This window comes from Monodelphis domestica, chromosome 5 (genome assembly GCF_027887165.1).
Source record: "Monodelphis domestica isolate mMonDom1 chromosome 5, mMonDom1.pri, whole genome shotgun sequence".
Classification (NCBI taxonomy): domain Eukaryota; kingdom Metazoa; phylum Chordata; class Mammalia; order Didelphimorphia; family Didelphidae; genus Monodelphis; species Monodelphis domestica.
This window is the reverse complement of record NC_077231.1, coordinates 93,888,078-94,176,435: the sequence shown is the minus strand read 5'-3', so window position 1 is coordinate 94,176,435 and position 288,358 is coordinate 93,888,078. Positions and strand designations below refer to the sequence as shown.

The window sequence follows — 288,358 nt, the reverse complement described above, 5'->3', positions numbered from 1 at the left end:
TTATAAGCATACCCAAGTCCAGGCAATGCATTTCTATGGGCCTCAGTTTCCTCATCTGTAAAACAAAATGAGTGACCAAGACAACCTCCAAAATCCCTTCTTTTTTTTTTTAACCCTTACCTTCCGTCTTAGAGTTGATGCTAAATATTGGTTCCAAGGCAGAAGAGTGGTAATGGCTAGGCAATTGGGATTAAGTGACTTGTCACACAAGTAGGAAGTATCTAGGGTCTGATTTGAGCCCAGGACCTCCTATTTCTAGGCCTGGCACTCTTTCCAATAAGCTGTCCCATTAGGTTCCTTCTAGCTTCACCTTTAGGAGTTTATAATACTACTTTTGTGACCTTGGGCAAGTCTTTTCCTTTCTTGAGCCTCAATTTTCTTACCTGTTAAGATGGGAATAGTAATCCTTACCCTGTTTATTTCATAGACTTATTATAAGGAAACTCTTTCAAAAACCAAAAAGCACTCAACAAATGTGAATTCATATTAATAATATTCTTTTGCTCTTTCACTCTCTTCTTAACTCACTCTTTGCCTCTCCTTTCTCTGCCTCTCTCTCTCTCTCTCTCTCTCTCTCTCTCTCTCTCTCTCTCTCTCTCTTTCTTTCTCTCTCTTTCTCTCTCTCTCTCTCTGCTTCTCTATCTCTATCCCCTTCTCTCTGTCTGTCTGTCTTCCCCTCTGTCTCTCCTTTCTCTGACTCTCTCTGTCTCTGTCTCTATCTTTCTATCTCTATCTCCCCCCTCTCCTTCTCCTCTCTCTCTCTCTCTGTCCCTCCATCTGTCTGTCTGTCTGTCTCTCCCACCTCAGTTCTGTTCCAGGATCATCACATAGCAGCCCCTGTGCTAGCTACAAAGACCAAACAGAAAGGGTCCTTGCCCTGAGGTGACAGCCCCTGTCTATTCTACAGGGCAGACAAAATTCTCCCAAGTAAACTGGTCCCATGGTATACAAAGTTATCTAATAGGATTTCACTAAGCAGAGAGTGTCCATGGGGAGTTGGGAAAGGGAGGCAGTGCCTGGGCCATGGGGATCTGACTGACAACAAGGAAGAAGGAACGTTCTGGCCAGCAGCCTCTTTCCCAGGTTTCCTTCCCTCCACAGCTTTGGGTCTCTGGGGCCCAGCCTGACCCATTTCAGAGCTTCATGAGCCAGTGGTGCAGCCCCAGGGAAATGGACTTTCAGCTACAGAAACTCTTCAAGATCACTTCCAAGGTCCTGAGGAGAGGGCAGCGAATGTCCCTCCAGAGGGTGGGCTCCTCAAGTGCAAGGCAAGTGCACGTTAGACCTTGGGGCAGGGCAGGTGCCAGCTACAGCAGAGCAGGGAGATGGGAAACCTCTTGAAGGTATTTTTAAAATTGTATGTTTTTATATATGAGAAAATCCTGCCCTCTGTGGCATGAAGCTGTTTTATCCTGCGTTAATACATTGTTGGCAAAAGTAACACTTGTGCCCACTCCCCGGGGTAGGGTAATGCCCAGTCTTGGATCCACGGGGAACCTCTGATGTACAAGACCCTTGGCTGGGCTCTGTTCCAGGAGATGATTCCTTGAGGGGCTTCAGATAAGACAAGACCAGAGCCAGGATGTTCCCACTTATTCTAGACACTTGCATCTCTAGTTTCCTTTCTCTTCTTTTCTGGTTTCTTAGTTAGATCCAATAGTTTTTGAAAATCAGGGAGCAGCTAGGTGGCTCAGTGAATAAGGGCCAGGCCTAGAGACAGGAGGGCCAGAGTTCAAATCTGGCCTAAGATACAACCTAGCTGTATGACCCTGGGCAAGTCACTTAATCCTAATTGTCTAGCTCTTACTGCTCTTCTGCCTTGGAACTGATACTTAATATAAATTCTGAGACAGAAGGTAAGGGTTGTAAAAAAGAAAAGAAGGAAAAGAAAGGCAAGGAAAGGAAAGGATAGCTGTTTGGTACAAAGATTGTGGGTCTGAGAAGCCAAAGATCTGAGTTCCAAATCTGCCGATGTGGTCAAGGACCTTGAGCAAAAGGATGAGTCACATCATCTCAGAAATCTCGGCAATCACAGGCCATCTCCTCCCAGACCAAGAATGACCACTAAGACATACCTGAGAAGTGAACCATTTTCTAGTCATTCTTGAAAGTCTCTTCCCCTCCTCAGGTCTTAGTTTCCTCATCTCTAAACCCAGGAAGAGAGGACGTTGTGTGATGTAGCATCCCAGGATGAGGAAACTTGGGTTCCAGTCTAAAGCCCAGTTGGAAATGATGGCAAAGCACTTCTCAAAGGCAATCAGTGAGGGGCATGAATTTAACTGGCAATGTATAACCCACAACCATTTTTGTTGCACTTGCTCTGATCTGGTATAAGAAACTTTTTCCTCTACTGTGGCAAATCGGCAACCTGCCTATTACTTGTCTGGGGACACAGAGTGGTTCGGAGGCTTTCCCATGCTCCCACAACCAGGCCCATGCCAGAGGCAGGATTTGAACCTGGCTCTCCCTGACTCCAGCACCAGCACTCTTTATTACACCCCACTGCTTCTCAGTTATAACTTTTAAAAAATTCATGTAAAAGTTAATAAAGAAATGTTTTGCATGACTTCATATGAGTAAGAAGTATCACACTTCTTGATTTCTCAGTGGGTGAGGGAGGAGTCAAAGAGATGGAAGAAAGGAGAGAATTTAGAACTAAAAATGAAAGTTAAATTTAAAACATGCACACAAAGTAATGATTGACATGCAACTTTTTCTTAAAACTCTTCCGTTCCATCTTAGAATTAATACTAAGTATCAGTTCCAAGGCAGAAAAGCAGTAAGGGCTAGGCAATTGGGGATCAAGTGATTGGCCTAGGATCACACAGTGATCCCTAACCACTGAGCAACCTGGCTGCCCTGATGTGCAACTTTTTAGAAGCCTATCTACTATCATAATGAGGCGCCCCATGATGCTGCCACTCAGGAGTCTCAGCATAAGTAGCTGTTTACTGTCTTCCAACTGTGAAGATGCTGGCTGCTTCTCCCTTTCTTTCAGCTTTTCAATGATCATGCCTTACATGGAAGCCTCACTCACCTTACAGAATGAGCCCTTTAAACAGAAATTTCCCTTTGGGTTTGAAGTGTTGTTTACAGTTCATTAATTTTCTTGATGGGGAGAAGGGGAGGCAGGCAGAAGATCTAGACTGAGTTTAAGCCTTGGGAGCCAGCTAATTGGAGATCAATGGAAAAGAGAAACTGGCATAGAGGACCTCAGGAATTTAACAGAGAAGAGGGGAAAGGAATAGGACTGAGCACCCAGGGAAAGTGACTGGACCTATGAAGGAAGCCCCTCCACAAGTATAAGTTGGCACCTTCCCTGCAACCTCGAGATTAGTTGTCTAAAGCAGTGGTTCTCAGAGTAGAGTCTCCCAGACCATTTTAGGGGGTCATCATAATACTAAGACATTTTAATTTTAGTATGATAAATATCAATAGATATAACCCACACAAGCAAAAGTTCTTTGGGATCCTCAATAATTTTTAAGAGTGGAAAGGGGTCCTGAAGTCAAAATGCTTCAGAACCGGTGTTCTAGAGCCAAAGCAACTTGCTCATGGTCATGTACTGTAGCTAGAAAGATAGGATTTGAATTCAGGTCTTGCAATCGTTTTGTAGTGGTCGTTCAGTCATATCAGTCCACTCTTTGTGACCCTAGTTGGGGTTTTCTTGGCAGAGATAACTGAAGTTTGCCATTTCCTTCTTCGGCAAAAGATGAAGAAATGGAGGCTATTAGGGCTAAGCGACTTGACCAGGGTAACACAGCTAGGAAGTATCTGAATCTGAATTTGAACTCAAGAAGAAGATAAATCTTCCTGACTCCGGACCCAGCACTCAATCCACAGCTGCCCTACAATTTTACAGCCTCTCTATCCATGATGCCCATCTACCTCTCTAGAATACAGAGAGTGTTTAATCAATGCTTTCACCCATTCATCTGGACTCACTATTTCAGGGAAGGATCTGTTGCAGAAGGGAACCATTCTTTTTGGTTTATTTTTTTCTTGAAGTATTTTCCCATGGTTCCATGATTCACTCCCCCTTTTCCCCTCCCCAAGCTGATAAGCAACCTATTTCTGCATTACTCATTTTTGTAATCATCTTTCTTTTTAGTAATATTCTATTTCCCCCAATTCCATGTCAAAGCAGTCTTTGAAATCCTCACATGGTGAGTTCTAAATGCTCTCCCCCTCTCTGAGACGACCAGCAACTCACTATATGCGCTGATCCAGGGCTACTTCTGGAGAGAGCCTCCCTGCATGGACCGTGGAGCCCCAACCAAATAGCAGCTTGGGACCTGGGGAAATGCCAGGCTGTAAATAGCTGGAGCCCCACAGGTCCCTCTGTAATGCCTGCTCACAGCTCCTTGAGACCCCCCTGTTCTCTCCCGGGCACTGACTTCAGAGGGAGGGCTGGGGGCTGGGCTGAGGGCTGGGCTGAGGCGGAAATGGGGCAGGGATTCATTTCTCACTCTGCTCAGCCAAAGGATGCTCCTCCGCTCCCTCCAACCTCCTCGAGGGAAGCCCTAAAAGTCCAGCCCGATCGGTAGATAGGACACTGCGGTTGGCATCACAAGGGTCTGGGTTCTCATCCCACCCCTGATTCTCCTTGGCTGTGTGACCTAGAACAAATCCCTTCCTCTCTCTGGGCTTCCTTTTCCCCATCTGAAAAAAGAGGAGGTGCAGTATGTACGGTGGTACAGGGAGGGAGAAGGCTTGCACTCACTGGCCTCCAAGGTCCCTCGCTGCTCCAAATCTAGGATCCTGAGATCAGACCATCCCCCTTCGTCCCAACCTTGCTGACCTTTGACCCTTTGGGGTTACAACAACCCCCAGAAGGAGCGAATTGTGAAGAACCGGGCTTCTTGGGAGGTCCTATAGAAATGCACTGTCTTTGTTCCAAGACAGGGTTCAGTTTAGGGCAGGGGGAGGAGGAAGGCATTATTTCTATTCATCCTCAGCTCTTCCCTCTCCCTCACCTCATAGCCAATCAGTTGCCAAGCCTTGTCAGTTCTATCTCTAATGCATCTTCCTCATTCTCCCCCTTCTCTCCGCTGACTAGCTCAAGTCCTCATTTCTCCAACCTCTGGCATTAGCCTCCCCCTAAAGGATCTCCCAGACTCAAGTCTCTCCCCTCTAATCTGTCCTTGTCACAGCTGTTCAGGGGATATCTAGCCCCCCAGCCTAGATCACTGGTCTGTCTAGATCACTCTGCCTCTCAAGAATCATCAGTGCCTTCCTCCTCTTCCCTCTAGAATAAAAGAGAACAATTTCCATAATGGCTATGTTGATAGAAAGGACCACACTGAAGACAGCATTGGCAAGATTGAAAATAAAACAGATATTGGAGGAGCAGCTAGGCAGTACAGTGGAGGACCTGGGTTCAAATGTGACAGAAGACTGGGGTTCAGATCCTGTCTCTGCCATTTTAGTATTTGTTTTTTTTAAACAATGTTTTATTTGGTCATTTCAAAACATTATTCCCATTTTAGTATTTGTACGGCCTCAGGAAAATCACTTCCATTTTCTCTAGGCCTCAGTTTCCCCTCAGGTAAAATGACAGGACTTGACTAGATGAAACTGGATATTTGACAGATAAGGAATCTGAGGCTTGGAGCTGAGAAATGACTTGCCCAAAGTCACAGAACTTCCAAGGGTCTTTGTTAGCACTTGACTCAGGTCTGTCCTGACTTCAGATTCATTATCTTCCTACCAAGTCTCTCCAAATAAGCACCTGTACAGAGGTGTCATTACTCTTTTGAACAGACTGTGTGCTAAGGGATAGAGGAGAGGGTTTTTTGTTTCCCATTTCCTGACTTCCCAAAGTAATCAATCAATTAGCACATTTATTAAGCACCTACTGTGTGCTAAGGCACTGTGCTAGGTAGAGAATGAAATAGTCTCTACTGTCAAAGAGTCAATATTCTATAGCATTGATTGCTCAATTGATTGATAGATAGATTTGCAGAATCTGAGATTTGGAAGAAACCCTCTCCAGCAATGTCTGGGCTGATCTGGTTGAATCATTAATTACTCAAGACTCTTCAGATTATTTCAGTGGCTTCAGCTGCAAAATCACAGAAATGCAATCAAGTCCAACCCCAACCCCAATGCCAAAGGAATCCCCAAAGGTCTCATTCAGCCTGGACTTGAAGAATTCCAAGGAGTAGGAAACCCACCATGCCTCAAAACAACCTGTTTCATGGAGGGACACCTTGAACTGTTGGGAGGTTTTTCCTGATGGTGAACATTTATTAAGCACCAACTATATGTCAGGCTCTGCACTAGTCTCTGAGGAATACTATAGAGAGAAAAATGAGCAGTCTCTGCTCTTGGGCTAGTTACATTCTATCAGGAATATCAAAGCAATGTATATTTAAGAGGTGAAAAGAGGGACATAAATAAATACCAGTAGAATAAATATTCATCACAAGCATTTATTAAGTGCCTACTATGCACTGATCCTATGGTAAGCTCAGGTGGTATAAAGGATGGCAAAAACATTCCCAGCTCTCCAGAGGTTCACAGTGTAATGGGGGGGAAAATATGTGAATAGCTATGAACAAACAAGATGTAAACCGAATAAATTGGAGAAAATCTCAGAGGGAAGGTACTATCCTTAGAGGGGCTCAGGAAATGCTTCTTGGAGAAAGTGAGATTTTCACTGAGACTTGAAGGAAGAGCCAGAGATGAAGAGGGAGGGCATTCTAAGCACGAGGGAAACTCGGGCAAAATGGTGGGAGACCAAAGACGGAGTGTCTTGTTTAAGGAGGCCAGTCATTGGATGGCACTGTGCTAAGTCACTGGGTGAGGGGAATAAGGTATGAGAAGACTAGATGAAGAGCCAGGAGTCAAGAGACAAAGGATTTTAAAAGTCCAACAGAAAGTTTTATTCTTGATGTTATAGATAACAGGGAGCCATAGGAGTTGATTCGGTAGGAAGGCGATAGAGCCAGACTTGTACTTCATTTTTAAGCCCTCACTTTCTCTCTTGGCAACAACTCTAAGAACAGAAGGGCAAAGGCTAGGCTGATGCTTTTCTGCCTTGAAACCAATACACAGCATTGCTTCTAAGATGAAAGTAAGGATATTTTAAAAAATGTTATGGGGATGGGAACAGCTGGGTGGCTCAGTGGATTGAGAGTCAGGCCTAGAGATGGGAAGTCCTGGGTTCAAATATGGCCTCTGACACTTCCTAGCTGTGTGACCCTGGGCAAGTCACTTGACTCACATTGCCTAACCCTTACCACTCTTCTGCCTTGGAGCCAAGATGAAAGGGAAGGGTTTTTAAAAAATGTTATGGGGAGATGCCCTTCAATTGGGGAATGGCTGAACAAATGGTGGTATCTGTTGGTGATGGAATACTATTGTGCTCAAAGGAATAATAAAGTGGAGGAATTCCATATGAACTGGAACGACCTCCAGGAAGTGATGCAGCAGAACCAGGAGAACATTGTACACAGAGATGGATACACTGTGGCACAATCGAATGTAATGGACTTCTCTACTAGCAGCAATTCAGTGACCCAGGACAATTCGGAGGGACTTATGAGAAAGATGCTCTCCACACCCAGAGGAAGAACTGTGGGAGCAGAAATGCAGAAGAAAAACAACTGCTTGATCACATGGGTTGAGGGGGATATGATTGGGAATGTAGACTCTAAAGCAGCGGTTCTCAACCTCTCAATTTGTAGCAATGAGAATACATAATGTATATCAGGTATTTACATTCCGAATCATAACTGTAGCAAAATTACAGTTTTGAAGTAGACACCAAAATAATTTTTTGGTTTGGGGTCACCGCAACATGAGGAACTGTATTGCGGGGATCCGGCATTAGAAAGGTTGAGAACCACTGCTCTAGATGATCACCCTGGTGCGAATATCAATCATATGGAAATAGGTCTTGATCAATGACACATGTAAAACCCAGTGGAATTGAGCATCGGCTACAGGAGGGGGGTGGGAGGAGGGGAGGGAAAGAACATGAATCTTGTAATCATGAGAAAATATTCTAAATTGATTAATTAAATAAAAATTTCCAAATTGAAAAGAAAAAATGTTGGGGGGGGGGGTAGCCAGGTGACTCAATGGATGGAGTATCAATCCTAGAGATGGGAGGTCCTGGGTTCAGACACTTCCTAGCTGTGCGACCCTGGACAAGTCACTTAGCCCTGCCTGCCTAGTCCTTGTCCCTCTTCTGTCTTAGAATGGATACTAAAACAGAAAGTAGAGGTTCAAAAGAAAAAAAAAGGAATTGGAAAGTTAGGAAGAGGGTGGAGAAGAAAGATAATGAGCTCAATTTAGACCATGCTGAGCTTAAGGCAGCTACTGGACATCCAGCTGGAGATGGGAGAAAAGTAGCTGGACATGTAGCTTTTGGGGTCAGCAGAGAAGCTGGGGCAGGATGGGTAGATCTGAGAATCATCAGCACAACGAGGGTTATTAAGTGAGCAGGAGCTGATGGGAGCCCTAGTGAAGCAGTAGGGAGGGAGAAAAGAAGCCCTCCCCCACTTAAGTGTGTATGGGTCAGGGGGTGCCCACAATTACCGCAGCCTGGATGAAGAATTTGGAGGAGGAAGGGACTAGCAACTGAGGGAAAGGCTGAATTAGATCATGAAGATCACAGATTTGGAGCTAGATGAAACAGAAACTATGCAGTTCACCCCCTCATTTTACAGATAGAGAAACTGAGGCCCGGAGAGGTTCTAGGGCTTTCCTAAGATCACGCCGCTGGTGTACTGGACAGAGACTGAACTTGGGTCTTCCCGACTCCAATCCATTGGACCACACTGCCTCTTAGACCAGTTTCTGCTTCCCCACCCCACAGCAGCCTGAATGTGTCCTGGTGGGAACACAGCCCAGGCCTGGAGGAAGGGCCATGTCCAGCAGCCTGCAAGATGCCAGCCACCCCCATCTTCACGGCCCCCTGGCGGGGGCCCCAAAAGAGATGGCAAAGTGCTAAAGAGCCCCACCGCCGGGCACCGGGAAGAAACCTCAACGACGGCCGATAAATAATGCTTTCTTCTCCTCAACAGCCCAGTTTCCAAACTTTCCAACGAGCGCTGGAGTAGAAGAAAGCCCTGTTTTCTCTGAACCACTGGCATTTCTGAAAGGGGCCGCGACTCCAGGCCCAGCAGCTTCCAATAGTCTGCCCACTGAGTCGAAGAGAAAAGTTCATGGAAACCGAATGCACTCTACAGCACAGTGTCTCCCTCCACGCTTTAGAATTCGTGTGGCCCAGGCCGAACGCTTTGAAAGTCTGAGCTGGGCGCCTTCTCAGAGAAAGGGGGCCTGTTTCGGAGGCGGCTGGCATCTGGGCTCCTTGTCCATTTCTAGGCCATTGCCACGGCCGGCCCTTATGGCTTCTGGGGAGCCAAATGAGGTGGCGGAGAGAAAGGAGTTCTGCTTTACCCGCTCCCCCCTCCCCAAATTCCACACACCACACCAGGCAAGTTTCTGAGAAAACGCTTCTTTAGCCAGGGAAAAACCTGTTGTTGTTTTTGTCTTGTGGATCACACCATTCCCAAAGCTCCCCATGGCCTTTCTCTTCTGCTTCTGCTATCACACGCTGATGGGAACAGCTTCGAGAAAACCTGATCAAAAAATTGTTCAAAGCCTGGTGCACTGGAAAGGTTGCCGTATCTGGACTCAGAGTACCTGGGTTTGAATCTTGGTACCCCGGGGATTTGCAACCTGCATGACTGTGGGCAAGTCATCTCCCTGGCCTGCAGATTTCTCCTGAAAATGAAGGGGCTAGGGTAAATGTCAGTCAGTGGGCAAGCATGTATTAAATGCTTAATATGTGCAAAGCACTGTATGTTTTAAGTAAGTGACTTCCAAGGTCCCTTCCAGGTCAGTCTATAAATTCTGCAAGTCTCACATTTTTAAATAAGCAGAGGCTTATTTTTCACTTGTCCTATCATGGTGTGAAGTAGGTTCATATACCTATAGTTGGAAAGGTCCCAAGATTCACATTTACTTATAGCTGGAGGAGCCCCAAGATTCATATACCTATAGCTGGAAGAGCCCCAAGATTCATATACCTATAGCTGGAAGAGCCCCAAGATTCATTTACTTATAGCTGGAAGAGCCCCAAGATTCATATACTTATAGCTGGAAGAGCCCCAAAATTCATATACTTATAGCTGGAAGAGCCCCAAGATTCATATACCTATAGCTGGAAGAGCCCCAAGATTCATTTACTTATAGCTGGAAGAGCCCCAAGATTCATATACTTATAGCTGGAAGAGCCCCAAGATTCATTTACTTATAGCTGGAAGAGCCCCAAGATTCATATACCTATAGCTGGAAGAGCCCCAAGATTCATATACTTATAGCTGGAAGAGGCCCAAGATTCATATACTTATAGCTGGAAGAGCCCCAAGATTCATATACCTATAGCTGGAAGAGTCCCAAGATTCATATACCTATAGCTGGAAGAGGCCCAAGATTCATATACTTATAGCTGGAAGAGCCCCAAGATTCATATACCTATAGCTGGAAGAGCCCCAAGATTCATATACTTATAGCTGGAAGAGCCCCAAGATTCATATACCTATAGCTGGAAGAGCCCCAAGATTCATATACTTATAGCTGGAAGAGCCCCAAGATTCATATACCTATAGCTGGAAGAGCCCCAAGATTCATATACTTATAGCTGGAAGAGCCCCAAGATTCATATACCTATAGCTGGAAGAGCCCCAAGATTCATATACTTATAGCTGGAAGAGGCCCAAGATTCATATACTTATAGCTGGAAGAGCCCCAAGATTCATATACCTATAGCTGGAAGAGCCCCAAGATTCATATACTTATAGCTGGAAGAGCCCCAAGATTCATATACCTATAGCTGGAAGAGCCCCAAGATTCATATACTTATAGCTGGAAGAGCCCCAAGATTCATATACTTATAGCTGGAAGAGCCCCAAGATTCATATACTTATAGCTGGAAGAGGCCCAAGATTCATATACCTATAGCTGGAAGAGCCCCAAGATTCATATACTTATAGCTGGAAGAGCCCCAAGATTCATATACCTATAGCTGGAAGAGCCCCAAGATTCATATACTTATAGCTGGAAGAGCCCCAAGATTCATATACCTATAGCTGGAAGAGCCCCAAGATTCATATACCTATAGCTGGAAGAGCCCCAAGATTCATATACTTATAGCTGGAAGAGCCCCAAGATTCATGTTCTCATAGCTGGAAGTGTCTGTCCCAAGAGGTCATCTAGTCCAATTCTCTCATTTTATGGATAAGAGACCTGAGGCCCAGAAAGGTTAAGGGACCTTCCCAGGATCACCTAGTAAGTGTCTGAAGAGAGACTTGAACCCAAGCCCTGTATTTCTCAAGTTAGCATCCTACCCAATATGACACACAGCCATGCCCATCATCCATGAACTATATTAAAAAAACAAGAGGGTTCAGTGAGTGGGGGACGGAGGGAGGAGACTAGCAATATCCTGCAATTACTTTCATTAAAACCCAAGAGTATGGATGGTGACCTCAGAAACAGGAAGACCTGGTGTCCAGTCCCACGGCTGGCACATTCTATCTGTGTGACCCTGGACAGGTTGCTTTTCCTCCCACTGCCCAAGACAAGTATGAAATGATTAGTTGCAGGACAGAAGTCAGTCGTCATTGGTGATAGGGTTTCTTTCCTGGAAATGCCCTATGCCAACGAAATAATAATTTTGTAAAATAAAGACAATACCCAGAAAGCCAAAACCCTTGAGAATCGATTTTTTAAAAACTAAAAAGTTTAACCGTTACCTTCCATCTCAGTATCAATACTAAGTATTGGTTCCAAGACAGAAGAGCAGTAAGGGCTAGGCAATGGGGGTTAGGTGACTTATCTAGGGTCACACAGCTAGGAAGGGTCTGGGGTTAGATATGAACTCAGGACTTCCCATCTTTAGGCCTGCTTCTCTATCCACTGAGCCACCTGGCTGCCTCAGTTGTATGGACTTTTAAGTGCAAAGAAGCTCAATACTTTTCCCAACTATAGTCTGCTGACCTAATTAAGTCTCAGGGGTAACAAAGCCCAGATAATCCCAGGGAGCAGATTCTTAAATTAGAATTCACATTCTCCCTCCAGTAACAGACAGGATTGGTTTGAATCAATAATCAATCATGACTCTTCAGGTTATTTCCGTGACTTCAGCTGCAAGGAGCCAGCTTGCTTGAGCTGTCCGGCTAACGTACTCTGCTCTGGTGGGGGCCAAGTGCTCGTGGCTTCCACTGGGGCTTTCCACTCTCTGCTCTAACCCAGAAATGGCCTTGAGGCTTGGGATGAGGCAGCTTGAGGAGTGTGGGAGCTGCTGTGTCCCTGGGAAGTGAGTGTGCACCGTCTTTGCTAAGGCAGCCCTGGAACGTTCTCATGTACTCGATCCATCAAGCTTTGTCCATCTATTAAAAACCACGTACAGTACACAGAGCAGCATCAGATGGATTTTTAAGTACTTAAAAAAAAACTATTAGGGCAGCTGGGTGGCTCAACAGATAGAGAGCCAGGCCTAGAGATGGAAGGTCCAAGGTTCAAATTTAGCCTTAGACACTTCCTAGCTGTGTGGCCTTGGACAAGTCACTTAACCCCCATTGCTTAGCTCCTACCCTTCTGCCTTAGATATATTACTAAAATAAAAGGTAAGGGCTTAAAAAGCAGTATTCTTGCTATAACAATTGGAAATAAGACTAGAGAAATTCAGCAAAACTTTTAGGCCAAGACAGCCAAGCAAACTCCAAAAGTTTGCTAGCCTCCATAAAATATCAGCTTAAATTCATCTAGAAGTTAAATGAGAGAAAGATAAAAAACAAAAATAGGAAGGGAGGAAGGGAAGAAGGGAGGAATGGAGGAAGGGAGGAAGGGAGGAAGGGAGGGAGGAAGGAAGGAAGGAAGGAAGGAAGGAAGGAAGGAAGGAAGGAAGGAAGGAAGGAAGGAAGGAAGGAAGGAAGGAAGGAAGGAAGGAAGGAAGGAAGGAAGGAAGGAAGGAAGGAAGGAAGGAAGGAAGGGAGAGGAATTTCTTTTCATTATATTCCATCATCATGTATGGCAGGGAAGAGTGGGATATTTGTCATCATCCCTGTTCTATATTCCAGGAAGCTGAGACTCTGCTTAAATGACAAGCACAAGGCAAAACAGCTAATAGGTCATAATAATAGCGGATATTTATAGAGTAATTTAAGACCTGCAAAGCCCTTTGCAGGAAATGGCTCATTTCAAAGGCAGATGAGCATTTTTCCTGAAAAACAAAAACAAAAATTAAACATTAAGGAGTTTGGGCTTCAAAATGAGGCTGTTGAGCAGCTAGGTGGCTCAGTGGATAGAGAGTTGGGTCTGGAAACAAGAGGTTCTGAGTTCAAATCTGAACTCAAACACATTCTATCTGTGTGACCCTGGGTAAGTCATTTGCCTACTAGCCCTTACTGCTCTTCTGTCTTGGAAGCAATACCTACTATTGATTCTAAGACGGAAGGTAAGGATTTATTATTATTATTATTTTAATGGGACTCTTCCCTCCACAGCACAGGAAGGAGAAAAAAAGAAAGCAGAAGAATGGCCTTTTGGTGTTCAGAAATGACACTTTAAATTTGCATCTCTAAGGTCGAGCCAATGAACAGGGTCCTCCTACTCTAAGCAAGACCCTTTGGGGAGCCCCTATACTGGGCTGAAGCCCAAGACAAAGAGAGTTTCCTCTGCAGGAGAATGTTGGTGCTCTTATCATTTAATGGATGAGGAAGCTCAGAGATAGAAAATGACAGATCAGAGGGAAGCCATTTCAGAAATGACAGTGAAGCAGAAGGAGCTCTCCTCGGGTCCCCCACAATCTGGGGCCCAAATCCCAGCTGTTGGACCTTGGACAAATCACTGCCAATCTCAGAGCCTAATTTCCTTTATCTTTAGAATGAGAAATTGGACTAGAATCAAGAGGTCTTAACTTGGAGTTCCATGTGTGCTTATTTTCCAAAAGATTGGGATAAGAATATTTTAATAGAATTGGTTTCTTCTATAATCCTGTGTCCTACCTTTTATACATTTAAAACCCCCATCGTGAGATGGGTTCCAGAGGCTTCCTCGTGCCGATTAGCAAAGGGTTCCACAGATGACCCCAAAAGAGTTCAGAATCCTTGGATGCGATGATCTTCCAAGGCTCCTAATTTAAGCTCTCAATCCTAGAAATTTGTGACTGTAGTAAGAAAGCCTGGAGCCAGGGGAGGAGGTCAGACCCTGGCCCCAAGTCATGTTTTGGGTGTGTTTTAGAGAACGATTTGTTCTTGATTTTGAAACACCAAGACTATATTCTTCTAGCGCAGAAACCTACCAACCCAAAGAGATTGCCCCCATCATTGAAGATGATAGAACGGTTCCATTGTTTCCCAACAGATGGGCTTGGGCACACATATGCTGATTAATAGAGACCGATTGGGTTGCTATTCCTCAAACAAGACACTCCATCTCTTAACTGGCAGCATTCGCACTGACTGGCTGTCCCCCGTGCCGAGAACATTCTCCCTCCTCATCCCCATCTCTTGGCTTCCCCCAAGTCCTAGCTTCACACATCTGTGCCCATTTCCACAGTTTCAAATTTCAGTCAATTATGTTGTGACATATTGAGATCTAAACGGTTTATGTGATTATATCAACCCATCAATCAACTAACATTTACAAAGTGCTTATTTACTCGGGATACACTGAAGGAGAAAGACAGGTAAATTGAAAATAAATGTATGCAAAATGGATACAGATACACAAAGTAATAGTGGGGGAGTGGGGGGGTTCATCCTTGAAGGAAAGCAGGGAGTAGAAGAGTGGAAGGGGAGGGAGATAATTGGGGGAGGGGGCTAGGGAAGAGCACACCAGGGTCTAGAAGCTCAGCCTTAGAGTCAGCATTTTTCAGTTCTGTCCAATTCTTTGTGACCCCTTTTGGGGTTTTCCTGGCCAAGATAACTGGAGTGGTTGACCATTTCTTTCTGTAGCTCATTTTAGAGAGAAGGAAACTGAGGCAAACAAGGCTAAGTGACTAGCCCAAGGTTATTCTGCTAGGAAATGCCTGAGACTGGATTTGAACTTGGATCTTCCTGACTCCAGACCCAGTGCTCTATCTACTGTGCCGCCTAGCTTCAAGAGTCAGGAAGATCTGGGTTCCAGTCTTGTCTTTAATGAATTTTTTTTTTCCCAGGTTTTCCCAGGTAACTCTCTAGTAAGCTACAGATGAGTTCCCCATACTGATGAATTCAGAAGCCTGGACCCTCTCTACACCCCCCAATCAGCTGATAAAAATCAAAGTAGACCAATGTGACTTGCAGCAATCAAGAAGGTATGCAAACTTGAGTAGATAGTGTTCATTTTTTAAAAGCTAGACTAAATGCAAACTAAAATCCATCTCTAAGATGCAAGGCACTGCAGAATTCCAGAGAGGCCAGAGTTGCTTTTAGCTTCCGAGGTGAATCTGTGATTTTTTTTTTTAAGAAGGTCTATGTGAAGAAAATTAGAGCTAGACAGGAAGTCAGGAAGATTTCATCTTCCCGAGTTCAATTCCAGCCTCAGGCATTTACTACTTACTAACTGTATGGTCCTGCTGGCACTTCTTAGCTGAAGTGTCTCCTTCCATGAAGGGAAAAATTTGCCTTTTTTCTACTTTCTGACTCCAAGTTTGTTTATCTGAGTGAGTCATCACTTTTATCTCAGCCAATATGAAGTTTGCCCATCGTGTTCTCTATTGGACTAGGAGCTCCTTGACGGCAGGGATGGTCTTCTGCCTCTCTTTGTATCATCAGGGCTCAGCACAGTGCCAGGCACATAGGTAGACACATTAATAAATGCTTATTGTCTGATAAATAATATATTAGCATTTATAGAGTCAAGATTTTATAATAATGCAATTTGAATGAATGAATGACCAGATGCTTTGATCCAGAGATTCCACATCTAGGGATGTATCCCAAGGAGGTTAATGCCAAAAAGAAAGACTACCATAGGTAGTGCAATGGATGGAGGGCCAGGCCTAGAGCTGGGAGACCTGGGTTCAAAACTGGCCTCAGACACTTAACTGTGGCCCTAGCAAATCACGTAACCCCATTTGCCTAGATCTTGCCCTTCAGTCTTAGAATTGTTACTAAAACAGAAAGTAAGGGCTTTGTTTTTTTTTAAAGGCTCTGTATGAACCAAGAACAGCACTTTTTTGTGTGATGTCCAAGAACCAGAAATAAAGTAGAAAAGGGACACCAGGACTGGGTTCTACAGGTGTGGAACATTTGATGTCTTGATCAGTTTTGCTAAGTTTTTTCTTTTTTATTATAAGGAATAGCTCATTGGGGTGGGGGGAAGGAAAGGAGTTAGTGATAAATGTAGGTAACACAAAAACAAAAGACAATGATAAAATGAATTTTTAAAAATAAAGGCAAAGAAATTAAGAGCTAACATTTGCCAGGGTTTTTCAGGTTTTGCTTTTTTTCTTTTTTTGAATTGTGCCAACCTACAAATTTAATCTTTAAAAAAAAATCCTCACCTTCCATCTTAGAATCAATACTCTGTATTGGTTTCAAGGCATAAGAGCAGTAAGAGCTACACAATTGGGCTTAAGTGACTTGCCCAGGGTCATATAGCTAGGAAATAGCTGAGGCCAAATTTGAACCCAGGCTCTCCCATCTCCTAGCTTTCTATCCATTGAATCACCTAGCTGCTCCCCTGTAAATTTAATCGTAGAGGGTTTCCTGGGGCACTAAAGAGGTGAAGTGATTTGTTCTGGGTCACCCAGTCCCATGTACGGTCGAAGTTTTATGGCTTTAAGGCTGGCTATTAATTCATTAGTCTCTCATATATTACAAGCATTCTCTTATTTGAGCCTCACAACAACCCTGGAATAGAGACAATGGGAACGTCAACTCAATTTCCTTAATATTATATACATTTAGGAAACTAAGTTTAAGGAAGGAGGAGTCATTGGTATAAGATCCCACAGCTACTTCATGAAGGAGCAGGGACTTCAACCCAAGCCTTCAGATTTCAAAATTGGGGCTCTCTGGGGCCCCAAAGAGACTTCCCTTGTTTCAGTTACATGTTTCTGTTCTCATAAAAGCTAACTAATAATTATAATAATTATACTAATGAGAAGCCAATAAGTCAATGGAATTGGAACAGCTCAGAGGATGTGGCCAATCACTGGCCAACTGGCTCATGATCCTTCCCAGAAAACCATTTGTTCTCCACTGTAGCACTCTCTAGCTCATACCTCAAGTTTGGGAAGAAAAAATAAGTCCATAGATGTGTATTTGACTCTTTGCTATCTTAGTGATTGCTTGAAATGGGGAAGGGAATGGTACATGGCATAAATATGAATTCATTAAATTAGCTCCTAACCCCCAACTTGCCATTGGCTTGATCATAGATGGCTGGCAAATTCTTTTTCCTCCTGGGGGATCAGTTTGCCCATTTTTGCTCATTTTTAGTATCAGAAGAAGGACTGAATAGAAAGGACCCCACCAAACATTTAGTCCAGTCCATGAACTACAAGAATCTCTATTATAACATGTTCAACCAAATCCCCTTCAACTGTGAAATCCCAAGTTCCAAGATCCAGCTCAGTTTAGACACTCTCTATTCTATAGAAGGCCTGGCTGTGACATTCAATGTTCTAAGGTCCTTCCACTTCTGGTTTCCTTTCCTCTAAAGCCCCACCATCTTTGGCTTTCTCTCTTCTAAGGGCCCTCTGAAGGGGCAGCTAGATGGCACAGTGGCTAGAGTGCCAGGCTTGGAGTTAGATGGACCTGGATTCAAATCTGAACTTAGACACTCTATAGTTGTGTGACCCTGGACACCCATTTGCCCAGATCTTGCATTTCTGTCTTAGAGTTGTCACTATGACAGAGAGTAAAGATTGAAATGAAATGAAATGAAATAAAGGCCCTTCCAGGTTCCTCCCCAGGTCTGACATTCCTTGTTCTAAGCTTTTCCCATCCCTGCCCTACGCTTTGACATTTACTATTCCAAGGTCCCCTCCCAGCTCTGTGTGCTTATCTCCCCTTCCAGATTTAATGATCTCTGAGATATAGCCAAGAGAAAAGACCCATGGCTCAATTTTCTCTACCTTCTGATTCCTAGAGCTATGAATGTTCCTGAAGTGATGACCGCAAAACAGTCAGAAGACCTGGCTGTGCTCTGGTTAGTTGGAATATCCCAGGTCACTAGAAAGAGGGTCCTGGTACCCATGGGACCCCATCAAAACCCTTGGATGGAATGCTGGGAGATAAAGGAACTTGCAGATCAGAGGATAGGCAGAACCTTCTGTGAACCCATCTTACACCTGGGTCACTTTCTTCATAGATGGACTAAAGTCAACACACCTTGGAGAGGGAGAATAAACATCTATAAAGATTGCTTAGAACTAATGAATTAAGGAATCACTAAATGTTCAAACTGGAAGGATTTAAGATTCCAAGCACTGGACCTGGAGTTTCATTTTTTTTGTTGTGTTTGACACTATGATCCCATTTGGGAGTTTCTTGGTAAAGATACTAGAACAGTTTGCTGTTTCCTTCTCCAGTCTTAAACTTTCCTCTCTTCAGATTACGCTACCATCCTTTAACACTGGCATCTTTGTTGTTCCTCAACAAGGCAGTCCATCTCCTGACTCTGGGCATTTTCACTGGCTGTTCCCTACATCTGGAATGGGAATGTTCTCCCTTCTCACCTCTGCCTCCTGACTTCCTTGGCTTCCTTTAAGCCCAGCTAAAAGTATACCTTCTGAAGGAATTATTTTTTGCCCTCCCCCATTAATATTAGTGCCTTCCCCCCCCCCACAATACTGACAGAATTAATACTTTAAAAAAACAAAATAGGCTAACTGGAAGACAAAGCACAAAATTTCAATGAAGAAAAGAACTTTTTAAAAAGCATAATTGGTTGAATTAAAAAGGAGGTACAAAAACTCACTCAAGAAAAATCAAGTATTAAGAATCATTAGATTCCACGAGACACCAAGAAACAAAGCCAAAAGAATGAAAAAAAATAGAAGAAAATTGGAAATATACCATTGGAAAAATAACTGACCTGAAAAATAAATATAAGGGAGATAACCAAAGAATTATCAGGTTACTTGAAAGCCATAATCAAAAAAAGACGTAGACCAGCATTGACAAAGTATTGGCATAGGAGCTGCTCCCCACCCCCAGCTGTTCCCCATTCCCCCTCTTCCCAACGCCTAAGATTTTTTACATGCCCCACCCCTCTGTCTAGCCACTCAAGGCAAGGACTTTCTCCCTCAGCTCTCTTCCCTTAATTCAGGGGGTGGGGGTGCTCACAGAAAATTTGAATTTGACCTCCAGGCACTGGAACTCAAAAACCTTTGTCAACATTGGCTCAGACATTATCTTTCAAGAAATCAAGGGAAATTGTTCTGATATTCTAGAACCAGAGGGCAAAATAGAAAGAATCCACCAAGTACCTCCTGAAAGAGATTCCAAAATGAGAACTCCTAAGAATAGTATAGCCAGATTCCAGAATTCTCAGATCAAGGAGAAAATATTGCAAGCAGCCAAAAAGAAACAATTCAAATATCATGGAGCCACTGTCAATGGCACAAGACTTAGAAGCTTCAACAAATTGGAGTGTCTGGAGTATGATATTTCAGAAGGCAAAAGACTGAGGACTTAAACCAAGAATCACTTACCCAGAAACTAAGCATAATTCTTCAGGGGGGAAAAAGGGTATTCAGTGGAATAGAGGACTTTCAAACATTCCTAATGAAAAGAACAGAGATGAATGGAAAAACTGAATCTCAAATACAAGACATGAGAAGCACAAAAAGGTAAACAGAAAAGAGAAATAAAAAGAACATACACAATTCCTTGAGTATAGAAATCTATCTTACTCTATAGGATAGTAGGAGGGGAAGGGGATAAGAGAAGGGTAGAGCTGATATAAAAGAGGTGAAATTGGGAGAGCCGTGGTCAGAAATGAAACAAAAAAAGATGGAGAGTAATATCCAATAATCACAATGATAAAAAAATTTATAAATCTCTCTAATAAAGACCTCAATTCTCAAAAATATAATCAGATATATAAGAATACATCATTCTCCAAATGATAAATGATCAAAGGATATGAACAGACAGTTCTCAAATTAATTAAAGCTGTATTTGTATAAAATGCTCTAAAATACTATTAATTAGAAAAATGCAAATGAAAACAACTCTGAGGTACCACCCTACATGATTGGCTGTCATGGCAAGAAAGGAAAATGACAAAACTTGGAGGAGATGTGGGAAAATTGAGACACTAATGCACTGCTGGGGGAGTTGTGAGATGATTCAATCATTCTGGAGAGCAATTTGGAGCTATGCCCAAAGGGCTATAAAACAGTACATACTCTTTGACCCAACAATACTAACTACTATTACTAGGTTTGTATCCTAAAGATATTTATTCAGGGAGGGGGAAGACCTTGGGAAGCCATCTGGTCCAACTTTCTAATTTTACAGATGAGAAATCTGAGACCTAAAAAAGGCAAGTAACTTACTCAAAATCCCTTAAGAAGTAAATCATGAAATCAGAATTTGAATTCAGGTCCTCTGATGTCAAAGGCAGTGAATATTCTTTTCATTGTTTCATGGGATCTTAGATCAGTGCCAAAAGAGACCCCAGAAGTCCTCTCAACCAACCCTTTCTTCTTACAGATAAGGAAACAGGCACAAACAATTAAACTAATCTGCCCCCAAGTTTCCCAGAGAGAATGTAACATGGATCCTCTGTCTCCAAATCTGCTGTTCTTTTTGCTGGACTTTTTATTTCCTTCAAGACCTCTACTGGGCTTTTCCTGGTGAATTGTGTCTCTTGGGTAGGTGTGGATCCCTTGAAGGTGGAGTTCACTCATTTATCTTTCTAACTCCCTAACATAAGGTAGTAGGTTCTCAATAAATGCCATTTGTCAATGACCAGAAGGCTTTGGGTCTCCCCTCCCATTCCATCACCTTCCTTCCCATACCATTCCATCTCACCTCTCCTTGAGTCAGCAGCAGAAGGGAATGGCAAAGGGCTGCTTGGCCTAAGGGAAGAGAAATTGGCCTGGGAGTCTGGCCCCTGTCTGGCCCTGCTCTAATTCTCTTTGTAAGTTTGGGCTTCTCCTCCCTGAGCCTCAGTTTCCTCTTGCGCAGAATGATCTCTAAGGTTCCCTGCGACTCTAACATTCTATTATATCCGGCGCTTTGGCAAGTGACCTCGAGCCCTGGGAGGGAACAGTGCCTTTCAGCTTGGGCCTGAGAGATGGGGGTAGCATACATACATATACATCGAATCAGCATGGGGCTGAAAGAGAAAGACTATACATATACAGTACGGGACTCCGGAGGCATGGAGGGGAGCAGGGGGGTAGGAAAGAGGTCTGCCCAAAGGAAAAATGAGAGACTCCAGACATCTCTTCTCAAGGAAGGCTCATAGCCGGGAACTGGCCCCCTTTTACTTAGTGGCTGGGAGGCCCTAATGCAAACTTAGAGATTGCTTCCTCTCTCCTCCTAAGTCTCTTTGTTGTCCCGGCTTTTCATTTCAGGCTCCCGCCCGATACCCTCTGTTTTCCCCTCCCCCTTTAAGTTCCCCAAACTGCAAACACATAATATTTGGCTTTTCGCTTCCTTCTCCCTCCCCTCCTCCATGTAGTAACCATGGCGATGTCGCCTAGGAGGAGGGGGGCAATGGAAATCCCAAACTGTAGTTATTTCGAACCAGAAAAACTCTCCATTCCCAGCCCCAGCTCAGAGCCGCCCTCCCCCCAGGCCCACCCCCGGCCCATCCACCCCAGCCCACTACCAACCAGCCTTTCAACTCTCAGAGGGAGGGGAGCATGAGCCCCGGAAAGCAGCGACTCGGGACCTGGGATCCAAAGCAGGACTAGGGATTCGAACTTTATAGGGGTCTCACACCCGAGACTGGAAAGTCACCGGGGAGTCCTGTCCCAGTTCCATGGGGCATAAGTTGAACTAGATCTGGCCCGGGCCTTGGCTGAAGCTAGCCTGTTTTCTTGGGCGCTCCACAGAAGAACCCAGGAGATATGAGAACTGAGGGGCCTGCTTGGAACCTAGCTGAGTTTCAATCAACTCTTGCACCTCTGTGCAAGGCGCTTAATAACTTCGTTAAATTGATTTTCGAATTGACTCAAGCAGACCCATTCGGGGACTGGAGGCAGGTTTTCCCAGCAACCTGTTGCGTCCGCTTGGCAGGTGGCTTAGGAAGAGAAGAATGCCCTCCGCTCCACCCCCAGTCCTGGTCCTACCAACACACACAAGCTCGGGGGGAGGGGAAGACGCACCCCCTCTCCGCCTAGTCGAGAGAGCCCAGGGCCCCCAAATCCCAACCCTTCTCTTCTCCGCCTCTCCTCCCGCCCCCTCATTCCCCCATCCTACCCCGCAGCGAATAGATCCCTTCCCCCCAGCAGGAGAAAGGGGATCGGAATGAAGAGAAAGCGTCTTCCCAGGGGGCACGCCCCGGGGCCAGGAGGTTAGAGGGAGGCGGGAGCCGGGGGATGGGAGCTCCGGCTCGTAGAAGAGGTCAAGCGCCTCGAGGAAGGGGACTGGGAGGCCCGGCAGCTCTTGGCTCCTCACACAGTGGGCGCTCCATAAATGTTGACCGCTGGGCCCGTTAAAAACCCCAAACTTAGCTCAGCTTGGAATAGACGAGGCCCTCACTCCCTTCAGATTGGGGCTTCAATTGCACGAAAAAGTCCCCACCCGCCGGCGCTTCTCTGGAGTCAGTCTTGCTTGCCTTTGAGGGATACAAAGAAGGGAAGGGGCAGTGGGAACTGGGGGTGGGGGTGTGAAGGCGTCTTCTAATCCCGATTGATTTCATTTACGCCTTGGGCAGCGGAAAAGTTTTGCTGGCCTCCTTAACTCGGAGGCTCCCGTTTCCCAAGAAATCGTTTTGTTTATTTATTTATTGTACTTTAAAGACACCAGACCAACTCCCCACCACGTCCAACCGCTTCCCTGAAGGCAAAGCAATACAAAGCAGCCCCTAAAGCGATCTTTCCACCGGCTAATGCCGAGAATTCTATTCCCTACTGTTCGGGAAGAAGTCGATCCTATCTTTGCTACTCCTAACTCCTTCCGGGCTTCTAGCTCCCGCTTCTGCTTGGCACCTAAGTAAATAGGCGCAGCAGCCGCGTATGCTTCAGCTTAGTCGGTGCGAAGTGGAGGGGTGAGGGTGGCGGGGGCTATTTTGCTTCCACAGACTAGCCTCAGTTACCTGGAGGGGCTAGCTCGATGGTGCCATTTGGAGAGGGGCAGGCGAGCACAATTGCGAGTGGCCTCGCCAAACCCACCCGTCTAGCTGTTTGCCCGTCTGTCTGTTTCAATTAGATTCCAGACCGAAGCTCCCGGATCCCTGCTGGCAATAAGAAGTGATCTTCTAAAGGGTGTTTCTTTGTAAACCTTGGACTAGAGTTGGGGGGAGGAGGGAGGGCGAGGTCTCCGAAGGAAACACAGCTTGTCTGCGTCTTCCCTCGTTCTCTCCCAGGCCCATTCTTTGTCTTAGCTAAACACTTGTTGGGCACTTTTTCCCCCCTAATAAAAAGTTTCGAATATATTAAGCGACGCCCTCGGTTGGATGCAAACCTGCCTCCTGGAGGGTCACAGCGAAGTGAGTAAACGGGAATAGAGCGGACGATGCAGCTTGGTTAAAGTTGGCCACAAAGAGATGAACTTTCTAAAGTTGTGCGCTGGCCGGGTAGGTTTTGTTTTAAAGATTAGGGAACAAAGCCCGGGGGTGGAGAGGAGGAGGCAAGCCAGCGCCTGATTAGTGAGTCCCGGCTGAAATACGTGCCCTTCCACCTTTTCCAGAGACGCTAAAGCGTTCCCAGCCAGAGACCCTGGTGGTGAATGGGTTGGCCTCGATGGCCTCTCGGTCCTTTCCAACACTGACATTTTTCTGTTTCTGGGATTCCGCGGGGCGCACTTTCAAGTTTTCTCTGAAATAAAAAAGAGTCTGGGGACTGGCGGGCCAGCCGCCGGCCGGCGGCCGCGCAAACTGCTCTGCTGGAGGATTTAAAAGGAGGCCGAGAGCGTTCTGGGAAGCGATATTTCTTCCCCAAATAGCAAAGGAAGCTTTACATAACAACTGAAACTCAGAAGGACAGCTAATTGGATTAAGTCCCCTGAAAGGGAGGTGAAGGTTCTTGAACCAGCCAGAGCAAATCTCCACTTTCCTGGCCATCTGCTTTGCGCCACTCAACTGGTACCTGGCTAGAAGCTTTGGGTGCGCCAGACAAACAGTTTCCATCCCCACCCTCTTTCCTGCACCTTCCCAAGTGGGACCTGGGGAGCAAGGGGCCGGCGGCGGCAGCGGCAAGGGAGCGAGGGGCAGGATTCCCGGGTAGATGGGCTTGAAGACACAGGAATCTGCTGTAGGAGGAGAGGGTGGGGTGAGAAGGACCAGGACCATAGAGCAGCTTTATGAACCCATATCCAGAAGGAAGAAGGAAACCTCGAGCACACGGAGCCCCAGAGCGGGCCAGATAACAGAAGGGGGCAGAAAGAAGAGTATGCAAGAGAGCAAGCCCAACGTTCCAACTGGGCCTTGGCTTGCACCGACAGTTTAAACTAAGCAACCCCCACCAAGCCGAGAAAACACTCTGGCCTCCCCGCCTACCTCCTCATGCCTACAATTTAGTCGTGAAGTTTGGGGTGCATCCCTCTTCCCTGACACTCGCCCCCACATTCAAGTTAGTGTCAAGGTCTCTCCAAAGAATTCCCAGACTCTCTTTACTGAAGAAGAAATTGTAGGTTGGTGGAGGGAGAAGAGGGAGAGACAGTCACATAGACAGACATAGAGACTGAGGGACGAGGAAGAGGAGTAGAGTTTGGAGAGAGGGGAAACCTGGGAGGGAAGAAGGAAGGAAGCAAGCAGGGAGGGGGGAAAACACAAATTAAGCCTCTTTGGGGGGAATCTGAAGTAGAACATGGCTCTGATTTCCCTCTAGCCATGTCTGTGTGGGGAAAGAGCTTAGAGGCAATTGGGCAATGTTTTTAGGGTCCGAGTGAGTGTCAGGATAAGCCGAGGGTCCCAACCGCAGATGAACCCAGCCCTTGCAGATGGCTGGCAGCCCATAAATTCTCTCGACTGGGTCTGAGTTGCTAACGAGCACTTGCAGCACTTGCCTCTTGTCACACAGCCTGGGTGGGTTGAGCAGCAACTGTTCCCCTCCTCGATGAGTTCTCAAGTTTCCCAAGGAACAGATACTCTACCTTGCAGCGGGCTTACTTCGACTCACCACCTGCTGGGTGCGCTAGGCCCGGCAATGTGCCCCCCACCCCAACACACACATATACTAGAGATTAGACAGGCCTCTGAAGTCTCAGTCCCAGACTTCTGGAATCTCTGGAAGGGGCAGGCATGATGTCTGCCTTCCCACTATACTAGCACCTAAGGGCTCAAGATTGGGACCCTCTTAGCAGGGCTATGAAGCTGAGACCAGGCTGTACTGGAGGCTAGCGCTAATGGAAAGTTCACCCTGCTCTTACTCCACCCCCATTGCCAGATGTCCTTACAGGCTATATAGAAGGAGCAGGACTAAGGACCTGATGGCATTCAAGGACGATTTCTACCTCATCTCCAACCCTAAGAGAGGCAGTCCAGGAGTCACTTGCTCGGTTCCTACATTTGTCTTTTTTGCTCTGTTTCCCCCTACCTTCTGCAAGATTTGGGGAGTGGAGTGTAAAGGATTTGGGGAACAGAGGGTGCTTCCAAAGGATCATGCGAAATGGTGCCCCAGTTGTTTGAGGGGCCTGAGCAGTGTACTGGTGTCCCTTGTCCTGGTTCTTCCCTCTCGGGTCCCACCACTACACTCAGCAGCCCCTACTGGGGGCAGGTCCAGATCTTGGGAACTCAGCACTGAGAACCCAAGAAGGGAAAGGTTGGGGAGGGGGACCTTGAGCTGCCAAATAAGCCTTTTCCCTTAGGGAAGAAAGGTGGGAAAATTAACGGAAAAAGTTGAGTGCGTCTGAAAGGCATTGAAAACGGGGTGCCTGCCCTTGGGCATGTGTGGGATGGGGCAGAGTGGAAGTGATCGCCTTAAGGAAAAGGGCCCTACCCTCTTGGATTGGAAAAGGTAGTTTGCTGCAAAGGATTTGGGAGAACCGTGCCTCCTGCCTGGTGAACCACCTTCCACCAAAAGAACCCGACACCTTAAAAGTGCCACCCAACAGCTGTGGAACTTTGAGATAGAGATGGCCAGCCCTGCCAATTCCCAATCCCTGTTCCCGAGAGTTGGCTTGTCAATAATTTTCTGATCGCCAGCCCCCCCCCCCCCCCCACACACACCTTATTGCCTTAACCACACTCCCTGGGCTCCAAATCTCTTCTCCCTGGCCCTTGGAAGCTCAGGGGGATACTTAAAGAAACTAGCTTAAGGAAACTTCCTGCTGGGCTCGGAAAGACGCAGCTTCCCCGAGCGGCCCTGGCCAACAAACTCGGGGGAAGCATCTCCCACTGCTGCAGCTGCTTATTTCGGGATTTCCCTGACCGCTGTGAGCCTTCAACACTGCCCCCCTCCCCCCATCCTGCTCCCGCCTCGGCCACCTCTCCATCCCCTCTCTCTCCGAAAAGTCGCCCTTCCGTTCCTTCTCCTGCCCTGCCCAGAGGGGTTAGCCTCCTTAAAGAGAGGGGCTCGGGATGGACCGCTATTCCCTTAAACCAAGCAGTTTGCCTGGAGCTAGAGGAAGGGGGCTGAGGTGAGGTGGGGTGGAAAGCGGTGGTAGGGGCGGAGGGGGCGGGCGGCAAGAGTTCTAAGGCTCTGCGAGTAACACCTAAGTAAGTCAACATATCTCCAAGAAACTTTGTTGCCTGCGGAACTCCGAGCGCCTTCCCTTTCTAGACATTAAGCAGTGTATTTCAGAACATAAGAATAACTTCTTCTTCTTCTCTATTTCCTTAGGTCTCACTGTCAAGTTGGCCCTTTGAATTGTTCACAACTCTCTCTCTCTCTCTCTCTCTCTCTCTCTCTCTCTCTCTCTCTCTCTCTCTCTCACACACACACACACACACACACACACACACACATACATTGTACCACTCCATATCCTTCCCCCCTCCAAAGTTGAACTAACCTGTAGAATCCATGTCAGGTTCCTCCAGTAACCCACAATGCATGCTCTTCCCATGGACAGTACCGAAGCCCCCCAAAAAAGTCCTGAGGTTTGGAGATCCCCTGTCTGAGAGTTGGGGGGGCGGGGAGAAGGGAGGGAGAAAAAGAAAGGAAGGAAGGAAGGAAGGAAGGAAGAAAGAAAGAAAGAAAGAAAGAAAGAAAGAAAGAAAGAAAGAAAGAAAGAAAGAAAGAAAGAAAGAAAGAAAGAAAGAAAGAAAGAAAGAAAGAAAGAAAGAAAGAAAGAAAGAAAGAAAGAAAGAAAGAAAGAAAGAAAGAAAGAAAGAAAAAGAAAAGCAATGTAAAGAAAAAGGAGAGAAAAAAGTGAAGAGAGAGAAATAGAAAAGAGAGAGGGAGGGAGGGAAAGAGTGGGGACAGAGAAAGCAAGAGAGAAGGGACACTTAGTAATCCAGCAGGGCAAAGCCAAACCCGTCAAAATGTTTGCGGATGTTCATGGGAAAAAGCATCATTTTATAGGAGCCCTGATGGGAGAAATGTCATTGATAGGCCGGCCAGCCTGATGAATGGCTGCTAGTCAGATGGGGATGTGGCCCGGCTCGATGTGAAGCCCATTGTGGCGCTGTTTTGAATAAGAAAAGCTGCCTCCGAAAAGGGGGGCTTAGATCTACGCAATCCCAACCCTTCGACTTCCCCCTTCTATTACAGCATTAAAAACGTTTTCTTATTTAAAGTTCCAGAGGCCTGCCCCTCCAGCCTTAGGCCGGGGACTCATTATAGTCTAAATCAAAATTGGCTTAGATCTGGCCCCCTCGCCCCCTAGTCCCCCAAAGTCTGCGATGCGTCGTCGGCCTTTAATCAAATGTAAGGGAGTAGATCCCAGGGACTGCCCCCCCCCCCCGCCCCCTGCAACTGTGAAGCTGAAGAAGCAAGTTTGGGTCCCTCCTCCCGGCAGTCAGGACCTTCTCCGCCCCCCACCCCGGTCCCCCACCCCAAACGTCTGAAGTTGGGTGTCTGAGAAACTGCACGCCCGGGAGTTAACGGGCCCCACACCGCTCCAGTCTACCCCAACACTCCCTCCACCTTCGTTTGTTTTTGTAGGGGGTGGTAGAAGGGGAAAGCCCGGAGGAGCCCCAAAAGATCAGTAGAGGTTTCCCTGACTTGAAGCAGTGGCGCCCACCTCTGAGCCGAGGCTGTCAGGCCCCGCGTGGTGGCGTGGTGCGGAGGCGGGAGACTGAAGGGCAGGCCAGAGCCTAGGGCCAGGGGGAGGGGGAGGGCGGAGAAGGAGAGTGGCCTCAGCAGCGGAGGAACCTTCCTTTCCACCTTGCAAAGAAAAAAGGGACTTTCGTCTGCATTCTCCTTGAGCCAGGGTCTCCCAATCTCTTTCCTTTATCTCTGCCATCTCCCCCCCCCCCCCCAACGCGCGCCTAGTCTAGAAGTTTGTAAGGAGCCCGGACCGTTACCTTAAGTGGGGAGGAGGGTTTCCCAGGCACTGGCACTAGTTGCCTCCCTCCCCCTTCTCTCCTCCCTCTCCTCTCCTTCCCCCTCCCCTCCCCAGCTCTGCGAGCCGGGCTCCAGGAGTTGAATGTGCAGAAAAGGGGCTGGGGGGAGGGCTTGGGCCGGGCGGGGTAGAGGAGAAGGGGGGGTGCATGCTGGAAGTGGAAGCAAAGTGCAAAGCCGGGATCTCTGCAGCCTAGGATAAAGTGGCTGTTTTAGGGAAGGGAAAGCTGTGATTAGAATATGAATAGAACTCCAGGAGAGGAGGAGAAAAGGGATTACAGCTGAATTACTTTGACCATGGACAGAGGCAACGTTTTCTAGGGCCCCAGACTCTCCCCCCCCCCCCCGCCCGCCTCCGCCCTCGAATAAAAAGGAAGAGAAGAAGGGGGGAGGGCTGGGGGAAGAAGGAAGCACCCAAACCTCAACCCAGTAAAAGAGAGCGCGCTGCTGCGGCTAAACAGGAAGGGGGGGGGGGGAGACACTGAGAGAAGGTGTAGGGGGAATGGGGGGGGCGGTGACTGGAAAGCGAGAAAAGAGTTGGGATTTTAGCGAGTCCCCAACTGTTTGAATCCACTATTTAACCCCGAAAGGCAGCCTTGTTTTCCGGTCTGGTGTCCTGGGCCTCGAGGAAGGCCCGGTACCTGGGTTCCAATCGTGACTTTACGCGGGGGTCCAGCTGGGCCCCGATCCCCTCTTCTGCAGAATCAGGGGGTCCAACTAGTTTAGCTCGAAGCCCGCTCTGCTCCAGAGCTGCCGGTTGATCTCTGAGGCTCTAACTTTGCTCACGTGCAAACTAAGGTTGGCCCTTAGCCGCAGCCTCAGGCCATGTGGATTTAGGGGGCATTGCCCATCCCTGGGGCGGCCACAGAGCACACTGCACAGTGCTCGTTGGGGGGCTTCGATTTTCCTGGCCAAAGTCCGGGCAAGGGAAGGTGTTAATGGGAGTGAGGGGGTTTGGAAAGTTTGTCCTAGTAGAAAGCAGCTGGGTAAGCATTCTTACTGGGGTGGGGGTGGGATCCAAAGACAAAACAATGGCCACCTGGGGGGCTGGGGTTGGAGAGAACGTGCCTTACTTAAGCCTCGTTCAATGGAGAAAGAATCAGAAGTCTGGGGTTCAAATCCTGTCTCTACCTACATCCTAGATGGGGAAGAAGGGCTACATCTGGGCTTTCACTGGGATTCCTAACGCCCAGGTGAGGAAATTCTCTTTACCAAGGCGGGTCAGCAGTTCCCCTGTAACTCTGGGGAGTTGCCGGACCCAGTGCTCCAGGGGAACTTGAATTAGGGTGGACCAGGAGGCTCCAAGGCTAGCTCTCACCAGCTCCATCTAGCCATGATCTCCAGGAAATCAGGACACTGCATCAGACCTCCATCTCTTCACGCTCATTGAAGGCAACATACTACAATGGAAGCAACACTGGTGGCTTCAAAATCAAAGGATCTCAGTTTAAATCCCACCTTCAATGCTTCCTGCCTGTTACCTTGTGCAAGCCCTTCCTCTCTCTAGGCCTCAATTACCTCATCTGTAAAATGTAAAAACCAGAAAAATAGTTTCCCAGGTCTCTTCCATCTCAAGGTCTGTATTCTTTTTTTTTTTTTAGCCAAATTGACCTATTTGTTGTTTTCTATAGGGAACTCCCCATCTCCTATCTCAATGACTCTGCATTTGCTGTGCCCGTGCCTGGAATTGCCTTCCTTTTCCACGTATGCTTCAGAGAATCCTGTGTTTTCTTCAAAATTCATCTCAGGTGCTACTTCTCCAGGAAGTCTATTGAAATTGCCCCAATTGCTAGTGCCCTTCCCTCCAGAAATTATTTTATCTAATATCTAAATAATTACATAATAGATTATATTACTTAATATATATGCATATATTTGTTATTGTTGCTTTCAGTCATATTCACCTCTTCATGGCCTCTTTTAGGGTTTTCTTGGCAAAGGTACTGGAATCTTTTGCCATTTCCTTCTCCAGCTCATTTTACAGATGAGGAAACTGAGGTAAACAGGCTTAAGTGACTTGGTCAGGGCCACAGAGCTAATAAGTTTCTGAGGTCAAATTTGAACTCCAGTCTTCCAGACTCCAGGCCCAGAGCTCTATCCATTTCCCAACCTAGCTGCCATATTTACATACATACACAGATATATTTATCCTTCTGTGTTCAACATCCCTTCTCCCCCCAGGAGAATGAAAGTTCCTCTAAGGCAGATAGTTTCTTTTTTGAAATCCCAATGCCTAGCACAGATGTGGGGCACATAGTAGGGACACAATAAATACTTATTGAATGAATCTCTAAATTCCTGAAACTTTTCCACTTTTAATCTATTATCTATGAAAGGACCCCAGGATAGCTCCACCCCACATACTAAGCATGTCCAAACTTTTGGATCACTAAGGTCAGGGAGCCTAGGGCCGAGAAACAATGAGAAAAGCTCTGGATTCAAGGTGGGAGGACCTGGATCTGTTGCTCCCTACCTGTGTAATAATCACCCGATTTCACTGGCATTCAGCATTTCACTTGAGGTCATAGGAGCTACAAATCTGATTATGTCCCTTTTGCAGGTGATGAACCTGAAGTGGGAAAGGGAACTAATTTGCCTCTGGTCACACAGCTACTAAGGGTTGGGAGTGGAATTTGAATTCATGACTTATTGACTCCAGGTTTGGGCTTTTTCTATTCTATCCACTTAACTCAAGTTGGAAAAGTTCAGTACTTGGAAACAAGAACTTCCTTGAAAGATCATTTGAATCTTACCTATAATAGTGTGACCCTGAACAAGTAACTGCTTTCCTCACCTGTGAAATTGGGATTTGAAATCATTGTAGTGCTTCCCAACGGGTGGTCTGAGGCTCAAAAAAGCCAGGAAGGATTTTGGACACTTCAAAATCATCTTAAATATATCAGTTGTTATCACTCTTGTTACCCAATGAACTTTGCTGATGCTGCCTTTTTAGCAGACTTCTTGGACAAGTCCCTTACCTGGGCTTCAATTTACTTGTTTGTAAAATGAAAGAGGTGAGATTTAGAGTATGTGCTCCCTTCTAGCCCTAAGCCTGTCATCCCACCATCACAGGTCAGCTGCAGCTTCACGATTGTGGTTCTAGGGACCCTGAGCTCCTTGTCTTCTGAATTCACTCCATCTCCAATGCTCCCCCAGCCCTGGCCAGTCTTCTGTAGAATCCCAGTCTCTCTGGATCCCCTGGATCAATGGAGATCCATCTAGAGTCATCTATACACAACCTCAGCACCTGATCCCTTATCCACCTCCAGCCTGGAGAAGTAATGGAGATATTTTTCTAAGGACTTAAGAATGGCCATCATGAACCACGGGGTCACACAGATGGCCTGGCCATCTCAGCACTCTAGAAAGTTGGCATTTATCCAGAGAACTAAAACAATTAGGGATGATTCTTAATACTGAATTCAAGTCAACAAGCATTCATTTACAGGTTCATTCAATCAATAATATCTCTACCTCTTAGCAGAGTACTAGGCACATTATAAACACTATAAATGTTTGTTCTTTCCTCTTCCTCCTCTTCCTCTGACCTCCCTCTTTAACTCTGTCTCTGTTTCTCCTCCCTATCTCTTCTCTATTTTCTTTCCCCTTCTTTTCCCCTCTCTCTTTCTCCCACCCCTCTCTCCCCCAACTTCCTCCCCTCTCTTTCTCTGGCCTGTCCCAGGTCACATGATGTTAGGGTTAGTTGGAATTGAGGGTAAGTTTCTAGAATGAGCTTTGAACCCAGATCATAAGATCAAATATCTCAAGACCTTAGAAGGCATCCAGTTCAGTGGTGGTCATAGAGTTTAGCCCAATGGGTTTGGAATGCTAAGATAACAGAAATAGAGTATTGAAGGACCTTAGTGGCCATCTAGCCCAAACCCCTCCATTTTTCAGGTGAGGAAATGTCAGAGGACCTAGATTTGAATCCCAATTCTGTCACTTCCTGGCTATGTGACACTGGTCAAATGTTTTCCTCTCTCTGGGCCTCAGTTTCCTCCTCTATAAAATGAAGTTGTTAGAAAAGATGGTCTCCTTGTAGCTCTACAGTGATGATTCAAATGATCTTTTGACTGTTTTGACTTTTTTGGTATCCCCAGCATGTGACTCAGGCACTTACATGCTGGAGAAATGACTTATTGATTAATGGAACACAACCATGAAAAGTCATTTTCAGAGAGAGCTGGTCTTGGAATTGGGAGGACCTTGGTTCAAGTCCTGCCTCTGAAAGGACTTTGGGTCCCTAAACCACTCTCTAAGACTTTAATTCACAGAAGAGATGATCATCTGAATTATGTGGATGAAAATTTCCACACCAGTGAAATGGCAATCTCTCCACCCCACCCATGCCAGTCCCAGCCCCTCATTGTTGGCCCAATGTGGCCCAAATCCTCCTTGTTTAGAAGAGTACAGTCTAGCAGAAGACACAAGACAAACACAAATCCATAGAATACAAAATCAGTTTTAAGCGCATGGGAAACATCCAGTTTCCTGAGAGAGATCCCAAGAAGGAGAGAGCAGCAACTTTTATTATTTTTTTTTTGCCAAGTCCTGTAGGGGAACATCACGTACACATCTATATCTCTATCATCTCTATCATGGACTGAGCAGGAAGGAATCTCTAAATGTTTTCCAGACCAAAATTTTCATTTTTTTCTTTCTTAAAAAAATTCCCCTCATTTTTCCAGATGTGGAAACTGAGACCCACCGAGATGAAATGACTCCATAGAGGTCATACAGTGGCTTTCAAGATTAAACAGGTCCTGGGGTGACTCCTAAGCCAGCACTGTTTTCACAGAGCCATGCCACTATAAAGATGCTGTCTGCCCTTCTGGAATTTATGGTCTGTTTGGGGATATTAGATGATTGCAAGGTGAATGGTAAATGATGAATGTTAAGAAAGAAGACTCCAGAGGATGTGATCTCAGAGTCAGGGGAAGAATGAAAACAGATTCAGAGTAAAGTAAAGAAGCCATGTTGACTGGAGGGAAGGAGAGGTTGGTGCAGGGGAGCTGGAGGGACAGCTGAGTGGCTCAGTGGATTGAGTCAGACCCAGAGACAGGAGGTCCTGGGTTCAAATCTGGCCTCAGACACTTCCTAGCTGTGTGACCCTGGACAAGTCACTTGACCCCCATTGCCTAGACCTTACCACTCTTCTGCCTTGGAACCAATATAGTATTGATTCCAAGACTGAAAACAAGGGTTAAAAAGAAAAAACGTATATATGCTAGAGAAAATGTTAACAATGCAGATTAAACTTAAAAGTGTCAGAGTACATTTTCCCTTATAGAGAGCTGATTGTTAAACATTTACTAGGTTGTCCTTGGATTAGACTCAATCTGGAACATTTTGAATGCCGAGATAAGAAATTTGAACTCTATCCTGTAGAAAAAAGGGAAACTTTGGAGGTTTTGCAGAGGCAGTGTGGTAAATGAATAAATCCTATATGCTGATTGGGAATCAAAAGTTCTATGAACAGAAGGGATACAGAGTGGGAAAGAATGCTGTGCTCCAACTCCAGAAAACTCCTTTTGAACCCTAAATCTGATATTGGAAAGCTGTGCGGCCTCAAACAAGCCCCTTAATATCTCTGATCCTCACGTTCCTCCTTTTTAAAATGAGCACCGTGCTCACTTGTACCAAACAATATACAGGGAAAGTTCTATCTTGGAGCAGGGAATCCAGAATTACATTTTATTTTTAAGTAGATCTTGTTTGCTATCTTTTGCTTTTATGCTGCCTAGATTTCCCCTTTTACTCCTCTTCCTCACAAGGAGTCATCCCTTATAACAAAGGACTTTTTTAAAAAGCCAGCAAAACTGATCAATACTTTTTAAGAAACTTGAGATTACGTGCACACTTAAATACTTGTGAACTCTCTCTCCCCTCACAAACGACTGAGGGGAAGCAGCTTTTCTTCTCTTTCTTGGGACTATGCTTAATCATTTGTTTTCAACTGATTTGGGGTTATTCTTTCTCTTTAAAGAAAGTCCAGTAGTATTAGCAGTGGTGTAGAGAGTCAATTTCCATATCTACGAAATGGACAAAACAATTCCTTCCAGTAGTCCTCTCACCGACTTGTAAGGATCAAATTAAATGTATATGAAGTATGATCTCTAGGTGAGAACTGAATGTAGTTTCTGAATAATCCCCACTTACTATGTGTTTGGCTCTCTGCTAGGTCCTGTGGATACAAAAGTAAAAAAAAGAGAGAGAGAAAGAAAACAGTCTTGCCCTCAGGGAGCTTGTGCCCTGCAGGGATGTGTCAATATAAATTACACAGAAGTCAATAAATTGATCAGTTAGCATTAATGATGTGCCAGGGGCTGCATAAAATGTTAGAGATGCTAACAAAGTGAAAATCGTTCCTGCCCTCAAGAAGCTTACTTTGGGGGGGGGGGGGATAATTTTATTTTATTTTTTATTTTAAACCCCCATTTGCAGTCTTAGAATCAATAGTAAGTATCAGTTCCAAGGCAGAAGAGTGGTAAGGGCTAGGCAATGGGGGTTAAGTGACTTGTCCAGGGCCACACACCTGGAAGTATCTAAGGCCAGATTTGAATTCAGATTCTTCCAATTCTAGTCCTGGTGCTCTATCCACTAAGTCACCTAGTTGCCTTGAGGTGGGAAATTTTATGTATGCATAAAGTCTATTGAAAATTTGTACAAAGTAGCTTCTAGAGGGAAAAAGTGCTGAGGGAGGAAGGAAGGGTCAAATGAAGGAATGTCTCATTCAGGAAACAGGGCTTGAGCTTTTCCTTCAAGGACTCATTTACCTCCCTTTCCTCATCAGTAACATGAGAGGAGAACAATTTTTCCATTTTAGAATGGGTGCTATGGAGCCCCTAGAGCTTGATTAAACATTAGAGAAGCCAAGGTCATCCACCACATCTCAGGCTCCCCCCCCCCCCAATTTATCTTGAAGCTGGACTTAAATGACTCTGGAAGAAAGTGAGGCTGATGAATTCTCTGCCTCCCTTAATTTATGAACCAGTCAAAAGGCATCATCAGTGGTGCCATTTTGGTCCTCTCTGAGTATGAAAGACAACAAGAAACCCACCAACCAACAAGGTTATTGAACTGCTTGCACACTGAGGCCCTTTCCAGCTCTGCAGCTATGATCCTATAATGTGGGGCCCCTTAAGAGAAGGGTTTTCTGAGAAGAGTTTGAGTTAGGGGCTTTCTTTGAGCTGTGGGTTAAGTGCCCATGACACAGAGCCAGTGGTCTTGCCCTTGCCTGATTCAGACCAGCATGCCTCCCTCTGGGTCTGCCTTCAGGAGCCTGCTGGAAGCTCTGGCACTGAGGAGCAGGGAGAGAGTGGTGTGGAGAGGACTGGGACTCATTTCCCAGGATCCATCAGAACAAGCAGCCTGCACTGGCAGGGGCTGAGGACAAGGGTTTGCTAGAGAGATGATTGCCAAGTTTTTCTACTTGTGACAGTCTCCCTTTCTAAGACCAAAGCTTCATGAAGCAGCAGGTCTGCAGGAAAGCTTCATATTCACTTTGCAATGCCAGACCAGCCAGAGGACCTCTCTAACATTATATAATATACGCACATGGTACCAAAGCACCAGATTGTTCTGAGTTACACACACGTGCACACGATTATCGTGTATTAGTAAACAGAGGCTCCTGACCTGGTCAAATTTCTTTTCTCCCCCCACCCAACATTCTCACACATTCCCCCATCCGAGCAGTGGCCATGGGCAGTGTGCCCAGATCTTACCCCATCCTGGCTCCAGCCTATAGCCCACAATCCAGCCAGGCACTGGGAATACAAAGAAAGGCAGAGGAAGACCATTGACCTCAAGTCAGAGAAACCTTTATTAAATAACTCTGTGGGTACAGAGCGCTGTCCTGCATGATCAAGGAGAGGAAATGGGGAGATAAGACAGATCTTGCCCTCAGAGGACTTCCAGTCTAGCAGGGTTCCAGAGAGAACTCTACCAAGGAATGAGAGGGGCTACTTCATTACAGCACTGAAGTCATTCAGGAGCTCATCGTCTTTCCCCTGGAGCAGCTCATGACTCTTTTGCTGGGTCCTGTGAGAAAGTCTCGGAAAGGTGTTTCAGCTGAGTAACTCATCACCTAACACTCCAGCTGGTGATGAACCTCACTGAATAGGCTGGTCCGTGGGTAATGGACACAAGTCCATCATCAGGACCCATTCAAAGCTTTTGCAATTGGGAAGGATGGGTGAGGGCTTGTCCTCTATAAGGAGCAAATTACTGTCTCGGGGCAGTTTCCTCACCTATGAAGTAAAGGGTCTGGCCTTGAGGACCTCTGGGGTCCCTTCCATCTCTAGATCTATGTGACTTCAAAGGCGGGCACTCCCAGGTGTATCCTGGGCATTCAGGAGAGAGAAAGAAGTGCAGGAATTTCAGGAGAGAGTCTCCTGGGATAGTTGAAAGAACAGCAATGTTGAATCGGGAGTTGGAAGCCCTTGGGTAGAACTCCACTGTGGTCCAGTGGACAGCGGGCTGATCCTGGAGTGCTAGGAGGTGATTTCATATCTTGGGTCAGGAAAGATGGTTCAGAGAGAGGAATGTTCCCCATTCTGGAGTTAGGGTTTGATTTTGAATCTTGGCTCTGTCACTTACTTAGCCAGGGAACCTGGAGCAAATCATTTTCTGTTCGAGATCTATGATCCCGTTTCTAAGTGTAGCCTATGAGAACCCACATAAGGCATTGGAGGGGAATTTTAATGGGAGAAATTATCACTGAAGAGAGCTTGGGTTGAACTTAACCCTGGCTTACATTTTGTCACACGAATAGCAGCTTGGAGGCAGGCTAAAAGCATTGGCAAGAATGACCCCAATCAACCAATTTATTAGTTAGATATTTCCTGAAGGCTCGGTGTGTAGGAATCTGGACTCGGGTGCCACAACATCACAAAAAGACCCAGTCTTGGCTCCAAACTCCTTATCCAGAGACTTCAAGGCATGGACTTAGAAATGGGAAGGCTCAGGGTTGACTCCTGCCCTAGCCATGTCATGATGGGCCAGTCATTGACTTTTTCTGAATTTCCATTTCTTCATCTGTAAAATTGGGGATAAGAATGTCTATAGTATCTATGAGATTGGGAATGTAAAGAGAATTTGGGGCAGCTAGGTGGCTCAGTGGACAGAACACCAGCCTGGAGTAGGGAAGATCTGGGTGATCCTGGGCAAGGCCCTTCCCTCCAATTCCCCAGCTCTTGCCTTTTTGCCTTAGAATTGATACTACAAGGGAAGGTAAAGGTTTATATTTTTTAAAGTGTAACTTTAGGGGTGGCTACATGACTCAGTGTATAGAGAACCAGACCCAGAGTGTGTGTGTGTGGGGGGGGGGTTCTGGGTTCAAATTTGACCTTAGATACTTCCTAGCTGTGTGACCCTGAGAAAGTCAGTTAACTCCAGGCACCTATTGCTTCTGCCTTCAAATTGATACTTAGTACTGATTCTAAGATGGAAAATGAGGGTTTAAAAACTCTCATCCAAATAGATCTTAATAGATAGAAGGATGGACTGAAGCAAACAAGGCAAAATTTAATATCTATAACATTTGGCTCCTACATCCTAAGTATAGGTGCTTTCTTCCTCCTACCAAGTCCCTTTACTGACTGGCTTCTGCAGCGTAGCTAGGCTCTCTGAGCTTTTAATATTCTTTATCGGTGTATTTGATACTCGGCAACTTTAGGGCTTGGAGATAAAAGTAAATCATGATAGGTGTGATAGAGGAATGATCCAGAGACTTTGAGGGACAGAGCCTAAAGGACATGGCAAGGTTTGCATCCACAGTGGGGGATGGTGAAGGAGGTTTGGAATCTTGAGGGAAGAGGAGATTCCAGGGGGAGACAGTTGATCTCTTTCTCTCTTGCCTGAGAAAGCCCAAGGTGACAGGCTGATCAGAGATTTCTCTCCTGAGCCATAGAAATCCCTCATTGATCCTAATCACCATTCCCCCCAAAACATCAAGAGTTGTGGCAAAAAAAAAAAACCTGAGGAGAAGAAGAAAAAAAAGGAAAAGGAAAAGAAAACAAAAAGCAGTCCCTACCCTCAAAGAATTTCTAGTCTAATGGGGGAGTCAATGGGGGAAACAATTACATACAAACACTATATAGACAGGATAAATTGTGAATAAACAATGGAGGGATGGCATTTACATTAAGGGGGATTGGAAAGGGCTGCTTGCAGAAGAGAAGACTTTAATTGAGATTTTTAAAAAGTCAGAAAAACTAGGAGCTAGAGCGTTTCAGGTATGAGGAACAGCCAGTGAAGATGCCCATAGGTGGGAGATAGAGTGCCATGCAAGGAACAGCAAGGAGGCTAGAGTTTCTAGACTGAAGAGTACATGGGATAGGAGTTGTGTAGACAGAGTGTGAGGTTCAAGAAGGCTGAAATATTATCAGTGTGGTGCATGGGAGGAGCACAAAACCCAGCAGGATCTGGTACCCTGAGGAATTCTATCTTTGAAGTTCCTTGCTCCTTGTTTAAGAGTAAGCCTTGTTACCACTGGGCCAGCACCTTTGACTTTGTTCCAGAGAGAATGTGTCTCATCCTTTGGAAAAATGAGACTCCTTGAAGGGATCCTACTCATCTCCATTGGTGGGTGATAGTATGAATGAAATTTGCCAGTTTAACCTGGCTAATTTGTAAGGAAGGCAACTACAGATGAACACTGGGCCCTGGACTAATTGAAAGACTCAACTCATGTCTGAGAGTATGGCTCTGAGCCCCTATCCCTTGCCAATAGTTAAGAGCTCCAAGGGAGAAGAGAGTACCCCAATGATATCATCACTGGCTTGCTGAGCTGTCTATCCACATGAGGTCAGTCCATGAAGGCTTTAATTGGTTGTAATTCAATCACTGTCTAACCTGATGCATATTGGTTGTTCAACTAGCCAATGGAATTGAACAGATTCACTCTGTTGTAGAGCCTTCCCCTTCATTCTGCTCTCTCCTGATTTATCAACAGAAGGTCTGAGGATGAACAGAGCTAGCTGTCCTGGAAACACCAGGGCTACAGTGGGAATGGTATGACCCTCAGATGACTACTTAGGGCTACACTTATTATCTCGTAAGGAAGTATTGGGGTTGGGGGTTGGAAAGGGTTCCAGCTGGGGGCCAGCTGTCCCCAAATGACGGCATGTGGTTGCACCTTGTCTTTAGAGCACTGGTGGTGGGAGAAGCCTTTAGGAGATTATGTATTTGGATATTGAGGTAGCAGAGGGCATCCTTCATTGCACTGGTGATGATAAATTAAAGGTAGAGGCTGATTGTTATGTCCGGGGTTCAAGGCTCAAACAGGTGTCCCATCAGAGGTGTTACCAAGGCTGGCCTAAGAAGGCATGATCATCACAGATCAGCTAATACTGGAAGGCTAAATCTCCATGTGTCTTCCTCCTCCCCACCTCCCAAAGATATTCTCCATAACTCTTTTTGAAACAATTCTAGGAATATCTGGTACCAGATGGTGTATAGACAGCGCTCAAGGGAACAGTTTTCCTCAGGGCTGGGAGTCAGGGACCAGAAAAGTACACACAGCTCTCTTGACTGCCTCCCCATGAATTGGCATCCCAGAAGAGAGACACAGAGACATGTTTAGTCACCAAAGATTCCTTGGGAATACTGAAAATGTAGCTGAGTTCCTCCTAAAATCTAGATGCGCAACTAGGTTTGAGCTGCTATGAGGTTCTCCACTGGTTGTGGGTCCATGAGTATCAGCAGCAAAGTAGTCAACCCTTGATTTTTCTCATATGGCTCATCATATCTTGTCCTTCCTACTCACCTCAGGCCCCCCAAGTAGTGGTGGGGCAACTTTGTGAAGCTGTGAGCAACTTAAAGCTGTCCCTTACTTTGGTGCTGATAGCTGACTCCTCTGGGTTTCCCACTGCCCCTGGCCAGGGTGCTGACAACGGACAACATGTTTTATACTGGATGACACAGGCTCTTTCTCTTCCTCCTTCAGGCTTGTTGTCTACCATCTGTAGCCCCAGTGGCCCAGTTCCCAAAGCCCAAGGCCCAAGGTCACTTCTTAGCCTGGAGACAGCTTTGGTCCCACCATAGAAATCCTATGTAACCTCTAACACACAGCCAGAGCAAGTTTCAGTAGAAATAGCCACATATGGCCCCAACTGCCACCTTTTTCCAATTAAACCCATTTGTAGTTTGTGGACTGTCATGGAGACTTTGGTACTTGGTTGTTGGTTGATTAAATTTGGTTTTGCTCAGCAATCTTATTTAATTTGGAGCTCTTTGATGCAGGGGGATAATAGATGTGACTGGGGAAAGTCTTGGATTTCAGATCAGAAGCCCGAGGGTCACATCCTGGATCTGCCACTTAATGAGACACTTGACTGACAACAAAGTTTTTGCCCCACTGGGCCCTGGTATCCTCATCTCTTAGATGAGGGAAATAACATGCTTACTGTTTACCTCCTGGGCTTGTTGTGAGGAAGGCACATTGTATAGCTTAAAGCATTATATAAATGGAAGTTATTTCTTCTCAGGAGCCCAAAGGCTGAGGCTTCTAGCTTGTGCCCCTCCCCTCCAGCATTTCTAGTGCCATCTTGAGGTTCACCAGACTTCAGGGCAGTTTGCATGATTGAGTGATAGTTCTGGGACCTTGTAAAGGGTGGGGGACAGAAAGACATGACAGCAGGGCAAATGCAAAGGGCTCTGACCATCTAGCCTCATCCTCAAAAATACTCAATGGAAGGTACAGCATCTGGGTGTGCCCTGCTTTCTGCCTGGAGTGGAAAAAGGAGAAAGGAATTCATTTGTCCCAACTTTGCTAAGACTAAAAGATGGGCACTTTCTGTTGCGAGAGCTGCCTGAATCGCTCTTTTGTGCGCCAGCTAGGGCAGAGACATGAGGAAGGTTAAAGATGGAGCTGGAAATGTTTTGGTGGCCTCTGTAGCAGGCAGCCTGGGTGATTTCATTTGAACAGGGCAATGACCCTTCTCCAAAGCAGCATCATGTCAGCAAAGCAGGGAAAGAAGAGCAGCAGAAGTGTGAGTGAGTGTGTGTGTGTGTGTGTGTGTGTGTGTGTGTGTGAGAGAGAGAGAGAGAGAGAGAGAGAGAGAGAGAGAGAGAGAGAAGGGTGTGGACCTTCAGCAGATGACAGTTACTGAAGTAGAAAGCAGGATAAAAGGGAGGAGATCCAGTGAATGGAGCTTCGGAGACAGGGCCAAAGCAGCAGCAAGACCTAGTCAGCTGCCAGGAGATGAAGCCATGAGAACTCAGGTAGGAGCGCTTTTCCCAGCTGGGATACAAGGGCTCTAGTGCTGACAAGCCTCTTCCTATATTCAAATCATGGCTTTCTGGGGTTGGCGCCCTACCTCACTGGTATTTGAGGTAGGAGAGATAGCACTCGCTTGTGAATGGAGGCTAAGAATAATCTTACTGCAGGATTTGTATAGAAAATGTTGATAGCTAGTATGCTCCAGTTCAATGATTTTCTGTTTAACTTGGGGCTCTTGCCTATACCATGAGTAGAGTAGACACAAGACAGGGGCTTGAGCCACACTGGCCTCAGAGTTTGGTGGGAAAACTGATGTCCATTTCAATTTGTACCTTTCTTAGTGCCTGTGCAGTAGAGTACATTTATGCAGGGCAAGGGCTTAATAAATGTTTTTTGATTAAATGAACAGAGAAGGGCAGCTAATGGTCCAGCGCATGGAGAACCAGATCTAGAGATGGGAGGTTCTGGGTTCAAATCTGACTTCAGAAACTTCTTTGCTGTGTGATACTGAGCAAGTCACTTAACCCCAATTGCCTAGCCCTTGCTGCTATTCTGCCCTGAAACTGCTCTATTTTAAGATAAAATGTAAGGGTTTTAAAAAATAAATAATACAAAATAAAAATAAAATGGGTTAAGATATTGCCCCTACCCTCAAAAAGCTTACAATCCCATCTCTCCCATCCCATCAAAGAGCATGAAGTCTTGTTTTCCCTCTCTTCTTCTTTCCTCTCCTTCCCTGCTTCTCTCTTTGTCCCTCTATCTCTCTGTCTCTCTTTCCCTCTCCTTCTCCCTCCTCCTTTATCTCCCCTCTTATCTCTCCTTTCTCCTTCTCTGTCTCTGACCTTATACTCCTCCACTCAAGTCCTTTTAGGCTTTCTTGTGGCACAGAAGTGCCCCAGGGTTCTCAGATACTGTGGCATTGGAAGGAACAGGAGCGCTGGTCATTTGATCTACCATGAAGATAAGTCTTTGGCTAGGAACAAGGCAATGGTGATGGATCTGAGGACTAGATAAAGTCTGGAGAGGCTCTTAGCAAGACTGACCACAGGGCAATGATTTCAGGGGAAACATCAGACTCCCTCCCTAGTTGCAGAGGGGAGAGGACTGTATTCTGGATCAGGGAAAGGAGGATACTGGGATGGTCAGCACAGGCTCTGGCCCACATCAGAAGGGAAAGGTCCATCTTTTGAGTCCTCCCCACATGGGCACTCCTTCCTTCCCTTTTGTTTGGTACCTCCTGTTCCCTTTGACTAACCTTGTCTCCTCAGTCCCACCCAGTGTCCTTCCTTCTGCCCAAGGACCTCCAGCACAGCACAATCCCTTCCTCCTCGTTGTCTCTCTTCTACCAGGGCAGCCCTTTCTAACATCACCACGTGCTCCAGACCTTCCTAAAGCTGCCTTCCCTCTTCAAAAAGACCCAACTGTCCAATGTACCCCGAACCATTCTTGGAGGTCTCACTAATCTGACTGATGAATCCCTGCGTATGGGAATGTAGTAGTTAATGCTTTGCCTCTCTCAAAGGGGGACCTTTTGGAGAAAATGCCTGAAACCAAAGAATGAAATAAAGGTAGGAAATCTAGATGCCAAGGAAGGCCAATAAGGAAAGATCTTTGGAGCAGATGGGCCTCTTGGCAGCCCTCAGCTCACACCAAGTGTCCTCCTGTTATGCCTCTTCAGATGTTGGGCCCTGATGTAATGGGCAATGTCCAGTAGCTCTGTATTCAGACTTGCAGTGCCTGGTCATCTTCAGTGTAAGCTCCTTGGGGCACAGTCTGTTTTATTTTTGTCTCTCTAGCCCCAGTCCTTGGCACAATGCCACCCACAATCAATGTTTAATAAATGCTTATTGATCAAGTATCAGGGGAAATTACAAAATTAAAAGTTAAGAATCCCTGTTGGGGACAGCTAAGTGATTTAGCAGATAGAGAGCCAAGCCTAGGTCCTGAGTTCCAATCTGGTCTCCGACACTTCCCAGCTATGTGACTCTGGACAAGTCACTTAACCCCATGGCCCAGCCCTTACCACTCTTCTGCCTTGGCACCAATATGCAGTAATGGTTCCAAGATGGAAGGGAAGGGTCTGTTTGTTTTTTCAACAGAATCCCTGTCCTTCTAGGAAATTCCTTAAATGAAATAGCCTGCACCACACACCCACCAACCTATTCTCCATTGCTCTTGATGAGAAAGTTTTAATTTCTGGAAACCCTCATGTCCCATGCTTCCTGGCCTTACGACAATATTGGCGGCATGCTGATATTCCATGGCATAAAGCTTGAAAAACAGCCATCACCAAAAGCCCTTCTGACCCGGGGAGGCACGTAGCAAAACACTATTATTCCTGCCTTGCAGATGAAGAAACCAAGTCTTATCTAGGTAGTAAGGCCAGCACCGGAGCTCAGGACTTGCGGTGCATGTCTCAGACTCATTTACTTCTCTTCCAAATGCTTCCATCCTTCTGGAGAATGGATTTCCCGAGTAGCCCCCCCCCCCCCCCGGGTGCCTGGCCCACAGTGCTGGACACCGATAGAGCCTTGGAGAGGGTGGAGGGTTCCGGTTTAGGAATTCCTTCCCTAATGAACTGAGTGATGAGGGCAGCAGGGGAGGGACGGGACTGGGCAGCCCTAAGGTCTAAGTCTGCTCTTGGTGCCAAACTGGTGAAGAGTGTCTAAGAGGAAAGGAGAGAGAAGGCAACCCCCAAACCCTCCATGGGCAGGGAGACACGACCAGTCACCCGGGGTTCTTTCCCCCGGGGATGGTGGGCCTTTGGGCTCTAGGGGGAGAGTGTTTTTAAGATGAGAGTGAGATTGACCCCATTCAGTCAAGAAATGAAAGTGGGGGAAATCTGGGGGGAGATTGCCAAGTAGCCATTGCTGGGAATCAAGGACTTCTCTTCTTTGGAGTCGCCACCCCCTCCTCAAGTGTTGGGCCACTATCTGTTGTCCACAGCTGAGACAGCCAATTCCAGCAGGATTCTCCAAGGTCAGATGGGAGAGAAAGGAAGGAGACTGTGGGAGCAGGCAGGGCAGCAGGGAGAGGAGGTCTGTATGGGACATGGGGGTGAATAGCAAGATTTTCATAGTCAAGTTCTAATTGTGTGTGTGTTTCTGGCACTACCACACAGCATTCTAGATCTAGAGCTAGTAGGGAACTTGGAATTCCTTGGGCAACCCCCCCCCCTTTTTTCAAACCCTTACCTTCTGTCTTGGAATCAATACTTAGTATTGGTTCCAAGGCAGAAGAGTGGTAAGAGCTAGGCAATGGGGGTCAAGTGACTTGTCCAGGGTCACACAGCTAGGAAGTATCTGAGGCCAGATTTGAACCCAGGACCTCCATCTCTAGGCCTGACTCTCAATCCACTGAGTAACCCAGATGCCCCCAAACCCCCTTTTTTAAGGAATGAAGAAACCAAGACTTGGGGAATGAGGTGACTGGTCCAAGCTAATGAGAAATCTGAGATGGATTTTGAACCTTGGTAGTCCAGACTCAGAGTCAACAATCCTTCCACTTGACTGCTTTACATACATTCACAGTGATTACAAATGTCTCAAGAAGGGGGCAGCTAGGTGGCTCAGTGGCCTGGGAGCCAGGCTAGGGGTAGGAGGCCCTGAGTTCAAATCTAGCCTAAGTGATGGAAAGTAAGAGTTTTTTTTATCTCAGGGAGGTTGGGCAGCCAAGAAGACTGTTCCCTCCACTTCAAGTGTGCCCAGAATTATTTGTAACTTAAGGAGACAGGGAAGGAAAAACTTGCCTATCAGCAGCTGGGGGAGGGAGCTCATAATATAAAAACCAGTTATGCCTAGTGGCTTCTCAGGGTTGCTCCAATCTGTTAGCATGACAAGGAAGGCAGGGCAGCTGACCCCCCCTCCCCGCCCCCAATGCAGACCAGGTGCATCTATGGGGACAGAAAGTGCATCAGGGTTTCCAATTTGACAGGTGCTATAATAAACTAACCAGTGGGGAGTCAAACATGGGTTGTTAGGGCTTGATCCTCAAACTGCCCCCCTCCACCCACCCTATGCCATTAGGAAAAAAGTTCCTTAATTGATTTGATGAGATTGTAGAGCTTGGCCGTTTGTTCAGAGGGATGGAGGGTTGGTACGTGCAGGGGCACCTTGCTAAGAGGACAAAGGGAGCTAGGAAGGGCAGTATAATATAGGGAAATGTTGGGGAAGATGTGGCATGTGTACAGAGCCAGCACTGGGGGAGCTGTTCCCTTCCCCCTCTTCCCAGCCCCTGAGGACATTTTGTGCAGGCTCCACCCCTCTGTCCAGCCCCCCAAAGCAAGCACTTACCCCCTCCGCTCTCTGGTGAGATAGCTCACAGACAGCTTGCATTTGCCCGCTGGGCACTCAAACTGGAAAAGGTTTGCCAACACTGATATAGGAGAAAGTACACTGACTCTGGACTTAAGGGATCTAGCCTTGAACTTTGCCTCTATGCTTACCTATATGACCCTGGGTGTGTTGTAGGGTCTCTGAGCCTCTGTTTCCTCAACTGTAAAATGAGGAGGTTGGACCCAATGGCCTCTGAGGTGCCTTCTAGTGCTAGATCTAAGATCATGTGAACCCTTCTGATTGGATTCCAGTGCCTGAGGACCCAATGACTTTGGCCTTCCTCTTTCCTTTTCTGAGCACAGGTCGGAAGCTATTGTTTCTGAGAATGAACTCGCCCCCACCCCAAGATATGGCGGCAGACAGAACACGAGACAATTCCTACAAAAGCCTATGCCAGAGGTAGAAGTGTGCTTGCATATAGCCTGAGAGGACTTACGTCCTTGGAGAGAAGACATTTCCAGCCTCAGGGTGAATACTCAAATTTTGCATCCAACTCCTCATCCATTTGTACCATGTGGGCTCTGTAACTGATGAAGGGAGCCCTGTTCCAAGCTTCGGGTCCTTTGTGCAGCTACCTTCAGAACTGGCTCTGGGGATCCATCTGCCTTCAGTTCATCCAAGGTGGTCGGATGTAAGGAGAGGTGTGTTTAATGCTTTCCTGGTCTGTAACTAGATGGGTGACATTAAGCAAGTCCTTGAACCCCTCAGCCACAATCTTCTCATCAGCAAAATGGAGATAATAATAAAGTGTCTCCCTCACAGGTTTATACTGAAGTTCAAGAGAGATATGCACAAACAACTTTCAAAACCTTAAGGAGCTATATAAATATTAGTGGTGGACATAGTAGTGAAAGAATACGGTGGCTGTAGTAGTAGTAGTAGAACTAGAAGTAGTAGCAGCAGGAGGAGGAGAGGTAGAATGGAGTAGTAGGCTATTGAATCTCTGAGCCCCCAGCAACTTCCCTAAACAACAGGACCATAAACTGTAAATGCATTGCAGTCATGTATCAGTTGGGGCTATTTCCGCTCTGGGAGTTCCCCACACTGGTGAAATCACAGGTCTCCCCGAAAATGGGATGGGGGATAGCTCCATACCATACAAGGCATTGGAGGGAAGATTCTGGGGATCAGAGCCCAAGATCTTTTTGTCACAGGGTCAACCTTAAACAGCTCTGGACTCCTTTCCACATTGTTTCCATATTTGGCCTAAAATAGACTCTTGAATGAGGTGAGTGTGATAAGGAGGGATAGGAAGCTCTCCTTGAAAAGACTGTGGTGGTGATTGTTCATTGAAAGACCCATTCCCATAAGCCAGATGGAGACTGTCCCTTTATGAGCATGGAGAACCATTCTGGACTTTATTGGAGCTCTTGACATGGAACTGGGCATGTCCACTTTGGCTCCCTGGAGGAAGGCTACCAGTGTGTTGTCTGCTTGCTAAAAGCAGCTCTTGGTTGGTCCCTTGGGGAGAGAGAGAGAGAGAGAGGGAGAGGGAGAGGGAGATGAAGAGGGAGAGGGAGAGAGGGAGAGGGAGAGGGAGAGGGAGAGGGAGAGGGAGAGAGAGAGAGAGAGAAAGAGTGGGAGAGGGAGAGAGAGAGAGAGAGAGAGAGAGAGAGAGAGAGAGAGGGAGAGGGAGGGAGAAAGAGTGGGAGAGGGAGAGAGAGAGAGAGAGAGAGAGAGAGAGAGAGAAAGAGTGGGAGAGGGAGAGAGAGAGAGAGAGAGAGAGAGAGAGAGAGAGAGAGAGAGAGAGGGAGGGAGAGGGAGGGAGAGAGAGAGAGAGGGAGGGAGAGAGAGAGGGAGAGGGAGATGGAGAGGGAGAGAGAGAGCTGTCCCCAAGAGAATGGGTGGCTGAGTTAGGAAGAGCTACCCCCTCCCCCAAAAAAGAACTGAAATAGATTCCACTCTATTTTCAAGATGGCTTCTCTGTTGGGACATGGCCAATGCAAGTTCTCTCTTGGACTTTCAGCAAAGAAGGGAGATTTCACTTCTTCCCTCTCATTCCCCAGCAACCTTGGCCACTACTTATGTGGTTTGCCATAGGGGGACGTATATGTATATTTCCAGTCTTGGTGGCTATCCCATGAGTTTGAACATCCTGCGATCTGGACTACAGGGAGAGGGGGGGATGCTTCCTGCAACTGTATTGCTCAGAAGAGGGGGTGATCTTAGAACCTGAAAGCCCAAACCACACTCTCCTGGGAAGGTATAACAGAGGCCGGAGATGAGCTCCAGGTTTCCAGTCTTTGGTCACTGTTCACCGATATATTCTGACTCTTGTGTTTAAGCGGTTCTTCCAGGGTAGAGGAAATAAACGGCTGCCCAGAGGCTGACAGCATCATTTTGTGTCGTGCGTTCTTTTCTAGAAGGGCCTCTGTTGCTCTCTTTGGGGAGGAATCTGGAGAGGAGTTACGTTTATGTCCGTTTCATGGAAGAGATTTTCCCTGAGATGGCGGCAGAATGAGTCAGAGCGTGAGAGGGAAAAGGCAGAGCCCCCTCTCTTGGGAGCCAGATTCCCCCAGGATTGAACTTGGTCCGTGCGGTCCAGTTCTGGGGCTCGTTTGTGGTAAGAAGAACCCCTCCTGCGTGGCTAGCCATAGAGTTTTGCTTTTTTAAGCACATGCTTTCTCTCCTAGTATCAATTCTAAGGTAGAAGAGCAGGGAGGGCTAGGCATTCGGTGTTAAATGACTTGGCCAGGGTCACACAGCTAGGAAGTGTCTGAGGCCAGATGTGAGCCTCAGTCTCCCCACTTCAGACTGGTGCTCTCTCCACTGTGCTCCCAGCTGCCTCTTGTGTGTGTATCACAGAAAGCAGAGCTCTTGAGAAGGGATAAGTCAGCCCCCCAGCTCTGGTGCAGAAAAGCTCAGGCCAGGTCGGGTGCAGGAAGAATGCGGCTGACTTCCCCTAACTCAGAGATAGAAAGAGATCGTCTTCACAGGCCCTTTCTGTTTCATGTGCTGGCGTCTGCCTCAGATCTCTGGGCACTTCCCTAATTGCCAATGACTGTTTCTCCGGCTGTGAGTGTCTGTTAAACGTGTCAGTCCTGGATTTTTCCAGGGAAGACTTTTTTTCTTGGCACATAAGCCAGAAGATTCCTCCCTCCACAAGTCATCGGATGGTTCTACCCCAGTGTTCGATGCTCTCAGCTCCAGGAGCCCCGGGGCCAGAGACCTCTTGCTTTCTCTCTCTTCTGGCCTGCATTGGAGAAAGGACTGGCTTGCTGTGACTTTTCCTGGGGGTCTCCATCAACACTCAGTCTGTTTTCCCGATCCGTTTGGAGGTGTTCAAGAGCGGGGAACTCCCTGTACGTCTTGCTGTTTGGCCAGCTTGGCTCCCTACTCCAACGTTCCCATCTTTAACTTTGAGATGGGCAGGAGTTGTTTGGAGAAAAGCATTTTGGAAGCTTGCAAGTCCACAGGAAGGAGTTACGAAGCCCTCACACCTTCTACCGGACTACAGTGGGCCTCGGAAATAAGGCTGGGATGGGGCGCAAAGGCTTGAGGGGGCGCTCCGTGCTGGCCTCCCCAGCCTCCCCTGGAGCACAGTGATAGCTAGTGTACCTCAGGGGTTAGAGCATCTTTCTATGCCCATCTTCTTGTGGTTTTCCTCCTTTTTCCTTCTGAGATGGAAGAAAAATGTACACCTTTCTTGTCATTAATTTGTCATGGAAATCATCATTTCCCTCCATTAGGAATGCAGGCAGTAAACTTGATTCTGAGAAGAGCTTCCCTGACTGCCAAAGGGGTCCAGGACCCAGGCAGGACAAGAACCTTGTCCTTGAGGGTGATAGTGGGAATCAGGGCACTGGAGGAGGCATGAGCAGAGTACTTGCTTTTACCAGTCTATCTTCTCTTAGTTATAGCTTTTTTTTTAAACCCTCACCTTCTGTCTTAGAATTAATACAAGTATCAGTTCCAAGGCAGAAGAGCAATAAGAGCTAGGCAATAGGGGTTAAGTGACTTGCCCAGGGTCACGCAGCTAGGAAGTGTCTGAGGCCAGATTTGAATTTAGGTCCTCCAGATTCCATGATTCCAGGATTACACAGAGCAACCTAGTTACTCTTTGGTTACATCTTTTTGCTTCATCTTCCCTGTTAAGGAGACTAAAAGCTCCTTGAGATGGGAGTCATGTTTTAGTCTTTGTTTTCCTCATCTATATTTTAATACAATATTCTACTGGTGTAATAATACAAAATTATAATATTCTTTTTTAAAAAAAACTCTCACCTTCTGTCTTAGAATCAATCATTGGTTCTAAAACAGAAGATGATAAAGGCTAGGCCATGGGGGTTAAGTGACTTGTCCAGGGTCACACAGCTAGGAAGTGTCTGAGGTCAAATTTGAACCCAGGTCCTCCAGACACCAGGCCTGGTTCTCTATCCACTGGGCTGCCCAGCTACTCCAAGCTTGTCTCCTTTTTTTTTTTTTTTGTGAAATGGGGATAATGCTTATGCTATTGATTACACAAAGCTGTGCTAAGGATCATACAAGGCTCTGTGTGCAAAGCTTTATGTGAACTGTGAAGCAGTATATGAATGGTCATCATTACATCCAAATAACACCATTGGTTAATCCCACTGGCAGCAGCAAAGGGAGGAACCAGACTCCGAAGGCAGAGGGCTACACCTGCTCAGGACCCAATGTGCTCAGTGTCCTGTGGGAGATAATGTAGGAACTATCTAGGACCCAGTGCAGTGTCCTTGCACACTGTAGATTAGTAAGAAATGCTGAATTATCGGATCCCGCAAAGGTAAGACTTTTTGAAGAGTGGTTAGGGTCAGAAGGGATATTCTGTTTCCAAGAGGGGCGCCATTTTGGTCTAACTAAAATCCAGGGGACGGTAGCAATTGTGGCACAGCTCACTGTCCAGGAAGAGCCTCGATGGGCCAAGCCCTTCTCAGGATCCCCTTCCAATGGTGGGCTTCTGGGGATGCAATTTCTTCCTATACAGGAGAGCATTCCAGGTTCTCCTTCATCCAATCTTCATTGGCTTCACAAAATTATGGACTGTCACAACAATTTTTTTTTGAGAAACAGAGGGAGAGCATTTATTAAATGCTTACAATGTACTAGACACCAATTAAGCCAATAAAACCACCCCAGTGTTTACCTTGAAGGAACTTACATTTTAATGGAGAAGAAAATTCATACAAGTGATCGGGAAGCGGGGTGGTAGGGAAGAAGGAAAGGGAACAAATTTGCGAAGTCAAGAGAAACAGGAGAGAAGTGAGCTTGGAAGGCCCGAGTACTTCCTAAAGTTGTGGCCCAGCCATGAATCCATCAATTGGAGAAGGAAGCTGTAGGGATGGAGACATTCCCAGGGTGAGAAGGATGCTGGAGACGTCCAAAGAACTGGAAGACGAGCCAAGATGCAAGTGAGTCTGGATGGCCTGCTTCATTCATGAAGTGAATGCCCCAAATTATCAACAAATGCATATTTAGAACTACTCATTCCATTCTCTCTTACAACTTTCAAAGTGGAAAGGCATTCTTTGAGTCTCCTCACTTTCTCCTCTAAGAGGGACTTCAGCCTATGCTTGGAACACAGATAACACATTTGATGTAAGTCACGACACAGTTTTCCTTAGTTTCCAAAATGGTGGAGATTTTATATATTTATGGATGTTTATACCTCAACCCTTAGCACCTACTCAAAACTTTATAGCCAATTATCACCTCTTAGTAATGAAATTAATAAAAATAATAAATAAAATAATAAAAGATAAAAAATTAATCATTCAACTTTTCAAACTCTTTCCATTTGACCCAACAACTCCATAGCCAAAGCTACCCCCTTCAATATTTCACCATAGTCCAGACATGTTCTCCACTGTCCCACCTACCAATCCTCTCAATTTGCTCCCCCCTCCAATGGTTCCACTTGTCGTTACTTCCTTAACTTGCCTTGCCAACTACCTTCTCTTTCTAAAGACCATCTTCAAGATTTATCTTCTAACCCGTTAGTCTGCTTATATCCTCCTTAATTTTCTTTGATCCTCTTTCAGCCCAGAAATAACACCTGGACTAGCATCTTGGAAGGGAGTTTGCCCTTCAAAATGTCCTCATTTTCACTCCTTCAAATGCAGCCTTGGACCCACGTCACTAATCTAGACTCATCCATATCACCTACAAGATTTCCTTCACAATTGGCTCAAGTCCTTCTCTTTTCTCATACTCCCACACAAGTCAGAAGTGTGACACCCAACAAAGAGCTGGAGTTCAAGTTGAATAAAGGTCGTGCCTGTGATGTGACTGTCAAACGCGCTAATGCCATCTTAGGCTGCAGCAATAGAATTTGTATCCAGAACAAGAGATGTTAGTTCCAATATACTGTCCCCATATCAGACCACATCTGAGAGGCTGTAGGTGGCACAGACTTGATCAAATCTTGATTCTGGACACTTACTAGCTATCCGTTTTTTAGTCATTTTCAGTTGTATCTGACTCATCATGACCCCATTTTTTTTTGGGGGGGGGGACAAAGATACTGGAGTAGTTTGCCATTTCCTTCTCCAGCTCATTTTACCGACAAGGGAACTGAAGTAATCAGAGTTAAGTGACTCGCCCAGGGTCACCTAGCTAGTATTTGAGGCTGGATTTGAACACAAAAGGTGGTCCCAATTCCAGGCCTGGCGCTTTATGCCACCTAGCTGCTCCCAATGATGTAGGGGGTACGGTATAAGGAGGACTCGCACCTCTGGTGTGCGGGCTTGCTGAGCCCTTTTCAGGACTTCTCAGCCACCTTCAGTGTCTACCTGGCACTCAATTCTCACCTATGCTTCCAAGAAGCTGTAGCCACACAACTACACTCCATCAACTGTCTGAGCAGCGGGGCTAAACCAGCTGCAGGTAACCCACAGGCCCCCAGCCCATCCGTGAGTTAGGGTGAGGGGTGTCTACCCTAAGCGGAATGGGTGGATTGAGAACGATTTATTACAGCAGCCATGAAGGCGGCTGAAGCGGGCGCTGTGGAGCACTTGAAGACATCGAAGATGCCAAGGTCACCCTGGGCCGTCGAGGCATCCTGACCTTTGTCTCTGGAAGAGAGAGGCTGATGGTGCAACTTGGCCTCCCTTAAATCCATTTCATGCACAAGACATCACCTGAGGTTTCAGTGGTCCTCCCGAAAATGGAGAACGAACCACAGCTGTATGATTTGGGCAAGTCATTTAACCTCTCTCCACTTGTACAATGCAGATGAGAGAGATGTTGTTAGGCTCAATGAGAATGTGTGTAATTTCATTGTTCTGTCCTATCTGACTCTTCGTGACCCTATGGGCAGTTCTGGGCAAGGATGCTGGAGTGGTTTACTATTTCCTTCTCCAGGGAAATAAATAAGGCAATAGAGACCAAGTGGCTTGCCTAGGGCTATATAATACGTTTCTGAGGCTGGATTTGAATGTCGGTTTTCCTGACTCCAGACCCAGCACTCTATCCACTGAGCCACCTCACTGTCTCAACCTATGTAAAGCTCTTTGTCAATATTGAGGCACCTTATAAATGCTATTTTTTCTATTGTGTCTATTTCAGGGTACACATTTCAGAATGGACATTGGTGAGTTTCGGTAAAATTTAAGCTTTTTGATGGTAGGGGCTGCTTTTCATTGCCACATCCCTACTATGTATTACAGTGCGCTGCACATAGTAGGTGCTAAATAAATTCTCACCAATTTGATGAAGTGTCATGGGCACTTCCTTCCAGAGAACTACCAGGATAATGAGGGGGCTGGAGAACACCCAGAGAATTTGCTTCATTATTTCCCACCCAGTTGCTCCCAATTTAATGCTCCAGGAACATCATTCTTCAAAATAAAATCAATTCTGAAACTGATACCTCTCTAGCACCACTGCCCCGGGTCCTTTCCTCACTCTGATTAAAAAAGGTGAAGGGGGGGGGGGCAGCAGGGTAGCTCAGTGGATGGAGAGCCAGGTCTAGAGATAGGAGGTCCTGGGTTCAAATCTGGCCTCAGACACTTCCCAGCTGTGTGACCCCGGGTAAATCACTTGACCTCCATGGCCTGGCCCTTACCACTCTTCTGCCTTGGAACCAATACACAATATTGATTCCAAGATGGAAGGTAAGGGTCAAAAAAAATTTTTTTAAGTGAAAGGTTCACATTGGAGAGCTTCTCCCCAATCTTCCACCAATTAGGAAGGGAGCTCAGGGAATTCCTATCATCTTTTCCTACCTGGCTACTTTCTTAGATTTCACAATTTCCAGAAAGTTATCATTCTGCAAGATGCTGATTCACACATCCTCAGATCATCCACCCCCTCCCTGCAGGATTTATCACACCACTGAGTCAGGTCCCCTCCCCACACCTTTCCAGTTTCTTTTTGTGGGGTCTCCTTCATTAAAATGTGAGCATTTAAGGAGTGGGCATCGCCTTGAACTTTTCTTTGTATCCCTGGCACATAACACAGTGCCCTGTAAGTTGGAGAAGCCTAAGTGAATGTTTATTGACTAAGCTATATGAGGGATGGTTAGCATGAAGAAGAGTGACAAAGGGAGGACATAATAATTCTTAGCTATTTTAAGGATTATTGATGTAGGATAGAGATTTATGTTACTGTATATGATATTTTCTTGGTTCTGCTTACTTTACTTTGCATCAGTTTGTATGTCATTCTTCTTGATGCTGGCTGGGAAAGCTAGGACCAATACATGAAAGTCATAAGGAGGTAGATTTTGGCTCAATATGAGGAAAACATTCTTAACTCAAAGGGGAATGGCCAGAAATAAAAGCAATAAATGGCCGTTGAACAAACCCCAATACCTACATTATTGGGGGAAGTACTATATGTGGGACAAGAATTATTGAGAAAACTGGAAAGCAGTTTAGCAGAAATTAGGGTTAGACCAGCATCTTATATTATACAGTACAATAAACACCAGGTAGATCCGGGAAGTATAAAAGGTCAGATCATTTTTTAAAACTCGAGGGAGTTTCCCAAATATATATAAGGAACTAAGTCAAATGTACAAGAAATCAAGCCATTCCCCAATTGACAAATGGTCAAAGGATATGACTAGGCAGTTTTCAGATGAAGAAATCAAAACTATTAATAAGCACATGAAGAAGTGTTCTAAATCTCTTATAATCAGAGAGATGCAAATCAAAACAACTCTGAGGTATCACCTCATACCTAGTAGATTGGTCAACATGACAGCAAAGGAAAGTAATGAATGCTGGAGGGGATGTGGCAAAGTAGGGACATTAATGCATTGCTGGTGGAGTTGTGAATTGATCCAACCATTCTGGAGGGCAATTTGGAACTATGCCCAAAGGGCGATAAAAGACTGTCTGCCCTTTGATCCAGCCATAGCACTGCTGGGTCTGTACCCCAAAGAGATAATGGACAAAAAGACTTGTACAAAAATATTCATAGCTGCGCTCTTTGTGGTGGCCAAAAACTGGAAAACAAGGGGATGCCCTTCAATTGGGGAATGGCTGAACAAATTGTGGTATATGTTGGTGATGGAATACTATTGTGCAACAAGGAATGCTAAACTGCTTGATTTCCATACGAGCTGGAAAAAGCTCCACGAGTGAAATGAGCAGAACCAGGAGAACATTGTACACTGAAACGTACACAGAAACCGAAACATTATGGGACAATCATATGGAATCAACTTTGCAACTAACAGCAATCCAGGATAATCCCGAAGGACTTATGAGAAAGAATGCTATTCACATCAAGAGAAAGAACTGTTGGGGAAGAAACACTGAAGGAAAACATTTGATTTAGCAATTGTTTACATGGGTATAGTTTGTTGAGTTTTGGGGGTTTTGGTTTGTAAAATATTACAAAAATGAATAATATGGAAATAGGTATTGAGTGATTATACATGTATAACCCAGTGGAATTGCTTGTCAGCTCTGGGAGGGGAGAGAGAAAAAGAGAGGGAAAGAACATGAATCATATAACCAATGGAAAATACTTTAAAAAAGCAAGCTAAAAAAATACAAAAACTCAAGGGAGAACAGAAGAGAAGGATTTGACAGAACCATCAAAAAGGCAGAATCCTCTTATCTTAATTCAATTTTCTTTTCTTTTCAGTTCTGAATTTTCTCCCTCTTTTCTTCCCCTCCAACACCCATTAAGAAGTCATGAAAGATAAAACTAGGGACATAACTTTTAACTAGGGGATAAAGGTAATCATAAAAGACAAAACCACTATTTTTGATGACTAAATTATAAAGCTTTTACAAAAGCAATAGAAATGACCAAATAACAGCAACATCTTTGTAACAAATATCACTGATAAGTCTGATAACCAAGACATTAAATACTTGACATGAGAATATAAGACATAAAAATACAAGCCATTTCCCCAGTAGATAAGGGTTCAAATGATGTAAACAAATTGTTTTCAAGGAAATACTTGCACATTCTTAAAAAATATATATAAAAACATGTTCCATATAACTAAAAGAACTAGAAACTAAAACAATTCTCCTGATTCACCCCAAATCCCTGTGAATATGACATATTTCACAAACATGCCATATGACAAAAGTGACATGTATGTATAGGACAAAACTGAAGGGGACTGTGGGAAGATATACAATATATAGATAATACATTTCTGGCAGAGTTGTTCATTGACTCAACCAATTAAGAAAACAGTTTGCAATTATGTGAAAAAAGTGACCTAACTTTTCTTACCCTTTGACCTGGTTATCCAGTTCTTAGGCAAACGCTTCAATATAATTTTATTTAAAATTTACTTTTATTGTCATGCAAAACCCACTTCCATATTCATTGTAAGAGCAAAGTCACACACAACCAAAACCCCCAAATAAGACCAAAGATACACTGATGTGGAAGACGACCCCAACAGTTCTTTCTCTGGAGGCAGAATCTTCCAGGATGGTCCCAGATCATTGCATTGCAGAGAATAGCCAAGTTTTCAGATAATTATCATCCAATATTGCTGTTATTGTGTACAAAGTTCTCCCAGTTCTGCTTATTCTGCTCTGCACCAGTTCCCACAGATCTTTTCAGCTTTTTCTGAAATCATCTTGCTTATCATTTCTTAGAGTACAATAGCATTCTATCACCAGCATGTACAATTTGCTCAGCCATTCCCCAACTGAAGGACATCCCCTCAATTTCTACTTCTTTGCTACTACAAAAAGAGCTGCTATAAATATTTTTGTACAAGTAGGTCCTTTTCCCTTTTTTTTTTTTTGTTACCTCTACCAGATCAAAGAGTATGAACAGTTTTATAGGCCTTTGGACATAATTCCAAATTGCCCTCCAGAATGGCTGGATCAGTTCACAATTCCACCAACAAGGCATTAGTTCCCCAATGCTGCCACATCCCCTCCAACATTATCATTTTCCTTCACTGCCATATTGGCCAATCTGATAGGTATGGGGTGGTACCTCAGAGTTGTTTTAAGTTGCATTTCTCTAATCAAGAGTGATTTAGAACATTTTTTCATATGATTATTGATGGCTTTGAGTTCTTCTGAAAATTGCTTGTTGATATCACTTGATCATTTGTCAATTGGGGAATGGCTTATATATATAATCTTATAAATTTGACTTAGTTCTCTATAAATCTGAGAAATTAGACCATTATCAGAAACACAAAATTTTCTCCAATTGTTGTTTCTCTTCTTATCTTGGTTACATTAGTTTTGCTTGTACGAAAGCTTTTTAATTTTATATAATCAAAATTCATTTTACATCTTATGATATTCTTTATCTCTTGTTTGATCATAAATTTTTCCCTTCTCCAAATATCTGCCAGGCAAACTTTTCTGTGTTCCCCTAAATTGGTTATGGTGTGACTCTTTAAATCTAAATCACATCTATTTTGACCTTCTATTGGTCTATACTTAGCTTCTGTCTCCAATATCATTTTAAAAAATTTATTAAGTACCTACGGTGCAAGGCGCAAAAGATAAAGCCTATCGTCAAGGAGCTCACAATCTAACAGGGGAGACTGCATGCAAGTAATAATAAACAAAGACCTAGGATAAACTGGAAATAAACAACAAAGTAAGGCATGGGAATCAAGAGGGATTGAGAGAGACTTCTTGTGGAAGGTGGAACTCTTCACGCTCACGAGATGCTAAATGACCGAGAGGAGGACCCCTGAGCATTTGAGGGAAGAGACCAATCAGAATTGTACAGTATGAGATTGGATGGGCAGCTTTCTATACCAATGGATGGTGTACGCATAAACAAGATCACGTTTCCCTCAAGGTACTGCACTGGATTTTTTCTTAGAACCCTACCATTCTTCTTAGAATCAATATTAAGTATTGGTTCCAAGGCAGAAGAGTGGTAAGAGCTGGGCAATGATGACATGGAGGAAATGAAGAAAAAAATGAGATGTGTAACAGATAGGATAACTAAATTAGAAAGTGGGCATGATAATGAACCAACGACAATTGCCCCTGGATAAGTGACTTATCCAGAGCCACACAGCTAGGAAGTGTCTCAGATCACATTTGAACCCAGGCCTGAGTCTCTATCCATTGAGCCACCCAGCTGCCTCTGCACCGGATTTTAAAACACTTCAACTCTCCTGTCCTTGGCCTTGGGGTTTTAAAACTAGGAGTTAAATGAGAATTTCAGATTGGTCTGGATTCAATTCTTCTATGACATCCTGATCATATTAGAGTTAACTTGCAAAAGTGCTATTCTTCTAATTGCCGTCTGGGGTTTGTACCTGAAACCCAAATTAGAAGCTTGGCTTCCGTCACTAACAATATACTGCCTCGAATCAACGCTTGCTTTCTTCAAGCTGCTTCCTTAGGTCCCAGCTCATTTTCCCCACCAGTGAGGCCCAAGGCAATAAAAACCTACTTTTGGTCAGCAAACGAAACCAACTGTTCACCAGCCACATATGGAGTAAATATGGATGGTAAAAGAGGTGCGACTTTTACAGTCACTTTTCTGACCATCAATTCCACAACTGAATTATTTATAGGTCTCTCAAAAATGGGCTTCTCTGTTACTCAGATGGCCCAGAAATGGAAGGACCCATCCAGCGCCTCTAATACGTATCACCCTAAGTGTGACTCATTACCGAAGATAAAGGCGTTGGGCCCCCAAAAACTCTGAAACAGCTGAAAACGATTCCGTGATGTAGCACCCAATCAGGCCCTTTTTATTCATTCCTTGACTTCGGCCACATGGAAGCATTTTGAAGGCTGGTTCTGTTGGCTCCATGAAGCTGTTCCACCGGCCCCAGTGGCTGAGAACAGGTTTTGCTTTGATGTCAGAAGGGAATGGCCGGCTGCTCCAGGCAAACATTTCTCTCCACAACCTACCATTTTCCTTACCATCTTTGCAAAAGCGGCTTCCTCCAAACCCTGACATTTCTCTTTGTCCTGGTTTTCAAAACACCAGTTTTCCCAGGGAAACTTCCCCTGTATCTGTGCTGAAACCAGGGTCCAACAAGGCAGCATGGCACTCAGTGTCAGGCTGAGTGTGCCGGATTTGGAGGAGGGGAGGAGTGGGTTCAAATCCTGGCTCTGTACCTATGAGAAGTAAGATGAGCTCTATCTCACTTTCCTCATTTGTAAAGAGGGGCTTAATTAAGTCTCCCTTCCTCTGCTTCACACTTCTGCTTCGGAGTAAACTGCTCCATGGAGGATTTGCCTTGTTCTTTGGCCTCCCATCCCACTTCACATAAATCATTTTCGGCCTCTACCCAATCTTTCTACCATTTTGACAGGCTTCTCTTGGAAGATGAGATGGAAGAGGTTTTCTTTCCACTGCTAAGATCTCCTCTACTGAGGAGACAGTGCCAGGGAAACTGATGGAAAGCGCAATGAAAGGACTGATGCATGGCTCTGGTGTTATTTACATCACAGATCGGGAAGAAGAGGTCAGATACTGCTTAAGAAGGGAGGGGAATGGGTAATACGCTTTAGAAAGGTAATATTGTTACAAAAAAGGATTTGATACTTGAAGCATTTGCTTTCACTTACGTGCAAAAAGATCTTCCTTTGATTGATGTTGGATGAAAGAAGTATTGAGTATATTTGGTCAGTGTCTGTGTAAGGGTTACACAGTCATCTTCTATTCCTTTGATACAGAAAAAGACAAACTAAACTATCCCAAATAGGGTAATTCACAGCTTCCACTTTTGGTTTGATGCCAAAACAAATCACACCAAGTTAGCTCCGGCCATTCTCCCGCTCTTCTCTCAATAGTGGTGTCTTCTAATAAGCAAACTCCACGTCTCGGTAATATAAAGAAATCTTTATTGATCTATCATGTCACTTCAGTGTTTTAAAAAATCAAATACTAAAGTGTTTGAGCAAATTTGAGAATATTTCTCTTATCTTCTACTGTTCAGAAAAAACTCCCATTGGCTTCAAAAATTAGAGGGTGAAAGAGCCCCAAGAATTATCAGGATTCCCAGTTCTTCTAAATGGTGCTGTTTTTATCCATGTCCCTCCGGTGCAATGGACAGGAATGTTGTTTTTAAAAGCAAACACGTTTTACCTACATTTTCACTCATTGTACTTGGACAGTTTTAGCCGGGGGATGATGTTCATCGACTGTAGCTCTTGGAAGAGCAGTTTGCAGGCATACGGAATTCGCAAGGAAGACACATGACATGAAGATTTACAGTAATGGCACCTGAAAGCACAAATCAGAACACACTAGGTCAAGTTTGCTTTGGCAATGACGAAAGAACTTTTTTTCCCACCCATCCAGCTACCACCTTCCCTATAACCAGAAATCTTTTCTTTCCCATCCAGTATAGAATATGTGAAAAGAAAGAGAAATTTTAAAATATTTTTAAAATGTTATATATTTTTTAAAAGCAATTTGATTCATTTTTCATTTTTTTAGATCACCTATATTCCCCAATGTATCCTTTCCTTCTCTCCTCCCCAGAAAACCAAATAGGAAGGGGAAAAAACCCTTCCCAAATCCAGCTCAGCAAAACTAGCCCATCCCCTGAAAAAACTTGCCTCTCTTATCTGCAATGTTCCACAATCACAAGCCCCAGCTCCTTTGCAGAGAAGGGAGGGAGGCACCCATTCTTCTCTCTTCTTTGGGATTGGGCTCATTCCTGACAATTTCACAGCATTATATTTGATTTATTTTGTGGCTGTGGTTCTTTCCATGGCACTGCTGTTGTTATTGTTGTATGTGGTGTTTTCGGATTCTGTCGCCTTAGTTTTATATCAGTTCACATGTCTACCCACATTTCTCAGTTTTCATGAGTGTTTGTGTCTTCCAGCACAGTATTATTCCATTATATTCATGCATCACAATTTACCTTGGCATTTCCCTAATCAATGGCCACCTAATTCGTTTTCAATAATTCTTCTCTAGATTCTCTGGTGTACACGGGGTCTTCCTTTACATTACTGACCTTCCAGCATTTTAGTCACTTTCTTCACATAATTCCCACTGCCTTCCAGAATCATGAATCCTGTACTGACCATTAATCACATTGCAGCCTTCCCAGCCAGAACCAGAAGGGAGTCTAAAGCCACCCCTGCTGCTGCCCTCAAGGGGCACCCACTCTTGAGTAGAGGCAAGACCCAAAGGAAAGTAAAAGTATGATATATGGCAATTAAGATATGGCAGAGGTACAGTCAACATTCTGGAAAACCCTTTCTAAGACAAGAGCAGCAGTCTTTGTAAACTGTAGAATAAAATCTCTAACTCTTGAAGAAAGGTTTTTAAATGCCACAAACAGTTGAAGAAATTATTTGCCAGCATGAAATAATATAAAAGAAACAGCACCAAAATAACTTATAAATGAGGTTATTACCAATACTTCTACTTTTATCTGCTGGTTTATATGATAGCTTTCCAACATAATTTATATTTATTTGCGAAATGTTCTTTTATTAAAGCTAAAATTCACCTAAAGGGCCAAGTATAAGTAAATAAAACAATTTAATAGATTTAAGCTTTTTAATCTCCTATTACAGATCTGAGTTCAATTTTTACTGTGAGCATATTTCAGGTTAATTTCTGGTGCCTTACTGAGTGGCGGATGGAATAAAATTTCATAAGCTTTTTCTCAAGATAACTATCTGTCTAGCTTTTCAACATTCCTGTTTATGTTCATTTTAGTGTTCCAACAACCCATGGAATAAGTAACTTGATGAACATTCTATATGCTAGCCCTTTCCACATTATTAGCCAAAAAAAGAGATTACATGTTAAAAAAAAATCAAGACTGGTTGGATGAAATCCTAGCTTGTACACAATAATGAATTAATGTACCCATTTCTACACAGTTCTTCTGCCAGACCATTCTCTTTTTTTGTCTTCTTTGTCAATTTGCTCGGCGTTGAGTAAAACCTGTGAGTTATTTTGATTTGTATTTTTTTCTTTTTTCAAATTTAAATTTTATTTTTTAAAATATTTTTCCATGGTTACATGATTCATTTTCTTTCCCTCCCTTCTTCCCCCAACCCAGAGCCAATAAGCAATTCTACTGGGTTGTACAAATGTTATCACTTGATATACATTGGATTTCTTTTATTAGTAATGATTTAAAACATCTTTATGATTGTTAATAATTCATAATATTTTTTTTCTGGAGAACTGATTGATATCGCTTGGTCACTAATTTATTGGGAAATGGATTTTGGTCTTATATATTTCTTTTGTTTGTCTATCCTGGATATCAGACCATTATCACAAATATTTGACATAAAGATTTTTCAGTTAATCTCTTACCTTTTTATCCTATTTGTATTCACTTTATGCTATTACTTAATTTATCTTTTATAATTGTCACTATCCCTTGCTTGATTAAGAATTCTCCCCTTAGTCATCGTTTAGGCCAAGTCTAATCCTTTCTGCATAGGACAGACTATGAAATACATAAAAGGGGGGCATCTTGAGTCTTCTCTTCTCCAAGTTAAACATCCTCAGTTCCTTCATTTAATCCTCCTGTGACATGGATTTATAGTAACACCACCAGACATCTATGGGACATTTTAAATTTCATGTCCTAAAGATACCTCAAATTTGGTTCAGACCTGTCATTCTCTCTCTCTCTTCCAATTCTGCCTATTTCTGCTAAAGGTCTTCCATCTTCCCGGTTTGTCGCCTCAGCCTCCCACTCCACTCTCAAGTCAATAGGTTTCCACGGTTGGCCACTTGTGCTTCCAGGATGCCTCTCCCATCTGGCCCTTCTCTTGTCTTACCCCCTCGTCCAGGCCCACATGGATTCTACAACAGCCCTCCCTCGTGCCTCTCATCACGCCAACCCTTCCTGCTTCGTGCTTTCCCTCCTTCTGCCATGCCAGTCCCCAGTGCAGTGACCCACAGTGAGTAGAACAGAAACTCCTGTGTTGGCTCTTAAAACCCGGAAAGACATGGTTCTAGTCCTTTTAGGCTCACAGGACATCACTCCCCCTTCCACATTCCCTAGGATCCAGCCGCAGGTCTAGAATCAGGAGGAAATGAGTTCAAACCTGGCTCAGACACTGGCTAGCAGGAGACCCTGGGAAGCTGCTGCCTGTCTGCTGACCATGTTTCCTCCTCTATAAAATGGGATAACGGCAGCCCCTGCTCCGGAGGTCACCGTGAGGATAACTAAGGTGAGCACTGTGAAGCACTCGGGGCAGTGCCTGCACCTAGAGGTGCCATACAACGGAGCTTTATGATTCTCTGTTCCCCACTCTGTCTATACCCTTAATGCCCTGGCAGCACGTGGCTCTCCTGCCTGGCCTTTTCTTCTGCTTCTTTTCCTTCAATGTGCTGCTTCAACACCACCTGGCATGCGCGGGCCTTCCTGATCCCAGCCCCAGCCACTTCTGCTTCTTAAACTACCTTCTACTTCATTAACTACTCTGCACACACCTGGACTCCTCCATTTGAGATATGTAATAATACATCAATGGCTATGGATTGAATGGGAAATTAATAAGTCCATTGAGAGAGAACGTTCTCCCTCCAGGGTGCTCACAACCCCTCTTACTGGAAGTGGAAGGGATAATAGGAGGTTGGCCAGTGACAGTGTAGACCAAGAATTCGGTCCAGAAATCTGAGGCACCCCAGAAGGGCCATGTCTACTGGAGAAAGAGACTTCAGGAAACAAACTTTTGATTTTTCTTTTAGCAGATTTCTCTAATATTCTTCTAAATCTTCATTCTTGCTCCTGAGATACATCTTTCCATTGCCCAGCTTCTGGCCATCCTTGATATTTGTGGCAGAGAGGAAGGGTAGAAATGAATATCTGAAGGTACAGAGGGCAGAAAGTACCCCCAGTAAATAGTCATCCACTGTGTTATTTATATATGGTACCCAACATGGCACTGGACTAAAAAAAAAATACCTCTCAAAGGATTTTCACTCTTTTTTTATCAATAAATTATTAGATTTGGGTATTTTAATATTTTTTTCCCCCTAAAAGACCATATTCTGAATCAACTCCTTCCTTCTCAACCATAGCCCCTTCTTGTTCTTTATCTGTTATGGACTAGGCTGCTTGGGAAATTTGATGACGTTTTAATGGGTCCTGTTAAAAAAGAGGATCTCGTTTGGCAAACTCCTATTATTCTTCTCTAGAACACATCAGTTCATGCCCTCAATCCAGGAAAACTTATTTCCTACATACTCTTTCATAAAGCAAAAAGCCTCTTGATTTCAGGCAGCTGGAGCAAAAAGTGTACCTCCACTGAGGGTCTTTCCAAAAAGAACACATGTGCCTGAACAACCCATCCCCGCATGTGGACTTGTCCGTCCAAAGGAGCACCATGAAAACTGGTGGCCCTAACTCTGAAGGCAAAAGCAAAAGCAGGGGCTGCCATTTTCCTGGTGAAATGAAACCTTCCCTATTACACGTTGATCTTAATGGGGATTTTCTTTCATGGTGGGTTTTCCTTTTGTGACTCCTGCCCCCATGCCTCTTAGAGAACAACGGTGTTGCTGTAAATATCCCCATAGCAATGCCTCACTAATGTGCAAGTCACCAAGGGCTGCTACAGATGGCCTCAGTGGCTCTAATTGCCCGAATTCCATTGTGTTGCTCATTAGACAGCAGCTTCCGCCCACCCCCATCAGGTACTGGCTGGCCCTTCCTCCTGACAACCACAATAGGAACAGATTCCTCCAATCCCTTCAGGCATAGGAAGACCTACACAGCCAGCTCCAAACAAGACGCATCACTACCTGGCTAAATGTTGCTTCAAAGAGGGAGGAGAATGCAGACTCGACAGATACTACAAACTAGAGGGTCTGCTGAGCACCAATCTACAGAAGTCTACACAAGGAGCCATCAGCTTTAAAGAGAAGGTCTTCTCACTCCCTACTTACATCTTCCTCTTTCACCGAAGAGCAAACACATAGCAGGACTCGTGTGAATCAAAGCGATGAACTGAAATAGCAAACCCTCCTTGAAGCTCGTACCCCCAGCCCAGCCCTGACCTGCACTCTCTTTCCAGAGTAAAACCCTGAGTCAAATCAGAGGAGGCCCAGGCCCTGGGATCTTTCCCCCGTCACCCAGCAAAGGCCCAGCAAACTTAGGGTATTCCCTAGCTTGGCTCTCAACATACATTTCAAAAGATGAATAGACATCCCAGCACTGAAACAAACCATAAAGGCCTCCTTCTCATTCATACACAAATTTCAGCCAGGCTTATTCTCACAATACTATCCCCCCATCCTCGAAGTCTGATGAAAAGGACAACCGTAACTTGTAACAGTCTAAGTCGGGCTTCCTTCAACCTGGACAATGCTGCCTCGCCGGCGGATGTCATCACCTCATCCACCTGGTCTAAACCGACCCGAGGCCTACTTAACAGGAAACTGCAGGCCCCGGGCTCAGGTACTCTGGGCCGGGCCAAGTCCCATCATTTGGAGGTGAGGGCATCTTATCCAGACAGCAGGAACCTGAGATGTTACTCAGTGAGCAACTCATTAAACCACATCCCCTGAGGTCCTTTCCACCTCTGCTCGGAGGGCTTCAGTTCTGGGCACCTAGGCGATCATGTGGGAAAGAAAGTCTTCTAGTTTTATCAGGGAAGAATAGGAAATTCTGGGAGGAGGATAAAAAAGAAAAACAGAAGCCAGAAAGAGGTGACAAATATGAGAGAAAGAAAGGACAAAGGGTGTCGGGAGCACGAAAGCTCAGAAGAAGATGAAGTTGGTGGTAAATATCCAAAAATCCTTTTTTGGGCAGTATCCAGGGGGCAGGCAAAGAGCAGAACTACCAAACTCAATGTACTTGTTTTCTCTACTCCAGAGAACCATCTTGTGACTCAGAGGGAAGATTGAAACTGGTTAATCAAAAGCAGAAACCCAAGATATGTGAGGTGGTGATAAGAAAGCACCTAACTTGGAGGCGGAGGGGGGAGGGGGGAGCAGCTAGGTGGCTCAGTGGGTTGAGAGCCAGACCTAGAAGACAGGAGGTTCCGAGTTCAAGTCTGACTTCAGACACTTCCAAGCTGCGTGATCCTAGACAAGTCACTTAATTCTCATTGCCTTGCCCTTACTATTCTTCTGCCTTGAAACCAATACACAGTAATGATTCTAAGACAGAAGGTAAGGATTTGGACAAATAAAAAAAAGAAAAGGGGGGGAACCCTAATATTTCAATGAATTCCTGTCACTAGACCAGGCTGACTGTGTTTCAAGGGACTAAAAGAAACAGAGAATAAGCAATGATGAATTGCTACCAATATCTTCTAAAAAATGGTGGAGAATGATGCAAGTACTACAGAATTGGGCCAGGTACAATGTGAACTCCTGATCCTTCTCCCAGAGAGGGAAGAGAGTTGATTCTTTCAAAGAGAAGCCAGTGAACTATCTTTGGCTTCCAGCAGAATTTTAGAATGTATTAAGAGAAGTTATAAGCATCTGGAAAGGAAAGCAGTGATCATTAAGATGAGGGAGACTGAACTTGGGGATTTAGCCAGCCGTCTTCAAGAATGGGAAGGGCTATGATGTGGAAGAAGGATCAGGATTGTTCTGGCTGGCCCCAAAGGGTAGCTCTAGGAACAATGGACAGAATCTAGAGGGAGAGAGATTTCAGCTTTATCTAAGGAAAAGCTTTCTAATGATCAGAACTAGACTGCACTGGGATGCTGTACTGGGTGAGAATTGGGGCTCCTATAACTGAGAGATGGAATGATCACTGAAGTAACTATCAAAGGGGAGATTCTGTGAATTGGTTTTCCCAAGGTCAGATGTTCCTGGCAGAGTATTGCCCATGGTCCAGCCTCCTGCCTCAGGGCTCTTTCTGCCTTTTTAAAATCCAGCCCAGATGAGAGGGAGCCCTGCCATTAGAAAGTAAGCAAGAAGATGCATCAGCATCCTTGTCCTTGCATTCAATGAGTCTCATCTCTATGATGATGGCTTCCTGATCTACATTACCACTGTCAGGAGAAAGAACTAGTCAGCTACTGCTCAGGGATCTGTGGTCAAGGAGATAACCAAGTGCCTGCTGAAGGTGAACAGGATATATAGGTCGGCCTTATCTCTCATGATATTCAATTCTTGTAGGAAACAAGCAAGATCACTCTGAAATCAACATGAATATGTACAGAGAAGTACAAGAATTCTAGAGAGAAAGCAGAATTGTGCTAAATTACTATAACAAATACATAATTGTACTCATGAGTAAGCAAATGGGAAGATGAGGGCAAATACAGAAAGACCCAATAAACACCAAAATATCAAGTAATACTTCACATGGGAGCAAAGTTTTTTGGGGGGGGGAATGGGTGTCCATTGAGCTGAACAAACTGTGGTATCTGAATGTACTGGAATACCACCTGTGCACTATAAGAAGCCAAGAACAAGAAGAATTCAGAGGAAGACTCATCTATGAAGAGGGGCACAGTGAAGCCAACAAACCTGAAAGGACAATATAAACAAGTGTGAATGAGATTGTCCTACTTGTCATGAATCAATCGTTTATAAGCCATTCTTAGATGTCAGAACTCTGATAAACTGGAATGAATCATTTTGGATTCACAGCAGATAATGCAACACTCTGGGGGCCAAGGAGGCTGCTAAATGGGTCAGATTTCCCCTACTCTCATGCTCAGTGGGGCAGCCTACATAGATTAAGAAATGATCATGGCATAAAAACAAAAGGTATGAAAAGAACTTTGAAAAGTCACAAAATAAAGCATCACGGTAGGCCTCCAGATAAAGTCATGTATACTTCCCTAAAGAATATTTTCCAAACTGAAATTATTCCGCATCAATAATTACTTGTTTTGGTTTGTGCCCTCTATGAGAACATAAGCTCAACAACTGCCCTTGCTTTTTGTATCTACTACTAACACTTAGAACATAGCAAGGGTTTAATACATGCTTTCTTAGCCATTCATTCATTTCATTGTATTTTTTATTCTCCCCCTCAAACCCTTACTTTCTATCTTAATATCAACTCTAATACAGAAGGGCCAGGGATAGGCAAGCAGGGTTCATATGATTTATTCACATTCATACAGTGAGAACTGTCTGAAGCCAGATTTGAACCCAAGTCTTATGGCTCCAGGCTTGGTTCTCTATTCTCTATGCTACCTCGCTACCCTTAATAAATTACCACTTATTCATTTGTTCATTTTAATAACTCGTCTACAAGGATATCATGAAAGGCTGTCAAGTGACTTGTTGGCAGATACGCTATATCCACTTAAAAAACACACACACATACACCCAGAAAGAGAGAAAATGGGGAAAGGTATGTTGGGTGAGAAATGTGAAAAAAGGACAATGGAATTGTTAAAGGAGGAGAAGGATGAGGCATGTAATACATATGGTATCAACTTACCAGCCAGAATATCCCAGAAGTCCACACTGCCCACAGACATCTACCTCAAAGGCATCACTTGAAATCATTAATCTCTCTAGCAAAAGCATGCTGGCTCCATAACCGATCAGGCAGTCACGTTCCATTTCTCCAAGACGCAAACCACCATCACGGGATCGCCCCTCTGTGGGTTGTCTTTGAAACAAATCATTAGACAATTGTGGTATTTGGATTGAAAAGATCTTAAATTAGACGAAAAAATAACACTTGAATAAAAAATATTAGCATCTTGTTGAGATAGTGTATTTCCCCCCTATTTCAAAGAAAAATGAATAAGGAAGACAATCCAAGGCTCCCCAGAGTTACTGCCAATGCTCTCAGGAAGCTAGACCTGGGTAAAAAAACTCAGCATTTAAGGAGGTCAAACTGGGGGGATGTATGAGGATCAAATGGGTAAGCCAACAATGCATGTCCACATGCACTCTAAAGTGTACAAAAAGACAGTATGAACCATATTGAACAAAGGAGGAAAGAAAGTTTGGAGAGACTGAGGAACTTGTCCAAAGTCCCACAGCAAGGGACAAAAGTGGCCCTCAAATCCAAGCTTTCCATCTCCACGTTCAGTGCTGTCCCCCGTCCCACGCTGGGTGGTGCTTTGTAAACACGCCCACCCACCCATCATGCTATCATAGATGCACAGGCACTTGGGGCTGTGGCATGCCGCTTTTCCCATTCAAGTCACTACATCCTCTCAGTGTATTACATCACGAACTCGGTAAGTCAGCCTTGGATTATTTTAAGAATTAAAAGTCTTAGTTGAAAATAAACCATTTGTAGGACGCTTCCACAATTCCTGATGCGTTCTGAAAAATGCTAACTGGGGCTGAACATTTGTGCATGTCACATTTGAGGGGATCCACATGTCAAGGTGATGTTAATGACTGCTGTCAGCAGGGCACAGGCTCATATTTTCCCTCCGAGAGTGGAGGCAACTTCATCTCTATTTTTATTCATCAGTCCCTTTTATGCCCAATCATGTACCTCTGTGGGATGGCCTCTTGGGCTTACAGTACAGGTTCGGGATAGAGCGAAATCACCTGGGCCATCCATGGACTGAACCAATGACTCCGACTACTGTTATAAGGAAGAGATAAGGTTTGCAAGGGAGAGTGGCATGAGACCAGCAGGAAAAGATTCTGGAATCTTGAAAGGAGGTTAAGCTGGAAAAACTCAGAGACTGTTGGGGGCTCTCTGTCTCTCTCTGGATTTGAACCTGGAGGGGAGGGAGTCCTGAGGGTTTGATCTATCCTTTAGTGCTGCCTGTGTTGCTGGGTTTTGTGCTGTGTGTCCTGAAGATCTGAAGAAGCTGTCTCTGACCTGTGCCAACATTAAGCTGTCAGTAAGCTTTCCCTGGATCCCTGCCTGATCTATCATTGACCAGTATCTCTAATAACACCAAGAGAGGGTTTAGTGCAGAATGGATGGTCTCATGCCACTCTCCCTTGCAAACCTTATCTTTTCCTTATAACACTTCATAGATATCACAGTCTAATTCAGTACTTCTAACCACTGGGCCTCTGGCCCCTGGAAGTCCAGTTACTGCATTGGAGTCATCCCCTAGGCTGACCTTATTTAATAAATATGGAACTGGCCTATTTGAAGCCTGAATGATGTTTCACTTAAATCTGTACAATTGTTTCAAATGGATGCAAATACTGTTGTGAAGAATAAAATATGTACACTTAGGAGTGTTTCTGAATTCCCAGCATCTTCTGTCACAGTATTTTTTGATCAAATGATAACAAGAGAACACACCTCTTATCATGTGGGGGTCCCCCAAATTTGAGGTTATAAAAAACTCTTATAATTTAAAAGGTTAGGGACCACCGCTCTGACAGAGATCATGGCCAATAGGGTTTATTTGTAAGGAAATTTTAAATAAATCTGGTGTAATAAAAATTGTAAATAATTCCCCATTTTACACAACAAAACCATAAATAGGAAATAACTGCCTTGCCATTTATGCTGTTCTTACATAGTTTCTGATGGTGGTTAACTCTCTTAAATGGAAGGATAAGTGAAAGAAGCCCACCACAGAAGAAAGACAGATTTGACCACATAGATCATGGTCTCCTTGCCGCAGGGAGAGCTCTGGGCTGCAGAATCTCAGCTTCTCTCCCCACTTCTGCATTTCCAGAGCACATATGCCTATCATTTCAATAGACATATGCATTTGCTTTATATTTAAGGGTCAAAGGATTGAGTCATCCACACCTCTTCCATTGTAAAAAAACAGCTGCTTCATTTTCCTCCCTCCTATTGCTGTAAAAAGACTGAGCATATCATGCAGACCATCCTCTCAATAAGGAACAGAATTTAATTGAACTAAGCTATTAGCATTTGAAAATATGCTATGCAACTGAAGTTCTGAGGAATCTGTAATACATATTCCCTGAGTAATTACATCGCTGAATAGTCTCCATGGCCAGAGAATTCACCTCAGAATTCAAGGGCTGGGAAGGAGATCCAAGGACATCTAGTCCAGCCTGGGCCCAAACAAGGATCCCTTAGATGAGTCACCCAAGGGGCCATTCCACCTGTGGTGGAAGGAAGCCTCTTGGGGAAGGGGAATCTTTTGCCTTTCAGGGAGCACCAGTTCCTGCTAGGTTAGGAACTGTTAATTCCTCAGCAACTTCCACCTGTTCTTCCTTCTGCCCTTCGGGGCCAAATGGAACATGATTCTCTGCCCCAGAAAACAATTCTTCAGCTACTTGGAAACAGTCATCGTGTCGTCTATTGGCTTAACATCCTGGCTCCTTCTAGCGATCCTAACATAGACTGTTTCCAGTCTTGTTACCATTCTTCTTGACAGGCCTCAGTCTGCCCATATCTTCCCTCGAATCATTGTTCAAGAGTAAACAGAGATCTTCAGAAGTGGTCTGACTAGGGTAGAGGAGTGAGCCAATGACCTCCCTCCTTCCGAATACATGCCTCCGAAGGCAGCCCAGGACAGTATTCCCTGAAGGCCATTAGCAGTAAAACTCTCAGATTTTTTCATACCTACCTCGGCTTGTCCATTTCCGAGTGGCTAAGCTATCAGAAAATGCCCTTTTTATTAGTAACCCTGGTTCCTAGATAGAAAACACAGGAGGTTTGATACCCGGCCTGTACTCGAAGCCTCTGAGCTCCACAGAACTTGTTACGCCATGGATTCCACAGGTATGGCTAGCCATCTCCATAACACAAGGCGTGGGATCAGGGGTAAAAAGCACGGAGACCACTGACAACATCAAGAGCAGTTCTCTCACGTTCAGGTAATGGTCTTTATACTTTGTGGCATTTTTTTCTCCACTCTTTGCCCTTCTGGGATCTGCCCAACTAGTCTGAACCGAAACAAACACATACATCTATGGCAACCCAATAACCCGAGCCTGGGAACGGCAACTTGGGAGTAAAACAGAAACAAATCCTGGTTCCATTGTGAAGAGCAAAGTGAATTCTTCTCAGGGCCCTTCCCTAGGCCTCTCTTAGGCACTTTATCACAGTCTCTCTTGTACCACAATTACTTATAGACACAACTTTCAAAAGCAGGGCCGGTGGCAGGTGTCACTGGTCTACCCGAGGCTTGTTCCCTGGGATGGCTGACTCCAGCAAGTGCTTAACAGATGTTGCTAAACGCTGAATTACCTGGTAAGTACGGCGCGTGGACCCCGTGCTCTGGCATGCATCTTATCTAGTACCATATGCTTCAGTTTCTGATAGTAGACAGGTCCAAAGTAAATATAGGCTTCCAGAGGTTCCCTGGGAAGAAGTAGATTTTGGTTGAGTTAGTTTGGTCCAAATGAAAGATATCCTGTTCTAAGTGGCAACAGCAAAAGCTGCTCCTAACTTGGTCCTATACAGGTTTGGGGCAAACTGAGTGGATGACTCAGAAGCTTTTCATGTTTGGTCCCAGACAGTTGAACTTGGGCTCATGAGTTTCAGGGAAGCCAAAATCTACACAATTTAAGAAAAAATTGCTTAAAAAAAAAAAAGCAGGCCCAAATGGAAAGGGTTGTCCCAAGTCATAGTGAAGGTCTTTATTCAGAGCTGAGATAAATACTCGTCAGTGATTCTATGGAAAGAATTTGTGGTTTAGGTAGGATAAGGCAACCTGTGAAGTACCTGTGAACTAAGGTTTTTATTTTCTTGATTCCCAACAAGAGTACCTTTTTAAAAGATTTTTTTTACTTGAGATACTTCTAGGTTGAAGTTTGAGGTTAAGCCCAAAGCTTAGAGGCAAGGGGAGCCTCTGAGAAGCCTCTTTTTCAGTTCTGTGGGTTGGGGGATGGCTGGGCAAGTGAGCAACAAGGTGACAAGTGGACCACACTTAGAAAGGACTCTGAAATTCACAAAGTGCTTTCCTCCTAAGAGGCAAGAAGTAGTGTCAGCATCACTACTCCAACTTTTACTGATGGGGAAACTGAGTCTCAGATGAGTTAAAGAGACTTCCTTGTCCACAGTCATTTCTAATAAGGACTGGATCTGAAATATGAATCTGTGTCACCTGAAAACAAATTCAGCTTCTTTCCACCATGCCTCATGAGGTATTCTGAGGATCCCTGAGAAACCCTGAGACCCTCTAAGGGTATCTACAAGGTCAAAACTATTTTATTAACAAAATATTAAGATGTTTTAATTTCTAATACAGCAAATGTCAATGGATGTGACCCACATAAAATCCATGAGGGGGATCTTCAATAATGTTTAAGAATATAAAGGAATGGAGCAGCACAGTGAATAGAGCACCAGGCCCATTGTCAGGAGGACCTGGATTCAAATCTGGCCTCAGATACTTTCTAGCTGTTAGATCCCAGCAAGTCTCTTAACCCCAATTGCCCAGCCCTGGCTGCTCTCCTATCTTAGAATTGATACTAAAGCAAAAGGTTAAAAAAAAAAAAGAAATCTAAAGGGAGTCTTGAGATGGAAAAGTTTGAGAACCACTGTGTTCAGATCCTGTAAGTCCATCACCAAAAGAAAGAGTTTAATTCAATGTAACCTCCTCAGTCAAACTGGAGAAAATAACAGGGCATCAGCAAGCTGGGATCAGAATGTAGGTTGTCTAGGTGGAGGAAGAGAAGAATTTTCTAGACAGTAAGTTAAGAGAACCAAACTGCTGTCACATGGAAGGCGATGCTTTTGAAGTAGATAACAAACCTGTTTTATTATATTAAAATATTTGTCCTAGCATTTTAGGTATTATTCTGGAAAAAAGGAGAGGGACATTTTAATGACACCTGTACAATTTATGTCTGCTCAGGTGACTATTTTAAAGCATGCTTACAATGCTGAACAATATTTACAGGATTCTTTCTTTAGCATTTTCACCATTTCTCTTGATAGTCTGTCATAAGCAGTAAAAAGTAAGCACTGGTTTCACATTTCCACCCTTAAGATATTTTTTCAAACATTCAAGAAGTTTAAAAAAATAAAAAGAACAGTGTTAAATTAAGTTCCCATAATTTTATATGGCAACGAATTTTATGCAACTGATGTATATAATACATTGACTCATCATAAATTTTAATATTTCCTAATTCAATAATGTTGTACTATTAATTTTAAGCTTTCCTGACCCTTAGTCTCTCTCTACAATCTGAAAATTTGCCCAAACACAACAGGAAAATCTAATATTTAAAGTAAACTTTTACAAAACGAAGAATCCTTTGGAATGGGAATAAGCATCCTCCTAGTCCATGTTTTCAAAGTCTGGCCTTCTGCTTAATAAAGGGTGGGTACATATAAACAGATTTAAGGAAATGAAATCTACAGAAGCTCTTTCCCCGCCACCTTCATAAGAACTCTTTGCTTCCTTCACAGTGTTCCAGTGCTTACCCAGTGATGCCAGATGTGACGTAATCTTTTCCTAAGTAGTTATAGCCATGACGAACAAGATCTTCACACACATCCTTAACTTTGCTGCCTCCGAAAGCTGTCCCATAGTGAAATTTGCCATCAAGCACCCCAGCCTTCCCGGCCAACAATTCAATCAGTTTTCCCACCTGCGTCATGAAACAAATGAAGACTTCCTGAATTTATGAGCCTATTCAGTCCCTTGTCTTACTGGAATCTATAAGGGCTCACCAGCCATTAAAGAAGTCCAATGTAGAGCTCTATTTGGCTTAATATTATTGAATAAAAAATTTGTGTGTATATGTATATCTCTGTGTATGACACAGCCACACACATATAAAAATACTTATGTCATATATTATAGATACAATTATATATATTCACACACATTTTAAATCTGCAAAACAAGCAAGCAGTCTGACTTGTGAAGTTTCCACATACAACCTTCAAGGGCTTATGATCACAGAAGTATTAGAACAGGACAGGAGGCCTTAACTGGACAGAGATGCTTCCAAAAGATATAGCATCACATAATGAATCAACTGGGGAGGCTGTCATGCCTTGGAGAGACAGCAAAGAGCCCTTCATCATTCATCATTAAATATCTGCGATATATGAAGCAGCATCGCAGTCTGGACCCTCCTGGAGCTGATGATCTAGTGAGGGTACATAACAGGCACACACGTAATGAGGGATACGCACTCATCTGGACATCACAAAATATTTCAGGTCATAATCATCTGGGTATATAATTGACACTGCTCAGAACGATTTCATTTCATTAAATCCAATTACTATGTATTGAGCACATAATAGGATACATATATATACATACACATACATGTATACTACACTATTGTAGACAGATACATACACACACACACACACACACACACACACACACACACACACACACACACACATATATATATTCCTAGACTTTGTAGTTTAAGGGTCTTTCAAGGCACTAGACAAGAGAAATCCCTTCAAATATTAAATGAATGGTAAAGATGTCCAGAAATACATGGGAGAAAATTTAAGAAAGGAGGTGATAATAATAGGCACTGAATTTGGAATCAGAGGACCTGGACTCAAAACTCTAGATCAACTACCTACTGCTGTTCTTGGAGGATCTCAGACAATTCACTGAGCTTCAGTTTTTTTCTTTGTAAAACGAGGAGGTTGGACTAAATGCCCACCTATGGTCCTGTCCAGCTCTGAGTTGAGGCTTCCTTGTTTTATGACTCATAGTGTCAGATGTTGATATTTAAATGTACCAGGTATGGGTTATCGAGCAAAATAATTTAGAAGTCTTAATTTAAAACTCAAAACAAAAGCAATATTGTCAACAGACTATTTACAAGACAACCTGGGCAGAAAGAAGAAATAGATGAGTTCAGAAAAAAATTAGAAATTTAATATAAAAGTATGGTACAGCAGTGATATAAACTCAAATATCCATGCACCTGTTTTAAGTTCTTTTTCTGCTAAAAGCTGAACAATTAATAATTCCGTGGTCTGTTTGAATGATAATTTAATATTTTTTAAAGGCCAAGGTACCACTGAGTGGGCATGAAAAGGAACAATAGGTATTCACATCCTAGTTTTTACAAAAGAACCTGGTTGCAGAAGAGGAGAGGAAAGTTGATGGGAGTAGAAATGACCAATCCAACTTGGAATTTGTAATAAAGAAAAGACAGGAGCCCATGGAAACATATTATATGTCATAAGCCAGTGCAGGAGATGGAAAACTTTCAATATGGCATTGTGAAGGCATAAAGAAAAACAATTCTAGGGGCAGCTGGGTAGCTCAGTGGATGGAGAGCCAGGCCTAGAGATGGGAGGTCCTGGGTTCAAATCTGGCCTCAGACACTTCCTAGCTGTGTGGCCCTGGGCAAGTCACTTCACCCTCACTGCCTAGCTCTTACCCCTCTTCTGCCTTAGAACCAATACATAGTATTGACTCCAAGATGGAAGGTGAGGGTTTTTAAAAAAAGAAAGAAAGAAGAAAAAAAGGAAAAACAATTCCAATGAGATGAGAAGAAAACAAGAAATGTGTAAGGAGGGGGAATACAGCTACTAGTCAGGGCAGCACCTTGGATTTTGAAAAGGCAAAAGAAGATGGAGATCACTGTTAGAGGGGATCAAACTCGGCTGTCTGCAAGCCTCTGAAGACTTCTGGAGAACCAATGGACTTCTTTGAATTGCCTCTCCACAGGGCAGCAGGAGAAGCAGGAGATCAAAGTTATTGAGAGTATGTGCATTTAGACTGAATGTTAGAAAAAACTTTCTACCCAAAATGGCCATCTGAGTGGCATGGGCTGGCACAGACAGCAGTTGCTGGCCTTCAACAAAGGGGACACGAGCACTTGTCAAGCGTCTGGTAGAGGACTCTTATTCAAGGAGTGGGCTGGGACCGGTGACCTCGGAGCTTCCTCACAAAGCTAAGACTCTATGATTTAATTCTCAGATATTTACAGAGTCTACATGCTAACTCCTGGAAGACATAAATATGAGAGTCTGCATAAAAATCTCTGCAAACTTTCTCATCTTTCAGAAAGCCAGAAGAAAAGTCCAAGGCACCTGCTTCCTGCTTCTCAGGGGCCTAGGATTTTGTTTTGGTCAATTAAGAAGTCTGAGTAATATTAATTAAGGGCAAGCAAGGGATGCCTCCAGGCTAATGAGTAACTTTGACATACTGATTTATTATAAGTAACTGACCATACTGTTGGAACATGATTTTCCATCTTTTAAAATGCATTTTTGTGGATTTTTTTTATTTTTACAACCTCCATTTCTCAATGTAGTCTTCCTCCCACTCTCTTTGAGAGCTATTTTTTTGGTAATGAAGAATAAAAAAAGAAAGAAAAAACAACTGACTAGAACTAACCAAAGCATCAAAAAAAACCTGACCCCTTCACTGTTCCACTCCCCCAGCCCCCCACTTCTGCCAAGAATGTAGAGAAATGTCTTTTTTCTCTCCTCTCTTCTTTGGGGCTGAGTGTGGTCATAATAAGTTTGCAGCATTCACTTTTGTTCTCCTAACTGTCATTGGGAGCATTGTTTTCCTGGTTCTGCTGATGTCTTTTGCATCGGTTCATATCCTTCCATGCGTCTTTTATATCAATCATGTTTTCATTTCTTATAGCTCAATAATTTTCCACTTCATTCATACTTCAACCCGTTTTACCATTCCCCCACTGACACTCATCTCCTTTGTTGCCATTCTTTGGTAGCAAGAAAAGGAATACTATCTTTTAAAATGGACATTGCTATTAAAAAAAAAAAGCTTTCTCTATCCTTTTTAAAAAACCCTTACCTTTCTCTTAGAATGGATACTAAGTATCAGTTCCAAGGCAGAAAAGCAATAAAAGCTAGGCAACTGGGGTTAAATGACTTACTCAAGGTCACACGGCTAGGAAGCGTCTAAGGCAAGATTTGAACCCAGGACCTCCAGTCTCCAGGTCTGGTTCTTTATCTATTGAGCCACCTAGCTGCCCCTTCTCCATCATTTTCAAAGTTATGAGAAAAAGTCCAAGACTCACATTCAGGGTTGTAAAAGTGATGGGAAGAAAAGAGGGTGAGTAAATGCATCTGACAAAACTTGGTCCTAGTGGACAGCATGGAGAGCTCCAATTGTCTTTTTTGCTTTTTTAAGTCGTCTTTTGACTTAATTATTTATTCTAATATTTATAATCAAAATTTAAGAAGCATACTCACAGTTTCCTTAAATAAAGAAACAAATCAGTTACTTTTTTGGGGAAAGAAATGCCACAAGTAGGTTGGAGAAGGCAAGCATGTTGAGTTAAAAAGCTCAGTGCACAGACAGACTGCCATAACAGTCATTGTTCCACAGGGATTAAAGGGTACAGCAGTAGTCTCTGACTGACAAACAGGCCGAATCCTAAAAATCTGTTTGTGAGTCATTTGTCCAGAACTCAGAACAAAATTTCCCATAAAGATAATTTGTGGTTAGGTTTCCAGATTAGCCTACAAAAACCTATTCAACCCACAATAAACTGGAATGCTATGGCTAAAGAGAGATCAGCCTGGCCATCCACACTTGGAAAATCATATGTTGCTTGATTATATTTAATTGAAGAGTTTTTGCAGGAACAATATTAATGCAACCAGCAAAAGAAGGGAAGAAACTGAGTGCGAAAAAGTGGTTAGATATTGAAGGCAGCTAAGATTACATGGCCAACAATTAAATGGGGGAAAAAAATCTTTGCAACAAGTTTCTCAGAAAAAGGCCTTATTTCCAAGAATGCATTCGATTTTGTAAGAATAACAGCCATTCCCCAATGATAAATGATCAAATCAAAATCTCAAATAACAATATGTAAAAATGCTCCAAATCATTAGTTGGAAAAATGTACATCAAAACAACTCAGAGGAACAGTGGATTGAGAGCTAAGCCTAGAGATGGGAGGTCATGGGTTCAGATTTGGACTCTGACACTTCCTAGCTGTATGACCCTGGGCAAGTCACTTTAACTCTCATTACCTAGCCCTTACTGCTCTTCTGCCTTAGAACCAATATTGAATATTGATTTTAAAATAGGAGTTAAAGGTTTAATTTTTTTTTAACTAAAACAATTTTTAATTAAAAAAGCCTTCATACTCATTAGATTGGCAAAGTTTTTAAAAAAAAAAGACAAAATGACAAATATTGGAGAGGCTACAGGAAAACAGGCACACAGATGCATTGTTGATGGAGCTGAGAATTGATACAACCCTTCAGAAAAGAAATTTGGAATTATGTTCCCAGAATTACTAATGTGTGCATGCCCTATGACCCAGCAATACCACTACTAGACCTATAACCCAAAGAAATCCAAAAAAAGAAGAAAAAAAGATTAGTGTAGAAAAATGTTTAGAGCAGTTCTTTTTGTGGCCACAAAAAATAGGGAACTAATGGAGGTAGCCATCAGGTAGGGAATGTAAAGGAATACCACTGTGCTATGAGAAATGAAGAAAGAGATGGTGTAAGAGACATCTGGAAAGACTTGTTTGAACTAATGCAGAACAATTTATATGATAATACTGTAAAAACAAACAATTCTGGCATCTTAAGGCAGTGAAATGATTGAACAAGATGAATGAGAATGATACTTTTACACGTGGCCAGCATGAGAATTTTTTCTTCTTTTTTTCATCCATCCTTCCTTTTATCTTTCTTTTCTTCCTTCTTTCTTCCATCCTTTCCTTCTTTCTTTCCTTTCTCTCTCTCTTTTCCCTTTCTTTCTTCTTCCCCTTCCTTTTTGGTGCATGTGGAGGGTGGTGGAAAGAAAAATGCTTGACAAATTGGGGAAAAAAAAAGATTCTATGGTTCTAATTCACCCTTTCAGCTAGCTCCTCTCTGGTGAAACTGCCTCAGTCCCTTTAACTTTTCCCTATAGTACCTTTTCCTGAAAGAATTGTTTTTGGTATCCTCTATGTTTCCTGTTTCCTTACACTCTTTTGGAAATATGGCCCAAACTAGTCCTATTACCCAAATGAAGGCTCTGAAAAAGAATATACTGAAAGATTATTTCCTGGACACATATATCAGGTTCCTTTTAATCCAACATTTTGTAATTTCAGTTTTTTAATCATACTAACAATTACAGTACACTGTTCACTCACATTTACCTTGTGATCAACTATGACCCTTACCTTCTGTCTCAGGATGAATATTGTGTATTGATTGGTTCTAAGGCAGAAGAGTAGGAAGGCCTAGATAATTGGGGTTAAGTGACTTGCCCACAAAGCTAAGGAAGTGTCTGAGGCTAGATAGGTCCTCCTATTTATCTCTAGTTTCTGAGCAAAGTAGCTGCTCCAGGCTTTCACTTCTATGAGCTTGGGTGGGGAATTAGGGGGAGAGGTGGGAGAAGAAAAGAAAGTTGTGGTTTGACCTTGTCAGTCATTCCTTATCCTCTAATTGTATTGTTTGATTATTTATTTTCAACTTGATTATTCTCTGCAGTACTTAAAAGGATTTAATGGGGGAATGATGATTGGTTATTCTCTATGTCTGTTAAATACCAGCAAGAAAAGAGAATTGGAATAGGGAAAATTTTGATAGGATATGGGAAATTCTTGGCTTTTGAAGTGATAAAACCCTCAATCAGTCTCATAAGGGAGGTCAAGGAATCACTGTTCACATAGAGCTTTAAGAAAAGAAGAGAGCATCACTCTTCTAGGATGGACTTTCTTTCACCTTCAAAAAGGTCAGGAGAAAGGATGGGGCCAGCTTCTTTCTGGTGGAGTCTCCTCTATAGCCTCATTACTCTATGATCAAGGTGTCCCTATTAGAAATTTTTTTGTTTGCATTAGACCAGGTGCTTTTAAATTTTGTTTTGTTTAATGATGGAGAGGAAAGAGTAGGGGCACAATAAACCCTAAGTAAGAATGTGAAGATGGCACAATGTCTGCCGTGTATTTATTTATGTAGGTAGGCAAGCAGGGAGAGACACAAACACACCTGCATAGTTTCTCAACAAATGTGTTAATAAGTGTCATAAATATATTATTGGTGAGTCTACCAACACTGTAGAGCTCTGTGATGGGCTAAAGGGAAAATGAGATTTAACAGTTAGGTTTGGCTACTAAACTGTGCATTACAAGATGATCATTACCCTGATCAAAAGTAGGTCATATTACTCTGAATCCAGGCTGCTCCAAATACTGACTGTGCCCCCAAATTGAGATGACTTTAAAAAGAAAAAAAAGTAGAATGTATGTGTATGTAAATCTCTCTCTCTCACACACCCTTTACAGAGCTATTGAATAAACACCAACTGCAAGCTGAACTAAAGCACATTTTATATGCCGTGGAAGAGAGGACAGTACAGCCCATATTTTCATCAGTATTAGCATTACTGTCTAAAATTCCCCAGGCCTGCCGTGGGTGCCCAGAGGCCAATCAGGACACAATGGTACAGGGGCTAGGTTGAGTATTGCTAATTTCTGTTCCTCCCCTCCAAGGGACAATAGCAGAGCGCTGAGAACTAAGACTCCATAAAACATCTACAGACATGCAATCATCACTTCATTTAAACCATCTAAATTTGCAGGAGTTGCCCATCTGCTGCAGAATAATTGCTGAGCTTGTGAATGATGACTAAAGTTTTTTAAAACCCCTCTTCTCTCCACATAAGCTTAAATGCCATCCAAGGAGCTTTAGTATGTAGGGGTAAGGAGGTAGCTACAGATCTGCTTATTTTCTAGGTAACTAGGGGCAAGATAGCACTGTCTAAAATCTTTGCTTCAAAGTTCCAAGTTTTTAGTTTCTCCACTGAGTGTGACCAAACCACCTGGCCAACCTTTCTCTAAAAAGTAGCACTGACCGTCATACGTGATGGGAAACCATGAGGGTTCATGATGATGTCAGGGCAGATTCCGGAATCACAAAATGGCATGTCTTCTTGAGGGACGATCAACCCACAAACACCTGGGAAAGGAAAGATTTCAAGTGAAAGAAAGAAAATGGGCCCAACAGAGAATGGAATGGTTACCGTGTATCTTCCTGGTCTGCCTTCAATCTCACTCCTCAAAGCAATTTCCAACAGCCCTCATAAGGAGCCTGGTAGATCCACAGTTCTCTCCAGAGCAGTGATAAGCCACCTTCGGACAGTTGGTTCACCCACTTGAAGCACCAGGGAGACTGAATATTGGCAATTTCATCCATGACCCCCTCCCTCAGGCCAACAGCACTTGAGTCTCAAGTTGGTAGCAATTTCACCCCTTTAAGAGCAATATTTGGAATCTACAATTGCCTATCCTGCCAAAGTCACAGGGATAGTTTCCTAATTAGATACCCCCACCCCAGCTTTATTGTACACAGCTGATGTGCAAAAGTGTTGATGATTAAACCAGGAAGAAGTTTAGTATTCAATTTTCAAACAACAAAGGCTAATTTTGTCTCTTATGTGCTAACAGGTCTGTGTACACAGTTGCAAATACTCAGCTCCTTTGTTCTAGGGTTCCTTTGGCAGTGCCTAAACTGCCTCAAGGAATAAGGGCTTCTATCTACAGGATAACATATAGTGGAAAGTTTGTTACTGGCTTAAAGTGTAAAGTCTGACAAGAAAAATCAATTCCTGAGTCATTTCCAGCATTAAGATAGCAACTCTGCAATAGGATTCCAGGATTTCCGAACCAAACAAAAAATGCGTAAAAAGGCAAAGGTTTTCAAAGTTTAACGAAGTAAATTTCAGCATTATTCTAGTATCCATATCTTCTTGACATGAGAATGATATTAAACAAGAGCCCGGGATTGGTTTGTTTTATTATTTTGAATTTTTAGTTATCAGACTATAAATGATGAATATGATTTAATGTTGGAAAGCCAGATCAAAATAAAATTGGTCAAGGACAAGTTAAATGATGAAAATGTTCTTATATTAGTAGAGGGATACCAACTTTTCATCTGTTCTACTTCCCAGGGACATTGTAAGGCCCAAATGAGATAATGCGTGTATAATGGTAAACCTCAAAGCCCTATAAAACCGTCCAGTGTTTTTTGTATTACATATACAAATAGACCAAATCATAAAACATTGAATATAATGAATATAAAAAATGTTGGGTGCATCTTATACACAGCTCATGATCATACATTCCTTTGCTTCCACAATCATCAAAATGGTTAAAAACCCATTTTAAAAAAATTATGGTTTAAAGCCTAAAACATTGAAATTTTTTTTAAAAAGTACTGATGTCTGAGGTGGGGTGGGGGAGAAGTACAGCTTGTTTAATATTCCTCTGATTTCTGGGAGGCTGAATACACAGTAATAAAGTTTGAGGAGCTGAATGTTAGAGGACTCATTGCTGTCTGATTGGGTTTCTATGTTTCTAACTCTAACGTATACCCACTGAATCTATGAACAGTAAAGTTAGCAGGCGGCTAGTTAAGTACATTCTGATCTACGCTAGATTGAGCTTTAATCCTTCCTTGCCTTGCTCCAAAAATCCATCATGTCCACATTGAATTTTGCTGACAAAACACTGGGACTACCAGGAAGGCTACTCTGAAAGGGATCAGATTGTAAATCTAGGTTCGCAGACACGAACATTGTCTGTCAGGACACAAAAATGTTTAAAGAAAAAGTCAGTGAGAAGGCTGGCCCCATTACTTTTCTTTAGTACGAATATAATTTTGGATTAGTGCTGGGAGATGGCTGATGTAGTTGTATCCCTTAAAAAAAAAACTAAACCAAAAAAGAAAAAAACCCAACGCCCCAAAACAAAAACCAGGCACCCCCCTCACCAGTCAGTGCACAGGGGGGTGCTGGCGTCTACTCAGGAGGGGAGCTACTTGTCCACCCTCCAAGAAGAGAAAGTGGGGGTGTGAGGAAATAGGTGCATGAACTAAGAGTTTGAGCATGAAATATTACTAGAGAGGACAAGGATAGAAAGATAATATACTCAACCATTTTCAGTTTTAGCTGACATTTTATCTACAAATTCAATCTGTTTATTGAGATGAGAAGTCTTCTTAAATCTTAATTTCTTAAAACTGTTAACTGAAATCTAACCATACTCTTGTCCACAACCCTCTTTTTGAAGACGCCTTTCTTATAAGACTTTTTCGTTAAAAATTAAAATGGAAACTTTAAGTTTTGTTTTTATTTCTTCCCACATCCTTCTAGGAAATCCCTAGGCTGCAACTGAACCAAGGGCACCTGTAAGCCAAAAATTAAATCTTCCCTAACTTAAAATTACTTTAGGCTCTGAAGACCCTTTTATATGCCAAGATGGTTCCCATAGCAGACAGCCCTGTGTTGTTTGTTTTGTGTGAAAGTGAATGATAAAAGATCCATGAAATCGACACAGAAAGGCAGAACAGCAGAAAGAGCCGAGGGCTCTCCATCATCACGGCTTCTACCCTCTGCTGACTTGTAGAACAATGGCGGCTACACATCCCACCGCAGATCTAACACAGCTGTGCATTTCATTAAATGAAGAGCACTAGTGCCACAAGTAAATAATTAACTTATTCTGGTCCGCTGATTGTGCTTATGAGACCAGTCATAGCTGACAGATTTTAATACAAGTTAACACAAAGAGGGCATAATGAGCTTAGAAGTTAAAACAAAATATTTAGACAGAATCTGATGATCTCAAATGAGCTGGGCCACTGGAAAAGTTCAGTTTTCAACAAAAACTTCTTTACAGCTCCAGATATTTTCTTAAAAAACAAATAAACAAATTAAAGCACACACATACACATGTACATACAACCATTCTTCAGATTCAGAATCATCATGCCCCTAATCATAATAGCAAAGTTTTTCTTCTTTTGTACAAAATAGTTGTTGGAATTTTCTCCAGGGACTGGGGGAGTAAAATTCCTCTCAATATTTAAACTAAATGTTATGGTCATTTTTCTCTAACATTGGTTTAAAAATATAAATGATATGCAATGCATTTCAATGTGTTAGTACAACCCTCAAAGTCCAAAAAGAGGATGGGCAACAAATAAACCATATCAAATGGAAAATGTTGTGAGACAATTACCAAGTCGTACCGCGAGTGCTTACACAGCATTTCATATTTTAAAATAAAATCTCAGGCCCTCGCTCATCCTGCTTTCTCAACACCACTGTTTAGAGCACAACCTCCTGGCAGTGAAATGCAAATACATGGGGTTAATATAACTAAAAAAAATTCGAGATGGCAGCTAACTGTGCAGCAGGAACTCCAACTAAGTGAGCTTTTAAAAAACTGAAAAATGGCAGGAAAGAAAACTTTCCCTGTCATTAAAACAGCATTCTGATGTTACCACTCTTAATAGTGAGCGTATAAAAATGAAAGCAATTAGGAAACTAAAAGAACCTAGAGGTCCAAGTGCTAATTAGAGTCCAGGAAAATAAACTGAAGGGTCTATTCTTAAGGTCACTATCCTCTAATCAGACACTAATTTATCGAGTCTGTTTTAGTGGCAAACACAAGACAGAAAATCGTATCTTGTTAAAAAGCACTGAATCTGCCTCTGACCCTCCCTATGATCCAGGGAGTCCTTTGATTTTCCCAGGAAGCATATATATCTACAACTTTTCTATGTTGATTCTGACATTTTTAAATCCACCAACTCTGGTGTAAAGGATTACTTTTAGGTCCTATTTTAATCTGATTATAATTATTAAAATGAGGACAAAAAAATATTTTTAACATCTGTTGAGCATGGGGCAGTTCATTATTTTACTGACAGCCAGCCCTCACTTAAATACTGGCTGTCCCCATTGTTTTATTATTTATTATTATTATTTAGAGAGGAGAGAGTGTTGGATCTGGAGCCAGGAAGGCCTGAATTAAAATTCAGCTTCTGATATGTGTTACCTGTAGGATCCTGAGCAAGTCACTTAACCTCTGCCTCAGTCTCCTCATTGGTAAAATGGATATGGTGATAATAATGGCACCTTCTAGGGTTGTTGTGAGAATAAAAGATTATCAGTAAAGCACTTTGCAAACCGTATAGCACTGCATAAATGCTATCATTATGAACACATCTGCAAAGTATTTATGCTAATAAGGTTGTTTAATATTATTGGCTCCTCCCAGCCCCTTGCCAGGTGAGGAGCCAAAGATATGTGCCTGGCTCCAAGTCAGAGAAAAATAAGTAAAAAAACAGACTACTGTCCTCACCATAATCTGGAGGTCTACCCAGACTCATAAAATAAGGCCTCTCTCCTCCGTAAGTTTGTATCGTTCTCCACTAATGCTTCCTCTATTAGAATATTTCCAAAATGGAAGATATAAAAATTAGAAAGGAGTTCAGACATATTCTGAAGCTCTGGATGAGACACTGCATAACAAACCCCTCTATTATTCTGTTGGAATAGATTAAGAAACTCTATCCATAGAGGTTGGTCACATTTTCTGTTAACTCTTCTCATTTTCCAGAGCTGAACTACTTCAGTCCTGAGAGCTAGGATGAAGTGATTTTGTGGGAGTTTTCACATCACTTATTACACAGGAAGAGGTTGGGTGATTAGCAATGAAATGAGCTCCAGAACCATACCCTCTTACTCCACACTAAGAAATTCCACAAATAAATTTGGGGGAACATAGTTTTTTTTTAGAGAATTTATCCCAATATCTTGGTTCTGGACATTTTCCCCCCCAACTGTGGGTTATAAGAATTCTAGATTTATAGTTTTTGTGTTACTTTTCTATGATAAAAGTTTGTCAACTTTCATTCAATATATCTTTTAGGGAAAAAATAGTTCCCTCTATCCAAGAAAATTCATTTTCTCTAGGAGCCTACTAAAAAAAATCTGAAACAAAAACTATCCGCATCCTATTTTCTTGGTCATCTAATTCTAAGAGTAAGATGATGTGATATTGTGGAATGGACAATAAGCAGGCAAGAGAGATTGATATCCTTCTTTAAATTATTTCTGTATGATAATGGATAAAACTCAATTTTACTTTGAAAGGCTTTAGTTTCTTGATTTCTAGAAAGGAAGTAACTATCTCTCTATTTTAAATATTTTGGGAAAAGACCTGCTAATTCCTATAAAGCACTCTGGGGGCCTCGGCAGAAAGTGCTACATAATACAAATCATCATCATCATCATCATCATCATCATCATCATTAATGAACCTAATTACTCTCAGTAGGAAGCGCACTGGTAAAGGAAAAGGAGTCATTTAAAGAGATAGCAGCAGTGCCACTGATTTTTAGTGAAGGGGAAAAAAGAAATTCACCCCGATGGGTTTGGTTCCATTATTTACCACTATTAAGAGAGTTCCTATAATAACTTTAACCCCATCATGCCCAAGGCTGCTGTTTTGTAAAACTTGAGGGTGGGTTTGCTGTTAAGAAACAAACATGCTGATAAGAAGAGATTGGCCCAGAAGAACTGCAGGAAAGCCTCCCAATCAAACTGTCATTACAAGGAAACAAATGTTTTGGTCTGGATAAGCGCATCTCTTCAGAGCCTTTAAATAATTAGAAATCAAGATCTGTCCAGGAAAATGTGACTGCTGTGTGGGGTGACCCGCCTTCTCCCCTTTCCCCCCACCAAAGCTAGTTACCAAATTAACCCCCATACACCACTACCCCCAAACAAGCCCAAAACGGAGGACAAAAATTGTTGAATCATATTCGCTTTGTCCTGACGCTGAATGATTTCCAGATCTCTCATTTCACTGGGCACATCCCAGTTGACATCATTTTAATTCAGCTCTTCCTTACATGTTAACAGATAAATAATGCATAGGAAAACTTGATTAGCTTTCTTATTAACACATCACTCTAAATGAGAGGAGGTGCTAAAAGACAATGCCGTTTTTTTACACGGCTTTCCCAGGAGCTGAGGAATGGTTTGATGTGATAAATTTGCATAGTCTGAAGCACACAAAGGGCTGATTAATTGAAACCCCTACAATGGTCCTGGAAGCCACGATTGTAAAACAATAGCCATAGGAACTTTACCAAATACACACAACCCAAAGTGTCAAGAGCTTAATCAAATGTGGTCAGGGTCCACTATTGGGTAACCCAATTGGAGATTTTTATTCTGTGCCATAAAACAGCTAACCACCCAATTTCAAAGGTTTATATGGGTATTTACTAAAAGGTCAAGAGGTTGCTTGTGAGCTGTTTACCCCAAATTTTGTTCAGCAAACAGCAAATTAAATAATGTCCAACAAGAGATCTGTACATTTGTCCCCCCCCCCAATCCTTAATTTTAATATTTGTGTCAGAGATGCCTGAACCCCCCTCCCCTTTTAAAAGCCTGGGAAGATCGTGGACTGATCGCCCTGCACCAGCTCCTTTTCTTCCCTTCACCCTGGGAGCTTTCATTAGAGCAGGATCAAACAGAGGAGACACCCCAAGACAGACCAACAGAAAAAGGGGCTGTTTCCAGCGTCAGACTGGCAGGAAGTGCTTTGAAAAGCATAAAGGACCATAGAATTGTGAGGTGTTGCTATTAATAATTATTTGCTCATTAGCTTAAAAAAATAAACATGGCATTCAATTTTTAAAAGACTTCCAGACATGAAAAAAGAAAACAAAAAATGAAGGCCTGGAGACATTAGATTAATATGGTCGTACCCCCAAGTACTTTCACGTAACAAAGTATTATTTCTTCTTTTTCACAATCTCTTTGATAACTTCTCCAAGGTTCTTAAAGCACTTTCTTGACAATGAAAACTGTATGAAGTAAGGATTCTTTTACAGGTGAGGAAAGCAGGTTTTTTCCTTTTTCCTCTTCCTGGCCAATAATTCATCACCAACTTTTTTTTTTTTAATTAATGAGGCAATTTCTTAAGTGCTCCCCCCACCCCCCCACTGCCAACCAAAAGAAGAAATCAGGAAATGGAATTTTCCTTGATCAATTGGACCCCAAAAGAGCAAAACAATTTGTTAGCTGAAGTTTGAGGCACTGAACCAGCACCAGGAGAAACTGTCATATGATGAGAGTGAGAGTTTATTTACAAAAACAAACGCTGCCTTTATTCAATTGAAATGAGTTTCCTTTTCTTGAAGAGTTGAAGTGTGGATTCTGCCAGGTTTAAACCATTATCTCAGGTCTACAGCAATTAAAAAGCTTCTCTGTCCCAACAATCAAACTTAAATACAGTTTTTCCTCTCCTTAGGAATACTGCTCAGTCCAGCTTCTTAGTTCTTTGACCTACGGGACCTTTGTTGGAGGTGTTAATCCTTTTTCACATGAGAGACTGAGAAATGTTCTTTCACAAGTGATATATTGCTTTTTCTCCCTCCTCACATCAAAGGAGTCCAATTTTTTCCTTTCTCATTGCTCCTTTGGCAGAGAAAATATGGGGAAATGTGGAAGTATAATAATTTGGTTTGCTTGGCACACAGATGAAACTTTATTTGGGTTCCTCCTCTTTATTCTTTGGGTCAACAGACAATTTCACCCAAAGAATTTAAGGAAAAAAGTAGAGCAAAAAGTCTGCTTGCCTTCTAAATAGATCAGCTACTTCAAAAACAAAAGGCTTAGAACAAAATATCCTTTCTTCACTGATACCAAAGCGGCAAAGTGTGAGACACTCAATGACTTCCACCCTAACAGAATAATCAACTTCCACATAATCTTACCCCCACCCCAGATATGCTAAGGATCCCCCTTTTCAGTGGTATAGTCTTCAGAACTACAGAACTAAAATGCTGATGGGGAAAGTAAGTGAAGAGAGTGAGAACACCCAGACAACTTTGTCTCATGCTCCCCTCTCTAGTCTCTTTTGACCTCTCCTACAGCCATCAGGTAAGCCCTATCTCCATCCTAAAGCACTCCAAAGGCTGGATGGAAACTAACAGTTCAGCTTTCAGTTCTCTTCTCCAACTGAACTAAAAAAAAGAGAAATTCCTTTGTCAAAATAAAATAAAAAATGCCATGTTGTAAGGTGAGGTTGTCTAGTATAACTGATATAATTACCAATTAATTGGCCTTCATCAGTATTTTGCATGCAAGATGACTTGTTCGAGAGACTTGATTCTTCCCTCAGCTAGCAGCTAACAACTGCCCATTTGCCAGTGGGATACATAACTGAACTCACAAAAGAGGCAAGTCAAAGTAAGGTTCTTTGGAGCTCTCTGTGTCTCTCATTAGAAGACAGAGAGAAGAACTGGTTTGCCAAAGTTCCCTTTCTGAAAAGCATGCTCTGCCTGTTGCTGAATCTGATCCACTGTAGGGCTGCCTTCTGTTGCTTTCTTTACAGAAATACTTTGCTTCTACTTTCCTTTATCCCTTGGCTTTCAGATCAATTCCTCCTGAATTTTTGAGGTCATGTGAGATGATGCTCCTGGGTCTTCTTATGTTTTTAAGCAACTGATAAAAACTTTTACTCTCTTTTGCCTGCTTCCCTGCCCAATTACTACTCAATCATTTACCACACTGCCTAGATGTTGATTGCCCACTAATTACTATTTATTCTCTTGCTTCAGTTTACACACTCAATCTGTCATCTTCAATCTTTTCCCTAGGTTTTTTGGGTAACTTTTACATGTATCTTTATTCTTTCCCCACACATGGAACTATCTGTTTAGATCCTCCATCATGTTCCTTCCCATATCTATAGATTATCTTGTCACTCTGCCAAAAGACTGTAAATCAACAATAGATTATTTCTCCAGTAACCCTCATTGTCCCAGTTTTCTTCCTTTCTAAAATGTGGTACCCAGCAATGCACATCAAATTTCAGATGTGGTTTGTCCACAACAGGGCAGTCTACCTCCTGGGTTTCTCTTGGTGAAGCTACAGAATCAGCTACCTAGTCCCAATGCTGATTCACAGAGGGTAAATGGGTGGGTCACCTAAATCTGCCAGATTTTATTTACTTATTTACTTACTGCTGTTTAGTTATGCTTCTCTAATCTTTGACTTGGGAAGTTTATTTTCTGAACCAGAGTATGAGAGTTTTCATTCATTCTTATTGAAAAACTTCTATTTTCCAATGTGGCTCAATCATTTGGTTCTTCCCTTCATTTATGACACAACAGAAGGGATGGGTAGACTTTAATATCCTGAGGAGGGTTGTAAATTCTAGAACAACTTCAAATTTTATACATTTCATTTGGGAATACCCACACCACTACCACCACCACCATACACACATTATCCGTAACTCACAAAATATATGGAATTGTAGTTAAAATTATCATTCATGGCATTTTTCTTAAACCTTAAAATTTTTTCAAAGAATGGAACAAAATAAAATACGATTCTCAAAAAAAAAAGACAAACTATGAAAAATCATAGGAAAAATGCTCTAAAACATTCACAAGAAAAATAAAATTAAAACAACTATTGAGGTTCTACCTCACATAAATGGTAAAGATTGTTGGCAGGGTAGAGGCACACTAATGCATTGTTGGTAGAGCTGTGAAATGGTTCAGCCATTGTGGAAAACAATTTGTTTACAATAACAAATTGTTTTCCACAATGGCTGAACAATCCTCAAAAGTTATTAACCTGTGAAGTATCACTGAAAGATCAAAGAAAGAGGGAAGAAATTTCTATATATTAAAAAATTGTATAGAAGTACTTGTTGTGGTAGCAAATAACTGGAAAAAAGTGCCTGCCCATCAGCTGGGGAATGGCTGACCAAATATGGCAGATATATGCAATGAAATATTATTACACAGTTTAAAAAATGACAAATGGAATGTATTACTAGAAACCTGGGAAGACTTAGATGAAGTGGTGTAGGGTGAAGTGAGCAGAATCAGGAGAATAAGTTATACTATGACTATAATACTATAAAAAACAAACTTTTAAAGACTTAAGTCTCAACTCTGATTAAAACAATGGCCAATCATGGCTCCAGAAGCCAAATGAGGCAAGCTTCCCACCTCTTGTTAGTGAGATGGTAGACAACAGAACAGAATTTTCAGGTGTGTTCAATATGTGAATTTGTTTTTCATTGCCAGAGGGATTTGTTGTCAGGAAGGAAATTTCTTTTTCTTTGTTGGGAGGAGGGAGTAGGAGGGAGTTCTGGGAAAGATAGATGGGATAGTGATAAGGTTTACCTTGAAAGGACAAGAAAAGAACAGCAATGAATCATTTAAAAAACAACAATAATAAACAGAACAGAGAAAAGGAAGTCCATAGGGAGAAACAAATCATTAGGGTGGTATTGGAACTACAATATTATATTTGAATTATTTTTTTTAAAAAACAAGCTATAAAGAGTGTAAAGAAAAACTACATGACAGAAGTTCACAGTTTCACATATATATACATATGTATATTGCATACATATATAAATCCCCCTCTTTGTTTTTCTTCATATATTGAAATGTTTGGATATATGTTGATGTTTACCAAGTTCATTATAACAATGAAAAATTTTTTTAAAGGAAATCAAATAGATGCTTCAGGGAGCCTTACTCTGAGATAAGATCACACATTTTTTCTTGATAGACAAAGGATTACTACTCTCTATGTTTAGTAAAGTAATTTTAATTACAGTTCTAAAAATTGCAGTGGAAAATGGAACATGGAAGAATCCTATATGGCAAAACTAGACTGAGAGGAAGCTGGGGATAGGACTAGGTTTTTACAAAGCAGTCCAGATTTCTATGTAATTAAAAGAAGAGCATGTCCAAATTGGAGCCTGCATGTAACACCATCCACTATTTCACAAAAGCTCTGTTACCTGCCTTTTTACCCCCTTCCAATAAATTTGATGAAGTTGTCATGGAAGACTAACAAGGGAATCCAGATTAATCAGAGGATTTTTACCCTTGGATTAAAAGCCATCTGGAAAAGGAAAACTGGAAAGACAAACTCCTTAGTATAAGTGAAAGGTCATCAAAACCCAAGAGAATGTTTCATTTGGTTCCAAAGAGATGTACCAATCACTCTTCCCCCTGAAGCAAAATCTGTCTGTGAGACTGTGTTCCTTTAGAGATTCTTTGCAAGAAGGGGAAGGCCTCTGTCAATGCGCTTTCATCTTTCATAAGCCTGGCCAAACCATGGCTAGGATGCCAAGACCGGCTGGCATTTCCCTCCAGAGCTGTCTTTTGGTGATTCTGTTGTGTTTGGGCCATGGTGGAGCAGGAGAAAAATGCTGCATTTGGAATCCAAAGGGCTCGTGTCCCAATCCTACCTCAGTCCCTGACTAGTTAGTCACTGACACTCCGAGATGACCTTTCATCTATTTGGTCTGTCTCTTGCCTAGACCCCACTATTTAGATACTGTCTTTCTCATTAGAATAGGAGCTCACTGAAGGCAAGCACAGTGCTTTTGACTGTATTTGCAACATCAGCATTTACAATTACAATAGTACCTGGAACACAGTCAATACTTGCTGACAGTCTGATTGACCTTGGGCAAATCCTTTCACTTCTAGGAACCCTCCTTTCTTCATCCTGTAAAATGGGTATATAAACTACAGCACTGACCTCAGAGAGTTACTGGGAGGCTCTGGTGTACTAGTGTATATAAAATGCCCTCATTATATACATGCCATTTCTTATTATCATTATAGTTTATTCCATTACCTGAATACAACTGCCTCAATTAGGATGGGGCAAGTGTCTATCTTATTCAGTTGTGCAAAGCCACATTGATGCTATTTCATTAAATATGTCTCACTTCATTAAACTAGTTAATAGTCTATTTTTGAGGAATTTGTGTTTGCGGCTGTTTTGGGTGTTTTTTTTTTCCCTCTGAAGTCACACTTATAACCCCTTTGAGAATAAATAATTTCCTAAAATGGAGTTTGGGGTCTTTGGGCATTCAGGTTAGTTTCTGTTATAATCCTTTGGCCCAGAATGCATCCCTAGACAAGACAAAGGACAAAGAGATAAGTGATGCTCTCAGGGATAAACAGGAATATCTGTTGATGAGTTGGGGATCAAGAGTGGTCCTGGTAACATTCTAGGATAATACAGACTGCTGAGCTGGGGTAGTGGAAGAAAAGAGGATGTTTAGATCAGAAAATTGAAAGATGGTTTGAGAAATCGAGTCATTTATTAAATGGAGCCCTGAGGGAGAAAAATATGTCAAGTTCTAAAAAGATGAATATCATTCTGGGTTATGGGAATAAACAGAAAGACAACTAGGTGACTCAGTGGATAGAGAGCCAGGCCTAGAGATGGGAGGTCTTGGGTTATAATCCAGATTCAGACAATTCCTAGCTATGTGACATTAGGCAAGTCACTTAACCCCAATTGCCTAGCCCTTACCACTCTTTTGCCTTGAAAATGAAACTTAGTATTGATCTAAGGCAAAAGGTAAAGGTTTATAAAGGAAAATGAATAAACAGAAATATTCCCTTAACAGGCAACCAAGCAAAAGGCCTGATATATATATATATATATAACACTTACCTTCCAACTTGGGATCAATATTGTGTACTGGTTCCAAGGCAGAAGAGTGGTAAGGGCTAGGCAATGGGGGGTAAGTGACTTGCCCAGGGTCAGACAGCTGGGAAGTGTCTGAAGTCAGATTTTTAACCTAGGACCTCCCATCTCTAAGCCTGGTTCTCTATCCACTGAGCTACCCAGCTGCCCCCCCTTCCAAGCAGCTATGTTAATCATGAGTTTAAAAGCATTTCCAGAGTATAGAGATGCCACACCATTCAATGTCCTAGAAAAATATCAATGTGAGAACAATACATTTTTTCAATAACAAAATAAATGATTAAAAAAATTAAATCATCTTAAAGACGATGGACATAAAAATACTTGCTAGGTAGGTATCAATCTATTTTCAACAAATTCATTTTAAAAGTTAAAAAAAATATGCAATTTACCTTTTTGCCCATGGCGACTACTGAATTTGTCTCCAATTTCTGGACGTCTAGTCTGTCTTAAGAGCATTTTGATGAGAAAGGCATCCTCTGCATTTGAGGATATCATTACTTTTTCAATATAGGAATCTGTAGCACCTTTGTAGCTGAGGAAAAGAGAGAAATCCAATGTTTTCTCACATTGCCTTTCTGTGAATCCAATACAGTACCTTATTGTCATGAACTAGAGTGTCAACAGAACCAAACTTCCCGACTTCTCTCCTTCAGAGATCTCTGGCTGTGTGTCCCTCCCTCATCATCAACTTCAAACCACCTTATCTTTTTACACTCCAACCCACTTCATTTTTCTCCCAGTGACTCTGCTGGGAATATACTCTATCCTTTTTTTTGGGGGGGGGGGGGGCAGGCTCCCAATAAGCTTCCCATCATCCCAAGAGCAGCATTTTACTGATGACTAACTAGGAAATCAAAGGTAACATGGAATTCTGACTTTGGAAAAAACCAAACAAACCAGAGCATCTTAAGAGGTTCTGGGATGTTTCATTCTGATATGTTTTGTATCAGTTTGAATTCCTGCCTTCAATTATTTCAACTGAGGTCCAGAGACATTGCCTATCATCTCAAAATGTCTTCCCTGATATATAAATAACTCAAGTGAACTCTAAATCACAAAAAAAGAATGTAGAGGCCATGAATTAGCACATTATTATTTCTTTAGATAAAGCATTTGATGAACTCCAAAGTTAGTAACAAATCCTTCACTGGTTGACAAGTATATTTATTAAGTGCCTACTATGTGCTAGGGACTATGCATGTATCTGTTCAGGCACCCATATATAATACTTAAATCTTGCAAGTAATCTTTTCTAAAAAAATTTATAGGTAAATTTTATTTTGCTATCTTGATTGAATGAAAGCTTCACTTCACAACTAGTTCCTCCATAAAAATGTTGTTCAGTCGTTTCAGTCAGATCTGACTCATTGTGACCTCATCTGGGGTTTTCCTGTCAAAGATCCTGGACCAATTTTTCCATTTCCTTCTCCAGTTCTTTTTTTTTATTCATTCATTCATTCATTCATTCATTCATTTATTTGTTTATTCATTCATTCATTTATTTATTTGAAATCCTTACCTTCCTTCTTGGAATCAATATTGATTCCAAGGCAGAAGAGTGGTAAGGACTAGGCAATGGGGGTCAAGTGACTTGCCCAGGGTCACACAGCTGGGAAGTGTCTGATGCCAGATTTGAACCCAGGACCTCCCGTCTCTAGGTCTGGCTCTCAATCCACTGAGCTACCCAGCTGCCCCCTCCAGTTCTTTTTACTGAGGCAAACAGTGTGAAGTGACTTATCCAGGGCAATACAGCTGGTAAGGGTCTGAGGCTGGATTTTAATTCAGGGCTTCCTAACTCCAGGCCCACTGCTCCACCTAGCTGCTTGTCCATAAAATATATTCCCCCAAACATTCGAGCAAAATAGCATAAAAGAGCTGGCATATGATTCTAGTTGAGTTTTTCCAAAAGAATAACAGAAATTGCATGTCCAGCTGCTCCATCCCTTCTGCCTCCTCTTAGTTCTCCTGAAGTATGCTGTAAAGAGTCCCGGGGGGGAGGGGTAGGGGGGTGTAAAGTGTCCAGTGTACTTCTCCCCTCTACACCACCCTGGCACACGCACATCCCTCAGCATACTAAAGCCTGCTCATGGTTTACCACCCAGAACTGATGGCTCTTTATACCTCTCCTATGGATGCATCAGTGTGAATCAGAGTAGTGTGAGTGTCTTCCAGGACACACAGTTTCTATCTAGAACCCAAGACTCGCTGCTTCTATTGCCCTGGCTCACCAGAAAAGCGATGGCTGACCCCCCAGACACCTACGTGATTGGGACATCTTTGTACTGGGGCTGCTGAGGCACACTGCTCCCCTCCAAGGGGATCTGAGTGACTGTGGGCATGGACTTGTTCACGAGCACTTGTTTGTTCTCAACTTTCTCACCTAAGAAAAAGAAAGGAAGGTTAGACCCACTACAGCATCTTCTTTTTTAATTATACATTTCCCCCAATTACATATAGATAAAACTTGATGCAGAACACAAGAAAACATTAAAAGTTTTAGCTAGACTTGCTAAAGTAAGGAGGGAGACTCTACGTGTGAATGTGAATCCAATGGGCTGTGCTTTCCCTACTGCTTTTAAAACAATGGCTTAAGATAGGAGCACAAGGCCTCTTACCCCAATCTGGTATTTCAGCCCAAGAATTTGAGGTTACACAATGCAGCACTGCCATTTCACTAAAGATAAAGTAGCTTTTGATGAACAGTTAAAACCCGATGGTGAATAATAATAGTAATCATAATCGTAATAATAATGTCTTCCAATATGGCTGGACCTTGTTTTATGCAATCAATATATTCCAAGGCCCCTTGAGTAAGCTGAAAATCATGCATAATTACAAACTCCATTATTTAATAAGTATTTCCTATGTGAACATCCCTAGGTACTTTATGACTTTTCTTAGGCTCCTTGGAGCTCCCAGCATCACTTTTCTTGTACTTTGGGGTCATTATTAATAACCAACTAGTGTTAATGAAACAAAGAGAAGCCCTGCTCTGACGTGGACAAGACTTGTGAAGAGAGAACTCTGGGCAGTCTGATACAGGAGCACAAAACAATGTGATGACACATGCTAATGCCTCTCAGAGTGAGAATGAGCGTGAATGGGCAAACTGCTGAGAGACTTTTATGCTTTGGAAAATGGAGGGGATTTAGCATAATTAAAATTTTCCATTTTAGGTATTTTTTTTGGCCTTTTTTTCTTCAATTGACAGTTGCATGCATCTGAATTCACATGTGCTGAGTTTGTGTAAAACGAGGACTGACTATAATGGTATATCAGTCAAAGTCAACAGGGAATATCAGTAAAATTAAAAATATTTTCTTAACACCATTAAGTTCCAGTTTTATTTTCAAACCAAGAAAGTACTTGCACTCTTCCTTTATGGAGGAAGTATTTATTAACCACTCCTGTATGTTTAATGTTGAAATGGGTTCTCCAGGAGGCAAAGACAAAGGGATGAAAAGTTCCCCCGCCGTCCTACCTCACCAAGTCCAAAGCCTACAAAAAGCCTGTGCGTTGTTCTTGTCCTCCTGTTTGCAGTGCCCTGGTCCCAGATCTGGGCAGCTTTTTGCTATCATAATAAGGCTGCTCATTACATCATGATGGATTTGCCATAGCCACAGACTTGAGAGCTGGAAGAATCCTTTGAGTCCAGCTCCTAAACCATGAAACAGTCATATGCCATTGGAATCTGATGTGGTTAGCATGTGGCACATTATAAATCCAAATACCTAACAATAATATTGAAAAAGGTCTGAAAATATACTCTCTGTTCTCAAACATCTCTCTTCATAGAGATGTTCATTTTTAAACATTTCAATCATACCAAGTTCTCCCTTTCCTTCGTGCCCCACCTCCTCCCACAGAGCGAACTGTTAATTTCAGCCACAACCATAATTAAAATTTAGTGAGCTAGGATAGGACGGGAAGTTGTTCTTTTTCATTAGGGGTGCATGGAGGCTGGGGAGGACTAATTCTATGATTTTATTGGTGCTCGAACTTCCAGGGATGAAACATTTTCTCCACTAGGAAACCAAGAGGTCAAATGATTTCCCATGGGTCAAAGAGGTAGCAGAAGGGACAGTCAAAGCTTTGTCTTGCTCCTGACAGATATACCAGGCCGGGATGCCTTCTCAGTCAGTATCCAGGAGCAAAAGCAAGTCTGAGGTGACTCTTACCTGGAGAACATATGCCATCAGCATCCAAGATCTCATGACGCCAGATGGGCTTCCTGGTCGCTGCATCCAACATTGGCCCCATCACTTTATCGAAGGTTTGGTTGGTATACCGCTTCAAAGTACATTTAGCATTTTTATACACAAGGCATCGCCCAAAGCCTGGAATAAAGCATGGTAAGGTCTGAGAACTAGTCCTCCTGAATCCTCATGGGAAACGCTAGTCGATAACATGGGTCCCAGGTGATAAGTACTCTGGTCTCCAGTGAGCAACAGAGAGGAGGGATTAAAGGTGACCTTCCAGTTTTATTAGATTCAATTACATAATTTTCAGCCTGGAAATTACCTTTATGCTCATTCAGTCTACACACCTCATTTTATGAATGTGGAGAGAGGTTTAAATGACTAACTTGATCACTCTTCAGAGGCCAGGGGCACAGAGTGCCCACCTTGAGTCTAGGACTCTTCCCATCATAGAATGTTGCTTCTCAGCACAAACTCCGTCCCACTCCCTTGGAAGAACTGTATTCATTACAGGGTATGACTTTTTCTGATCCAGGCAGGCAGAGGAAACTCTTACCCTCTTGCCCCTGCACCCTTACAAATAGTGTGTCTAGTCTCTTTTTGGGAGGTGAAACTGTTTCCCCACTTAGAACATAAGCTCTTTGAGGGCAGAGTCATATTGTGCCCCCAGTGCCTGGTATGGTGCTTTATAGCTAGTAAATCTAAAGCAAGAAGCCAATTCTCAAGGCTGGGCTACCTCAACTGTTCTGGGGTTCTCATATCATCTTATTCTCCACAATTCCCCAGTGCAACCCCCAGAACGACCCGGCCCCAGTAGCAATGAGCTCAGAACAGAGCTCTGGCTACTTGGAGGGGGGGTTATGAATGGAAATGGATACCAGTGTCACATAAATCTAAGTTGTGTCAAGGTAAGATTCTCTTCTAGTAAGTGAAAATTGTCACTTTCTTCACAGGTGGTTGCTGTAAAGTCAGGGGCAGCAAACTTGGGTCATTAAACGGCATGGCAGCGTTTCTGACAGACATCACAAAGTCTTCAGGTTTCCATATAAACATTACCAGTTAATCAGAAAGGAAAACATCTAGTTTTAAAGCATGGCTGTTGTCGTTTGGGGAGAAAAAGAAGCATAAATTAAGTGCAACCGACATTAATGCCAAAGACACATGTCTAGGAGTACTGTTATTGCTGCCTAGCAACTGGCAGGAGGATGGGGAAAGCCTAGTGGGCAATACCAAGGAAGGGGGGAGGAAGGAAGAGATCATGAATAAAGAAATTGATTTTTATTTCAAGTAGCTCACAATTCGTCTTATAAAAATTCAACTTTCTAAAAATTAAGAGAAAATAATTCCCTTATTATTATTGTGGTTACTGTTATCTTATTAAAAAAAGATACAGTATATTATTGGGATGATGGACAGAATAATATAGAATTTCCTTATTCAAATACCTGATCTTTTAAGTCCACACATAACTACTATACCACAGTCATGGGGTTTATGGTTGTAATTAAAAAGCCTGATTTTAAGACCAGTAATGGGAACATTGTTTTTCTCATCTCTCAGACATGGGTGGACCTGAGACTTCTCCTCTGATGTGTAAATATCAAAAGTTACTGTGGATATAAAGGAGTAAGGTTCTAATAACCACTGCTCTTAAAATCCATTATACCTAGCATAAACAGAAAACCTTAATCCTAAATAAGATTTGTGTTTAGGGAACAGAAAGTCAACCATTAGATGTCTGAATTTCAAACAGCTGATATATCAAATACACCCTGCATTCAACAACTATGGACTGATTGGCACCATTTTCCTAGCCTAGAAAAGACCCTTCTGTATAACCTGGCCATTTTGCATCCTGCAGAAAGCATTTTCACCTACATTATCTTGTTTATCCTGGGTAGGCAGGCTGCACCCTCATCTTACAGATTCAGAGTCAGGCATGCTAAGGCAGATCACCCAGTCTGGGAGATGGGCCTTCTGGCTCCTCATCCAAGACAATGTCCTGAAAAATTGAGTCTAGATGTTCCTGGCCAGTGTGTGTGCATCCAAACATGTTCCAAGCATATCCTGATGTCTCCTGATGCACCTGCTACTTACCTCTGTCCAAGGAGGCTTTGTTCAGGACTAAAGCATCTTCAATATCATAGCCACTGTAGCTCATCACAGCAACCGTAGCATTCTGCCCAGCTGGGAGTTTCTCAAATTCTATCAGCTCAATGGTTTTTGTTTTAACCATCGGTTTCTGTGGGTAAGCCAGCAAGTACATGAGAGTATCAATTCTGTTCCGTTGATTGTATCCAATGGTACCTTTATTTGATAATGGGGAACAAAAAAACACTCACTTTAGTGTCTGAAAGAACTGGGCACTGATAAGGAGAAATGATTAAAAACTCACTTCATGTATTCATTCCATAAACAACTTCATTCAAGTACCTTCTGTAAGCAAAAGTCTGTGCCAAGTGCTATATGATACATAGGGATGAATAAGATTTCATCCTTGCCCTCAAGAGAGGTAAAAAGTGGAATAAGAGTGAATTCAGGGAAGGAAAAGATCCCTTTAAGCCAGAGGGATTGGGGAAGGTGTCTGAAAAAGCTCACTGCAAAGAATAGAAAACTTTCACAAATATAAATGTCAAAATCAAGTCTACATTAAAAGCCAAGAAACCAAAATCAATCTTTAATTCAATGGATTTGTATAGTAAATATCTTAGGGAATTTGAGATTGGTAAAAAAATCTTTTAGATCATAGAAATTATACAATCAGGAGAGGGTAGAAGGATTATAATGGAGAAATATGTATTTCTTTCATAGAAAAGAGAGTTTAAACATATTCAATTTCAGCATTTGGAGATAGATAACAACAAGCAAACCAGTATGGAACACAGTACATTGTATCCTCTCCAAAGACAAACCCTGGGACTGTAGAGTCTCTCCTAAGCATGAAAAGCTTTAATATCCTTTCCCATCTTAGCTCTCAGTCCTTCCTACTGGTACTGGTGGTGGTCCCGGGAAAAGCATTAGTGAAGTCTGCTGGCCAATGAACCCCATCTTGACAACCACCTCTTTTCTTCTCCCCTCTGCAGGATTATCTGCCTGACTAAGTAAAAGCATTTTAAGTCCAAGGAGCTTACAGAAAGGAGCCTGAATTCTAGCCTAGACACACAATAAATATTCCAGGTAATCCATTACAGAGGAATTCAAGATATCAGGCTCCAGATGGTTCTAGATTAGGGTCTGAAGTATTAGATCCAGTCCTCCCGTGGCACTCCTCTGACCTCACCCTCCCTACCCCCACAAGGTTTTTGGTTCCAAAAGGCCAAGAAGAGAAGGCAGGTGTGATAAAAATAAAAAAAGAAATAATGATCAGTGCCTATGAACAGGAACCTCATTAGTGACCCAGCCCAGATTTAGAGACCCTACTATTTAATTTTATTTCCACAAACTAATGTTTGTAGACTGGTGAGAGACACTAAAGTGCATATGTACTGCTCCAACATGCAGAATTCTCCAAGTTCTTCCCACCTAGGAACTGGCTTAGTTATTAATGTTAGTTCTGATTCTGGAAGAAAACAACCCTAACTGAGGAAAATAAACGATTATCTTTGTAAAGACACCATCAGATCTTTGAAAGCTGCTCAGAATTCCATGGTGCTCCGCCCAACCACATGGATTTATTCCAGCACCTCTGGCTAAAGCTCTAAGGCTTGTCTGAAAACCAAGAGCCACCTGAGGCTTACAGAGTTTGCTCTATAAATCACCAATTAATGTATGTTGATATGGCATCACAAAGGGTGCGATCTAGTGTAGCACTGAAACCTTCATTGTGCAATAACAGAATTACTGCTGGGAGGCCTGTGGTAAAAGTTCACTGACAATAAGTGTGTCCTTTTATGTGGGATCACTGAAAATTTATGGGCAGATTTTACCTCCAATTGTGAGCCCTTCCCCAGCTTGAGACTAGGACGCAGGCAATGTCCCACCAGGCTGCCAAAAATATCTTCTGAAGCCCCAGAAGGGCATTACTAAGTGACAGGGAAACATAAATGGCTGAACAGCTAAACGAAGGCCACAGTGCCTGGATCTCACTATAAATTGTGTTCCCTCGCCTGGTCCGATCACGGGCTACAGTCACTACAAGAGACCATTGACCAAATCAAACACTAAAAAGAATTAAGACAAATGGTTTGTGCTATAATCTTATGGTAATTTTTCCATCCAAGTCTTTTAACTTGGGCAGCTTAAAAAATTGATTTAAGCATTTATTGAAAGTTAAAAAGAAGTTTATCAACATAATCTCTGTATCCCACTGATTCCATGTCAACAGTGCTGTGTTATAAAGGAACTTGAGGGTCTCCTTAAATACTTTGTTCTACACTTGTCTGTCCTAAGTCTCTCCCAAGCATTATCTAATTGTGTAAAAAATGTTCTTCTACAATTTTATAAGTGTTAAAAATGATTTAAAAATCAAGCCATCATTTCAATGGACAAGTTATTTCAAAATATCTATCATCCAAGAATTTATTATCAGAATGCACACAAGTCTATACAAGGATGATGTAATATATGGTTGACATGTACAGTAATAGATAAGAGAAAAGGGACATCATTATCTGGGCACATCATCACTGGAGTTCCTGAAATGTGGACAAAAGACCACCTTCTCCTCCCATCTCCCCTCCCCCAATTATTTACAAAAGTCTCAGGGTATTTACATGTGTAAAGGATACCACAGTAGAGAACTCCTAGCAGGGGCATGCCCAGCCTAGTCCAGCAGATACAGCATTGGACTAGGAATCAGGAAGAGCAGAGTTCAAATCCTACAGCAGACATTTGCTAGTTGTGTAATTTAGGGAAACTGAGTTAACCATTTAGTCTCAGTTTCCTCATCTTTAGAATGAGGATTAAAAATGATGCCTATGTGACCAGGCTGTTAAAGCGCAATAGAAATGCCAACCTTTAATGTAGCTCACAACCAGTCAATAGCATAAATAAATCTTGGGTTCAGTGACTTGCCTAGGATTACACACACAGCAAATGTCAGTTTTCCTGACCCTATATCCATGCATTAAGTCAATCTGTCTTGTGGAATTTAGCTGACACATGACTTCGTATGTATACCAGAAACATGCAATAAATGCCTACTGTATGTGGAACACTGAGCTGTATACTGGAAAGGATCAAGTTGGCAAAGCCCCAACCAGGCCCTTAGGGAATTCTCTCTGCTACAGGAGGTCTGAAGGGGAAGCACCTCACCATCAATGCTCATGGGACCCATTAGGAGGATTAAGAATAACCCCATTCAGAAGCAGAGGGGGTATCCAAGCAGGAGGAGGCAGAAGCAGCCCAGCACATTCACACTGAGAAGAAGGAGATGAAGTGCTGAGAAAACAGAAGCACTTTGCTACTCTCTCCAGAGCCCCAAATATTTGTAAGAAGAATGAGAACCACAGAACCCAAAAGGAAACTCAGGGTGGGCTACATCTGGGGAAAAAAAGGGCTCTAGCAGTCAGTCAATTGGTCTGTCTATGATGACAGGGTGCAGTGATGCCTATTCATCACTATAGCTAAGAGGCCTGCATCATCCCTTTAAACATTAAATAAAGTGGGCAGGAGAGGAAGCAGAAACCTGGTTTCCCTGCATAGCACTAGTCTTTGGCTGCCTCAGGGATCACATCCTTTCACTCCGCCTACTTGACTCTGTTCTCATCTATGGCATGACAAACTTAGCTCCCTGGACACTATGCTATACATGGCCTTCTCGGGGGAAGACAGCATCCCTCGTAACAGAGCGAGTAGGAAGTTAAACATGGTTGGCAAAACTAAAATGATCACACTGCTGGGGCAGGGTGAGACAGACAAAGTTCACCTCTGCTTGCCTCAATTTCTTCAACTGTTAAAGAATAATACCTACTTCACAGGGTTGATGTGAGCATCAAATGGGATAGATAACACATGTAAAGCATTTAGTAAAGTGCCTCACACAAAGAAGATGCTATACAAATGCTAGCCATTATTATTGTGGTTTTTTAAATAATCAGCTTTTGTTCATTTGTTTCATTGCAAAAAAAAAGGAAGGCTTTTTGACACCCCAAAACTTTGCAATAGCCTTTTTTTCCTAATGTGTATAGCAGCAAATTAGAAACAAATGTAGATGTTCATCTATGACAAAATCAATTGTGGCACATGAATGTAATGGAATATTATTGTGTCATGTTAAAGAACGGATATGAAGAACTTAGAGAAGCATGGGAAAATTCATCCAAACTGATTCAGACTAAAACAAATAGCACCAGGTTGAAACAATGAATAGAGAAAAAACCATCCCCACCACTGAACTCTGAAATTCTAATGACTGATCCCCATGTATTTTCTCTCCTCAATGTAGCAGAAAAAGACTGCACAGGTGAGAAATATCACACATACAGGGTGTCCCAAAGGCCTTGATGAAATCTTCAATTATTAAAACTTAAGACTTTAATAAGAATTGAGCTATAATGGCAGACTGCACTAATACTTTGGGGACCCCCTGTCCTATCAGACCCTGTAGATATAGTTATAATTAGCTGAATTGCTCCTCACCCCCCCCCCTCCCCACCCCACTCTCTTTTTAAATCTTTGATAAAAGAGATGATTCACTGGTGGGGAAAAGGAAGAGAGTGGATAGTATATGAATGTGGTGTTAAAAAAAAAGAGAGAAAAAAGCTTGTTGGTCATTTCCCTCTTACTTCAACTACCTCATCATCAATGTCTCAGAGTTTATTCTCTGCTTCTGACCAGTGATGGTCAGAGTTGGACTCTGAAATCTGGAGAGTCCAATTTTGGGAAGCACAGAAAGGGCTGGTACTAAGCAGTGGCCAGTGATTTCTCTGCAGAAACCCTGTGCACTCAACATTCAGTGAAACTAGGTCAAAGAGAGGCATTTGCCACATTTCAATGGCAGCAAGTGAGATCTTTTTTCCAAAAAATGACACTATCCAAAAAACTATAGCTATATTTATTCTATTGTTCACTGATTCTTCATTCCTATTCATTCAAATTGTAAATGGGATAGAAGGCAAATTTTCTCCACTAGTCACTCACAGAAATAACTACCTTAGTTCCAGCTTCAAAGGGAAGAGAGGAATCCCAAGTCCAGCCCCTTTGGCTGCCTGCTAGGTTGCTTCCTTCTGTCTCCCTGCTCTCCCAATCTTTCCAATTTTTAATTTTTGCAGCTAGCTACTATTTCAGTGTCCAACGTAAAATATGGCCATATCATGTGCCAACTTATAAAATGTAGCTTTAGCTCAGGGATTTTCTTTAGAGTCAGGTGTTTGGTAAGAACGAATAGAAACAAATGCTTTTTTTTTTTTTATTGCTAAAGATATTCAGTGGCTTTTGTCTTCCCAGCGTCAGCAGTAACGTCAGAGGAGTGTATCCAAGGAGCTAAATGTGCTGGACCCAGGGTCAATGCAGCTGAATACACCAACCTCAGAAAACACAGACAATGAATTGCAAATGACACTCAAAACAAAACCAGAAAAAAACCTTCACACAGCAAACTACAAAAGAACTCCACAGACACTGAATTGGCTTTCTGTACACAGTGATCCTGCTTAGCTGTGTGCGGTAACTAGCCCAGAGTCCACATACTACTCAGAGCCACAAAACAAAGCCTGGGGGGTGGGGGAAGGAGAAAACTGTAAGGATATAAATGTTGTTTCTTTACAGTCTCTTCTTTAATTTTTTTTTAAAGGAACCTCTAGGTAGAGGATGTCTGTCCCTCCCTGCCCCGCCCCTTGCGTGACATTTTCTCAGATGTGGTCTGAAAGAGTGGAATCAGTGATGAGGTGATTCTTCCCTACTTAATTCTGCAGGAGGTCCCTCACAAAAGGTGTATTGTTTGGGGCAGGATTCACATCCCAGAACAAAATGGTTTGGTAAACCCGACAGAAAGGATAGTCCTTTCATGACACATAGGGCTCACTACTGTATATTTCAACTTGTTAGCAAGTCAGAAACACAAAACGGGAAACCAGCCTCATTGCTGCTGAAGGATGAATGGGAAAGGCGAAATTGATGAGCTGCTATTGAGTTTTTCCCTTTGGGAATTATTGTGAATTGACGGGGCATTACATCATTCAGGTAAATGACAGCAAGGCTGCAGCATGCTGGGGATACTGAACAGGAGAAAATCCAGGATAGAATCTGAGATGCCTTTCTTGTAAGCCCCACTCAATTACAGCTCTAAGAAATGGAGAAATTAATCTCCCTGTTGTTCCCCAAAGGTGATGTCACTAATTCCCCATACCACTCACTTTTCTTTCCAAGGGAGTCCCCATCAATTATATTTTAAAGTAAAAGGCCAAAGAATCCCATGCTCCCTTAGCAGAAATACTTCTGTAGAAGGCCTGTGATTTCTGTATCATTGTGGGCATTTTCCCCATGCCTAATCATCTTCATGGGCTGTGGGCAAAAATTCCACCACCTGACGATGGCCAGCTTTCTGGTAGTGAGCCTTTTTTTTTTTTAAACCAAGCCCAGCTGGTCCTTGAAAGAAAACTCAAAGCTTTGGCAGTCAAATAGGATGGAAACACTTGTGTTCAATAGCAGAGCCCTCAATGACTCAGAGTCAGAAAAAAACCCAGGATTCACCTCTGTACTATGAAGAGACTTGAGAGCAGAACATGAGCAGGGGACAGCAGACATGCATAAGCAACAGGGACCGTTTCTCAGAACGTCAGTGATCTAAAAGCATGCCACGCCGAGAAACTCCCCAGGGAAGACATTTGAGGTTGAGTGAAAAGTCCAAGCTGAGCTTGGGCTTCTTTTTGTTCCGGCAGAATGGTGGTGATGGTGGTGGTGGCCCTCCACAAACCTCAGGATTCAGAGCAGTGGAGGAGGGCCCTTATATATCTGCCAGTCCCGGAAGCCTCGAGAGCACGACACCCTTACCCAGGGCCATAAGGATGTTAAGGGCAGAACCAGGATTTAAACGCAAGGTCTTCTGACACCAAATCTAATACTCATCCTGCCACACTACTGGCCACTTCCCTCCTGTCAGGCCAGTTCTTGCTCAGCTCAAAGAGGCCAAAGGAGGCAGGTGATACTGTGTGTTACACATGAGAAAATGGGACAGTGACAAAAAAAAAGGCTTCTTCACTTCCTTTTCACAAGTAAATAATCAAATTTTGATAATTATCTAGGTGTCCCATTGTCCATAAAGTTAGAGCAAAACAGGAAACTTACTCCCTTCAGTCAACATGAGCACATGGTAAAGGTGTCACTAAGTGTCACTAAATGCAATACTTGGGTCTGTGGCACCATCTATGACTCAATCAACAAGCATTATTACGCTTCCGATAAAGTCCAGTCCCAACCACCCACCACAATCCCTTTTGCCTGTCCATGTCTTTACTTCTTCCTGTTTCTTCTCTTCCTTTTGAAGCAGCTCAGTGGATAGAGCCTGGGATCAGACAACCTGTCAGAGATACTTACTAACTGGGTGATCCTGGGCAAGTCATTTAACCTCCATCTACCTCAATCTCCTCAACTATAAAGGAGGGAAAATATCAATACCTCCCTTCCGGGGTTGCTGTGAGGATCAACTGAGAAAATACTGATTAAAAAGTTCAGAACATCTGTTAAGAGCTGGCACACAGTAAGTGTTTTACAGCTGCCCATTTCTTTCCTCTTTTTCCCTTTATTACTCTTCTTCTCTTTCTTCCTTTATTCTGTTTTTCTTGCTTATTCTTTAGTATGCCAATGGAACCCCTATTGCTTAGCCCTATAGACAGCCCCAAGGATGCAAGAGATTACTGTTTCGGCAGGTATGGCAAATTATAATCCTAGCAAAACAACAAGAAATGACAAAGATTTTTTAAAATGGCATTTGAAATTATTTTACTAACATTCCCAAGATCCAAAATGAAAAGCTTACCCATGGCTTGTTTCCCCATAGCACACTGGTAAGTATTCCTGGGGGATTGATTATGGTGAGGGTATGGAATAAGTCCAGCACATACACCAAGAAGTGTGAAAGGTTCAATCTCCAAGTGGGTGGTATCTCTAAAAATAAGTAAATAAATGAACAAATAAACAAATGTGCAAATGAATTTTTAAAAAAGAGTACTTAAGACAACCAAATACTATTGTGGTCTTCCATTTGGTTAAATGAATCTGGTTAATAATGTAGAAAAAGTGTCAGTAATGTTTATAATAATCACTCATAACATGAACACTAGAAGGAATCTAGTTCTAATAATCTAGTTCTAATCATGTTCTAATTTTTAGTAAAAGTTTTACTTCAACTTCAAATGATAAAATAAACATGCCAACCTTCTCTTCAAAAGTCATCAGAATGACAGAATGGTTGAAGAGGCCTCAAAGGCCACATGGTCCAACTACAACCTCCTAAGCAGGAGTCTCTTTTAATTTATCAGGAGGACAGTCTTTGAGCCCACTACCACTTTTGGAAGTCCTATATCATGCCAAGAATTAGGATGAGAAGGGGCAGCTGGGTGGCTCAGTGGATTGAGAGCCAGGCCTAGAGATGGGAGGTCCTAGGTTCAAATCTGGCCTCAGCCACTTCCCAGTTGTGTGACCCTGGGCAAGTCACTTGACCCCCATTGCCTAGCCCTTACCACTCTTCTGCCTTGGAGCCAATACACAGTATTGACTCCAAGACGGAAGGTAAGGGTTTAAAAAAATTTTTTTTAATTAAAAAAATAAAGAATTAGGATGAGAAGGATAATGTCAACTCCAAAATGATGTTGATACATTTACTTTTTAAATCATATTTTATGCATTTACAATAAAATGAGAACACCAATTCCTTCATAGATGCTTTTTCTGTCATTACATTAGAAAAATTAAATTTCTCCTTTCAGAAATATATAGAAATAAGAAAACATAACTTGACTTTGCTTCTCTCTATCATTTAAAAGCTCTAGGAACTCAGTTTCCCAAAATCTGTACCCATTGGATTCCTCCATCATTATAATAGTCCCATTCCAGATCTCTCTCTCTTTTCCTCCCTTCTTATGTTTTTTTTTGGGGGGGGCCTCCTGTTGGGTATTGTCTTCTTCCTCCATTAGACTGTTAACTCCTTGAGTGCAAAGAATGTCTTTTTTTTTTCTTGTTTGTATCCCCAGTGCCTGGTAAGTACTATGTTCTATGATACTGCCAAAATGATATTAGCCTTGAACTAAACTCAAAGGGCAAATCAGAAGTTTAAGATGAAACAGAAAGAAATTAGTTTTCCACTTACTAGATTTCACCAAGGTAGACTTATCAAGCTCATATCCTAGTCTGAACTTCCTATTCTTCTCCAAGTGCTTCTAAAGGTATTGATTTTTATTTGTGATCCACAGCAAGAAGGCAGAATCCTACATCCTTGTGACAATTAATTAAGCAGGATTAACTTTTCAGTTTTCCAAGTAGCTCTAGCTTGTAGTTTAGGAAAGGTCTTTACTCAATGTGGCACAACTGGAATTTCTGGCATAACTCAAGCAGGAAAAATAAAATAAACCAATAAATTAAATTTTAATTCTAAAAGATGAAGTGCTAGGAGGTAGTCACACGGCAGCCTTCTTTTTCCATAGGGAATGCTGGTTTTTATTGAAGTCGGGTGGCCTATTTTAAAATGAAGCCCTCTTAAAGTCACATTTATAGCCTGAGTCAGAATGGTATTTGTTTGAAATGCACCCCCCTCCCACTCTCTGTTTAAATACCAACAAATGAAATTCAGCAGTTAACATTCCTCATGGGAAGAAAGGGCAAAGGATCCTTTTCAGCTGTAGAAAACAGGACAGGTTAGAAAAAAATGAGAAAGGGAGCCCCAGAGGACAACCCCATTATTCTCAGGGTTTCTTCCATAAAAACACTAACTAGACTGTATGTTTGTATATAACACCTGTTAAGGCCTTAATGAAATACATTGGATTTTGCTTTCATAAAGAAAGGAAGCAGAATACTCTTTAAACAAACGAAAAAAGTGATTGACTTTTTTTTCCCCACTTGAGCAGGAGTGAGAACAAAGCCTTACCACAGGCCGCACATCTAAAAAATGTTTCCAAAGGATCCTAATAATACTGGACAAGATTAAATGGAATTAAAGACATTTTCCCAAGTACTCTGACAGTGTGGCTCCCTAGTGTCATTTAAGTTACTTCTCTCTTAGGTCCAGTTCATGTCAATGCCACAATCTGCAAAATTTGTATCTTTAAATGAGTGACGTCAAGAAAGTGTGATGGACTCAGAGAGTCCGCCTCTAAGTGGGCCTTGGCTACTCCCCAGCTGGATGACTGTGGGTATGCCACTCTACTCTGCCTACAGGAGCTGCAGAAGCCTCTTAAGCTCAGCCTGGGGAGGCATAAGAAACAACCTCTTCTTTAGCCTTTCAACACAGTAAACTTTCTTGGACATGGGTTATTCACATGCAATTGATGAAACTGTAAATCAGACCAACAAGTCTAGAAAATAATTTGGAACTGTACTCGAAAAGCCCCCAAGTGACCCTTACCCAACCATCCCACTCCACAGAGTAGATCTCAGAGGAGGCCACAGAAAGAGAGAAGGAATGGACCCATAGGTGTCAAATAAGTGAGTGCGCACTATCTAAGGGATGGTTGAGGGCAGTGCAATAGCACTACCCCATAAGAAACAACCATAAATATAAAGACTTCAGGGCAACTCGCTTGAATTTTGATGCTAACCAGAATTGGAAAATAGCATCTACAATACCATAAGAAATGTAAAGGAAAACAACATGGAGGATATAAATATCTGTATCAGCAGAGCCGTCACTCATGACTTCAGACCCTGAAAAACATTTCTTACTGCTGATTCTTTTTTTTTTAACCCTTACCTTCCACCTTAGAATTAATACTGTGTATGGGTTCCAAGGCAGAAGAGAGGTAAGGGCTAGGCAATGGGAGTTAAGTGATTTGCTCAGGATCACCCAACTAGGAAGTATCTGAGATCACATTTGAACCCAGGACCTCCTGTCTTGAACCCAGGAACACCTGTCTGTAGGTCTGGCTCTCTTTCCAAAGAGATACTTAGCTGCCCTTGGGATCTTTATGCTTGACAGAGAATGGAGGATTAGAATTGGACCTATGTGTTCATTCTTGACCAATGAATTAATTTGCTTAGCTATACTTCTTTGTTACAAGGGAGGGTTCTATTTAGGGGTATGAAAAGTCCTTGGGAAATAATGATTCTAAAAGAGCAAAAATAAAACATGATGTTTGAAAGAGTTGCCTAGACTCTCAAGGTCTCAATTTCCTTATTTGTAAAAATGGGCCTAATAATACTTTAGTTGGCTATCTCATAGGGTTATTGCAAACAAATCACTTTGAAATTTTAAGGTGAATTATCATTTAGTAGCATATAATACACAAATAATAAACCATCAAGTGACAATATGTACAGGGAATTCCATTTAAAGGCACAGCAAAAGTATCAGACTTTTGGCCATTGGATAAGTCACTTAACTCTCTCCTGGGAAGCTGAATCAGTGGGAAACCATAAAAATGTTTGAAACATAGGACACAGATGAATAATTCTAGCACATGCTAACTGCCTAGCTTCAAGGTCCATTCAACATGTTTGCAGATTTGCCAAAAATGAATCTTGAGGAAGACACGAATCCATAACAATCCATGGTCCTAGTGTCTAGCAGTGAACCCAGTTGCAAAAAACTCTTTCTCTTTTTTTAAAGCCTCACCTTCCATCTTAGAATCAAAACTACATATTGCTTACAAGGAAGAAGAGTGGTAATCAAGGTTAAGGGATTTGCCCAGGGTCTCACAGCTAGGAAGTGTCCAAGGCCAGATTTGAACCTAGGACCTCTCATTGCCACGTCTGAAGCTCCATCTGCTGAGCCACCCAACTGTTCCAAAAAGCTCTTGAATGAAGAAAGAGCTCCTACTCTGTATGCAGATTATTCCAGTGCAAACCATGGTGAGCCAACAGCCTCAGAAAGTCTGTGCAACTGCTTTTGGCCACTTGGCTTTTGGGAAGCAAATACCTCTGAGTTCAGAAAAGCTTTTCTCATCTGCTGCTGGTACCGTGACAACAAATTATATAGGAATTACTGTATCATATTTCTAGGAGATAATGACACAGGGAACACAGAAGCTCCCTAAAAACATTATCACACCAGAAGAGGCACTGTGGGTGTGGTACATTATTCCTAGATTTTAAATAGAAACAATAAGTTATTCCCTACTCTGACTTTATAAGTTGGGGATCACTGCATCAACTAGAGGGATTCAAAGGATCAGCATTAGAAACCTCTCTCTAAGTTCTTTTTTCAAGGTCTAGACATCAGATCAAATTCTGGCACCAATCAAGAGATCGGGGAGAGGAGGAAGCCATTCTTATTTTAAAATATAATAACATTTTAATTAATTATATTACATGTATATGTAATATAACTAATTAAATATTATTTTTATTATATTATATATTATAACAATATAGAATATATTATTATAATGACATATTTTAAAATAAAATAAAAATAAATGGGAGGATAATTAAAGAGGATTGAATATATGATTAAGCACTTATTATATGCTTCAGGCACTGTAGATACAAATACAAATGAAGTAGGGGCCCACCCTCCAAAAACTGACATTCTAATTGGGAAAAAACTATATATAAAGAGAAGTTACCAAGGGGGGGGGGGATGCATAGAGGAGGCATAGTATGGAGAGAGGAGGCAGGGACTGCTCACTCATCTGTATTTGCATACAGAGATTACAATTATAACAGATTAAAATCAATACCAAAATAGGACACAGTTGAAAAGAAGAGACCGAGTACAATGAACAACTTTAACATGATCTAATCAAACAAGCTTATTGATGCCCCAAAATGGAATACCAAAAAAGGTAAAAGATACTGATTTTGATGATCACTATTTACAAAAAGGAAGCAAGAGCTCAGAACATGTCACACAGAGAAAAACCCCTGATCTCTTTGCCAAACAGAAAGAAAAAGTGGCCAACAGAAGACAAACACTTGAAAAACATTGCAAAGGAGGACAGCTAGGTGGCTCAATGGATAGAGCAATAGGTCTGGAGATGGAAGGTCCTGGGTTCAAATCTGTCCTCAGACACTTTCCAGCTCCTTACTGTTCTTTTGTCTTGGAACTAATACTTACTACTGATTCTTTTTTTTTTTTAAACCCTTACCTTCCGTCTTGGAGTCAATACTGTGTATTGGCTCCAAGGCAGAAGAGTGGTAAGGGCTAGGCAATGGGGGTCAAGTGACTTGCCGAGGGTCACACAGCTGGGAAGTGGCTGAGGCCAGATTTGAACCTAGGACCTCCCGTCTCTAGGTCTAGTTCTCAATCCACTGAGCTACCCAGCTGCCCCTACTACTGATTCTAAAACAGAATTTTTTTTATACTTTTATTCAAAGATATTTTCCCAATTATATGTAATAATTTTCAACATGTATTCTGAAATTATAAGATCCAAATTGTTCCCCTCCCTTTCTCCTCCTCCCCCCTCGGAAATGGTAAGCAATCTGAACTGAGTTACACATGTATTATCATACATACTTACTTACACATTGAACAGTGTTGAAAGAGAATATTCATATAAAACCAAAACCCCAGAATAAAACTGTAAATAAACTAATGTGAAAGATAGTATGCTTTGATCTGCATCTGGCTCCAATAGTTCTTCCTCTGGAAGTGGAGAGCATTCTTTGTCATAAGTCCTTCAGACTTGTCCTAGATCCCTGCATTGCTGAGAGCAGCCAAGCCTTCCACTGTTGATCACTGTACATTGTTGTTGGTGTACAATGTCCTCCTAGTTCTGCTTGTTTCACTCTGCATCAGTTCATGGAGGTCTTTCCAGCTCTTTCTGAAATCATCCTGTTCATCATTTCTTACAGCACAATAGTATTCCATCACCATCATATACCATAATTTATTCAGCCTTTCCCCAATTGATAGACATCCCCTCTATTTCCAATTCTTTACCTCCACAAAAAGGGCTGCTATAAATACTTTTGTACAAGTAGGTCCTTTCCTCCCTTTTTAAAACTCTCTTTGGGTTATAAATCTAGAAGTGGTATTACTGACTCAAAGGATAGTGATAGTTTTAGAGTCCTTTGGGCATAATTCCAAATTGCCCTCAAGAATGGCTGAGTCAGTTCATAATTCCATCAACAATGCATTAGTGTCCCAATTTTGCCACATCCCCTCCAACATGTATCACTTTCCTTTACTTCCATATTTGCCAATCTGATAGGTATGAGGTGATACCCCAAAGCTGTTTTAATTTGTATTTCTTTAATCAAGAGGGATTTAGAACATTTTTTCATATGATCACTGATGGCTTTGATTCCTTCAACTAAAAATTGCTTGTTCTTATCCTTTGATGATTTGTTAATTAGGAAATGACTTATAATGTTATAAATTTGACTTTGTTCTCTAAAGATTTGAGAAATTAGACCTTTATCAGAGAAATTTGTTATAAAAATTTCTCCCTGTTTGTTGTTTCCCTTCTAATCTTCATTACATTGGTTTTGTTGATACAAAAGCCTTTTAATTTAGTATAATCAGGTAATACATGTACAACCCAGACTGAATTGCTTGTCAACTCCAGGGGTGGGGGGGGAGGAAGAAGGAAGGGAGACAACATGAATCTTATAATTTTGAAAAACTTATGTGTAAGTTTTTATTTAAAAATAAAATAAAGATTAAAAAATTAGTATAATCAAAATCATTCATTTTATATCTTATAATGCTCTCTATCTCTTGTTTGATCACAAATTCTTTCCTGTTCCATAGATGTGCCAGGTAAGCTATTCAGATTTTTTTTCTGATGTAGTTTTGGTATCACTCTTTATATTTAAATCATACACCCATGTTGAACTTATCTTGGTATAAAGTGTGAGATATTGATCTATACCTAGTTTCTGCCATACCATTTTCCAGTTTTCCTAGCAGTTTTGGTTCAATAGTGAGCTCTTATCCCCAAAACTTGGGCCTTTGGGTTTAGCAAACACACTAAGTTGCTAGGATCATTTACCCCTATATATTGTATATCTAATCTATTCCATTCTATTCTTAAATAAAGATGAAGGTAAGGGTTTTAAAAGAAAATTACAGACAATGATGTTGGAAACCATCTTTAAAAATAGGAGGGGGAAGGCGGAATCAGCAGAAAGATTGAAGTGAGACCCAACAAAGTCATACATCATGAAGAACATTTAAAAAAAAGTGGAAAGACAAAGAGATACTAACAGTACAGACAGGTTAGTGTTTCTAAATCCATTTTGAAAGTCATCAACAGTGAGACATTATATTTGGCCTCTAACACCCCAGTTTTCAATATCCAAAGAAATCTATATTAGATGGAACATAATCTTAAAAGCAATGAAGAATCATCTTGCCAAATATCTGAAGTTGAGGGTAGGAGGAGGAAAGATTCCAATAAAATGGAAACAATTATGGGTGATATTACAAAAAAAAGTGACTGCAAGGACAGAATGATTTCTAATCCTCATGTTGTCTTTCTTTTTGTTATAAATGCTTTATAATGAGGACATATCCCTGATGGAAATATGAAGAAGAGCAAGGCCTTTGCATCTTCAATATTCCATGAAAGATTGTGAGTTGTACAAGATACAGGATTGTATTGGGTTGCTTTCCCATTAGAAAAATACTATACAATTTGGATCCATGCTTAAAGGACTCTAAAACTGTGCATACCCTTTGAGCCAACAATATTATTATTAGATCTATATCCCAAAGGGGTCCAAAAAAAGGGGGAAATAACCAATGTATACAAAAATATCTATAGCTCTTTTTTTTGTAGTAGCAAGAATTAGAAATTAAGGGAATGCACATCAACTGGGGAATGGCTGAACAAGTACTGGTATTTGATAGTCATGGAATACTGTTGTGTTGTAAGAAATGATGAGCAGGATGATTTTTTTTTTAAACTGGAAAGAATTACATGAACTAAAAAGTGAAATGAGCAGAACCAGAAATACATGGCACATAGTGACAGCAATGTTTTTTGAACAACTGGGAATGGCATAGTTATTCTCAGCAATGCAGTGATCCAAGATGATCCCAGAGATTCTTGATGAAAAACGCCATCTGCAAAATTATCCTACACAGTATAAAATATTTAGGAATCTATTTGCCAAGACAAACACAGGAATTACATGAACACAACTACAAAACACTTTCCACACAATTAAAACTAGATCTAAACAACTGGAAAAACATTAATTGCTCACGGATAGGACGAACTAACATAATAAAAATGACAATCCTACCCAAACTAATTTACTTATTCAGTGCCATACCTATCAAACTACCAAAAAATTTTTTTACTAAATTAGAAAAAATCATAATAAAGTTCATTTGGAAGAACAAAAGATCAAGAATATCAAGGGAAATAATGAAAAAAAAGTGAAGGATGGAGGCCTAGTAGTACCAGATCTTAAACTGTACTATAAAGCATTGGTCATCAAAACAAAATGGTATAGGCTAAGAGACAGAAGGGAGGATCAATGTAATAAACTTGGGGTAAATTACCTCAGCAAGATAGTATACAATAAACCCAAAGATCCTAGTTTTTGGGACAAAAACCCACTATTTGAAACAAAAAATGCTGGGGAAATTGGAATACAATATGGGAGAGATTAGGTTTAGATCAACATTTCACACTCTATACCAAGATAAATTCAGAATGGGTGAATGATAAATATAAAGAAGGAAACTATAAGTAAATTAGGGGAGCATAGAATAGTATACCTGTCAGATGTAGGGGAAAGAAAAGATTTTAGGACCATGCAAAGAATAGAGAATATTACAAAATGTAAAATGAATAATTTTGATTACATTAAATTTAAAAGTTTTTGTACAAACAAAACCAATGAAACTAAAATTAGAAGGGAAGCAACAAATTGGGGAAAAAAACTTTATAACAAAAACCTCTGACAAAGGTCTGAATCAAATTTATAAGGAGCTAAATCAACTATACAAAAAATCAAGCCATTCCCCAGTTGATAAGTGGGCAAGGTACATGAATAGGCAATTTTCAGATAAAGAAATCAAAACTAACAATAAGCACATGAAAAAGTGTTCTAAATCTCTTAAAGTAAGGGAAATGCAAAGCAAAACAACTCTGAAGTACCATCTTATTCCTGCAGATTGACTAACATGACAGCAAAGGAAAGTAATAAATGTTGGAAGGGGATGTGGCAAAATTGGGACACTAATGCATTGCTGGTGGAGTTGTGAATTAATCCAACCATTCTGGAAGGCAATTTGGAACTATGCACAAAGGGCTTTAAAAGACTGACTGCACTTTGAACCAGCCATAGCCCTGCTGCATTTGTATCCCAAAGAGATAATAAGGAAAAAGACTTATACAAAAATATTTATAGCTGCACTCTTTGTAGTGGCAAAATGCCCTTTGATTTGTGAACAGCTGAACAAATTGTGGTACATGTTAGTGATAGAATACTATTGAGCTAAAAGGAACAATGAACTGGAGGAATTCCATGTGAACTGGAATGACCTCCAGGAATTGATGCAGAGTGAAAGGAGCAGAACCAGGAGAACACTGTACACAGAGACAGATACACTGTGGCACAATTGAATGTAATGGACTTCTCTACTAGCAGCAATGCAATGCTCCAGGACAATTCTGAGGGACTTATGAGAAAGATGCTATCCACATCCAGAGAAAGAACTGTGGGAGTAGAAACATAGAGGAAAAACAACTACTTGATCACATGGATCATTGGGGATATGATTGGGGATGTAGAATCTAAACAATCACCCTAGTACAAATATTAATAATATGGAAATGGGTTTTAATCACGTGGAATTGCTTGTTGGTTACAGGGGGGGAGTGGGGGGGTGGGAGAAGGGCGGTGAGGGAGGGAAAGAACATGAATCATGTAACCATGGAAAAATATTCTAAATCAATTAAATAAATAAACTTAATTTTTAAAAATGTCATCTGCTAACCAAGAACTCATATGGTTCTGAATGCAGACTGAAACATACTATATTTCATTTTCTTTCTACTTTTTTCATTTGAGACCTCTTCCACAAAATGACTAATATGGAAAAAACATTTTACCTGATCACACAAGTAAAATCTAGATCAAGTTGCTTACTGTCTCAGGGAGGAGGGAGGAGTGGAAGAGACTCAAGGAGGGACAGAAGAAGGGAGATAATTTGGATGTCAAAACTTAAAAAAAATGTTAAAAATTGTTTTTATGTATAATTGGGGAAGAAATAAAAAATCATTTAAAAAATTAGAATTGAGAAAAAAAAAAGAAAAATGCTACAATATGGTATTGTCTCAACCAGAGATGAAAACACTGGGGAAAATGCTGAGCACTGGTCACATAGAAAGTAAGAAGCTAAAAAAACTAACTTGGCACCTAAAATATAAAAATAGCCAAAAAGAAGCTTTCCAGAACACAGGTAGATCATCCCTCCAACCCACCCCCACCTTGTGAGTAACTTATGGGAGGATACGGGGAAGAGTCACACAAAATGGAAGACCCTGGTGGGCCACCATCTACAGTCATAGAGGGATATCCCATATGGATGAAACCACGGATCCACTTAAGAATTTCACATGAAATAGCAGCCTCTACATGTTTCTTCCCAAATGGATAAGGGGAAAACAAAGTTTCAATTAACCAAGAGGAAGGAAGATTCTAAATAAATTAGCTTTTTGTTTGTTGGTAAGGATGTTACTTACTTGTTAATTGTATGTTCATACAATGCAATGTTACAATCATTTTCTTCATTCACATCCAAATACTCAACCAGGCTCTCATGTAGAAAATCTTCAAAATTTCTGAAAATGCATCAGAGATGTGCTAAAGCATATCAAAATATTCATTTTTAAGCACCAGATAATTGAAAATAAGTTTTCTTACAAGGCAAACTTTTAAAACCACACAAATATGAAACTTAACAACAAATTTGTTATATTTATAAAATACAGCATTATAATTTTTCCTCTTTAAATTTTAAATTGCAGTGAGTGATATGAGCTTTACATATCAATGTTTCAATTTAATCATCACTTTTTCTTAATCACAAGAAAGAACAGGAGGCTCTGGCTATTCCAGACACATCCACAAGGAGTCCACAACATGAGCTCTTCTTTCCCCCAATCTTATTCCTCTCTCTCTTTCTATTAATGGAATTGCTACTCTCCCAGTTATCTAGATATGTAATCTGGTTCACCTTGATCTTCTCTCTAATTCATATTCTTGTGAACTGCCAAATGCTAGTTATTTGACTTGTGAACTAAGCCTTGCTTCCTGGAATTCCATCCATTCCATCCATACTGTGGCCACCCCAACTCAGGGTCTCAAGTTCTCTCACCAAAGCTACCATAATTTCTTATTCCTTGTTCCAGTATATTATCTCCATCCTTCATGTTCTTGGTCAGGGCCTCCTCCTATGGCATTTATCTGATTCCATCACTCCTCTACTTGGAAAGGCTCCAAGGGAACAGCTGGACAAGGGGAAGAGGTGGGTTCAAATATGGTCTCAGACACTTCCTAACTGGATGAGTCACTTAACCCTAATTACCTAGCCCTTACCTTTCTTCTGCTTTGGAAACAATACACAGTGTTGATTCTAAAGACAGAAAGTAAGAGCTTAAAATTAAAAAAAAAAAAAAAGAAAGGCTTGGAGATTTTCACTGCCTGACTCCTTGAATCCTGGCATTCAAGGCCCTCTAGAATCTAACTCCACTCTTCCTGTCTGGCCTTTTGTTTGTCCAGGCAGGAGAAAGTAGCACTGGGAGAACCAAGGGAGAAGGATGTAGAAGGTTAAATGTCATGTCATGTGCAAGGGAGAATCCCCCCCAAGATATTCCCAGTGCCCAGGGGTTGCCACAATCTGCAGAGGGGAGTGGCAACTCTTTGGATGTTTACTCCCCACCAGGATGTTGAAAGGAGGTGGCCATAGAAAGGAGGCTGAGGTTTCTGGAACCAAGGGGGTCAATATGCTGGGGGTGGGGGGAGTGGAGGAGGCAGGTAGATGCAACAAATACAGAAGAACTCAGAGGTTCCTGTGGCTTCTGGACTGTTGGATCCCTGCTCTTCCCTAGTAGCACAAAGAATGCCTTCAGCAGCAGCGCTGCTTGAGATCATTGCCAGTGATAAAAAGGGCTAAAATAGCATTGGGTTATTTTTTTTTAAAGGAAGAAGGGACCCTCCTCCCCTTTCTTCTAGGCCTCTTTCTTACCTATATCCCTGGGCCAGCTCATCCATGTGCTTTTCTGTAACAGCAGGCTTTTGCTTCTTCACAATTATGTATGGCCTAACGTAGAAAATGAGAGATTAGAGGAACAGGCTACAAGAACTGACAAATAAGGTAACTAGCATGTAGAGGAGAACTGTTCACATACATACACGTGTGCACCCATTGGATGCACACAATAAAACCTTTTTTAAACATGTGTTGAGGGGGCAGCTGGGTAGCTCAGTGGATTGAGAACCAAGCCTAGAGATGGGAGGTCCTGGGTTCAAATCTGGCCTCAGACACTTCCCAGCTGGGTGACCCTGGGCAAGTCACTTGACCCCCATTGCCTAGCCCTTACCACTCTTCTGCCGTGGAGCCAATACACAGTATTGACTCCAAGACGGAAGGTAAGGGTTTTAATTAAAAAATAATAATAATAAATAAATAAATAAACATGTGTTGACTGCAGTTTTTACTGAAACATCCAGCCCTAAGTAAGCCATGAAGTTCAGATCGCTGATAGTCTCTTCATTTATGGCTATATAAGAAAAAAAACTGGACTTTTCTTCAGCTTCTAATTTTCTCCAAATTGTCCAACCCTTCCTCTCAATCCCACACTTGGCATACAGGCAAACATGCCATACATGGCTCATGAAGCCCTTTAACCCAGCAGAGTTCAAATGGAAGTTCTCAAATGTTACAGTGTCTCGGTTTAAGAAAATGTCATGGGGAGCATACTGAACTCTCCCAGCTGTGGCTCCCACGGGGAATGGTTCTGAGTGTGAGGGGGACGGTGTTTTGGTTGTGCTTTTCCAGTTGCCTAACAGGCCCAATGTATAAGAAGGGCCTAGGCGACAGGGCCCGTTGGATTAACCTATAACTGTCAGTGTTGACTTGCCTCTGAGGATTCTGCCACTACAGGGAAACCGTCCCACAAAGGAAGGCATGTGAGATCGAAACGTCAAGGGCTGTTGCTATTTGGACAAGCAGCTCTTACAGAGAGTGCAACCAACACTACAAGATACTTGTGCATTCTGCCCTGGGGCCCAAAGAACCATCTGGGCACTAATGAGCACTTTTGGAGCTGCACAATCACAAAGGGAGAAACAAGTTGCTGAAAATGAGTTGGGTGAGCTTTCCAGGGAAATCCACAGGACTCTGAAATCTTGCCTCTTCGGTCTGGGTAAGGATGTCCAGGAAGACTCTAGTTATCGCTCCCCAAGGATGCAGCTCAGCCTGGGTTGGGAGATCACACTGGGCTACAGAGGGAGGACATGCAATCAGGCCCTCCTTTCTGTGATTCCCTTCCTTCTCTGCGTAAGAACTAGCTCCTGGTTTTCTAAGAGACATCTGGGAAGATGGGGACCAGAGGGTAGCACGTAAATCCTCGAAGGTAAGAGGAACTTCCAGCCAGCCTTATCTGCTCCTTCATGCTTCCTTGAAAGGCATCATAGCAGAGCAGATAAAGCATGAGACCTGGAGTACAGAAGACCTGAGTTCAAATCCAGCCTTAGACACTCACTAGCTGTGTGACTCTGGCAAGTCATTTAACCTCTGTCCACCTTAGTTTCCTCAATCTGTAAAAAGAAAGTAATAATAGTAGTACCTACTCCCTCTCTCTACAGTGGTTGTGGGGATCCAATAAGATAACATAATATTTGCAAAGTGCTTTGCCAACCTCAAAAAAAACATGTAAATGCTTGCTATTATTATTATTACATTTATCATTAATGTTAATATTAAAAGAGGGGGGAAAATAACAATAATTCAACCTTATATGGGACTGGAAAGTTTGCAAAGTGATATACATATATTATTTTTGGCAATTCTTCAAGGTCACCCAGTAGGAAGTGTCAAAGCAGAATTTGAACTCGAATCTTCCTGAGTTTTGGCCCTCTATCCATTGAGACAGCTGGCTAGGGTACTCTCAAAGGGTCTAAAGAAATTCGGCTGCAGGAGAACAAAGAAAGGCTGGAAGAGATCCAACAACATCCTGAGTTGGGGGAATAAATATACAAGGGAAATCTTGGTACCCAGGTCTCTATCCCAAGAAAGAACAAGGATTTTTAAGTCTGTTATAACCACACATACCTGCACAACCTTCCCCCATCAGATGAAATGTAGACGCATCTATCAGTGAGGTTTGTTGAGATTGAGACAAATTCATTGATGTAACCAGCTCGGCGCATAAGTCGAAATGTATTCACTAGTTTCTTATGATCTCGAATGACACCCAGAATGTTGCCTAAACACAATTGGTTACAGTACTTAAAAGCAGAAATATCTCCTTAAATTAATCCAAAAAGGCTCTTTTCTAAAATATGAATTTTAAGCAAAAATGAAAACCATTTAAAAACCCCGTTCTTAGATCCTCCATAACCTTCTTTTGTTTAGCTAATGAAAGAAGTCACTCTCTAAATTAAAGATTAGTGATAGTACCTCTCCCCTTTACTACAGAAAAGGACAATGGATATAAGATACTGCAAATAATATCAGGTTTGACAGATATATTCATTGGTTTTACTGAACTTTTTTTTTTCCTTTTAAAATCTGTTATAAGGAAAAGCTTGTCAAATAGAGGAAAAGGAAGGGATATATTTGGAAATGAATGTGACTACTGAAACAAAAATATAAATAATCAAATCAAATCAACAGAATTTATAACTTATAAAATTAATACTCTAGCCTCCAAGTACAAATTAAAATACATCATAAATGTTGCTAAAAAGATAATATATTAAAATACAGACTTTTGTTACCTACAAATGCTTTAGCTATGTCAACAACCTATGCAGACTAATCATAAATTTTCCACATAAACACTGGGATTTTTGACCTATACCACTGCATTGATTTACCATCCTTTTACTGCCACACTCAACAGCTGTTTATCTGCTGAGGGAAGTTCTTCCAAGCACCTCGTTGGTCTTGGCATCAGTGGCCACTAAGAACCAGAGTGGGGAGGACTGAGTGTATGGGATGACTTATTTTTAAAAATTTAATTACAGGGGGCAGCTGGGTAGTTCAGTGGACTGAGAGCCAGACCTAGAGATGGGAGGTCCTGGGTTCAAATCTGGCCTCAGACCCTTCCCAGCTGGGTGACCCTGGGCAAGTCACTTGACCCCCATTGCCTAGCCCTTACCGCTCTTTTGCCTTGGAGCCAATACACAATATTGACTCTAATACAGAAGGTAAGGGTTTAAAAAAAAAATTAATTACAAAGTCAATTTGTACCCTAAAAATTACAGTATTATCTGCTTGTCAAATACTGTGATGGTAGTAATCTATCCTGTACAACTGATCATTTAATAGTCAAAACATGTTAGTATACCAACCATTGAGGAAGACAAGGAACACATTTGGGTAAGATAGCTCTTCTCCACAGAGGAGGTTAACGTCCTCTACTCCCAGGTTACTGGCCAGTTTAACAATGGGCCCATCTTCCATGTCAGTTGTAATATGTGTCATCAGAGCCAGGTTTTTAACCAGACCACAAGCCTAAAAAACAAAGAGAGAGATGTAGTTCTTGAGAATGTACCTGAATGTTTTTGACTACCAACTGATGTATCTTAACTACAAAAGATACTGCTTCTAAATCTAAATCAAAACAGTATTTAAAAGAAGGAGAAAAAAAAGTTAACAAAAATGTGGGAAACTTAAATACATAGAAGTCTCCTCAAGACTCAGTTTCCCTCTAAACTTTCTCCTCATCCCCACCCCACCAGTTTTTCCTTTTGTGGGTTCCTACTCATTTTGTTGTTCCAATCATATTACTTTTTCGACATGTGAGTCTTCTTTAAACAAGAATTGTCTTGTGCCCATATCTGAGCTCCATTACCACTGGCCCTAGCATAGTACCGGCCATACAGCAAGTGCTTCATAAAAGAGAGGGGTCAAGCACTGCCCAGCAGAGTGTTAGGGAGAGTGAGCAGTTCTAAGATTCTGTCAGTTCCTTACCTCCCCTTCAGGAGTGTCAGAGGGACAGAGCATTCCCCACTGAGATGGCTGGAGGGACCGAGGACCGCTCACTTTCCTGGTCTTCTCAAACTGTGATGAGATTCTTGTCATCATGCCCAGAGCAGATATATAGGAGAGGCGAGAGAGCACCTGGGTCACTCCCTGACGGTCCATCTTGAATCTCTTTAGGGACCAATTTCCCTAAAAGAGGGAAAAGCAGTTGAGATGCTAGAGCTGTGCTTGGCTAGCTTGGTTCTTTGCTTTCTCCACTGGAGAAGCTGAGGAGAGAGACAGTCTTGATGACCCTAGACTGGCTTGCTTTACATGGGCTCTACGCCACTGAGAACAACTGAAATTCTAAAAGCCTCACTCAATTCCAATGCACTAATAATAAAATGAGTTCCTGGAGATGATTTATGGCATTATTCTCCGCATACAATGGGTCCACAAGGAATGACAGGCTAGCAGAGTTGCAAAGACTTGTTGGTCCTTGAATCTAGTCCTTTCCCAAAGTATTACCCTCTGGATCACAGAACTGAGCACAAAGCTGGTAGTTCATGCTGGGGCTGGGGGGAATCTTCTGACAATCCTCCCACCTCAGACCCACTGGTCCAACCCAGCTTTCATTGGTTGGACATGGTGACTCTTCTGTTTAACTGACAGTTCCTTCCTCTAATTCCCACCCTTTGGTGCCAGTTCTGCTGGTCGGGGCCATACAGAACCAACCTAATTCTACTTAAGGCAATTCTCATACATTAGAAAATAATGGATTTTGAGTTTTCTATGAATAATGAGTTTCTTTTTGTTTTGTTTTTTTTTTTTAAACCCTTACCTTCTGCCTTGGAACCAATTGGTTCCAAGAAAAGTGGTAAGGGTCAGGCAATGGGGGTCAAGTGACTTGCCCAGGGTCACCCAGCTGGGAAGTGTCTGAGGCCAGATTTGAACCTAGGACCTCCCATCTCTAGGCCTGGTTCTCAATCCACTGAGCTACCCAGCTGCCCCCGAATAATGAGTTTCTAATGAATAATGAGTTTTCTATCAATTTTGTCTGGTCTAGGTCCTTCTCCAAGTAGTTCTGATGAGCAGGATTCAGACCTTCCTTTCTCTAAGTCCTCTATTTCTATCAACACGCCTGAACATTCATTAGGCTTTGGGCTAATCAGTGCCCTGCTGATTCTATGCTGAGCTTTCTAAGGTCCACCAAACCCTAAGGACTTCACACTAACTGGTAACCAGCAGCACCTCTCAGCAGGCTCTGGTGCCTGTGACTTACTGAAGCCTAGGACCAGCCTTCATAGTTTACTTTTGTCAACTTTAGCCAACTCTTAAAGCCTGCCAAGATCTTTTCACATTACAATGTGTCCCTTCACATCTTAGCTATTCCTTCCAGTTCCCTGTCGGGTGCAAACTGCATCAAGAAGCCCTTTATGTGAAGTCACTGATAAATATGTATCAAAATGTCTTTTAAAATGGAGAAGAGTAATTTTTAGCTATGACACAAAGTCTTTCAATGAAAAGGGTTTTTTTTTTGTTTTGTTTTGTTTTCATTTTTGATGTTTTTTGGCAGGGGGGGTGGGGAAGGGAGAAGCAGTGTTAAGGGGAAAAAGAGAAAGGGAATTTGAATAATTTGAATAACAAAAAGTCACTGGTAGCCAGGAGAAAAGGGGAACACAAAAGAATTATTAAAAGAGGGCTTTTATTGGCCAGAAACTTTGATTTCTCCCAAATGAATCTTGTCTTATTTTATCACTTCTCTTTATACAATGTCTGTACTACCTAAGTTTTACTAGTGCTTCACTAATTCTAATAATAACAATTAGACATGTCTAAAATTAGAGGTTTCCATCAAAGTCCTTCCCTAGATTTCTCTTGTAGCATGGAAGGGCTTTGGATGCTTAAAGACTGCCAAGGCATCACAAGCCCCCCTTGGAAGACTTTCTTATATCTAGCATCTTCAAAATGCCAGAAGGTGGGAAAGGGCCTATTTATACAAAAATATGTATATTTTTTTAAACCCTTACCTTCTGCCTTGGATTGGTTCCAAGGCAGAAGAATGGTAAGGCCTAGACAATGGGGCTTAAGAGACTTGCCCAGGGTCACAGAGCTGGGAAGTGTCTGAGGCCAGATTTGAACCTAGGACCTCCCATCTCTAGGCCTGACTCAATCCACGAGCCACCCAGCTATGCCCTAAACAAAAATATTTATAGCTGTGCTTTTTGTGGTGGCAAAGAATTAGAAACTAAAGGGATGTCCCTTAATTGGAAAATGGCTGAACAAATCGGTATATGATGGTGATGGAATACTATTGTGCTATAAGGAATGACAAATCGGATGATTTCAGAAGGAGCTGGAAAGACCTACACGAACTGATGCAAAGTGAATGATACAAGCAGAACCAGTAGGACATTATACACAGTAACTGAAACATCATGGGATACTCAAATGCAATTCACTTTGCTACTAACAGCAATACAATGATCCTGTATGAAAAGAAGGCTACCCACCTCTAGAGAAAGAACTGTTGGAGTAGAAATGCATTAGAAAACATGTTTTATCACACTTGTTTATTTGGGTATAGGATATGGAGTTTTGGTTTTATAAGATTATTCTCTTGCAAAAATGAATAATATGGAAATAGATTGTGAGTGATGATACATGCATATGACCCAGTGGAATTACTTGTCAACTCCAGGAGGGGGGAGGGAAAAGGGGAGGGAGAGAACAAGAATTATATAACTTTGAAAACCTTATGTGTAAATTTGTTACTAGAATAAAATAAAGATAAAATGGGGGGGGGGGTATGTGCCAGAAGGTTTGAAAAGCACTTTACATTTATTATCTCATTTGGATTTCACAACAATTCTATGAGGGAGGTACAATTATTTTCCCCATTTTTTCAGATGAAGAAACCAAGGTTGAGAGAGGTGAAGCGACTTGCTTTGGGTCACACAACTAGGGAGTATCTGGGAGAATTTGACTCCAGATCTAGCATTTTCTCCAAGTTTTTTCTATTTTTAACCAAGTGGGAAAAGCTTCCTATAATGCTCATTCACCTTGGTGGTGATCCCTGAGCCTGCTATCTAAGGAGCAGGCTCATTTCAAAGAGACTCCTCTCAGGGCTGGCCATGAAGAGAACAGTTTCTCAGCCCACATAGTTACTAAGACACAAGTCCTCACACAGACAAGATCACAAATCTTTGAAGTTGTAAAGTAAAAGCAGGGGAATGAAGCGCCAATGGCTTGGGCCCTTTACAAAATCTGCTAGGAAGTCTGCCCTTTGGGTTACTGAAAAACCCACCAGTCATTTCAGTATGTAATTCAGAGACAAAAGAGGGCCTGAGACTGTTGATAATGATGGTCTACAAAACTACTAACATACTTCCAGAGGAGGCCTTGCTAAATTTTCACTTTAGTCCCTTCTCACTGACCAAAAAGTTTCACACACTTCTAGGTACAACAATGCCTTGTCACCAGCCAACTCTACTACCATTGCAGAGTTAGTCTGTCTTTCCTGACCAAAAAAAAAGGAAAAGCAGATATCCCTGGTTTCACTAATTTTTTTTTCTTCCTCCTCTAATTTACATATATATGGCTGTCTGGAAGCAATGTAAAAACAAAAGACATCTCATTAAAATCAACTTTAAAAGACAGTTGGCATTTCTGTATCATCTTCAGATTTGCAAGACATTTTATATCCATCATTTCATTACTTCATACTATATTACAAGTATTATATCCTCATTTTACAGCTAGTTTACAGACAAAGATAAAACTAAAACCCTGCTGGCCTCCAATTCCTCAGCCAGGCCAGCACTCCTTCCCCTATACCCCTGGTCTCCATATAAGTGGCACCTAGAGCTTGGCATGCATGGAGTTAACAAAGCAAGTTGCTTAAGTCTTTCTCCTTGTGAATCTTAAAATTGCTCAGACTCTACTTCAGAAGATTTGATTAAGCTATTCCCCATTTTAAACAAATGGAGGTACTTGATCAGGAATGTATTGAGAACTTTAAAATTACTCCACCCTACTCATGACAATGCCTTAGGGGAAGATAAAGTTGTAAACTCCTGATGGAACAATGAAAAGTTCCTAACTCATACTTGTAGTAAAGCTAGAACCTTAAGCTAGGTCTATTTTTAGATCTAATACAAAAAGGTGCTAAGTACCTATAAAGGTTAAATTAATCACTAAAAGGTCAAGCAACTTACAACAGGCAAGCTTAACAAAAGAGGTGTGAAGTTTTAGTCTACCCAGAGAAGGTGAGAACAAAAGAAGATGTAAACTATGAATGGTCAGTCCTAGGGAAAACATCTACTGTGATTGGTAGATGTGAAAATTTAGGGGAGGTGACACAAGAGAAATTTCTCTTTAAAAGGAGCTGGCTCTCTGAACTTAGGGGAGAGTTCGGACTAGTTGGAGTTCGAAGTTCATTTTGGAAGCAGAATTAGAGGAGGTCAGGAGTTCAGATCTGGGTCTCTGAACTCAGTTCAGGAGTTGAGGATTTTTCTGAACTTAGCTGGAGTTTTGCTTGGGACAAAATCTTGGCTTAGGCCTAGGCCAAATATGGCCAAATATGGCCTAGGCCTTTTCCTACTATTTTCTCTTACTCTGTCTCTCTCCCTTCCCTTAATTCCTTCATTCATGTTAATTAAAATCTCCATAAAACTCAGTTGACTTGGGTATTTCATATTTGGGAATTTTTCCCATGGCGACCACTTATTTTTGATAAAAATCAAGACACTAAAATTATCTTTACAGTTTTGGCAATTCACAGTCTTGAAACCCACATTTTTCACGGTCACACCTTCTTCATACTAAGCACCAACACTTTTACACAAGGCCACACGGCAATGGGGAATAAGCCATCCTTACTTAAAAAATGATACCAACTCTTCTGGATCTGATTCTCACTAACAGAACAGAAAGTGAAGAGAACTCGGTAGTAGAGCTTGTGATCAAGGATAAGAAATTCAGCACAAAGGTTGACACACATTCTAAATTATTTCAAAGAAGTCAAAATCCTATGGACTAACACTCTACAGGTGGAAATTAGCCTAGGAAGGAAAGGAGATGATGAAGAATGGAATTCTGAAGACAATAGAGAGAAATAATTTCAGTGAGAAGGAAATATGAGAATTGTCCAAAAAGGCTCATAGGGATGCATGGAGAATGCAATAACTGACTTAGAGTAAAAAGAAAGGTACAGAAGATAGAACCAAGGCCAGGATACAGATAATGAGGATAAGACCATGCATGGCTCTATGAAAGTAATGTCAAGAGTGCAACAGCTCAGAAGGAGTTGAGGCTGGAGAGTGAAAATGAGGACAACAAAAATGAACATGCCAATCTAATTTAATTTCTGTTACTAAAATGGAACATGAAGGAATATTATAGATGCCGTTTACATGGATACAAGCAAAGGCTTCCTATATATAAAGTAGCTTGTATTCTTGCAAAGAAGTTTGAAGCATGTGAAAGAGACCATATTGCAACTGGATAAAATTCAGAGCTCATTAAATGCAGGCTCAAAGGTAGTTGTGGTGGTTCAATGTCAAAACTGCAGGCAGGCTCCACTGGAGGATCCCTGCAATCTATGCTTGGCCCTATATCAGTGAACTGCATAAAGGCATAGAGGCCACACTAATCAAATCTGAAAAGGACCCAAAGCTGAGAGAAAAAGCTGACACACTAGAAAGATCAAAAAAATATTGACCATGGAGATCTGTGGAGTTTTCCTGGCAAGGACACTGGGGTGGTTTGCCATTTCCTCTTCCATACACATATAACATACTTAAATAAAATTAGTCTTGGACACTGAATTGACTTCATCTCCTAAAAAAGGGGGCATTAAGTATTCCTAAGGAAATTATTTTCAAAAGTGATAGGAAGATTTTAAAAATCACTTGCATGATAACAGACACGAGAAGAAAATAGCCATGTCTTGAACTAAATGGTTCACATAGCTCTCTTCCAACTGAAGAAAAACACACCTGGGTATGTTAGCACAGGCCTATAATCCCTGCAACTAGGGAGATTAAGCCTGGAGGATCTCCTGAACTTAGGTGTTCTGAGCTGTAAGAGGTTACCCTGATCATGAGTCCACACTAAAATTAATATTAATTTGGGGAGCCCCCAGAAATAGGGAAGGGCAGGGGACTGCCACTAAGTTACTTAAAGAAAGACATATTGATGAAAGAGTGGAGTTATGCATCTGAGACATACCTGCACTTTTAGCCTGGAAGAATTAAGGAATTTAGTCTTTGAAAAAATAAATAAATAAAATATAGGCAGCTAGGTGACACAGTGGATAGAGTGCCAGGCCTGGAGTTTGGGAGGACCTGGGTTCAAATTTGGCCTTCAGGTACTTCTTAGCTGTGGGACCTTGGGCAAGTCACTTGACTCCAATTACATAGTCCTTGCCCTTCTCTCTCAGACCTAAGACTAAGACACAAAGTTAAGGTCTAAAACAAAAAACAACCCCCCCCCACCAAAACAAAACAAAATAAGGAGAAAAACTACCAGCTAATGGGGGGGGGGGGGGGGGGGGAGAGAAAGCTAAGTGGCACAGTGGATAGAATGCAGGGCCTGGAGTCAGGAAGATTCATCTTCCTCAGTTCATATATGGCTTCAGACACTTCCTAGTTGTGTGACCCAGAGCAAGTCATTTATCCATGTTTGCCTCAGTTTCCTCATCTGTCAAATGAGCTGGAAAAGGAAATGGCAAACCACTCCAATATCTTTGCCAAGAAAACTCCAAATGGGGTCACAAAGAGACAGACATAATTAAAAACCAATGCACAACAAATAAGGGGAAAAAATCACTAGTAGATTTGATCCTTTCAATCTAGTTTCTACTGAAAATTACAACCTGTTTTGGGATTTTTTTTCATAAATTTACTAGTATAAGGCTATCATTATAATAAATATATACCACCAAGAGAGGGGGTTGATTTTTTTTAAACCTACAAACAGAAATTTATATGCAAGACATATAATTTTTTCAAAATTGTAAAAAATAAAAAAGAAACATTGGTTCAAATATCCTGTCTGGTCCTAGGCAGGAGACATGGAAGTTAACATGCCTTTTTCAGAACAATTACACAAATCTTAAAAAATATCATCATGAGGTCACCCCAAGTCTCCCAGGCCTGGTACAGTTCATCTCCTTCACCTTCTGAAGTCACTGGATACCAACAGAAGGCCACATAAATAGAGATTAAAGATAGGAGAAATATCTGGCACAAAAGGCCAGATTGAGGACAGCTAGGTGGCTCAGTGAAGAGAGAGCCAGGAAGACGGGGGTTTAAATCTGACAGCAGATACTTCCTAGCTGAGTGATCCTAGGCAAGTCACTTAACCTAAAATACCTAGCCCTTACCACTCTTCTACCTTGGAACTGATACTTAGTACTGATTCTAAGATATAAAGAAGGTATGGGTTTAAAAAAAAAAGTCAATAGGTAGGAGAGCTAAATGGGCTATAGAAAGATTTAAGATGAGTGTTCTAATATTCTTCAGGGAATGACACAAAAGTGACAGGAGAAACTGCGAATAAGTCCAAAGGCTTTTCTCCATTAATACATTTAAGCAGGCAAATTGCAACCCACAAAGATTTACCAAACTTAATATCTGATTCCCCAGATAGAATGTAAACTCCCAGAGGGCAAGGGCAAGGGCTGTTTACTTTTTTGTCTTGGTATCCCCAGTGCCTTGCACATAATAGGAGCTTACTAAATGCTCATTGGTCGACTGCAGGCAAATCAAAGGGAAGGGGTTTTTTTGGAAATTTTTGTTACATGTCTAATACTGATTTTCTAAAAAATGAGAACACGAGATTAAAAAACAAAACAAAAAACGACTAGCTGTGACTACATGAAGAACTGGCTCTAAAAAATTTCATTTTTCTTTCTTTCTCAGGGTAGACATATTTGTCTGCTGAAGGAAGCAAGGGAGATTTCAGGGGTTCCTTCTCAGTCTTCTTTCCTCCTTTCAGACCCAAACTGTACACTAAGAGGGTGTGTTACAGGCCAAAGATTCCCCCTGGCCCAGATCACAGAAAAGCTGGGTAGGGTTCTGAGTATAAAGACTGCTTACTTGCATCCACAGGGGATTTCTTGTGGTGGGCCAACAAGTCAGTCCCAGGCTCTTTCACTATTGAAGGAATCAATGTGGGGCACTAAAGTGTGCCTTGGATGACAGTGGTGGCAAAATCCCATCTATAAAGTTAATTTTATGTCTGGTGTACAAAGATTTAGCCAGGTTTTATCTGATAAACGTATACATGTTATTTATTTTTTTTAAGACAGACAACATATGTGATAAAGCCTCCTGAATGAATCTGAGGCCCTAAACACAGCAGCTGCCACAGACTGAACTCACAAATGGGTGCAGCAACAGCTGAAGACCTCACACCTGCAGTAAAATGAAAGTTATATTGTTTTGTACAACAGCTGACCAATCAATAGACCTAAATGAGTAGATGCTATCTCAATCTTATGTTAACAAAAAAAAAAGTCCTATTAAGGGAAAGGAAGAAGGGCTTTATTTATGGCAATAGCGAGCAAGATAAAAATATTTGTTTCCTTTCAAAGCAGGAAGAAAATTCTTAATAATTTCTAGATGGCTGATTTACTCTAAAAATAGAAGTGAGACCATCAAAATGATTCCAGCTAAAAAGATCAGTTTGATGTTTCATTCTTCTCAAAGACAAGTAAACACACAAACAAGCATGAAAACATAAGCAAGCATGAAAATACAAACAAGCATGGAAATAAGCTTCCAGCTAAGTTTACAAAAACAACAACAACAAAACCAAGGCGGTGCCTCCTTACCGTGGAGATGGCATTGACCATGCCATTGGTGATCTGATCCTGGCGCATATGCTTTACCACATCAAACTGGGCAGCCCTCTGCTTTGGAATCACTTGGTCAGCAATCTTCTTCATTTCAGAATTAAATTTTTTGAACAAGTCTTCAAAGAGAAGGGACAGAAGCTACAAATAAAAGCACAAATATAGAAAATGCCTTTTTAAAAACCTGCTTTTGCTTCTTTCCTACATAGGCCTGTATCATGAGTAAAACTGCTACAAAAGAAGGAAAAAGCTGGCCTTGGTTTCAAACAATTGAGCCTAGCTTCAAATTCATACCTTGTTCACTTATTTTTATTTATTTTTTAAAATCCTGGCCTTTCTTAAAAATGACTAAGATAAAAGGGCAAAGGCTAGGCAACTGGCAATTGACTTGCCCAGGATTTACACAGTTAGGAAGTGTCTGAGGTCAGTTTTTAACTCAGGGCCTCCTGTCTCCAGGTCTGGCTCTCAATCCACTAAACACCTAGCTATCCCTTTCTGATACTTATTAACTGTGTAATCATCATGGACAGATCACTTCATGTCTTAGAACCTCAGACTCCTCATCAGTAAATAAAAGGATTTGGATTAGATGATCTCTAGGTTTTCTTCTTGACCTGTCATTCACTCAATATACCAACATTCATTCATTCATAGAAAAAACAAAACACTAAAACTTAATTCTGCAAGTATTTCTTGAGCCCATTACTGTGGTTTAGGTGGGTGGAGACACCAAAGACACCAAGATGACCTCCACCCTGCAGGCAATTGCAATGTAACAATATAATTTAAAGGGGGCAGCTGGGTGACTCAGTGGTTTGAGAGTCCAGTCTAGCGATGGGAGGTCCTAGGTTCAAATCTGACCTCAGATCCTGCCTAGCTGTGTGCCCCTGGGCAAGTCACTTGACCCTCATTGCCTAGCCCTTACCACTCTTCTGTGTTGGAGCCAATACACAGTATTGACTCCAAGATGGAAGGTAAGGGTTTAAAAAAAAAAAGATTAAGCTACCATTGGTACATGTGAGACGCAGGAAGTGATGTAAAGAACAATATATGTATATATATTTCTCATCATTTCCTCTCTCCAGTCTCTCTCAGAGATGTGGCTCTCACTCTCACTCTTACTCGAAGAGACATTGGTCTCTGTTGTCAGCATGGGGAGTGCTGGGAGGTATTTGGCGTCTTGGTGGTTGGCATTTGCGGCTTGCCGATAAGGGACGGGAGAAGCTCGGTAGTGTGGGTTAGGTGAGGAGTCTTCCCTGAGCAATTCCCTGGGTGAGTAATTTAGGCTGATTCCTTTTCCTTTACCTCCTAAAAGCATTATCTTCTTAGGCGGCCCCTCATCTTGGAGTAGACCTCGTGGCTGGAAGCTGAGATAGTTTTAATCTTCTGAGAAGGCCTTGTGGCTGAGTTCTTTGAACTTCCCTTGGCTTAGGCTAGGCCAGAGAAATCTTATACCCTTTACTCTCTCTCTCTCTTAATTTCTTCCCTCTATTGTAATTAAACCACCATAAAATTCCCAAACTGACTTGAGTATTTTTATTGGGATTGAATTAATCCCTGGCAACCACTAGTATAATATATTCAGTCAAAACCCCCTAATTTTTACCTTTAGCAGGAGGGTACCTAAATGGGCAGAGAATGAGTGTTAGGTATAAAGAAGAGGGTAGTTCAAATCCAACCCCAGCCATTCAGCTGTGTGACCCTGGTGCAAGGCACTTAACCCTGTTTGCCTAAAACAAATAAATATAGATATAGATATAGATATAGCTATAGCTATAGATATAGATAATATATGGATATATTATCTATATATAGATATCTATATAATATATAGATATAGATAAATACATAGATATATATTTATATATAAATATATATATAAATAAAGATATAGATATAAGATATAGATATCTATATAATATATAGATATAGATAAATAAAATATAGATATAGATAAATATGTTTTTTAAAGACTTGGAACATCTTATATAAAAACAGAAAATAACCATATGAAAGACTATGCCAAATCACTTAAGAGAGAAATATAAAGTAATTCTAAGATTTCACCGCATATCTAGCACACTAACAAAGATGATGAAAGACTGGCATAGTCAATGTGAAAGGGATTCAGAAAGACAGAAGTACTAATACATCATTGGCACAAGTGCAAACAGGTCCAATCATTCCAGTATTATACTAAAACAGTAACTAAACTGTCTGTGTATACCCTTCACTTAGAAATCACACCACCAGACATATACAAGAAAGTTTAAAAGGAAGGGGAAAAAAGGTCAAATTTATACCAAATATTCATAATCAGCAGCTCTGTATGGGGGGAGGGCAATAAGACAGGGCAGAGAGGTGTGTGTTACAGGGAGGCATATAATAGGAAAGAAATGGAAATGGATGCTCATTAACTGGGAAATGGTTAAATTAACTACAACTACAAATATTGTGGCAGATCATTGTGCTTTATGCAATAACCATCACAGTTAATATCTGTATAGCACCTACTATGTGCCAGGCATGGTGCCCATTGCTTTACAAATGTGGAAGGGAATTTTTATTGCCTTTGTCTATTTTAAGTTAATCAATCAAGAAAGTATCCCTACTTAACACTTAGTAAGTCACTAACAAAGAAAGTTCACACCCTAAAAGGCCACAAGCAATGCCCCCCTCTCCCAGGGCAGTGCTAGGCAAATTGAAAGGCTGTGATTGATTCCTGAGATGTGACAGGAGAGCTGATAGGTGGAGAAAACTGTATATAAGCAGGAGCCTTAGAGGGATTCAGGATTTTCATCTTCATTCTTGATGAACTATAGCCTTGGGAGTGTGAGCTCTGGTGGAATTCTTGGCAGTCTTGGCCTCATGCACGCTAAAGGTTCTCGGCAGTTTTTTCAGCATCTTTGGCTCTTTGGGTTTTGGCTTCCTGATCTGGACTTTGGATTCTGGTGATATTTGAATTCAGATTCACATCCACGGTCTGGAGGCTCTAGGATTAGGGCTTAGGGTATTTTTAGCTAGGTGATATTTTCTACCTCCTTCCCATATTTCCCACTTTAATATCTACCTTACTGTAAAAAAAGCTACTAACAGTCTACTGACTCATAGTCTAACTTTTATAAATGGCAACCACAACGATTCTTTTTTTAACCATTATTATTTTTGTCAAACCAAATTTTTAACTACTACATTTGGTCACCCAATTTTAATTATTACACAAACATGATCACATTTGATCCTTATCACAACCATAGGAAGAAGGTGTTCTTATTATCCCCATTCTACAGATGAGGAAATTTAGGCAAACAGAGGTTTAGTAAATGGCCTAGCGTCACTCAGCTAATAAATGCCAGAGACTAGATTTGAACTCAGGTCTTCCTGATTTCAGGCCTGGTACTCTATCTACTACACCACCTACCTGTCTCCAGAACATCCAGGCACTTCTAATCTCACTGGTGGGCACCAAGGAATTGAGGCCCTGTGGGGACCCAACCATTTCAGGCAAGCCTTGGCCAAACTGGATTCTGCTTCCCAACCATCTTCTCACTAGTTGCTTTTTTCCAGTCTGGTATCCATCCAAGTCCATATTGCTAATGTGTTTGTGCCAACTAACCCCATCTTGAATTTACTCACCATCCCTGTAACTTTCTAAACCAAATTCCTCCTCCCATCCCATCTTGTCCCCCAGATATTGTATCCCCCATTAGAAAGTAAGCTCCTGGGGGGCAGCTGGGTGGCTCAGTGGATTGAGAGCCAGGTCCAGAGAAAGGAGATACTGGGTTCAAATCTGGCCTCAGCCACTTCCTAGCTGTGTGACCCTGGGCAAGTCACTTGACTCCCATTGCCTAGCCCTTATCACTCTCCTGCCTTGAAGCCAATACACAGCATTTATCCCAAGACGAAAAGTAAGGGTTTAAAATTTAAAAAGTAAGCTCCTGGAGGCAGGCAGGGAATGGGTTTTTTTGCTTTTGTTTTTTTATCTCACTGCTTACTTAGAATGGTAAGCCCTCAGTTAAAGGTCTTTTCAGTCATTCAGGAGACACAATGACTATGGAAAACTCAGAGTGGTTGGGAAGGACTCAAATGAAAGTACACAGAATGAAAAACAAAAACCATCTACTCAAGGATTACACCGATATCCTCAGTGCAATGCTGTGCAGTAAGAATGACCAAAGAGGCTCTTGGTTCCAGAGAAGGCTGGAGTATACACTTCACCCTTCTTTACCAAGGAAAGGACTTCTGAGTATGCAATACAGCATCAGTGGTCAGTCTGAGCTGGTTTGAGGTTGGATTTCCTCAACTGCCTGCTTCTCTGGGGAGGGGAGGGAAGAGAAAAAGCTTCAGAAATGAAAGTGACATAAAAAAAATCAATAAAATGTTTAAAAAGGAATGCTTGCCTTTCTTGCAAGGCTCCATCCAAGTGCTACTTCTTCCACATAGTGGGCCTGGATCCTACAGCTGAAAGTGATCTTCCTCTTCCAAATTTCTACAAGTGTTTTGTCTAAGTGTGCCTTTGCCCTATCTGAATCTGCCCTGTATCATACTGGCAAAACTTCAGTGAAAGTTGTCTCTGATTACACCATGTTATAAATATATTATTATGAGGTGTTAAAACCCTAGTACAGGGTTGAGTCACCTTTGACATATCTGCTAATACCAAAAGGCTTGGAATATGATCCAGAAAATCAGGTAAATGAAGGAACATTTCATTCAAGCAACAGAAGGTGTTTGGAAGGAAGTGATGGAGGTTTGGGAATTCACAATATTTAGTAGTGCAATTTCCTTAATTTATTTGATGACTGAAATCAGAATAAACTGGGAAGTTATCTAGTTTACCAATCCTTCTTTTCATTCTTTCTTTAAAAAACAAACAAAACAAACAAATAAAAAACCCCTTACTTTCTCTTAGTGTCAGTTCTAAGACAGAAGATAAGACAGTTCTAAGGCAACTGGGGTAAAGTGACTTGCCCAGGGTCACACAGGTAGGAAGTACCTGAGGCTAGCTTCGAATCCTGGTCCTCCTGACTCCAGGCCTGGCACTCTACTGAGTCAGTTAGCTGTCCCCTAAATCCTTCTTTTTCTCATTGCCTCTGTGTTTGGGGCGTGTGCTTTCAATCCTAAAAACTCTCCAAGGCAAAGTACACTTTCCTATGTTTTATTCATTCACTCACCTAAAACATTCAGTCCAACACAAATATTGGGTTATTCCCCTTCAGGGATGACAAAAATGAAGAAAATATAGGCCCTTCTCTAAAGGAGATTATACCTCACCAAAGGTAAGAAGACATACATATCTATATATACTAGGTGTACGTAAACACCAATGCTACAGAGTACCTATAATACAAGAAATGCAAAGGACTACTTCTGGAATGAGCAGGTTCCTCCTTTCTCAAAGTCTTTAAGCCCTTGACCACTTAAGCAGATAGATGAAAGAGGGTATTATGTTCAGATATGGATGGGTTCCCTTTCAGCTCTCAGATTCTGAAGTTCTACATGTAAGGCCCTGCAAAGACAAAATCTAATTCATATCTATGTTCTACATTCAGATGAGGGAGTATTCACAGAATTGCAAGGTCGTGGATTTAATATAATCTCATATAATCCAACCCAGTCATTGTACAGAGAAGGCCCATCAATGTTAAGTAACCTCTAGGATCACATGGCTGCTAAGAGCTGACTCTAAGCATTCAATCCCAAATTTCTGACTCCCAAACCAATGCTCTTTGCAATGTGCCACAACGCCTTAACAGCACAGGGATCTGAAGAAAACAATTCAGTAGGACTCCTACTAAAGTATTTGATCTAGACCTTGAAAGACAGAGAAGAGGGAGGACTCTGCAGGCCAGAATGACACAAACTGAGGATCAGTGACAAAGTGAAGTCTGTGGTGAGAGGGGCTTCTGACCAATCAAGTCTAGTTAACTACACAAGCAGAAGAGGGTGAGCTAGGTGTGATTCATTTGAAATTATTATACCAGTGGCTGAAAACACTCCTAGTTCACTGCTTTCTGGTTTTTGCCACAGAAGAGGGCACATTTCAAGAAAGAATAAACAAAGAGCAGCAAAGGACATCTATTCAACAAACTTTTTTAAACAAAATAAATAACTACCCCATTGAAAACACTCTTCTAGGCCCTGAGGATAGGACATAGCCTACTATGTCAAGAACAGAGACTATGATGTACAGAAGTTAAACTCACATTAATATTTCAAGGTTATAAAATCTGAATGCTGAGAAGTACTCCCCATGCCGGTTGTAGATAACATGTATTTAGTATCTCCTATATCTCAGATAAGGGCTAAATCCTAAGATGGCAAATAAAAGGAACTTATAATCTACTGGGGGTAGATAACATGTTCATGAAAAAGTAAATACAACATACATACAAACCAAATCCTGAGATGGAGGGAGGAAAGAGAGGACCAAGGGATGAAAGGAGGAAGGACTTCTAGAAGGAGGGGGGCACTTGAGTCAAACCTTAAAAGGGGGAGGGTAGGGGTTCCAAGAGGAAAGGATGAGGGAAACTATTCAGGAGAGCCTATGCAAAGGAATGAAGAGGGAAAATAATGGTCCATCAGTCTGGAAAGGGATGCTGTAATCACACTATGAAGGATTCTAAAATGTCAAATGAAAGAGTCTGCAAGAGACAACAGGGAACAAAAGACGTTTCTAAAGCAAGTGAGTGACACAACCAGCAGTGTGCAATGGAAATATCATATGGCAGCACTGTGGAGAAGGCATTAGGATGGGAAAGAGATCAATTCCCTCTGCACCTTAGTAGAGGAATTCATTAGTTACTCTATGATGGGGATGAAGGGGAAAAAAACCTGGCAAGCAACTTCTATGGTGATTAGCCACTCTCAGTTCAGTTAAGCTGGCCCATCAATGGTGTGGTCTGAATCTGTAATCCTGTGAGGGGAGGTCTTGTCAGACCACTGCTATAGCCTTTGAGAATGTAGAGTCCAGCCATGAGGAAAAAATGCTAAAAAGCAAAATAAAACAAAAATGAAAACCAATGGAAAACAATAGGGATGACAACCTGCTTAAAAACTAAGATATTAAGCTTCAAAGTGAATGTATTATGTATCAAAATCAATGATAAAAGAAACATTTTTGCCTAAACTGGGAAATACAGTAATTCAGTTTCAAAATGACAAGGAACCTTGAGAAGTTAGCTTGATGCAGAGAAATGGTGCCCCCAAGCTTCCTGCCCCAAAGACCTACTGTTTCATCTGCACAGAACAGCAGTTCCTCTGCCCCCAAGAATCAGTAAGGGTCAGGGAGGTGCCTCAGCCCTGACCCCAGTAACAAGCTCCTCCTCTTTACTTAACTGGTTAGTCCTCAGACAAGAAGCCCTTCTCTGAATGAAGAATATCAAACTCAACTACAAGGGAGCCACACAGGGGAGTATGCGAGGAAAGGATGAGGGAATGCACCTATGTGCACAAAAAACATTTATAGCAGCTCTTTTTGTGGTGGCAAAGAATTGGCAACTGAGGGATGTCCATTAATTGGGGAAATGGCTTAACAAACTGTCATATATGACTGTGATAGAATCCTATTACGCTATAAGAAATGATGAGCAGAATGATTTTAGAAAAACCTGGAAAGACCCACATGAACTGATGCAGGGTGAAGTGAGCAGAACGAAGAAGAATGTACACAGTAACAGCAATACTGTGTGATGATCAACTGTGAAAGACAGCTATTCTCAGCAATAAAATGATCTGAGACAATCCTGAAGGATATGAAGAAAAATGCTACCTGCCTCCAGAGAAAGAAATGAGGGCCTCTGAATGCAGATCAAAGTATGCTATTTTTCACCTTATTTCATTTGTGTTTGTTTCTATTTTGAGGTTTTGAGTTTATATGTGTATTTTCTCATAACACTGCATGATCAATTATATATATATATATCTCCTGAATCAAGTTTCTTTCCATCTTGGGGAGATAGGAGAGTAAAGAGGGAAGAAAACAATTTGGAACTCAAAGTTTTGGAAAATGTATGTTGAACATGTATTGCACGTAATTAGGGGGAAAAATTAAACAATAAAAAAGACAGGAAATAAAAAAACGTTCACCAAAAAAAAAGAAAGAAAATTACATCAACACTATCTTTATTTATTTTGTTAAATGTTTCCCAAACATATTTTAATCTGGTTTGGGAGTCCCTCTTGACCCCTCTGCTCCAAGCCATTCAAACCCCACCAGGGCTGCCTTGCATGGGCAGAGCTCTTGAAGAGTCCAGGGTCACATAAGTGCCTCATTAAGGAGAAAACAAAGACTTTAGGAGTAAAGATCATCAGATAATTCAGCTCAATTCCATAAGCAGTCATTGAGGATCAATCTTTTCATGCATAAAAGATTGAAACCAGATACAGGAATTATTAGTCTCACTTTTAAAGGGTATATGAAGGAGCAAGCTAGGTAGCATAGTGGATAGAGTGCCAAGCTTGGAGTTAGGAGGTCCTGGGTTCAAACATGACTCTTATGATTCTTCCTAATAGAGTTACCTCTGGGCAAGTTACTTAATCCTAATTGCCTAGCCTTTGCTTCCCTTGATACTAAGACAAAAAAAAGGTAAGGACTTAAAATAATAAAAATAACAAAATAAAGGGCATATGAAGAACCTCAAAAAGTCTAAAAGGAAAAATTGAAAATGAAATTGTACTGGGTAATCATTAAGGCTAAAGATTGAACTACTTGATAGAAACATCAAATGGGCCTAAGGTAATCAGATTGCTTTCCTATGTGACCTAAGGAATCTGTCTACTTCATATTACATATTTTGTTTCTATTACAAAAAACTTTCAAAGTAAAAGATAAAAGCCATGGAAAATAACTGACAGGAGCAAGAAGTTTTGTCATACTTGTGAACTTTGCTTGTGTTTGAAAATGAAGGATCTTAAATAAGATGAGGTAGGTGGCTGTCTTCCTGGTTTCTTGTAATGCTTTACAGCATACAAATACTGCTTAATGCATTTCCTCATATTATTTTAAAACATTCGTGTTAAAAGGCTACATGACATATGGAACACATCAAGCATGCATATAAAACTACAATATTTTATACAGATCATATAATCCATATGTATACACCTACACAAATACATGCCTAAGAGTTGTGGTCTATACCTGTGTACAATTTGTTCAAAAGTGCCTTTCTGCCTATTTCATCTAAAGATAATGGCAGCTGACGCAGAGCATTTGCTATACTGTATCTCACAAGATCCTGTCACAGCACCCGCATGAAAAAAGCCAGAGGAATGTGATCATCCCCATCTTTAAGATGGATGAGGGCCCTGAGGCTGGAAAGCTGGCTAAGAAAGCCTCCAACACAGATCTCCTGATCACACATCCAGTGTGCTCCCATCATATCACGGCTGCCTCGAGGGAGTAAAAGCTATCTCAAAATCTTTAAGTAAGAACAATAAATAGAAGATAGAGTTGAATTTTATGTGAGAAATTCTGAACTCAAATAGGAGAACATATTAAACAAAATTAATTTTGAATTCATGTATTAAAACAACATTAATGATGCTGAGCACCTTAGCATTTCCCAATTAACTTCTTCCCATATGTATGGAAATCATGTAAATATAAAAAAGCAGAGAAAATGTTCCCCAGCTCAACACCTGTAATACCTCTATGCCTTCGTGGTGCTTATCTCCCATAAAGGACCCCACCCTCCCTTCTCATGCCATCCTATCAGAAGCCTTGTTTTCTTCCATTTTCTTCACAAATTTCCCTACCCAAGTGTTCCCTCTGACCTCAGTCTGCCTTGTAGTATACTCATTTATGCATATGCTGCATTCAGTCCAGAAGAATATAAGCTTCTATGGGGGCAGACACTGTGTGTCTTCTCTCTTTGTATCCCCAGTACCTAGCACTACTCTCTACATTTTTCACAAAAACTGCATGAATACCTAGCATAAATGAAGGAAAAAAATTAAATAAAGGTTCCAGAGAAAAGAATTAGAAGGAAAACAAGCTAGGGAATAAACCTTACACACATGATAGATGCCAGTCATGAACAGACCAATTAGAAATCAAAGCTCAGTGGATTGAAAAGCCAGGCCTAGGGATGGGAGGTCCTGGGTTCAAATCTGATCTCAGACATTTCCTAGCTGTGTGACCTTGGGCAAGTCACTTAAACCCCATAGCCTAGCCCTTTTGCATTAGAACCAATACACAATATTGATTCTAAGGAGGAAGAAAGAAAGAAGGAAAGAAGGAAAGAAGGAAAGAAGGAAAGAAGGAAAGAAAGAAAGAAAGAAAGAAAGAAAGAAGGAAAGAAAGAAAGAAAGAAAGAAAGAAAGAAAGAGAGAGAGAGAGAGAGAGAGAGAGAGAGAGAGAGAGAGAGAGAGAGAGAGAGAGAGGGAGGGAGGGAGGGAGGGAGGGAGGGGGAGGGAGGGAGGGAGGGAGGGGAGGAAGGAAGGAAGGAAGGAAGGAAGGAAGGAAGGAAGGAAGGAAGGAAGGGAAGGAAGGAAGGAAGGAAGGAAGGAAGGAAGGAAGGAAGGAAGGAAGGAAGGAAGGAAGGAAGGAAGGAAGGAAGGAAGGAAGGAAGGAAGGAAGGAAGGAAGGAAGGAAGGGGGAGAGAAAGAAAGAGAAAGAAAGAGGGAGAGAAAGAGAGAGAGAAAGAAAGAGAGAGAGAAGAAAGAAAGAAGAGAAGAAAGAAAGAGAAGAAAGAAAGAAAGAAGAAAGAAAGAAAGAAAGAGAGAGAGAGAGAGAGAGAGAGAGAGAGAAGAAAGAAGAAGAAAGAAAGAAAGAAAGAAAGAAAGAAGAAAGAAAGAAAGAAAGAAAGAAAGAAAAGAAAGAAAGAAAGAAAGAAAGAAAGAAAGAAAGAAAGAAAGAAAGAGAGAGAGAGAGAGAGAGAGAAAGAAGAAAGAAAGAAAGAAAGAAAGAAAGAAAGAAAGAAAGAAAGAAAGAAAGAAAGAAAGAAAAGAAAGAAAGAAAGAAAGAAAAAAGAAAGAGAAAGAGAGAAAGAGAGAGAGAAAGACATCAATGGTCATAAGGTATTAAGAACAAAGGCAAAAGACTGGAAAAAATAAAGAAGAAAATGAAAGATATTTGATGTAAAAAAATAACTGACTTGAACAACAAGTCAAGGAAGGATAATTGAAATAACATTAAACTCCCTAGATACATTCTGTTTCAAGAAATCATATATGAAAACTGCCCAGATCTATTAGAACTAAAAGCAAGTGAAAAGAGAAAGAGGTTATCTATCACTGCCTAAAAGGAACCCCAAAAGAAGTCCCAGGAATGCTGTAGACAAAATGTGGAGCTCCTACATCAAAGGAAAAATATTATAAGCATTGGAAAAGAAGCAATTCAAGTATCAAGGTGCTATAGGCAAAATCACTCAAGACCTATCAACATCTAATAAAAACAAGAGAAAATATGGGAATGCCAACCAAGAATAATTTATTCCCAAAATCTGAGTGAGTAATTTGGGGGGGGGGGGGTGATGAACCATTAATGGAAGAGAATTTTCACAAACATTTTTGATGAAAAGACCAGATCTTATAAGAAATACAATTACAGAATCCAGAGAAACCTAGAGAAGTCAATTAGATGAGAAATCTGGGAAGAGTTAGATAATTAAGCAATGCTATTATTAATAAGGGGAGAAGAAACAAGAATTCCTTCAAGTACCTTAATATTTTCAGAGGGTACAGAGGGAATTAAATAAGAAAAAGAGGAGGCACAGGGATTGGGCTAAGAGAGGAAGGAGAATGAAGGGTAAAAAGAGGAATATGGTGATATGGAAAGGAGGAAAAGGGGATGGAACTTGCTAAAGCAGGGATTAGTAAGAATGAAGGCACCAAAAAAAGAGGTTTAAAATGCAGAGAAGGGAACAGAAGGACGTTCAGAAGAAAGAGAAATAAGCAAGGCAATTTTGAAAATAATGTGAAGAATTATAGATTTTTAAAAGAAAGTGGCATGAAATGGGACTGATTTCATAAACAATCCTTTTTTTGTGTTCTGCTTATCCTATATGTGGAAATGTTTTTTTTGGGGGGACTGTTTAAATTCAGAATGAAATGATATTTTTTAAAAGGCTAGGAATAATTTCTTTTTAAATGCAAATATAAGGAATAAGAACAGAACAATGAAAACCAAAAATGCAAAATTATAATGACTCAGCTTGATGCTAAAGAACAAATATGAAAAGGCACTTCCCTCAAAGTCTTTGCAAAGGTTGAACACTAAAGATCTCAAGATTTTTTCTGAAGTATTAATTATTTACTTAACTTTTTTCTTTTTGATTCATTTTTATAAAGATTGTTCTTTAGAAGAAAATGTGGATGATTTAAAATAAAATATATCAATAAAAATTGATTTAAAAAACTACTGTTAAGATTTTTTAAATAGCTAATAATTCAATATTTTTCTCTAAGCAAGTCCAAGGGAAGAAAGGTAATAGGAAGGATTGGACAGGACTGATATTTGTAAATATAAGGGGCTTTTTATTAATAAATTAAATACATTCTACAGCAATGATTCCTTAATTCTGTCTATTGATTCTTTTTCCTCTCAAAATAAAATATATGCTTTAAAGGAAAGCCACACAAGTTCTTGTGACCAGAATAATCTCTTAATATATCTTTTACACTGCTGTTTTTTATAGAAATTTGACATTTTTAACTAAAAAACACCAATACCACCATTAAAATCTCAAAAGAAAATTATTTAGAACTGCAGATATTAATCTGGAGTTGGTGAACAGACTTCAAGGGATTTGTGAATTAAAAAATATCAAGAGCAATATTTTAATATAATTGGTTTCTTTTATAATCCTAGGCACTTTATTTAGTTTATTTAAAAATAGCCTGAAAAAGAGTCCAACGATTTTACCAAACTGCTAAAAGAGTCCACAACACTCACAAAAATTAAGAATCCTTGGTCTAAACACTATTAATTTAGAGAAAAAAATTTTCACTTAGATTTTTCAAAGATGTAAAGGAATTTGGCATATTGGAATCCTTATTGCCCCCACAAAAGGAGAGTTCTGTGTCATCTACTAAAATAAGGATATTAAGTGATACCACTGGCAGGGGATGCCTCTTCATCTTTTCTTCTCTCAGAGTGCCTTGCACATAGTATGAACTAAACACAGTCACACTTTTAAAATAGCACAAAATGTTTAAAATTCTGAGCGTCTTAGCATTTCACAATTAATCATTTTTTCCCCTTATCAACTATAAGTCACTAAAACTCAGAAAAGATAGAATTATGTACTTGTAAAAATAGATTCTAAGAAAAAGAGATGTGAATTCACATATAATCTTTTTTGTGTTCTGCTAGGCTCAAAGAAGTGCTTTTAAGGATGTTTAAGTTCAGAATAAAATAATTTTTTAAAAAAGGAAATGAAATTTTTTTTTAAAAGTCAATGTAAATGGAAAGAACAAGAACAAAACAAAATAGAGAAATACAGACATGAAAGTTTTCAATACTAGATTCTCCTTCTAGAGGAAAAACAACCCAACTAAAAAAATGCAATATTTTAGTTTAAAGAATCAACTTTGGGGGGAAAGAAGTTGGTGAATATAAAGCTCTTTTCAGGGGTCATTGTATCATCAAATTCAAATTTTCTTCAGAAAATCAGTTCTGCATAAATGATTTTGTAGAGCTAAGTATTAAAAACAGATGAATTTTTAATACTAACTACAATGAGAATGCTCCTTTTGAAGGAACCTTACTCATTTTTCAAAAACTGTCCCAACAACTCAATTTGGCTTTGGGTTTACTTTCTTTGCCCTCCAGACAGACCTTCCTTTGACTGAAATCAGCTGGGAAACCTGCACCAAGGCCAGTGAGATTTTAGCCCAGTTTAAGCGTCCCCACTGAGTTCAAAAGCACCAAAAAAGAAGGTGTAGGTAAAATGACCCTTTGCTCCTTTGAGGAGGCAGTCCTGATCTCAGAACTACTCTCTCTTTCCTAAGCATCTGTGCCTGTGAAAACCCCAAAGTTGGGGGAACCAAAGGAAAAGCTGGAAGAGGATGAAAGATTCCCATTTGAAAATCGCTGAGGAAAAAACTTGTTAAAGAGGCTGAAGTGGCATCCTTGCCACCCCCCAGATGCCCTTCGCCCTGACCCCAAGGGCTCATTCTGATTCTCACCAGCTCCCTAGGCCAGGGTACTTGTGTGTTTCAGACTATGACAAGAAAGTTGCACTGGCTCCCAGCTGAACCCACTGAAGCCAACAACAGAGCTGAAACACAACAAAATGTCCTTTGAGCAGAATGAGCAAAAAAGTAAGTGCCATCCCCAGAAGTTACACCCTGCATTCACAAACTCATTAATACATTTCTCAGACCTCAACTTTACTTATTTTCAATGCACTCAAAATAAGGCCAGAAAAGAATGCTTCCCAATTCACAAGCTCTCTAACAGGGCTGCAAGGAACTGCAAGGCCAAGTCACACAATAAGCACATTATTTAGGTCAAGAGTAAAATGATTCAAAGGAAAGGGATGGAATGCTGGTGATAATATTCAGTACCTTCCCCAGCTAGTCTGGGCCTTTCAGCCTGCTTAAGACAGGAGCACTAAAGAGTAAATTATATTTAAGGGGAAAATGTTGACAGCTCATCAATTGATTTTCAATGAAAATGCTAAAAAAAATTAATAAAGAAATTAAGCTGCTGAAATACAGTTTCACCAATTAGCTTAATGTCAGAGAATTCTAATTAGGCGTCTTGAGATTGCTATTTAGTTTAAGCCTTCAGAGTGCCAAATTCTCCTTTTCACACAAACTGGTTGCAAAATTAAAGACATTAGGCAGCCTTAATTACATTATCAGAACAGCTGGGATTAGGCAATCTCTGAAGTCAAGGCGGCCTTCTTTTGTCAGCGAGTAGAAATCCCTAGCTTTCCAGGGTGCCGGATTGTGGGGCTGTTCCATATCTCACCCAGACAAAGCAAGATGCATTAGAAACAAAAAATTCCAGACAAAGAATAGAGAACTGCTCAGCAAATAATGAACACATTAGCGAAGAAGAAAAGGCAGGTGAAAAGATTAAGCCTGGAATGGGGCGGGTTTTGCTGCCGCCTCTCCTGGCTGCTGGCCTCCCACCCCTCGGTGGCACAGCCAGCTTGGCGGGCCCAACACCACCCTTATCTGAGGCCCAAGCACATTTCAGGCTTGGCTGTCCCACGGGGTGGGAAATTAGCGGCGATTGTTTTCACACATCTTGGCCAACACAATATCTTTTATGTCTTTACATTGTCTGTAAAGCTATGTTTTCCCTGCACAAGGGACACTCTTTAGAAGTCCAATTTTTGAAGCAACAGGATCCCCCCCCCTCCACCAGGCCAAGTTCCCTGACAACCAGGATGCACAAAAAGCATATTTTCCCAATTGCAAAAACATTTGCAATGGGGGGGAAGGTACATGCAGTGTAATCCTCAGGCCTGAAACATTTTATTTCAGCTTGCTGCTATCCATCAAGCTTAGGCTAAAAACTGGAAGAGGTCAAAAGCCCCACTTCCAACAGACAGCCCAAGAGGAAAAAGGAAACTTGGTCCTTGATCAAACAGCCTCGAGTCACCCTCAGAAACCTTGGAAGGACATAAACTTCCCAGAAACTTGGTCTTTCAATTCCTGCACATTCTGGAACCTGAAGAAGAGCCAGCAACTCCTGGGTGTACCCTCACACTCACAACCATCACCTTCAGTCCCAAAGGACCCAAAGTTTCCCAATTATTAAAGTACTCACGATGGAAAATATTTGGCCAGAGTAGAGGAGGTTCTTGCACCCAGAATATCTCACTGCTGATGTTGTCTACTGTGTAATTAGAATTGATTCAAAATTCTAATTACACACTACCATATCTTTCCTTCAAGAAAAATACCTGGGCTGTGAACTACAGCAGTTTTGGACTCAGGGAAAAGAGTTTAAGATGCTTTCTCAAAAGCAGCTCCAGGATTGGAACTGGAACCAAAAATTAAAGGTGCCCATCTCCTCTGGTCCATAAAGCCTCTTACAAAGTCCTTCATGCCAATAAAATCTTGAAAAAAAATTAAAAGCATGAAACTACTGCAAAGTCCCAATTTCTTCCCTCCAATACAGTCCTGTTCTGTCCAATCCCATCCCTGCCACCCCACTCTGAGTCACCTGTTTTTGATACACCCATACAAGGTAAGGTATCCTGGTATAATGCAAAGAAAGTAATGTGCAGCAGTGCCCAAATTCCTTTATGTAGATTTATTTATCTAAACCCTTACTTTCTGTCTTAGTAACAACTCTAAGGCAAAAGAGAAGAGCTAGGCAAACAGAGTTAAGTGACTTGCCCAAAGTGTAAGGCCATATTTGAACCCAACTCTAGGCCTGGCAATCTATCCACTAGCTGCCCCTCTTGATGCAAATTTAAAGAAAAAAGTAAAATTTAACAACAAAGTTATTCAACAAACTTTAGAAATGATAAAAACTTTATTTGAAGTGCCAAACACATTACAGGTGCTTAATAAATGGTTGTTAAACTGAGCTGAACTTTATATTTGGTCACAAAATGACCCTGAACATTTCTTGAACACTAGAGGCAAAAGGCACTTAGCTGCCAGTGTGCAGAATGTCCAAAAGCAATCCACACATAACTCAAACAAGACATCTTCTCTCATCTTACTGGATGTACCCTCCTATCACCTTTCATAAGCAAGTTTGGAATTAGCATAAGCTTAAACTAGCATTTTTAGAGCTATTGTAGTTTTGCAATCCAGAATTCTATATGGCAGTATTCTTTTCTTTCCCCTTTTTTTTGGAAAGGAAGCCTTGCCCAAGCTGGAAGTGAAGTAACCAATCACAGGCTCAGCGCCATCACTGACAGGCTCATTCTGTTTCCAACTGAACCATACTGGGACAGGAGGAGAAAGGGAACTATATTGGTGCCAGACTGAATAGGGATACCCAAATGGCTTAGCCCACCCCAGCTCAGGAATCTCCCATTCAAGAGCCCTGTTAGTTACAGCATCCTTAGGAGCAGGTATTAAAAAGTATGCCACCCAGCCTGGCTTGTACTATTTTTGTCCCCAAAATCACAATCAATAAATAGGTTGTATATAGTAGCATTATGTACTTTGCAGATTTTAGATGGTCTTGGAAGAACATGGTCCCTGCCCTCTGGGAATTTATTTGGGGCCAAGGGAAGAAGCAATTAAGGAAAATATAAAACATACATACAAGTCTCTAGTGTAAACCTTAAAATTCCTTAGACTTATAAATGTTGGAAATTTCACCATTGGAAATTTCATACTTGGAAAATTTCTTACTGATAGTCTATTGGAATGTGAACCCCATTGGCATGGGAGGTTCCTCCTCCTCCCTTCTTAAGATTACTTTAGGACAGAAACCTTTTGCTGAACAATGGAAAGGGCTTTGACCTATGCTTAAGCATAGAACAGGAATTTCTTTGAGTCATGATTGATTTTAGAATTGATACAATAGAGATACTTGGAATGACAAAATCAGGTCTTGGAAAATACAATCTCCACCCCACTCAGTCCTAACAGGATTTAGGAAGGGCTGTAGCAAAGGATCAAAGATTTAATTATTTGAGAATATGACCTTCAACAGACATGTGCAAAGCCAGAGACCTCTGGGCGGTCCTGGGTTAAGCTAGAGCCTCCATTGGCACAGGGAAATTTATGGACAGTGATTGGTAGATGTGAGAACTGAGGAGAGGGAACTTGGATGGTTTCCTAAAAGATAGAGGTCTGAAGACTAAGGGGGTGGTTGAGGAGTTTGTCTGAGTGGTTGGAGTGTGCTCTGAGAAGCTTGCTCTGGAGGAAGCTGAAGGTGGGGGCCCTGGAGACTGTTTCTCCATTTTGGTCACGTGAGTAATAGGGATTGATCTCTTTTCTTTGCCTCAGCTATCTAAGAGCTTGGGCCTTTTGGCTCAGCCTAAACAGAAGGGGTATTTAAGCCCTATTCCCTTCTCTCCCCTTTCTCTCTCTCTCTCTCTCTCTCTCGTCTCTCTCTCTCTCTCTCTCTCTCTCTCTCTCTCTCTCTCTCTCTCTCATTCCTTTCTTCCTCCTGTTTGTAATTAAACTCTATAAAGGCTGATGGCTGACTTGAGTTTTCATTTAGGAATTACATAGCTGAATTCCTTGGTGACCTTAAATTAATATATATCAGTCTTTTAAAGTGATTTCCTTGTCACACTAGAGAGGGTAACATGGAATAGAGAAAAGGAAGACGACACCTGAGTTCAAAACCCCGTCACTAATAGAGTCATGTGTCCCTGGCTAAAATACTGAGATTCTTTATGCCTCAGTTTTTTCATCAGAATCACAGAGCTATCAGGAAAATCAAATGAGAGCACATATAAAGAGCTTTGTAAACCTTCAATACCTATAAAAACACCCCAGGCCAAAGTTCTGTTAGGATAATCTTGTGTAAAAGGAGTGTGCTTGCGTCTAGATCTCAGTTTAGTTTTACTTAAAAGTTGTTTCTGAAGGACACATGAGGCACAAAATTACAAGGAACATAGACACATACTGCCTAAAAGAAGTAAATGCTTAAAATACACATACACACATACATATATACATACACACATGACTTAAGATAGAAAACCTCTTGTTACTTGTTATTATAGTCCCATAAAATGCTTAAGCTATTAAACTGATAGAGATAAAACAATCTAAGTTTCACAAAACTGTGAGGGGAAACTGTTCATGGTTTAAATTGAATTTTCTCATCTCTAATATCACAATATAGAGGAGCTTCACTGTAGATGTCCTGCTAATGCATGGAATTTGTTATAATTGACCAAAATCTTTTGGATCTAATTCAAGAGGACTTGTTTTTTCAAATGTACGAAGAAAAAGAGGGAGAGCAGAGGGAAATGAACAGTCCTCTCCACAAATATCTAGAAAAAGTAACTGAATCCCAACTGTACTTCCAACCTAGAACAAACCAAGAGAACTTGCAAAGTTTGCAAACGTCAGACGAGAGAGAGAGAGAGAGAGAGAGAGAGAGAGAGAGAGAGAGAGAGAGAGAGAGAGAGAGAGAGAGAGAGGAGAGAGAGAGAGAGAGAGAGAGAGAGAGAGAGAGAGAGAGAGAGAGAGGGAGAGAGAGGGAGAGAGAGGGAGAGGGAGGGGAGAGAGACAGAGAGAGAGAGAGAGAGAGGAGAGAGAGAGAGAGAGACGAGAGAGAGAGAGAGAGAGAGGAAGAGAGAGAGAGAAGGAGAGGAGAGAGAGAGAGAGAGAGAGAGAGAGAGAGAGAGAGAGAGAGAGAGAGGGAGAGAGAGGGAGAGGGGAGGGGAGAGAGACAGAGAGAGAGATGAGAGAGTGAGAGGAGAGAGAGAGAGAGAGAGGAGAGAGAGAGAGAGAGAGAGAGAGAAATATTATAAAACAACCAGAAAGAATTAAAGTACCAAAGAACCACAATAGACACAAGATTTAGCAGCCACAACATTCATATGAAATTCCAGAAAGCAAAAGACCATGGTTACAGTCAAAGAATAAACTTACTCCTGAAAACAAAATATAATTCTACAAGGAAAAAAAGTGAACTTTTAATGAAATAGAATATCTCCCCAAGATAATTCTGATGAAAAGACTAGAGCTGAGTAGAAATTCTGAGGAAATATTTAAAAAATTAAACATGAACAATTGTAAGAGATTAAACAAGAAAAAACTACCCATGTAAAAATATGAGATGATACATGTTGTCCCCTCAGAGATTTAGTGATCATCAGGGATGACAGAGTCTAATAGGAAATATGCCTAGGAGTGGTTCTATTATGTTTTGGTGAACTTAAAAGAAGAATGGAAAAGGAGAGGAAGAAGAATACAATGGGAAGGAGGGAAGGAAAGGGAAAAGAAGGATGGGGAAAATGGCTTCACATAATTGGAGTGGGCATGTAAAGTCTATGCAAACAAGGAATAAGGGGGTCAAATAAGAAATACTGAAACCTCACATTAATCTGAATAGCTTTTAAAGAGAGAAGAAAATACCTACTTACATATACAACTAAGTACAGAAATGTGTTTCATTTAAGAAAATAGAAGGGAAAAAAAGGGGTAATAATAGGGAGGGTAGATTAAGGGAAGGATCAGTCAGGAGCAAAACAAACTCTGAAAGAGAGGGCAAAAAATAAAAAGAAGGAAAAGTAGAAGAGAATAGGCTGAGAAAAAATCCACAATTTACAATCATAACTGTGAATGTGAATGGAATGAACTCACCCATAAATGGAAAAAGATAGCAAAATGTTTTAGAAACTATAACCCAACAATATACTACTTACAAGAAAAACACTTGCAACAGTAGTTTGATATCAGCACCAGATATCAAGTACCCACTATGTGCCAGAAACTATGCTCCAGATGTAAAGGGGAAAAAAATGAAACAGTCCTTGCCCTCAAGGGCCTTGCACTCTACTGGAGATGAAAACATGTACATATATTCATATATCATAATACAAAATAGATAAAAACAGTATATGGGCAGGTAAGTGGTAGCATTGTGGATAGAGCATTAGGTCTATAATCAGGAAGACCTGAGTTCAAATCCAACCTTAAGACACTTGTTAGCTCTGTGATCCTGGAAAGTCACTTAACCTTTGTTTTTCCCAATTTCCTCACTTATGAAATGAGAATAATAATAGCACCTGTTGAGAGGATCAAATGAGATAACATTTTTTAAATGCTTAGCCCAATATCTAGCACATAGTTAAGTGCTAAATAAATATTATTATCTTCATTTTTATTACTACTACTACTACTTTTTTGGGAGGAAGGATGCTAACTGCAGAGCAGAGGAGAATGGGGCAATCATTAAAGGTTCAAGTAGGAGATAGCATTTGAGCTAAACTGTGAAGAACAAACATGAAGAGAAAGTCTATTCCAGGGATAGGAAACAGCCATAGAAATGTCATGTATGAAGAACAGCAAATGGGGAGGGGAATAATGAGTCTGGGAAAAAAATGTTTTTAATCAGTCTGGAATGGTAAGTTGGAATTCAGTTTGAAAGGCTTTGGATGCCAATGTGCCATCCAGTCTCAAGACAGATGAGACACTGTATCATCATGGGATCACATCCATGGTTCCTATGGTTCCTTCCAGCTTTCATAGTCTATGATCCTGATTCACTTCAGAAGAAGGCACTACCTAAATGCTAAGTACTATTATTCTACTTTATGTTCATGGAACTAATTTGATTATGTACCAGTATAATTTCATCACTATAAGTGCTCTTTGATTTAGAAGTTACCCTATGTGGAGCAGCCTATATGGCTGCTTCAATTCCTACTTTCAAAAAAACCAAACACTAGCTAAACCATGCTTGAGGAAAAATAAATCACAAAACTTCACATTCAGAAATCACTCACTTGTCCTGCCAATTCCAAACGCTTGTTTCCATAGTAGTCTCGGTCATCAACTTTATTATCTCCTTGGGCCAAAATCACCCTGCGTACCATCACTGCAGTGTAGATACACTTTGCACGGAAATTGAATTCCTTTACCTGCATTCCAAAAAAATTAAAAAAGAAAAATGTTGAAAAGACACATGTTTCAAGGAAGAAAAGGAAAAAATATATTACTTGTGAAGATTAAAATTAACTCTCCCCTGATTATAACAATGAAAATACTTAACTCTCCCCTGATTGTGAAGATTAAATTGCAAATCCCTGCCTGTTTTTTAGAACACCCTACTTAAAGATGAGTATGAAGATCAGTCCATTTTAGATTTCACCATTAAAGGTGCAAACACCCCAATCCACACTTGAGTAAGGGGTCTGTGACCCATGTGTGGATAGTGGGTGATGAATCAGAATTGACTGACTCCCTTCTGGGCAGTCCTAGAGTAGAGGGTCAACTGTGATTGGTAGATGTAAAATTAGGGGAAGACACAGGAAGTGACACAAAGGAAGCGTCTTTAAAAGGAGCTGTTACTTCCTGTGAGAAAATTCCTTGGAGTGCTGACTGGACCTGAGACCCTGTTTCCTGGTAAGGCTGATAAAGAATCTGCTGACTGGACTGACACATGGTGAGTGGAAAGCTGACTTAACTGCTGGATTGTCTGAAGAAACTAGCCTCAGGAGGGACCTCTCCTCTTGAGAGAGGCTCCCTGCATCCCAGGTCCTAAGCTCAAGGCCAAGGCCCCTCCAGCCAAGGACTAATTAGCCCTGCCTGGGTTCAGCCTGTGGCTGGAGATAAATTACTTAGTGCTGAGGCTAGATATCTTACCTTATCTCTGATTTCTTGCTTCATTCTTTTCTACATTTTGTAATGAAATTATAAATAAAATCTCTTTTTGGAATTAATTAAATTCCTGGTGACCACACTCATAAAATATAAAATCCAACCCTTTAAAAATTAACTCCTTTTCCCCCTTACAACTGATGCAATATTCAATGGCAAAAGAGAAAGAAAACATGCATGCAAAAATAAAAATTTTAAGGTTTAAATCAGTCTAACATATATGCATTAAGGAATCACTGTAAGGGAAGCTGGGTGGCTCAGTAGATTGAGAGACAGACCTAGAGACAGGAGGTCCTGAGTAAAAAAATCTGGCCTCAGACATGTCCTAGCTGTGTGACCCTGGACAAGTCACTTAACCCCAATTGCTTAGCCATTAGTACTCTTTTGCCTTAGGACCAATGCTTAGTATTGATTCTATGACTGAAGGTAAGGATTTAAAAAGAATTCTAGTAAGATCTTTTTTGGTGAACTTTTTGTCAAAAGACTTTTTAATGAATAAAAACAATAGTCTTTCTACTTTGTGGTACTTTTCCCAAGAACATTATTAACATTATTATGCATACCAGTAGAAATTTTTTATATTTCTATAAAAGTTCAGTTTTGTTTTCATATTAGGTTAACATACTCCATTACTGAGAACTTTAAAACTTGTAAAAATAAAAATACTATAAGTTGCTTTGTAACCTTGGACATCCATTACTATTAGGGATCTATAAAAAGAAAGAAGAAATTATGGTTTGTTTTGGTTTTTAAGGAAACATTCCTAACCTCTTCATCTAAATTATAATCCAAATACAAGCCACAATGTCAAAGCAAAAAATAGGCTTTGAGAAGTAATATTAAACTATGGCACTTTTCAACTCAGCATTTTGATTCTATAACCTCTTATTCAGTTTGATCTAATTTACAATTGATTTTTCTGACTGAGGGTGTGGCCAGCTGACACCTTCATTAATCAGATGAACTCATTCCCAATTTTTTTCTTTTCCATGTATAATGACAGGTTCTCATGGAACTCTGATAAGTGACCAATAATGAGTACAGATATACAATAAATATCTCCCTTTGCACATGAGTCCTAACTCATTTTCCCTCTTTCAAAGATACTAATGTTGGGAAGCAAACATTACAACTAAACCAAAATAACAAACTGATGTTAATTGGTCCCTTAAAGGCTGTTCTCACCTAAGAAAAGAGTTGGCAACATCTGTTGGCAGAATGCCAAAACAATGCTTGCAGATCCCTGTGGGACTCTGATGTGCTGTATGTCTGGGGGGAAGCAGGAAGGAGCACTGGCACATGGATTCTAGCCAGTTAAAGAAAATGAACCTGAGCTCTAGACTCTGCTGTACGTCACCACAGAGGGGAGAGGAGGCTGAGGCTGAGGAAACCAGAAAGCATGCCATGCCATAAGTCTTTGCGTCACTTGTATTCTACAAACAATCAGATCCTGACCGTATTCACTTGTCAGTCCAGTCAGTCAGTTGACAGGCATTTATTATGTATTTACTACATACCAGGCCCTGGGCTGAAAGCTGGCATTGCAAAAAGTAGGCAAAAAGACTGATGTCCTCAATAAGCTCCCAGTTGTCTCTCTGAGACAACATGCAAACAACTGTGTACAAAAACACTAGAGAGGAGAAAGTGGAGGTTATCTCAGAGGGAAGAGAGGGAATAGACTAGATCAAAAAAGGCATAAGATTTGAGCTCAAAGGAGGTCAAAGGGAGAAGTCACAGGTTGTGGCAAATTGAGAGAGAATCCCAAGGATAGCAGATAGCCAGTGGAAAGGCAGAGTCAGAAGATGAAAGGGTCACCAAGGAAGGGAGGAAGAGACCCCCCCAAAGTAACATTTGATTCTGGAGGTAAGAGATAAGTTTACTGAGTAGGGGGGTAGCATAAATCAGGCCTGTACTCATTCAGGTGTGAAGTGATGAGAGCCTGCACAAGAGTGGGGGACTGTAAGAGCAAATTTATCTGATCCTCACAACAGCCCTGAGAGGAAGGGGTGACTATAATCCCTGTTTTATAGATGAGGAAACTGAGGCTGACAGATAGTACGTGAATTGCTCAAGGTCATACAAATTTGGATGGAGATCTTCTTGACTCTAGATCCATTCACTGGGCCTCGTAGGAAGCAAAAGAGACTGAGGAAGATTGACTAGAAAGACAGGAGAACCAAAACAGTGTCACAAGAACCTAGAAGGAGAGAGTATCCAAGAGAAAACAACCACTATTAAAGGTAACAGAGAGGTTATGAAAGATAAAGCCTGTACCTTTAGATTTGCCAGTTTTACTAAATGATAAGGTCAGATGGTCAACCAAATGGCATAATGCATAGAAAGCCAGGCTTGTTAAGAAGTCCTGGGTTCAAACCTGGTCTTCCTCAATGTGTGACCTGGAGGTGGAGTCAAGATGGAGGCTTAGAAACAGCAGAACTCAAATCCTCTGTAACTATCCTTCCACACCAAGCAAAACAAAGTGCTTCAAAAAAGACAGAAATCCAAACCCAACAAGACGGAGCCCCAGGACTCTCCTACTCAATTCAACTGGAAAGGTACATAGTTAAAGTTGAATTCTAGGGTATTAAAGGAAAGAAGGGAAGTCCCAACACGCCTCCCCTACCTACTGAGCTAGGACCTGGGGTAGGACTTGGGCTCTCTGTGAGATCTCAGGGCAAAACCTTGAGAGAGTACTTTGGTACCACTATGGGAAGCTCAGGGCTCTGACTGTGGCTGCAGAGGGAAGCAGAGAAGAGGGCAGCCTCTGCCCTGCAGCAGAGGAAGATTTGGCCTCAAGGCAGATTAGCTCAGCAGGTCAGCTCAACCCATCTAATCCAGAATACCAGCAGAGCACAGAAGCCCCTTCAGGGCAGAAAAACTTAAACTCAAAGAGCCAACAAACCACCAAAGGAGAAAGTATACAGCCCACAAGGAGGAGGGAAAAAGAAAAAATATGAGTAAAAAACAAGAAAAAAAAGAAATTACTATTGAAAGCTTCTATTCAGATAAAGAACAAAGAACGGATGGAAGAGAAGAGGACCAAGGAAAAGCAAGCAAAACCTCAAAAACTCCAGTAAATTGGATTCGGGCTCTGGAAGAGCTCAAAAAAGAATTAAAAAAACAAATAAGACAGGTTGAAGAAAATTGGGGAAAGAATTTAGAAAGCTAAACAGGTCATCTGGAAACAGAGGTACATGAACTAAAACAAGAAAATAGTGCCATAAAAGCTTAGCCATGTGACCCCAGGCAAATCATTTAGTCCTGTTTGCCCAGCCCTTGCCCTTCTGCTTTAAGAGTAGTTACTAGAGTTAAAAAAAAAATATGATGAGCTCAGACACCAGAATTGCAGAGGATTAAAAATCAAGTAAAAGAAATGGTACTGGAGATACTAAGTGCAGACAACTTTCTCAAGGTACTTAGTTACTAGGGATGGTAGGATTAAGTGAGGGTTCTGGATTATTTATTTTTTTATTTTTTTAAGGATAGGGGTAGAGTGGGCAATAGGAAGGAGCTAGTAGATTGGGAAGAGACTGAAGTTGTCAACACAGATCTAGGAGTTAGGAGACCTGGGCTATCTAGTCCTGGCTCTGTCACCACCCAGCTGTATGACTATGGATGAATCACTTCCTGGTGTTTAGTTTCTTCAGAAAAAAAAAAAAGAATAGTTGACACTACACCTCTGAGCAGTATGCTCTAAAACTAATCTGGCTCAATTTTAAGCTTTGACCTCAAAAAATAGGCCTAAATTAAAGGTATATTATTTATTTTTTGAATTTGTATTCTTATTTTTGTATTTAAAATGTGTTTATTTTTGTACTAAAAAAACTTAGCTTTACAACAGAAATATCACAGACCAAGAGTAAAAAGATTACAATTGACTATCTACTTATTTTGTTTTAAAGGCATGACTTACTGGAACATGGGTGAGAATGGTTGAAGCCAACAGTTCTCTTGCCTCTTCCATCTTTGTTTTCTTTGGTCCACCTCCCCACATCCTTTGTCTTCTTACTTTGTTTCCTATATATTTCAAGGCCTGCAAAATAAGTTAATGCCATAATAGTGTTCAAATGATTTTATCATCAAGTGGCATTTGTGAATATACATGGAAAATGGAAACAGCACAGGCACTACCCTGACCAGTGAAGTTTTAATAACATCATCAATATAGCAATAACCGAACCATATAGAAGCACTATGAAGTCCTGCTGTATCATTATCCATTACCAAAACTTTATTCCTATGGATTTAATTTCCCCCAATAAAGTTATTTGCCTAATAGTGAATTTTCAAGGTACTAATTAATGAAGTAGATGGGTATGCTAGTCATTACCTTTTATTGGAGAGAACATTTGATGTATGCAAAACAAACATACTAAGTTAAATGACTAAATCACATTAAAAATAACTTTATCAGTCATTAGGATTTAAATAATAAGGCATAAACAAGATATATATACACATACATACATATATGTGTTTGTGTGTATGTATGTGTGTGTATGTGTGTGTGTATATACGTATATATAGACATACACATACATATGTATACATATGTATATATATATATACACACACACAACATGGGAGGCGCAGTCAGCCAGTGCAAAAACACAGAAATGGGAGCTAGGTAGTCATGGGCATGGACCAGGAAAGAGGCCATAGAGCTTGATCCTAAAGCACATGAAAGAGGGTAAAATGTAAGGCTGGAAAAGTAGGAAGCACCAAGTAGGGAAGAGATTTCTGTGCCAGAGGACTGTAGATCTGATCCTTGAGTCAAGAGGGAGCTGTTGGAATTCATTAAGTAGGGAAATGATACAGTCAGAACAAAATCTTGGGAAAATTTTTGGCAGTTAAATGGAAAATAGATTGAAATAGGGAGAGACTTGAGGCAAGGATAAGGTTCTTACAACTGTCTAGGCAAAAGATGAGAAGGGCCTAAAGAAAGGCATGAGGATGACATTAAGCATAAATGACTGAGAAGATAGGGGTTGCTTTAACATAGAGAAATTTGTAGAGGAGTTGGGGGGTAAAAGATAATATGATCTAAGGGAGGGAGAAAGGAACATGGATATATACACATATACACTCTGCCTATGGAGGTGAATATATTTAATTATTGGGGGCAGAGGGGTGAGCATCCAAATCAAGGACTTCAACAATACAGGGAAGACCCAATGTGGAAACTCTATGCAATAATACAAACAGGCAACTTAAAGATTTTGAGCCCAGATGGCCAGGTTGATAGAGGTACCATCACCCATGATTACAAATGGAAACAACCAGTCGTCAGGGATGAGAGCAAGTTCATTTTTGGACATGTTGGCTTTGCAGCACTGGTGGGATTTTCAGGAAGTTGGTGATGCTGGAATCAACTGTGGGGCAATGATCAATCCCTCTGCCTACCTGAGCTGGCTCAGACATCTGGCAAACAATGGGATACTTCGCCAAAGTGAGCCACTTACTCCCTCAAGCCCTTGGCCTACTCCAGGTGCCTTCTCAACAGCCCTCCTCATGCTTGGAAACATCTGGGCAGTACTTTTGAGCTTACAACTATAGGCCAAGGCTGCCAGTAAAGTTCCAAGTCAGATGTTTCCCAAGAAAAAGACTATTAAATAGCCAAAATAATAATTATCTTGATTGGGATGGGAAATATAAACATTAAACTCTAGAATTTTCAAAACTGCCCATTAATTACAATCAACCAGCCCTCAATGATCTTCATCAACTAAGAGGATCAGGGAGAAGAACAGCAATTGAGCTTCTTAAGACCTGCTGTGAGCACTTTACATATATCATCTCACTTCAGTTCAATTAATTTCCGTTCCACAGAGCACACCAAATGATGGGAGGAAGGACCCACAAATCATGAGTGATCAGGATAAGCTGGTAGGTGACCTATAAAATGAATGACCCCTATGCATCTAGAAGAGAATTTTCTCTGCTAATGAACACACACAGCATTCTAAAGGGCACTGTCTCCACCCAGGGTATCCTTAAGCATTAGCATCAACCATTTATATTTATTGAAGTGCCATGTGGTCCTATAATAAAAACCCAAAATATTCTATGGAAAAACCAAGCTCTCAGCAGGGAAGGGCCTTAATATTTTCTGTAAAATTAGCGTGATTACTATTTAAGAGGGGGAAAAAGCTATTTCTAAAACTTTGAGAAAAGTATTTCATTCTACACCCAAGGGATACACCATGCCATCATGGATTTCTCAGGGGAGGAGGCACTTTTACAGTAGCAAACTTGAGCAGTGGTTTGTGGGGTTGTCTTACACTAGAGCAGGTGACTCCCTTCATCTGAGTGTTGGGATGTCACTTAGGGGGAGTTTCTGCAGAATGTCAGAGACCACACACAACTAGATACTTAGATGGGAGGCCCTGTTGGGGGAATGACTGAATAAGAATGTCAAAGAGGTAGCCCTTGGGGGGGGGGGGGAGTCAAGCCACTTAGAGTGCAGTGAGTAAGTTACACAGTCTATCCAAGCACCCTGAGAAATGGACTTCTTGATTTCTTACTGCAACAAGAGTTTCTTGGCTCCACATTCTCCTTCTCACTGGGATATCCTGAGCAACCATATATGTTCCTTTAATAGGTCTGTTCCTTCCTTCCATCTCCTTTCTCCCACCCCTTCCACCCATAAGCTCTCTCAACTCTCACCCCCAACTTATCCCAACAGGAGACAATGCATCAATCCCTATACAAATGAGCAGCGTTGAGTTTCCAATTGAATGTCATGGCCAAGGACAGATATGAAAAGACACACCTGCATCTGTGTGAAAATCTGAGCTTTCTGGCACTCTTCCAAACTGGGCCCAAATGCGGCCATCACGTGCTCCTCAGTGCCAATCATCTGCACGATTTCTTGGTCACTCTCAACACCCATGGCCTAGGAAAGGAAGAAAAGGCAGAGAGAGGGTTGGCTTTGTGTTAACTCGCTGACATTTGCTTATGCTAATTTGGCATTGTTTGTCGGTATTACTCCTAAGCAAAAGCCAGCTCTTCTCTCAGAAACAGTGCCATCTGGCATGGGCAGCACATGCTCCAGCTAGGGAAGAACCTGAAATGGAAACCTTGATAAGGAGAGGAAAATCAACACTTGGAGTACATTTTGCAAAGTTTTAAAAATATCCTAGTATAAATTCTTAATAAAGAAGTAAGGTGGAGAAAACCAGCTGCCAGGACAGACAGGCTGAAATTGTCTAGTTAAAAGGCACCATCTCAGCCAATAAAAATTGTTGAAAGATACAGGGACTGATGATTTTTGCTACCAGATTAATTTTACTGGATTTTATCACCACCCATTTCATGATACAGCTACAAGAATCCCACTTGTAGAACATTTTAGCATTTTATTTTCATCATTCTTTAGGAGTCTTATTAGCTCTTACACAGTTTTTTAAAGAGCTTTATAAACTAAGAAAGTGCTTAACAGCTTTAGGAAAATCTCTTTATCAGTAAGTGTTTCAAGGTGGCAAACATCAGTGCAGGTCTCTGTGAATTCCAGATGGTGCTAAAGCTTGTCCATGCACACATTTGTCTGGAATTCTGCCAGATCAAGAAACAGGGAATAAGCTCACTAAAGCTCTCTGGGCAGAGTAATGATGTGGTTCTCAGAAGTTGGGGAAAAGTTACATTTGCATTCAAATTCTTCCTTTCACTAGCTAGAGTAAAGGATAGACTAGAAGGAACTGCCAGGATATAACCAATTTCCAGATACAATTTCTGTGATTTTCTGTTTCTTCTGTTTTGTGGTTACATAAAACAAAAGAAAATATTTCCTTTAAAAGAAGCTTGAAAAATTAAATTCTTATCCCAAACACCAGCCCCCGCCCTGACCATGGGAGAGAGATGTTCTGATAGGGAAAAACCTCTGGTTTTAGTCCTGATTCCATCACTTGCTGGGTTTTGCCTCTTTTGGTATCATAGTAGGCATTTTGTAAATGTTTGCTGACTGCCTGGCTTATCCTTCTGGAGCCCTAATTCTTCATCTGCAAAGGGGAAGGGTTGGACTAAGAGATAATCCTCTGGGTCTCTTCCAGCTCTAATACCTATGGTTCTTTAATCATCTCACTAATTTTTCTTTCTCTAATTTGTCTTGAGTTCTCTTTTAGACTGGAAATGAAAAATTAATGGGATTCTAAATAATAAAAAAATTTTTAATTAAAAAAAGAAAATTCATGGAAATTCTGAAGCTATGAGAGGAGAAGGAAACAAATGCTGGTAATTAACCAAAATGTATACCATGTTTTTCTTTTTTCTAGAACTCTTTAGAGATTTAAAGCAATTTCATTAACTTTGAATATATAAATGTATTATATATAATACACTATGTAGTAGAAACAAACTAAATTAGGACAAACGTGGATTCAAATTCTACCTTAGGTACTCAGTAGCTCTGTGTCTGGGCAAATCATTCAACTTCACAACAGAAAATAGGGACTAACAATACTTACAATACCAAGGTCCCAGGTTTCTTATGAAGATCAAATGGGATGACATGACAGGGTCAGGGGCTAGATCTGAGATTTCATTAATATAGGGAACTCCCCTAGGAGGAAACACCTTCTGATAGTACACAACAGCCTCTTCTCTTCAATGTCTAGTTTTAGAGTTGACTACAGCATTGAGTGACTTACCCAGGACCATACAACAAGGATGTGACAAAGGTCAAACTAAGGACCTAGGTCTCCCTGGCTCTGAGGCCACCTCATAGTAGGCACGCACATCCACTGGGTCTCCTCTAACTTGAGTCTTATCATTCAACTAACTGCTCTCTCCAAAATTACCAATGATCTCTTAATTACCAAGCCTACTGGCCTCTTCTCAGTCTTCATCCTTCTTGACCTCTCTATAGCCTTTGAGACTGTCAATCACCATCTTCTTTAGGTTCCATTAACATTACTTTCTCTTGAACTGCTTCTTTAGCCACTTCTCAGTCTCTTCTGCTAGATTTTCATCCAGGGCAAGGGTACTAATCATGGAGATTCTCCAATTCTCTGTTCTGGGCTTTCTTCTATACCAGGAATTATTAGCCTCAGGTCCATGTACTTTTCTTCTTTAGCATTTTAATAACAATTTTGATATAATTAACTTTTTTCATAATCCTATTTTATTTTTAAACCTTCCTCTGGGACAGCTAGGTGGTTCAGTGGATAGAGCACCAGGCCTAGAGACAGAAAGACCTGGGTTCAAATCTGGTCTCAGACACTTCCTTGGCTGCAAACTTCCAAAGGATCCCATGACACAAAAAGGTTAAGGACTTCTCTGGAGACAACTCCCAGCTTCAGAGGATGAGTCTGGATCTCTCCCTTGAGATATACTATCACATCACCAACAGCCTTTTGGATTCCTCAAACTGAATATCCCTTAAGTATCTCCAACTCAACATGGTGCAAAATAGACTCATTGCCTTTCCCCCCAAATCCTTCCTTCCTTTACAGTTACTGTTGAGGATACTAAGTATCCTCCCAGGCATCTGAGGTAACCCCAATTCCTCACTTATACTAACCCCATATAACCAAACTGTTAGATTATGGGATTCTGGACTATTGCAATTGCTGTCAATGGGTCTCCCTGCCTTAAAGCACAAACCTGAGAGCATCATCTCAAGGACTCCCTATTTACATTCAGGACCAGACAGCAAAACTCCTGTATTGGCATTCAAAGCCCTTCCCTAACTTGCCAGTCTTCTTCTACCTATACTTTCTTCACTTTCTCAGTACTTAGTGTTCCTTATACAAGATGCTGTTCCCTGACGCCATGCTTTTGCCTGGGCTATGCTGCATGCCTCTCTCTCCATCCTCCTAACTTCATCTTCCATAAGAACCTACCCCCAGCTGCTAAAGCACTCCTGCTAAGGTATCTTCCACCTACACTGTATATGTTTCTGGGGTCTTTAATATATTCCAAATGGGGCCACAAGGAATGGAGCAAGGTATGGTATTATCCACATGAGTAGACATGGCCAAAGGCTGGGTCCCAAAGGACAAAACCAAACCTGGGCAATGGCGAAATCCAGAACCAGCGCATTTTGGAGGTCTTGTGGAAAACATGCTTGTTCCGAACACTGTAATGTTTTCCTAATGCTGAGAGCAACAAAACCTTCCCTAAAGACCAAAGAGGGATGAAGATGTCAACACAAGCAGCAGAAACAAGGAATAGAAATGGGATTATGCTCATTTTACAGCAAATACTTCAATGTTAAAAATGTTCAAGACAAAGGTGGCTATCTCTTGTCAGTCATCACAGAATGGAGGTTTTCTGGTTTTACCAATGCCTTGTTTATGTTTCCAAATAGACTTTCTTCTCCTACCTTATTTGTTACACAGAATAAAAATGATAAACAAAACCAACTGATACTGAACACAGTAACAGCCAGTCTCTAGCTCAAAAACAAGGAGAGGGCCCTTTGAAAGGCACTTGGGTGCTCATTAAGCCAGCACATGGGCGAGAGCTGAAACAATGCAGAGAAGACTAGCATAGCCCCTGCCCAAGGATGACACACAGATGTGTGAGGCAGTCCATATTTAAAAAGAAGAAGAAAAGGACTTGGGGAGGGGGGAACAGTCAATTTTGACAAGGATTGAAAATCCTTATACTCTCTCTCTTATAAAGACCAACTCAGAATAGTTTGTGAACAAAGGAAGTCTACTATTAAACTGTTATATGGGAAAGTTGCATCCCAAAGTGAATAAACCAAGCTGATGGAAACTTTTTCACATACAAATTAGCCTCCCCAAAACCAAAGAGGCTAGCAAATGAAAAGCCAGCCCTAGGCCAACACTGTCAAATTCACAATAAGCAAGTACCCCCAACCAAACTGAATTTGAGTAATAGCAGATCTTGAGAAAGTGACTTTTGTATAAAACAAGCATGACATTTTTTAAAATTAAATTTTTTTAAACCCGTACCTTCTGTCTTAGAATCAATATTGTGTACTGGGTCTCAGGCAGATGAGTGGTAAGGGATAGGCAATGGGAGTGAAGTGACTTGCCCAGTTTCACACAGCTGGGAAGTGTCTGAGGCCAGATTTGAACCCAGGACCTCCCATCTCTAGGCCAGGCTCTCAATCTACTGAGCTACCCAGATGCCCCCCCACCACCACCTTTTTTTAATGTTAAAGAGAGGAGGCAGCTGGGTAGTTCAGTGGATTGAGAGCCAGCCCTAGAATGGGAGGTCCTGGGTTCAAATCTGGCTTCAGATACTTCCCAGCTATGTGACCCTGAGCAAGTCACTTCACCCCCATTGCCTAGCCCTTACCACTCTTCTGCCTTTGAACCAATACAGAAGGTAAGGTTTAAAAAAAAAAAATTAAATTAAAGAGTGGAGGCAGCTAAGTGATTCAGTGGATTGAGCACCAGGTCTGGATATGGTAAGTTCTGGGTTCAAATATGACTTCAGACACTTCCTAGCTGTGTGACTCTGAACAAGTCACTTAACCCAAATTGCCTGACCCTCCCTGCTCTTCTGCCTTGGAGATGATACCTATATTCATTCTAAGAGGAAAAAAAAAGACAAGCATGAAAATGAAGAAAACAACTATCTTGTCACCAAGCTAAAGTCCTATGAGGATGTGTCTAAGGAAACAACCACCCTCCCGAAAGAAATGAAAAATCACCTGATGCAGCCAATTCCATACCTCTGACAACACACTGGGGAGAGGTCAAGGAAACAGACTGTATTCGGGCCTTAACCTGCACAGGATCACAAAGATCCAACACTGTGAGCTCCCTGACAACAGCCACTCATTTCTGCCTCTTTCTGTACCCTCAGCACAGGGACTGGCACAGAGCAGCCAACAGTCAATAAATGCATTTATTCATGTACTAATTACTACTACATAGTATTATTATTATTATTTATACTACATAGTAACCACTGCATAAACACTAGCTAACTCACTGACTCATGTTGGGAAATGAAAACTGTATTTATGAAAAATGAAAACTGTAACTTTGCCCTCACGAATACCTCCAAGTTTAAAAAGCTGATACCATTCCTAATGGGGGCAGCTAGGCAGCACGGAGGATGGAAAGCTAGGCCTGTTATCAGAGAAACTCGCCTACCTGAGTCCAAATTTGCCCTCAGACACTTACTAGCTATGTGACCTTAGTCAAGTCAGTTAACCCCGTTTGCCTCAGTTTCCTCCTCTACAAAAGGAGCTGGAGAAGGAAATGGCAAACCAGCCCAGTATCTTTGTCAAGAAAACCCCAAATGGAGTCATAAGAAGGGTCAGATACGACTTAAAAAACCTGAACAGTCCCTAATAAAAGTCAATTTAAGATCCAGACATAAAAACAAACCAGTCTTGGTTCATAAACATAAGTAAGGCATCTTAGAACAGAAATGCCAGGCATTACTAGATACTCGAATCAGAATGTGTTATCTGTCCTTCACACAGAACTTGTTAGATTCAATTTAACAAATAATTATTGAGGGGTAACTAGGCAGCACAGTGGATAGAGCACTAGGCCTGGGTTTGAGAGTACCTGGGTTCAAATATGGTCTCAAATAATTCCTAGCTATGTGGTCCTGGGCAGGTCACTTAACCTTGGCTGTCTAGCCCTTTACCACTCACTCTTCTCTCTTAGAAGGGTTTTTAAAAATTATTAATGTTATTGAACTTCTACTCAATAAAGTTCTGTACTGTCTTTGTTTATGATGATATTATAAGCCATTCACATCCTCTAACTTGCTCTCCCTGGAACTAGTCACATTCAGGGGGCCCCAGCAAAAGGTGAAATCTCTGGTTTAGGAATAAAAAGGGTCTGTCTCTTCAGTGAAAAAGAAAATCCTCTACTTTCACCACACCCTACTAACATTTGGAATAACTGCAATTTTAACTTGTGAGGTTTAGTAACTGGAAGTTCACCAGCCTTGAACAAAGTAGGTAAAATGCCCTTCTTTATGGAAGAGAAAAATAAAATATCTCATGAAACTAAACTAATGAGGTCTCACATGCCATTGCTCACACAAATAGCTAAACCAGGGTACAACAATCCTAAATACATTTAGGCTTGTAAAGATCTAGAGGAAAGCCTTTCTCCTTTACTTGCAATTATCTGAAATATTCTCTTGTACATTTTGAGATGATCCAAACCATAGGATTTAGAAACTAGAAAGAATCTTGGAGATCATCTCCTTCAAGCAACTTATTTCACAGAAGAGAGGAAACTGATACCAAGATAGACAAAGGGCCTGATGGCACCCAGTTTAGTAAGCAGCAGTTCTCGGTTTCAAAACCAGGGCCTCTAATTCTACGTTTCTTTCTGTCATACTCCATTCCCTGTTTGCTACTAAGGCAGGAAAGGGAGCTCACACATTTAGGGTTTTCAACAAAGGTTGCAAAAAATGGGAGTTTTAGGGTTAATCTGAGAATTAATTGAAATATTCAGTTAAAATTTTCCTAAGATTCTGGTTAACAGAGGCACTATTGTAGCATACTGCAGGAGAACACATATTTCTAAACCAGATAAACTCTGCTCTTAACAGGTCAAATTCTTCCCTAGGAATAAGGTGTTTTCCCTCATTTCTCTCTGAAATCTCTGATGAGTAGTGTTGAGGCCTTCTCTACTAGATGGATAAGCTCTGGAAGGGCAAAGATTGGGTTTTATTTATATGTGTATTTCTGCCAGCAATCAGCATAGTGAATCAAACAGAACAGGTATTTTTCAAGTATTTGTTCAATGAATACTCATTTGATCTTTTAGACAGAAATCCAATAGCCTGAAAATCCACAGAAAGAGGCAAAAATGACAGAGAACTAGGAGACCAAGCAGCCAACTTGACTGAGTGGCATAATGTTCTCCATAACACATAAAGTAACAAATTAGGAGAAAAGCTTGGTACCTGCTCTGTTTTCACTTCAATGAGACCAAAGCTGGGGAAATGTTTTATTTCAAATCATTTTATTACTGTGTAAGATGGATGAATTCAGCCCCTGCCAATGTTATTCTGGGAAACTCTGCTGCATGGATCCATACTACATTCAAAGGGGTTGTAAGATAATGAAAGTTGAAACATTGTACAAGGTCTGGAAGGAAAGCCTACCCATGGCTTTCTGCAGTATCAGCAAGCAAGTATAAAGAACCACTGGAGACTGGATTAAGAACCACTGGAGACTGGATTACATGGCGGGCAAGATGGGGAAGTTGTCTTCTTATTGGTCAAGAAATATTCCGTAAAACATTTATTGTTGATCTTCCTTGGAAGACTATGTAAATAATGGATCTGCTTCTGCTCTTTCTACTTGGCTTTTTTAAGGAGGCGTCAATAATTGGATAAAACTGGAAAGATCAGGTAAAAAAGAACTAAATAATCAAGGCCTGGCCATCAGAGACAGAAGAAAAACAGATATGAGAATGGTGTCTCTCCACGTGAGACATAACTTTGGGTTTTCTCTGCCATCTGGTCTGTTGTGCTAACATTGCCCCATCCCTCTATTTCTCCTCTACAGACTCATTTCCTGTTGCCCACAAACACAGTGAGGCTGGCCCATTCTCAGAAACAGGACCCCCTGTGTGTGTGTGTGTGAGAGAGAGAGAGAGACAGAGAGAGAGACAGACAGACAAAGAGAGGGAGAGAATGAAATGCACATGTGCCCTGGGCCACTACTTCTTTCCTCTGCTGCAAAGCTCACAGGCAGAGTATCAGGCTGGGAGAGCCTGCTGTCCCAGTCATTGCCTTAGCACCCACTCAATCCTTGGCCCTAGCAATCTGGCTTCTGATCTTATTCCACCAAAAGAGCTCTCTCCAAGGTCACCAATGACCTAATTGCCTGATCCAGTGGACTTTTCCCCCATCCTTATGCTCCTTGACCTTTCTCAAGTCTCTGATACTATTGACCACATCCCTCCTCTTTTGGCTCCTCTGTCTTCCCTTAGTTATTGAGACACTGCCCTCTTCAGGTCATCTGACTTACCTGACCATTCCTTTCATCTCCCTTAAATTCCTTTTCTCAATCCACACACTACCCACAGGTGACCCCAAAGAATCTGTCTTCAGTCCTCCTTTCTTTTCTCTCTAAAATCTCTCTAGGATCTCATTTACTTTCAAGGCTTTAATTATCCATTTTATAACAATGACTCTCAAAACTATACAGCTGTTGTGTGACCAACAACCCTGGAATTTCAACTTCCTAATAGACATCTCCAGCTAAAAGGCACCCACCAACCCCTCAAAATCAAATCAATTCATTGCCTTTTCCCTCCCCCAGCTTTTACTGATGGCACCTTTCTAGGTGAGGTAAAGGACAGATATATTATTAAGAAAATGGAAGCCGCGAGCACAAACAACTCTTTCTCCTTAAGTTAAAAATGTCTATCACCTGGGACGCCTCCCTGTCCTCCACATGAAAATAGCAAATAATAAAAGATAAGCACAGAATGACTTGGAACAAACCTGGAAAGACTTACATGAACTGATGCAAAGTGAAGGGAGCAGAACCAGAAAAACATGGGACAGTGACAGCAATATCTTTTGATGAACAATTGTGAATGACCCAGTTATTCTCAGCAATGCAGTGATCCAAGATAACAACAAATGCCATCTGACCTCAAAGAAAGAACTGATGGGAGTCTGAATGCAGACAAACACTTTTACTTTCTTTCTACTTCTTTCTTTTTTTGTTTGTTTGAGATCTCTTCCACAAAATGACTAATATGGGAAAATGTTTTACATGATTACACAAGCGTCAGATTATTTACCCTCTCAGGAATGAAGGTGCAGTGGGATGGAATGATGGACGGAGCCTGGGAAGAAGGGAAAGAATTTGGATCTCATAACTTTTGTTAAAATGGATGTTAAAATATTGATTTTACATGTAATTGGGAAAAATATTAAATAAGTTTTTAAATCCTGTCCATTTTCTGCCCTCTCTTTTACATTTATACTCTCCTCTCTAACACCAAGAACTCCCCTAGGTCATCCTCTACTGTAATATAGGTTGCCTTCAATCTCTCACCCCTCCTTAAAATACATCTTACTCAATTACTTCCTAATTCAAAAGTCATTGGTGACCCCACTTTGTTAGTAGGATAAAATACAAATATCTGAAGAGTGGTGCTGAGTGCCACTGTTTTTAACCTACTTTCCCAGGCTTATTTCATTTTAATTTCCTTTCAAAAACTGTACTCCAACCAAATGAAACTACTCTTTGTTCTTGAACCTCAGCCTGCCCTTTTGAATCTCCTTTGATTCACAAACTGCCTCTTTGCCTGGGACATACTTCCTCTACATCTCCATCTGTTTAAATACTTCTCTCCCTTCAACCCTCAGCTGAGGGGGTTGCCTCCTCCTGGAAGTCTTCCTGGATCTCCCAACAAAAAAACTTCCCCTCCTCAAATGTTCTTCGGACACTTTGTCTGGACTTCTCCTTTGCATTCAAATCACATTCTACCTGGTAGCCTATTGATATGTAAGTAGATTCTACTGCCCCTTTCTACTATAAACTCCTTGATGTAAGGACCTACACTGCCTTATATCTTTATATCCCCGTGCCTACTATATAATCTTCCACACAGAAGATATTTAATATATGTTTGTTAAGTGAAATTATTCCTGATAAAGCAAAAATGAAAAGAATGTATGTTATCAAATAATTCCATGTTTCAGTAAAAATCATAAATACTACACAGGAAATTTAAAACCAAATCTATATTTTTTAAAGAGAAAAGTGTGATGAGAAATAATTTCCCAAATACTGACTTACATAAATGGGGAAAATAAAAACTATTGTGAAGCATCATAGGAAGGGAACTCCTATAACTCTATTTTTCACTGGCTCTTTCCCATGCCTAGAAGTCTTTTGCTCATCTCTACTTTCTGGCTTTCCTGGGTTCCTTCAAGTCTCAGCTAAAGTCCCCCTTTCTATCCAATCCCCCTGGAAGCTAGTGCTTTCCCTTTATTGATTTTCTCAAATTTATCCTGTCCATATTTTGTTTGTTCATAGTTGTTTACATGTTGTTTCCCCATTACACTATGAGCTCCTTGCCTTTTTTTTTTTAAATCCCCAACACAGCACAGGTCCTGGCACTTGGTAAGCACTTAATAAATGTTTGTTACCTGACTAAACCAATAATTTTCCCAGGTACTGATAACAAATGAGCATTCAGATCCTTTTAAATAGGTTTGAAAAATTATTGGGTCTAGAATTAGTGGATCTGAAAATAAGAATTTTTTTAAAAGAATCAATTTCCTATTATTTGGTACTATTTGTATATAAGCATTTCAATTTTTTTTCAAATTTACTTTAAAAAATCTACTGTAAGTTTTATTGAAAACAAAAGGTTGGGGGCATCTAGGTGGCTCAGTGGAGAGAATGAGGCCCAGAGTTCAGAGAGGTTGAGCTCAAATCTGGCCTCAGACATTTCTTAGCTGTGTGACCCTGGGCAACTCACATAACCCCATTTGCCTAGCCTTTACCATTCTTCTGCCTTGGAACCAATACACAATATCAATTCAAGGATGAAAGTAAGGGTTTAAAAAAAATAAAGAAAGAAAGCAAAGGGGTGGACTGTGGAAGGTGGCAGAATGCAGACACTGAAGAAAACAACAAACAGAAAAGCTAAGGGGAAAACAAAGAAAAAAAAATCAGACACTGAGAAGGTAAAAATCAAACAAAATTTTAAATGATGACAGCAAATTGTCCCAACAAAATGTTAAACTATTATAGAACTGAATCAGCTAAAAGAACCAAGAGTAATGGATAATGAAGAGAAACCAGACAAGAGATCCCAAGAGACATACCAGGGCAGATAAGAGAGACATGGGGAAAAAGAACAGGAAGAAATAAATGAAGAAAATGCCCAATATGTTTTCTGCTAGAACCAGCCTGCTCTTTGCTTTTCTGGAATCTCAAAAGCAAAGAGCAGGCTGAGTCTAGCAGAAAATGAAACCAGAGGCATAGTTCCAAAAAAAAAACAGCAGAGTGAGAATGTGGAAATCACTGGAATTATATTATTGCCTGTAAAAATGGAGATTTGAACCCCGGACTTCAATTCCCAGGAGTCCTTGGTAGCTCCCAGAGTTCCCCATAATCCCAGGTGAGGTCATCACCTGGGCCAAGAGGAGAGAGGGGTTTTTAAACGGACAGGGGAGCTCTTCTTCCTGCTTCGGCTTCCAAGCACACGCTTCTCTCAAGATGTAGTAAGTGAAATAGAATGGGTCTTTCAGCCCTCCTAGGCACATGCTATCTTATTTTGTATTTTCTTTAATTCTTAATCTTTAATAAACCTCTAAAAATATTGATAAACTATAACACCCATTACTATTAAAAACACTAGAAAGCATAGGAATAGAAGGGTCGTTCCTAAAAATAATAAACAGTATATATCTAAAACCAACAGCTAATATCATCTGCAATGGGGATAAACTAGATGCATTCCCAATAAGATCAGGAGTGAAACAAGGATGCCCATTATCACCTCTACTATTTGACATTGTACTAGAAACACTAGCAGTAGCAATTAAAGAAGAAAAAAGAAATTGAAGGCATTAAAATAGGCAAGGAGGAGACCAAGTTATCACTCTTTGTGGATGACATGATGGTCTACTTAAAGAATCCTAGAGATTCAACCAAAAAGCTAATCGAAATAATCAACAACTTTAGCAAAGTTGCAGGATACAAAATAAACCCACACAAATCATCAGCTTTTCTATATATTTCCAACACAGCTCAGCAGCAAGAATTAGAAAGACAAATCCCATTCAAAATCACCTTAGACAAAATAAAATACCTAGGAATCTATCTCCCAAGACAAACACAGGAACTATATGAACACAACTACAAAACACTTGCCACACAACTAAAACTAGACCTGAACAAATGGAAAAACATTAACTGCTCATGGATAGGACGAGCCAATATAATAAAAATGACCATCCTACCCAAACTTATTTATCTATTTAGTGCCATACCCATTGAACTACCAAAATACTTCTTCACTGATTTAGAAAAAACCATAACAAAGTTCATTTGGAAGAACAAAAGATCAAGGATATCCAGGGAAATAATGAAAAAAAACACATACGATGGGGGCCTTGCAGTCCCTGACCTAAAACTATATTACAAAGCAGCAGTCATCAAAACAATTTGGTACTGGCTAAGAAACAGAAAGGAAGATCAGTGGAATAGACTGGGGGAAAGCGACCTCAGCAAGACAGTATACGATAAACCCAAAGATCCCAGCTTTGGGGACAAAAATCCACTATTCGATAAAAACTGCTGGGAAAATTGGAAGACAGTGTGGGAGAGACTAGGAATAGATCAACACCTCACACCCTACACCAAGATAAATTCAAAATGGGTGAGTGACTTAAACATAAAGAAGGAAACCATAAGTAAATTGGGTAAACACAGAATAGTATACATGTCAGACCTTTGGGAGGGGAAAGGCTTTAAAACCAAGCAAGATATAGAAAGAATCACAAAATGTAAAATAAATAATTTTGACTACATCAAACTAAAAAGCTTTTGTACAAACAAAAGCAATATAACTAAAATCAGAAGGGAAACAACAAATTGGGAAAAAATCTTCATAGAAACCTCTGACAAAGGTTTAATTACTCATATTTATAATGAGCTAAATCAATTGAACAAAAAATCAAGCCATTCTTCAATTGATAAATGGGCAAGGGAAATGGATAGGCAGTTCTCAGATAAAGAAATCAAAACTATTAACAAGCACATGAAGAAGTGCTCTACATCTCTTATAATCAGAGAGATGCAAATCAAAACAACTCTGAGGTATCACCTCACACCTAGCAGATTGGCTAACATGACAGCTATGGAAAGTAATGAATGCTGGAGGGGATGTGGCAAAGTGGGGACATTAATTCATTGCTGGTGGAGTTGTGAATTGATCCAACCATTCTGGAGGGCAATTTGGAACTACGCCCAAAGGGCGACAAAAGAATATCTACCCTTTGACCCAGCCATAGCACTGCTGGGTCTGTACCCCAAAGAGATAATGGACACAAAGACTTGTACAAAAATATTCATAGCTGCGCTCTTTGTGGTGGCCCAAAACTGGAAAACGAGGGGATGCCCATCAATTGGGGAATGGCTGAACAAACTGTGGTATATGTTGGTGATGGAGTACTATTGTGCTAAAAGGAATAATAAAGTGGAGGAATTCCATGGAGACTGGAACAACCTCCAGGAAGTGATGCAGAGCGAGAGGAGCAGAACCAGGAGAACATTGTACACAGAGACTAATACACTGTGGTATAATCGAACGTAATGGACTTCTCCATTAGTGGCGGTGTAATGTCCCTGAACAACTTGCAGGGATCCAGGAGAAAAAAACACCATTCATAAGCAAAGGATAAACTATGGGAGTGGAAACACCGAGAAAAAGCAACTGCCTGAATACAGAGGTTGAGGGGACATGACAGAGGATAGACTCTAAATGAACACTCTAATGCAAATACTATCAACAAAGCAATGGGTTCAAATCAAGAAAACATCTAATGCCCAGTGGACTTACGCGTCGGCTATGGGGGGTTGGGGAGAGGAAAAGAAAATGATCTATGTCTTTAACGAATAATGCTTGGAAATGATCAAATAAAATATATTTTAAAAAAAAAATCACCTTAGACAAAATAAAATATTTAGGAATCTTATCTCCCGAAACAAACACAGGAACTATATGAACACAACTACAAAATACTCTCCACACAACTAAAACTAGACTTGAACAATTGGAAGAACATTAACTGCTCATGGGTAGGACGAGCCAATGTAATAAAAATGACCATCCTACCCAAACTCATTTATCTATTTCGTGCCATACCCATTGAACTTCCAAAATTTTTTTTTACTGATTTAGAAAAAAACATAACAAAAGTTCATTTGGAATAACAAAGGATCAAGGATATCCAGGGAAACAATGAAAAAAAAATACAAAGGAAGGGGGCCTTGCAGTCCCAGATCTCAGACTATATTATAAAGCAGTGGTCATCAAAACAATTTGGTACTGGCTAAGAGACAGAAAGGAGGATCAGTGGAATAGACTCGAGGTAAGTGACCTCAGCAGGACAGTATATGACAAACCCAGAGAACCCAGCTTTTGGGATAAAAATACACTATTTCATAAAAACTGCTGGGAAAATTGGAGGACAGTGTGGGAAAGATTAGGTTTAGATCAACACCTCACACCCCACACCAAGATAAATTCAAAATGGGTGAATGACTTGAACATAAAGAAGGAAACTATAAGAAAATTAGGCAAACACAGAATAATATACATGTCAGACCTTTGGGAAGGGAAAGATTTTAAAACCAAGCAAGTCTTAGAAAGAGTCACAAAATGCAAAATAAATAATTTGGAATACATCAAATTAAAAAGGTTTTGTACAAACAAAACCAATGTAACTAAAATCAGAAGGAAAGCAACAAATTGGGAAGCAATCTTCATAAAAACCTCTGACAAAGGTTTAATTACTCAAATTTACAAAGAGCTAAATCAATTGTACAAAAAATCAAGCCATTCTTCAATTGACAAATGGGCAAGGGACATGAACAGGCAGTTCTCAGCCAAAGAAATCAAAACTATTATTAAGCACATGAAAAAGTGCTCTACATCTCTTATAATCAGAGAGATGCAAATCAAAACAACTCTGAGGTATCACCTCACACCTAGCAGATTGGCTAACATGACAGCTATGGAAAGTAATGAATGCTGGAGGGGGATGTGGCAAAGTAGGGACACTAATTCATTGCTGGTGGAGTTGTGAATTGATCCAACCATTCTGGAGGGCAATTTGGAACTATGCCCAAAGGGTGATAAAAGACTGTCTGCCCTTTGATCCAGCCATAGCACTGCTGGGTTTGTGCCCCAAAGAGATAATAAGGAAAAAGACTTGTACAAGAATATTCATAGCTGCGCTCTTTGTGGTGGCCAAAAATTGGAAAATGAGGGGATGCTCTTCAATTGGGGAATGGCTGAACAAATTGTGGTCTATGGTGGTGATGGAATACTATTGTGCTCAAAGGAATAATAAAATGGAGGAATTCCATGGAGTCTGGAACAATCTCCAGGAAGTGATGAAGAGCGAAAGGAGCAGACCCAGGAAATCATTATACACAGAGACTGACACAATGTGGTACAATTGAAGGTAATGGACTTCTCCATTAGGGACAATGCAATGTCCCTGAACAATCTGCAGGGATCTAAAAAACACTATCCACAAGCAGAGGATAAACTGTGGGAGTAAAAACACCGATGAAAAGCAACTGCTTGACTACAGGGGTGGAGGGGATATGACTGAGGAGAGACTCTAAATGAACACTCTAGTGCAAATACCAACAACATGGAAATGGGTTCGAGTCAAGAACACATGTGATACCCAGTGGAATTGTGCGTCAGCTACGGGAGAGGTGGTGGGAAGGGGGTTTGGGGGTGAGGAAAAGAAAATGATTTTTGTTTCCAATGAATAATGTTTGGAAATAACCAAATAAAATAATTTTTATTAAAAAAAAACAACAAAAAAACCCCAAAAAACCCTCTAAAAATAAAATACTTCTAGCAGAAAAACTAATTTTAACTGTTACATGCTAAAACCTACAGATCTAAAAGAGAGGCCAGGAAAGCAGTACACAATGCAGCAAACTTAAGATTACTGATATCACCAAAAACCTAGAAAAACAAAAGACTCTGAATATTGCATTTCAAGAACTTACAAAGGAAATTTCCCATAACTACTGAAAACGACAAGGAAAGACAAACAGAATCCATGGAATATGTACAAAGAAAAACCTAATATGTCATTGTCTAGATATATAATCCTTAAAACTCCAACACACTAACAAATATGGGAAGATTCTTTAAGTTACTAGAAGTAGTAAGTAGCTTCTTGGACAAACGATAAGAATCACAAGTGATGTCAAGGTGGACAAGAGATTGGAACAGTTTCAAAATTGGAAGAATGAGATGACTGTCTAGGAGGGGTAAAAAGCGAAATATTAGGGGAAGTTTAGGCAATGTTTATTAAAATAAAAGATACCAATTTAAAAAATTTCAGTTACATTTAGAAATAATTTTTACAATTGTTTTCTGACATTTTAGGCTTCAGATTTTCTCCCTCCTCCTCCCCTCCCCCTTTCCTGAGGTGGCAAATAGTCTGATACAGGTTATACCAGAAAGACATCAATTAAAAATGTTTTTAAAGAAAAACAGACCACAAACTCAGAATAACCAACCCACCTACTACAAAAACTCAAGTTTTATGAAGACAGGAGATGAATATTTGAGAACCAGACTTTGAAAATATAGACAGTGGCAGTTAGGTGGCTCAATGGAGAGAGAGCCAAACCTAGAGAGAGAAAGTCCTGGGTTTCAATCTGACCTCAGCCACTTCCTAGCTATATGACCCTGGGCAAGTTACTAAACCCCCACTGCCTTGCCTTTACTACTCCTGCTTTGGACTGAATGTGGAAATCATTAGAATTATCAAAACAAATGCCCAAACCTACAGATCTAAGAGACAGACATGGAAAATGGAACATAATACAGCAGACATGAGATTACTGACAGCACCAAAAACCTAGAAAAACAAAATACTCTGAATACTACATTTCAATCAGTACTTGGTACCCATTCTAAGGCAGAAGGTAAGGGTTTTTAATTTAAAAAAAAGAAAGAAAAAATAGAGATATACTTCATATATGTCTTTGAGCAGATAAGCCATCTAGCCAGAAAATTAGTAAATTACTAACTAAAACATTTACTAACAACATGAGATTCTGAGAGCTCTTAGTTTCCTTATATTGGCTAACTCACTAAAACTTATAAGTATATATTATTTAAAACGTAGCAATATTTGATTACATGAATGTACCACATTTTGTTGAGTCATTTCCCAAGTGATGGGCATCTTCTCTGTTCTCTTTACCATTAACCTTCTTTGGGATATATGCCTGGGTCAGAGAGTATGGACATTTTAGCCATTCTCTCTCTCTAATTACAGACTGCTTTCTGGGATGGTTGGTTCAACTCACAACTCTACCAACAATGCTACCCATCTTCCCACAGCCCCTACAATACTGACTATATTCTTCTTTTGTCATCTTTGCCTATTTGCTAGGTGATTTTAATTTTCTATTGACTCTTTAATCTCTCATCCATTGGAAAAATGGCTTTTGATTTTACATACTTCTGTTAGTTGCCTATATATTTTGGATATCAGACCTTCATCAGAGATACTGAATATAAAGATGTTGTTATTTTTTTCCAGTCAACTGCATCCCTTCTTATTATAGTTGCATTAATTTTGTTCAGGTAGAATTTGTAATTGAAATTGCCTATTCCATTTTTTGTTACTACTCCTATTCTTTTTTTTTTAAGAGTTCACTACCTGCCCAGAGGTATGTGCCTAGTTTCTCTTATAATTGTAATATTCTGGTCAAATATCCATTCTGAATTTATTATGTAAAATGGTATATGACCTGGACCAAATCTAATTTCTACCTGATTGCTTTCTAATTATTCCAGCAATTCTTGTCAAATAAGGAGATTTTTCCTAATTAATGTGTTTCCAGGTTTAATGAAGACTGGTTTACTAAGTTTGCTTATTTCTGATTCTTCCTTATCTAGTCTATTCCATTAGTCTTTATAATATAATTTGCTTTATAATATAATTGCTTTATAATATAATTTGAAGTCTGAAGTGCTATTCTCCCTTAATTCCAACCCTTTTCCATTATTCTCTTCTATATTCTAGATCCTGCATAACCTTTGAATAAATGTTATTACCATATCAAGCTCTAGAAAGTATCCCTTTTGCAGCTTCGTTTCTATAGCATAAAAATCTGTACATTAACTTTGCTAGCACTTTTATGATTAAGCTGGAATCCTGAAAAGTCCTCCAGTTTTTAGGTCATTCTTTATTGCTTTAAGAAACACTGATTATGTAAAAATATCTCTATAGATATTGGGTGAGCTCTGAGAGACTTACTCCAAGATCTTTTTTGAAGATTTTCTGAATGGGAATTTCCTTTCTACTACTGTTCTCTGGATTTTGTTATTATAGAAAAATACTGTTCATTTTCTTAGCACAATTACTCATTTAAAAGCAACGGAATTCTGCACAGAATTGTTTTGTTCAGTTTAGAAGAAAAAGAAAAATTCAAACTTCTCTGGTAGGAATAGAAGGCCAAAAAATTCAATGTGGATTTTCCAGATCTTAGGGGCACTGAGACCCTAACTCATACCATGTGAAAGGGTTGCCTGTATATACAAAAATTAATACAACATAATTTCAAAGAAAGATATGAGGAGAAATGAGAGCAATTAGCATAGCAAAGTCATTATGGATTATGGTTTTCAAGCCAGAAGGGAAACTTAAGGGCCATCTAATCTAACTCCCTTACTTTAAAGATGAAAAAAAGTAAGGGTGAGAAAAGGGAAATCCCTTGTCCAATCTGGTTGTGAGACTAAGATTTGAACTTAGGCCCTTTGACTCCTTGAGGCAGTTAGGTGGTGCCATAGTGCATAGAGGACCAGGCCTGGTATCAGGAGAACTTTGTGTAAGTTCAAATCTGGCCTCAGACACTTCCTGTGTGACACCTGGGCAAATCGCTTAACTTTGTTGGCCTCAGTTTTTCATCTGTAAGATGAGGTAGAGAAGAAAATGGCTACCCATTCTAGTATCTTTGCTAAGAAAACCTCAAATGGGGTCATGAAGAGTTGGACACAACTGAATCAAATGAACAACTACCTCTGACTCCAGTTCGGCACTTGCCACTACCCTGGATAATGGTAAAGCTGGGTAATGGATGTTCTTCTGTCAACTTGGTTTTCCACTGCAGATGGCTAGGCTGTTATCTTTCAGATGCCTGTAGATCTCATTGAGGGGATGCAGCACTGTCCCACGTCTGATGGCTTTATCACCTTTCTCCCTTCTATCAATTCTTCATCATTCATATTTGTAACCACAGTGGCCTGCATCACTTTTTTTTCCTGTGATTACTATAAAAGCCTAACTTCTTTGTATATGTTTTTATTTATAATGAGAATTACAATGTGGATTCAAACAATTACTCCATCAAATCATTAGTCAATGGATGAAAATCATAACTAATAGGAAAACTGGAATTTTAACACATGCAAAGAACTGGAGCCTCCTAAAGAAGGCTGTCTTATTCTTTAAAATGGTCAGAGGCATTTGTACAAAAATATTTATAGCAGCTCTTTTTGTGGTGGCAAAGAATTAGAAATGGAGGGATGTCCATTAGCTGGGGAATGGCAGAACAAATTGTGATATCAGTTGATGATGGAATACTATTGTTCTGTAAGAAATGATAAGCAAGATGATTTCAGAAAAAGCTGGAAAGATCTTCATGTACAGAGAAATAAGCAGAACTGGGAGAACATTGTACATAGGAACAGCAATATTGTATGATGATCAACTATGAAAGACTTTACTACTCTCAGCAATACAACGATTCAGGACAATTATGAAAGACTCAAAACGAAGAATGTTATCTACCTCAAGAAAGAATGTTGTCAGATACAAACCAAAGCATATTATCTTTCACATTAGTTTATTTATAGCTTTATTTTGGAATTTTGGTTTTATGAGTATTCTCTTACAATAATGACCAATATAAAAGTATGTTTTACATATAATACATGTATAATTCTAATAAAATTACTTACCATATCTGAGATGGGGGAGGGAAGGAAGGGAGGAAGACAATTTGGATCTTATAATTTTGGAAAACATATGTGGAAAATTGTAATTGCATAAATTGGGAAAATAAAAATATTTGAAAATGGTTAGAGGCACCATGGTGCTGTAAGAAATGATGCGTGTAATGGATTCAGAGAAGCGCGTAACAATTTCTATGAGCTGATGCAAAATGAAGCAGGATCAAGAATATAATATGCACCATTACAACAATTTAAATGAAATTTAAATAATTTTTAACTTAAATGAGTTTAATTTAGCAAGAAAGAACAATTTAAATTAAGTGAAAAGAACTGAATGAAAAGAACAATGATGAACCAAAAACCTAATAGCAAATGTGATAAAATATCAAGATCAAGTGGAAGTCAAATAAAAAGATATAAGAAGACATCCCCCAACCTACGTCTTTGTGGAGATGGAAGGTCCACAGGTGTTAGACACCGCACATGTTTTCAGACTTTCTTTATGTAGTGATCAGTTGTACTGAATTTTCCCTCTCTACGAAAATAGTATTTATCATATGGAATGGCTCTTGGGAAAGAGGAGGAAGAGGAATACATGGGATACCATAGTGATGTAAGAAACAGAGAACATCAATTTAAAAAAAAATGTTTCAAATGGCTAATGGCAGAATCCCTTCAGTGTCCTTGAGAGCACATCCCAGTTTTTAGGCACAGTCAAGAAGTCCTTCCTGATGAGTCATATGGGGTGCTTCTCCCCTCCTCTTGGTTCTGGACCAAGTCCTCTTTCATAATGATGGTTAGGCCCTTCCAGGTATTTTAAAGTTTTCAAGCTAAGTTGTGCAGGGTGTTTGATAAATGACACCACATGTTCAGAAAACAGAGTTAATGTCCATGCTCTGCTCCAAGAGGACTAAATACTTCCTCCATTTGGTCATCAAACTTACAATGATGATGACTAAGGCAGACTCATCAAAAGCTCTCCAACTCTGAAGGCCAAACTCCTGCTTTACAACCTATTTAGCTATCAATCGAGTGAGAGCTACAAATAAATGGAGAGGATTGCTATGGAAACTTCAGCAACATGCCCAACTATTTTACCTCTAGACATAATTCAGACATCTAAAAACTAGTTTTATGTGGAACTCTTTGTACTCCAGGTACCTCAAATCATTTTGCCTCACTAATGAGTTAAAATTTTGTGCAATAATAGCCAGATGAAAACTCAGCACTACCACCCTATTTCAAAAAAAAAGCTTGCACACGGTCTGGGTTGTTAATGTAAGAAAAATAAGGGATGGCAACTGGGGATTCATCCACTCTAAAAAAAACATCAATGCATTTCTCAACTGTTCATTTTGACTGTGCCAAAATGAACATACAGTACCACATAAAGTAATCAGACTTTTAGCAGAAAACCAATGCAATAATTTCACGTACTTCATATACCTTCATTGATCTGAAATAGAAAATTTCAAAAAGTGCTAATTAACATGGGTTTTATTAGTCAACTACTGTTACAACAAGGTCTCTAGGGGGTTCCCTTTTTGCTCTGGTAGCCACAAAGGAGACAGTCCTAAAAGAAAAGAATGATAGGCAAGCTGAGAGCAGTGACTTGACAAATATTAAGTAGATAAAGAGTAGAAGGTTTCCCTGTTGCTAAGAGCAGAGAACTCGGGTTTCTTCTTTTTAAAAAAATTTTTAACCCTTACCTTCCATCTTGGAATCAATACTAGTTCCAAGACCAAAAAATGGTAAGGGCTAGGTAAGCAGAATTAAGCGAACTAGAAAGTGTCTGAAGTCACATTTGAATCCAGGACTTCCTATCTCTAGGTCTGACTAGCTACTGAGCCCCTAGCTGTCCCTTCAGGCTTCTCTTAAAATTGATTACTCTGAATCTGTCGTTACAAAAACAAAGCAAGCTGTGATCGTTATTATCTGTAATATTTTTCTTTGAAAAATAAAAATAGGTCTTAATCTGCTAGCAGAAAAGTTCCTCTAAACTTCAATTTTATTCTAAGTCAGGAAACCCTGAAGGCGTCACAGTGCAAATACTGAGCACACAAAGGGAAAATGAGAAAAGAGAACTTTGTCATGATTCATAAGAAGACTGATAAGAAGACTCAAGCTTTGTCAGCTGCATTCAGACTCAGCATGAGGGACTCTCGTACCCTTGTCCTGTCCCTTTCAGCCAGCTGCTGAGTGAAACAACCTGTTCCCATCAGACTCACTCAAGAGGAAGAGCAATACAAAGAAATGGCTCACTTTTCGTGGTTGTCTTCTCGTTCCTGGTGTCTGGTAGCAATGGGATGAGAGTCTAAGAACCTGTCCAACAATCATTTTCCAACCATCCCTCCACTTCTTCATCCAAGGAGGATGCTAGATTGGCTGATCTCTAACGGCCCACATTCAATGATGAATGCCTCAACCTAGCTAAGTGCAGGGTGCTTCATAAAGATGTTCTTCACTGAACCCTAGTAAGTGCTCTGGGACCCCAAGAAGTAGGAAAAACTTCTAGTCATGTCTGCTACGGATTCTTGTAGCTTAAGCACCAGCTCTGTAACTCTGATGACTTCCAAATACTTTTGGGTCAACAGCTGCATAATCATTTGTGATTCAGCCAGTCCCCTTGAGGGCCTAGAAGGAAAGTCATCCCATGCCGTTACAAGTACAGTCCTGGCTGGTTCAGTGGCCTGGCCTGCTCAGAGAATCTTTCTTACAGAAGGAACAGAGTTGCTTTAGCTCCAATTTTACCTGGACCTTTTTCTTAAGTGTAACGCTACGGATGTGCAGTGATGTAAATGTGGAAAAGTGTGACACAAATTGTTTTTACATTTTACAGGGGAAAACTACAGCACCTGATACCGGAGTCAGATATGCCCATTCTTAATGTGTTGACAAAAGGCAGAGGGGGAAATGCAAGCAATGAAAAAACAAAAATTATCAATCAAAAATTTTTTTAAAAATAAGAAACATGCTCACTTTTAGACTTGTCTTACTGTGTCTACACACGTCTAGGGAATGGGTGTGATGTGTGAGTGTGTGCTGCCCTCTCCTGGAGGTCTAATGTCACCAAGGTTAGGTCTAGAATTCAACAAAGCAGATTTCTACCAAGTAATGTCGAGCTAGGTTGGCTGTGAAGAACTTAAACTAAGAAGGGAGACTGTAAAACTGCGTTTAGTCTTGCTGGAATAGGGGAAATTGGGGGGAAACCAAGTTTCTTGAACTTCTGCTAACTAGTCAAACATCAACATTTCAAAGCACTCTTCCAAGTATTAAATATTTGTGCCTTCCATCGTTATGGGGCTCTACAGCCTGCAAAGAACTTTGGCATATGTACAATATTTTATTAGATCCTTATAACAAGGACATTCCTCAAGTTACAAAGAGGCATTACTCTATGGAGTTATATAGAGGCTTAGTATTACTATGACTCTCTCTCTTTCTTTCTCTTCTTTCTCTCTCTCTCTCTCTCTCTCTCTCCATCTCTCTCTCTCTGTCTCTCTTTGTCTGTCTGTCTCTCTCTCTCTTCCTTTCCTTTCCTTTTTTTTTAAACCTTAACTTCTATCTTAATATCATCTCTAAGACAGATGACCAGCAAGGACTAGGTAAATTGGGTTAAATGACTTGCCCAGGGTCACACAGCTAGGAAGTGACAAAAGCCAGATCTGATCCCAGGACTTCCCACTTGTAGACCAGGCACCACTGATTCACCTAGCTGTCCCTACTATATTCCCCTTTCAAAGTTAGTTTAGCTTTCAACAGGAAGGATCCTTGACCTAAGTGTAGGGTCAGGATGAGTCTAACTCCAGCTTTCTAAAACAGGCTCATGAAAGCTAGAGAGATTATCTTCTAAGTCAGAACTACTTTGTCATCTTAGCCATAAATTTCTCCTATCAGGAAATGCTTTCCCTATGTGTAACTTTATGTATGCCCTTATGCTATGGCTTGAGTCCTTTTCCTTGTTCTCTCCCAAGTGGACCTAGAAAAAAAAACCCAATCAATTCTTTTCTAAATAATGACCCCTCAATGTGTATTTTTAACAGAGGAAAAAATTGTTAGTTCCAATTTTATTTTCACCAACTGAAATGTCTAGAAGCATTTTCGCAAGGTAGTAAGAGATCTACAATCTAAATTTCACATACTTTCTTTCTATACGCACTCTGCATCTGTTCCAATATTTAACCTCTATAACTTCAACCTCTGTGTCATAGACCCATTTAGAAGTCTGGTAAAGCCTATGGACCTCTTCTAAAAATATTTTTAAACACATAAAATAGAATACTTAGGGATTAACAAAGGAAATCAATTATATCAATATACAGTTACCAAAATTTTTTTAAAATCCAAATCCACAGATCCCAGGTTAAGAAACTGGTTTAAAGAAAGAAACAGTAAGTCAGAATCAATAAAATTTCTAGAGATTTCCATTTGCCCATTTTCAACACACAAGCAGTACTCTGAATCAGTAATTAAGACTCATAGGAAGAGTCAATGAGGCTTCTCCAAACCAAGGTGAAGCTCCTCTCCCAAACCACCTCTAACTGACGGCCAGCTCAGAGCCTATTCTCCTTTCTTTCCTCTCTAGGGGATCAGTTGCACACAAGCCATGCCATCCCCACCCCTCCTTCTGTTCCCATTCACAGTTCAGTTACTTCCACCTCAGGCATTCTCTTTTTCCCAGAGAGGCAAATCCCTGCTAATCCTCTCCCTTTATTCCCTCTGTCTTCCTTTCTTTGTTCTATTTGTGAGCCAAAAAATAACCTTAATTGTGGCTGATAAAAGCAAGCCTAGTGTTAGTGATACACTTGTGCCAAGGGAAAGGAAAGCCACAAACTTAAAAATGAAATTAGAAAGGAACCAATGCAACAACCTCCAGAGCTCCTGACAGTCCCCAGGACTCCAGCTGAGAAGCTCCAGCTCCCTCCTCAGCTGCCTTTCAGCTGCTCCTCCCATGAGCACTAAGATTCAGTGAGCCCATCTTCACTTCTTTCCTTATTGAACTGTTCATATCCTCAAGTTCTCCTCTGCTGCCAAATCACGGTCTGGAGGTGGCCAGAGGTTTCAGAGACAAGGCCCATGGAGCCTGCACACTGGCAGGGCCTTCTGAGGAGGCCAAGCACAGTCAGGGTCCAAGGCCCACCTAGAGGATGCTCAGCACCAGGGGATGAATCCTTTAGTCAAAGCAACTGGTGAAATGACATATTCAAGCGTGAAGGGTTTGGGTTCTGTAGCCCACTGGCAAATCACAGCGTACCTTCTGGACAGTCTTGCTTTCTCTCATTTCTTACATTAGCAATGCACAGAAGGCTTTTTTAGCTACACTATGTATTCACAGACTCAAGAACATTTCTAAGGCCGCAGGAGCTACCCTAGGAACCTAACACCATTTCTTTAAGTATGCAGGGAGAAGAATGCTGTAGCTGTAGTAAAGGACTCTGGCTGCTCCACAGTCCAGCCCTGACTCCTGGAAGCTCTAGTGTCATGGGCAAGTCACTTCTCTAAGCCCCAGTCTCCTCTTCCATCAAACAGAAAGAATGCTTCTCTACTCACAAGGGGACAACAAGGAAAGCATTTGTACAGTTGGCTTGGGTTTCAGAGCTTCTTCCTGCAAGACTTCCCTGCCCCACTAAATTATGGCTCCATCCCCATCTTGAGAATGCAAAGATTCTCCTTCCATCATTTCTAAAGGGAAGCATATCCCCCACATTCCAATAGCTCATTTTAAACAAACTTTGGGGAAGATCGCCCCTGTTCAGAAAAACTCCCAATGCCTGAGTCCCATTAATCCCACATCTTGGGCCCCAGCTGGCCAGACTCAGTTCAATGGCCCACCCTATGCCACCAATGGCCACAGCAGGACTAATGTGTCTTGTGCCTCATCCTTGATGATGCTGAATTCTGCCCTCCCCACTGCCTTACCAAGAGGGAGCCTGACCCTCCTCAGCTCTGACTCCTGCTTGGCTTGGGTGGGCCCAGAGGGAGAATCTGCTGCCCATGCCAAGAAGGAGACTTCATGGCACAGACAGCCTGCAGAAAGGAGAACCACAGGGGAGGCATTCAATGAGACAATCTCTATTCTACCTTAAAGATGATCACGATGGGAATGTCTTCTGACAAAGTGTTGTGCCTCAGGTAAAATCGCCCCTGCTTCACAGCAATGTTGGTTCTACTTTTCTTCTCATGAGTTGAACTGTAAAGAAACATGGATTATTTAAAATATACTCATGTCTAGAAGTAACCATTCCTGTTTATATTTCTTGGAAAATGTTCATTTAAGGAATATGTACCATTAACAATCAGAGAACAAGAGACTTTAAAGTAATTTCTAGATGTCACCTACTCCATCAACTAAATCTTAGCTTTTCACAATGATCCCCATGTTCCCATGCTTGCTTCAAAGACTTCATATATTTACCCACTGGTCTCTTTACTTCTAACTGGACAGCTTCAGGGAAGAATGAACCACCTTCTCCCTCTTTCACCTAACTTCTCTTCTACTTCTGCCAGGACTATTTATGCATTACTTGGCTAGAAATAGAAGTGGAACCCACCAAAAATCTTCACAAATGAGTGCTAGCTAAAACTAGGACTCATGGATTTAGGGCTAGAAAGAACCTGGGTGGTACTCTAGCTCAATCTATTTCACAAAGGAGCAAGCCAGGGTCCAAAGAGAGAAGATGTAATTAAGTAAAATGGAGAATCTAAGCTAAGAACTCAGATCTTCTGAATCCAAATCCAACACTCTTTTTATAACACTATGCTGTATCACAAATGACTAACAATAAACCAGATTCTAAATCTGCAATTTTAAAACATTGTAAAGCAAACATCTCTGGTCTTTAATCAAGACAAAGCTAAAAGGTCACAGTAAGCTAGCTATGAGACACAAAGATTCAGGTACTAAACCTGCTTCCATCTGAAACTATCAGTCACAAAACCCTTAATCTAATCAACATTCATATATATATGTATATATATATGTATATGTATATATATATATTTAAATCTCTTAAGACCCTCCCAGGAGATCATTCTATGTTTTCAACACACTCTGCTACATTAAGTGTGCATGTCCTAAATTACCAAAGCTCTCTTTGGAAGTCAGTCACCTATGATCTTGCAAAGGAGGATGCCCATATGAAAATCACACACTAAGACATTCTTATTTTTCATACCTCATACACACACAGAACCCTTAAAATGGTCTTTCACACCATATCTCACATTCCTTTAAGAGAATTTAATTAATTTTAAACTGGGATCCCTGGTGACAGATTCTGGTGAAGAGCAAATGAAAAAAGCCATTTCTGCTCTTTCATTGTATAACATCTGGGACATACAGGCTGCCTCTATAGCAAGCATGAATCTTTAGGTGCATCTAATTAAAATAATCCTTTTTTAAAAAAAATTAACCATTACTTTTTGTCTTAGAATCAATGCTAAGTATAGGTTCCAAGGCTAGGCAATGGAGGTTAAGTAATTTGCTGAGGGTCACACAGCTATAAAGTGTCTAAGGTCATATTTGAACCTAGGACTTCCTGCTCTCTATCTACTGAGCCACTGAGCCTCCCCTAACTAAAACAATCTTAAGGAAGAATAATCAATATTTCCTAGAAAATTGGGTGACTCAACAGACTTTCCTTACCTGGTAACCGAGGCTCCAACAGTCCCTTTTCTGTCAGCTTCCACAATGATTCTGTTTTTTGATAACTGCTCTTGAATGAGAATAACCTTCTCTACTCCTTTGACAATGAAGTAACCACCTGTTCCAAAAAACAAGATTAACCCTTCTGTGTGTATTCCTCATGAACGTGCTATTCAGTAACAGCTGGACAGCTGTCTACCATCTTAAGAGACCCAAACAGGAGAAGAAACTGAGTGCTCCTCGGCCTGTCTGCTACACTGTGTGTCTAAATCACTCCATCAGTGGTGCTCAGCACAGAGTAGAGGCCTGACAGATATACCACCACTACAGAATCAGGGAGTAAGCTCTGAAAAAGCCAGATTTGGGGGGGTCCTGCAGCTCCAGCTCACACTCACATATCAGTGACCCAGCAGTACCAGCATCAGCTCCATGAAGGGTAGCAGCAAATATAATCAGCACCTCAATTTTCAGAGCCTGGCAATTTTCAGAGCAGAACAAGGTGGTACTTCCTGATGGGATTTAGCACCACATATGAGTTCTACATCACATTGTTATAGTTTTAGCCTGATGAAACCTTACCCAATTGCATTTCCTGCCAGTATCTTTGTGATTCTACTTCAATGAATCCAAATAAAAATATGATGAAGGTAATCACAGAAAGACAATAAATCAGTGAAAAAAAGCTAGTTGAATTAAGAGAAAGCATACAAATGCTGAGCCTGAAATATTAAAAATCAAACAAAACACCACAACCTCCCTTGAAAAAGGCATAGAATGAGACTGCTTACTACCTGGAGCAGGTGGGGACAGGCAGGATTCAAGACTCAACATCCTTTGTAAAATATTGGAAACTGTTTTTGCATATTATTGGGGGAAAAAAATTTTAAGACTCAAAAAAAAAAAAGACATAGAATTTTAAAACGTAATGTCCATTTAAAGAATGTTGGCACATTTCTTCATCTCAGCTGTATTCTGAAATGGTTTCCAGCTCATCAATTTAACATTTTCAATCTGGGGTAGGAAAAAAAGCTTTTGTTTTGTTTAAGCATACTAAAAGATAAAAGAGAAGAAACAAAAAGAATAAATAGAAGGTAAACATTTGAGACACTAAAATTTTACTCAAGAAGAAAAAAATAGATCAAGCCTTTAAGACTTGTGCTAAAAGAGAAAATAAATATTGGGTCAACTTTAAAGATATTTTGTTGATATATCAATATTATTCAATGAGCAGCATATGAAGATAAGAAAATACATCATAATTGGAAAGTTTGAAATTTAAAGTTATTTCAAAAAATATATTACTTATTTTTTATTGGAAAATATCTCAAGCCCCTGCAAATTGGCAAAGATGACAAAAGCCAGGAATGGTCAATGTTGGAAGGGTTATGAAAGACAGACATACCCTAATGCAACTATTTTGGAAAGCAATTTGGAATTATGCAAATAAAGTGATTAAAATGCTGAAGTCCTCTGACCCAGGGACTCCATTATAGCAGTGCTTGTTGAGATGGCAAAAAATTGGAAACAAGGTAGATACCTATCAGTTCAGGAATGGCCAACTGATCAACAGGAATGTAATATAATCTTACTGTGCTATAAGAAATTATAAATGTGAGGAATATAGAGAAACAGAGAAGAATCTGCATGAAGTAATGTGGAATGAAGTAAAGCAAAGTCACGAAAACAGCAGACATACTGGTTACAACAATGTAAATGGAAAGAACAACCACACTCACAGAGAAAATTAACAGTTAATGTGGCAAAATTATAAAAAATAAGTATGCTACAAAAAAGAAAGAGAAAACACTCCCACCCCCCTGCTTTGTGGAGGCAGGAGTCAATACATACTATTTAAAAGACTTGTCAAATCACTTGATATTTTTGAAATATTGTGATTAAGCATTTATAGAAATAACTTGAAAGATGAGATGCATAGAGTATTTGCACTAAGTCTTCAATTAAAATGAGCATAGCTTCAGTCTTAATTCCATTTTTTCATTTTCTGGATTGCTGACAGAGAGAAAAGGAAAGTAATGTCCACATAATACTGAAATATGATACTCTGATGTGTTCATTATAATTATCAAATATATTTATCTATTATGTAAATATAAATATATTAAAATAAATACTCTGATGTGTTGATTAGTTTTGTTCATTTTTTCCCTCTTTCTTTTCTTACATATTTTTTGTCTTTAAATTGTCAAGTAGTAGGGTGATGTAATAAAACAAAAGACATCAATAAAAATGTATTTTAAAAGAAAAGAAACAATTGAAATAGCAATAGGAAAAAAAAGCCAAGGAATGAAAACATACCAGGATCTAAGGGGCATTCATTGAGTTTGGCAAACTCAGCCGGAGTCTTCCCTGTAAGGACACAGTTTGAGCTACGAAGCATAATGGGCATTCTGTTTTCAGAAAAGAAGAGTATCAAGTCACACATGGATTACTTGCAAAATACAATAATTCCCAAAGACAAATAACCATATGAAGATTGAGAGCAAATAAAAAATGCAAGCCCTTAAACAACTAAATCATTATTCAAAAATTCTCAGATGCCAACAATGAAAATCTCATCACTCCCTTTGTTCTAAGCCATGATACAAACTTTGCTCTCCTCAGAATAGTGTCAAATCACTCAATGTTTTTGAAATATTGTGGTTAAGTATTTACTGAAATAGCCTGAAAAAGGCCTAAAATATTTGCAGTAAGTCTTCAATTAAAATATTTAGTTTCAGCCTTAATTCCTTTTTCTCATTTTCCTGAATCCCTGGGGGGAAGAGAATGAATGGCCACGTAAATGATGAGCATTACCCCACACAGAGAAATCTCATCCCCAGTAGGATTCTTTGCAAAAAGGATGGAAAGGCAGATCCGATTTTAAAAAACAAAGTTTCATTTGCTACTTATCTCCCAATTAACTGGAAATCAGTTTAGCAGAATCATCTCAGCTGTGGGTCTGGCCTTTGATAGCTCACCCCCACCTCAGGAGGCCTTTGACAGAACATGAACAGATCCAATCTTGTTAGTGTTGCTTTGGCACAGTTCTCTTAGCTGCAGACACCTCAACCAAGAACCCAGGATTGATGGATACATTTTCCTGTCCTTACATCTTTAGGGCAAAGAATAGTCCCATAAATTGTCTGAACATCCCCCACACCCTTGATCATTTCAGACAAATTATGAAAATCCAAGGGACACCCAACATTGCAGAAAAACGCCTTTTATCTTGGGAACTCCCAGGTGGGCCTGAGAAGAGCTCAGCTGGCCTCAGCTATTCAACAAGCGCTTATTAAATGTCAACTGTGTTCAGTATAGGAGGAAGAAAAGAAAAGCCTGACTTTCAAGGAGAAGAGATGAGTCAGATGCATGGGCAAAACTCACCACACTGGCACCTAATCTTTCCTTCTCAATGGACTTTGTTGGCTTTTGGTAACCAACTGCACTGTCTTCTCCCTGTTTTCAGAAGCATTCCTATTGAATCATCAATGGCAAGTCACCGAGAAAGACAGGGAGGTCCTTGGCATATACTAAACACAGCCAAAATCTCTCCTCAGCTCCAAAAGGCACTCCCTGAACAGACTAAGCTTGTTCCTTTTATTCCTTGCTCCTTTCCCATCTGTACAATGGGATAAAGAACAATTTACCCCTTCTTGGGGTAAATATCTCTGTCTCTCTAAATACCACATAAAGCGCTAGCATGGTAAACAGGAGAACCAACATTAGAACCAGCACTGTGACCAGAGATAACTCTTTCCTATTTTCGCTGATAACCAGCAGAAGAGTTCCTGGATTTTCCTAGCTTGAGGAAGGAAACCTATGAGAAGAATGGTACCAAGGGCAGCTAGGTGGCTCAATGGATAGAGGGCAAGGCACAGAGAAGTGAGGTCCTAGATTCAAAGCTGGTCTCAGATATTTAGATGTGTGATCCCGGACAAGTTACCTAATCTCAATTATCTAGTCCCGACTGCTCTTCTGCCTTGCAACGGATATTCAGTATCAATTCTAAGACAAAGATAAAGGTTTTAAAAAGACAAAGAGAGAAAATAGTGATGAAGACAAGAAGTTTCCCTACCTTGGCTTTTAAATAATCTTGCATGAGGAAGCAGGTTCCATCCTACTTAAAAATTATGGCGAGAGTAAGGAAAAGCTCATAGTAAAAAAGATACATAGTAAGTAACCTTCTGGCGAGAAGGCTAGCCTCAGGGAATCTCCCAAAAGGCTGGGATACCTTGTTAATAATACCAGGGGAGATCAGGAGAAAGAATCTTGGCTAACTTTAAACCTGCCATTTCAAATTTACAACCACAGGAAATAAGATGTGCATGCACACATGCACACATGCACACACTTGCTTTTCTCACCTGCCGATGGGCAAAGCATTCCGAATAATCCTCTGGCTGCCCCGGGTATACTCGATATCCACTGTAATGGGAGCTGAGTATGTCATGTCTCGCAAACGGCACTAAAACAGGAAGTCAGAGATGTGTGTTACATCCTCTCTCAGGGCAGAGAAGACCTGTTGGTGGCACCTTGTCTCCTGTTTCTCTAGGCTACAAGAAGACAACTCACATTTCAGTTTCATCAGTCCCACCTCATTCACCAGCTGCCTCAATTCAAACAAGGCCAGCAAAACTGTCCTCACTGCATACCTGGGCCCTGAAAGTCCAATGATGGAGCAGAAAACCAGAATTCTGACATTTTTTTCATTGCAAACTTCCTTAGTGCTTGTAGGAATTGCTGAACCTACCAATGATGGCTTTTTACCAATTATTCTAAAAGTCTTCATACTCTAATATGTTCTTTGCAAACTGAATTCATGGAAAATGATTCATTTAGCAATGCTGAGGGGGAAAAAGGGACTTTTTAAAAAATGTTTACCCTCCATCTTATAATTAACACTGTGTATTGGTTCCAAGGTAGAAGAGCAGTAAGGAGTAGGTAATGGGGGTTAAGTGACTTGCCCAAGGTCACATAGCTAAGAAGTGTCTAAGGCTAGATATGAACCCAGGACCTCTCATCTCTAGGTCTGGCTCTCAAACCACTGAGTCACCCAGCTGCCCCCCAAAACAGAAACTCTTAAGATGCCAAATAATCAAGAATTGAATGATGAGATAAGGAAGAAATAAAATAATCATTCTACTGAAAACAGAAGCCTTGAGGACTATCCTTAGATAGACTGAGAGAAGTTAAATATGATGATCAATAAACAAGCTTCTAGGTTTCATAAGGCTGATAAGGTAGGCATCCCACAGCCTTGTAATAGACACAGACTCAGCTTTCTCCAGACCTCCAACTCACATGGATCTGTCTTTGAACTCTTAGTGATATTCAGTCCCTTCAAGTATTCTGTTATGTGTGTTTTCACTATTCCCATAACCAGATTATTAGGGAGAGAACAAGGGTCATATCCTATGTGTCTCTGGTTGCATTTGAACACCCCAGCAAAATTTTCAGACACAGGAGATAGTTGATAAGTAGTTGCTGACTGCTCTAAGAGCATGTTTGTAAATTTTTTCATTTTTAAATGGAAAATCTTTATTTTAAATGTGTTCCTAACGAGCTGCTCATGCTACCTGGTTTAATCAATATTGTGATCCAGTGCTCTCTGGCTATCTAAAAGGATTATTAATCAGCAAATCTCATTCAATATTATCAATATCTCATGCTTCTGTTACGTAGTTGAACTTTTCTTGACACAAAGCAGAAAGGAGGGCAGTAAGTCGTTTTTCATCCTGATGCAATTCACAGCTAGAACCACCAGGTGGAGAACTTTCAAGGGGAAGACGGAGCTCTCTCGCCATCCAACAATTGTTTTCCAATCAGTGACCCAGGCAGGCACCAAGGGGGACACAAAAGAAGTTTAATCCAGAATACCTGACCACAAGAAATCAAAGAGGGTCAAATTGGGCAACGGCAGGCCTCTGGGACTTCTCCAGGATCCTTATAACTCTAATAGTTGATGAGACACTCAAGAAGGGGAGAGATGACCAGAAAACAAATCAGCAGGAACTCCTACACAAGGTTAACTCCTTGAAGCCGAGGCCCAGGAAAAAGTTCAGTTCCAATGCAAGACAGTCCCCCATTAAGAGGCAGAATGAGAGGCGGAGCACAACACTGTAGAAAGTCATCGAATGGTTGCATCAGTCAGGCTGATATGAGAAGGGTACCGAGAGATGACAGTTATGCCCTTGCTCCTCTGCAATATGATGGAGTGGACAGAGAGCTGGCCTCAGGGTCAGGTTCAAGTCCTGCCTCAGACACATACTGGTTCTGGAAGCCTGAACGTGTCACTTCACATTTTAGCATGTCAGAAAACTCCAACTTATAGCTAAAGAGTAGTTCTGTATTGACAGAAGAGCTCCCTACACCCAAGAAATGACAAGTTTAGACCCTTTCCCCTCAAAAAAACCCTTGAAGTAAACAAGATTTAAGGATCCACCTACAATTAATTTGGTTTTGGTTTTTGTCCTTGTCTATATATTTGAATTTGTGTTGATAGTGAAGTTCATCCTCTAAAAACAGGGGTGAGGAATATCTATTACTTTAAAGAAAAGTGGCACCAAAAACCAGGTTTCTCAATTACCTCATGGGGAGACACGGGCCTTGTCACATTAAAGCTTTCTTCAACATCAGGGAGGCCCACATAGATATTAAGATATCTGAAAAGCAAATAAGTCCAATATCAATTCTATCTATTTGGTAAACGTGAAAAACTAGCAGCCTACTTTCACCCAAAATACCAGGATCATATGGTGGTTGCTAAAGTTTGGAATCCAAAGGGATAACTTCAATTTACAAGTATCTCAGCCCCTTCCTCCCCTTCCTACATATGTATATATAATGTCTTTCATGTTTTTCTGAGGTTCTCTTATTTAAATAAATGTATTTACCCATTTCCAAACAAACATTTATTAACTCCTATTAAGTGAAAGGCAATGCTGTAGAGAAGTCAAAGGGAAGGTTATATTAAAAAAAAGACAAGGAACACCCTTGAACAAATTTGCAACTATCTAAAAAATTAAGCACTTACTAAACATTCTAGTAGGCACCAGACTAATCTGTTAGTTTCTGATACAAAAAGCAAATAGTAATTCTCCTCTTAATATTGAGTTAAGTTTAAGAACTTTAAAATAAGTTATTTACCAAGCTGACTAAAAGCTTAAAATCATGTAAAACCCAGATTGAATTGCTTGACAGCTCCAGGAGAGTGGAGAGAAACAAATTGGGAATATGTAACTTTGGAAAGCTTATGTGGAAATTTGTCATTACATAAAATATCTCCACAAAAATCAATCAATAAATAATATGGCAATAATAAATAATATAAATAAATTCAAATTAAGCAATTACTAGACACTCTACTACGCACCAGACTACTCTTTTTTGGTTTCAAACACAGGAAACAAATAGTAATTCTCCTCTTAATACTGAGTTAAGTTTAAGAATTTTAAAAGAAGTTATTTACCAACCTGACTAAAAGCTTTAAAAAAGATGTGGTGGTATGCATATTTAATAGTGACAAAGTGTCTCTTAAAAGAACGAATTCAACACAAAAGAGCAAACCATCCCTTACTTTAGGTACCACATGGGGTCAGCATCACTTGTGACTTTCTCGTTGGCTTTCATAATCTTCTTTATCTATAAACAAGACAGAGATTGAAAGAAGCCTTAGTATTACAGGTAACTCTCATCCCCTGTGTTTGGGTCCCAGGCAGAATGCTCACCTCTACGTTGATGAAATAGTTGAAGGAATCAATGTGCTGCTTCACAAGTCCTTTCACCTACAGGATCAGAAAGACACCATAGGATCAGCACCAAAAGGATAAAACTTGTCATGGAATTTCAGCCTTGAGAGATTTTGATCTTATCTCAAGCCAAACACCTTTGGAAATGTATAATTGAAAATGTTACCCTAAAAAAACCAACTACATATCCCGAGAGCCCACTGACTTCCTGTCATTATATAATTCCTGTAGACAGAGGATAAAGGGAGTGGGCATTGAGGCTCCTCCTCTCTTTTTTGGCATGATGTAGAATCAGCAGTGATGGTGGTGAGTGGGGATTTTGAAAATGGCTAACCAGCCATAGGCATGTGGTTTTTATTTTGTATCCTCTTTATTCCTTGATTTCTAATGATCTTTAATAAACCTACATAAAATATAATATTTTTATTATTAGAGATTAAATTAATTTTTACAGTAAGGCTCCACATTTTGCTTAGTAAAAACACATCACCGTGTCCACAATCTGTGTTTTATACCACCAGAAACCACCCAGTTGAGAGAAATGGAATTGCAGAAGGGAGCCTCATGCTGGTCTGTGCCCAGGCCAAGGTGTCGGGTAAGCGGCACAATGATCATTTCTGAACTTCCAACAAGGCGAACAATTGATTATTTGAACCGTTTTCACTGAGCCAAGTCTTTCTCTGTTTGAGACATTTGTTTTCTACCTCACTTGTCAGATGTTTCAGGTTATATGAAGCTGGTGAAGCCAAGCCTTAGGTGAGGAGGCTCCACCTTCCCCTCAAAGCAACAGCAGAATGGAAGCTCCCTGAGGGAAAAACTGCTTTCATCTGAATATTCCCAGCACCTACCACCTAGAGCAGGGGCTTAGCAGGCTCCTAGCACATCAGTCATTCACTGAGTCCCAGCCATCCTCCTTTCATATAGTTCTTGCATGGGGACTATCTCCCAATCCCCTGCCCCCTGTTCCAAGAGCCTGACTAGTCTCCCAGCTGCTCTTCTATCTACTTCCATTCTCTACCCTTCTGGAATCAGGCCCCAAATCTCAATTTGCATATATCATTCCCATCTCAAAAACATTCGGAGGCTCCCTACTGCCTCTAGGACAAAGTCTACATTTCTGGAACTTGAAGTCCCCAACAATCCGGCCTCTCCTGAGCTCTTAACTTTCTCTACCATGACTCCCTTCCCTGAGCTCTCTGCTCACACCAGGCTTCATGAATGCTGAGGGTGTGGTATTTCTACATCTGGAGACCTTGCCCCAGCCCCTCTGCCAAGTACACTCAGGGTAGTGAGAGACGGACAAATCGAGAAGGCCCACCCCTGCTCTGGTATTCCCAAAGTAGCTGCAGACATTATCTATCCTCAGTTTACCTTCCTCTAACGTCATTATTACCAAAAGGGGGAAGGAAGATCACTTACTCAAAATGTTCTAGCCCTCGTGGTTGCCAGAACCACTGGTCAGCACTAGTCCAGAAACTACTATAATAGCAACCAACTGGTATTGCTGAGACCTAAACAGATGCTGATACCTCAATCACTGGGAATAGCCCTTAATAATTTCTCTATAAACAACATTTGCTTCAACTCAAATGTGACAGTCTTGTATATTCTTCCCTTTTCCCCAAGTCTCCAACTTTCTAAATTCCACCCTTCTTCAGACCACAATCTCTGCCCCCATTAGATTTTCAGCAAACAACTCAAAATACTTTCTTCCTCCTTTAAACATGTGGGGCAGACACTTATCTCTATTGTTCATTTGGCCTTTAGAATAAGTAATCTAAATAATATATGGTCTGCCTCCCAAACTAGAACATAAGCTCCTATGGGCAAGTCCAGGTCTCCTTCCTCTTGTACCCAACATTGCTTAGCATGGGGCATGAGTTGTAGCAATGGTTAAAATATACCAGGGATTTACCATATAAATTTACTATGACAAGGATTTGCTATAAAAAAGAAAACTGAATGAGACTTTTCTCCTATAAGAATGTAAGAGTGGGTGAGAAGATGGCAGAGTAGGGCGTGAATCTTCCTCAACCTCTTAATAACCCCCACAAACAACCAAAAATAATTTCAAAGAATCAATGCTAAAAGTGGCAAAAACAGACAGGAATAAGGAGCAAAAGTGAACAGCCAGGGAAAACTAGGGAGGGTTTCTGGCTTCCCTAGCCTCAGTTCCAATACCACAGGCCCTGGGGGCAGAAACAAAGCAAACTGTGGCAATCAACAAAACCCCAAACAGCAACCTCACCTTGTTTGCTAAACCCTGGAATTTGCATCTAGAGGATGCAACTGGAACCCCCAGGCAAAGGGCACTGAGAACAACAGTATCTGCTGCAACCTAAGGCTCCAAGAGATCCCCATTGGCCTATAGCTGAAGATTGAGTGTGTGGACACCACAGAGACTACCAACATTAAGCTCTAAAGGCAGAAGTTCAAGTCTGGCTGCTAACAAACAAGGGACTTTGGAAGTCCAAGGAATGCAGACTAGACACTTGCTCTAACCTGGGCTGCAGCAATAGGAGAGGAGGAGAGAAGGAGTGCACACCCAGTTGAATGTGGTTGCTGAGGGACTGGGACCCCATCAGCTTTGGTCACTCCCAGGAGAGTGGAGTCCCTAATTGCTGCCACACAGGGAGGAGCACTGGATGCTTGCAAATGCAGTGGTAGAACTGCCCACAGGCTCTGGTTGGAACATCTGAGGTCAATCATGGACCAGAACTTGAGTGGGTCAGAGACACATCAGACCTTAGATAATAAAAAGTGGAATAACTAAACCAAACCCAGGGAAAAAAAATGCACAAAAAAATCATGAAAGTACACTAGGTACCCTGAGACTCTAGCAAAAAGTCAATAATTAAGTCTAATGGTCTGGTCACTAAAATTAAAAAACAAATAAATAAAAATGAGCAAGCAAAGAAGAATCCCAACTATTGACAGCTACTATAGGGATAGAGAAGAACTTGACACAAACTTAAAGTTCAGTGAAGTAAAAATGCCTAATTCAAAAACAGCAAATAAATACAAAGGTCACAAACTCAAAAAGAGCTTTTGGAAATGCCTAAAAAATATCTCAAAAAACAAATTAATGAGGTAGAGGAAAAATTAGGGAAAAATATAAGGAACAATGCAAGAAAATTATGAAAGAAAGATCACCCAAATGGAAAAAGGGGTCCAGAAACTCACAGAAGAAAATAATTAAGAACTAGAATTAGACAAGAACTGATTCATATTAAGAAGTAGGAGGACATGGTTGGGGTGGGGGAGATAAGGAAGGGCTTTTTGGAAAAGTAGACAGAATAAGAATTAAAAGGTAAGTGGGAAGGGAAAAGAAAAGGACCTTTGGAAAAGTGGGCCAGTTTGGAACTAGAACAAGAGATTTGGATAAGGGATGATCTGTGGGAAGGAGTGAATCAGAAATAGATTGGTCAAAAAAAACTGGACATCTGAGGAGAGACATGGCAGAAAGGAAGAGAGTGATAAGGAGGACAGAGTAGATAGAAATGCACAGCTAATAACTGTTACACTGAAGGTAAATGGGATTCATTCACCCATGAAAAGAAAATGGAGAGAAGAAAGAATCAAAAACAAGGACCTGACAATGTGGTGTTTACAAGAAACACACTGAAAATGAGAGATACATAGAGAGTGAAAGTTAGGGGCTGGAGTACAACATACTATGTTTCAGCTGATCCAGAGAAAACAGTGGTAGGAGTTATGATCTCTCACAGAGTTAGGGCTAAAATGGATATGATTGGAGGAGACAACATTATGTTGGGGTAGAGGGGTATTATGAATAATGAAGCATTATCAATATTGGATTTGAATGCAACAAGTGTCATAGCACCCAGATATTTAAAGGAAAGAATAAATGATAATAATAGCAGGGAGCTTTAATTTTCCCCTATCCGAACTAGATAAATCTAATTAAAAAAATAAATAAGAAAGAAGTTAAGAAGATGAATAGAACTTTAGATAAGTTAAATATGATAGATTTCTAGGGAACCCCACCTCTCACACTGCATGAGGCTAATAGATGATCTAAGCTTGGGCATATACATAATCCAAACATTGTTTCTGGTGGGATAAAAAGGTTTAGAAATCATAAATAGTCTGCAAAAGTCTTAATTTAACACTTATACTACAGAGGTAATCCTACATTCCAAGGGTTGTACCATTGGAACAAAAGTTCGATTGGATATGACCAAGATGGGAAGATTTGGTTTTGGAAAGAGTATGGCCCTTGCAACAGACTGTGTCTGCTACCTAAAGTCTATTAGTCTAGCTAAATATGGTCCTGGTAATGTATGTCAAATAAGAACCAAATGAGTTAAATTGATCAAATTAAATGCTGATAGGAATATGGAGAAATATGCCTAATATTACATTGCTAGAGCAGCTGTGAATTGTTTTTTTAGAAAACAAGGTAGAAATATTCATTAAGAACAATAAAGCTGTTCATGCAAATTGACCAGGTGTTCTCATTACTAGGATTAGACCCATAGGGCATTATTGAGAACCTAAAAAGCTGGGTATGTATGAAAATACTCATAGAAGCTTTGTTGGTAATGACAAAATAACTGGAAATAAAAAAAAATTATTGAGAAAAATGGATGAATAGATTGTGACATTTGAAAGTAATGGATTATTATATGACAAATATATAATGACAAATTATATGACAGAAATGACAAAATATTGAAAATATAAAGAAAATGAGGGAAATATATGAAGAGATGAAAAGAGAATAATACATACTATGATTACAAATAGCAACAAAATTAAGAGAAAAAAGTACCAAAGTAAAGCAAATCCAAAGAGAACTCAAAAGCAGAGTGTTAATATTAGCATACATATATAATTTACATATTTTTAAATAAATTACAACATGGAGTTTGTAGCTTGCACATAATTTTTTTATGCAGTTGTTTATTTAAATGGTTTTTGGTGGTGATGGTAGTTACTAAGTATATAATAAAAATGTTTAAAAAAAACATGAGAGTAAATATTAAATGTATAACACTGACCTTTAGAAATGCTGGAAGCAGCCTCCATTTTTCCTGTGAATGAGAACAGTAAGAATTAGGGATTGGATAAAATATGCTCTTTAGTCAAAGATTTTCGACAGTTATAAATAAGAAAGAATGACCCATAAAAGAGCGAGGTCAGCACTATTCAACAGTAATTTCCTTCTCTAATGGCATCAACATAAAAGGGGGAGTTGCACAAGAGTGAAATGTGAAACATTTCTTTAAGCACCAAAGCTATTTTTATGGAAATTATTTTTAAATGTATTTCACATTTCCAAATTTCCCTGTCTTGTTAAAGGACAATGAATAAATGATCTTATTAATTCCTATGCCATGAAATGATGTTTTCAGGAGCTGCTAAAGGAAGAAGTCTGTTTTGGTCCCCTACTTGAACGGCCCTTTGGAGTATAATTTGAGGTCTGCTTTTTAGGGTTCTTTGGTTCTCTAGCAAGTTGACAGCTGTTACTTCTGGCAGTCAATATGCCTATTTTCACAAGCCTCCTGCTGCCTTTTCTAATTGTCAATTTGTGATCAGCCATAAATTGGTAAACCAGACTACTCAGTTTATGGAATTGGTGCTTCAAATTTCATCAAGAACACTAGACCTAGAGTACACATTGATAAATCTGTCCAGGGGGTGGTACATTCTTAATGGCATGAGAGAAAACTTTTTAAGATATCTCAAAGAGAGGAAGACATTTCAAAAATGAGGGGAAAAAACATAAATGATATTAGCATCAAAGAGGTGACTAAAGAAGATCTTATCAATTATCTATCAACATATCTACTTTCTCATTTCTATTCCGTCTTTATAAGAATAGTCCAAATATGTCTTAAGGGTAGCATTAAGGAAATTATGATGAAAGAGAAGAGACATTAGTCAATTACTTTCTACAGCAGACCACATTTTTATAACAGCATCACTCAATAAACAGTTAAGTGCCTACTATGTGCCAGCCCTAACCCCATGGGCTAAGCACTGAGGACACAAAAAAAGGCAAAAAGTAGACCTTGCCTTCAAGGAGTTCACAATCTAAAGAGGAAGGAAACAAGCAAACAACTATGTACAAAAAAAATGTACAGGACAAATGGGAAGTAACTAACAGATGAAAGGCTTTAGAGTTGAGAGACTGAGAAAGGCTTCCAGAAAAAGATGGGATTTTAGGTGGAACTTTGAAGATGTTAAGGAACACCAATAGCAAGAGATGAGAGAAGTGAAGGGAAGCCAGAGAAAATACCCAGAGCCAAGCAATGAAGTGACAGGAAGATGTACAAAATACAAGATCCTTCAGTGCTTACTATTAATTCTAATAAAGTGGATTCAATAGAGCAAAATGTAGCATCTCCTCAGAAAAGAAGACAGTGAGGGTGGAGAGAGGCTTGACTCGGAGTCAACAAATCCTCAGTTCAAATCTGCCCTCACACATTTATTAGCTATGTGACCATGATCTTTGCTTTAGTTTCTTCAACTGTAAAATGGGGATAATAAAAGCATCTAGGGGGCAGCTGGGTAGCTCAGTTGATTGAGAACCAGGCCTAGAGATGGGAGGTCCTAGGTTCAAATCTGGCCTTAGCCACTTCCTAGCTGTGTGACCCTGGGCAAGTCACTTGACCCCCATTGCCTAGCCCTTACCACTCTTCTGCCTTGGAGCCAATACACAGTATTGACTCCAAGACGGAAGGTAAGGGTTTAAAAAAAAATAAAAAAAAAAATAAAAGCACCTACCTCAAAGGCTTATTGTGAGGATCAAATGAGATATTTGTGTAACAAAATAAAATTTAAAAAAATTTTGCACAGAGCCAACATGAAATGGTCACTTCTTTTCCAAAGAGGACCAGTGACTTTCTCAGGGGGATGTTACGACTTGCACTTAAATTGAATTTAAGTGAGGCAGAGTTGCACAAAGTTCTCACCCTCATTGTCTCTTCCAGAGTCATCAAGGGACATTGAGAAGACTGGTGATGGCCTGGGACACAGTAGTTAACCTTGGCATCTTTGATGTCTGATCAAGCTCTAAGTGCTTCAGCTGCCTTCATGGATTTTAGAACAAACTGTTCTCATCCACCCATTTCCCTAGGTTGTTGTTTTTTTTTTATGTATCACATCTCTATACTAAGAAAGAATGGCAGAGTAAAGAAAGGTACTAGGAACCAGAAAAAAAAAGGATCTGTTCAAGGGCCTGCCTCTTGATCAGTAGGAGCAGCGTGGCCTTAAAATTATTTAAATCCTGGGGCAGCTGGGTAGCTCAGTGGATTGAGAGCCAGGCCTAGAGACAGTCCTAGGTTCAAATCAGGCCTCAGACACTTCCCATCTGTGTGACCCTGGGCAAGTCACTTGACCCCCATTGCTTAGCCCTTACCACTCTTCTGCTTTGGAGCCAATACACAGTATTGACTCCAAGACGGAAGGTAAGGGTTTTATTTAAAAAAATGTATTTAAGTCCTCAAGTTTTCTAGTCTAGTGCAGAAAGATGATTAAGTGGGGATTTCAACTACAGCACAATGGACTGGATGAAGTGGTCTCCTAGGTCTCTTCCAGCTCCCCTCTCTGGGCTTCAGTTTCCTCTTTTGCAAAATGAGGGAAACTCAACCTCTAAGGTCCCTTCCAGCTCTATATCTATTATCTAGGTCATTACAGTTTTCTTGAACTCAGTTTCCTCATTTGTAATATGAGGGGACTGGGCAAGGCGGTCTCCGACACCTCTTTCTGCTCCCAAGAAATTGACACGGGGATTGACAGCACAGAGAAGAGACCTCGTGGGCAGAGGTGGGTGCATGCGCAGACCGGACCCTGGAGTTCGGAGAGGGAGGAGCGGAAAGTTTCGCGCATGCGCTGTAGGCCCGGAGCAGTCTGGTGGCTGGATTCCCTGCCCAGCCAGGGAGCCCGAGGAGGGAACGCCCCCAAACAAGTCACGTCTCAGCCCCAGCGATTCACTCACCTCTACTGTGGGAATGGGAGCGGCCACTTGCTCCGGAGTCAAGTTGCCGAACTCCTCAGCTAGCACGTCCATGGCTTCCCAGTTGCTATTCCCACTTCCTTAGCCTCACCTCTGCGACCCTAGCGGCAGCAGTGGGCGGACCGCTAGAAGCATGAACACCCGGAGGTGCAGCACCCAAACCTTTCCCCACGTCGGTGCACCACGCGGGAAGGTTCCGCCCATTTTTTAGGGACCCTATGACTACGTCGACGGGACCCGGATGAGGCTCTGGCGGAGCCCCGCCCCCTTATACGCCATAAATTCCGCCTATTCCAGGGAGCCAGAGCGAGGAGGGGCGGGGCTAGAGGAGGAGAAGAGCCGTCCACGTGGCGTTAGGCCTGGATCTAAAAATGGCGTGTCCTTTTTCAGAATAACTAAGGGAAAAGGATAAACCAGTTTCTTTTAACTCAAAGGCTATCTCCATAGTAACGGCTATCCTGATTCTCCTAGCTGTTAGTTCTTTGTATGTATAATGAAATGGGGGGGCAGCTGGGTGGCTCAGTGGACTGAGAGCCAGGCCCAGAGACAGGAGGTCCCAGGTTCAAACATAGCCTTAGATACTTCTAAGCTGTGTGACCCTGGGCAAGTCACTTGACCCCCATTGCCTAGCCCTTACTACTCTCCTGCCTTAGAATCATTTGGTTCTAAGAGACATGGTTCTAAGATGGAAGGTAAGGGTTGTTTTTTGTTGTTTTTAAGTATAATGGAATGGATAGAATCCCCTGGGCCAGGACCCTGAGGTCCTGGGTTAAAATCCTGCCCCCAGACACTATCAGAGTGCCCCTGAAAAGTAATTTTTCAAAATATGTATAATATATGCATCTGGTGTGTGATATGTGTAACATATTTGCAAGATGTGGATATAGTATGTTAAGCTATATGTTAATATCTCATATATAATCGTATGTAAATAAATTAAGATCTCTATACTAAGGTGCCTTGTGTACCATACTGTATAATATATGTAAAATATATGTAATATAATGTGTTTAATCAGTACCTGTATCTGAATGTGTGTAAAGGTAACATGTAACATGTGTATTGTTCTAGAATAGGTATATGCCCATTATGTGATAAAATATGTAAGCTGTGTACATGTGTAACATCATGCATATAAGATATAGATATATAATGAAATAGGTGGCTCAGTGCACAGAGCACTGGGCTTGGAGGGAGGAACACCCAAGTTCAGAACCAGCCCCAGACACTTCCTAGCTGAGTGACCCTGGGTAAGTCACTGAGTTCAAATCTAGCCTCTCCCACATATTAGCTGTATGACCCTGGGCAAGTCACTTAGCTGAAATTTCTTCATTCATAAAATGAGGCTGATCATCACAACCACTTACACCTAGTCCCTCCCACACTTGTGAAGATCAAATGAGATGATTTTTATTTGTAAAGTCTTTTTGCAAACCTTAAAGCACAAATAAATGGTAGTAATTAGCTAGCTATTTACCAACACAATGCCTGGCACACACTATAAATCCTTGTTGATTGATTAAAATCCATGGAAATTTACTATACCTTTTTCTGATCATCCTTTTGAAATTGTTAAAAGGAAAAAAACCAAGACTAGTCATCGGGTGTGCTTCAAAGGGCAGACTACCTCAGAAAACCATTTCAAAATGCTTTTTCCAGCATGGACCTAGTGTTGTAAAAATGGACTCGAATCCAGGACTTCAATCCCCAGAAGTCCTTGCTCCACTTCCCCAGAATGCTTTGTAATCTCACTGAATTCTCACCTGGGCCGAGAGCAAAATCATTATTAAAAGGGTCTCCGCCCTCGGCATGATCTCTCTTCTCTTCCTGTCTCTGCTGGCAAACAGATGTGTCTCATGATGTGAGTGAAATTTGGGTGGGCCTCATGGCCCACCTAGCACGTGCTTCTCTTGCTTGTATTTTCTTTAACCCTTGACCTTTAATAACCCTCATAAAAATAATATTCCTTGCAGAAAGAAACTAATTTCTACCTGCCTCAGTTCCCAAAATTTTAGTCTTTACAGTGTAAAATGAGGGAGTAGGCATCTGTCCATCCACAGCCTCCATTCTCAAGGCCCTCGGTCTTCTTCACCTTCCCAACATTCTCCAAATTTGTCTCAGGCTCTCTCCATCAAAATCTGCCCTTATAAAAAGATCTGGCAAACTTAGTGAAGGGGAATGACTGATAAATCCAGTAAATACCCATGATCAGGTTAACGGATTCTTCACTGGAGCTTCTAGAAAGGCTTGGTCTCTTTCTTGAAGTAGCTTGGAGTTATGATTACTCTCTAGGGGATTTGGATTTAAACAGAGTTTATGGAATTTCAAGTATTGGTGTGTATCTGGAAATGGTCTCCCCCAACCCCAGGCCTATTAATTCTTAGAATCCCAGCAGGGAGAAGACCAAGTACCAACCATTACATCAGGGGCTCTGGATAGGAAAACGCTCTCAAGTTCCCCTCCTGATCCTTATGGACTAAGTTTTGAAAATGCCTTTGTTTAAAGACCTTGAATGACTCAAGAATGTCCTGGAGCTTTCTTAATCCTAGTTGGCTCTGTTCCATTGAGCCCACTCAAACATCTGGAATAGTTTCCCATCAAGCTAAAATCATTTTTGAAGGAGTCTAGAATCCTTCAAACCTCAAACCGTCCATTGACTATAGAGATTGCTAAGCCATCCACAGATATTCTCCTTACACAGAATCTAGGTGTCTTGTGGAGTCTCCAAAGGTTAAAGGAGTCTCAGTGAAGCAATGTCAAGATCATGGATTTAACTAATTCATCAAGAACAAGCACTTACCAAGTGATGGGAGAGCACTGGGTTTGGAATCAGGAAGATTCATCTTAATGACTTCAACTCCAGCCTCAGACACTAATAATTGTGTGATCCTGGGCAAGTCACTTAACCCTGTTTGCCTCAGTTTCCTCATCTGTCAAATGAGCTGGAGAAGAAAATGGCAAACTACTCCCATATCTTTGCCAAGAAAACTACAAATGGGACTACAAATAGTCAAACACAAGTGGAAAATGACTGCAAAGAATGACAAGATTTAACCAAGTCTAATAAACTAATCTTAGTAAATTCTTCCTATGGTTCCACATCTACAATTTCTTTCTCTTCACCTCTTTTTAGAACTCTCTGGGCCCATTATGACTCAATTCAAGTATCACCCTCTACAAGAGGTCTTTACTGGTTTCTCCATCATTGTTAAATGCTTCCCTTCCACTGCCAGCACTTCCACCCAAGGCCTTCTTCCAAACAGGAGCATACAACAAGTCCATGTCACAGATGGGATTATATCCCAGGTCTATCTGACTTCAAGGTCCAGCCCTGTTGATACTATACCAAGGCCCAAAGCAAAGTGAGGACAGTCATATAAAAACAGCAGAAGAGGGGGCAGCTAGGGGATTCAGTGGATTGAGAGTCAGGCCTAGAGATGGGAGATCCTGGGTTCAAATCTGCTCTCAGACACTTCCTAGCTGTGTGACCCTGGGCAAGTTACTTCACCCCTGTTGTCTAGCCCTTACCACTCTTCTGCCTTGGAGCCAATACTGATTCTAAGGTGGAAGGTAAGGGTTTCAAAAACAAAAACAAAAAACAGCAGAAGAGACTCATGATGAGCCAGATTCCTCACCTCCTGGAAGAGGATGGCTTGGAGGTATATAAGGAGACATACATTTGCAGGCATTATCAAGGTATGGTTTTGTTTTTTTTTTACTTCTTGCATAATCATTTATTACAAGTTGTTTTTATTTTTTAATTGGAGAGTGAGAGCAAGGAAATAACTAGCAATCTGGTAACTATTTTGGCCAAAAAGAAAAGAGGGCCATGGAAACTTTTTTTTTTTAAATGGGCAAAAGAGAACAAAGGGAAATTTAGAGGAAGATGCAGATAAAAGACAGCTTTGAAACTACATAATAAATTTATTACCTTTGATTGTGAGCTCATTCCAAGAAGAGAACTTCTCATTCTTTATACTTTGATTCCCAGCTGGCACAGCCACTGCTTAATAAATGATTGATGATATACTTTTTAAAAACAAATTGTATGGGCCAGCTAGGTAACACAGTGGATAGAGAACCAGGCCTTGAGTCCGGAGGAACTACTTGGGGTTCAAATCTGGTCTCAGATACATCCTAGCTGGGTGACTCTGGGCAAATCATTTAACCTCAATTGCCTAACCCTTGCCACTCTTCTAAAGTCTTAGAATTGATAGTAAGGTAGAGGGTAAAAGTTTTGTTTTCAAAGTGCTTTATAATTGAGATTTGAAATTCATACATTACCCTTCTTTTTCTGTTCTTCATATATGGAAATGTCCACAATTGTTGACATTTGTCAAGTGAAAAGTAACAAAAAAAATTTTTTTTGGTGGGGAAGCTGGGTAGTTCAGTGGATTCAGAGCCAGGCCTAGAGATTGGAAGTTCCAGGTTAAAACTGACCTCAGATACTTACTAGCTGTGTGATCCCTGGATAAGTCACTTAAACTTGTCATTGCCTAGCCCTTACTTTTCTGCCTTGGAACCGATATACAGCATTGACAAGGGTTTAAAATATGTGTGAGTATGTACATTTTTTAAAAGAACAGCAGAAGTACCTAATGGGTTGCAACAGGGAGATGATGACCTGGCTAATCAAGACTTAAAGGTCCCCAAAAATGAGCACTATTGGCCGAATCTCTAAAAATCCCCTCAATGGATGTGGCAAAATTAGGACACTAATGCATTGCTGGCGGTTGAGAATTGATCCAACCATTCTGGAGGGCAGTTTGGAACTATGCCCAAGGGGCTTTAAATAAATGCCTACCCTTTGATCCAGCCATAGCACTGCTGGGTTTGGACCCCAAAGACATAATAAGGAACATAAAATATTCATAGCTGCACTCTTTGTGGTGACAAAAAACTGGAAAATGAGGGGATGCCCTTCAATTGGGGAATGGCTGAACAAAGTGTGGTATCTGTTGGTGATGGAATACTATTGTGCTAAAAGGAATAATAAAGTGGAGGAATTCCATGGAGACTGGAACGACCTCCAGGAAGTGATGCAGAGTGAAAGGAGCAGAACCAGGAGAACATTGTACACAGAGATGGATACACTGTGGTACAATCAAATGTAATGGACTTCTCTACTAGTAGCAATGTAATGACCCAGGACAATTCAGAGGGACTTATGAGAAAGATACTATCTACACCCAGAGGAAGAACTGTGGGAGCAGAAATGCATTACAAAAATATATGCTCCATCATGTAGTGCAGTAGGGATGTGATTGGGGTGTTAATGTTAAAGGATCGCTCTACTGCAAATATGAATAACATGGAAATGGGTTTTGAACAATGATACGTGAATAACCCAGTGGAGCTGCTTGTCAGCTGTGGGAGGGGGTAGGGATCATGAATCATGTAACCATGGAAAAATATCCTAAATAAAATAAATAAATAAAAATCCCCTCAATGAAACAGACACGGCATTCATTTTTTAATCAATTGCTTTAATATTTAACTGAAAACACACACACACACACACACACCACACACACATACACACACATTGCCAGCTTGTATGGAACTAGTTCTTGCCAAAAATTTCACAAGTGCAACTTAAACAATACATTAAAATATTAGTTTTACATTTTATAAACCTTGCATAGCAAAATGTGACCTTGTTAAGAAACTACCCTGGAAGCCAACGTTTAAGCAACCTTAGAATGAATGGCATCCAGGATGATAGGAATTGAGATACCTCAGTGAATACAATTGCCTAAATCCAGAAACAGATTTGTTTCACCACTTTTTAAAAAATAAAATGCCCTTTATTTTAAATGTAATTTTTGAAAAAGTGTTTATAAGTTGTTTTTTCCATGCAATATAAATTAAATACACAAGAGAATCACACTGGATTCAAACTTTATGGTAAAAATAAGCTCTGCTTTTATCTCCCTGTTTTAAACAGGCTGGTCACTTACAGGAAAAGAGAAAAGATGACACTGGATTCTGTCCCTTCTAAACCCTTCATACGGGGGCAAAGAACAGGACAGAGAATGCAAGAAAAATCAAGTTAGATTTAGCACCGTACTCAATGGAAGCTGTGCCAAGAAGAGAATGGTGGCATGGTACCCTGCTGTGCCCATGAAGAGAGTTCCATTCAGGCATCAGTCCATATAGAGATGGCATATATTTTAATTGGTCATTCAGGGAGAAAACAAGTTAAATGAATGTTCTCAGAGTTGGACATAAAAAGATCAGCAATTATCACATTTGCCCTATCATTTTCTTTAACCTTAAAAATATAAAGGAGTCATATCCCCAAATAAAAGGGGGTGGTTTTTTTTTTGGGGGGGGGGGAAGAGGGCAACAGTGGTGGTAGTAGCAAGGATAAACAGAAAAGAGACTTGAGAAGTGGGAAAGTAACATTAACTAGGTAAGCCTCCTTTCTCACAAAGAACTCCTAAGTTACAAATAAGTACATATATTCACTCAAGTTAACTGTGCCCAGTGGAGTCCAAGACAATCACCCTTTGAGAAATAGTTTTGTAAAAGAGGTGCAGTTCCCCCAGGAGGCCCATCCTAATGCTGGTGCATTCTCTGAGTCTCAGTGAAGAATTCTGGTACGTACAGTTGTCTTTCAAAATCAAAGGTCCATGAGGGCCCAGCTTCTTAAAGTATTCTGAATGCTTAAGGATACAAATAACAGAGGCACAAAATAGATTAGCAGACATCAAGGTTAAATGATATAGAAGCTCAAATTAATTTTTTTTTCTCTTTCCAGATGTAAAAATCACTTAAAAAACAAAAATCAACAACCACCAAGGTTTGCTTGTTGGCAATATCCCAGATCCTCACCTGGGATTATACAGATCCTTTTTCTCTCCCAAGCAAACCAAATTTCCTATCATCCAAGGCTACCTTTAAAAGGCAACATCTCTTCTAGTCCTTTATCTGATTGGCTGAGATCTACAAGGAGCCTCTGGGCCAGAGGTTTGGACCCCAAAGAAGGTTGCCTCCTTGCAGATTTTCCTACCAGTTCCATGTAGAGAAAATGCAACCTTCAATATAAAATTTCTTTGAAGTGATTGGTTTCTAACAAGCTGCTACACCCTAGTAGGTTTTCTATAACATCAAGACAACATGGCTTTCAAAGATTTCAAATCAAATACAAATACTGAAGTCTGGCAACGTAACAAGTGATTTGGTTCTTGTCATGTAAACCCTTCTAAGTAAGTGCTCAGATCCTGGGGACGGAGGGAAATCCTATGTACGCTTCCTTTTCCAGAGCAACAATAAAAATTGTACATTTCATATTGCATTGACCTACGTCATTTTACCAGTCTGTTTAATAGTAGGGATTTCTTCATCCCTTTAGTGACTGCCCTCACCACTCCCTGATCCACAACCCGCTCATCACAAGTTGTACCAAAACGAAATTTAGATTCGGTAAGGGACAAGTTAGGAGCAATAACACCTCGACTGGTAAGAATTCATTAGTTAATGCTATTAGGATCGCAGGATCAAGGAAACCTTAACAAAAATATCACATACAGGGGATATAATCCATTATATAAAATGTTTCTTTTCCTTCGGAAGTCTCTTAAAAACAAAAAACAAAACAAAAAACCACCATGGTTTCCTTCTACTAAGTTTTCAGAGGGATAGAATGTGTGGGCCAGCGGTGCCACAGGTCGAGTCCTGTAACTAACAGGAAAGGAGTCACACAGATCCCAGGTAACCTTGAAAAACAGATGGGAGGTGGGGGGTGGGGAACAGGGAATATGCCGTAGTCCTTGTAATACAGATTCAGGGAAAGAACCTGGACAGGCAGGCTGGGATGGTCTCAAGTGGCCACTCCTCCTTCTGATGCCAGCTCACTGCTAGTTCCTGGGAGGATCCGTGTCTGCTGTTCTGCCTCCTTCCTCAATGAAAAGGAGTTTTCGGAGAATATTTGCATAAAAGGGTCCGTACACTTGTTTGTTAAGGTTTACAATGTTTGCATACTGAGAGCCCAGAGTCTCCAGCTCGGGCTGGATGATGGTGAGGCCTCCGGGCACGGGGGGCATGCATTTCTGAAGGCTTGGGACATTGAGGAGACTCTTCATATACAGATGGATTCGTTTATCTGAAAAAAAATGCAGAAAGCTCGGTGAGCAAGGGAAGTGACTGTGCCTGGTGGGACCGTGCATTCAGATCCAGAAGAGGTCATCAAGCCCAATCTCCTTGTTGTAGGATCAGAGCACTAAGGAAATCCAAAGTCAAAGAAAGTAGGATGCAGAGAACCCAACTTGTCCAAACAAACACAAACAGAAAATGACAAGCTGGATTTAAAGCCAGATCAGAGGACAAATCTGGTATTCACTCCGTTGTCCTCCATTGGGGCAGTAGCTACAATAGCTATCCAGATATTATTACGTCCATTTTACAGATAGGAAATCTAGGGTATGAAGAGGAAGCAGCTGGTCACACAGTGCTGCCAAGAAGTCCCAAGTTCAAATCCTGCCTAAGAGACTTCATCACTGGGTCACCCTGCACAAGTCGCTCAGCCTGGGTTGCCTCCATTTCCTAAATGTAAAATGGGGATCATAATAGCATCTCCCTCCCTGGGTTGCTCTGAGAGATAATGATTGTAAGGCCTTTAGCACAGTAGGTGCTTACTAAATGCTTATTCCCTTCCCTGTCATCATCTAGCATATATCAAAGAAGGAAAATGAACCTAGGTCCTCCTTGATGCCTCAGTTGAACCTAAGACAGGGAGTATGATCCCCATTTACAGATAAGGAGACTGAGGTTCAAGTGGCTCGCTCCTACAGCTGCCAAGGGCTCCTCCTGGGCCCTCCTGCTGGTGTTCTTCCTCTCCAGCTACCCGGAACTTAACAATTTCCCACTTATTTCTGGATGTACTTTGAGAGGGACAGCTTGTCCTCCCCATGGGCTGTGAGATCCTTGGGGGCCGGCCCACGTGCTGTGTACTCTTTTTGTACCCAGTGCCTGGCACACAGCAGCCACTTAATCAATGTCTGCCGATGAGCAGACTGACCCGGCTCCCCACTCACGGAGAGCAGGTGCCACTTTGGCCTTTCTGCCTGCAGGGCCTCGCACAGGGCCTGGCACACAGCGGGCTCCTCGCACAGGCTTCCACACGGACTGATGGGGCATCAGAGGGGGATTTTCATTGGGAAGAGTCGGAAGTGAAAGCCCGGGGAAGGGGAGAAAGGCAGGAGGAGCAGCGGGCCCCACTCACCGATCAGGGAGCAGATAGGGTTGCCCTCCGAGATGCTGGAGAGCTGACCCAGGAGATTGGCCTGAATCTCGGGGCTGAGCGCCGGCAGGCCTCTCTCTGCCAGTGACTTGTTGACTTCCACACACGTCTGGAGGCCTATGGAATTCAAGGCCTCCTTGAGGTTAAATGTCCTGGGGGGGGGGGGGGAGAGTGGGGTGAGATGGGGGGATGGAAGAGGGGAAAGAGAAAAAGAGAAGGAGGAAGGGAGAAGGGGATGGGGAACAGGGGACAGAGAGGGAGAGGAGAAGGGGGACAGGGAGAGGGGGGGATGAAAGGAATGAAAGAGAAAAGAGGAGAAGGGGGAGGGGAGGCAGGAGAAGAGAGAAAGGAGGAAAGAGGGAAAGCATTAGGTTCACATAGTATAATTTATCAATTTCCTTTTTAAATTCCTCTTTGCTCCTTTCCCCATAGTTCCCACAACACTGACCACTCTGGGATGTGTCCATCTGGCTGTACAAACAGTGGACACGATTTGCACCTTTCTCCTCCAAAATGGAGAGTGCTTTTCAAGTTTGCTGCTTCTATAGGACCACAGATTCAGACAGCAGGCTGCCTTACAGCCATCAATACTCCCCTTCTCACAGACACACTAGGGTCTTGAGTCTCACTGAGCTCGTGCAACTTGCCCAGAGTCACACAGTCAAAGGTAGGACTCGAACTCTGGTATTGCTGACCCCCAAGCCCAGGCCTCCTCCCCTCCTTCTTCGATTGCTTCAACACAGAGTGGGGAATCTCCTCCTCCAAATTCAGACTGGCACCCTGGAAACCCAGTAGTGATGTGACTTGCTCAGGGCCACACATCCAGCACAACTAATCATCATAATACCTAACAGTTATAATGCTTTACGGTTTGTAAAGCATTTTACGTAGGTTATCTTAGTTGAGCCCCAAAATAAATTTGTGTGGTTGGGAGCTGTAAATGTCTCCTTTTACAGATCAGAGAATTGAGGTGCACAGAGGTTAAGTGACTTGCCCAGGGACACACAGCTCTAAGGATCTGAAATCGAGTCTTCCTCATTTTCCGAGTTGGTCCAGTATACTGGCTGGACGTCTCTAGGTGGGACTTTGAACCTAGGTCTTCAGGCAGGGCTCCATATTCACTAGATCACATTGCCTCTTGGGAAGAATTTAATTGTTGTTTAGACTTTTCTTTTCCTGATTCTTAAAAAAAAAACAACCAACCACCACCTTAACTTCCACCTTAGAATCAATCTTAGAATGTATTTATATATCAATTATGTTGATTTATAAAGTCTGGAGGTCCTGGGTCTAAGTGTGGCCTCAGACACTAGCTGGGAAGCTCACTTAATGCCCATTGCCTAGCCCTGACCATTCTTCTGCTTAAGAACCAATACACAGAATCAATTCTAAGAAGAATGGTAAGAGTTTAAGAACAAATAAACAAAAAAGTAAACAAAGACTTGCTGTTATCTTCCAGGAGGAGACTTAAGGTGAACCCTGGACCCAGGAGCCTGACAGGGCCTTCGAGGGCCCCCTAGGTGTCTAAGCTGGGAAGGTCTCTCTCCCCTGGCTCAGACTGGCCTGGCAGCCAGAAGTGCTTACTAAGCCCCTCCCAGGCACTCTCTGGAGCCCCAGGGACACAAAGGATGAAGCTCCCTACTCAAGACACTTAGCTTCTCCTGCAGCAAAGATGGAGGATGCCTGGCTACACCAGGGGAAGCCCTGTCACAGTGGCTTCCCATAAGCTGAGTTCTGCAGCCCAGGGTGTTTGGTTTGGCTTGGCACTGTTCAGGGAGCACGAATCAAAGATGACGTTTAACATCTTCATTCTAAGTGGAAACAGGACACCTCTCTTGACACAAGTCATGGAAAATCTCTTTCCCTGCCCTAGACAAAAATACTGAAGCCGCTAGTGAGATTCAAAGGCACTAGAGGGAAAAAAAAACACTACCAGGTAAGATGCTCCAAGACACAGTCATAAAAATCCTGCTCAAGAGTCCCAGATTGCTCCTGATGAATGAAAGGAAAAGGGGGCAAATAGGTGGCTCAATGGATAGAGGGCCAGGTTTGGAGTCAGGATTCAAATCTGGCCTCAGACACTTTCTAGCGGTGTGACCCTGAGCAAGTCACTTAACCCCCATTGCCTAGCCCTTAACACTTTTCTGCCTTGGAATTAATACTTAGTGTTGATTATAAGATAGAAGGTAAGGGTTAAAAAGAAAAAGGAACCCATGGTGGCTTCAAGAACTTACTCTTTGTTCATTCCTTCGAGCAGGACAGTGGAAATCCTTTTCAATCGGTCTGCAAGCTCAGGTAAGCCTTCTATCAAAGCACCCACCATGTTGTTGGTGATTAGTGACAGGCAGGCGATAACCTTCAACTGATTCAGTCTTTCTGTCAGTTCTTGAAGACGAGTTCCATCTGTCATTAGTGTCTGATCAATAAAGATAAAACAAAAATCATTAAAAACAATAATAATTTTCCTAGCTGGGTGACCCTGGGCAAGTCACTTAACCCCCACTGTCTACCCCTTACTGCTCTTCTGCCTTGGAACCAATAGCAGGTATTGATTCTAAGACAGAAGGAAAGAGTTTAAAACAACAACTAAACCATCGCCCCATGAAACAGCATCCAATCTAATTCCCTCATTTGGAGAGGAGAAAACTAAGACTTGGGGAGGCTGAGACTTGCTCAAGGCTGATGATTTACAGAACCATCTGTAAAATGTAATTAGAATATTTCTAGGATCTGGGGTGTTTCAAGGTTTAAATGAAATACTTGCAGGAAAGTACCCTGGTGACTCTACAGAAAAGTCAGCTAATACTTAAAAAAACAAAACAAAAAATCCTTCCCTTCTCTCTCAGAATTAGTACCGTGTATTGGTTCCAAGGTAGAAGAGAGGTCAGGGCTAGGCAAAGGGGGGTCAAGCAACTTGCCCAGGGTCACACAACAAGGAAGTGTCTGAGGTCACACTTGAACCCAGAACCTCCTGGCTCCTGGACTGACTCAATATTCAGTCCCCTAGCTGCCCCATAGTCAGCTAGTACTGTTGGAGGACATAGCCCTTTTCTCCCTTCCAACAACTGCCTTGGGACCCTGTTTGGTGAGCACTGGGGAGCTGAGCTTCCCAGCCTCTTCTTTCCAGACAACTTGCTCCTAGAGAGCCTTCCCCTCCATGCCTGTGCCCTCATTTCTTACTCTGCATCTGCGATCAAATCAATATTCCCCTTGCATTGCTGATTTGGTCCCCTAGGACTCCCCTCATCACCTCTGTAGCTAATGTCTGAGTGGGTGCTCTCTCCTTCTAGAGAATGCTGGCTCCTCCAGGGCCCTGGAGCCTTGGGGCCAACACGTTGTTGATGTTCAGTGTGTCCCACTCTGTGCAACTCTATTTAGGAAGGAGTCTTCCTGACCCTAGGCCCAGCAGCACGTCCTCCCCTGGGGAAGGGCTTGTCTCTGCCTTCACTTGTTCATGGCTGTTACTGTACCAAGTGGAAGACAGGATTTGAATCCAGTTCTCACTAGCAATGTTGGTTCCTAGCATTTCCATGATGAATAGGAGTAGGAAGAAGAACAGACTGTGAGGGCAGGACCTGTCATTTACCCCTCTCTGAATCCTCAGAGCTTGGCTCAGCCCTTGGCCCATCATAGTAGGACAGAATCCACGCTTGCTCAATACAATGATCCAGGACCCTTCTGAAGCCCTGGCACCAAGAATGCTCTCCTTCTCCAGAGGAAGAACTGTTGGAGTTGGATGCGGATCAAAGCAGACCATCTTCCTCATCAGTTTATTTACGGTTTTATTCTGGGGTTTTGGTTTTATAGGAGTATTCTTTTACAAAAATGACCAACATAGTCATTTTTTAATAGAAGGTCTTTATTGACTTTATATTAGACCAGGTGGAACTTGCCTCACTTGTTTCACCATTTTTCCATTCATAAATTAAAAAATGAAGAGTGTTCATAAAATCTGATCTTTCACCAAGCCCTATTCGGTCAGTTTGTGGAGAAAGTGTTTTGGTTTCTTCCATAATAGAAAAAAATGACCAATATGGAAGGAAGCATGTTTTTGCCTGCTAATACATGTGTAACGCCCCCCCTCCCCCAAGAATTTTGGAACTTAAATAAAAAAATAAAAGCTTGCTGACTTGCTGAAAGAAGACTACACACACATCTCATTTGTTTCAACAACTGTGAGGAAAGTCATTTAAGAATTCTTTCATTTCTTTTACAGATGTAAAAATTGAGGGTAAGTTTAGAGGAAGTGACTAACCCAAGGTCAAACAATCAAGGGATCCACAAGCCTTTATTAAGGCTCAACCCATATACCTGCCAAGGAATATACCCAAAGAATGTAAAGGTAAAAAATGAAACAGTCTGAGGCTGATCTCCAACCCATACTATGTGTTCCTTGCAATAGGATCTGACTTTAGAGGCACTGTGGCCTAGTGGGGAGAGCATGGGGTTTAGAGTCATCACCAAAGTCACTGGCTCTGTGACTGGGGAGAAGTCCCTTACCCTCTCCCCAACTCCATCAGCTCCTGCAGTGGATCCCAAAGCATCCACGTGGCCCTTACTGTAGGTCAGTGGGAGTCTCAAGGGGAAAGCGTGCTACACATAAACATCAGCTGTCTCTGATCATCTTAGTGTGTGTTAGTCATACAGCTAGCAAGTGTCAAAGGCCAGATTTGAACCCTCAGTGGTATCAATGGAACAATGCACAAGAGGAGCAAATTCCCAGGAGCTGGAGGAGCCCGCTTACCTCAGGGAATTCCCTTTTCTGATAATCCCATTGCAGCAGCTTCAAGTAACTGTTGTTCAGCACCACGGTTGGGCTCAGGCTGGGTCTGGAGCTACTCTCAGCCCCTGGCAAGGAAGCATTTTCCGAAAGAGAAAATAATTCTTCATTGACGGATTCCTTTATCCATTCCTTTGTGACATCCAGAGCACCTGGAAGGGAATGGTCAGGGAACATAGGTATGGTGTTCTGCGCACCAGAAAGCATCAGAGAGATGTTGGGTTTATGATTATCCTACCAAAAGTGCCTTCCAGAAGCTGGCACAGTGAGGAGGCAGGGCAAAGAGTGCCCCAGCTAGGGTTCAGAAGATCTGGGTTCAAATTCTGGCTCTGCCACATAAAATTTTAGACTTCTGTGCCTCAGTTTCCTCATCTGTAAAGTGGGGGGGGTAGGCTAATGGATATCTGAGGTCCCTTTCAGCTTTTGATCTGGGTACCAAAACTAAATTCCTCCCTCACCAGTGTTGTGTTCAGTGACCCTGGGCAAGTCTTTTAACCCCCGTGGGATTTGTTTCCTTGGCTGTAAAATGATGAGTTTAGAGGAGAAGGCCAAGAAGTCCTCTTCCAGCTATAATGCTGACCAGTACGAGAGAAGCCACTGACCAGCTCTTACAAACATCAGCCCAGTAAGCCACCATCCACTGCACTTCCCGGCTCAGGCACGTGAAGCAACTGGGCAAGCCTTTCCAAACGACAGACACGAGGTGATCTCTCCTTGCTCTTGGCCCTCCAGGCAGTAGGAACATGATAAAGAGGAGCAGGTGCTCACAGGCTCAGAGGTCTAGAGTGGGATGGGGCCTCGGAGGCGTCAATTTACACTGAGGAAACAGAGGATGTGTTCAGGGACAGAGCTGGCAACATCTGAACTCGGATCCTTGGAATCTAAATCCAGACAGTGTTACCTGGGAGCAGCTCTGTCCTTCTGCACTCCCTCCCACTCCCCAGAAGGATCAGACCACCTGGGGAGGCCTGTGTTTTGTTCTCTGCAGCGCAGGCTGGGAAGGGCAGTGGGAGACCACCCAGGTGGGAGGATCAGGGTGGGGAAGGCTTTGAGCCCATGTCCTAGAAGACCCAGCTGAAAGAATCTGGGAAGCACCGAGGCAATACTGACTAGTATAAAGACTTCTATTGGCTTCTTATCAACCTGCTAGCATGAGCTGGCCCTGCCCTCTCTTTCCAGCTCATTAGACATTACTACTTCTCCCACACTCCAAAGCTCAGCTAAATGGGCCTTCTTTCTCTCTTCTTTGCATGTGTCCCTCCATCTCCAGAGTCCAAGCCCTTGCACTGACCATCCTTCATGCCTAGGATGCTCTCTCCTCTGACCTCTACCTCACAAAATTCCTGTTTTCCTTCAAGAAACACCTTTGTTGTTGCTGCTCAGTCATGTCAACTCTTCATGACCTCATTTGGGGTTTTCTTGGCAAAATTCCTGGAGTGGTCTGCCATTTCCTTCTCCAGCTCATTTGACAGATGAAGAAACTGAGGCAAACAGAGTTAAGTGACTTGCCCAGGGCCACACAACTATTTTGGGGTTGCATTTGAATTTAGGAAGCTAAGTCTTCCTGATTGCAAGGTTCATGCTCTATCATTGTGCCACCTAATACCTTCTTCATGAAACTTTTCTTGAACTCCCCCATTGCCAACACCTCTCCTTCCAAACTCCTTTGCCTTCATCTTCTATTTATTCTGCTTGGAAGGCTTCTGAGTCCACTTAGATTTGCACAGGTCATCTGCCCAATGAAATGAAAGCTGTGAAAGCTTCTCGAGAGTCAGCACTGTTTCTTTCTTTATCTTTCTATCGCTGGCTCTAGTACAGTGACAACAAGTAATCAGTGCTTGAGAAGTCCTGGATGAGTGATTAGTTAAACTGTTTCTCCCTGGGCACTTACTGGAAGCATGTTGCAAAGTGTTGCATTTCATTATAAGACAGAGAAGAGTTTAAGTCTTTGACCTTAAGACAAGGCTTCAGAGCTTGGGAACCTTAGAGGCCATCGAGCTCATTTCCTTCATTTCATTATGAGGTCCAGTGACCCAAAGTCCCACAGATAGGAGTTGGCTGTGGCAGAATTCAAACTCAAGTCTTCCAGTGGGTTCCAATCCATTGTCCTGTCAACAGCAGCTTTCCCTTGTCCCCTTCCCTGAGCCTCTTGGGGCTAAAGCTCTTACTTAGCCAAAAGCTGGGGGGAGCCCCTGGCCAAGCATAGGGGGAAGGGCTGCTGTTTTACACACATCACATGGTGTACCCTTCCTAAAATTAGTATTTGCCAAACATAGTCCAACTCTAAGGAGGTGCAGAAATATTTTCCATTCATTGTAACTGATAAGACCAGCACATATGCCTCTGTAAATGAGCCCAGGAGGCCTGTTCCTCAGCAGGGATTTGCTCTATGTGATCAGAAAAGGGATCATCACTATAAATAATGATGAAGAAAACCAACACTAGAACTGAGGCAAGGGAGTACAATGAGAAGAGCATGGAGTTGCTTACTCTGATGTGCTGGGTTCCAACCCCATCTCCTCCAATGACCAGCTGTGTGACCTGAGCAAAATAATTTTCCTGTTATGTTTTATCAATTATAAAGTGAGAAGATTGGGTCCCAAGATGATTCCATGATGCAATTCTGCTTTACCAAAAAGAGCCAAAGAATGTCTTGGTCTACAGAAACTGACCTGGACAAACCTTCACCGGCTCTTCCCAAGTATACTAGAAAAGGGCAGAGTCAAGATAGCAGAGTGAAAAGCATTTCTGCCTAACTCACCCAGCACACCACCTCCACAACAGCCTAGAAATATACCAGCTTGATAAAAGAAGTCCAAAACATAACAGGAGAAAATGACTCCTAAAAAATGGGAATTGTCCAAGTAGAAGCTGATGACTCCATGAGACATTAAGAAATAAAAAAGCCAATCTCAATTAGAAGATCAGAGATTAAATGACTCTCCCAGGATTGTCTAACTAGTAAGTGTTCAAGGCAGGATTTGAACCCAGAGCTTCCTGGTACTAAGTCTAACAATCTATCTATTGTGCTATGATGCCATGGCTTACCTAGTTTTGGTCATCCACAGGCCAAAGAACAATGGTCTGAAACATGCTAGACAATTTTACATTATGAGTCCAAATGTCTGGTACCATCTAGTATCTCTGGGGCCCAGAGGCCTGTGCCAATGTGCATCATGGGACTCCAAAGGCACCTTTTGAAAATGCCTTACTTTGGGTTTGAAGGGCTAATAGAGAGATGGTACAGTTCCAGAAAGATGCCAACACAGGGCAAAGAGCAGGATGCTGCCACTCAAGTAAATCTAAGAGGGTAGAATATGGGGCAGGCCCTGGGAAGAGATTCCTCCTTTGAATTTCATCATTTGTTATTAGAATTATTGAAAATTGTGCTTTATGCTCCATTCCCTGGGTTCTGACATTTGAAATATAATCTCATCAAACTTGATGACATTGTATATTTTCATTCTATCTCGACTTAAAGGTATGTTTTTCCCCCCTAAAAAAAAAAGTTGATTTATAAGAATACCTTTGGAGAGAAACCATGCAAAGAAAAAGTAGATCCCAATGAGAAAGAGGAAAAAAAAGATGTAAAGGAGAAAAGACAGAGGGGAGGGAGGAGGAGACAAAAGAGAAGATTAAGGGAGAGGAGGAGAAATGAAAGAGGGGAAGGTGAGAGTAAATCCAAGTGCAGAGGTTACGAATATGAAAAAGATAGTCCTTATTCTCAAGGAGTTTATAATCTAAGGAGGGAAGAAAAGACAAAAAGGAAGGAGAGAGGGCGGGGGAGGAAAGCAGAGGAAGGAAAGAATGGGGGGAAGTGAGAAAGAAAAGGGATGGGGGTAACTAAGTGGCACAGTGTATATAGAACCAGGCCTGGAGTCTGTAAGACCTGATTTCAAATCTGTCATCAGACACTTCCTAGCTTAACCTCATTTGCTTAGCCCTTGCCTTCAATCTTAAGAGTTGCTACTAAAAAAGAAAGTGTTTAAAAAAAATAAAGAGGGGAGAAAGAGAGAAGAAAAGGAAGAGGAAGGAAAGAGAAAAAAATGAGAGAACGAAGGAGGAAGTCAAACGAAGAAAGGAGAAAGGAGAGGAAGTTGAGAAGAAAGAGAAACCTGTTATCCTCCCAAATAAGAAAAACTCCAACACCAAATAATTTTGTATTTACTTCTATATTTAGCAACTATTGGGTGGGGTGAAGAAGGGTGTGCCGTTTCCAGTCTTTAGCAACTTTTCAGTAAGTAAGAGGCACATCCTTTCATGTTTTTTCTATTTCCTACATATACCAGGGCTTAAAACAGAAGCAGCACAAAGTCGGGGTGAGGAAAGGTGGGGAGGAGTGAGAATGATAATGAAAAATGAAGCTCTCCCCAGGGTTCTTTTCCCTCAAAAACTGGAATCCTCGCAGTAGAAGAGGAAGCATCAAGTACAGCCACTCCTGAGATTGCTTAGAATAGAATTCATGCCTGTGAGAGGTGCTGAGGTTCTGGCTGGAAAAGAACGTCTGTCTTTAGAACAGAAGACTGCAGGCCACAGGCAGGAAGGGAGGAGAGAAGAGCAGGACAGAGAAGGGACAGAAGTGGGGGAGGGGAGAATGAAAGGGAGAAGAGAGGAGGATAAGCCCCGCCCTCAGGCTGGCAGAAGCACCAGAAACTGACAGACAGAAACTACCTGAAACTGACAGGCTGCTCTCAGGACAGAAAACACACACTCATACTCTTCCCTTGTTTGTTCAAACTGAAATCAGGCTTCCCATCAGAAGCTCATTTAGACCACAGTCAAGTAGATTAACTACAATGTTTCACTGGAATCATAATGAGAATTACTTTCTAGATAAAAAGTAACCATTTCCAAAGAGCTCCATTCCACCACCTTCTCTCTCTACTGGTCAGGAAATTGCAGTGTTGCCAGGACCAGAAGGGCCATGTAATACAACTCCTACTTGATCAAGCATCCCACCTGGATGACCTCTCTGGGGAGGGGAAATAGCTCCTAGGGGGGTGGGGCCAATTGAGATGCTTTCTTATATTTGCATTCTCAGCCTTTAGCACTGAGAGCCTGGCACAAAGTAAACACTTGATAAATAATTTTCATTCATTTGTTCACCACTAATCTTGGGTCTTAACTTATAGAATTTCTTATGAAAAAAATCAGACTGTTTCTTCTAATAAAGCGGTTCTCAACCTGTGGGTCGAAACCCCGGCAGGGGTCGAACAACCAAAACACAGGGGTCTCCTAAAGCCATTGGAAAATACATATTTCCAATGGCTTTAGCCACTGGGAATTCTCGCTTCTTTACAGCAAGATCTCAGAAAGAACAGGGACCCTGCTGCCTGAACATTGTACTAATATTAGTTACCTATCAGCAGCCCTCCCCCTATGAGGGGCGATGGATTTACCCTGTTGCCTGGAGACCGGACTCAAACAAAGACCCAGAGAGAGCACTGGGCGCTGGCTCCGGAGGGGTTAAGAACGAGTCCTGGAGCAGATAACAGAGCCGAGTAACCCCAGCAAAGTGAAGCCTCAGCTTGAGCTGAAGGGAGATGACAGGAAGATGAAGGCAGCGTCTGCGGACCCCCTCCCCAGGAAGGACTTACCTCCTGCCCCAGCGCTCAGGCTGCCTCCTACTGGCTTAATATTTCTCAACATATAATTAAATATTGTTTTTGTGATTAATCACTATGTTTAAATTATGTTTGATTTGTAGCAATGAGAATACATAATGCATATCAGGTATTTACATTCCGAATCATAACTAGCAAAATTACAGTTTTGAAGTAGCCACCAAAATAATTTTTTGGTTTGGGGTCACCGCAGCATGAGGAACTGTATTGCAGGGTCACGGCATTAGAAAGGTTGAGAACCAATGTTCTAATGCAATTCTGAAGACATACCTATTTTAGTGGTATCTGTATGGTGTCATTTGTAGAGTTATCGATTACAAAAAGACAAACTTGGAGGGCAGCTAGGTGGCTCAGTGGAGAGAGAGCCAAGCCTGGAAATAGGAAATCCTGGGTTCAAATCTAAACTCAGACATTCCCTAGCTGTGTAACCCCCTGGGCAAATCACTTAACCTCTATTGCTTAGCTCTAACCATTCTTCTCCCTTTGACCCAATAAACAGTATTGATTCTAAGACAATAGGTAAAAGTTTAAAAAATAACAACAGTAGTTTCTCTTTCTCCCTCTTATTTCTCTCCTCTCCCTCTCCTCTATCTCTCCCTGTCTCTCTCTCCCCCTCTACTCTCTCCTCCTTCTCTCTCCCTATCCTTCTTCCTTTCCTGTCTCCTGTCTCTGTCTCTCCCCCTCTGTTCTCCCTCTCTCCTCCTTCTCTCCTTACTCCCCCCTTCTCATTCTCCTTCTCTCTCCTGAGAATACTAGCCAAAAAGACAGAGAGCCCTCCCCTAAACTTGTGAGCAATGTCTCTGCCAACACTGAGTCTGGTCGAATTCTTGTGCCTAATCCCACCCTTGGAATGTCATGATTCTTTGTTCCCATCACAGTTAACCAAACTTTTCTGTCCTCCTGCTAGTTTTTGTTTGAAGAGATAAAAAAGAGACTGTGAAAAAAAGGGGGAGGGGGCCCTGAAATAGCTTGCCGAGATCACCCTGGCTCTGTAATTATGGAGCGAAGATAATGCCTGTTTGTGCTTTAAGCGCCTGTATTACAGCTGACAAATTACAGAGAAAGTTTCTTCCGTTCTCTCACATGAACAATGAAGCCTACAATGCCAAGGACAAAAGGAAACCCAGCCAGTCCAGCCCAATCCATTTCTCCTGGGGGAGCAGCTGAGACTCAGAGGGCATTCAGGAGTTTCTAAGTGATCTCATCCCAGATGCCACTGGCCATCAATCTCATGGTTTCAAATTCTCCATGGAGAGGAGGATATCATTGTGGGCACCTTCCTCCCCAAGTCCTGGCTGGATTAGGAAGTGACCTTAAAGTTAAGATTAGAGAATTTCACCAAGTTGGAAGGGACCCCAGAATCCATTCACTCTACACTCTACCCTTCTCTTCCTCACCCCTCAGAGATGTGTCCTCTGAAACACACCTAAAAGAGAGGTTAATCAGTTTCACATTAGCAAGAGGGAACCCACTTCCTTCGAAGAGAGTCCACTGTGCTTTTTTAGACAGCACTAATGTATAGAAGTCATAGGTCAGGGGGCAGCTAGATGGCTTAGTAGATTGAAAGCCAGACCCAGAGACAGGAGGTCCTGGATTCAAATGTGGCCTCAGAGACTTCCTAGCTGTGTGACCCCATTGCCTAGCTCTTCTGCTCTTCTGCCTTGGAACCAATACACAGTACTGATTCTAAGACAGAAGATAAAGGTTTAAAAAAAAAGAAAAGAAAAAGAAGTCATAGGTCACATATGATCTTCCAGATCTGGAGGTAGAAAGGCCCTCAGAAGTCATCTAGTCCACAGGAACCAAGGGTGTGCCCAGAAAGATCAAAATGTAATATTTAACAAAATAAATAAAAATAAAATAGAACATAGTAATTAACACATAGTTTTCTAAGTCAATATGCTGCACAAGGATACTTCCAGACTGATTAGAGGCCTATTTCTGAGTTTGGCATCACTGGTCTAGTCCAACCTCCTGGTTTAGTCTTAGTTGAAGTCCTATCTTGGGTAAGACGCCTTTCCCTGTCCTCCTAATCTTAAGTCGTCCCCCCCCCCCCAACACATATACCCAAGTCACTTCCAATTGATCCTATCTCTGTAGCCTGTTGGTATGGGTTTGTGCTTGCTTCCATGCTGTCTTGACTTGATCAACTGGGTTTAAGTGAGGCAGAGTTGCACAGATCGTTAGCTTCACAGTCTTTTCTAGTCATTCAAGTCCAGGATGCTTGGCAATGGCCTGGGATGCAGGGGATGACCTTGGCTTCTTCGGTGTCTGACCAAGCCCAATGCAATCCACAGAGCTCGCTTCAGCTGGCTTCATGGATGGTGGAACAAACTGTTCTCAGGCCCTGTGCCACCTGTCGACACCTCCCCTATGGCTTGTTGATTGCCTTTCCCTGGTTTAGCCCCTATGCCAAGAGAGTTTTACTGGGGTAGAGCCATTGCTTCTTGGGGCTGCAGGTGAGAGCTAGGGGAAAGGTAAGCACCAAAGGGGGCTGAGTAACCCTGAAAAGGGCTCAGTAAACCCTCATCCCAGAGATGCTAATCCTCCTTGAACACCCCTAGAAGGACATGAGCAACAATCACAAGAATCTAATAGGGAGAAACTCCTTGAAGACAAACTATTTCTCTATTAGATAGTGAGTGTATTATGGAGATTATAGTGGAGATTATATGGAGATTATATGGAGATTCTATCTTTCAGGCAGGCTGAAAGGGGGTGTTGAACTTCCTCCAGAAGGAGGTCTTTGATCCTCCAGGTCAAATACCCCCTAGGTCCTTCTGCCTATCATTATGCCACATGATTCTCTGCTTAATAAGTTCACTCCCCTGGCCACTGGCTATGCTCCAGTGTGTTCTTTCTTTTTTTTTTTTAAACTCTTACCTTCCTTCTGAGAATCAATACTGTACATTAGTTCCAAGGCAGAAGAGTGGTAAGGGCTTGGCAACAGGGGTTAAGTGACTTGCCCAGGATCATACAGCTAAGAAGAGTCTGAGGTCAGATTTGACCTCAGGACCTCCCATCTGCAAGCCTGGTTCTCTAGCCATTGAGCCACCTCTTGTTCATTCCTTTCATAAGAGGTGGTCAAAAGAACTGAACCAAATATTACAGACGAGGCCTGACAGGGATTTTTTGGATTCTTTTCATCCTGGATCCTAAGACGATTTGAATCTCTCTGTGGACTTGTGGTCTCTTTGCAGTCCAGTGGCAGCCTTTATCTGTTTTCACTTGAATGGCTACTCAGCTTCTGAGCCCTGGCTCTCTTCAAGTGAATTATTGAACCTTAGTCTATAGTATCTCCTTACTATTGCATCACCTTTGTTTTAGTCTGTTGACAACTTTTTTCCAAGGCTGATTGTGATGGATGACATAGGGTGTCATCCCCAATTCAATATGGACAGGTGTTCAACATGGATGGAACTGGGGCCATAGACCTAGAGCTGGAAGAGACTCAGGTCCCCTCATTTCCAAAGTGAGGAAACTGGATTCAAGAGAGCTTTAGTGACTGTCAATATCACCCAAGTGGTAAGTGACAGAGGTACGATTTGAATCCAAGTCTCTTATTTTTACTGGAAAAGTCACTAAAACTTGTAATCACTTATCCAGTAAAAACAGTGCTAGGCAAGAGAAGCAAAGACAGAAGGAAAGGCTATATATGTATATATATACACAAATATTCCTAGAAGAACTTTTCTGGTGGTAGGAAAGATCTGAAAGGAACATGGGGGCCCATTAATTGGGAACAGCTGAGAAAACTAGGATATATGAAGATAATGCAGTACTAAAGTGCCTTAAGAAAAGGTGAATGAATAGTTGAACAGTGAATGAACACTTATGACTTCACTGAGATGACAATGGGGCTACCAACCTCACTCCAGAAAGGTGGTGGAATCCTGGTAGGGAGTGAGGGAAATGCTCTGAGCCAGTCAGTCTGCTGATTTGTTCTGTTTAACTTTGTTTTTATTCTTATAAGGGAAAGGGGCAGTGGGTAGAGAGTCATTGTCAAATGACAATGGAGTTAAAGAATAAATAATATTTTAATAAAATGTAATAAGAGACACAGACAGACAGAGAGATGCATCCAGAGGCAGAGACACATACTTGGAAACAGAAAGCCATAGAAAGAGAGAAAAAAAAAACAGAGACAAAGTGAAACAGATTCATAGAGACACACACTCGAGGGACAGAGAGATACAAAGAGACAAACAGAGTGCCACGGAAACAGAGGAGCATCCAGTAAAAAAGAGAGAGACACATACAAAGAGAGAGAATAGAAAGAATGAGGCAGACAAATGTACACAGAAACAAAGAAAACAGCAAGAAAACATAGAAACAGATAGATACATAGAGCTACAATGAGGCAGGGATAGACACAGAGACAGAGAGACAAATAGACACAGAGCCACAGAGACAGATGGAAAGAGAGATGCATAGACATGGTCAGAGGCTAAGACACAGAGATGAAGACAAAGGCAGAGAGAGAGAGAGAGAAATCCTTCAGGAGCCAGCACTGATCCTGAGGCTACAAAATGAAGACACTTAATTCCTCTGATGTATGAAGAAATGCCTCAGTGCTGTACTTACTTGGGGTTTCTTCTAAGATTTCCTGGAATTTTGTCCTTTCATAGTCCACCAACTGGCGCTGAAGATGGGGTCGAAGGCTCTTGATGGTAAAATTGACCATGTCAATCTTCATGAGGTCCAGCACGTGGAATATTTGTCTTTAAAAATCAGAACGAGAATGAGTCAGAAAAGAAGGAAGAGCAATAATCCAAAACCTCACATTAAGAAATTCGGTTTTGAAATTCCAGGGGCTCATGGAAATGTTGTGGGACTTAGATAAAGGGACAGAGAGAAGGAAGGAGAGTCAAGGAAACAAGAGATGTGACAGTGACTACAAAAATGGAAATGGGGAAAAAACAGTAGCAAAATAAGCAAAACTGGGTGTTGGGTAATTACAATGATCAAACTTGGCCTTGACAAAGAGAGAGGGAAATGTTCCCTTCCCTGCTTTGCCAAAGAGAGCTACAGATGTGGAATACTGACTATGCTGTCAGACATAGCGGTTATTCTGCCAATTACTGGTTTCTAAAACTATAGGGGTTTTTTTTCCTTCCTTTTTTATTTTCTGTTATATGGATGGTTGCCTAGGTTAGAAAGGAGGGATATGTTCAAAATTGAAACTGACATAGAGACAGATAACATCAATAAACTTTTTCTAAAAAAAGAAAAAGAAAACAATATTTAAAATGTCTATCTGATATCCCTCTCCCTACCAAAAAACCACAAAATTGCATGGCATAGTAAAATGAGGTCATTCTTCAAAGAATTCTATGGCAATATATTACAAGCTAAGTGGTGTTTATTTTAAAGTGTTATTAAATACTTTAACTTATTTAAAATTAATTTTTATTCCCAATTAATGCGAGTTCCGACTTAAGTAGAAAGTATTTTATATTATAAATTATATACTATATATGCTTAAGTATCAGGTATTTTATATTTAAAATATATAAGTATTGAGTAAATATATTAACTATAAAATATGAGTATTTTATACATAAGTATATTAACTATAAAATACAAATATTAAGTAAGCATGTTAACTATATTTTATATTTAAGGTACTACATATATACATTTAAATATATGTATATGTATTTTAGTATAAAATGTTTATGTTTATATTCAATTACATAAACTAAAAAATATTTTTTACTTAAGTATATATATATATATATATATATATATATATATATATTTATATAGTAGCTTAAGTATAAAATACTTTAAAATACCTTAAAGTATTTTAAGAAATAAAAATATCTAAGTGAGTCATCCTATCCGGACATAGACAGAAAGATGAATAGGAATTGTGAGGAAATGATAAGAAAATTGAGGGGTAAATGAGGACTGCAAATGGTTAATTGTGGGATATGAAGGAACCACACTGACTCCATCTTGTGACTCAATTCTGGAGCCAGCTTCGTTCCCTTCCTAGTCAATTATAGGCCAGTCCAAATTCTGTCTTGTGAGAAAACTGTATTCAATTATGGGAATTTGGAGAAAACCTTATTGCCCTGTTTGAACCTAGCCTTGTATGGCTGGGAATCTGGACTACCTATACCTCCTATTCAGAGATCCTTTAGTCAAGGATGATTCTGATGAGAAACACAGTCAGATCCTAAAAGTGATGGAAAGAATTTTCTCATGAACATCTATCTCAAACAACCCAAATGTCTTATCTGAAAACTGGCCCCTTACTGATCAATCAGTCATTGTTTCATTGTTCCTTTGACTGTTTACAGACACTTGGGGGGAGTAGGGCACCTCTTTCGCTGGATTCAAGGACTTATACTCGTTTATTCTCCTCCTCCCAATTATGGAAAGTCCCTTTTTGTCCTCTTAGAAATCAAACTACCTCATGTTGCATTGTCTCCTTTTGATTAGTTGGTCTGATTTGACTCATTGTTTTTGCTGAATAACTGAATAACTAAACTGAGGAAGGGGCTTGGTCCTGATTTGTTGAGCACTTGGCATGCATTGCTTAATAAATCGATCTTTGTTTCCTCAGTCATTTCATCTTTTGCTGGTTATGACCCAAATTGAACAGAAGAATGTCAGTTCCTGGAGGACAGGGACAATTCCCTTATCCTCCAGAGGAGCTAGATGGGCTGCTTTAAAGAGAACCTGGCACAAAGTAAGCACTCAGTAAATTCTCACTAGATTGTAGCCTGCAATCTGGCCAACACTCACCTCAACAGTTCCACAATATTGCCAGTGGCCTTGAGTTCCTTGATGTCATCATCCCGGACCGGAGCGCACAGCTTGCCCATGGTACTGATGACATAGCTGGCCAGGCCCTGAATGTCCACGGCGTTGTGCTCAGCTTGCTGCCTAATGAGGTCGGTATCCAGAACTTCACTGATCTGGGTTCGGAGTCGGTTTCCACCAGGAGTTAGGAAAGAGAGGAGAGTCTATGGGGGGAGGGAGAAGAAAGGCAAGAAAAGAGTCAGGGCAAGATCAGTTAGGAGCTGCTAGAGGTTCCTCCCTTAAACTAAATAATACAAGGCAAATAATGCATTAGAAAGAAAAGTACACAGAAGAGAGGGAAGTTCAGATAGAGACAAATGGGGCAGCCTTGGAACTAACACACAGAGTGTACTATATCCTTTTTTAAAAAGCAGTATGGAATGGAAATTTGGGATTTCATGTACATTCCTCCTTTTGGTTCTTTGCATAATAATGACAGTAATTCTTTGCACATAGAAATGCTCAATTTTAAGCTCAGAATAACAAAAAAAAACCTAACAATTTAATGATACTATATATAGACAGTGTGGTATGGTAGAGGGACTTGCATGAATGTATGCATGCTCCTTGACAGGAGAGACTGTTTTACTGTTCCATGACCTAGTACAGTGTCTTGCACACAGTGAGCACTTAATAAATGTTTGTTAACTGATAGACATCTGGATGCTAGCTACATGAGCTAGAGAGGTGGCAAGAATGACGGATATGGCACCTGAAAACAAAGGTTCTTATCCCTGCTCTAGTGTGACCTAGGGAAAGTGACTCAACTTCTCTGGGCCTCAGTTTCCCCATTTGTGAAGTAAGATGGTAGGTCCAGTTGGTCTCAGAGGCCTTCTATCTCTGGACAGAGGACCATGTCAGGTCTGTGGTCACTTAGCCTCTCTGGCACTCATGGGCTTCCCTGGGAATGGGAGAGTTGGGACAAGCTGGCCGCTGGGGTCCCTTCCAGTTGGAGTGCCAGGGGCAAGTCCCCATGACCTCAGTGTCCATGGGCAACTCCTTAGTGTACACTAATGTGCAAAGATGGTTTGCACTGGATGAGGGGTTTCTTTACTTGGAATCCCTAAGCCAGGGAAATCACAGGTTCATACCAAGAAAAAGAGGTTTGCCTTTAAGCCCTGGACCCATGGGAGCTAGCTCACTCACTGTGGGTGTATAAACAATATCAATGAGCCTGTTTTAGAGCAGGTGAGGACTTGGGCTCAAAGCTTCCAAAAGAAGGCCTTCTTGCTGCTTTCCCTCTTCCCTCTCCCTCTTCCCACTTTTCTCCCCATCCTTCTTCCCTTCCCCCTCTCCTTCCTGCACTAAATCACTTTCCCTAAAGCAAATGCCCAATATAGAAGCTAAAAGCAGCCGGGTTGAGATCACTCAGAGCTACTGGCACCATTTCAAAAACTCTGCAGATAAGCAGGCAGAGGCAAAAGGGCAGGTAGTAGGGCACCCTGGATGGGCCAGGCCTGTGCTTTCCTACTGAGGTATTTTTCTAAGGCAGTATGGTTCAATGGTTAAGGCACAGACCCTGGGTCACAAGACATGGGCCACAGCCTTGGTGCTGGCATTTACTAGCTGTGTCTCCTTGGGCAAGTCACCTCACCAGAAAAATAGGCCATGAAAACTGACATTTCTAAAGAACTTTACTGCCTGAAAAGTGCTTTATTTCCGTCATCTCTTTGGAGCTTGACTAAAACCCTGGCAGGTAAGTGCAATGATCACCTCCATTTTGCAGAGGAAGAAATTGTGAGAAAGTGGTTTGTCCAAGGTTACACAGCCACTGTCTGAGACAGGACTAGAGTCTTGGTCCCAAGGCTGGCTCTCTAACCAATATTATACCATACTGTCTCACAGAGAGTCCAGGTTTGAGTTTGCCATCACCTTCTTGAGTTTGAATTTGGCCTCAGAGAGTAGCTGAGTGACCCTGGATGAGTCACTTTACCCTGTCTGCCTCCATTTCCTCATCTATACAATAAGCTGGAGAAAGAAATGGCAGACTACTCTAGGATCTCTACCAAGAAAACCCCAAATGGGGTCACAAAAAGTTGGACTTGACTGAAAATGATTAAACAATATGTGTTTTCCAGGTGTGTTATCATGGGCAAGTCAACAATACTACCCTGGGTCTCAGTTTCCTCATCTGTAAAATGAGGGAGCTAGAGGAGATAGCTCCTTTTAGCTCTAAGTTGTGATGGAAGAACAGGATAATTTCTGCAGTGAGATGGAAAAGTGGGAAGACAACAGCAGCTCTTGACCCAAGTGTTCATCCTGCCCTACGCTGGCTGGAGGGGAGGGAAGGGGAAGGGAGAGAGGAGAAAGGAAGAGAAGAGGAAGGGAAAAGGAATGTAAGGGAGAGGGGAGGGAGGGATAGGGAAGGGGAAGGGAAAGAGGAGGAAAGGAGAGAGGAGGAAGGGAAGGAAGAGGGAGGGGAGGGAGAGAAGGGAGAGAAGGAGAAGAGAGGAAAGGAAAAGGAAGGGGAAGGGAGAGAGGAGGAGGGGAGAAAGGAGGGAAGGAAGGGAGAGAGAAGAAGAGAAGGGAGGGAAGGAGAGGGGAGGAAAGGAAAAAGAAAGGGAATGGAAAGGGAGAGAGAAGAAAAGGAGAGAGGAGGAGGGAAGTAAGAGGGAGTAGAAAAGAGGGAAGGGAGGAGAGAGGGGAGAAAAGGGAGAGGAAGGGAGAAGGGAAGGAAGGAAAGGAAGGGGAAGGGAAGAAGGGCTATCAACTTGCCTCTCTTATTTCTTCAAAAAGTTTGATGGCATGTCCATACTCAGGAGGCTCCTCACTGAGCTCTGCCTCCAAGTGGTCCCAGAAAGCCTGGTGAACGATATGCTTCACTCGCCCTGCCAGGCTGGAGGGAAAAGTGATGATTGAGTGAGAAGTGGCTAAATTGGCCTTTCCCAGAGTCCAGAATTCTAAACCTAAGGCAAGGAGACTGTGGCTCCCGAGAACACCCACTCCTCTACTGGCTAAGATCAGTTCAGAGGTCCCCACACCCAGTCAAATCAGCTTGGTCCCGATTCAGAGCCTTCTAGGGTAAAAGCAACAACTACCAGAGGTGGGTGGTCTCAGCCCTGTCCTGGAAGTTGGGGGCAGTTCCTGTGGGGGGGGGTAGTCTAGAATCAATAGGCCATCAAATATAACACCCTTAACACATCTCAAAATCTTAACAGGGGAAAGAAAAAATAAAATAAAAGAATCATCAGCGCCATGAAAGACGAAAAGGAATATCCCAAAACAAGTTTCCTTATAATTAGCACTGCATCTGGAAATCCCTTATTCAGATACTTTAAATGACTGCTCCTTATTATGGAGGCAGTGTGTTGTTGTGGGACTTTGGGTAGTCACAAAGATCTGAGTTCCAATCCCAACTGACACGTGTGCTCCTTGTATAGTGTTGGAAAGTCACTTAACCTTCTTTGGACCTCAGTTTCCTTATGTGTTCCATTTTGGGACTGGACTAAATGGTTTCTGAGGTCCTTCCTGCTCTGGAGCTAGGATCCTCTCTGAGCTAGTTTTCTCATCTATAAAATGGGGATCACAGTACTTATAGAGGCACCCTCATTAAGTTGTTGAGGGTTCAAAGGAGATAATATGTACATGATACTTTGGAGATATCAAAGCAACAAATAAATGACTGTCATGGGTATTTTTCTTGAAGCTGAAAGGGAACTTGGAAGCCACAGGGATTAATCCTCTCATTTCACTGAGGAGGAAATTTTATCAAACAAGGGATTTCCCTGGAGTCATATAGCTAATTAGTTATCTATAGCAGGATTTGTCCCCAGGTCTTCCTGACTCCTGGTCCAGTGTATCCTATTCATCAGACCCCCCTGCCTCTCACCATTTCTGAACTCCAGCACCCAGAACTGAACCTGGTGTCCAATGTCTGGGGTCCCCATCCTGTTCAGATTAGAATGTCTGGTCGTGGTCCTAAGCAAGCAGCTCATGCTTCCATGGGATCAAACTGAGCAGGGGAAATTTCATTTTTTCCAGGATCCCAATTCTCTGACTCAAAGGCTTCTGAGGTGACTTGCTTCTCCTCCCCACCCCCTGCCCAACTCAGGCACAGACATGCGTCCACTCACCTGTTCTCAGGCAGGGCTCCCTGTTTGACGTGAAAATTCTCATTTATGGCGATCTCGTGGGCAAGAGTCATATTAGAGATATTCCTTGCAGCTGCCATCACTTCATCAAATGTCACCACTCGGGGCGGGCTTGTTGCTAAAGAGAGGAAAAAACCAGGACTCAGTCTCACTTTGGGTGAGTAGAGGTCTCACATCTGAACCTCCTACATCCAGATACAAATTATATTCTGATCAAATTCTTTCTTCTTTAGGAAAAAAAAATATATAACAAGCAGGAGGCAGCTAGGTAGCTCAGTGGTTAGAAAGTCAAGCCTAGAGACTGGAGGTCCTAGATTCAAATCTAGTCTCAGACTATCTGTGTAACCCTGGGGAAGTCACTTAACCCTGACTGACAACTCCTACCACTCTAAGGCAGAAGGTAATGGTTAAAAAAAAAAAAGGTTATAAAGTTCTTGAGGGCACAGACTGTCTTATTTTTTATTTATATTTGTATCTTTAGGGCTTAGTACAGTGTTTGGCACGTAGTAGATGTTTAATAAATGTTTACTGATAGTCAAAAAAACATTTATTAAAGGCCTACTATATTTCAGGCACTGTGCTAAGTGCATAAAAGACTTAAACATGGGAAGCACTCTAATTAAATATAATGAACTGGGGTCTGAGAGATAATGAAATCTCTTTTCCCATCCATCTCTCTCTAAAAGGTAACAAGGGGTAGAAAACGTAGCATATGCTTTAAGAGGCAATTGCTTTGTTTTTCCATTCCAAAGGATGGCTCTTTGTGAGGAGGTATGCTGCCATAAAGACAAAAGGCTAATATTAATTAAAATATAAAAATTTCAAATAAAAAAACAGCAAATTATAAATCAAGCACTGAAGGACACTGGTAGAGAGAATGGAGAGTGGCATAGATATTTTGGAATGTAATCAGTCACAGAACTGGCTTTGTTCCTGGCATTTTATTCTAAATATGTAATTTTAGAAAATATATGGCCAGGTGTGGTGGCACAGGTCTCTGATGCCTGTTACCAGGGAATTCTGCCCCAAATGGATCTCTTGAGCTCAGGAGTTTCAAGCCACAGTGGGTTAAGCTGATTCCAATTTAATTTAGCATCAATATGATATGTCCCTAGGGTCAAGGTGGGGGGGCACTAGAATGCCTAAGGAGGGGCAATTAGAATTGACAACAGAACAGGCCAAACCCCTATAACAATCAATAATTTAATCAAGCATGTAAGTGGCCAGTGCACTTCCAGTGTGGGAAAGATAGGGAAACAGTCTAGAAAAAAAAATTATTTTAAGTATCAATATCTTTAGTTTCTACATCTCTTTCATTTCCAAATCTATCTTTCTTCCCTTATCAAGAGTGCTGGCCCTTACAACAAATAAAAATGAGAGATAAAAAAGTAATTCAGTAAAATCAACCAGTATATTAACCCTGGCTGACAGCATATGCAATATTTTGTACCCAGAGTTCCCTACTTCTACAAAAAAGGATGATCCAAATATATAATTTTGTTTCTTCTTTTCTTTTTCTTTTCCATTTTTAAATTTTTTTCAGTTACACGTGGAAACTATTTTGACATTTTAGAACTCAGCTTTTCTTCCTCCCACCCTGTCCACTCCCTGAGGCAGCATACGAAATCTATAGTTTTTTTAAAAGGCAGATCTGAATGAAAATATTCACAGTGGCTTTATCTGTGAAAACAAAAACTAAATAGAATTGACCTATCTGTCCAAGAATTGGAGAATGATGGAATTAACAAGTGGTTTATTAATAAACACTACCATAAAAATAACAACCGAAGAACCCAAGGAAATAAAGGAAATTCTAAATGAAGCCATGCCAACTGAGAATAGCAGCAAGACCATGCTGACCGCTACACTAAAAGAGCTATGAATGGAGAATGGTAGGTACACACTCATTTTTGCTTGAAGCCTGTTCATTCCATAAATTGAGATTAACATGCATGGTTGAGGCCATCGGCACCCATGGAAGGAATGCCCACGTTAACAAGCACACAGTGCCAATGATGAAGTACTGACTTGTTTGGTGGTAAAACTACCACACTGGGTGTACCCTTTGACCCAGACATAATAGCAACACTAGGCATAGAACCCAAAGGAAATCAAAGGAAGAAGAAAAGAGGCCATATATAGAAAAATATTTGGTGTAGCTCTTTGTAGAGTGGCCAAAAAAAAAATAAGGAACAGGGCAGGGGGAGCTCCCCCCATATCCTATCAGGGCATGATGTTCTCTCCCTTCCTCCTTCTCTCTCTTCTCTTCTTCCATCTCTTCTTCTCCCTCTTTTGCTCTCTCTCTCTCTCTGTATACACATATATTACACACCAAACTAGAGTATATTAATTTAAAATCTATAAAATATTATGTGTATATTCATCTAAAAGCACATGAGTATAACACGTGATACGATATATGCATATATTAATTATGGTATATGAATATAATATGCCATGTGTGGTATAATACACCAAATTCTATTTATATATCAGTTACATATGCATATGTACACATTATGGTACATGAGTATATCACATGTGGTAGGTATAACATACCAAATTCTATTTCTATATACATCAAATTACATATGTATATATAAATTGCTATATGTATATAATATGCTATATATGGCATAATAAACTCAACTTTATTTTGATTGTCAAATTATATATTTATATATACTAATTATGGTATATGAATATAATATGCCATGTGTGGTACAATATACCAAATTATATCCCTATATCTGGCAAATTATCTTCATATATCATATGTAGTATATGAATTTTGGAATATGGAGTATGAACTTTCCCCTTAGTTGCTGCATATATGCAGTTCTGATGCTGCTACTCTCAAGAGATGGGGCTGTGTTCAAGTATTTTCCTTATTTTCTTACACTAAAAGGGGACATGAATATAACAGACCACACCAATAATGTATTATTGTTCTATAAGAAATGACAAAATAGATGCTTTCAGAGGAAACTGGGAAGATCACTATGAACTGACAGAGAGAGAGAGAGAGAGAGAAGGGAGTGTAATGCATGCTTTGTTTGGGGTGACTTTGTTAAACGTAAAGGATTTACATAAAGTCTTATTCCTCCACTGGCATGTTTATTTGAAAGCAAGTGGCATGAAGATTCCCAAAATCTTCTTTTTGTGTCCTGTTTCTAGGAAAGCTATCTTTCTTGGGGTGTTTAAAATCCCTTTTTCTTAAAAATTAAATTTATTCAGTTGTTTTGTTGATAGTTTTTAAGTCTATGATAAAAAATGTTTTAAGACCTGAAATTGGCCTCTTCCCATATCTGAATAAAACCAACTATATCAGGTTAAATTCTTCAAGTCTGATTTTTCAAAGGTCACACAACTAAGTAGAGTTGGGCAGTCTGCTTCTCCATAGGAAAGCTGCTGACTCCATCTAAAGCCTTATCAGCAGAGGGTTGGTGACCAGATAATGACTTTTTTGGCCTCAAAAACTCACGAAACTGTCTCTAAAGGCCTGGAGAAGCTGTGATCTGCATTGGCAAAAAGAAGACCCACAAGGGGGAAATCACAGTCCCTTAAGGACTGAACTTTAAAACAAGTTTATGGCTACAAAACAGTTTCCAGAGGGCTTTAGTCCAAGGTCCTGATTCCCAATCCTGGCTATCATTTAACTCTCTCTATAACCTAAGGCTTCCCATCCCTTGACCAGAGCTTCCTCCTGTCCTCTAAGAGGGAATTAAACCAATGATCTCCAAGGTCCCGCCTGACTCAACACCCTGTGAACATGTGGGCCTCCATTCCTCTAAAATGTAGGAATTGCTGAGGTATCACCTCACACCCAGCAGATTGGCTAACATGACAGCAAAGGAAAGTAATGAATGCTGGAGGGGATGTGGCAAAGTAGGGATACTAAATCCACTGCTGGTGGGGTTGTGAACTGATCCAACCATTCTGGAGGGCAATTTGGAACTATGCCCAAAGGGCAATAAAAGACTGCCTGCCCTTTGATCCAGCCATAGCACTGCTGGGTTTGTACCCCAAAGAGATAATAAGGAAAAAGACTTGTACAAGAATATTTACAGCTGCGCTCTTTGTGGTGGCCAAAAATTGGAAAATGAGGGGATGCCCTTCAATTGGGGAATGGCTGAACAAACTGTGGTATATGTTGGTGATGGAATACTATTGTGCTAGAAGGAATAATGAACTGGAAAGACCTCCAGGAAGTGATGCAGAGTGAGAGGAGCAGAACCAGGAGAACATTGTACCCAGAGACTGATACACTGTGGCACAATTGAATGTAATGAACTTCTCTACTAGCAGCAATGCAATGATCCTGGACAATTCGGAGGGACTTATAAGAAAGATGCTCTCCACAGCCAGAGGAAGAACTGTGGGAGCAGAAACGCAGAAGAAAAACAACTGCTTGATCACATGGGTTGATGGGGATATGGCTGGGGATATAGACTCTAAATGATCATCCTAGTGCAAATATCAACAACATGGAAATAGATTCTGATCAAGGACACAAGTAATACCCAGTGGAATTGTATGTCGGCTACAGGAAGAGGTAGGGGTAGGGGAGGGAGGGAAAGAATATGATTCTTGTTACTAAGGAATAATGTTCTAAGTTGACTAAATAAATTTTTCAAAATAATAAATATATAAAATGTAAGAATTAGAGCCTGGACTGGAGATAGGAGATCCTGGGTTCAAATCTAAATTCAGACACTTAGCTATGAGACTCCGGGCAAGTCGCTTAAACCCCATTGCCTAGCCCTTATCACTCTTCTGCGCCAGAACTGATACTTAGTATTGATTCTAAGACAGAAAGTAAGGGTTTAAAAAAAAATGTAGCAATTGTTCTTAACACCCCTTGTGGTCCCTCTAGTTCTAAGTCTAAGGCCCTATGCCCTGATCTTCTTTCAGAATTTGCTTTGGAATTTCAAGGCCCTCTATTTTATGACACCTTGGACTAGGATGGCCACAATCTAGAGATGGGAGAAATGAGAAGACTAGAGATGGCCTTCAAGAGTCCTTTCACCTCCAAGTGGATGATCTGTGGGCCTCAGGGTATATCAGCATAAAAAAAAGGACAAAAGGCACCCTCCCTCTGAGACACCTTCTGTTTAAGGGGTCTGTATCTTGTTTATACACAGGACTCCTTTTGCTTCTTGATTCCTCTATTAGACTGTAAGTTCCTTGAGGGCAAGAGGCATGTTTTAGCTTTTCTGGTGTCCCCAGTCCTTGACACAAAACCTACCACATCATATACACTTAATAGATGCTTGCTGGATGGCTAATAAATGGAAATATCTTCTGTGTGATTTCACATGTATAATTGATATCATATTGCTTGCCTTCTCAGTGGGTGGGGGAGGTTACTGGAGAGAGAATTTAGTGTTAAAAAAAAAAAGTGAACACAGGGCAGCTATGTGTAGTTTCGTGAACAGAGAGTCAGGCCCTGGAGATAGGAGGTTTTGGGTACTAGCTGTGTGACTCTGAGCAAGTCATTTAACCCCAATTTCCTAACCTTTACCACTCTTCTGCTTTGGAACTGATGCTTTGTATTGATTCTAAGACAGAAGGCAAGGGTTTTAAAAAAAAAGAATGCTATAAATAAATATAGGAATAACAATGAATATTTCATGCTTAAAGTGACTTTCTTTGAATTGTCTCTTATAGCCAGTGATCAAATGAGATGTTACTGAAGAGCTTTTCAAATCTTAGAACCCTACAGAAATGCCAGTTGCTAGAACTAGTCTTAATATTACTACTATTATTATTTATTATTACTCTTCATTGCTACTGAAAAGAAGGGTAGTATGGAGTGAACAGGGCTCTAAGCCAGCTTCAAAGCCAAAAAGACCCAAGTTCAAGTTTTGCCTCTGACCCACAATGGGCTATGTGATCCTGGGCACGTCTCTCAGGCTGTAAGCTGAGGATCATTCTGCTAGGGCAGAAGTTTCCCCCATGAATGAAATCACAAATTCGGAACTAAAAAATCCCTGATCCCATTGTTACTCCTGCTGGCCATACCGATTTTATTTTCTGATGCCTCTCTGGGGTGATATGCAAAACCATTTTTGAAATCACCAGGGAAACCCTCTGATTACTTCACTTCCTGGCTGGTCCACTTGCTCAGGGCAAATTCAACTCTGAGCCACTCAAAAGTCTCACCGAAGAAACAAAAAGAACAAGCATTAATTTGTTCCTAGAGCAGGGCCCCAGACTGGCTTCAAGAGTCCACATCCTCCAATTCTGTGAGTTTTGCCCCCAGGAAAGGCAGCACCATGAAGACTCAAGCTGGACTCAAACAGATGTGGGGGGGAAAGGGTCAAAATAAAGCCTACTGGAGTAGAAACACAGAAGAAAAAACATCTGCTTGATCACACAGTTTGATGGGGATGTGACCAGGGATGTCGACACTGAATGATCACTCTATTGCAAATATGAATAACATGGAAATAGGTCTGGATCAATGATACATGTAAAATCCAGTGGAACTGCTTGTTGGCGGAGGGAGGAGGAGAGGGAAAGAACATGAATCATGTAACAATGGAAAAATATTCTAAATTAATTAATTAAATTAATTAAAAATGTTTTAAAAAAATAAAGCTCACTGGATCCGAAACAGAAATGAACAAGGTCATGTGAATCTCATAAGCTATAAAGGACAGAAGGTGCCTTCCCTGAGAGCCCACCTTCCATCTGCACTGTCTACAGCTTGTTGGCACACAGTGCTTGCTTATCTGCTGGCTCCCTCATTAGACTGGGAGCTCCTGGAGGGCACCTTGCCCCTTTAGTATCCCTGACTCTTAGCAAAGTGCCTGGCACATAGTAGGGGCTTAATGTTTGCCTGACTGACTGAAGGGACTGCTCTCATTTGTACAAATAGTGCTGTTGGAGAAAGGGAGGATAATTCAAGTTGGTCGTCTCTATATTTGGCGTTCAGGAGGAAGAGGCCCTTTTCTAATCCTGCCTCTGACATTTACTACCGAGGTGACCTTCCTCTCTCTCTCTCTCTGATCAGGCCCATGCATCTGAGGATCAGCGGGACCAAAGCAGATGAGTGCTGTTTGCTTACAAGCTGGAGAACTGGATTTGCTTGAGGAGTCGCTCGTGAAACTCTGCCGCGAACACTCGTAGTCACTGAGGGACACTGTGCTTTCAGACATCCGAGAGGAGTCCGAGTCGCTTGTCTGGTCATCGTTCACAGAGCGCTTCTCGTCATTGAAGGGCATTTTGTTTCACCCGCGTTAGGGTAAACGGAGAGACCTGTATAGACAAACAGCCCTGAAATCAGTTGTTTGGTGCTAGGAGTGTTCAAGCAGAAGTCTCACAAAGCTTGATGCCTCGTGTGACCTTAGAAAGATCGCTGAGCCTACCACCCCTACCCCAAGACAGAGCTACATACAGAATGTTGGACCTAGAGTTAGAAAGACCTGGATTCAAATCATGTGTGCCACTGCGCAAGTGGTTTAACCTCTTTATGACTCAGTCATTTACCAAATGAGGAGGTTCAACTCAATTTTTGTTGTTCAGTTGTCTTATTCTTTGTGCCTCCTTTTGAGGTTTTCTTAGCAAAGATACTACAGTGGTTTACCATTTTCTTCTCCAGCTCACTTAATAGACAAGGAAACTGAGGCAAACAGAGTTGAGTGACTTGCTCAGGATTACAGAACTAGTAAATATTTGAGGCTCGATTTAAACTTAGGTCTTCCAGACTTCAGACCTGGCACTCTATTCACTGTACCATTTAGCTGCTTAGATTCAATAGACCCTCTAAAGTCCCTTCTAGCTCTGAAGCCATAATGCTGTATCCTAAAGCAAATGGGACTCTTGTCTTGAAAGATTTCACAATTAACTGGGGAATGTACTCATGGACAGTTCTACAGAGTTGAGCAAGCCAGGTAAAACGTCAGCCCTGTGCCACAAGAACCACAAGAGGACCAGCTCCCATCTGTATTGTGCTTTAAAGTCTGCAAAGGACTTTACACTCTTTATCTTATCTGATCATTGCAACAATCCTGGGAAACAGTGTTATTCTTAGCCCCATTTTGTAGATGTTTAGGAAACTAAGGTTTCGTGACTTGTCACAAACTAAGGTCACAAAACAAGGTGAGTATATGAGGTAGGATTGGAAGTCAGGGCTTCCTAACACTAGACTGCTTTTACCCAATTAGCAACAGCAACCTCCATGAAGAAAACAAACACCAAGAATCTCCATTAACAACTCTGGTGCTCTGGACAAACCCCAGAAAAGTAATCCTTGAATCAAGTTTTTGAGATACATTCACTTGAGGGCCAAGACATCTCAAACCCTGGGACATGTGGAGAGTCCCCCATGCAATGTACAGAAAGAACACTGAAATTAGACTCATAGGACTTAAGTTCAAATACAACCTCTGTGACAAGTCATTTGGGTGACTGTTTCCTTATCTATAACTGAGGGGATTGGACTAACTGCCTTCCAAGGCTCCTTCTGGCTCTTAACTCTGATGATCATCTGGTTTTAAGATGTGCCATGGTGTGGAGTAGTTATCAAACCTCTTCCACTGGCTACCCCCAGGATATTCCAAATCTAGCCCTGGGGAGAGGATTGCTGAGCAGGCCAGTCAATGAATCAGCTCAGTTGGGTGGGGCAACAGGAAGGAGAGAGAAAGGGAGCCATCTGGCAGTTTCTGATTCCACCTCATTAGTCTTCCTAACCAGATGCTAAGCTCAGTTGTTTCTATCTGCTAAAGAAGTGCAGTTATAGCTCTCTAAATTCTTGTGCCCTGAGGCTGTCTCTGTAGTAGCGGACCAAGTTATGGCTCAGTAAATGCTGCCTATGTTGTAAACTAAATATTATCATTTTAATTAACATCCATCCCCAGGGCAGGCCACAGGCAGGGAGGAGTGATTTCAAGCTCTGTTTGGTTGTTCTAATTCCAAGCTGTGTCTGCCCTCTTGGTACAGACTCAGTCCAGTATATCTGGAGGGAGACAGAACTTGAGGTCTCCTACTACTCCCTATGACGATGAAAGTCATTCACTACACTGGAGACTCAATTTTCTCATCTGTAAAAACAGCAGACAGGACAGAGTTCTGTGTTCAAAGTTCAGCTCTGCTCCTTACTACCATGTAAATGTGAACATTTTTAAATATCAGTTTCTTCCTCTGGAAAAGGAAGACACTGGACTAAATGACCTTTCAGGTCCCTCTCCTTTCCAGTTCTAAATTTTGTTATCCTTTGACCTTCTGACATGATCTGTCAAATGGGCAAACTTCAAAGAGTTCCCAGCCCCAGTGACTTAATCTAAAATTGGAAAAGGCTGCAGAAGACCACCTAGTCCCAACTTTAAACTCTCTACAACACCCCTAAGAAGTGGTCCTCCCACCTCTGCCTGAAATGTCCCAAAGTGGGGGAACCCAACTCTTCCTTGGGCAGCCCTTGGGTGGTTTTCAGGGTTAGGAAATGTTTCCTTAAGATATCCGGCCTAGATTCACTTCTTTGTACCTTCTGTCCTACTCACACCTGCTGGGGCCAAGCTGAATAAGCCTAATCCTTCTTCTATATGACAGTTCTTCAGCTATTTAAGGCAGTCAGTTTACTGCCTTAAATTACCTCAAGCCTTCTGACCTACAGGCTGAGCATGCTGGCTCTTCCAAGAATGCTTGGACAGCCAGAAGAGAACCCAGCATTCCAGATGTGCTCTGACCAGAACAGAACACAAGAAGACTAGGACTTCCCTTACTTCTCACCTCTGCGGCTCCTTTAATGAGGCCCAGGATGGAATTTGCTGCCTTAGCTACCTCATCAACTCAGGCTCTGATCCACTAATACCTTCAGATATTTTCCAAACAAAACTGCCATCAAGTTGTACCTCGTTCCATCTTGTACCTGGCTTGATTTTTTAAACACAAGTGAAAGACTTCACATTTATCCCTAATGAATTCCATTACTTTGTTCTGTTCAGGGTCCCAGGCTTGTCAAAATGTTTTGAGTGTTGAGCCTGTCATGCAGTTAGCTATGTGACTGTTGTTGTTTGAGTCCTGTCTGTCTGACTCTTTGGGGCCCCCTTTGGGGTTTTCTTTGCAAAGATATTGGAGTGGTTTGCCATTTTATGATGGGTGTTCCCTTCAAGACTCAGCTGAAGCTGCATGAAGCCTTCTCTGGTTACCTTGCATTTCTTCTATACCTTCTGACAGTTTCCTCCATTAGAACGGAAGCTCTTGGGGGCAACTGGATTGCTCAGTGGATTGAGAGCCAGGCCTAGAGATGGGAGATCCTGGGTTCAAATCTGACCTCAGACACTTCCCAGCTGTGTGACCCTAGGCAAGTCACTTGACCCCATTGCCTAGCCCTTACCACTCTTCTGCCTTGGAGCCAATACACGGTATTGACTCCAAGATGGAAGGTAAGGATTTAAAAAATAAAATAAAGAATGTAAGCTCTTTGAGGGCAAGAACTATTTCCCTTTTGTTTGTTTGTTTTCTTTGTATCCCCAGCACCAGACATATGGCAGGCAATGCCTAAAATCCCTGTTACTGACTCATAGAAGATGTTTAATAAATACTTGTTGAATTGGGTTACCATTATTATCTGGTCTCTGAGTCGGGGTGATCTAGGTTTAGGTCCCACCCAAGACATAGACTGGCTGTGTAATCTGGGGCAAAGCACTTCCTCTCTGAGCACCCCAGCTCTCTATGATTAGAAGTTGCAGAGAAGGTAGCAACCTGAACAGGTAGAGAGGGTTTCCTTATCTGGGAATTCCCTAGACCAGTGATATCACGGGGGCCAACTATTCCAACTATTGAAATAAACAAAATTTGAGAAAAGCCTCTAACAAGGGCTCTTAAAACATCTAAGAACACTTTCTCTGGAGCTCTGAAGGAGATCTTAGAAAGATGGTTAATGAAGCCCTGGGTGGGAAAAGGGCAAGGGCAAGAAACCATCAGAGGAAGGGAACAGTGGGAATAGGGGGTGCTTGAGAGAGGGGGATGGCTTTCCCTGATCCCGGGGAGGAGAAAGTAGTGAGCAGTGAAAGTGACCAAGAAAGGAAAAGGCATCTAGGAAACATCAGAATACTGAAAAAGGAGCAGAATAAGTCCATAAGGGGACACAGGAGCAGGACAGCATTTCAACTACCTGCTGTATTAAATTTCATATATTTTTCTCCCTTTCTTTTTTAAAAAAATTATTTATTCTTACAAGCATTTACTCTCTCTCCCTCACTGACCCTCCCCAACACACACACATACAATGAACAATCAGGGGGAAAAACCTCTTCACAACAAATATGTATTGCGTAGAAGAAAAGATTCTCACAATTGAGATATTGGTAAGCATTTTGCACAGGGACTCTAGAACACAGTAGGTACATAATAAATACTCATTCACCCATATTCACACACAGGCTGACCAATTAATACAGACTTTTCATAAAAAGCTGGATGAACAGAGATTCTCAGATCTTTTTCCTGTTCTTTGTATATTGAAAGGTTGTGGTCTTGATGCTTGTTAAGTTTGTCTTAAGAAGAGAAGATTTATGGAGGAAAGGGGGCTAGACAGGACAGGAAGAAGGGGTGGGAAAGAAGGAGCCAAGGTGAGAGGTGGGGGAAATCCCAAGGGAAGAAAACTCTGGACTAAGTCACAGGAACTGGAGAATGATGAGCTAAAGCCAGTCCTGTGTCCCAGGCTGGAGGGACAGAGAAAAGGCAAGATTACTTGGAACTGCCCATTGAGTTACTATGAGAAGCATCTACGATGTGGGGAAGTGGTATTTAGGAATCAAATGAGACATAATCTCAGGAAGCAATAAAGCTTTAAGTCAACAGCCATTCACCCAGTGTTTACTATGTGCCTACCACCAGCCTAAGAATTGGAAAAGGCAAAAAAATATGGTGGCACCAGGAAAACCAATTTGGTCCTTTTCAGAGAATCTCAGAGTTGGAAGAAGTCACAGAAGCCATACCGAATCCAATCCATATAGAATCAAGAAGTCCCTCCTATAATGTCATCCAACCTCCGACTCCTGAGAGGGGGAACCCACTGCTCTCCAAGGCAGCCTATCCCATTATCAGACAGCTCCAGTTCAGTCATTTCAGTTGTGTCTGACTCATGACCCCATTTGGAGTTTTCTTGGCAAAGATACTATTATCGTTTGCCATTCCCTTCTCCAGCACATTTTATAAATGAAAAAACTGAGGTCAAAAGGGTTAAGTGACTTGCCCAGGGTCACACAAACCATAGGTTTTAGATGAGAGACTCCACTCTGGTTGTTTGTATGTCATCTCCCCCATTAGACTGTAAGCTCCTTGAGGACTCCTTGGAATTCTTTCCTAAGGGATTCGAAAACCCACAAAAGAATTGTGATGATTTTGGAAAATCAGTTTTAGTTGTCCAAAGCCTCTCAGTGACAATGTGTTTTTCTGAGTGATAGGGCAGTGGTACAACCTGCTACCTTCTATGTATTTACAATTGGAAATAGTAGGATGTCATGGGCATGCAATTCAGAGTTGGAAAACCTGGTCATCTAGTCTTTCTTTCCTTCCTTCTTTTGAGAATTAAAAAGAAAGAGGTGAGTGAAATCAAGGTCACCAAAATTTGCCCATTCTGATCTGACATTCATCGTGTTTCACATCCACCGTCCTCTAACTCTACAAAGAAGGGAGTTACATTCTCATATTTCTTCATGGGGTCAAGTTTGGTCATTATAATTAACCAGTCAACAAGCATTTATTCTTAAGCGCTAATAGTTGTACAAAGTGATGAGGATATGAAGACAGAAACTGAACAGCCTCCCTGTCTTACATGCAGTTGGAGATCTACAATAAAGGGCATCTCATCAATTCTCAAGGCACCCCACTCTATTTCTGGACAGCCATCAATTTTAAGAAAATTTCCCTTGTAAATGGAAATTCCTTTGAGACTAGAGATTGTTTCATTTTTTTTAATTTGTATCCCTCCTTCTCCAGTTTGCTACCTCCTAGCAAAGCACTAATATGAAAGTCAATTAATAAGTTATTGTTGAGTACTATGCTTGACCCCAAAAAGAAATATGCAAATATACTTCCATCTCTCTTTTTTCTCAGAAGTTGGAGATTACAGGTATGGAACAGGAGAAAAATGTCGGATTTGTTTAATGTGTTGATTAATTTTGTTGAATGTATATACTCCCCCCACCTTTCTATTTTATTCTTTATAAGACATAACTCTATGGGCAGCTAGAGGGTCCTGGGTTCCAATCTGGTTTCAGATACTTTCTAGCTGTGTGACCCTGGGCAAATTACTCTACCCATATTCTCTAGCTCTTACTATCCTTTTGCCTGAGAACCAATACATAGTATTGATTCTAAGACAGAAAGTAAGGGTTTATTGTGTATGGGGGTAAGGTATAGCTTTTTTTTCCTTTTTTTTTAGGAATGGGGTTATATTCAGGAATATACTCAGAAATGAAGATGACATAAACCAAAATGTAACAATAAAATTAGTTTTATAACCCTCCCCTCTAGCCAAATTGTTCCTTACTTTAAACAAAGAAGTCTCTCTATGAAAAATTCCCACCCACTGCTCCTAGTTCTTCCCCTTGGGGTCAAATAACCAGCCCAACTAATCCCTTTTCCACATTTCAGTCCTTCAAAAAACCATGATGCAGTTGTCACTCCCTGAAATCTTCTCTTGTCTAGGGGAACCCCCACCCCCATCCCACCCCACCCCCGTCTGTTCAGTCAAGCCCTTGCAGCCTGGCTGCCTTTCCCCTGGAGACACTCCAGCTCATCAGCGGGTCAGTTTGGGCCTGTACTGACAACCTGGGCATCAAATGTGGCAACAGGGACACTACTCTGCTACTAGACTATCCAATAAGCCAAGACCAACTCCTCTAACACTGTTTTGAGAAAGAAACAGGAAAGAAGTAAGAGACCAACTGGAAAAGCCAAACAATTATTTCATTTAGGAGTCCTCCCAGATGTCCTCCCCTTTCCTAAAGACACTCATTCCAATGATTGATCCAGCTCTGGAGCTAGAACTCAAAGGCCATCTAGTCCAAATCCTTCATTTGACATATGAAGACATTGAGCAACCTAAATGGAAAGTGACTTGGCCAAGGTCACACTGGAAATTCATCCTTTTTTAAATCACACTTTTCAGGATCCAGTTAAAGTGAAAATTTCCAAGGTCTTATCAGTCTTCAATACCTTGTACTGAGCTGCTTATTGCCCTGTAGGACCTGGGAAACTGGACACAGCCTGGACAAGTTTGGAAGGTAGGGAGGCATAAAGACAAAAGCCAAGATTATTATTATGCCACTAATAGACTTGTGACTAGATACTTCATGAGATCACAGGTTTTAGAACCAAAAGAAAAGAACTCTAGAATTCATCCAGTCTCCCTGCCTCACCACACATCTCATTTTACAGAGGAAGAAACTGAGGTCAAGAGAGATAAACAGATTTATACAAGGTCATATGGTTAGTAAACAGCATGCCTGGGAAAGTGAACTTTGGAGACCCCTTCCATGTTCAAAAACTTCTCTTTCCTCTCTCTTCCCAATACCAGGATAAGGATCAGGGGCACAATTCCTGAGAAAAGCCTGATATGGGTTACCTGATTGGACATGGCCAGGCTTAGAGAATGAAAAGACCCTGAGCACTTGGGGACAACAAGTGGACAAGGTGCTAAAAGCAGGAAACAGAAGGGTTTCGAAGATAAACCTCTCCTTCTACATTCAGTCTGGACCAATATAGTAGTAGAATCATGGGGTTAAACACCTATCACAAGGTGATGATTGCTCTGCAGAGATTCTCTCTTAGATAATATCACATTTATATCATTCAATTCAATAAACATTTATTAAGCACCATTGGTGGGTCAGGCACTGTGCTAAGCCTTGACATCCAGTAATAAATGTACATATATTTTTAAATTTTAAATTTTCTTATTTTTTTAAATAACTGTAACCTTCCATCTTGGAATTAATACTGTGATTCCAAGGCAAAATAGTGGAAAGGGCTAGGCAATGGGGATTAAGTGACTTGCTCAGGGTCACACAGATAGGAAGCCTCTGAGGCCAGTTATGAACCTAGGACATCTCCTAAGTCTGGTTCTCTAGCCACTGAGTCACCCAGATGCCCTTTGTGTGTGTGTATATTTAGATAAAAACAGGCACTGACTAGCAAGCAAATATTCACACCTATGGAAGTACTCTATCAACTTTTAGAAAACCAGGCTATTTGAAAAACTTCAACTTAACATTCTATTCCAATTTCCTACTATATATTCAGCACCTCTCTACTACAACTCTTCTCCCCAAGATTCACCAGAAACATATGCAGGTTTACTTCTAGTTTGGTCCTTTTCTGAGCTGCTGAAACTTAATGGGAGATCCATCAACCTGCTGAATTAGGTAGTTGCAAAGGTAATTCTTACAGGAGGGAGGGAAAAGTTAAGCAGAATTGAAAACTGGTATTGGATCTAAAGGAGGTTGTTATTACTCTAAAATCATGAGATATGGAGCTGGAAGGAACCTCATCAATTATCTAATCCCACTCCCTCATTATACAAAAGAAGGGCCATAGGCTTATAGAAATTAGAATTTGTAAGGATTTTAGAGACCATCTAGCGGAATCCCAGTTTTACAGAAAAAACTGAGGTCCAGGCAGAGAGAGTAACTAATTCCCTCAAGGTAACTAAGGCAACCAGCATGGGGAAGGCAGGATTCACACCCAGATCCTCCAGCCAAGTCCCATCCTCTTAGTTATCACAGAGAAAAGCCCAGCTTCTCAAGAATCAGCTGAAAATCATGATTTAAAGTTGGGGATCATGAGGGAGCAGGAGGAAGCAATGGCGATTTCTCTGGTTTCTTTTTCTCTAAGTGTGTCAGGTCCCTTGGGAAACTGCTCTTCCTTCCTAAGGGAACGATATCGGTCTTTCTAAGAGAAGGGAGGTATAAAAAAAACTCAAGAGAGAAAAGGGGTTCATGGATAGAGCAAGCATCAGATCTTTCCCCCTGCAATTAAGCGGCTCTCCCTTCAGGCTTGTTTCCATCCCCCTTCCAATTACTGCTTCATTACAGACCTCCCAAGCAATTCCAGAACTCATAGGAGGGCCATCAAATGGGATGATGGAAAGCACACTGGGTTTCGAATCAGAGGGCCTGGGTTCCAATCCTGCCCCTGCCTTATAAAATGAGGTATCCTTAAATGATCCCTGAGGTCCCTTCCAGTTCTGAATCTAAACTCGGACGTCTAACGTTCCTGCTAGCTCAGACTACAGTACAGGAGTTCTGTCATCTCCCACAGCCACCCTAGGGCTCCGGTCATCTGATCCCTCCTCCCCTCCCCCTAGCACGCTGCACGTTTCCTGCAAAACAAACCGAGGGGGGGAGGGGAACTAGGAGGAGGCGGCGATGGCGGCAGCGTCTCCGAGAAAGCCCTGGCAACCAACCCAAAACAGATACAACCCTTCTACAGCCCACATCCTCCTCCCTCCTAGACCAAGCTCGGGCTCTCAGGGGTTCATAGCTAGGATTGGAGAAGCCCTGGAAGGAAGGGGACACTAACCCACAACTCAGTCCGGGAGGGGAGGGGGGTCAGAAGGGAAAAGGAATCGTGGACAGATCAGGCAGAAGGAGGACGGAGGAACAAGAATGACCTTTCCAATCTTGGAAGAAGGATCTGGAAGGGAAGGGACTAATGAATAGGTCAGGAGCGAGGTGGAAGGTCAAATGCTCTCTGTCCAGTCCTAGGCAGGGTCAGGAAGGAAAGGGACTGTGGGACAGGGTGGAGGGACGAGAGCCCCCTACCCAGTTCTGGTACGGAGGTGTCAGGAAGGTAAAGGGAAGATTACACAGGAAGATTACACAGGTCGGGAGCACTATGGAAAGACAAGCGTCCCCTGCCCAGCCCTGGGGGTTTGGGGGGGGGGGCAGAAAAGGAAGAGGGTGAGTGTACAGGTCAGAAGCTGCGGGGGGAGGGGGGAAGGGGGAGAAGGGCCGCCGGGAAGGCAAGTGACTCCCGCCTGTTCTAGGGGGTCTGGAGAGGTGGATGAAAAGTGCCCCCCATCCCAGTCCTGCTCTCGCCTCCCCCGGCGAGCAGGAGTATTTTTGGAAGCTGGTTCGGAGCGTACACGCTGGCACCTGCCCAGCAGGGACGTAAACAAGCCCCGGCACTGGGGCTCCCAGGCGGAGCAGCGGATGTCAGCTTATCCTGGGCCGCCCACCAGCCCCCAGCACCTTTCCCCCTCGCTCCCACGCGGGACGGCGGTTCGGGGACAAACAAGTGAGAGGCTCACCGAAGGGGAGGGGGGGGGTTGAGAAAGGATCCCCGGACTCGGTACGGGGCTGCTTCCTTGCGGATCCCTCCCCGTCCCCGAAAAAGTCAAGGCCAGGGTGGGGGGCCGGGGTCCCCGCAGATGGGGGACAGAGAGGAGTGTATATCACACGCCAATCCTCGGGGCAAGTTGACTGTGCGTCCCTAACTCTCGTGGTTGTGGGCTACCCACCGAGCCGGGCGTGGGTAGAGGCAGACGAAGCTCGTCCTCACGTCCAGTCCCGTCCTCACGTCCAGTCCCGTCCTGCCCGGTTCGGCTCCGCTCGGCTCGGTTCCACTCCGCCGATAGCCAGCCGGCCAGCCCGCCCGCAGTGCCACTCGCCAATCCCCTCCTCCCTCCCCCCTGCCCCACGCGGTATTTAAAGGGCCCAGAGGGACAGCACAGCCAGCCGCGGCGCGGCCCATCGCGCCCGGACCATAGAGGGGAGCGCGGGCCTGGGGCGCCGCAATTTGCGGGCCACCCGCCCCTGGCCAGACCCCGCGCGGGGACCAAGTGGCACCTCCAGGAATTTGCGTCCATGTGGGACGGTGCGAGACCGGAGCGTGGGAGTTGCAGACTTGACCATGGGAGAGCGAGAGAGGTATCCCCCCGTAGGCACAGAATGGAAAAGTCCGGGCCGGGCTGGGGAGGAGAGAGATGTGTTTACGGAACTGGGAGAAGTTCTTTGAGCCAGAGAGGAGAGGGCGGGGTCATGTCTGGCAGGGGCGGAGCCAGGAAGGGTGCACCGCCTTACGGGGCATGCGTAGGTTCTCGAGCCCAGGACCCGACACCAAAACAAGGCAACTGACAAAAGGGATACTACAAGTAAGAGGATGCTGAGAGCGCTGGCGGTGTGGGGCACCACGCATGCGTACACAGAAACCAGCAGACATGTAGGGACTGGAAATACAATGTTAGACACCGCAAGAACCCGACCATCTAAAGGATGCTGAGAGCTGTCAGCATAGGATACACTGAGGTCCACACGATGCTTGTAAAGATGCACAATCCCCTAGACACAAAAACAGCACAACTTACAAAAAGGGAGGTAATAAAGTTGTCGGCAGAGTCACTGGATATTCATGTCCAAAAGGCAGTTCGTGTAGATTCACAATATAGACATAAAAGCAACACAACCCAAAAAAGGGAACGAATGAAGCTCTTTGCAAAGTCACTGGGTACTCAGAAATCCAATATACTTTGTGAAGACACATAATCACAAATCAAAAAAAAGTAACCTACAAAAAAAATGAAGTAATGAAGCTATTGGCAGACTTGTTGCATACTCAGAAATCCAATACACTGTTTCTGTAGATGCACAACAGCATAGATACAAAAACAACCTACAAAAAGGAAGCTAATAAAACTGTTGACAAGGTTACTGCATACTCAGAAATCAAGTATACTTTGTATAGACACAGTCACAAACACAATAACAAAACAAAAACAAAAAAGGATTTAATGGTATCTGGGGCAGTAGGAAATATTTGCCAGACACTTAATCAATGTATATTCCCTTCCTCTTTTCCTCCTGTATTAACAGAAATTCAACACACTTTATACATATATAGAGTTTTGGTTAGAAAAATGCCCATTATATACATTTTACATGTTATTGCTATCTTTTATATATGTGTGTGTATATATGTGTGTGTATATATGTATATATATATATATATATATATATATATATATATCCTTTTTCCTTCCCAGCTTCCCTACCCACCAAACATTTTTGGTAACAAATAATGAAAAAAGAGATGGAAAAAAGCAGTTCAGTACGAGCAAACAGCCCCTCCTCAGGATTTGATAGTGTAAACAATGCTCCACACCCATAATCCTTCATCTCTGCAAAAAATGAAGCAAGAGATCTATATCTATTTTCTACTTTGGTCTTCGCAAGAACCACTAAATGTTCTGTTTGCCAACAGCTGCCTTAGCTCTCTTTTTGTCAGTTGAACTGCTCTTGTGACTTGGTGTGTGTACAGAGTACCCTGGATTCCCATGTATTAAAATGCATCTGCCTGTGCCAGCAGCTGCTTTTGCTTCCTGTTAGCCTGTTGCCTTATTTTGGGTCTGTACGGAGTGTGTGAACAATGTTTTGGATTTCGGGGCATAATGCATTCCAACTGCTGCATTAGCTGGGCATAAAATGGCTCAGTTATTTCCTTGTTGGTCTGTTGCTGCATGTACATGTTTTAATGATAATGAATGATATGCAAATAGCATTGCATATTGCAAAGCACACTATAGCTCCCATTTCATTTGGCCATCACTGAGGTGGATGTTTTTTAATCCTTACTTTCTGTTTTTGTAATAACTCCAAAACAGAAGGTAAAGGCTAGGCAAAAGGGGTTAAATGACTTGTCCAAGGTCACACACTTAGTGCCTGAAGTCAGATTTGAAATATCAAGGGCTACTTTTTTAATCATCCTAATTTTATTATTGCAGAAACTAAGGTTCATAGTGGGTGAGTAGCCATGTATCAGTCTAAAGCAAGATTTGAAACCAGGTCTTTCTTATTCCGAGTCCCAATACTCAAAACACAAAGGCAATGTGGCAGATTAGATAGTATACTGCATCTTAAGTATGGAAATCTATGTTGGAATCATGATTCCATGCCAATGTTAGATATTTTACTCTAGATCAGTGGTGGTGAACCTTTTAGAGACTGAGTGCCCAAACTGCAATCCTCATGCCACATGTGAACCTCCTGCCTTACCCCAGAGAGGGGAGAGAGGAAGTGTTCCCATTGGATTACTAAGCAGAGGGGCAGATGATGTGAGAAATATCTTCAGGTACATATTGAGAAGGGGAAGGGACCAGCCCCCGTAGCATGTTCCAGCATTTGTACTATAGATTTGTCAATATGGATCAAGGTCATTCATCTAACCTTTAAAGACTTAATTTCCCTCACCTCAAAAAAGGGAAAGTTAGATAATAAAAGCTATACAAACACTTTTTTCCTTTACATTTCAGTCAAGACCTATGATTTAGTACATATTATAGGGAATTCTCTTTTTACTAAAGTAGGACCATTTCTCTGTAATTTTTAGCCACACAGACCTGCCTGGGGCTTGGAGATGTAAAGTAACTTGCTCAAAATCACACAGCCAATATCTATCAGAGTTTAGAGTTGCAAGCAACTTTAAAAATTCTTGTCTTTGTATCCCCAACATGTGAAAAAGTTGCTTTGTGATTCAAATCCAAGTCTTTTGACTCTAAGGGTAACTTGGTGGTGCTTTGGATTGAGTGCCTTGCCTGGAGTCAAGAAGACATCTTTGTGAATTCAAATCTGGCCTCAGACACTTACTTAACTGTGTGAAGCTGGGCAAGTCACTTAACTCTGTTGGCCTCAGTTTTCTCATCTATCAAATGAACTAGAGAAGAAAATGGCAAACCACTCCAATATCTTTGCCAAGAAAACCCCAAATGGGATCATGGAGAATTGGATCCAACTAAAAAGTGACTGAATGATTACTTTTGATTCTAACTATAGCCCCTTTTCATTCATACCAGGATGCCTCCTTTTGTACTATTTATTTTACAATTGAGGAAACTGAGGCCAAGAGAGTATGTGTTCATTTGCATTTATATTGTAAAGTATTATCACTAAGACATGAAGGATTTACAGCATCTATATGATAACTTTCCAAGATCAAACAGAATCAAGCATTTATTAAGCATCTACTGTATGCCAGGTACTGTGCTAAGTGCTGGGCATACAAAAAAAAGAAACAATCTATGCCCTCAAGGAGCTCTCAATCTAATGGGGAGCACATGTAAACAACTGTATAAAAATAAGTCATATACAGGAAAAATTGGAGGTAACCTCAGAAGGAAGACACTATCTTTACTTCTCTTTGTTAAAATATTAGCTGTGAGGTTTTGTGCTAGTTCTTAAAAGTCTTCTGTGTATTTTAAAACTGGGGCATTCATATAGAAGGAACTATTCTAAAGTGGAACGTTCTAAGCTTGTTGCACTCTGAATGCCATGCCTTCTCTCTCTACCCTTACCCTTTTATATACATATATATAAAAATATATATTAAATATATATATGAAGGTTCAACAGCTGAGATGGCGATGTAGCAAAGCACTGTGGAGTGCTTAGGGCGTGTTGGAGCACAAAGGACAACAGGGCCATCCAATGCAGCTGAGGAAGTCTCCAGAAGTAACGACTTTTTGTGCCACTCAACCCAGGCTTCCAACCCCGAGAGAGTGGGACTGCCTCTGTGCATTGACTTTTCCACTTAGATCTCCTTCATGCACAAGTGTCTTTGTTTTTGTTTTTACTTTTTAAACATTATTTTATTTGGTTATTTACAAACATTATTCATTGGAAACAATGGTCATTATCTTTTCCTCCCCCCACCCCGTTCCCACCACTTCTACCATAGCCGGTGCACAATTCCACTGAGTTTCACATGTGCTCTTGGTTCGAACCCATTTCCATGTTGTTGGTATTTGCACTAGAGTGTTCATTTAGAGTCTCTCCTCAGTCATTTCCTCTCAGCCCCTGTAGTCAAGCAGTTGCTTTTCATAGGTGTTTCTACTCCCACAGTTTTTCCTCTGCTTGTGGATAGTGTTTTTTAGATCCCTGCAGATTGTTCAGGGACATTGCATTGACACTAATGGAGAAGTCCATCACCTTCGATTGTACCACAATGTATCAGTCTCTGTGTATAATGTTTTCCTGGTTCTGCTCCTTTCGCTCTGCATCACTTCCTGGAGGTTGTTCCAGTCTCCATGGAATTCCTCTACTTTATTATTCTTTTGAGCACAGTAGTATTCCATCACCAACAGATACCACAATTTGTTCAGCCATTCCCCAATTGAAGGGCATCCCCTCATTTTCCAATTTTTTGCTACCGCGAAGAGCGCTGCTATGAATATTCTTGTACATGTTTTTTTCCTTATCTCTTTGGGGTACAAACCCAGCAGTGCTATGGCTGGATCAAAGGGCAGACAGTCTTTTATTGCCCTTTGGGCATAGTTTCAAATAGCCCTCCAGAATGGTTGGATTAATTCACAACTCCACCAGCAATGAATTAGTGTCCCCACTTTGCCACATCCCCTCCAGCATTCATTACTTTCCATAGCTGTCATGTTAGCCAATCTGCTAGGTGTGAGGTGATACCTCAGAGTTTTGATTTGCATCAGTCTGATTATAAGAGATTTAGAACACTTTTTCATGTGCTTTGATTTCTTTGGCTGAGAACTGCCTGTTCATGTCCCTTGCCCATTTATCAATTGGAGAATGGCTTGATTTTTTGTACAATTGATTTAGCTCTTTGTAAATTTGAGTAATTAAACCTTTGTCAGAGGTTTTTATGAAGATTGCTTTCCAATTTGTTGCTTTCCTTCTGATTTTAGTTATATTGGTTTTGTTTGTACAAAAGCTTTTTAATTTGATGTAGTCGAAATTATTTATTTTACATTTTGTGACTCTTTCTATGTCTTGCTTGGTTTTAAAGTCTTTCCCTTCCCAAAGGTCTGACATGTATACTATTCTGTGTTTACCTAATTTACGCACAAGTGTCTGTGTGCACACTCATCTATACACTGTCATCCTTGTCATATATCGTCATCCTCGGTTACCGAGAGACTACTATTAATATGAAAAATACATATGAATATGCCCCTTTTGTATATAAGTACATTTATACACCATACATACTCTACCCACATTCGAAAAGCGAATCAGTGATGCGTTTGCAAGCACACACCTCCCCATAAATGAACATCCAGATTTATACATGGGCAAAGCATACTTAGTATAGGTTATCAAGGAATGATGGTTAATTCCTCCAGACCCAAGTAGGTGGTGCAGTGAATAGAGTCCCATACCTAAAGTCAGTAAAACCTGAGTTGAAATCCAGCCTTGGACACTTACAATCTTTTTGACCATAGGCAAGTATCATAACCCCTGCCTCAGTTTCCTTATCTGTAAAATGGGGACCACACCTACCTCCCAAAGCTATTGTGAAGATCAAATTTATAAAGAACTCAACAGTACCTGGCATACAGTAGACACTTAATAAATGTGTGTTCCCTTCCCATTTAGGGAAATAGTTGCTTCTTTCTTTCCTTCCTTTCCCTTAGTTGTACCCTATGTTCAAATCTGAGGTGTCTTACTTGAAAAAAAAAAGCACCTTTCCTTCCTTGGGCATTCTTGGCAACAGGAATCTCTTTGAGTGCTTGAAACAGCTGGTACATTTCAAATAACCCATTCTACACTGAGCAGTGTGTGTACATAGTTTTTCTATAGTTATGTATAAGGAGGCTGGTGAGGGAGGAGGAGGGAGATGTGTCTCTTTTTATCCATACCAATGGAAACCAGCATTTTCACTAATTACAGTATCTTCTATCTTTATAGGAACATGAATGTATCCATAGGAGGGCTTTTGTGTTTCTAAGATGACAACTTTTATTATATTTTATATTTATCTAATAAATTAGGTTTTAAACATATACAAATTAACATTAAGTGTAGTTCTATGCCAAGTGTTTATTAAATATTACATATTGAGCATATAACATATTAAAGATAATCTTGTATATAAAATAACATTTTTTATTATTATGCTTAAATGTAGAGGGAAGTTCTGGTGTATTTTTGACCATAGGCAAGTATCATAACCCCTGCCTCAGATTCCTTATCTGGCTAAATCTTCAACTGAAGGTTGGTATTTTGTATACTTCAAGCCCAAGCAAGCCCTACTAACTTCATCTGTCAATCTTCTTCTTTTGTTGGTTTTGATATTATTTAACACAGAGAATAAGGTCTCATAAAAGTGTGTAGAGGGAAAAATTGTGTGTAAAGCCATTGCTATATTTTTCAAGATGCTAAAAGTGTCTGGTAATTGGTTTTAGGCACTTCTCTGTTTCACTTGGGCCAGAGCCCTGCTCCACCCCACCCCAGCTGGCTGGGGGGGAAGGAGGGTTGAGTACCTGCCCACATGCACTCCTTCCTCAGGCACACTCCTCCTCCCTGCCCCCACAGGAGTCTCACCTGTCCCAGCTTCCTGGTGCCCACTGCCCACCACTTGCCCCCTGTGGGCCAGGGCATGGTCATGGGTGGTTCCCAGGCCCCAAGGCACACTGAGCCACATGTGGCCGCATGTCATCGAAAATGGCTCTGTGTGTCAGTGCTGACATGTGTTATCGGTTTGCCATCACGGGACTAGGCAGTTGGAGTTCAGTGACTTGCCCAGGGTCATGCTGCTAGGCAGTATCTGGGATCATATTTGAACCCAGAACCTCCCTTCTCCAGGCCTGGTGCTTTATCTGCTGAGTCACCATGTTGCCCCATGTAGTAGATATTTAATGAATGCTTGTCAATTAGATGATTGATTGGATAAGCTTACACAACTAGTCAATATCAGGGTCTAGAAATGAACTCAGAGAATACCACCCTGACCTGCTGAAATACATCCAAAAGAAAACACAAGTATTCTGAGCCAGAGCTCTAGAGAAAAGACTTGAGTTGTCAGAGAATTGTAGAGTCATAGGTGTAGAGCTAAAAGGGACCTAAGTTCTATGACCTCATCTTACAGAGGATAAAATGCTGGTGCTGAGAATTTTAAGTGTCTTGTCCAGGATTGCTTGGTAATAAGTATCAGAGGCAGAATTAGAATTCAGGGTTTCAGTATCCAGAGCAGGGTTCTTTCCTCTTTACTGTGACCTGCCCACACTTAGATTATTGATGGGGAGGGAGGAGGAATCCTCTGAATTCCACAGGCCAGCTGTTTGTAACATTCCGCTGCAAACAAAACAAAATACTAAACCCTCTGCCAGACGCCATGCTCTAATTGCTTCCTTTGTTAACTAACTATAGTACCCAGAACTGGTTGGGTGGAGTTGTGGTCATTGAACAGGTGAATATGAGTCATTCATGTAGCCAGGTCAAGCAAGGTGATGAATTCTCCCACATGGGCACAGTGCTTGAAACTAAAGGTTTTAGAAACTCAAGTTCAAGTTCACCCCACAACCCATCAAAGGGGCAAAAGTAAATAAATAAATAAATGAACGAATGAATGAATGAATGAATGAATGAATGAATGAATGAATGTTGGAGTCTTTCTGCTTTGGGAGGACTTGCCAGAACTTGTTGATACTCAGTTGGCAAAGATGCTAAGAATACAGGCTCACTTTCAGACGAGATGAAAGGAGATTGGAACTGGACTTGTTATTTTATTAGTAAAGTTAACTGAAAGGGTGAATGGGTGGGGGAAGACTCTGTTAATTCAAGAACCTTCTGGTCAAGCTGGAGTCTTAGAGTTACCTACATCTCAGTCATCACAGTCTATATCAGTGGAGGGACTTGAACTCAAGCTTACTACCACTGCGCTAAGCAGTGTCTTGAGGGGTTAGTAGAGGAATAAAAATAATAAAATTAACCTTTCTGGTCTACAGAGTGATTTCTTTACAAGATTCCTATAAGACAACTAGTGTAGGAATTGTGCCTTGGCTATGGGGATGGAGAGGGGTGGGGATGGGGGACATGAATCATGTAACCATGGAAAAATAGTCTAAATTAATTAATTTAATGAAAAATTTCGATTAAAATAAAAGACAACCAGTGTGCTAGTTTTTTTATTTCTATTTGCCTGGTTGTCATTCTTTATTTCCTGGTTGGTAATTTCATTTACTTGGGGAGCTCCTTGCTGTGGAAACTTTCTCCAATGACACAGGTCAACTACTCCACTGTAACATGAGGTGGTACACTAGCTGTGTGACCCTGGGCAAGTCACTTAACCCCAACTCCCTAGCCCTTACCACTCTTCCGCTTTGGAACCTATACTTAGTATCTATTCTAAGACAGAAGGTAAGGCTTTAAAACAAAATGTAGTCTTACAGAATAGCCATGGAGTATTAAGAATAGAGATGATTTACTGATGGTCACACATCGCTAATCTGTATCAAAGGTTAAAAAGGAATTTCTTATATTATTCTAATTCCATTTGGTTTAATATTAGATATTATACTATATCCTATGCTATACTGTACTATAGCATATTATATTTTTGTTGTATTTACTACATATTATATAGCAGTTGTCATTGTGTTTACATTATTTTATATATTTTTATTTGCTATATATTACATTTCATTATATTTATATCAATTCATATTTTATTCTACTATGCTGTATATATAGAAGGCAGCTAGGGGCTAGGCCTGGAGTCAGGAAGAGCTGAGTTCAAATCTAGCCTCAGATACTTGTTAGCTCTATGACCCTGGGCAAGTCATTTAACATCTGTTTACCTTAATCCACTGGAGAAGGAAATAGCAAACCACTCTAGTGTCTTTACCAAGAAAACCCCTAAATGGAGTCACGGAGATTTGGACCCAATTGTAAAACGATTGGACATGTTGAATAGATCCAGTTACGTGTGTTCTATCATGTCATACTCTGCTATTCCGTTGTTACTGATTCGTATCGGGGAGGGAGCACAATGCTGACTTTCCCCACCCTGATAACCCTGATTCTGATCAGCTGAATGCAAATCTAAAACACTTCTACATATAATGACATATTAGATGAGCTTATTATAATGTTACAACTCCTATTTTGGCTACTTTGACAGTACATATAACTATATGCATATATAATATGTATACATAATTTAGGAAGAGTCAGAGCCAGAGACCCAGAGAGAGAAACAGAGACAGAGACAGAGACAGAGAGAAGGAGAGAGAAGGGGAGAAAGACAGAGACAGAGATAGAGCAGTCATCTAGGTAGCATAGTGGATAGAGTGCCAGACCTGGAGTCAGGAGAATCTGGGTTCAAATCTGACCTTAGACACTTCCTAGCTGTATGAACCTGGACAAGTCACTTAATCCCATTTGCCTAGCTCCTGCCCATCTGTCTTAAAGTTGTTACTAAGATAAAAAGTAAGGGTTTAAAAAGAAAAGAGGGAGCAGCTGGGTGGCTCAGTGGATGAAGAGTCAGGCCTAGAGATAGGAGGTCCTGGGTTCAAATTTGGCTGGAGATACTTCCCAGCTATGTGACCCTGGACAAGTGACTTAACTCCCATTGCCTAGCTTTGATCACTCTTCTGCCTTGGAACCAATATAAGGTATTGACTCCAAGACAGAAGGTAAGGGTTTTAAATTAAAAAAGAATAGACTGAGATGAGGACAGAGGCTGAGAATTTGCTTTGGGGCTGGACCTGTGATTTCATCTGTTTGGGGAAAGCTGTTGTGGCATTCCCCCCCCCCCCCCAAGGACACAAGCTAACAGTTACAGAATAGGCAGCCCCAGATTAGAATGGAAAGCTGTATTTGAAGTTAGGAGCTGGGTTCAAATCCTAGTTTAGCTTCTTGCTATATAGGTGACCTTGGGTCAGTTACTAAAACTCCTGAGCCTCAGTATCCTCCTCTGAAAAAAATGAGGGAGGTGAGCTAGAGTAAAGTCTCCTCACCATAGATGGAAATCTCTGATTCTATCAAGGTCCAAGGACCTGGCCAGGGTTGAGCTCATTCACCAACGACATAGCCAGGCCCTGAAAAAGGCCAAACTTAGCAGAGCTGGAGGGCAGGCTCCTTCTTGGTCTCCTGTGTAAGGTGCCTGGAGATCTGTAATTGCCATCCTCTAAAGCTGGAGACGGCTGGTTTCCACTGTACTGTGATCACTTATGGAAAGCTCTGCCTGTTCGGCCACCTCTTCTTGGGCTCGACCTCTAGCCCACCCCTGCCACCAAGGGGCCCTGAAAGTACTTACCTGACCAGCACGGTGGTTTCTTGGGTCAAAAGTGAACAGGGAGGCTGGGCAGTAAGAGCGAGCAGGCTTGAGAAGGCACAGAAAGCTTCTCCCTCGCTACCTGGGTATGGCCAGGCTGGAGAGAGGGGAAGGAGAAGCACTGATGCTCTGGAGTGTCCCGTGACCTCACCATGCCCTGGGGCTAATGGAGCTTCTTCCTGGGTCCTGATGACCTCATCTATGCTTGGACAAATATTTTGGACTAATAGGAAAAAAAAGAAACCTAATTAAAACTCATTTGTCTTCCCTTTTGACTATTGGATAGCATTTTGGGACCCCAAAGTGAAGAGATTGCTTTTGGCTGAAGTATATGGGGGCTTAACCTAACCAACAGGTAGTTGGATTTAGGACCAAGAATCGGCAACTGGAAGCTAGGGGAATAAGTACTCTGACACAAACTAAACGGAATGTCCTTGGTCAAGCCCTTTCCCCTCTCTGGGACTCAGTGTTGTCCTTTATAAAACCAGGGGGTGAGGGACAGGTCCGGGGCTCAGGAGATAGAGAGTCAGGCCTGGAGTGTTCCAATGTTTCCTTTCTAGATATGTGACTTTGGGCAAGTCATTTAACCCCAATTGCCTAATCTTTACCATTCTTCTGCCTCAGAACCAATACTTGGAATCAATTCCAACAGAAGATAAGAATTTTTTTTTAAAGGTGTTTGTTTTTTAAGCTGGTCTCTGATACATCTTCCCTGTATGACCCTGGGCAAGTCACTTGACCTCCCTCTCTTGGAACCAATATTTAATATTGATTATAAGACATAAAGTAAGGATTTTTTTAAGTGGTAGATTAGATATCTGGTGAGAGTCCTGAGGAGTCCTAGAAGAACACAGACTCCTGGTATTTAGTGCTGATAAGGACTTTGACAATCATCTAGTTTACATGTTCTAAACCTTTGCTTTATCCCAGGCCCCTATGGCCACCTGATAAAACCTATGGACCCCTTCCCAGAATAAAATTTTTAAATAATCAAAGGGATTGCTTTAATTTCAGTGGGAGGTTAGTGAAAATAAAGATGAATACTTTCCCCCCCTCCAAATTCACAGAGCCCCTGAAATATAACCAAGGGCCATTCAGTTAAGAATTCTGGCTCTAGTCCTTTCTCTTCATGTAAAAGAAAGCTGAAGAGACCTGGAGAAGGTAGAGACCCTCCCTTCAAATCCTCACTCTGCGATCCATGCAACCTTGGGTTAAAGACTCCATTTCTTTGGGACTTAGTTTCCTCAAGTATAAAGTGGGAATAGAGGGGGCATCTAAGTGGTTCAGTAGATTGAGAGCCCGTTCTAAAGACCTGATTTCAAATCTGGCCTTGGTCACTGCCTCGCTGCGTGACCCTGGGCAAGTCATTAACTCCCATTGCCTAGCCTTTACTGCTCTTCTGCCTTGGAACTAATATATAGTATTGATTCTAAGATAGAAAGTAAGGATGTGCTTTTTTAAATGAGCCTAACCAAGCCTTGGGATATACTACAGTTCTGCTCTGTAACTGTCTGATCATTCTTGGGCCCCATCCCTGCCTCCTTGGATGTCTAAGTTCTCTTCCAGTCTAACAATCTATGATGGTTTCCCTTTCTTCAAAACCCTATTTATCACACTGCTGGACACATAGTAAGTGGTAGTAAATGTTTGTTGACTGACTGACTGAACCTATAAATCCCTCAAGGCCTTAGTTTCTTCAACTCTAAAAGAAGAGGCTGGATAGAATGATCTCTGTGGTCAATTCCAGCGTTGAGATTGGATGAGCATCTCTCAGCATTTCCTCTGAGCTTTTGGCTTGCAGGAGTCCTATACGTCCCTTTCCAAGGAGTTGCAGGATATCATAGTGAGGCAGCTCTCTGAGATTCACATGGTCCTAGAGTTGGAAGGGATCCAAGGAGCAACCTAATCCAGCTCATATCTGTGCTCATTCCTTTTTTTCTGGAAAACCGAAAATTGCTACCTCCTAAAGGGTCCCATTTTACTTTGGCCATTATTAGGAGGTTTCCTCTTCTCAATTTTCATTATTATTAAAGATGGAGTTAAAGCCAAGACCTTGAAATGAGTCATTTAGAAGTCACTGAAAAGTTAAAAAGAAGAGATGAAGACAGCCAAGATATACAACAGGACTTTTGACTTCCCTCATCTTCTTATAAAATTTTATCTGGTCAGTGGAGCATGGTATGGGGTCTGGAGTGGTTTTCAGACATCCTTCAAGTTGGAGGGGCCCTCACTCCACCTGGTTGGGACTTTTTATACTTTTGAGTAACTAGAAGATTGAGTTATGGACCAATCAAGTCCCAGGAGAAGCTTTGTTACTTTTTTTTTAACCCTTACCTTCTGTCTTAGAATCAATACTGTGTATTGGTTCCAAGGCAGAAGAGCAGTAAGGCCTAGGCAATGGGAGTTAAGTGACTTGTCCAGGGTCACACAGCTAGGAAGTATCTGAGGCTATATTCGAACCCAGGACCTCTCATCTTTGGGCCTGGCTCTCAATCCACTGATCCACCTAGCTGACCCCATTTTGTTACTTTTTCAAAGAGGCTAATTCCTATTTCTGGAAAAGGTAGAGGGAAGGGGAATTATTGTCTTATCACATTCCTAGTTCTGCTCTCCAGGATCAAGCAGAACAAGTCCCTCTTCCATAAGACAGTCCTTAAAATACTTGAAGACAGTTATAATGGCCTTCTTGAGTCTTCTCTTCAGGCTAATGTCCCCAGTGCCTCCAGCTGCTCACAGATGAAGGAAAGTTAACTTTTGCAATGTTTGTTTTACTTGTTCTCAGGATCTATCCAACATGATCTAGAGCAAAATGTTCTTATGCAGTTCTTCAGAGGAGAGACTAAGTCACCAAGTGGTTATGTAAATGCCAAGGGGTTGCAAGATTAGCCATTAACCAGACCATAAATGGAACCCAGATGATTCTTTTTTGTAATTCTCCCCTCCCCCCCCCCAGCATTCATATGTTATCACATGCAAAGCATTACTTATTGGCAATTATCTAATTAGCTTGACTGGTATGCCAACAACCATGCACTCCAATGTCAGTACCCAAAGTGTTTGTGAAAACATTCCTTTGTGTTTTGGAAGGATTCCTGGACCTTGTGTCTAGATGACTCCATCTACCAGAAAGGAAGTCGAATGGAATGCTGCCAATCTTCCCAAGCTTCTGGGCGTTGCTCATGTCCACATCAATGGGTTGTACAGTAGCCAGAAGGAGAAAGAGACAGAATGGAGTGGAAAACAGGGGAGGAAAGAATAAGGAAAGGAGGAAGAGGGGAGTAGAAGGGAGGAGAGAGGTGAAGAGAAGATGAGGAATAATGAAGAGAAGAAGGGGGAAGTGAGGAGAGGAGAGAAGAAGAGAGCAAAGGAGAGAAAAGCCGAGAATTGGAGAAGAGGAGCAAGGAGAAAAGAAGAAAGGGAAAAGGAGGTGAGAGGAGGAGAGAGCAAAAGTGGAAGGGAGAGGAATGGAGACAGTAGGATGGTGTGGAGAAAAAAGGAGAAGAGGAGAGAGGTGAAGGAAGGAATGAAGAGGAGAGGAGAGAAGGAAGAAAAGGGAGAGAATAGAAAGGAAAGGAAAAAGATAGAGGAGGAAAACAGAAGGAAGAATTGGAATATTTTAAGCCTAAAAGAGACAAATCTTGCCTAAGTTCCTTCTGGGCCAAGGATGGCTCTGTCTCCCTTATCCTAAAGAAATTCAAGAACCTTAAAATCCTTATACTGTTAAAATAGGAAATAAGACTTAGGGCATGAGCGATTGACAGGGCATGAGATTAGAATTTTCCCTGGAGCTGGTGGAATAGAATCCCAGAGAAAAAGTTAAGCAACTAACAATCTCTTTAGACCTGGATAAAGGAGGAGGAGTATTTTCCTGGAGAAACTTGAGAAACCATTTAAATTACATGCCTGGGAATACCTTTGGCTGTGGAAAAGGCAGTCTTCATTCTTCTGCTAGACAGATAGAACAGACCACCTTTGGATATTTCTCTTGGGATTTTTGGACTTTGCCCACCAATAGACTCTGTTGTAAGATTACTAATCCCTAAAGACTTTGCCTTTAATGTATTTAGAAATAAGAAAGTTGTAGTCAAGATAGCTTATAATTTAGAAGGTAAAATAATTAAGATCTCTCCCTTTTCCTTTCTTTCCCCTTTTCCCTTCCCCTTCTTTGTTTAATAAAATCAAAATATTTATATGTTCCTTCTATGTTTCTTCCCTAAAACCCCTTCAATCCTATTGTAATATTTCAGTTGGCGAGCCAGCTAGGAATCGAACCTAGAATCTTCTGATTTCAATACAGAATTAAAAAGCTGTTTACATTGAGGGCAAATAAGATCCTACAACTGAGTTGCTCCTGAAAACTTCTGTTTATACTCATTTTTTACAAGTAAGTTAATGTGAATGGACAAGGGAGAGAAGTTGTAACTTTAAAGAATCTGATCATGAATGTTTGCATAGGGAAGCATTTATATTTTATATAAATCCAAATGTTCAGGTAGTTCATCAACTATCATTTAGTATGATTCAGTCCATCCTGACTCCAGGTCTGACAATCTATCCACTGTGCCACCTAGTGGCCCCATCATCTTCTAGAGATGCCATGTGACTAGTCATCATTCTCTAAAGAATTAAAGTTGTGAGTCACAAAATGACAAAGAGAAGCCCTTGGTGGGTGCTAGTGGGTTTCAAAATATTTTTAATGTAGACCTGTTCAGGAGAAGTGCACAAACAATATTTTCAGAGAATCATATTATCAGAAAAGAAGGTGGGTTGAGAGATAACAAATAGACCATCCTGGGCTTCTGTTGGTAACTAAGAAATATCAATAGATTTGAAGGAAGCTTCCCTGGACTGCTGAGTTCATCTGCCATGGAGGATGGCTAGAAGAACATAGATGAGAATCATACAGAATGGGAAGGTATAAGTGGTTGCAATTGGTATTGTTAAGGGAGTTACCCACACTCGTGGATCATCAAAATACCAGCATATAAAAGTAAAGAATGGATTGGAGAGAGGATAGACTGGCAGCAGGGAGATAGTGAAAAGCTAGCACAGTAGCTTGGACAAAAGCTGGGGATGAGGCTAGAATGATAGCTGTATGAATAGAGAGGATAAACGTGTTCATTGGGGCTTGGATGACTACCTAAAACTTGATACTGTAGATACATTTTTCCAAATCTTCATTGTTAGCCAACTTCAGGAAAATCTTATCCTCTCATCTTCCTTAATCAAAAGGGCCCAAAGTGTGGGTCTGGAAGTAGAGGTAGCAAACAACATCTTGATTCCTGCTAATAACCATCCTAGAATCTCTGAAAAGGAGGCAACTTCTTTGTATGTAGCAGAAGTGGGAAAAGGCCAAGAAGCCATCACTGGTGCTGCCATGCCACCATCCCGATTTAGACCTGGATTTAGAAAACTACAGCCCTCCTAAGGCCTCAACTGGCCATTGAGAATATCCTTTAATTAATCCTTTTGGGGCACATAAATTTTATGTGTGCATTTGGTGGCCACCAAATAAAGTAACTGAGATAGTCAGGAGATGCTGACCCTATCTCTTATTCATTTTTAAAATTTAATTTTAAAGTATTTTTCCATAGTTACATGATTCATTTTCTTTCCCTCCTTTTTTCCCTCTCCCATCCCAGAGCTAACAAGAAATTCCATTGGGTTATTCATGCATTATCACTCAATACCTATTTCCATAGCATTCATTTTTGTAAGTGAATAATATTTTAGAAACCAAAACCCCACATCCTATATCCATGTAAATGAGTGATAATCTTATTCATTAAAAAAAATAAAAAACTATACCTTCTCTCTCTTTTTGTTTTTTTTTAAACCCTTACCTTCCATCTTGGAGTTAATACTGTGTATTGGCTCCAAGGCAGAAGAGAGGTAAGGGCTAGGCAATGGGGGTCAAGTGACTTGCCCAGGGTCACACAGCTGGGAAGTGTCTGAGGCCAGATTTGAACCTAGGATCTCCTATCTCTAGGTCTGGCTCTCAATCCACTGAGTTACCCAGCTGCCCCCTATACCTTCTCTCTTAAGGAATGGTAGGGGCTAGACAATGGGGGTTAAATGACTTGTCCAGGATCATATAACTCAGAAGTGTCTGAGGGGAGATTTGAACTCAGGACCTCACATCTACAGACACTGAGCCACCTAGCTGCCCCCTTCATATTCATTTTTAAACTCCTCAAGCGAAGGGATCCCTCACCCTAATTTATTCCAGAAAAATAATGACAAACAGGTGAAAAACAACACAGATTTAGAGCTTGGGTGACTGGGAGGGTGGGAGGGTATCAGAAAACAACCCCCTGGAAATATGGGGGGAGGCAGTTTTAGAAGGGAAAATGCTAAGTTCCATTTCAGACATATTGGGTGGGACTTATTAGAGGGGCCTCCACGTGGCAATATCTAACAGGTAGCCTCTGTGCCAGCCTAACGCGGAGGGACGAGGGCAGGGATGAACACACATCTTTGGGAATCATCTGCATGGAGGTAATCGCTGAAGCTTGGCAGCCAGAGAATGGGCTCAGAGGGGTGACTGTCAGTGCCAAGAAGGAAACTGAGGCCTTTTCTCTGATTAAGCTGGGAACTGTCAGCATCCCTGCCACCAAAGAGGAGCTCAAAGGCCACGTGGGAGCAGGAATGCCAGTCATGGACAAGCCCTAATAAGCCCTAGACAAGTCTTGAAAGTTTCAAGGTGAGTCAGTTTTACTCCAGCCTTGGAGCAAATGAGACTTAGACTAAGCTGGTGACTCATCATTTGGGGTACCTGGGGGAGGGGTGAGTTCACCTGTGTGGGTGCTCCCTTCAAGAGAAACCACAGTCTCTTATCACCCTGTACACATCTTGTTTATGTTCTTCTATGGACCAGCCATAATCATTGAAATAATAATATCATTAATAAATAGTTTTGGATTAGCATAAAATAGATCAATTTAAATTTCTGAGACAGTAATAATATATGTGCAAACATTGAGTCAGGCCCAAAGATGGGAGGTCCTGGGTTCAAAACTGGCCTCAGACCCTTCTTAGCTGGGTGACCTTGGGTAAGTCACTTAACCCTCATTGCCTAGCCCTTACCACTCTTCTAACTTGCAACCAATACTCAGGGCTGATTCTAAGATGGAAGGAAAGGGTTTAATAATAATAATTTAATAATAATAATAAATAATAAAAACAATAACAATAATAATTAGAAGACTTAAGAGTGTAAAGGGGTCCTGAAACCAAAACATTTGAGAACTGCTGTCCTAGATATAATTTGTATTATTTCTTTTTAGATCTCCTACCTTCTGAATTGGATTCCAAGGCAGAAGAACGGTCAGGGCTAAGCAATGGGGGTTAAGTGACTCACCCAGGGTCACCCAGCTAGGAAGGGTCTGGGGCTGGATTTGAACCAGGACTTCCTATTTCCAGGTCTGACTCTCTCTAGAGTCACATAGCTGCTCCCTAGATACATTTTAGACCACTTGTACTTACAACACCCTTCGTAGTATGGTAGGCCTTTTTTGGGGGGCTTGTCATGTATCCCCTAGTTTGGGGGGGGGAGGTAGGGGTCATGCATTATTTTAATTCTTTGAAGGTTTTCCCTTGGTGTGTAGCCATTTAACCTATATTGCTGTTGAAGAGATGGGCTTTGGTGCCATTGTACTAATGAGAATCCTAAAAGCACAATCCACATTTCCAAATGTAATACCTAATGCAGTCTGATCTCTTCCTCCTATTCAATTCTGGGTCAAGCTTGTGGTCTATATATAGCTCCTGACCATGACATACATACATGCAACCCAGGGCTCCCTTAACACTCTAACACAGGAGATGGCCTACTTCCAGGTTCCAGGTTTCAGATGATCAGTTTGCATATCATGCCAAAACTCCTCCAACTTATGGACCACAGAAAAACCACAAATAAAACTTGAAAAAATGTAATCGAGTCTGATCAGCAAGTTATTTCCTGGGAAAATAAACTGGTAATAGAATCATTTAAAGTTTGCTCATTGGTCACAGGAGCAACCTCTTATATGTGATGAAGCAATTTCTGAACAGGTCTGGAGGCAGGAGATCCCGGGTTCAAATCTGGCCCCAGACACTTCCTGGCTGTGTGACCCTGGGCAAGTCACTTAACCCCCATTGCCTAGCTTTTACCACTCTTTTGCTTTAGAACTGATATGTAGTATTGATTCTAAGAGAGAAGGTAGGGGTTTAAAAAAATGAGTAAGGGAAGGGCAGCTAGGTGGTTCAGTGGATAGATAGTCAGACCTGGAGAAGGAAGGTTTGGGGTTCAAATCTGACCACAGACACTTCTTAGCTATGCGAAGCTGGTCAAGTCACCTAATCCCAATTGCCTAACTTACCATTCTTCTGTCTTGGAACCAATACTTAATATTGGCAAGGGTTAAAAAAAAAAAGCAACTTCTGAAAACTCAGGCAGAGGTGGGGAAACTATTTGTCCTTTCATTGAGTGGTCAGGGTAAAAGAGGAATCAACCTTTCCCCATCTCTTTTCAGCTTGGTCTCAATAGTTAACATAAAGATTTATTTGCACATATGTTTTGGAGGCAGGCATTTGACTCACTGTCTTGTGACCTCAGAATTTTTCCAGGTCTCTTGTTTTGGAGATGCCACTGCAGATTCATTTATGCCTCTTTCCCCCTTCTATCTAGCCAAAGGTCCCCTCTTCAGTTTATTCTCCATGGCTGGCGAGGAGACTGTGTCATCACCATTTCCCCATCTCCTGTGACACCCTTCTCCAAATTCATCTCATAGATCCCAATTTGATCCCTTTACTCAGTTACCAGATCTATAACCTCTCTTCCTTCAATGAATGGTAGCCCTCTTGTCAAGCATGATTGATGCTAAAATTGGGCAGGAGTTCTCCATTGCTGGCAAGTTCATTACATATAATAACATTGCAAATATATACACATAGTTTAAGTGTGAATTTATAAATTAGAGGGCATATATTCATGTATATCTATATATATATTAAATGTCATTTTCAGTTGTGTTTGACTCTTCATGACCTCATTTGACATTTTCTTGGCAAAGATGTTTGAGAGGTTTGCCATTTTTCTCTCCAGATCATTTTATATATGAAGAAACTGAGGCAAACCATGTTAAGTGACTTGCCCAGGGTCATGTAGCTGGCAAATGTCTGAGGATGGATTTGAACTCATGAAGATGAGTCTTTCTGACTTTAGGTCCAGCATTCTAGCCACTGTGCTACCTTGCTGTCCTGGATAGCTAGCTAAGATATAGATAGAAAGATAGAATGATAGACAGATAGACATATAGAGACAGACAGATATATGGATAGATAGATAGATGGATGGATAGATAGATAGATAGATAGATAGAATGATAGACATATAGATATAGAGAGATAGACAGATATATGGATAGATAGATGGATAGATAGATAGATAGATAGATAGAATGTTAGACAGATAGATATAGAGAGACAGACAGATATATGGATAGATAGATGGATGGATAGATGGATAGATAGATAGATAGATAGATAGATAGATAGATAGAATGATAGACAGATAGATATAGAGAGACAGACAGATATATGGATAGATAGATGGATGGATAGATAGATAGATAGATATGATGATAGACAGATAGATATATATATAGAGAGACAGATATATGGATAGATAGATAGATAGATGGATGGATGGATAGATAGATAAGAGATAGACAGATAGAATGATAGATAGATAGATATATAGACAGACAGACAGATAGATACATGGATAGATAGATAAGATATAGAAAGATAGAATGATAGACAGATAGATATATAGATAGACAGAAAGATAGATATGTGGATAGATAGATAAGAGATAGATATATGGATGGATAGATAGATAAGAGATAGAAAAATAGAATGATAGATGGATAGATAGATGAATGGATAGTTAGAAGAGACAGATAGATAGGAAGACAAATAGCTAGACAGATAGACAACCAGACAGATAGATTAGATAGATAGATAGATAGATAGATAGATAGATAGATAGATAGATAGCCAGACAGACGTGCAGACAGGCAGACAGACAGATAGATAAATAGAAATAGAGGTAGAGGCAGACATAGATAGAGATAAAGATTTATCTGTATATATACACAAATATTTATAAATATATAGGATATATATGATAAGAAGAGAGGGTATATGATTGGAGGAAGACTGTGGTAAAGGTAAATTGTCATTACTTCAATATTTAGATGAATTGTGAATCCGTCTCCCTTATGAAAATTCCCCATGAATGCAAATGAAAGTTTCTGTGACTTAATAGATGATTTTGGGGAATCTGAGAAATTCATCCCCAGCAGCCAACCTGGCAACATGCCTCCCAGACTGTGGGAAGTGGCTCTGTGGAGAGCAGACGTACAGTCCGTCACTGGGCTTATACTTGAAGACGTTGTACCTTGGCAGAGGATGTTGGAAAGAGGGTTAGGCTGGGGGCTGGTGGTCCAGGATTCAGTCCTTAGTCTGTCTTACTAATCGTTTGAGTTAGGGAAAGTTGCTTAATTGCTTTGGGCCTCAATTTCCTTGGCTGTAAAACAAGAGATTTAGACTCAGAAAGGTGTCATAACTCGGTGGAAAGAATATTGACCCTGTAGTCAGAAGACACGTTTCAAATTCTGCTGTTGGTGTCTATGGGTGGGGTAAGTTTGGACAAATTTGCTTTTTCATCTGCAAAATGAAGGGGTGGCTAGACGGCCTCTAAAGCTACTTCCATCTCTAAGTCCATACTCCTACGAACCTACTCAAGTCTGTATTCCACGGATACTCTTCTGCAGAGACCAGGCTTACAAAACTAAAGTGCAAAGAGCTCTGGGGTCAGAGGTCCCTGGTTTAAACACCAGCTCTTCCACAAAGCTAGAGTTACAGTGATCCCTAGCACTTCAATAGAATTCTCAGTGCTTTACACATTTTCTCATTTGATCCTCATAACAATCCTGGGAGGTAGAGGTTATTATCAATTCCATTTTACAGATGGAAAAACTGAGGCAGACAGCACTTAAGGGTTATATAGCTGTTTAGTGTGTGAGGCTGGATTTGAACTCAGGTCTTCCTGATTCCAGGTCCACCTAGCTGCTATGACTTGGGGAAATACCACTGATGAGACACAAGAGTAGGAATTAGTTGAGGAACTCCTGGAAATGAATGTTTTTGAGATAAATTGTATGTAGGCCCAGACCAAATCTGGCCTCAGACACTTCCTAGCTGGGTGACCCTGGGCAAGTCACTTAATCCCCATTATCTAGCCCTTACTGCTCTTCTTCTCTTAGAAATAATATTGAGTTTCAATTCTAGGATAGAATGTAAGAGTTAAAAAAATAGCGAGGATGGCCAAGTGCTAGTCAGTGATATCAGGAAGATACTAGAAACTGGGGGATGCATCAAGATTAGAGAAGGGCAAGTGTGGCCCTGATTTTCAGAAAAGGAAATAGAAGAAAGTCTGCCAACTCCAGGGCAACAAGCTTTTCCTGGAATTGTGGGAAAACTCTAGAATGAATCATTGAAGAGATGGCTGGCAAACATTTGGGAAAAGAAGTAGTGAGTAGAAAGAGCCAGCCCAGCTTCAACCAGAACAGGTCATGTCAGACTAACTTAATTTGCTTTTGGGGGGGAATAGATAATAGATGAAGGGAATGCTAGATTTTAGAGAAGCTTTAGATAAAATTCTTTGTTGTTTAAACCCTTATCTTCTGTCTTACAATCAAAAGCATGTTGGTTCCAAGACAGAAGAGTGGTAAAGGCTAGGCAGTTGGGGTTAAGTGACTTGTCCAGGGTCACACAAGTAGGAACTATCTGAGGCCAGAATTGAGTTATTTCCTGTAGAGAAGATGGGAGAAATCTAGAAAAAAACAGATTACACAATCAGATGGATTCAGGGGTCTTTGGACTGATGGACTCACCACTGCAGGGCTCTAGATTTGGTCCTATGCTGCTGAACATTGTTATCAATAACTTGGATCCATGGAAAGACAGTATTTTCAGCAGATTTCAGGAATGACAAGGAGGGCTAGTTGGGAAGACCAACTCATCCACTGGGGATGTCTGAGTCAAGATCTATGTTTTATCTTTATTTTATTTTAATCACAAATTTTCACATAAGTTTTCCAAAGTCATAGGGTTCATGTTATCTCCTTCCCTTTTTCCTTCTCCTCTCCTGGAGCTGACAAGCAATCCAGTCTGGATCCTATGTGTATTATCACCCAAATCCTATTTCCATATTATTCATTTTTGTAAGTCAATAATCTTCTAAAACCAAAACCCCAAATCATATACTCAAATAAACAAATGATAAATCATCTGTTTTCATCTGCATTTATATAGAATCAAGATCTAGAAGCATTGGACTGAATCTAAACTGATGAAACTGAATAGGGATAAATATAAAATCTAATACTTGGATATAAGAAATCAGCTTTACAAGAATAATGTGGGAGAGGCATGGATATTCTGAAAAGACTTTTGGGGGTTCAGTTAACTGCTGCCTCGAGATAGGTATATGGTTGGTACAATAATAGGTATTATATATATTTGCATATATATATATATATATATGTAAAATATAGTGGGTAGAGTGCTGGTCCTAGAGTAAGAAACACCTGGGTTTGAGGACTCAAATAGTTAACTAGCTGTGTGACCCTGGATGAGTCACTTAACCTCTGCTTGTCTCAGTTTCCTTACCTGTAAAATGAAGATGATGATAGCATCTACCTACCAGAATTGTAGGAAGAAAATAAGATAATGTTTTTAAAGTGTTTTGTAAATTATAAATCCCAGCTATTGCTATTATTATTATTATTCCTATGTTGTTTATTTGTTTTTCAGCCATGTTTGACTCTTCATGACCCCATTTGGGGTTTTCTTTGCAAAGATACTGGAGTGGTTTGTCATTTCCTTCTCTAGATCATTTGACAGATGAGGAAACTGAGGCAACAGGGCTTAAGTGGCTTGTTCAGGGTCATCCAGTAGCATCTTTTTTTATTTTATTTAAAAATTTTTTTAATTAAAATTAAAAAAATTAAAATTAAAAAATATTTTATATTTTATTTTTATTTTATTACTATATAATAGTGAAAGTACCCAATGACAGCATTGGCTATATTAAGCGGGAAGAGGAAGAGGGAAGTATAAGTCTGACTGTATTCTGCGCTTATCAGTCTTTATCTGACGTATTATGTTTAATTTTCAATATCATGGCTTAAAAAGGTTATTGAAAAGACAGAGACTGCCCAGAGAGGGGCAACCAGGAAGGTGGAGAGCCTCTAGTCCATGCCAGATGAGGACTGGAAGAAGAAATTTGGCATGTTTTAGCCTGGAGGTACAAAGGCTGAAAGGAGGGGTGAGAGTGAGGATAAGGGAGCTTGTCTTTAAGTCTGAGAAGACTGGCATATGGAGGAGAGATTGGACTTTGTTCCCTTTGACTCCAGAGGCAGGAAAGAGGAACAATGGGTCAGGTTGCACAGAGGCCATTTTAGGTTTAATATCAGGAAGAACTCCAGGCATGGGTTGGACTGGATGGTCTCAAGGTTCCTTCCAACTCTCTAATATTGTTCATCTTGACCTCAGGGTGAGGTCTCTCCCCTCTGTTCCCAACTATTGATGCTCTGAAAATGGTTTTTTTTTTATTACACTTTATTTCATTTTCCCCAATTATATATAAAAACAATTTCTAACATTCTAAAAGGAATTTTGAGTCTTTAATTTCCTCCCTCTCTGTCCCCACTCCCTCCATGGGAAGCAATCAGTTATAGATTTTACATGTGCAAATATGTAAAACATTTTCCCATATTAATCCTTTTGTGGAAGTAAACTCAAACAAAAAAAATTAAGAAAGAAAGTGGGAAAAGTTTGTTTTGGTCTGGATTCAGATTTCAGCATTTTTTTCCCTGAAACAGATGGAATTTTTTGAAATTCATGGAATTCATGAATCCTTTGGAACTGTTTTGTATCATTGTATTGCTGAGAATGGCTATGCTAGTCATAGTTGTTCATTGTGCAGTATTGTTCTCACTGTGTACAGTGTTCTCTTGGTTCTGTTTATTTCAGTCTACTTCAGTTTGTGTAAGTCTTTCCAGGTTTTTCTGAGCTCCTCCTGCTCATCATTTCTTATTCCATTATTAGCACATACTGTAACGTACTTGCCCATTCCCCAGCTGATGGCTGTCCCCTCACTTTTCAATGCTTTGCCCCCACAAAAAGAGCAGCTTTCCATATTTTCGTACATAGAGGTCCTTCCCCTTTTTATTTTTTATCTCTCTGGGATACAAACCTAGTAATGTTATTGCTGGGTCAAAGGGTATATTCTGTTTTATAACCTTTTGGGTATAGGTCCAAATCGCTCTCCAGAATGACTGACTCATCTCACAACTTCCCCAACAGTGAATTAGTGTCTAAATTTTCCCACATCCCCTCCACGTTTTGTCATCTTCCTTTTCTGTCATAATAGCCAATCTGATAGGTGTGGGGTAACACCTCAGTTGTTTTCATTTGCATTTCTCTATAGAGATAGATAGCATTTTTTAAGGTAACTTGAGAGCTTTAATTACTTTGTCTGAGAACTGCCTATTCGTATCCTTTGATCATTTACCAGTAGGGAAATGACTTGTACTTATATATTTGACTCATTTTTCTATGTATTTGAGAAATGAGGCCTTTAGGAGAGAAACTTGTAAAAAGTTTTTCACCATTATGATTACTGTATATTACTCTCCATCATATTTCTCCTCATTTATCCTTTTCTCTCTCCTTTTATTCTATCCATCCCCCAAAGTGTTTAGTTTCTGACTGTCACTTCCCCAAATTTGTCCTCTTTTCTATCAGCCCCATTCCCTTCTCTTTTCCCCTTCCCCTCCTACTTTCCTATAGAGTAAGATAGATTTCTATACCCAATTGGTTGTGTATGATCTTCTCTCTTTGAACCAATTCTAATGAGAGTAAGGTTCAAGTGCTCCTCTTCCCATCTCCTCCATCTTCCCCTTCACTGTAAAAGCTATTTATGCCTCTTTTATGTGACATAATTTACTCCATTATATTCCTCCCTTCTCCTTTCTCCTAATGCTTTCCTCTTTCTCACTCCATAATTTTATTTTTTTAAATATACCTTCATATTCAGTTTACACCCTTGCCCTCTGTTCATATATACTACCTCTAGCTACATACATTAATAATGATAAAGTTCTTGGGAATTATAAGAATCATCCTCCTATGTAGTAACCTTATTAATGACTTTTCATTTCTCTTTCCTGTTTACCTTTTTATATTTCTCTTGAGTCTTGTATTTGAGAGCCAATTTTCCCATTCAGCTCTGGTCTGTTCATTAGGAATGTTTGAAAGCCCTCTATTTCATTGAATACATATATATTTTTCCCCTGAAGGGTTATGCTCAATTTTTCTGGGTAAGTGATTCCTAGTTGAAGTCCTAGTTCCTTTGTTCTCTGGTATATAATATTCCAGGCCTTCCAATCCTTAATGTAGAAGCCGATAAATCTTGTTTTTCTAATCATATCTCCATTGATATCTGAATGATTTCTTTTTGGCTACTTGCAATATTTTCTCCTTGATCTGGAGTTCTGGAATTTGTCTATCATATTCCTGGAAGTTATTCTTTTGGGATCTCTTTCAGGAGGTGATTGGTGGATTCTTTTGATTTCTATTTACCCTCTGGTTCTAGAATATCAAGGCAGTTTTCCTTGATAATTTCCTGAAAGATGATGTCTAAGTTCTCTCTTTTTTTAATCATGGTTTTCTGGTAGTTCAATAATTCTTAGATTGTCTCTCCTGGTTTTATTTTCCAGGTCAGTTGTTTTTCCAATTAGATAGTTCACATTTTCTTCTTTTTTTCATTCTTTTAACTTTAATTGTTTCATGATGTTTCATGAACTCATTAGCTTCCATTTGTCCAATTTTAATTTTTAAGGCATGATTTAAAAAAATAAAAACCCTTACCTTCCTTCTTAGAATCAGTACTGTGCATTGGTTCCAAGGCAGAAGAGCACTAAAAGCTAGAAAATGTCTGAGTCAGATTTGAACCCAGAACCTCCCATCTCTAGGCCTGACTCTCAATCCACTGAGCCACCCAGCTGTCCCCCATGATTTTCTTGAGTGAGCTTTTGTACCTTCTTTTTTTCATTTGGTCAATTGTACTTTTAAAAGAGTTCTTTTCCTCAGTGAATTTTTTCTACCTTTTTCTTCCATGTGGCTAATTCTTTTAAGGAGTTCTTCTCTTGAGTGAAATGTTTAATATCTTTTTCTGTTTGGTCAATTCGGCTTTTTAAAGAGTTCTTCTCTTCACTGAATTTTTGTACCTTGTTTACCAATTGGCCTATTCTGTTTTTCAAGATATATTTTCCTCAATAATTTTTGAACCTCCCTTACTAAGCTATTGACTCTTCACAATTTTCCTGTATCAGTTGCTTTTATTTTCCCAAATTTTCTAATACTTCTCTTATTTGATTTTTTAAATGCTTTTTCAGCTTTTCTTTAATTTTTAAAAAATCCTTACCATCTATCTTAGAATGGTTCAAAGGTAGAAGACTGGGTTTAAATAATTTGCCCAGGGTCATACAACTAGAAAGTGGTCTAATTTGAGATCTAATTTGAATCCACGACCACCCCATTTCCTAGCCTGAGCCACCTAGCTACCTCTTCCTCTTAATTCTTCTTGGACTTGAGACCAATTTGTATTTTTCTTGGAGGATTTTGGATACAATGGTATAGATTTTGTTGGCTTCTTCTGGGTTTGAATTTTGGTCTTCTCTGTCACCAAAATATATTTCTATTTTGAGTTTCTTTTTTTGTTGTTTGCTCATTTTTTAGCCCTTTTCTTTTCTTCTAACTTAAAAAACTGTTAAAGTTGGGCTCTATTCCTGTGGTGATGGGAACACTGTTCTAAGCCTCAGGTTCTTTGTTTGACTGCCTTCAGAGCTAGCTACAGGGATCTAGAAGTTTTCAGTTCTTCCAAGGTGGTATGATCTAAGAACAGATGTGTTTAATACTCTCCTGGCCTGTGTTCTGGTCAATGAGTAGCCACAAGCACTCTTTTCCATCTTGGAACTGTGATCAGGGTCCCCTGCTCCCTGTGGCTATAAATTGCTGGTATGTCCTAGTGCTCCTTCTCACCCTGAGACCCTACTGAGGACTACAAACTCGATCTGTGCATGGGCAATGTGAAAGAAGTCTTGCACGCACAGCCAGCAAAAGGATCTCTGTAATCCCCTTCTGAGTATTATCCAGTCTTCCCTTACCATCTGTGGCTAAGAGTTTAGGAAGCCTATGCTACTGATTCAGCTGTCCCTAAGGCCTATTGCAGCAATGAGGCCCACCTTGGCCGACTGCTTTGTTTTCCACTTCCACCCCAGGTACAACAGATCTTTCATCCTGGTCTTCTAAGTTGCTTTAGGCTAAAAAAATATGTAATTTGGAGAGGTGAGAGAGGCACATGATAACGGTCTTCAAATATCTGACAGTCCATCACATGGAAAAGACATTAGATAAAGTCCTGGGAAGAAGTTTTTACTCAAAAGAAGAAACAGCTTTATTTTTTGAAATAAATTTATTATTTTTAACATTTGTGGTTCTAAAACTTTTCATCCCAAATTCTCTTTCTCCCACCCCTCTCCCAACCATTGAGGAGATAAACAATGTGTTATCAGTTATACATGTGAAATCCTGCAAAACATAAGGAACAACTTTCTCATCTAAAAGTGCTTATTAAGTACCTACTATGTGCTTGGAACTGGGGTTACAAATACAAAGAATGAAATAAGTCCTACTCTCAAGGAATTTAGACTCTGTCAAGAATTAGAGGAACCATCAAAATAAGATGGGGGACCTGGTGAAGTACTGAGTTTCCAACACTGGAAATGTTCAAATAGAGACTGAAGACTATCAGTCAAGGATTCTTATACTGAGTGGAAGGATGGAATCAATAGCTGCTAAAATTCCTTCCAACTCTAATAGGTAACATTTATATAGTACCTACTATGTGCCAGGCACTATTCTAAAAACTTTACAATTATTATCTCATTTGGTCCTTGAAACAATTCTAGGAGTTAGGTATTATTATTATCCCCATTTTACAGATTATGAAATTAAGGCAAACAGGGAACAAGTGACTTGTCCAGGATCACTCAGCTAATAAGCATGTGAAGCTGAATTTAAACTTGAGTCTTCCTGACATTTGTCCTGACATTCTACCTACTACATCACCTATTTGCCTTATAGATTTAGGATTATATGAAATGAAGACAGTTCTTCCTCACAAAAGCCTTAACTGGCAAATCCATATCTAATAATAATAACTGATATTTCTATAATAAGGTAGTACCACATAGTGGGTAACAAAAGTTGAAGCCTACAAAAGTAAAATAATTTGCTTAGGACCTTCCATCTAGCTGGGAAGATTTGAATTCAAATCCTGTCTCAAACACTTGCTAGCTATGTGATCTTGGGCATGTCACATAATCCCCATTTGCTTCAGTTTCTCATCTGTAAAATGGAGACACACTGGAGAATGAAATGACAGACCACTCCAGTATCTTTGCCAAGAAACTCAGTTGACTCTCTAACAGAATGAGAATAACCTAATGCTTTTTTCTTCCTTCCTCTCTCTCTCTCTCTCTCTCTCTCTCTCTCTCTCTCTCTCTCTCTCTCTCTCTCTCTCTCTCTCTCTCTCTCTCTCTCTTCTCTCTCTCTTTCTCTTCTCTCTTCTTCTCTCTCTCTCTCTCTCTCTCTCTCTCTTTCTTTCTCTCTCTCTCTCTCTCTCTCTCTCTCTTTCTTTCTTCTTTCTTTCTTTCTTTCTTTCTTTCTTTCTTTCTTTCTTTCTTTCTTTCTTTCTTTCTTTCTTTCTTCCTTCCTTCCTTCCTTCCTTCCTTCCTTCCTTCCTTCCTTCCTTCCTTCCTTCCTTCCTTCCTTCCTTCCTTCCTTCCTTCCTTCCTTCCTTTCTTTCTTCCTTTCTTTCTTTCTTTCTTTCTTTCTTCTTTTCTTTCTTTCTTTCTTTCTTTCTTTCTTTCTTTCTTTCTTTCTTTCTTTCTTTCTTTCTTTCTTTCTTTCTTTCTTTCTTTCTTTCTTTCTTTCTTTCTTTCTTTCTTTCTTTCTTTCTTTCTTTCTTTCTTTCTTTCTTTCTTTCTTTCCTCAGACAGTCTCCTCATCTGCTCCTGCCCCACTAACCAGGCAACATCTGTCAGTAGGCAAGTTGAAGCATCTGGAGGACACAATTTCAATAATCCCCCCAAGCAAGCCCACTCCTTTTAATCCACCAAAGAGACCATCTCCACCAGCTGCATGAAGTGGAGGGGAGACTGGCCCTGCTATTTACAAATTAACCACTGAGAACTCAGTCAATGGCTTAGACTCCCCCATCAGCATCTGTTGCCCTTCCCCCAGGCTGCAACACACACCATCCTTAATCCAAATGTAAAACCTCCCAGAAGACTGAACTCGGGCAAACTAGTTAACCGAGCTCCTTTTTTGGTAAACAGGCTCTCATCTCAGTGCTTTCTAAATGGGGATGGAGAAGGGGACCAAATCCTTCTAGGCTTCAAACAAAAAGGCTCTGGGAAGATTTATTTCTATGTATTATGCTTGGCACATTGGAGATACATCAATAGATGCTTTCTGAATTGGACTGAACTCTCCTGGCAGTTAGCTGTAATTATTAGGAGTTTCCATTAGGGAATGGGGAATCCTGAGAGATTAGTAGGAATAGGCAGTAGGAAAGGTAGTTTGGAAGAGAGCCTGGAGAGGTGGTTGGTGTTGATGTTGAGAAAATCTGGGTTTTAAGACCGGTTTCTTATTTTTTTTTCCTAGCTGGGTAATTTGGGACAAACACTTAACTCTCGCTACATCAAGCAACTTTCCAAGATTTCAAGTTATAGTTACATTGGTAGGGGGAATCCCCTGCCAATTTCAGGTTGAGATCCCATTCATTCCACCAACAAGGAAGTCATTGTGGGTGACTTGTAGAGTGCATGGTGAGGAGTGAGTATAAGAAGACCAGCAAGGTAGGAAAGGGCTTTGTTGTGAAAATTCCCCCTGACCTTCAAGGGTACAAATTTTTCCATCCCCTGGGTGGGAGAAGAGACATGCCATTCATAAGTATGAGTAATAATAAATGAACGGATGAAAAAAATTAATTTTGTGGTTGTTCAGCCATTTTTCAGTCATGTCCAACTCTTTGTCATCCCATTTGGAGGTTTTCTTGGCAGAGATACTGGAGTGGTTTGCCATTTCCTTCTCCTGCTCATTTGATATATGAGGAAACTGAGGCAAACAGGGTTAAATGACTTGACCAGGGCCATCAAGCTAGTAAGTATCTGAGGCCAGATTTGAACATGGGAAAAGGAGACTTCCTGATTCTAGGCTTTGGTATTCTATCAATTGCCAATGAATAAATGAATGATAAATAAATAAATAGATTGATTATTCTTAGCTAGGAAATTGGTTAGAGGTATTAGAAAATATTTTCATCCCTAGGTAAAAATGATCACAAATGTAGTTTGTTTGTTTTTTTATACCCTAACTGTATGTCTTAGAATGTCAGACTGTCAGAAGTATAAGAAGAGCTGTAAAGAATAGGCAATTAGGGTCAAGTGACTTGCCTAGGGTCATACAGCTAGGAAGTATCTGAGGCCAGATTTGAACTCAGGACTCCTGACTCCAAGCCTAGAAATCTACCCATTGAGTAATCTAGCTGCCTCCACAAATACAGTTTTAAATTGGTATGGATTACATTCTATTTTAGGGGAAGACATTATAATCCAATCTTTTAAAGATAAAATTATTGAGTTTCATCCTCCAAATTAAGCTAGAAAATAGCTTACTTCCTACATAATTGTTAAGGTTTTTATTTATATGGATGAGCGTAATGGACTATTTCATTAGGAAATCCTGTGCACAATGATTGTCTTGGAGCAGTGATGTCAAACTCAAATAGAACTAGCCATTAAACCATCCATAAGGATTCCTAGGGGCTCCATATTGACGAGTTTTAGAGTGAAATATTCTCTATGCTGCATTTTTACTTATTTGGCTAAATATTTCCAAATGACATTCTGGAGAGCTGAGGGCCCCAAGTGGCCCACAGGCCTCATGGTTGACATCTCTGTTCTAGAAAGACTTTTCAGGCTATCTTGTCCTGTGGTCGAATTTAAACAGAAACAGGTCGCTGCTCTCAGCATATTGACTTGGAAAACCACACCAAAAAAGTTATTTATGTTGAATTGTAGTGCGGCTAGTTGGTACACTAAATACAGCACTGGGCCTGGAGTCAGGAAGACCAGAGTTCAGATGCAGGCCCAGATACTTAGCTGGCTGTGTGACCCTGGGCAGGTCAGTGAACCCTGTTTGCTCAAGTTTCCTTATCTATGAGGCGAACTGGAAAAGGAAATGGCAATGCACTCTAGTATCTGCCAAGAAAATGTCAGATGAGGTCATAAAGAATCAGACATGACTGAACAACAGCATGTTGTAATTGTACTTTTATTTTGTTAAACATTTCTCAATTATGTTAAAAAAGGACCTCTTACTTTCCATCTTAGGCTCAACACTGTGTATTGGTTCCAAGGCAGAATTGGGGTAAGAGCTAGGTAGTGGAGGCTAAGTGACTTGCCCAGGGTCACACAGCTAGGAAGTGTCTGAGAACCCAGAACCTCCTGACTCTAGGCTGGCTCTCAATCCATTAAGCTACACAGCTGCCCCTCCCAATTACATTTAAAACTGGTTTTAGTCCCCAAGTCATACCTGACCTATGATCTAGTCCCTCTCTTCAATTTTTCAGATGAGGAACTCTGGTCTGCATCTGAACTCTGGTCTTCCTGATTCCAGGCCCAGTGCTGTATTTAGTGTACCAACTAGCTGAGATGGCAGATCATAGATTTAGAGCTGGACTTCAGCAGTCTTCTAGTCCACCCCTCTTATTTGACAGATGAAGAAACTGAGGTCCAGAGAGGTAATGCAACTTGCCTGGTGTCATCCTGATAGCAAGTGGCAGAGACAAAATTTGAATCCAGGTCTTTATATACGAATTCTGCACATTTTCCATTCTACCACACTCAGGGACAGAACTTGTTCAAGGCCAAAAAGGTAGATAGAGGGCAGAGTTCAGTTGGAACCCAGATGTCTTGACCTTTGCCCCATGTGCATCTTTTTACTACAGAAGTCCCACATTGGATCAAATACCTCTTTCATGAAGTAGCTCAGCCTGAAGTTCTTTTTAAAAGGAATTGATAGACCAGACAAATGACCCTTCTAGGACTCATTCCTTGTTTCTTTTTTTTTCATGTTTTCATCTGTACTTCTTTTTTTTGTGTGTGTCTCTTTTTTTTTTTAAATATATTTTATTTGATCATTTCCAAGCATTATTCGTTAAAGACATAGATCATTTTCTTTTCCTCCCCCCCACCCCCCATAGCCGACACGTAAATCCACTGGGCATTAGATGTTTTCTTGATTTGAACCCATTGCTTTGTTGATAATATTTACATTAGAGTGTTCATTTAGAGTCTCTCCTCTGTCATGTCCTCTCAACCGCTGTATTCAGGCAGTTGCTTTTCCTCGGTGTTTCTACTCCCATAGTTTATCCTTAGCTTATGAATAGTGTTTTTTTCTCCTAGATCCCTGCAGATTGTTCAGGGACATTACACCGCTCCTAATGGAGTAGTCCATTACATTTGATTGTACCACAGTGTATTAGTCTCTGTGTACAATGTTCTCCTAGTTCTGCTCCTCTCGCTCTGCATCACTTCCTGGAGGTTGTTCCAGTCTCCATGGAATCCCTCCACTTTATTATTCCTTTTTGCACAATAGTATTCCATCACCAACAGATACCACAATTTGTTCAGCCATTCCCCAATTGATGGGCATCCCCTCGTTTTCCAGTTTTGGGCCACCACAAAGAGCGCAGCTATGAATATTTTTGTACAAGTCTTTGTGTCCATTATCTCTTTGGGGTACAGACCCAGCAGTGCTATGGCTGGGTCAAAGGGTAGATATTCTTTTGTCGCCCTTTGGGCATAGTTCCAAATTGCCCTCCAGAATGGTTGGATCAGTTCACAACTCCACCAGCAATGAATTAATGTCCCTACTTTGCCACATCCCCTCCAGCATTCATTACTTTCCTTTGCTGTTATTCATTCCTTGTTTCTTACTAGTAAAGATAGGTTGGGTCCCCAGAGGATGGCTGACTCCTCTTCCCAGGGTTGTAAGGATAACTTTGAGAGGTTGAGATGTCTAGTACTGTCCCTCACAAGTCCCCATTTGGTGTGCTTCCCCAAAACTATCAACCAGTTTGTATCAATTAGCTTTTAATGAAGGATATTTACCACAATGGTATAGTGAGGACAGTTGTTCCAGAAACACATCTCTGTTCCTAAGTTGGAGGCACGCTCTTCCCTTCCACATATAGTCTCTAAGCAGAGTGGGTTTAAACATGGAGAACATAAATGGCCAAAAGATAAATTCATAGTTCCTGATTGTTGGAGATTCTTTTCTTCCTTTCTGGAGTCCTGATGAAGTTTTTCTTAAAGGTAGCTCCAGTGCCTGATGGTCTCATAGGTCTAGTAGATGGATTGCCTGTCCTCGTTGTGTCTCAGCTTCCAATCGTTTTTCACTGGTCCAAGCTTTGAAGACTTAGTTGGGGATCAGGGTGGGAGTGTG

General features: G+C 41.3%; 3 protein-coding genes and 1 non-coding gene across 5 annotated transcripts in view; 1 reads left to right on the top strand and 3 right to left on the bottom strand.

The window, feature by feature from the left end:
- The window catches only part of RFX4 (regulatory factor X4), a 134,497-nt gene extending 106,848 nt beyond the window's left edge, over positions 1 to 27,649 (bottom strand). Inside the window, 1 exon segment of the mRNA XM_056800637.1 lies at positions 27,087 to 27,649. Coding sequence (XP_056656615.1) covers positions 27,087 to 27,129 — 43 coding nt within the window. The 5' untranslated portion in view covers positions 27,130 to 27,649.
- A 29,202-nt stretch (positions 27,650 to 56,851) lies between these two features.
- POLR3B (RNA polymerase III subunit B) lies at positions 56,852 to 206,299 on the bottom strand. Its single transcript, XM_001365890.5, has 28 exons — positions 206,069 to 206,299; positions 203,127 to 203,159; positions 198,082 to 198,138; positions 197,931 to 197,995; positions 196,941 to 197,016; positions 194,719 to 194,819; positions 192,671 to 192,762; positions 190,355 to 190,472; positions 188,791 to 188,899; positions 162,822 to 162,944; positions 159,963 to 160,082; positions 155,176 to 155,310; positions 133,811 to 133,972; positions 124,981 to 125,181; positions 124,359 to 124,521; positions 123,115 to 123,268; positions 121,027 to 121,101; positions 119,522 to 119,620; positions 108,697 to 108,824; positions 100,878 to 101,087; positions 98,760 to 98,918; positions 96,844 to 96,961; positions 94,971 to 95,113; positions 82,078 to 82,181; positions 74,730 to 74,896; positions 72,543 to 72,656; positions 68,877 to 69,050; positions 56,852 to 60,751 (listed from the first exon to the last, which is right to left on the bottom strand). Exons 1-28 carry the CDS (start codon positions 206,138 to 206,140, stop codon positions 60,622 to 60,624), a joined length of 3,402 nt encoding a protein of 1,133 aa, XP_001365927.1. The 5' UTR covers positions 206,141 to 206,299; the 3' UTR covers positions 56,852 to 60,621.
- LOC130454864 (U6 spliceosomal RNA) lies at positions 166,482 to 166,588 on the top strand. Its single transcript, XR_008912651.1, has one exon. It is a non-coding gene; the product is annotated as a U6 spliceosomal RNA (small nuclear RNA).
- A 5,252-nt stretch (positions 206,300 to 211,551) lies between the features above and the next one.
- TCP11L2 (t-complex 11 like 2) lies at positions 211,552 to 254,251 on the bottom strand. Of its 2 annotated transcripts, XM_056798795.1 has the most exons (10): positions 254,112 to 254,250; positions 243,711 to 243,901; positions 236,621 to 236,756; positions 235,263 to 235,383; positions 232,491 to 232,711; positions 230,319 to 230,455; positions 220,075 to 220,262; positions 217,565 to 217,746; positions 215,313 to 215,482; positions 211,552 to 214,193 (listed from the first exon to the last, which is right to left on the bottom strand). In XM_056798795.1, the coding sequence occupies exons 2-10, from the start codon at positions 243,865 to 243,867 to the stop codon at positions 213,949 to 213,951; spliced, it is 1,557 nt and encodes a 518-aa protein (XP_056654773.1). In that variant the 5' UTR covers positions 243,868 to 243,901; positions 254,112 to 254,250; the 3' UTR covers positions 211,552 to 213,948. The 2 variants fall into 2 exon arrangements, with proteins under 2 accessions (XP_056654773.1, XP_056654774.1); XM_056798796.1 differs by lacking the exon at positions 243,711 to 243,901 and having other exon boundaries at positions 254,112 to 254,251.
- Between the last annotated feature and the right edge of the window lie 34,107 nt (positions 254,252 to 288,358).

Coding starts and splice junctions, on each gene's coding strand:
- POLR3B (XM_001365890.5), bottom strand. CDS start 206,140: ATGGACGTGCTAGCTGAGGAGTTCGGCAACTTGACTCCGGAGCAAGTG. Junction 197,017..197,930: donor GACCCCATGTGGTACCTAAA/GTAAGGGATGGT, acceptor TTTGCTTTTCAG/ATATCTTAATATCTATGTGG. Junction 98,919..100,877: donor CAAAGCCTCCTTGGACAGAG/GTAAGTAGCAGG, acceptor GCTTTATTCCAG/GCTTTGGGCGATGCCTTGTG.
- TCP11L2 (XM_056798795.1), bottom strand. CDS start 243,867: ATGCCCTTCAATGACGAGAAGCGCTCTGTGAACGATGACCAGACAAGC. Junction 235,384..236,620: donor GGAGCCCTGCCTGAGAACAG/GTGAGTGGACGC, acceptor TTTTCCCTCCAG/CCTGGCAGGGCGAGTGAAGC. Junction 215,483..217,564: donor CTCGAAGGAATGAACAAAGA/GTAAGTTCTTGA, acceptor CCCCCCCCCCAG/GACATTTAACCTCAAGGAGG.